Genomic DNA, 288,358 nt, shown 5'->3' with positions numbered 1-288,358 from the left:
ATCTATACCTTGCCATGTGGCTTGTGGTTTACCAGCGTCTTTACATGTTGCTTGTCCTGGTGGTGGCTGGCCGTGTCTCCTCCCTTCTTCCTGTTTCCCCAATTCTCCTCTCTCCTTGTCCTGCCTATACTTCCTGCCTGGTCACTGACCATCAGTGTTTATTTATATAGAGTAATATCCACAGCACTTCCCCTTTTATTCTTTTTTTTTTTTAAAGGAAGGTTTTAACTTTAACATAGTAAAATTACATAGAACAATTATCAAGCAAGAATTACAGTTACAATATTAAAGATGTCCTATCTATCTTATATTTGTGAGCTTAAGGTTTTATATCTAACTTATTTTTTTTATCATAACTGAGGAAATTACAACTATCTATTCTTCAACCACATCAAAGACCTCAGAAGGATATAATATTACCTGAGAAATGGGAGAAGGATATATGTAACTTTCGGGAGTCTTGCAGGGTAGACAGAGACAACTGACAGCCTGGATAGTCACCTAATTTTTTTTTTTGTAAAGTTGAGGCATCTGTCTTCAGCTCGCAGGGCTAGAGTCTCTCCGTCATTTTTTTTAGTGTCCTGTAGAATGTCTGGCAGTTTTCTCTGCGAAGCAGGAACCTGAAGGACCATCTTGTCAAGCAAAGTTCAGTGGTCATCTTCCTATGGGTACTGCATGTCCAGTTGATCAAGCAGTACAGGCAAGAACAGTTTCTTGCCTGAATGGCTATCTTTGTCAAGGTGAAGATAAACTCCATATGGAGTGTCTTCGATGCCCATCCTCCTCTCCGAAGTAAATCCAGTGCTGTCAGGAGCAGACATGTCTCACTGTCCAGAACGTCTAAATTTTTAAAACATTTTAAATGCCATATTCTGTAGGTCTTTGAAGTGTTTGAAGACTACCTATCTATCTAAAATGAAATATATCTATGTATACCTAGAAGACTTAACTAACATGGCTATAAATAAGATTATCATAGATGACTAATTATTAATCTATTTCTTAATTATCCATTACATTTTTAAATGAGTTACATAAACATAATACCTCAAACAAGAATAGAAATATATATATATATATATACAGTAAACAAAATTAACTTCAAGTTTATATCAATAAACTAAAATTTATACCAATGTAAAACATTTTAAACAAGTTGTTCTTTAAAAGTAAATTCATTAATCTACCCTTTTATCTTATCATCTCTATAATCTTATATATCTATATCATATCCCCTTTTCTTTGTAGAAAGAGATGGCATTATAATCAACCTGTTTTAAATAAAAATATTGGTTTTCTCTGTCCCACACCAGAGGGCTCTTCTGATTTGGGACACAAGAATCTCTTAACCATTCTTTTTTAAAAAACAATATGTCTGGGTTTAGAGGGGGAGTGAGCCAATCCACCTCTAAAGCCAGCTTGGTATATTTGGGAATTTGGGCATAGCATCTCTTACTAACTTCTGCTGGAGGGGGCACTGTATCTTATGGGATGCAAAGAAAAATTTTAGGCTTATGGGTTAGTCCGTGAGACTGTACTGTGTGAGCCAGTTGCCTTGAAAACCATTCTGGATGTAGATTATCTGGGCCATGTGTCATCGGAGACCTTTCAGGGTCTTGCTGGTGAAACCTGATGTATCTTAATCTGGAACAAATCCATAGCCTCTGGCTTTCTGTGGAAACAAAAGCAGAACCTCTTTTCCAAAGCAACATACCCTTACATCCAAATTTTGAAGTCAAGGTACCTTTAAAATATACATATTGGTTTAATTCAACATCTTTTGATCAAATGATTTTTTGTAGTTAAAAATCCCAAAGACAACACAATCCAGATTCTCTGTGTAACATTCATCTTTACGTGGCTTTTTTTAAATATTAATTTATCTTTTAATCCAGATTCTCTGTGTAATATTCATCTTTACGTGGCTTTTTTATATTAATTTATCTTTTTTTGTCTCTTTCAAGTCTACATATATTTTACACACATTGTAAACTATTTATCTGAATCAGTCTTATTGTGAGCCTATTGCTTTAAACTGCATCATTCTAAGACTGAAACGGTGCCGTGGCTGCTGGCTCCGTCCACTTCAGCTTCCCAACATGGTGGTGGTACGTTTTCTGCCAGTTCTGTGAGCCATCAAGTCTCAGAAATAGTGGGTCAACGCTTTTATCAAAGCAGCGTGTAGCCCAGAAACCTTTTTTTTTTTTTTTTTTTTTTTTTTAAATACTAGTAAAGACTAAATCTACCACACAGTGTAATGTGCTGCTGCAGAGACACCTCATTCCTGCCATACTGCCGGTCAAACGCACACGTCAGGAACCCGCCAGTGTTCAAACCTGCGTTTTGCAGCAGCGTCTAGCTGCCAGTATGAGACATGAAGCAGGAACCTGGTTTTGGCGCTGTTTAGAATTGGTTATTAAATATTCTCAGGTTTAAGGTGGAAACTCGAGCCATTAGGTGCCATTTGTTGCTGGAGGGCTTCTCTTCAGGTTCCACCAAGCCCCACAGTCCCACAATCCATGTATAAAATAATCACTCAGACGCTTATATTACTTATAAACTGTATGGCTGTGGCAGGCTTCTTGCTAACTGTTCTTATATCTTAAATTAACCCATTTCTATAAATCTATACCTTGCCACGTCGCTTGTATACCAGCGTCTTTACATGCTGCTTGTCCTGGCAGTGGCTGCAGTGTCTCCCCACTTCTTCCTGTTTCCTCAATTCTCCTTTCTCCTTGTCCCGCCTATACTTCCTGCCTGGTCACTGGCCATCAGTGTTTTATTTATATAGAGTGACATCCACAGCAGAAGGGTAAGGTTTTTAGGTCTGACCTCTTGGGCTTTCATCTTTGCATTGGTTCTGTGTTTCTTATTTAACAAGACCATTCATCTACATTTACCTCTACTGACTAGTATTCAAGATACTGGAAGGTACTATGCATGATACCATAGGAGAAAGGTAAATACCAACCCAACTACAAATCCTTCAATCTGCAATGGCGATCTGCCTGCATAATATGCTGGTGCAATAGTGGTACAAAAGTTGTGGGAGTCATCAACCACTATCTGATTGGACTTAAGGCCCCCTCCATGAGATGGAACCCATGCCTGACACTGCTTGGGTGGCCAAGAACCTGAGCCTTGATAGGCCATGGGCCTAATGGAAAACCAAGTGTTCTGGTAAGGGAGCTTAGCAATAAAATGATTTCTGATGACTTCTGCTATACTCATAGGCCAATATCTCACTTAGCTATCATCAGAGAAACTTCCTCCTGCAGAAGATGGGAACTTACACAGAGACCCACAACTGGACAATGCACCGAGAGTGAGAGACACTGGAGGACTCAGTCCTAAATGGGATATCTCTATCAAATCCCTCCCCTTAGGGCTCAGGAAACTGCAGAAAAAGAGACAGAAAGACTCTAAGAGCCAGAGGGGATGGAGGATAGCAATAAACTGTTTACCAGACACAACAGGTCTGACACATATATGAACTCATAGAGACTATGGCAACACAGGTCCAAGCCAGATGAGGCCCTGAACTAAGATGGGGAAGTCAACAGGAACTCCCATCCCTAACCAAGGGTTGTCTTCAATTGACATCTGCTCACAAAGGAAAATTAGTTTCTCCAAGGTGGGCATCCAAACCACACTTAAGGGCAAGCTCTGTGCCCAGCAGTAAGTGGTCAACATAAAATAAACTCAAAGGTATTTCTGGAAGCGTGTGTGTGTGTGTGTGTGTGTGTGTGTGTGTGTGTGTGTGTGTGTGTCTCAAATTGCTTTGTCTGGGTATTTTTTTTTTAACCTTACTGGTTGGTTGATTGCTTGCATATTATGGTTTCTGATTTTGCGTTTTTATGGTGTGTGTGTGTGTGTGTGTGTGTGTGTGTGTGTGTATGTTTATCATGCTCTTCTTTTTCTTTTTTGTTTGTTCATTTTGTTTTATTCTCTTTTTAATTTGCATATTTTACTAAAAGAGAGAAAGAAGACATGGAGTTGGAAGAATGGGGAGGTAGGGAGGATCTGGGAGGAGTTGAGGAAGGGGAAACTGTGATCAGAATATTTTGTATAATTTGTTTTCAATTAAAAAAGGGAACAACAAACTCTCATGTTTCCCCATTTATCACATAGAACTTATCTCATAGTAGAGATGCCTCCTAGCCTGAATTTTTAGGGAGACTCTGGTGTAGAAAAAAAACCTTCAACAAATAAATGTCTAGGTGTCTGGCGCCATTGCTCTCCTTGATCGGCCATCTTGCTCTGGCAAACTGCTCTCTCTATGCAAAGCCTGGTGGCAGAGACTTCTTCCTCTCCTGCTTTACTTGTCTGTGAGAGCCCTGTCACTGGGAGTAGGGCCAATGTCAGCTCCCAATGTTCTCAAAACTGTCCTTCATCTATCCTGGATACTTTGCCGCTTGATGAACCCACTGGCCCTGTCTGCTGCAGCTCCTCCAGAAAGAAGAGTCTCCAAGCCCCTATGGGCTTTCCTTGTCACTAGACAAGGAAAGACACTAGATATGACTGAATCCCAGTGCCAGCTCTGGATTGCATCATCAAAGCAGATGAAGAAATAAAGACTAGAGATTCAAGGTAACTTTCCTAAGATCTCACAGCCCACAGATGACAGGGTCTAGTGTCAAACCCAGAGCTAAGTCCTCACCTCACAATCTTCTTGATTCTCTCTGGCTTGCTGTTTGTGTTGCTCTGCCTTTGATCACAAAGAAGGGCTCACAGTCGCAGTCACTGCTTACTGTACATCCTTTTCTTCCCCTCTGGGCTGTAGTAAGTCTTTTTCTGCTTGGTTTCCACCGAGAAGTATGTACTGGGCACCAAAATGGGATAGTTATTTCACCTCCTTCCCACCTCTCTCTGCTCTCTCCACACACCTATTATTATTTCCATGTTGGATGACAGAACAGGGATGTCTGGTTACAGCAAAGAGTAATCTTAGCCAGTGTTACTGGATTTGGGAAAGTCACAGATTCCTTGACTTGATCCTGAAAGCCCTAGTTAACCTGGTAACCTGTACCAGTCCTCAGTCCTGGTCTAGACATGGTCTTGGATTCTCCTTGGTCACCCCCACATATAGCCTGCTGTTCACTGAGGGGATGTCAACCCCTCTTATCCCATTCCAGTGGCACAACATCTGTTCTTCTTTTCCATGTGTGAACTCTTAATGGTCCTGTTCTAACTGAATTAGTGCCACACATCAGATTAGAAAACTTGTTGGGGCTGGAGGAAAATGCATACTAGCTTGTCTTGAGTGAGGGGACCACTTTCCAGAACTCTGGAGTCAGATGGTTGGCCACTTTCTTTGATGGTATTCTAATACAACACTAACCATGATTTTCAAGTGCTCAGGTAATTGAGCTTTCAGGGTGGACATCTTTATAGGACTAAAAAGTGTGTGTGTGTGTGTGTGTGTGTGTGTGTGTGTGTGTGTGTGTGTGTGTACCTGCAAAGGCCAGAAGTCTGGAGTTATATTGAGAGCTGCCCACTGTGGGTACTGGGAACCAAACTCTGGTCCTCTGCAATAGCAGCAAGTCTCTTAACTGTAGAACCATCTCTCTGGGCCCCACACTGGACTTCATGAAGACATTTTTTTGTCTCAGTGGACCCCATCTCACTCTGCCTGTCCCCCTATTCTCTGCTTGCTTTTCTCTGAACCACTCATCTCCACACCGAGTTCTCTTCCTCTTGGTAGAAGCAAGAATCTGGTGATTTGAGAATTGAGTCTGCTTTTCTTGAGCAATGTGTGGTCCACGGTTGGTGCTCAGTATGTACCTCTTGAAAGGATGGCCAGGATGCTCTTAGCCTTGGGACTCAGTGCCAGAGCCCACATATGAAGGTGATGAGAAGACCAGTAGTTGGTTCTCGTGTGTCACAGATCCCAACTGGCTCAAGGCTGCCAAAGAGGACTTCCAAACTCCCTCCATCCTCCCAATACTCAACATCACACTGGATTCTGTAGAGACTAGAAAGCCCCAGGCAGTCTGTTATCTGGGGTAGCCTCAGGCAGTCTGTTATCTGGGGTAGCCTCAGGCAATCTGTTATCTAGGCTAGCCTCAGGCAATCTGTTATCTGAGTTAGCCTCAGCAGTCTGTTATCTGGGCTAGCCTCAGGCAGTCTGTTATCTAGGCTAGCCTCCTAGACTTACTCCTGCTGAACACTTGACTTCCTCCAGCAAGCTATCAGAATGTAAGCAAGCCTTCACACCTTAGAGTGGAGCTGAATGTATGGGCTTCTCTCCCTCATTCTCAGAAATGAGCCTGCTTACTCACATCCCTAATGTCCAGCATGATGCAGAGCAACTGTGAAGGATCTTATCAACATCTGATAAATATTTAAAACCCTGGGATTCCACATGTAGCAAAACCAGCCCTTCTGAATCCATGGACTGACTCCAGGGAATGAGGAGCTTATTTCCTCTTCTTGGGAGTAGTGTTTTTTTTTTTTTTTTTTTTTTTACATTTTTTTTTTCAATTCTGAAATTGAAAACTTCATACATTGTAAATTTCAAAATATTCCATATGGAACAAGACTCTTTCCAAAAGACACAGCATACATTTTAGACTAAAATTGATGAGAGTTTCTTTCCCTAGCTACCTCCCCTTTACTAATTAAAAAAAAGATTATGAGTGTTTCACATGTTGAAAATAAAGGCAGTACAGACAGTTCACTGGATAGAAGTACTTGCCTTAAAAGCCTGACAACTTGAGTTCATTGCCTGGAACCCATGTGAAGAAATTGGGTGCAGGGGTGCACATCTGTAATCCCAGCTCTTCCAATAGGAAGCATGGATTGGAGCATTCCCAAGAAGCTCAATGGCCAGCTGGCTGGAGTATACTACAAGGCACAAACAGTTAAGTGTTCCTTGTTCCAACAACGTGGAAGGCATATGCAATCCTCTTAATGTGTTCTTCAATTTGGTTTGCAAGTATTTTGTTGGGAAGTTTCGTATTTATGTTCATCAAAGAAATTGGTCTGCTGTTTTCTTTTTGTGTGTGTGAATATTCCTCTGCTTTTTGTATCAGAAGAATACTAGCTTCGTAGAATGAACTTGGTAGTGTTCTTTTGCTTTCTGCTTCATGGAACAGGTAAGAAGAATTGACATGGGGTCTTTGAAAGTTTGATAGAATTTAGCAGTGAACCTGTCAATGATTCTGAGATTTTCTTTGAGGAAAAGCATTTGATTATGGTTTCTAATCCACTGCTTGTTACGGGTGTAGATGTAACCAACCGTCTTTTTTTTTTTTTTTTTTTTTTTTGGTTTTTCGAGACAGGGTTTCTCTGTGTAGCTTTGCGCCTTTCCTGGAGCTCACTTGGTAGCCCAGGCTGGCCTCGAACTCACAGAGATCCGCCTGCCTCTGCCTCCCGAGTGCTGGGATTAAAGGCGTGCGCCACCAACGCCCGGCGTAACCAACCGTCTTATTAAATAAGAAACACAGAACCAATGTAAAAGAGAAAGCTAAGAGGTCAGAGCTCGGAGCTAAAATCTCACCCTTCCTCCTGCGGTGCTCCTAGCTTCCCGAAAAAGAGCTACTTCCTGTGTGTATGTCTTTACATACTTTTTGTTCTGCCTTCTCATTGGCTGTAAACCCAAACACGTGACTGCCTCGTCACTGTCTGTATGTACAGGCCCCTAGGTCTTAAAGGCATATGTCTCTAATGCTGGCTGTATCCCTGAACACACAGAGATCTATGGGATTAAAGGTGTGTGCCACCACCACCACGCTCTTTCTATAGCTCTAATAGCTCTGACCCCCAGGCAACTTTATTTATTAACATGCAATCAAAATCACATTTCAGTACAAATAGAAGACCACCATATATGGGTCTGTTTAAGTTGTTTCTATCTTCTGGGTTTAATTTGAACAGTTTGTATGCATTTAGGAGCGCTTCTATTTCTCCTGTGTTAGCCAGCTTTTTGGAGTATAAGTCTTCATAGTAATTTCTAATTAATGTTCCGTATTTCACTGGAATCTGTTGTAATGACACTCTTTTGAGATCTAATTTTATTCATCTATGTCTTCTCCCTCTTTCTTTTTTTGTCAGATTGGCTAAGGATTTGACAATCTTATCAACTTTTCTAAAGAACTAACTTTGTTTGGCTGATCTTGTGCATTATTTTTTTAATATCAATTTTATTAATTTTTTCCATTATCTTTATTATTTCTTGTTGTGTACTGTATTTAGGATTGGCTGCTTGCTTTTTTTCCAGGAGTCTTGAGGTGCATCATTAGGTTGTTTATTTGATATCTCTCATATTTTTTAACACGAGCATTTATTGCTATAAGCTTTCCTCTTGGAACTGCCTTGGCTGCATCCCACAGGTTCTGATAGGGTGTATTTTCATTATCAGTTATCTCTAGGAAATTTTTAATTCCTCTCTGCTTTCTTGGATGGCCCATTGTTCTTTGAAATATATATTATTTACTCTTCAGTAATTTTTGTGCTTTCTATGGTTTCTCTTATTGTTGATTTCCAGTTTCATTCCATTGTGTTCTGATAGGACACATGGAATTATCGTTAAGTTTTTGTATTTGTTGAGGGTTGATTTGTGTCCTATGATATAACTGATTTTGGAGAAGGTTCCGTGTGCTGTTGAGAAAAATGCATATTCCCTACCTGCTTGGGTGGAACAAGATACATACATTACATATGTATCTATCTATCAAGTCCACTTGATCCTAATATAGTTTAGCTCTGAAGTTTCTTTATCTGTTTTTAGTTTGGAAGACCTACCTATTTAAATGTGAGAGTGGAGTGTTGAAGCCTCCCACTATTACTGTGTCAGAACCTAAGTGGTCTTTTACGTCTTTTTATGCTTGTATTTTTATAAAATTAGGGACTCTGATATTTGGTTCATAAATGTTTACAACCATTATATTTTCTTGTTGAAGTGTTCCTTTTATCAATATGTGGTATCCCTTTTTATATATTTTAATTAATTTTTATTTGAAGTTTGCTTTGTTTACTATAAAGATAGCTACATGTGCTTGTTTATATTTTTCCATTTGCTTGGTAGTTTGTTTTCCACCTTTTGATACAAATTTTTGGCTATCTTTGGCATATAAGGGTGTTTCTTGGAGATAATATGTAGTTGGCTCTTTTTTTTTAAAATAAAAATTTAAAAATTTCATGTGTGTGGATGTTTTGCCTGCATGCATGTCTGTGCATGGTGTGCATGCCTGGTAGCCTTAGAGGCCAGAAGACAGACCCCCTGCCACTGGGAGTTACAGACAGTTGTGAGCCTCCATGTAAATGCTGCGAATCAAACTCAGACCCTCTGGAAGAGCAGCCAGTGCTCTTAACCACTGAGACATTTCTTCAGCCCTGGTTCTTGTTTTGTTGCTGTAGTTTGTTTTTCTAAACCCAGTCCATTAATCTGAATCTTATTTAGTGGTGAGTTGAGGCCATTTACATTAGACTTATTATGGAAAGGGGCTTGCTCTCTCCTCTGCATTTGTTAGATGGCGTTCTGTTGTGTTTGGCTGATGGTATTTATTTTCCTTCTCTCTTATCAGTTCTGATGGTTTGCTGAGTTCCTGTGTTGGACATGATGTTTCTTTCCCAAGTCTAGTTTGTTTATACGTTGTTTTTCACAGAGTGTACACTTTCCTGTATTCACATGGAAAAGGCTCTCTCTCTTCTTCCTCCAAATAAAGTATTCCATTAAGATCTTTCTGTGGTGCTGGTTTGTCATGAATTATCTTAATTTGTGTTGTTTTGAAATACATTTATTCATCCATCAAGTTTTGAAAGTTAGTTTTTCATTCTTGGTTCACAGTTATTTACTTTCAGAGCTTAAGATATGTTATTCCATGCTTTTCTGACTTTGGGGGTTGCTGATGAGAAATCTAGGGTAATTTTGATTATTTCTGCCTGTGTATGTGAGTTGGTGTTTTTTTGTTCTGTTTTTGGGATTATTTACTTTGTATTTTTGACATTCTGGCTATAATATTTTGTGGAGAGTTTCTTCTCTGCTCATGTTTGTTTGGAGTTTTACAGGCCTCTTGTGTTTGGATGCCTACTTCTTTCTGTAGATTTGGGGAATTTTCTGCTATAGTTTCATTAAATAGTCTATCATTTTATTTGATTTTTACCTCTGCTCCTCCCTTTATACAATGAATTCTAAGGTCTGGCCTCTTGAATGTATCCCAGACTTCTTGGTAAATAGGTGCTTCCATGAAGTCCCCAAGTGTCTGCTATTGTCTCTCCTTTGGGACACACTCCTAATGCTTCCCACAATCCACAAATCCAGTTATTGCCAGACAGAGCAGGGCACCGCCATTCAACAGTGTCTGAGCTTGGAAGAACTGTTCAGTGTTTTAATCACACCACTTGAATGTCTGTAGGTGGTTGTAGTAAGATAGTCAATGGCCTCCTTGTCTTCAAGGGATTGAAAGGATAGAACATGGTCTGCACTGGTCCTCCCCGTAGCTGCCCTGTGTGTGTTTATTCCATGGCAACATCTGGTATTTTTGCTTCTCTTGGGTGCCTGGTCCATCTCTGATGTGGAAGTGTGAAGGCAATAAACTTGTGGTCCCACCTCCAGTCTGAGGTAGAGCTCCCTGATTGGTCTGCCCCCTTCTCTGTTCTTCTGAGTGCAGCAGACTGCCTAATGGCTTGCTGTGACCTCCTAGCAGCCCTAGTCTCAGAGGTCTAGCCTGAAAGGCATTATTACAGGGTCACCTTGCTGCAAAGGTCACCTTTGGCAATACAGCACAGACTTGGTGTTTACATTTGGACAGAACCCAGGCTGCACAGGTGCTCAGCATTGCTTGTGATGTCCGTAGTAGGGATTCTCTCTGTCTGACCAACACTGGGCTCGTCTCTCATAGTCTGGAGTGATGGAGGGGTCTTACTCTGCATTTGTGATTAGTCATCGACTTTCCGTTAGGATTATTCCCCTTCTCTATAAGCACTGGCCAGTTCCCAGTGTAAAGAAAACAGTGATCAAACAACTACACACAAACAAACGCCACATTTTTCCAGTGGTCCCTCCCCCTTCCTTGTCCAAACTTCCCTGAAACCCAACAGGATTTCTCCCCTTTCAACTCTACTTGCCTCTAACACAACTCAGACTTAGTTTCTGCTCTCACAGCCCCTCTGAATGAAACCAGTGTTGCATAACTTACCCATGACTTCCTCGTTGGTAAACTGAATGGACATTTTCCAGTACTCATTTGCTTGGCATTATTGGCATTTCTCACTCACGACTGCTTACTTCCTCAACCTGGAGAAATGCGTGATGCTATTTTCCTCCTTCATTTTCATTCTGCTTCAAATCCACAGAATCTCTTGTTTATTAGAAGCTAGATCTGATATTCTTTTTTTCCCCCTGTGCTCTGTGGCCATCTGAACTCTGCCCCCATTTCAGAGACCACCTTCTGTTGAATATTCCCTATTAGACAGCTCCAAGTCTCTTCCACTTGGTATCTATGTCGCAAACCCTTCCTGGAGATATTCATCTGGACATTCTGTGGGCACATCCAAAACATGTTCAAAGCATGCTGTCTTTTCAGGTCACTTAAAAAAAGTTTTTAATGAATGATAGAAGTAAATGGTATTGTTACTTAGGAAATTGCATAAGGTAAAATAAGGGGTGGGTGGGCTGGGAATTTAGCTCAGTGGTAGAACGCTTGCCTAACAAGCACAAGGCCCTGGTTGGGTCCTCAGCTCCAAAAATCAATCAATCAATCAATCAACCAATCAGTCAATATAAAAAAGGTAAAATAAGGGAATCCTTTTTTATTCCCATTTTCCCCCTTTTTCTTTGCCCTCTGCAGTAAGACCTTGTACTGGTGGGTAGTATATAAGGTATCTGTCCAAAGAAGTGTGGATGAATGAACTATTGGGATTCTAAACATTAGGATTCTTAATTCCAGTCTGAAACTTAGTGCCATTTTACCTTTCAAGGCTTTTTTTCATTTACACAAGGGAGTCCGCAGGCATGATCTTCATCTTCAACAACCTATGATTCCACATGCTCCATTCTGACATTTTGTGTAAGCATCCATCATCCCCTCTTACCCACTTCCTGCTGTTCCCCCTTCGTCAGCCTGTCCCACCCAGGGAAGCAAGGGAGAGAGAACAGGACTTGTAGCTGGAACCACCCTGCTGAACACATTTCACTCTGATGAGAGGGGCCCAGGTGTGAATAACAGTGAGAGTGGGGGGCTGAGTGAGGGGCGGGGCCTTGGTAAAGGAAAGAAGTTGTTTCCTCCTTCGCCTAGGAGAGCCCTTAAGGCTGCGCCTTTCCTCTTGTTCAGCCAGCTGTGATTGTCTCCCTTTCCACATTCCATGGGTATCTGAGTGCCTTTCAGCAGCAGGCACTGGGCTAAGCACTGGGTACCTCATCTCATTTGAATCCCAGGACTCTAGGGGCTAACTCCTGTTTTAATCTTCCTTTCAGAGTTCAGGAAACTAGACTTCACCGGGGACATTGAGCTAGTGGTATTGTTTGGCAAATCATCAGGTCAAACCATTCTACTCTGTGTCCAAGTTCAGAGCCACTGTGGTTAGGAAAACTGACGCATCCATAGTTCTCTTCTGCAGACCCAAATGCTTTGAGCGCATGGTCTCCAGAGGCCTGATAAGTGACCTGGAAACTGCCGCAGACATGTTGTTAAGATCTGGATCTGGTTCCAGCTTGCAGAATCCAAAACCATAGCTTTGGAGCTCGGCTTCCTAAGATGTTGAAAGGGAGGCAGGCGTGGTGCTGTTACCTCTGCATTAACACCGGCTGTCCTCCAGTGGTGCAGTGTCCCTGACATATTGTCAAGAAACCTGAGGGACAGGAGGACCCAGTAAGGTCGGTTCTCCGTGGGGCCCTCTGCAGGAATGCTCTAGCAGGTCACCCGTGGCCTGCCATCTGGCTTCAGCATGGCCTGAGAAAGTCATCGCTCCCAGCAGGGATAAAGTTCATCCTGCCAAGAACCCTCAGGCTCTTGAGGGAGGCGCCCAGGCCTCGTTAGCAAGGCCAGAACCTCTGTCTGGCCTCTGGGAAAGCTGCTCCCGTGCTCCAGAGCATGTTCCCCTCCTCCGCACAGCTGTGCGTTGGACCGCTGGACCACTGGACGTGCAGGGCAGCACCGGGGAGGCTCGTGTCTCCCCATCATGGGGGGAGGGGGCACATCGTGTCTCCCCATCATGGGGAGGAAATGCTCTCCAGGCCTCAAGGCCTGGGCTGGGAAGGGAACCCGAGCCAGAGAGCCTGGCTGTTTCAGAAAGCTAGGAAGAGTTTCCTCTCAAAAATGATACTGCTGATGAAAATGAATACTTAGAAGGTCACCAAGGACTTTTATCCAGGCTGGGGGCCGCTAATGGAGGGGCGGGGTCCTGATAACCCGATGCTAAGCCTCTGAAATGTGCCTGCAAAGCAACAGACCTTTCATTACTGCATGGGGTGAATAGGAAAACCTGGGAAGCTGTTTTTGTTTGTTTGTTTTTGGAAGTGTCTGAAACAGGCCAGGGGACAAGAAAAGGGAGAGTATCCTTTTCCTCACACATCCTGTCAGCTTATTGCTCGTCCACTTGCGAAGTCCCTGTGCAGAACTGAAGCCTTTTGTTCACTGAAGTACGGAGAAAAAGAGTGCTAATGGAAAAGTTTCCTAAATGGTGAAAATAAATGTGGTATCAGCATTTTGAATTTGTGTATCTTGGTACCCTGGGTTTTCCCTTCTGTTATGGAGCCCAAATCGTGGGCCGGCTCAGTTTTCTTGCTCTGGGAACATGGAGCAGCCTTGCAAGATTCAGGAATTGCAGTGAGCTGGAGCAAACAGCAAAAGAAGTTCTTCCAAAGAGACACAGGCCGAAGCTCGGTGCTCGGTGCTTGTTCAGAGACACCCTTTATTGTCAAGGGTGTCCTGTTGCGACTTCAAGTCTTGCATTTTTAAACAGAGTTTTTCAGCTCACGGTAAGTTCTGAAAAGGGAGAAGTTCCAGGGAAGGTTGTTGTGTGGGCAGAATGGACTCCAGCCTGTGCTTCTTCTGTTAGCAGATGAGAAGGGAGCTTTACTATACCCTGGAGGAAGAAAGGAGCGCTCTAGACAGATTGTGAGCAGTGTGGGATCTCTGCTGACATCAATTCATTTCACATTACCCAGCTTACTTTGATTTGGTTTAACTAATTTTGCTTTCTTTCCAAATCCTAAAAGATCTGGAAAAATAAAGAAACAAAATAATTTTAAAAGTTAAACAAGGCTCGGGTGTGCACATCGCATCAAAGGCAGATCTCTGTATTCAGCAGTGCTACAATATAAAAGCGCAAAGCTACAAAGAAAGTCTAAAAAAAGAAAAAAAAAAAAAAGTTAAACAAGGCTCAAGAGATTCATCATCTGCAGCTTGCTTTTTTTTTTTTTTTTTTTTTTTTTTTTTTAATTTAAGGATAATGGGATTGTGTACATACAAATGCCACAAACCCCAAAACTTCACCAGAAAGGAAGGTCGCCCTGGAAAATCTTCACTTAATATGTCATTTCTAAGATTTACTAGATCAGAATAAGGATGGGCTGGGGATGGATATGAAGGGTGAATGAGAAGCAGGCTTTGGAAACTTGCAGTACACCTCATCCATGACTAATCCTCCAGCAATGAGAAAAGAGTAATCCTCGCCTTCTGCCAAGGTATCAGCAACTGACTGCTGTAGCAAGCCATCCCTACCCCAGGAACTACATCCTCACAGGTCCAGCACAGCCCGGCTCTTAGATGTCTACCCACTTTTTCAAGAGGCAAGTGAAAATATGCTGTTCGATTAATCCAGGGGCTCCTCCTCAGCAAAGACCCCAGTCTCTGTATTATCTGCGTGGCAGTTATTTCTAGTCATGTGAGAGAAGACCCCAAATTACCATTATTATTATGTTTGTTTAGTTTTTTTCAAATGTAGGACTTCCTGTTCAAATGGATGCAAACCCCAAGAACACTTTCAGACCACTGTAAAAAATAAAAAGTGGGAGCAGGACTATCCACACAAGCCCTGGGGCCAATTCTACAGATGGCCCATTTCTGCCTGGGATACATAGCACATCTCAAATGTGTGTTAGTGATCCCTACCCTCAATCTTCTCATTGTCCTGCCACTCTGCTTCCATAGCAACTACATCCAGGTCTAGAAGTCAGGGAACCTGGCCTGTGAGGGGATTAGGTCTCACAGAAGATGAATTTCAATAATCTGTCATTCAGAGTCTTCTATTAGAATTCATTTTGATTTTTAAGAAGCAAGATCTAAACTATATGTGGTTAGTTTTTTTTTTTTCTCCCCTTCTTCTTCTTTTTAGTGCTATAGTAAAGGAGAAAGTTCCGGAAGTGGCAACTTAATTTGTGTCTAATTTCAGCAAAATAATTGCAGACTGCTTCCAGCTTGAATGAGCAGTGAGGTGAGGCTCCCAGTAGTTGCTTATTTTAGTAGCACTCCCTCAGGATGAATGCTAGCTATTTTCAGTTGCATGTGGGAAAGCCATGGGCGCTGCCAAGCTCTGGCAAGTTGGCATCATGTGTGAGCTGTCAACCAGATTCTGCTCAGATTCATTTCTTATTGCAGTTGGCATATAACCGTCCCCCCTTGGTTAAGTTTGGGGTGCTGCTTGCCTCTTTCTCTGACATCCCACCTTCCCACCTATCTCTCTGCCCCCACGGGTGGCTTTTGGCTGAATCTAGCTCATAAGCAGTGCTGAGAGCCAAGCGGGCTGTATTAGATCCTTAGCAAGAGAGATGAAATGAAGCACATTGCTCCTGGGAACTCACAGGGACCAGAATGTACGCATCGACAAAAACTAATACACAGCGGATTTATACACTTCTCTCTATAATTTATACAGAATGGGGTGATGCTGAGGTGAGATTTCAAATGACTCTTGGTATGTGTACGACACAACCTCTGAAATAGTGCCCAGTGACCATCCTTGGCTGACATTCACTCTTGGGCCACTTCCTTGTGAATGGGATGGCCCCACTGGATCATGTGAGCTGTCACATGGATAGATGAATGTGGTAAGGAGCTGATGTTTATAACTAGAGCCTGTGGTTGGCCTGGAATGTGATTCCTCACTCAGTAGAACTATAACTTTGGTCCTGGTCGGCACCTGAGCCAGATGATCACTAATCAACATCTGGATTCCAGATACGCAGAAATCATGAGATTTGTAGCAGTAGACAATTAATACAGTGTAGCCCCTAAGCAGGTAATTATACCCCTCTACTGAGTGCACCAGAATGTTAATCTCACATTCTGCTACAGCCTCTCCATGGCTCCCGTTGACTCTTCTCGGTCATGCCTTTTTCTTGGACGTCTTTGTAGGAGTTTTCTTCTGCCTGATATTGTCAGCTTTCTCTTCTCCAGGGAATAGATTCTGGCTTGACACCCGTGCCCTCTGGAGAACGAGCCTCTCACTCAGAACCAGGCCCTATCTCTGCCCCGTTTGGGGCCATAGTGTCACTTTGCCCCTGCCTACACTGAGCATGTCACACTGCTATTTTCATCATTAGGTGCCTTCATCCACTTTGCGTTACTGTCACAAAGTGCCTGGGTCTGGGCACTTTATAAAGAAAATACAGTGGTTTATCTCACAATTTGAGGCGTGACACATGACAAACCACATCATCAGCATTGATTCTGACAGTGTGCAATTCCTAGAAGGCAGAAGACTACATCAGCTCCCAAGCCCTGGTATCTAGAATAGTGCCATGCCAGAACACCATCCCTGGAACGGATCAATGATTATTTTTCCAAAACAAGGATGCTTAGGTAGAAGGGGGCATCTGGTAACTAATTCCTCATGCATACAGTGTGTGCTTGAAGCATTTTGTAGAAGTCTCCTCTGGTTTACTGGGTAATTCATCATTTTGAGCATTCAACTGTTGAGGTGGCCTCAGGGCTGTAAAGCTCCCTCTGTCTGATGCTGGCCCATCAGTTAACGTTTGAAGGTTGGCAGTTCTATAATCGGACTTGACATCATTGCAGTCTATAACCTTGGAGTAGAAATAGCCCAGGCATCACAAATGCTCCTGCTCTTCATTTTCAGAGAAAGCTTGAAAGAAAATATGAAGGCATCTGTGGGAACAAGCTCAATGGGCATCTTTAGGCACAATCTGGAAGCAGTGAGGAAGGCTGTGTTTGTCGTTCAAGTGGTGATGGAGGACACAAGAAGGCCGTTGATAGAACACATAGGTGTGAACCACATTGCACATCTATCTGTTCTACCACCCAACACAGGTTCTTTTCCTAGTGCCCGCTGCCCATAACAAACAGATTTCAAATGGGCTTAATTACACTTACTGAGGACCCTTTCCGGGCTCTTTCCACAGAGCAGTCTTCCGAAACACACATTGTCTTACTGTTTGTCTTGTTTAACATTTACTGTGTCCAGCCTGGTGCATCCTCTTACCAGGTGCTGTCTACCTCTGATGACACTTTCTGTCTTTCATGGCCTTGAGGACACATGGCCTTGAGGTCTTGTCTCTCTCCAGAGGATGAACATGATCTTTGGGGCCTAGTTAATCCTATTGGTCCTCCAGATTTCATATCACTCATTTATGGTGATATTTGTACTGAAATGTGATTTTATTTGTATGTTAATAAATAAAGTTGCCTTGGGGTCAGAGCTAATAGCAAGCCATAGCAGAAGTCTGGCAGTGGTAGTACACACCCTTAATCCCGATCACATGACAGGCAGATCTCTGTGTGTTCAAGGATACCACCAGCATGGATACACACCTTTAATCTCAATACCAACCATAGAAGACCTGGAGGTCTGTATAGATGGGCAATGATGAGGAGGTCATGTGGTTGGGTTTACAACCAATGAGAAGGCAGAATAGAAAGTCTATAAAAAGACAGATACACAGGAAGTAGCTCTCTTGCAGAGAGGTAGGACAGCAGTGGCATTGAAGGGTAAGGTTTTTAATCTCAGCTCTTAGCTATTGCTCTGACCTCTTGGCTTTTAACTCTGTATTTGGCTCTGTGTTTCTTATTTAACAAGATGGTTACATCTACATTCATTTCTCAAAGATTTTCCCCAGCTGTCCCTATGGAATCAATCCATCTTCCTCCACACACAGCACACACACACTCCCACACTGCAATGCTATGTTAATTTGTGTGGGTATTTGACCAAGGTCGTCATCTCCCTTTTGTAAGTCCCATGAAGGCAGGAGCCCCAAGTGTCTTTGATGACTTTGTATTCCTCCATCACCTGATGAAGAACAGACATGTCATCAATAGTTGTTAAATGAATGAACCACATGTGCTATTGAGGACACATAAAGGAGAAATGGAAATGCAGAATCAGGCAAAATTGAATATAGCTGTCCTGGTTAGATTTTTGGGAAGAGGAACATCAGTTGAGAAAATGTAGGCAAGTCTCGAGGGCATTTTCTTGATGGATGATTGATTATGGAAGGGCCCAGCTCACTGTGGTAGTGCCATCTCTAAGCAGGAGATCCTGGGGTTTATAAGAAAGCTGACTAAGCAAGCCAGGAGGATCAAGCCAGTAAGCAGCCTCCCTCCAAGGCTTCTGCTTCAGTTCCTGCCCTGACTTCCCTCAGTGATGGAGTGTGACATGGAAGTGCAAGCCAAATCAATCCTTTCTTCCTGTTGTTGCTTATTTTATTGTTATTATTTTTCAATCACAGCAATAGAAAGTAAACCTAACCAAGACAGAACCCAAAGCTGGGATATGGGCGGCTGTGGTGGTTTGAATGAGAATGGCCCTGTGGGGTCATATATTTGAATATATAATCCCCAGTTGGTAGAACTGTTTGGGAAGGATTGGGAGGTGCAGCCTTGATGAAGGGGTGTGTGTGACCAGGGCCATTCTAAGTCTGCCTCTTACTTATGACTCAGAACGTGAGCTCTCAGCTCCTGCTCCAGCTCCATGCCTGCTTGCCTGCCTCCGTGCTCCTCACCTTCACACTCAGGCACTCTAACCCTCTGAAACTGTAAGCCCTAAACAAAAACGCTTTCTTTTATATGTTGCCTCGGTCATGGGACTTTATCACAGCAGTTGGGTAGTAACTAAGACACAAGCTAATTTGAAGAACACTATCCTAAAAGAGCAGTGGGATTTCTTCAAGCAGAGGTCAATTTTAAATGTGAAGAATGGCTGGGTGGTGGCACACGCCTTTAATCCCAGCACTGAGGAGGCAGAGCCAGGCAGATCTCTGTGAGTTCGAGGCCAGCCTGGTCTACAGAGCGAGATCCAGGACAGACAGGCACCAAAACTACACAGAGAAACCCTGTCTCAAAAAACAATTTATATATATACATATACATACACACACACACACACACACACACACACACACACACACACACACACACACGTATAAGAATGAACCGTATTTACAGTTACAAGGAACTCATATTGACCAAGGCTACAACAACCTCAGGGAAAACTAAGGGTTTAAAGCCAGCTCCGGAGTCATCTTCATCTCTGCTTGCCACCTCCACCTCCGCACCAGCCAGCCCTCCACCCATGGAGACTACGTCAGCTTTCCTCTGAAGGAGAGGAAGGGCTACGTGGGGCAGGACACCTTCCGGGCCCCCTCGCTCAGTGGGCCATGCCTTCACATTGCTGCCGTCCGCATGCACGGCCCTGGGAGCCTTGGTCCCACCTAGCACCTGTTCCTGCCCCGCAGCACAACCCTCCTCTGGAGAGAGAGGCACATGGTGGCTGCCATTGCTGCTACTGCCCCTGCCGATGCGGCATGGCACCCAGTTTAGGGGGATTTAACTTCCTCCAAGTGTGGGAGATTTTTCAGTTGGCCTCCGATGGAACATTCGTCGACTGACCGCGCCCCTCCCCGCCCCCCTCCACTCCCCGCCCCCACTCCCCATCCCACAACCCCCGCCCCCACCCCCACCCGGGCTCCCTTTGAGTCCCACTTCCCTTGACTGCTGACTCTCTCAAGAGTTTTGTATCAGGCAAATATGCTTTTTCTTATCTGTTAAAATATCCTACATCTAAAAGTATAGAACTAGAGACCTAACTATCAAGCCAGCACCAACTCTACCCTCTCTGCACTAATTTTTGCTAAGAGCCAGCCATCTAGGAGAACACGAATCTGGTTTTTCTTCCAGCATTTCCAACATCAATAACGATCAATACTGTTACCCTCCGTTTCTAAGGTGCGCGTCTCTACTGGACACAGAGAGTTTGGGGGTGTCGTTTGAGAGCCTTATCTTTCCTTCTTTGGGACTCAAAGAAGAAAACAAAACAGATGAATCAAGGCACGAAGTGAGCAATGCGGCGCAGAGGGCTGGCGAGACCCGAGTGCCACCAGAGCAGGAAGAGCATGCAGATTGTCATCTCAGGGAGCTCGCGGTGAAACTGGCCTCCCCGGGCGGGCGCAACATCCGCAAGGCTGACACAGAACACTGCCACTTGGGAAGGGATGAAAATACCCGGTGACATCAGCGGTTCCTAGCACAGCCAGGGCATTCTCGAGGTGTGCGGTGTCAGGACGGCCTGTGCTGGCCTCATTTATCTACCTGAGTCATTTGAACAAAGCACTCCCTGGCTTAGCTTTGTTGTGACTAGAATTTGGAACCAATCCCCTGGCTCTGTCCCCACGGTCTTTGCTTCTGAAGCACAGCGTGGGTTTGTAGGGACACGGACTGAGTCTCATGGCAATCAAGGATAGACTGTTCCTTCTCTGGGCCACAGGCTTCCCTAGGAAGGAGCCTTGGCCAAATGTCTTTGTGTCTCCAGAGCCAAGGATAGCGTCTGGCAACTAGCAGGTTCTCAGGAATAAATGACGAAGCACGGAGACACATTCTGGGAAACACAGGGGCCTTTGTGGTGGCAGCATGTTCAATAGCACAGCACTGTGCTGCTTCTTTGGTTTGTAGGACTCTAAGGATAATTTGCATTTCCTGGGAAAGGTGTCTGTTGCTGATTGTACACAGGGAAGTGGTGGGTTGTGAGGGATCGGGGCTGTCTGGGGCAGACTGAAGGCCTCAGAAAAACACACTAAAATGGAGGCATTCATCCAAGGGAGGCTGCAGAATGCTCAAAGGGTGAGCGTTCTGATTCTCCGAGAAAAGAAGAGTTTCCTTCCGTGCTGGGAAACAGGGCTGCAGATGAGGGGTATCAGGAAGACAGACTTACTTCAGGTTTCACTAAGACACCCTCGGTGAACTCCCTCCCACCCATTCCCCAGCCTTTCCACTAGGGGGCAGACAGAGGCTAGAGAACATGGCAGGCAGGGCGCCGGTCCCTCACCAGCACAACCAGCCTCCCATCAACACACTAGGCTGTTTGTGCTCTGCAGAAGGCAAGGCTAGGCCTCTCTTCCGGCCTGTCACAGCCTCGGTGACATTGTATGGTTTGCCAGTGACATCGGACACTACACAAATATAACCAAACTGTACAGTTCGGGGTGAATGTTAATAAACAGAAGAAAGAAAGGAAGAAAAAAAGAAAGAAGAAAGATCCTCGGTGCTTTTTTGTTTTGTTTTGTTTTTTGTTTTTGTTTTTTCTTCTTGCCATATGTGATGGGGGTGGGAGGGATCCATGCCTCCTGTATCCTTCATTATCCAGAGCAAGCATGGTGTATCTGAATTTAGTGACTTCTCATAACGAAAGGACAACCGGGGACCATCTATTCTTGAAAGCAGCCATGCGTTTCCCATACAAGTTGGCATTCCCTCTGAGACCTCATTCTACAGGCCTCTGTACTGTAGCAGCACATCATTTCAAGGGAAAATTATTTTTTAATAATTCCCACACGCCTTAGAAAGTCATTTCCTCCTCAGACATCCTAGGCAATTGGGCCCCTTAATTGGCTTAATTTTTATTCTTAATCCTCAAGGGTCGGGGAAAAAAAACAACACAATTCTTCCTGTTCCTATTAGCTGCGCGTAGACTTAGCTCTAAAGTAGACTGCACTGAGCCTAAAGGAAGAAACATTTTGCCAGGCCAGATCATGGAAACAGAGATCACCGCAGAAATGAGTCACTCCTACAAAATCGGAGGATTTGAAAGTTGCTCTCCTGCCTGCGGAGGGTGTTGGCTCAGAAGTCTTTGCTCCGTGCTTGCTAACATTCATAGAAATGTCTGTCAAAACAGTAAGTTTTATGACTTTTAATGAATTGCATCTTTAATTGTGCTGAGAAAAGTAAGCAAATTACAGGAGCCAATGGAGAAGGATCGGGCTGTCCTTAAAACAAGGGTTTCTAGTGGGATCAAAATTCTTATGTAAATTCTTTCAAGCTCTGGACTTGTGTGTGTGTGTGTGTGTGTGTGTGTGTGTGTGTGTGTGTGTTCTATCCCTGATTCGATTCTGACAGTATCACTGCTCAGAAATTGTCTATAAACACAGAGCCTGACATTAAGTTGCTTTAAGGGCTTGCAAAATGCTCTTAAGAATTACCTAAAAATATGCAGTTTTTAAATTATTTTTAGATTTGTTCATCTAAAGTCATTTGATTTTCAATTAAAAAAATAAACAGGCTTGGATGTATTTGGACACAGATGTGGCTGTGGTTTCTCGATTCCTTTGTTTAAAGGTGTTTTCTAACCGTGGACAAGACTGAGGAGAAGGCATTCATCTGATTGGGTAGTCAGTCTTACAAAGAAACTAATTACAGGCCAGAGGGAGGACTCACCCTCCTCCGTCTGAATTCCCTTCCACATATCAACATAGTTTGACCTTGATTTTTTTAGATGTAAGTAAAGGGCACTGATGTAATTCAAATAAACCAATTTTTCAAATACCCCAAGGAATCTGGAATCAGAGATGACAGGCTTGAAGGACGAAAGCCTGAGGGGTAACCAATTCCCCAAGTCCTCACAGTGGATGCTTCGTCTCTTCTTATTGAGCTAAGATATTTTTGTCTTCTTTCCAGGGAACATTTGTTTGCCTAGTCCTCTGGAAAATACCCAAATACAGGCTTCCCCTTCCCCTCCCTCTCTCTCTCATTCCTTCTTTCTCTCTCTAAGCCTTCTGGTCTTTTTTTTTTTTTTTTTTTTTAGTCTTCCCATTGACATTTGCACCATGGCAGCCTCTGCGGTCAGTGAGGTGACCTCCCTCGCCTTTCTCGGAGGGCAGAGGCCTCCCTTCTGGCCCTGACAAAGCACTTTCAGTCAACTCTTGGGTTTCTTCATGGTTGATTAAACTGTCTGTGTTTATTCAGGACCCTTCTCCTCTTTCTGTGTCCGGCTGCTGACCTTTCTGTTGCTTCATTGTCAGAGGAGAAAGCGCACGGGCATTCGGCCCAAATGCTTGTTAGCAGCCCTGGAAAACAGCGAGGCCGCTGGGTGATTAGCACATCTTCAAAGCCCGGAGCTTTTCACCTGGGCCGCTCGCTCTCAGAACTGCGGCTCCTGGGTGAAGCCAGCGGCAGGAGAAACCATCAGGTGGCTTGGGAGTTAGGGTTGCTGTGTCCCTCTGGAATGGCCCTGAGGCCGGCCATCATGTCACTAACGGCCTGGTGGCTTCATGGAGTGTGAGGTTCTGAACAAGGGTCGAGAGGCTTTCGTCGCTTGGAAATCGGAATAAAAAGAAGAAAGCCAAGCACAGAGGGTTCTGTGGAGCAGCCAGAGATAAACCGGGAAGGACACTTTGAGCCAGGACTCCCTGACTGCCCCAGTCTCCCGCCTCCCCATCCCCGGAGTCTCGTCAGCAGGATGGCTGACCCCTACTGTTACCCTGCCCTGGGCTCTTGGGCAAGCTCAGGCCCCAGCAGGGCCCCAGCTGGCTAAAGCCCAGTCTTCATGTGGCTTCACCGCATGGAGACATCCTTTCTTTTTCTAAACACCGTGATCCGCACCTGCCGTACCTCTCCAAAAGGCATTTTGAGTGCCACTTCTTTGGGTATGAATTTCATCGCCCTGGCTTGGCTGCCAATGCTCAGAGAGTGGGAAATGCGCCGTCTTTGTCCTCCTCAGCCTGCAAGCATGTGCTGCTGTGGATCTTAGTGAGAGTAAGTGGATAATGGACGTGCAGACGGACAGTCTCCCAGCCTTTCTCTGACATTCCTTTAATGCCACCTAGTCCCCTGGGATAACTTTATCCTCTCCTTACTCTTCCTCACAGTGCTCAGCTCCTGGCACACACAGGGTTAGTTTTATTTCTTTTTTATTTTAGTTTTGTGTCTATATCACCTTTTCCATCTCAGGTGGTCAACTCAGGGGACTGGGGTTCCACTGAACACCTTTGTCACTGGAAATGACACAGAGGGGCTAGATACCCAGTGGACTTCAGACTAGTCAAAAGGAATCACTAGGGTTGATTATTATTATTATTATTATTTTAATAATAATAACTTCAGACTGGTCTCAAACTTACTACCTAAGTCCAGCACTGTCTTGAACCCCCTAACATTCCTGGTACTGACTCCCCCATGGTACTGCCTGCCATTCCCGGCTGATAATTAAGTTTTGATGGTCTTCGTGCAAGTTTCCAGTCACTCTTGCTCAGTTCTGGTTCCTTTGTTTAGTTCAGCTCCCGCCGGGTTGGTGAGAGGAGAAAGCATGCTCTAGGCAAGGCTTCCTTACTGGCAGCACCTTGACATTCGGAGTCTGCTTTGCCTGGCGGAGATTTACAGTGTTCCTCACCTCTACCTTCTAAATGCCAGCAGCAGCCCCCATGGGTGGCAACTGAAACCTACTCTAGCCCAGTGTCCTGGGAGCCGAGGTGGGGACAGAGTGACGGCCTCCAGAAACACAGTCGGAGGCCACAGACGTGGAGTGGAGAGGATGACCCTCGGAACCAGAGGACTTGCTTCTCTCGATTTTCTTTTTAGACATTTGTTGATTAGTGTGTGGAGGTCAGAGGGCAACTTGAGGGAGTCAGGTTTTCCTTCCACGGTCAGGCTCTAGGGATTGAACTCAGGTCCCCGGACTTGGCAGCAAGCACCCTTACCCACTGAGCCATCTTGCTGGCTCTTGATTTTGTTTTTGTTTGTTTGTTTGTTTTCCGAGACAGAGTTTCTCTGTGTAGCTTCTGGCTGTCCTCATTCTGTAGACCAGGCTGACCTCAAACTTACAGAGGTCTGCCTGCCTCTGCCTCCCAAGTGCTGGGATTAAAGGGATTTTTGGTTTTCCATGTAATCAATATGGTGCTCTGCTCTAGCCAGTTTGGGGAGAAAGCCTCTCTAACCGTACTTAAATTATAAAGCATTTTAACACTCTGCTTTACGTTTGCTTCAGGAGCCATTTTTAAAGTTGCTGCTCCTGGGCTGGACCCTTCTGTAGCTGGAGAATTCTTTCCAGGTCCCACCAAGCCCTGGCAGTCCGACAGCCCACTTATAAAATAAAGACACAGACGCTTATATTATCTAAACTGTTTGGCCTAATGGCTCAGGCTTCTAGCTATCTAGTTCTTGCATCTTAAATTAATCCATTTCTATAAATCTGTACCTTGCCACATGGCTCCTGGCTTACTGGCATCTTCACATGCTGCTTGTCATGGTGGCAGCTGGCAGTGTCTACCTCCACCTTCCTGTTCTCTCAATTCTCCTCTCTGTTAGTCCCGCCTATACTTCCTGCCTGCCACTGGCCAATCAGTGTTTTATTTATTGACCAATCAGAGCAACACATTTGACATACAGACCATCCCACAGCACCCTTCTCTCTTGTTTCAGGAACCCTGTGGCTTTCTGAAAACTCAACTGTGAACAGGATGAACCACAGTACCACCAGCTGAGCGACTCCTGTGTGTTGAGGACAATGTTTGGGGTTCCATTCCTCCACTCTCTTGACCTAGGAACTGGATATCCCCCCTTCTCCTCCCAGAGGATCTGTAAACATTTGGGAACGATAATCCCATACGCTGAACTCACACAACACCTGACTACAAACCATATGTTACAGTACTGATTCTCCCCAGAGCTCTCGCTGGGCTCAGGCAGGCAGCATGGAATGTGGTCCAGAGTGCACACAGGACCCCCAGGCCAGCAGGCTCCAGGTTCTGGCCAGTGTCTAGCCCTTTTGTGCCTATCTCTGCTGCCACAGGGATGACCCTGTGGCCTGGGCTGCATCTGGCTGGGGGTGGGGAAAGGGAGACAGAGAGTCTGATTTCTAAAGACGGTGGAAGTTTATTTATATTGCTGCTTCTACAAAACACCAGTGTCTCGAGGAAGAGCGCCCTTGTCCCTCCCCAGTGGGCACCTTCCATTCTCAGGAGGACAAGGGACTGTCAGGCCCAGGCAGAGGTGGAATCAGGACAGAGGGAGTGGTGTAGTCTCTGGAGATAGTCGCTCCAGACTTTGAAAAACCCTGACGAAATAACATGTCCTCAGAGGTGGGAGTGTCTCCCTGGCTGACAGAGCTGAATCTCACTCGCCAGCCCTGGGCTGCTCTCCCTGTGGACACCCATTCTGTGTCATCGAATGCTCACACGAATGCCCTTCCTACCGAGTGCTTGCTTAATGTAGCTTCTAGCGCCAGGTGCACAGGTTTCTTCCTCAGAGCTACAGCTCCTTGCTGCCCCTGAACAGTGACCATGGACCTGGAGTCCTCCATGGGCCACCCTTTCTTTAGAGCCATTTTTCTTTGTTTGTGGCTGCAATTGACAGATACTTCCTTGATAGCAACTGCCTTTGGAAAGTTCCGACTTCTCCTAATAGAGAAGAAAAGAAGGAGTGTTAGGAGCCCATGTTGGCAGCTAATGAGTGGGGGAATCATCTTTTCACAGTGTGGCTAAGGTACGGGGTGTTGTTTGTGACTCCTGCCCATTCTTTGGGTCATCTCCGAGGGATTCTCCGCTGGGCCGGCAGCTGATATCCGGCATGAGGAAATGCCTTGGCTCGGCCGGCTTTTGTGTCAGAACCAAGCGGGGCCATAAGCTAACCATGCTGAGTGCTCCTTTTTCCCACTTGAGTCATTCCCTTTCTCAGTGCTGGGCCTTTGTCAGGGAGGACTTTGTCACTTTTGAAAGCGTCATTTCTTAGGAAATAAAAGAACAGTACGACGATAGTTAGTGCCGCTGCTAAGTTCTATTACTTGAGGCGCATTTACTGTAATAGAAAAATATGAATCTGATCAGTGTGTTAGGAAGCCTGTTACTACCAGGGCCATCTTCTTTGTCCCCAAACACCATGGCACCTGCACTTCAAAAACTTGTTCTTCAGAAGCCATTGTGTTGGGGAAACAGGATGAACTGTGCTTGCGCTGTTGAGCTCTTTTAAAAGAGAAGGAGAGGAGATAGAGAGGCAGAGAGGGGTAGGTGGGGGAGCAAGAGACAAGGGGGAGAAAAAGGGAAGGGAGAGGGTCACTGGTCTGCTTCTTTGGCCAGAGACATCCAGACTTTCTCTCTGAATGTAATTCACATGGCTCTCTGTTGGCTGCTACCAGAGCCTTCCAGTCTCACTGCTCTACACTCGGGAGGGAACATTCTGGAAGGCATGAAAAGATGGGGCCAGGGACTTGGCATCTGTGTTTGTTTGAAGCCTTGAGAATCGGTGTGGAGCAGCTTTCTGGATTCTTAACTCACAGACTTTGGAGAAACGTTTTGACATTAGAGTGTTGCAGTAATGAACTGGAGCACTCGGTTTGCATGAATTTTAAACATGGTGCTAAAATTGCCACACTTGCACCAAACGCTATGAATAATTCCCTCGGACCCTTAGATGGGTAGTGTTCTGGACTGAATCGTGCCCTCCTGAAATATCTGAGGTGCCACCCCCTTCCTACTCTTCAGAACATGAGCTTATTTGGAGACAGGGTCCTTGCCGATACAATTAAGCTTAGATAACTTATTTGTAGGATGGGGAGGGCCCCTGATCTGATATGACTGGTGTCTTTACACAAATGGAAATCAGGAGCAGACATGGACACAGGAAGAACGTATGGGGGAGCCAGAGGCAAAGGTTAGCCCAATAGTTCTGTAAGCCAAAGGGTACTTAAGGTTCTAGACAAACCATCAGAATTCAGTTCAAAAGCCTGTAGCAGATCCTCCTCTCAAGGCCCTCCAAAGGAACCCACCTCACTGATGCTCAGAAACTGGATTTCTGGTCTCCAGGACTCAGACACAGGACATTGCCCTTGCTTCATCCACTCCATTGTGACTCCCGGTGCTTCTCTTCTGCTGGGCCTGCTCTGTTGGTATTTTGAGAAACATTGAATTTTGAAGGTGCTTGATTATTTTAGAGTCTCATTGTAGGCATATTTTTTCTGTTCTACCAGCCAGCTCTCAAACAACCACACAGAGACTTCTCATTAATTAAGAAAGTTTGGCCAATAGCTTAGGCTTGTTTCTAACTAGCTCTTATAACTTAATCCATTTTTTAATTAATCTATGTTCTACCATGTGGCTTTTACCTCTATCCCATTTTGTGTGTCTGACTTGTTCTGAGTCTGTCTGGGAACTCTCTGTGTCTCTGCCCTTCTTCTTCCCATCATCCTCTCTGCCCTAAAAAATCCCACCTAGCTATTGGCAGTTTAACTTTTTATTAAACCAATCTGAGTGACAAATCTTCACAGTGTACAAAAAGATTATTCCACAACATCTGATTGGCCCAGGTTTGGTTCTGGTCAAGCTAAATCCCTCCAAAAGTCAGGTGTCCTTGGACATGGATACACATGTTCCCATGTGAGGATGAATGAGAGGCTCCATGCAGTAAGTAATACCGAGAATGAGACCTGACAACTTGGTAGGTTCTCAAAGGATATTACTCATCTACCATTCTGGAGGATTTTTCCCTGAGAAGATAAGTTGCCTAGGTGAGGGAGAGTAATATGACTTGTCTTCAGTCACAACATGGGTTAGTATAAAGCTGGGTATCAATTCAGGCCAGGTGACTCTACACCTCCAATGTGGTCCCTTTGCATCTCCATTATAACAAGTCTCTGCTGTTTTCCATGAATGAGCAAGAAAGAAATGCAGCGGGTGAGTCTGAAGGCCACATGCTCTTTGTAACATCTGCTAGGAGGTCCTTGCAGTTCAAGGACCTCCTGCAGAACCTAGAAGGGTTTCTTAACAAAAGAAACACCTTTTCATATGTTCATAGCAGCATTATTCATAATAGCCAGAACCTGGAAACAACCTAGATGCTCGTCAACTAAAGAACGGATAAAGAAAATGTGGTACATATATACAATGGAGTACTACTCAGCAGAGAAAAACAATGACATCATGAAATTTGCAGGCAAATGGATGGAACTAGAAAATATCATCCTGAGTGAGATAACCCAGACTCAGAAGGACAAACTTGGTATATACTCACTCATAAGTGGATACTAGATATAAAGCAAAGGACAATCAGACTGCAACCCACAGATCCAGGCAGGCTACCTAGCAGGGGGGACCCTAGGATGACTGTGGCTTATAATAAGTTTGGTTTTGCCCAATCACTGAGCAAGCTTTAGTGCAACATTTCACTGTTAGGATAAGAATTTGAGCCGGTGGTGGTGCATGCCTTTAATCCCAGCACTCTGGAGGCAGAGTCAGGCGGATCTTTGTGAGTTCGAGGCCAGCCTGGTCTACAGAGTGAGATCCAGGAAAGGCGCAAAGCTACACAGAGAAACCCTGTCTCGAAAAAAAAAAAATTTGTACCATATCAAGCTGATGAAAGGAAATGCTGGCCATACTTTCAGTAGGGGAAGCTAAAATCTTTTTAGATTATGGATTAGCCTATAGAAAAATGTCTGCCATAAATCAAACAGTGAAGGGGAAGATGAATAGGAATCTCACTTACACAACTTAAGTAAAACATAGTTCTCTGCACAGATGAAGGTGTTTCTTCTGTATCCTCGAATCTAATCAATATTTATATGTATAATTCAGCTATCATTTGGCTGAAAAGGGCTTATAGGGAAATGTTATCTTTTTTTTACTATTTTCTACAGAGAAAATATTTTCCTGTTTCAAATAACCTTGGACTTTTGAATTATAACCTGTTTTTATATTCAAGTGATCTGTGCATTATTTCTTCTGCAGTTGTACATAAAACGTTTTTACATTAAAAAAAAAGAACAAAGGAAACACCTTTTCTTTATTCTATCTTACTTACTGAGAAACAACTGACTCTACACGTTCTTGATAAGCAACGGTTTACTGAGGCAATTATGGCCTCACAGATTTCTATCTCATTCAGAATGGTTTTGCAATGCTCCTTCCAGGAAAACCAGGGCCCTCTAAGAAAGACCCAAGTAGAACCGGAGGGCTATAGAGTGGCGATTGGCAAGGCCGCGGAGACCTGTCCTGGAGGAAGCCGGGCTGTGTTCATGGTAATGTGGAAAGGATTTGAGCTTTAGTTGGTGAGGACTATAGCCAATATGGCCTGGAGAGCGAGCTGCTTTTAGAACAAGCTTGCAGATGTAGGAATGACGCTTCAATCGCAACTCAGGATCGATAAAGGCCAAGGACTATAGCCCGGTCTACACAGACCTTCCCATCCTGGCAAGGTCAGAAACTCTGTGGAGAAACCTGTAGGTCCCCCCTTTAATACATGCCACATGCCCAAATCCACCTCTCAACAAAATACTGCAAGCAATTTATTCGTGATCCCCCTACTTCAAACTACTCAAAAGCCCCTGAGCCCCTGGAAAGGAAATGCTAAGTTCTTACTTATAGGTCATTTATGTCATTTGTGAATTCTTCTATTTAATGACACGAGCTGACACAGGAGATCGTATGTGGGCAAGAGAGAATAACCACTGACATGGTGGTACCAGTAGCAGAAACTACAAACCGGTTTATCCAATGCCAAGAGCAGCCAGACTCCAGAGGTGCCGGCTGGCTGTTAGGGTCTGTCTTGTCAGCCATGGGTCCTAAGTAGTTTCTGATCTCTCAGCTTCTTTCTCCTCACGAACATGAGTGGGAGTCACAATTCCCGCCCACAGCTGCCTGGGGAGCTGTGGATGGTTTCATATTCAGGGGCTCAAATCTCCATCAGATTGCGGTAGGAATAGAAGGCAGCATTCATATGAACACTGAGCAGAGAGACAAAACTACCCGAGCATCTGTAATTTTTAGAGTTGTTTTTAACTCAAGGGAATTTTACCGTATTCTAGTAAAACAGTGTCTTTTAGGGAAAATAAACAACAAAAGCCTTGGTCCCGTATTAGTCTTTCTATTGAGAGGGAAAGCACACCCAGAGTTGCAAATCAGCTCAAGAAGGCTCCGTTTCGAGGACTGAACAAGGTCCGTTTTTCTTTAAATCAGCTGCCAACAGTTATCTCGACAAATGGTCCCTGTCTTATGACAGTTTGAACTTCCTTTGATGGCTGACTTTACAATGTGTCAAAATGATAAGGAATTTAAAATTTTGATCTTTTCCCAGACCCAGTAAGATCTTTGCTCTTTTCCCAGACACTGAGAATCCCAGTTCCCAGTCAGCCATGGAATCCCCACAGTGAAAAACTCATGCCCTACAGTGGACACTAATGGACAGTCAAATGTGATATCTGTTGGCTAGGAAGTTTGGGGATATATAATGATAATGAGCTAGGAAGTTTGGGGGTATATAATAGCTAGGAAGTTTGGGGGTATATAATGACAATGAGCTAGGAAGTTTGGGGGTATATAATGATAATGAGCTAGGAAATTTGGGGGTAGATAATGGGCTAGGAAGTTTGGAGGGTTATATAAAGGACTAGGAAGTTTGGGGTATATAAAGGACTAGGAAGTTTGGGGTATACAATGGGCTAGGAAGTTTGGGGTTGTACTGGCAGCTAATTTAAAAGAAGGCACAAATGTCTCTGTTTTAACAAAGCCACACACTGATAGTTGTACATTTGACTCAAGTATAAGCACACAGCACACTTCCTTCCTGAAGCCCATGGGCCAGGGGCCTGGAGATCAGTCTTCAGGGAGGCCTGGGCTTTGGAGTGGAAGGAGGAATCTGCCAGCCACTGCTCTCCCTCCACAGTGCTGTCCCCAAGAGTGTCATGACCAATCCCCAGAAGCCATGCTCAGGCATGATCTTACAGCTTGTTTCTTCTTGCCAACAATTCTACTGAAGTTTGTTTTATAGGAAGTTGTCTTTCCCCTGAGCAGAAAGGGGCCATCCCTAGCCTGAGCACAATATGAGCAAATGATTGCTGGCAGCTGTAAAAGGATCTCGTAAAGCGTTTATGTTAACCCACAAAAAGGAGCTGGCTTTGGCACAGCTGCCTTTTCTGCTCATTTGTTGCAGGTAAAGGGCTGCCAGAGTCACTTTGTGATGCCACGGCTCAGGCTTGCTTTAGGAAATGGGGCAATCAAGGCCTTGGCATCTCCAGATTCTGCTTCCTCCATCTCATAAGCCCATGCAAGAAAACTCGAGCCACACACCAGGTGGATGTGTAAGGAAGCAGGCCCATGCTCAATTGCTATTATAAATCAGTGTGGTCCCAAGGAAGAAAACCAGGCTGTATCTTGGGTGTTCTTGGTGGTAGAGTGGGTCAAATGAAATACATACAAGGGTGTGGGCATGAAAGAATTCATTTTGGACAAGAAGGTTCCAGCTATAATCAAGGCAGAGATTCTGAACTGGGGGAGAAGGAGGAGGTCGCCAGGGAGCTCAGGTTTAGGCCAGTCTGGGAGGAGGTCTTTTCAGAGGTCAATGTCAGCCAGGATCCTTGAGGACATTCACTGCCTGCTCCAACCCAAGGGAAGGGCCTGCTCTGTGTAAAGCCTGAGTTGTCATGGAGTCCCCAGACAGTGCTCCCTCCCAGTGAACATGAGCTTCTGACTCAGGTCAACCCTGCACATCGGCTTCTCCATCTGCCGGCTTGGATCCCTCAACTGTACCTATTGTTTTTTGGTATCAAATCATGTACCTGCCCCAAGACTATCCATCCCCTAAATATCCGAGCAATCAAATCTGGACAGAACCTCTCAGACAATAATAGTTTCTCTGCCACTCCCAAATATGGAAACCTCTGCCCCTCAGCAAATGCATGAGATTAAAAACAAATCCTGCCATTTAAGGTAGTTTATGCTCCATCTCCGGTGTGCAGGAACACAGTTGTCTCTCATGGGCACAGTGATGCCAAAGACTATCTGAGAAGATTAGAGAAGCTGAACTTGAGGTTTCCTGAGGTCTCTCCCATCTCTAGACTCCATGAATTTGAGGGTACTTCTAAATATATCCATGAAAAATTAGTTTTTATAAAAATAAATTTCACTTGCAAAATTATGAATGGGAGTCAGCGAGATAGCTCAGTGGATAAAGGTGTTTGCCACCAAGCCTGACAACTTAAGTTCAAAATTCCAACCCACAGTAGGAGAGAAGTGACCCAGAAAGTTGTCCTCTGACCTCTATATACACACATGGCACATGCACAAGCACATGTATACGTACATGTGAGCACCCATGCAGGTATGCATGGGCATACACACATTCTCTCTCCTCCCCCTCCTATTAATAAGAATAAAGAGGTTTTTTTCCTGAGATAGGATTTTCTGTGTTGCCCTGGCTGACTTGGGACTTTCTCTGTAGACCAGGCTGGCCTCGAACTCACAGAGATCCACCTGTCTCTGCCTCCTGAGTGCTGTGTGCCACCACCGCCTGGCTAGAATAAAGAAAAACTCACAAAGTGAAACAACAGAATTACTAACGACTGAACCAGATACAGGATCATAGTTCTGGTATTGGGAAGACTTTTATAATTTTAGGTGAAGACTCTCTTTTCCATTAAGTATTGAGTAAAATTGGTGAGATTTGCCGCTGAGTGTTAATGTTTTCAGACAGAGCAAATAAATTGAAACAGAAATGTATGGCCCATCGTTTCTAAAAAGCCAGTGCAGTAAAAGGAAGAAGGCCGGTCTCAGCCTCCATCAGAATGCATCACCCAGTTGTGGCTGAGCACCCAGGACAGCCCAAGGCTCTCCCCTATAGGACAGCCTCTCTACTGACAGCATCTGACAAAGACAGCATTCCTGTCTTTCCCCAATCTTCTGCACATCCTTGGCACATTGTCTGAAGTTTCACATGTCACAGTACTACTTCCTTCTTCAGACTGAGTGCCTGCCTGTCCTCCTGATCACTGGAGCTCATTTCTCCCAGCCTTCTTGTCCTGAGAGCACTCTTCCTCCTGCCCCCATTGCTTAGACTACAACGTGAGGTTGGTCCACACTGTGTCTCTCACCTGCTGGACCTGAACTTCTGGATACAGAACCATTACTAAAGGCCATCAATCCCCCATAAGCCCTTATAGTTGGGTATTCAATACAGTTGTATCAAGTTTAAGCGAATTGGAAAAATGTGGCCACCCCACCCCCAGTCCCATGCAGATTATGTGTTTACAGCAGTGCCATGGATTTCTTGGATGCTCTGTGGAAGTTTTGCAGTTAGCGTTTCTCAGCCTTGGCACCCAGACTTCTGGCCTAAATATTCTCGGCTGCTCTGTGCCTTGTAAGATGTTTAACAGCACCCCTGACCTCTCTCCAATATATGCCAGTAGCCCCTTTTCCTTCCAAGACTCTAGTAGTATCTGCAGACCTTGCTTACATCCCTGAGGGGCAGACCTGCCCCTGGTGGAAAAACACTGATACAAGTAGCTCTTGACAGAGCTTAAGAGGAAGTAACTGAGACTTTGCCCAGTAAAGGTTCCATAAAAGTTCTCCTTGCCTCTAATATCATCACATTTTTAATATAATGTAAAGTGGCAACTTACATCTTCTGGGAAAATATTTTACCCAACGGGCTACCATAATGCCTTTTGTCAAATGCTGTAAGTTTGGAAGGGAGTGGGCGGGGGGGAACGACAGGATAAGGCCTCACTCAATTCGAAATCAGAATACCTTGTTTGTGAGGGTGTAATCTTGAGGACAGCACTAATAAGTGTCTGGGGTCATGCCAGGGGGAAAAAATGAAAATGAAGAAACAGACATAAAAGACACATATTTTAAATAAACCACGGTGTTGTGTTCATTTGAGTCATATTTATAATCTCAGAAAAACTTTTCCTGTACTGTGTGGTTCACTTGAGAAACTTTGCCACACCCTTCAAACCAAAAACTTTGGCCCACACAGTTCTTCCTCAGGGCCTCACTGCTGGGGAGCTGAAGAAGCAGGACTAGAAATGTTGCTTTTACCTCCAAACCACAGGGCCTTTATGAACTTTTATGATGGAAAAAGTCACTTAAATAGTGTGATAACACATTTGAGACACCAGGGAAGTCACACAAAGGCAGCAGTTTGGAGCTTAATGGAGCCAGGGAGTGGAGGAGGCTGGTACCCGAACCCCTCACTCATGAAACCGTGCGGAAGGTACAGTCCTCCGACGCTGTGAGTCCCAGTGCTGTGACATCCCTGACACGGATATCTCTGGTAGGCAGGGAGGTAGTTCCCAGAATCCTTACCCAGATCTCCTTGGCTGGGGCCATCCGTCAGCCACCGAGCATCCCACAGGCAGACAGAGCTGTGATGAAGCATATTTGTTCAAACACAGGAAATGGTGTTTGAAAAACCAACCCCCGTGTTTTTCTTTGAAGCTATTACACTCTGTCATGTCAGGGAGCTGAGCCCAAGTGATGGCCAAGAGGCGATGATAGATTCACAGCACAGAGCCTGGGGGAGCCATGGGATTGGTTGCTGTTGGTCTTTTTTTTTCCCCCTTTGGTGAGGCAATAAAAAATTGATTTTTGAGACAGTGACTGAGGCATTATGTATTAATGGCTACATAGGAATTTTCATTTCACGTGTCATGTACTGACAGTTGAAACTGGAGCTGCTACGTAGGCCATTATTAGCTTGATGTCTTTCTGAGACTTTCTCACCCCCCATCATTCACATGCTAGAACGCAGAGGCCTTCAGACCTACTGGGAGAGTTGAGTAAATGGCTCGGGATGTGTGTAGGACACTTTAGATCAAGACATGAGAATGATTGTCATGGCTGCTGAGACAGAAAGCTTGCCTACAATGCAGTAACTGAGCATGGCTGCTGCACTCATGGACTTTCAGATTTGGGGAGACCGCTGGGGACTCTTGGTCAGAAAATCAAAGATCTGCGGCAGCAAGCAGGTTGGTGTTTCTACACGTGTCTCTCCAGCACCAGAGAAGGTGACTTGCTTCAGACCTAGCAGGAGGTGAAGGGGGACCTTGAGAGTTGGTTTCGCCACATGGGCAAGAATGCCAAGAATGCCTCTCTCTGCTCTGACGCACAGGCTCTGTTGGAAGAAGTGCTTCCCATGTTGGCTTTGTTCTCCTAAATACAAGTCCACAAAGCAGGCGTCGTCACAGGAGACTTGGAACTGGGCCAGGAGCCACTTCAGACAGTCACTGACAGCCCCCTGGGTCCCTCTCTCCAGCCCTTGTTTTTCCCATGGGTCACAATGCAATGACCTCAGAGAACAGTTGGAAGAATGCGTCTGAAGAGGGGTCCTTAGGTGGGAGCCACTGTTTGAACAGGCTCTGAGAGGGTCTGGGAAGCCTGACATTTCCATGAAGCACTTGTCTGTGTCTGTGTGTGTCCTGAGGAGAGAAGCTAGGCCCTGCCGGCTACTGTAATACAGGTTAAGAATCGCTGCCTAGGGACCCTATGATGGGTAACTGTAAGCATCCCGTTGAACTACGGCCACCGAGGAAGCAAAAGGGACGCAGAGGAGCACTTGCTGTGTGGACACACAGATAAAAAATCGCAAACGTGACTCTTGGCTTTCTGCAGCATACGTCAGCTTTTGGACATGACGCTAAACGAGATCAGTAGTGGAAAACGGAAGGTCCGCACATCTGACCCCTTGTAAAGGCGGACACTAGAAATGGACCGCTGGCTGCAGTGAGGTTGGAAGTGGGTGCAGAGCGTGGATGACCTGGTACCGGGAGAGCAGGGAGGGCGGCCAGGGATGGAGAACTTTCCTGGTTGGTCTGTGAGGCCCTCCCACCAGGGACAAAGTCGAGCTCAGGACCAGCTCTTCAGCCATGCTGCACCCCGAGTGACCTCCACATGTGCGCGCGCTGGCCTTGGTCCTTCAGCCTTTGCTCCGCAGGTGGAGCTGAGGGACGGAGCTAGTGAAGCCCTGTGGTTAGATGGGATGACTTCCTGTGACTCACCTGTTTAAGCAGGAGGCTCTTCATTCTTGCTGTGAGACTCACAGGTAGCCTGTCCCATGTCCATCACTAAAGTCCTTCAGGTTGACCTCATGGGACCTCACCCCAAATCCAGTTACAGCAGGGCTAGGCAAAGCAGTGGAGAGCAAGAAATAAAAACTAAAAAGAAAATTGTGTTCGTTATAGGAGGACTTTGTTAACACCTTTTCACTTCTTCTGTGATGGTGTGTGTGTGTGTGTGTGTGTGTGTGTGTGTGTGTAAGTGTGTGTGTGTGTATGCTGTAATCCTTGCTGTGGAAAGAATCCCTGAGGTTCTACCCTAGACCCTGGCTCCCCTGACTGACAAGGCTACCTCTCCCTGGATCAGCAAGATCAAATAAGTGCTGTCTCTTCAGATACAATTTTTCTAATTTGTGGTTCCCAGATTTCATACAGATACAAAAAATCATGTTTATATATCTGACTGTCCATGGAAACAAAGAAGACTAAGGGAGGCAGGAGGGCTGAGCAGAGGGGAGGGTGGCTGGAGAGAGGAAGTTCACGTAATGTATGCCCACATACAACAGTTTTTATTAATACGTTAGACTGTTTCAACCAGTGAGTGTGGTGGAAACAATGTCACCTAACTTCTGAGGGTAGCACACCACAGGCTATGGAGGCTTTGGTGTTGACAGCATTAATACTCAAGCTCTCAATGTAAGGGGCTGGAATGTGGAGAGGAGTAGGCAGGTGCTCTGGCTGTGTCCCAGATCAATGTGTGTCTTAGCTCAAGTAACCATCTTAGAAGTGGATGCCTCAGCCCCCTGTCATATGAGTCCACCTCACCTGGGCTCCAGACAGAAAGATCAGGGTTCAATTTCCTGACCCACAGCTCCTCTGAATATTATAAAAGGGTTGTTGTTATATACCTCTAAGTTTAGGGTGTGTTTGCTAGCTGGAAATAGATACTAGAGAAATCTTACTCCAACTTCATCACAGTCCCCTCTCCCCAGTAATCCTTCCGTCTCTTCACACAATTACAATCCTGGACTCAAATGACTCACTCTTGACTCCCAAAGCCTCACCTTCTGCCTACAGCAGAACATTGGTTTATCCTGTTCTTAACAAAATGTGGAGTTCCTTAAGGGAAGCAACCCAAAGTCATTTTGTGCTGCTCAGCATCTCGAACTGGGTCTGCCACAATAAATCCAGTCAGTGGCCTCTCTAGCTCTATACTACTGAGACAATGCACAAGAGAGGTGGAAATAGAGTGCCAGATTTGGTGCGGAGGCAAGTTCTCATGGACTTCTGGAGACTTCCATAGTCCTGGGCTGCACCACAGTGGATGGGTTGGCTAGGTTTTTGTTTTTGTTTTTGTTTTTGAACTGACATGAGCCAGAGTCTGTTGGGAAGATGAAACCTCAACTGAGAATACACCTGTGGAGCATTTTCTTGATTGATGATTGATGTGGGAGGGACCAGCTCACTGTGGGTGGTGCCACCTCTGGGTAAGTGGTCCTGCTATAAGGAAGCAGGATGAGCAAACCATAAGGAGCAAGCCATAAGCAGTGTTCACCCACGACCTCTGCCTCAGCTCCTATCTCGAGTCTCTACCCTGACTTTCTCTACAATGAACTGTCACCTGGTAGTGGGGAATGACAGAAAACCTTTTGTCCCCAAAGAGTTTTGGTCACACTGTTTTGTCACAGCAATAGAAACTCTCAGACAGTGGGTCACACCTGTCAAGTGCCACAAAGGTCTTAGTTTGCTAAAGCTGCCAGAACAAAATACCACAGACTGGGAGGCATAAACAACAACAGAATTGATTTTCTCATAGTTCTGAGGGCTTGAAGTCCATGATTGAGAGGTCAGCTGGTATGGTATTTCCTGAGCCCTCTTTACCTGGCCCATAGACCCTTTTTTTCCATCTTCACACGACCTTTCCTCTGCCTGTGCACATGTCTGGTGTTGCCTCGCTGTATAAGGACATCAATCCATTGGATTAGGGTTCTGCTCTTAGATCTCACTTAACTTTATCTCCTCAAAGGATTTATTTTTAAACATAGTCACATTGGGAATTAATGTTCTAACATAGGGATTTGGAGCGAGGTAGGCAAGGCACATAATGCAGTCCATAGCATCAAGGGACACAGTGGATTCTGATTGTTCATCCTCTGTGCTTGCACATAAAATAGAAAGAACTGTAATGGTGTTGAGTCCTGTCTTTAACACAGGGCATTTGAGGGACTCATTTTCCTGTTCCCCACCCATCTTGGCCACTTGTGGTTGGGGACCATCCCACACCTAAGGTGGGAAGAAGATGGTGGCCATAAAAAAAGGTAAGATGTCTCTGGAGTCAACCAATGAATGTACAAGCAGACTCTGAGGATCAGACGGGGCAAGCAAAATTGGGCATCCTCACCAGCAACGGCCCAGCTTTGAGGAAACCTGAAAGAGAATGCTGTGCAATGTTGGATGAAGTTGGTGTCCATCACTACAGAGGGGCAGAGTGTGGAAAACACTGCAAAGAAAGATGGTCACTGGCTGTCATCGACCAGGGTGACTTTGGGATTATCACAAGCGTGCCAGCACAGTCTGGAGAAAAGCAAACCATCTAGAATTTTAAAAGTAAAACTTGCCAGAGACAAACGGCAATCCTAATCCCATTCACAAACACTGCCCTGCCGCCAGCCCCAAGCTCATGCTCTCCTTAGCCTCATCCCTTGGAACAGCGACCTGCTTAGGTGACAGCAGACGGTGTCCCTCTGCAGAGCCAATAACAAGATTTCTACATACATGGCCTTTATTTGACTTCCAGCGCCCGAGACAACCTCAAGCAAATCTTCATTGGTATCACTGTCAGCTCACAAAGCAGTGCTGATCGCACTGTGATGTACACGTATCACTTATGTCCAGAGGTGTTCTTCGGTCACACACCGTCATTACGGAGGCTGATGGAGGATGTCGAAACAGATTGGGGAGGAAGTTGTTATAAGCAATCCGAGGGTGCTTGAAGGAAATGATGGAGCAATGGTGATAGAGAGCACTCCTCAAAATTCCCCTGTTCTAATTATAGAGATGTCCTTTTGGTCACTTTGCTTTTATTGCTTTATATGACATTCCCCGAGGGTGTGAAGGGCAAGGGGGGATGAAGAGCAGAGTGAGCAATCGAGAGAGATTAACTGATTTGGCATGATTTTGTGCCATTACCTATGACCCGCAGTTGCCAGAGGGAGGATGACAGTATAACATAAATATTCTGGTCCCGTGTCTGCCCTCTGCTACTTAAAGCACACCTATCTTGCAATTTTCTCTCCTTGTTGTCATCTGGTCTTTCCACATCATCTCACTGTCAAACCAGCCTCTTCCCTGGCCCTCCTATCCTTTCACCACTTAGGGAATGAGAAGTATTTTGGGGTCTAGTTCATGGTATCACCAATGCATGTTGTACAGGAACAATCAGCCCCATTTCTGCTTAACATTGCACATTTACACAATCACCACCCTCCCTGTATGAACCGGACCAATGTTAAAGAATTCTTTATGTGAAAGCGTTTCTGGAAGACATTTTTTGCTCCCAGTTGCAACTGGGAAGAATTTCTTTCCAGTCTGAGAGGCTTCATCCACACTCAGCCCTACAAAGCCCTTAGGCCTTTTTATCTTTCTTGAATTGTCCAAAGATGAGAGAGATTCAATTCACCAATAGTCCTTGTTTTTGATATGAAGACAAACATCCTCTTTGACGGTATCCTTCACAAAGTAGTGATCCGTTTAAAGAAGAGAAAACAACTCCCTGGACCAGAAAATCTCCAGATAGAAAGATTGAACCCAAGTTTTACTTTCTTCATTAGTTTTAGTATGTTTTTTTCCCTCTGATGCCTCACTTCAGAAAAGACAGATAATTACTATCTTTATGAGTCATAATCATAGCCCAGCACCTGCAAGAAAATTAAAAAATATTTTCCCCATGTCACATTACAGGGTGACGCTTATTGTCTTCACGCAGTTGCTGGAGTTCACTCATTTGCCAGAACGACTGCACTGGAGGCTGGCTCTAAAAGCCACAGTGATAATGAAAAACAATGACTGAAGATCTTTCCAAATGCCAGCACATAAAGATAGTAACATGAACTTGATAAACCCGGGGTTTCATTCCTTTTAAATTGCTCAGAGGTGAATAAAGGCGATTCTGTTTCTCTCCAGCCCATCAAAACAACAGATTTTCGAAGTTCTGAGTTGTTTCCTTAAAATGTAGTCCCTTCAGTGTTGGGCATGAAGTTCAGTCTGGTCTGTGCTAATCAAGGAATGTTAACATGCTCAATATCATTGCCCTAAGCTTAAAAGTAAAACTCATCCCGATACAATAATCTTCAGCACACGAAGAAGCAGGGTGTGATGATGATAGAGCTTCTTGCCTAATTGCCATAAAAAGTGATAAAGATCAAAATATTGTTGACCTACAGATGACGAATGAATAATTGATCTCCAAGCCAAACAAAAGATAGGTCAATCTTCTCAACGAACTCAGCTGCACCTACAATGTAACTTCAAAGTATGTTTCTGTACAAGACCAATGTCCAGCTTCCCTAAAATGGGAAATACAAGGGCCACAGTATTTCAGGGACAGCCACACGGATACACCCAGCCCCATTTGCTGGTTCCATTCCCAGGCCTTGGTGTGGTCCTTGAAGGAAAAGGAAAGGGCAGTTCATGCCCTTGGTTATAGTGCTAGGAGATGACACCGCCCTTGAAGCCTGTAGTTCAACCCCATTTGAGAATTGGTAATCATAGCCCAGCCTGCACTGGCTTTTTGTATGATTCATATAGACTTTATTTGAAAAATCAAAAAGAGAATTTTAATTAAAATCTTCCACAAATGTTTGTATAATCAACTGGGCGAATGCAAATCTTTTCTGGAAAAATACAATCTCAGTTGGGTTCTCCTGTCCATAAAAGTCCAAGAACACAAGATCACATTTAAATATTCCAAAGCTGGCCATGGTGGTGCACACCTTTAATCCCAGCACTCAGGAGGCAGAGGCCGGCCTGGTCTACAGAGTGAGTTTCAGAACAGCCAAGGCTACACAGGGAAACCCTGTCTAGAAAAATCAAACCAAACCACAAAAGCACACCCTCTCTTTCATCAGGAGTAAGACTCCATAGAAACAGGTTGCAAAACTACACTAGAGAGACATTAAACAGGACACAAAAAAAGCAAGTTTGGGGTTTGTTTTTTTTTTTTTTTGGTTTTTCAACAGGTTTTCTGTGTAGCTTTTTTCTGGAACTCACTTAGTAGCAGGCTGGCTCGAACTCACAGAGATGCTACTCTGCCCCGAGTGCTGATTAAAGGCGTGCCACACGCCGCAAGTTTGGGGTTTTTTATGTTTTGAAACTGGGGCTAGTGGATCTGTGGCAGGCCTGGCCTTGGACTCACTATGTAGACAACAATGACCCTGAACTTCTGATCCTCCTGCCTCTACATTCTGAGTCCTAAGATTACAGGTGTGTGATACCACACCAGTTTACACCTATGTATTCAAGCCAGGGTGTCGTGCAATACGAGGCCAGCACTATACCAACTGAACTCCAGCTCCAGCCAAAGTTTGCTGTGTTCTAAAGAAAAGTTTGTGAGCAAAGAAAAAAGGAGAACTTTTGCCTGTTGTCAAAACTATTGAATAAAAACTGGACAAAGGCCAGCATGGTGGTGCCTGCCTGCAGTTCCAGCTACTCCAAGGCTGAGACAGGAGGACTGTTTGAACCCAGATTTTGATGCTCAGCCTGGATAATATGATAATACTTCATTTCCAAAAGCCAAATTGAAGCTAAAACCAAAAGCAGACTAATTAATTGAAAGACATGTTTAGGGAGCATGAAAGGTGCTGGTTTAAGCAGAAAAATTATGAAGCCAGATGCAGGAAGGTCCAACAGACAAGAAATAGTGAGCAGAAAATTTAAATGAGTTGAAGGAATGAAGAAATGGGTATTGGGTAAATACAAATGAATACTGATGACATATAGCACTAACAGTATTTTCTACTAATAATTTATGGGATTAAAACCAATACAGAATTCCAATATTTGTCAAGTATAATATGAAGTGTAAGGAGATGAAAATAATAGGAAAGCGGGTCTAAGGCTCTGGTTGCCATGCAGTGAGACACAGAGAAGGGAGCACGTTGGAATGTTGAGGGTAGCTCCTAAAAAAACATGCATAGAAGAATTGCATTTAGGGGCTAGAGAGATGGCTCGGTGCTCTTAGAGAGGATTGGAGCTCAGCCTCAGGACCTACTTGGAGTGGATCAACCATTTATAGTTCTAGTTCCAAGGGATCTGGTGCCCTCTTCTGGCCTCTGTGGGCACCAGCACCCACACGTGTACACACACACACACACACACACACACACACACACACTAAATTAAGAAAAAAGATTACTTTCAAAAGAGTAGGGTCTGCTGGGAGATGAGGGAGGAGAGAGTATTCAGAAGATGGTGAGAGAAAAATCTATAGAAACAGGAAGTGAACAGTAAGTTGAAGGAATAACAAAGAGATTTGATACTGTAACAAAACAGTGGGATTTGTGTGCACTGAACTCATGGGTATGGATTTCACATTTCGTAGTATGAAACACGAACAATTAGTGTGAATGTCCTTTAAAAAGGCTCTATTCTGTGCTTTATAGACATTTTATAAAAATTGTACATTTGTAGACAATTTTCAAGAGCACTCATGGTCACTAGAGTGTGTCTTTATTTCTGTAAATTTTGGTTTTGATTTCATCTAAAGACTTTTTGTTGTTGTTTTGCCCCTTCTGAGTAGCTGAGAAAGAGAAAGAAGAAAGATAAGACAGAGTAAAGGGTGAAAGGAACAAGATTCATTACTACATGTGTGAAACTGTCAGAGTGTTTTTTTTTTGTTTGTTTGTTTTTTGTTTTTTGTTTTTTGAGACAGGGTGTCTCTGTAGTTTTGGTGCCTGTCGCTGGCCTTGAACTCACAGAGATCCGCCTGGCTCTGCCTCCTGAGTGCTGGGATTAAAGGCATGTGCCACCGCCGCCAGTGAATGATTTTTTTTTAAAGGCTAGAGAGAGGGCTCACTGGTTGAGAGCTTCCCACTCTTCCAGAGGATCTGAATTCAAATTCCAGCACCCACATCAGGTAGCTTACAAGCACTTTAGTGTCAGCTCAAGGGGATCTGACATCCTTTTCTGGCCTCTGTGGGTACCTGCACACACACAGCCACTTTAAGAAAATCTTTAAAAATAACAGCAAATAAAGCAGGTATAAGGCTATGGGTATGCTTGATGAGAGAGTATATATGCTCTATCAACCCCAGCATACAGTGGAGATTGGAAAGGATAAAGAAAAAATGAGTAGCTGGGCAGTGATGGTACTCACCTTTAATCCCAGCACTCAGGAGGCAGAGGCAGGTAGATCTCTATGAGTTCAAGGCCAGCCTGGTCTACAAAGTGAGTTCCAGGACAGTTAGGGCTGTTACACAGAGAAACCTTGTCTTGAAAAAGAGAAAAAATGAGTAATGAAAAAATGATAAGGGATATAACCATCACCATCCCCCCCAAAAGAAAACAAGGTCTTCCAAAATACCAAATAAATACACAGAGACTTATTCATACTTCTGAATGCCCAGCCATAGTTAGGCCTGTTTCTATCCAGCTTTCCTAACTTAAATTATCTAGTTTCTCTTTAACTACGTTTTCCCTCTGGGCTTTTTCTTTTTTACCTTTCTTTATTCTATATATCTTTCTTTCCTTCTTACTCTGTGGCTGGCTGTGTGGCTGTGTGGCTGTGTGGCTGGCCCCTGGCATCCTCCTCTCCTTCTTTTCTTGCTCCTCCCTCTTTTCTCAAGCCTAGATTTCTCCTCCTATTTATTCTCTCTGCCTGGCAGCCCCACCTGTTTCTCTCTCCTGCCTCACTATTGGCTGTTCAGCTTGTTATTAGAGCAATCAGGTGTTCTAAGCAGGCAAAATAACACAACTTCACAGAGTTAAACAAGTGCAGCATTTAAAAAAATGCAACACATCTTTGCATCATTAAACAGATGTTCCATGGCATGAACAAACATAACACATCTTCAACTAATATTCACAATATGAGCCCTTTCTCCTTCCTTGATGAAATGATGGATCTAATCTTGCGTAGGCCTGCTGAGGTTGTCGGTGCATCAGCCATGGCCATGGTATGTCCAGAGGAGAGTTCTGCAACAGTCCTTCTCAACCTCTGACTCTTACAAGCTTTCTATCCTTCTCTTCCACAATACTCCCTGAGCCTTAGAGGAAGGTAGTAGTAGCAACATAGATGTCCCATTTAGGGCCAAGCACTTCAATTGTTTTTATAGACAGTGCATTGCAAAATGAAGCTTCTTTGAAGAAAGCTGAGAGCTGCACTAATCTATATATGAGTGTAAGGGTGAATATTTAGAAGGTATGTCCAGTTAGCGAAGCACTACTAGTAGGTTCCTCTCTGGGGCCTCTGACCACCCAACCACAGGTTATAGTTCCAAATTGGTTACAGGCCAGTTCCAAATGAGTTCCCTTTGGTGGAGGGGGCTTAGATCCAATTATAGAGTGATTGGTTACTACTGTATCATGCCACTCTTGCACCAATGGGTAAGCCTTTCCAGGCTGCTCATCACTGTAGCTCACACCTAGGCAAGCCTGTTGACTTCTGTAGCAGCCTCCACAGCACTTACTACAAATATGATATCTAGAAAGGAGATAGATTCCAACTCAGTCCCAGCTTGGTTTTTCCATAGCCTGTGACTGACTGTGTGTGGTGTCTTCAGCAACAAAGTCTTACCATCAATTTTTTGATAGGCAACCAAAAACAATGGTAATTCTTTGTATTACTTTGGGGAAATACTCTGGAAGCTCTTTGACAGAAAACTCAAAGGGAGGTATTGCACACCCAGCACTGAGATTTTTGCCTAAAAACTTATGGCTTCTGGGAGAAGCATTATCTCCCCATGTGGGAGCATTGTTTAGAAAAAAGTATAAAAGTACAGGACCTAAAGATTTAATATAGAAAATTATTTTTTAAAAAGGAATATAAAGACTACAATATTTCCTTTTTTATAGGATATAAATAACTTTCTATAGGACCCCCTAGAGGATTTGAAGATCCTTTCCAGGCCCGTCTACATACACTCTTTTGTTCCGTAATGCACTCTCCACACACTTGAAGCCGGTTTTATGTTGAATGTTTGCTCTCAGATGAGGCTGAGCTTTTTTGTCAGCAGGCCAGAGTACAGAGATGGTGTCCAGATTGTTCCGAGATGAAGATCACAGTCTATTTTCAGAGCCACACTTGGAGGATCACATGGTACGCAGAGACCATACTGCTTTTTTCTATCTGTATGGCCTAGTCTCCTAGGCCAAGGGTTGCCACCTATTCGCTGTGCTAGGTCTTGAGGGTTGATTAGCTTCTCTGTGCCTGCTTCACCTGTAGAAGGCAGCTGGTGCAGCGAGTTCCTAGGGCTCTGGTGACAGTAAGTGGCATGCATGTCAAACCTCTGGCAAGGTGCTCTGCCCTTTGTAATTACAATAGCTGTTACTGTTTCTGTTAACCCCACAGTGGTTGGCACCACCCCGCCACCAAGGACTACACTCTTGGGAGTTCTTTGTTCCTGCTAGTCATTCTTCTGGGGCTATCTATCCTCACAGCCCGGAAAGTTCCTCTGTTGGGGTTGTGACACCTTCAGTCTCCTTTCTCTGTCCACTGTTACTCACGTAAGTCTCCCCTCCAGCCATTTTGAGGAATCGCCACCATCTCCACATATTCTGAGCAAGGTAGCCTTGGCATCTGGGGGGGGGGGCAGAGCCATGGGGCAGAACCATGGGACACAACACAGGGGCCCAGACTCTTGCTGCTGTCTGGTAGCTTGCCCGCTGCATCTGACCCTTTTTCATTACCAGGTGTTAGATGGGCAATGGAAGGCAGCTGCTGCCCTTGGACCTGTTAGTCAGATGTCATGCCATCTACACTGGAGATCCAATTCTGCCCTTAAACCTCAAGAACAAAGCAGGGACACAACCTGCAGCCTGTGGAGATAGCCCTTCCACCAGGCAGGGAGGGCCCCAGGCCTTTTCATTCGTGACTTCAGTGACCTGTAGGGACACTCTGATCCCAGCCTGACTCGACTACGGGAGTGGCATAGGCCCACTTCTAGATACATTTAGGTAAGCTGGGAGACTAGAGGCTAAATCATCCCCTGGAGAGAGCTGGGACTATACCCAAGGACAAAGGAGAGTGGCTGAGAAAAACCCCTTGCCACGTCTCCAGGGAATTCAGAACTCTAATGAAAGCCCTGTGTTGAAACTGCGGCATCAAACTTAGAAGGTGAGTTTCCAGTTCACCTTCAGTGGCTGGACTTCAATAGTACATGAACACACTGTTGTCTTCATTAAAGGTTTAGCTGCTTTCACACCACTAAGGCCAGAAGAGACAAACATCTTAATAAAAATTAATACTAGTTCATAAAGATTTGGGGCTGAAGTGCAGTCCGTGTGTGAACGCTCAGTTGGGCACATGTCCTCAGACCCAGTGAGATGCCGTGTCCTGGGCCCTAGCAACAGCCTTAGTTCCCAGGAGGGTAGGGATGGTTGCAGGAGCCCTAGGTAGCTAAGGACCATGGGCAATGAAGAGTGTGTCTGTGAAGTTAAAGTCAGGATATTTAGAACATCAGAGCTGAGAAACCTCGAGTGTACACAAGTGCCGCTGAAATGAGTCAGGCAATTTAAAACATGAAATTAGAAGGTTAACTGCTATGGGATTAGCTCAGTGGCAAAGCACTTCACCAGCAGGTCCTAGGTCCATCCCTGAGAGCAGAAAAAATTATGGTTAGAAACCACTTCTAAAGGCCTTCAAATTATTCCTAAATCCTTAAGTAGAACACCCAAACCTGTAACATTTCTTCTCTGTGTACTACAGTCAGGGCATGGCTGAAATAAACAATCTCTTTTGCTCCAAGATGATTTGTAAAAATAAGAATTTAATGACAATAACTATTGTTGGCTTAGAACTCATACTATGTAGGCCACAAAGAATTCAGACTCTCTGACCTGAAGTCCAATTGTCAGGGCTGTACTTCTCTCCCTACAAGTAGCTGTATTTCCAACCTCACTGGGAGGTGTGTCTTAAGATTCTGTGAGTTGATGGGCTTGGTTGGCTGTGGGGTCTCTGGCTTAAAGTATTACCAGGGGCTCCATGGAGACATGTTACAGAAAAAGACAAGGACAGTATCAGTGCTCCCTTACATTGCTTCTTTGGTTATCTAGGAATCAAGGTCCAATGAGACAGGGAAAACTTCAACGGCCCCTGACACCCCTCAGTGGTAGCACCTTAAGGGAAGGCAGAACAGCCTCCATACTGGATTGTGGGTCTTGGGGCCCTAATTAGGTCTAACATTGGGTACAAATAGTATCCTGACTTGGTCAGCAGTCTTTAGCTTGCAGTATTTACCCACACAGGGCTTTTGGGATTTCCCTGTACAGACATTCCTGTTGATGTAGCGTAGACATTTGACATTTTGTACTATGTTGAAATTTTCTGAGTTCAGATTCAAGGTAAAGGACAGTGATGGGAACAAATCAATTCTGGACACTAATGATTATCTTCCCTTATATCCTGTGCCAAAGTATATGTTTGAGGGAGTCTCACTAAAGCAAGGCAAGAGTGACGTTATTAAGAAAAGTTGAAACTCTCTCCTCCCACAATACACTTTTATAAGGACTCTTCTACTTGGAATTTGTGCCTAGGATGCAAATTAGCTATAAAGACCCTTTAAATAACACATGTAGTAGACATTAGTATCACCAGTTCTTTTTTAGTATAATTCCAATTTATAAATTATCAACATTTATTGATATGCTTTCATTTAGTATCTTTACAGATATACCGGAGAAAAGTTTTTAAAATGTTGAATTTTTTTCACTAGTTAATAAGACACAAATAATTCTCACATGATGGTACATACATGCAATCCCAGCAGTTGGAAAGCTGAGGCAGGAAGATCATGAGTTCAAGACCAGCCTGGGCTACACAGCAGAACTTGTCTCAAATAATTAATATCCCACATACAGATCAGTCAATCATTATTGTTTTTGGTAAATGTCTTCCTTCCATTCCCTTCCTGTTCTTCCTCTGATGTCATTACAGTCTGCGGGAGACAGGGTCTCAAAGTTCAGACCGGCCAATAACTCATTATGTTGTCCAGGTTGGCCTTGAACTTACCATCCTCCTGCTTCAGCTTCTGGACTGCTAGGATTATAGGCATAGGTCACTATCCCTAGATATATTTTAATTTTCCGTTAGATATAAAGAAAAGGGTATGATCCAACTCATCTGGAAAGCACCTTGAGGGCCAGTGAGATGGTTCAGGGAGGAGAGTAAGTGTCGTGCAAGCCTGAGGGCCAGATTCCACAGCGGAAAAAGACAACCGAATCTCCAAAGTTGCCCTCTGACCTCTACTCACACACCACGGCACTTGCAAACTCACATGCGCTCATCAAACAGCTGCACACACTAAATTAAAAAAGAAATGCACTACTAATAACATTTCATTTTTGTGACTCAAAATTATCCATTAAAATATATATTTATGTCATATTAAGGTGATAGAGCAATAATAACTAATCTAGCAGCTTGAACTAGAAAAGCTACAGAAAGGTATGCATGTATGTACAGTAACTTAGTATGGAAGTTCAAGAAAGGTTTTGCAGTCATAAAAAAAAAATCCTAAAGTTAAAAATTTTGCAAGTGCCAAAATTTATAACATTCTGGCCATCTTTAAAATACCTAAAACAAAACATCTACTTACACTTATTATTATTTACGATTCCAACCTAAATATGTGCAAGAGAGACATAGTTTTTTCCCTTTTTAATTTAGGGAACATTAGCAAATGTTATAACTAAGTCTGGAGGGAACATGTACATTAGGCTTACGCCCAGGGCTGTTAAAGTGGTGAATTTTTTTCTCTAACTCACCAAAAGCACATATCTCAGCTTCTGTATTAAGTATTGTATACCGCATGGAAAAAGAAAATGATTCCAATCTCGATCCTTGCAACCCAGGCTTAAACCTCAAATACATTATTTTAAAGTCTGGTAATAGTGAGTGGAAAGTTGGCTTCTCCGGGTTTTCAGAAACCCTGCTTTTAATCAGTGAAAAGAAGTCACTTGAATCTTGGCAGTGACCTTAATTCCCTAGAAATTTAAGGCTTTGGATAGAAAATTACGACTGGAGAACTCATTTGCTTCAAGAAGACAGAAGACCAAGAGATCTCTCCAGATTAATGTGCTCAGCCACATCGAGCTCACTTGGGAGATGGAGACAGGGCTGGCAGCGAGGCAGGCCAGATGCTCACATCTTCGGCAAATAAATCTACTGGCAGCATTAATCCTCCTCACACGGATACCTTATAAAAGCGTCTAAAATGCTTCAATATCCTAAATTACACAAGTCTAATTGTTGGGTTTGAGTTACTTAACATGAAAAGTATTTTTTTATTTTACTTATATAAGTATTGACACTAAACATGTTAATAGGTTTCAAATAGGTTTTAAACTTCTAAGTGGCAAATGAAACCAATCTGTCTCATTTTTATGGTGATTGATTGACTGACTGAGAGGATCTCTATATGCAGCCTTGGCTGGCTTTGAACTTGTAGTGATCCCCTTGCCTCTACCTCCTGGGTGCTGTAATCACAGGTGTGTGTGTGCTGTGATCTGTGATACTGGCTTCCTTCATTCTTTTCTTGACTGGAGATACGGCTCAGCAGAAGAGCTGTGAGGAAGAGCACAAGACAGGAACAGCGTGTCTCCCATTGTTCGCAGGCTCACTTGCACGTGTGTGATGCTGTGTGTGATGCCGGAAAGAACGAGGAAAGAAAGGACGGCACAGCTAAAGAAGATGGCTGTCCCACGGTATCACGGAATGAGCTCAGGCCTCTCTCGGGCAAGCACACCTAACACCTCACTGTGTTATCCACATTTGTGAGACTGTGCATCTGAACTGAATTCCAATTAGCCGGTGTTAATTCTGCCTTTAAAACATATTTATCCAGGTGAAACGCCACAAGTTAGTTTTATATTTAAACGAGTCAGAACTACTTCCTGGAGGGATAATTTTACTGTGTTTAACTTCATCACCTGAGAAAGTTTCCCAAGTATTCTGTATTTCACAAGTCTCAGAAGAGAATGAGCATCACTGTTACAAGAATAAACGAAAGTTCAAATACATGCTCTTATGAGATTAAAGTTTATGATTATTCAATGAGTTGCCAATGATTAAAACCGAAATGCCTCTATTGGATTAAAACAATAAAATCTCCAGTTGTTCTCAAACTCAGAGCTGTGGGCGCTGATGTATTTTAGAGTTTTAGGAATGAATATTGATTTTCCTTAACCACTAGTTTTCCTGGAGAGTTATGGATTCACAATCAATGGCCACAAAGAAGAATCTTAATGCACTGGAAATGGGTGTTAAATGGGTCAATGTGGTGCATGGGGGGGGGTCCTCATCACACCACTGTCTTCACTTAGGCACGAGAGACTAACTACAGCAAGGCTGTTTTGTCTATCTTGTGGTAAGTGGATGCAAATACAAATCACCTGAGAATCTCTAAGACTTCAGGCTGGAGTTAGAGCTCAGTGATAGTGTGACTGCTTAGCATGGACACGTGTGGGGGAGGGGAGAGCAGCAGAGGAGGGGAGGGAAAAGGGAGAGGAGGGGAAGGAGGAGTGGAGAGGAAGGGAGGGGAGAGGAAGCTAGAAGAAGGCAGGGAAAGGGAGGAGAGGGGAGAGGAGAGGGAGGATAGTTCAGTCAGTAGGTTTGGGTGTGAGGTGAGAAATTCTGCATTTCTAACAATCTGCTAGCGGATGCTGATCTTTTGGAAGGGCTGACTTTTCCTACTCAAGTAGGAAAAAGCTGGCACACCGATTGTATTCTTTGTCTGGAAATGAGATGTGTAAGCCAGAAGTTGAAGCCCAGGTTCTTTCATTCAGTCTGATGTTACACAGTTATGCAAAGAGAAAACTAACCAAGTGAACTATTATCTACTTGCATAAGATACACATCTGGACCAGGTGATATATCAGTCTCTTCAGTACCATAAAATGGGAAGATTTTCAGATAACCTTCACTTTAATTGAGCATTTTCTTTTATATTTCCCTTCATAAACAGTGAACATCAAGAGGTTTTATTGCACAGTATCACTCCAGAATCTCCCTGTTAAGCTGCATTCTTTGAGTCAAGACACAATTATTTCTGTTTAATGTCCACTTCTCACTCTTCCTCCATAATTCTTACAACACTTTTCAGATCTGTACGCTCCTGTAAGGAATGTTTTCATGCGTAGTAGTCTGTGGGATCACGTGTTTCCCAAATGAAATGCAGCTCCCACTAGTTCCCATCATTCAGAGGGGCTCTAATATCTTAAATAGAGAGGGTCCTCTCGTTAGAACCATGCTCATCAAATGCACTCCTGCCAATGGGTCACGGACTGGCAATACTTTCAAATTGCAGTTAGCAGGAGAAAAAAAAAATCCCCCTTCCCTACCCTGAAGAGAATTTTAATCTGATGCCTAGTCCTTATTCCCAACTCAAACATCTTCATTAGGACTTCATTAAGTCGCCTGGACTACTCGCTGCCAGCCGCTGTTGCAGCCTCCAGCCTTCCCATCCCCCAGCACCCCAGCACAGCCTCGCCAGGGCAAAGCTCCTAATGTTCAGCCACGCACACGCCACTTCCAGCTAAAAGTGTGCACTGGCCCTTAGTCAACACCTTCATGCTACGAGATCAGCCTGTCAGGTACTCAGGCTGTTACTCCTGCCCCCTCACCAAATGCTTCCTGTGATTCCCGTGTCTGTGACTCTGTTTATACATTTCTTCTACCTGGTATACCTTTCTGTACAATTCCACTCCTCTTTTTAAAGACTTGTTGTATGTATCAATTCTTTTTTGAAGCATACCTGATTCCTCTACTAAGATTTGTCTACTACCTTGCTCTGAACGCTTTACTCAACACCTCCCATCTATATTATTTCTGCATATGCTTTATTCTTGGCCCCTACTATATGAGTCTTGAAGACCTTTATTATGTCTTTTTTTTTTTTTAAAGTTCTCACCATGCTTTTTCATGAAAGTCTCCAAGTCTGTTGAAAAAATAAGTAAGCTTTAGGATTAACCTGTAACTCAGGAGGCCTAGAAGCTTCAGAAATCTAAAATTATTTATTATTTTAAAATTATCTTATTACTTTGTGTGAATGGGTGCTTTGCCAGGACACATGTATGTGTACCACCTGTGTGCAGTGCCCAGGGAAGTAAGAAGAGGGCATCGTTTGGATGGAATTACAGATGGTTGTGAGCTGCCATGTGGACGACAGGAACCAAACCAGAGTTCTTTCTGCAAGAGCAGCAAGAGCTCTTGATCATTGACCCATGTCTCCAGGCCTCACTAGTGTCCTAACATTCATGATACTCTTTCATGCCAAGGGTTCATCCCTGGGAAAATCAAGGAGATGTGTTTTTAACCTCTAGGTTACACGTGCTTGTGCCACTTTTAAGACTTCTTTCTTTAAATACATATGCCCACAGCTCAATCTGCACTATGGTATAGGTTAAATTAAAGTAATTATCATTTTCTGATTATCCATACCTCTCTGATACCTCTGTAGTATACAACACAACTTTATGACAGACAATGGTTCCATTCTGACTTACAGACATTCATTGTAAAACAAGACTGTATCAACAAACTAAGAAACCAGGTTTTGCAATGGTAGTCTTTATATCCGTTTAGAAAGGCTTACGTGTGACTTTCCTTATTGACCTGCATTCATAGTAAAAATAAGAAACTCATTGTATGCCTATGGCTCCCGCAAGGGGAGCTGAAATTGCAAAACAGTGAAAAAGCATGTCTCACCTGATGGTAGAGATTGCTGCCCAAGATGTTCTGGGCCTTTGCTCGCTTTACCGTCTACCTTATGTCACAGGTTTTTATAATTCAGCATGCAAACAAAGTCCAGAAACAGGAGACCTAGTGCACTGGTCCCTGCTGCATTATACAGGATGATGTCAAGGAAGGGGAGCACCATTAATGTTTCTTATTTTGACAGATACACATTTGTATTACCATTTACTAGAAACAACATAATTAGCCAAGGGCATCTGTCACTTTATAGTTCTTCTTCCCTGAATTGGCTCTCCTTCTTTTTTTTTTTTTTTTTTTTTTCGAGACAGGGTTTCTCTGTGTAGCTTTGCGCCTTTCCTTGAACTCACTTGGTAGCCCAGGCTGACCTCGAACTCACAGAGATCCGCCTGGCTCTGCCTCCCGAGTGCTGGGATTAAAGGCGTGCGCCACCAACGCCCGGCTTGGCTCTCCTTCTTATACAGACTCAAGTTTGAAAAGTGAGTGCGCTTTAAAAAGGACAAATATTAATTAACTCTAGTGTGGGTGCGGCTAACAACATTCATGATGGAGGCTTGGGAAGCCCTTAGGGCTGGAAAGACCAGGATTAAGTGACAGGGTCCTGGTTCAACTTCTGTCTCTAAGTATACTCCCTGAGTCAGGCCACATGCTCTTGGCCTACTTCTATAGAGATGTGAGGGTGGCTTTACAGTCCACCCTCCAGCCACTCTTACGTGGCGCTGTGCGCTCTTGTCAAATGTCATTATGCAGAATGGCAACCTCTGTAAAACAGGAAGTATCCTAATCCTTAACACAAAGACTCCTACCTCAAGTAGTCAGGAAATCAGGGCACCTAACGTGGAATTATCTTAAAGTTAAAACACTCTAGTAAGCCTTAGGAAGATTTTGTTTAGTCACGTTACTCTTTTATGCAGTGGTAAGGATGCCAGGTACCTATGGTTTCCCTCATCAATACTGCAGCAAAACGGGCAATTTAGTGTGTTTTAGTCACATGTGTTCCCTATGAGAAGGGGAAGGCTGAATGCCCATGAGACAGCAGGTGGAGGAATTGATCCGGCTTTTTACCCCCCAGAAACATAAAGACAAGGATCAGCTGGAGAAAAGACAGATGAGCACTAGCCTGAGGTAGGAACAGCTAACAGGAGTTGGTGGCTTTAAGATAGCTTTAAATAGCAGATCTTCTTTTACAGTCTCACCCCGAGAATAGAAACTGTAATCAGTTACCCATTTCCAAGGGTAATCAATTTTGAATCCAAATTAGCCTTACGTTCTTTTTACTAAGCAATCTTGTATTAGTTCTCTTCCCAACGGCTGGAGAATTTAAGTCCAACAGAACTCAGCTGTGTGCCAGAAATCATTCAATGCAGAAAATATCCACCAAGAAATATTTTCACGGTCATGTCTTCTGTTTTCTGAAACAATGTTCATAATCTGAGAATCAGACCAAATCTGAGAATGAATGGGAGCCACCATAATTTTGTAGGTCCCCAGGGTCTCGGTAGGTCTTCTACAAGGCTGTCTATCATTACTTCTGACCCAGCCTACAAAGCACTCAGACAACCAGGTAGGCTGAGGGAAAGGAGCATCTGATGGTGATTATTAACTAGCTCTGCGAGTTTTTGAAGTATGTACTTTGGAAATTAGCTAAGGACTTTCTTTTTCCATTTGGTATACTTACCACATCCCATTTAGTTCAATAAACAAATGAACAAATGCCAATAAAACCAATATAATCTACTTTTTGTGGAGATGATCTGCTTGCTACGGAAAGAAAGCAGGAAGGGGAGGGGGAGGATGAAAGGCAGGAAGGGAGGGAGGGAGAAAGAAAAATCCGCTGGGGTGTGAAGCCTCAAAGGCCAGGCTCGCAGGGCATACGAGATAGACATGAAAATAGAAATCAGCCCTCTGGAATACCAACTTCATTATCTGTTGCAATTTCCAAGGCCCTTTGAAAAATATTGCTCCACAGTCCCTAGCTTTTTACATTCCTCGTTAAATATATCTGCAGACATGTGTTTCTGGGCACCCGGCTACAGTGAGTCTCCGGCAAGCTGTGAAGGGTGTGTACACCGTGGGCTGAACTGGCTCCTGACTCAGGTCATCACTGCTGACTCAGCCTCCGGCTCAGGATGGCAGTCAACCTCTGCCTGGTCTCGTTTACCGAAGACGCTCGGCCCTTGGGAGGATATGTCTGGGGAAGGGTGGGCAGTCCGGCGCTGATGACCTTCTTGAGCTTATCCGGGGTTAGGGAAGCAGCGGGCTTTGGCAGTCCATGCAGGCTGGTCGTGTTGGTGCCTCGTCCACAGTTCTGCCTCACGCTGCTTCGCTCGCGGTGATTACTGACTGCCGTGGCAGGGTAGGTTAGGGTGCCCTTGTTGAGGGAACACGGTAAGCTTCCTCCACTCCTCCTGAGCTCCAGGAGCTGTTCTCTGGCTTGACTCAAAGCCTCTGTCAGTTCAAAGCGTTCTTCACACTCTCTGCGCACTGTTTCCTGGAGAAAAGTGTTCTGAAAAGAGACGAGGAAAAAGCACCCCTGGCTTTAAACAGTTTATGTAAGCGGAGACTGACAATTTAAATCAGAACTGAGCTGAAGGTCGGAGGCTGTATTCTCTGTCTCTTTAATACCCCGGCCACACGAGACAGAGAAGTGAAAAATGGTGTGTGAGGGTGGACAGAATGCTAACAGAACGTTTAGTTCAACCCTTGCCATTTGTAAGTGAAGTGGAATGACCTGCTCAGGGTTCCGTAGATGATGCGGTCGGATTGGGGCAAAAATCGAGGCCTGCTAATGCTTACATCAGCGGGATTCCAACTTTCTTGCCTCATGTCTCAGACAGTATGTTCTGATACCCACTAAATAATATCTGTAAAGTCATCACATGTTATTTTATAATGAAGGTATAGGCCAATGCATGAAGCAAACTGGTATAATTATAAGATTGAAAAGAATATAATACAGCAGCCACAGCATTTAAACAGTAATATTCGTTATTTATCAGATGCTTTCAATAGAACTTAAATATACAGATCATGTGTCATTATACAGGATAATCTCCCCCAATAAAGAACGTGTTCTTCTTTTAATTCCAGCAGAAACCTCTCATCAAGGTACTGTAAGCTGTGATGGACAGCCTGTATTAGTCAGCATCAGCATACTGTGAAGACGGTCTGAGGCATTAACTTTAAGGAGAATGCATTTATTTTGGCTCATTGGTTCTGGAAGTAACAAGGTCAAACAGTCCCTTTGGGTTGAGTCCTGGAGAGGGTGGCACCCCACAGCAGCAGTGGATGGTGTAGCCAGTCAATAGACAGAGCGGGAAGGCCTGCCAGGATCCCCCCATCTGCTTCCATCACACCCTCCAGGTCTCCCCACAAGGTCTCCCCACAAGGCCAACATCTCAAAGGCCCCCACACTTCCCACAGCACCATCTCGGGCAACCGTTCCACACACGGGCTGGTGGGATCCTCAGTGTCCAAACAATATAGCACAGCCTCTTACTGAAGAAGTTTGCAGCCTCATTAGGTTGAACAGAACGACTTCTATGTATCTAATGGAATCTGACCCCAAGAGTGGATGCTATGGATTTTTAATATGGATAGACTTTTTGATAGAACAATCTGGAATCTCACACAGTAGGGATATATTGAAACAGATGTAAGCTTTACATGCGATTAGATTAGATATCATTAAGGCTCTGTCAAAGTCTGAGAGTCTGTGTTTTTCTTTAGCTGAGGAATTCTCCATTTTCACATATGGAGTCATTTCAATTCCCTCAAAAGCCATAGTAAACGTTAGGTTTTGGATCTTTCCAATGTCCAGATATTGCAAAATACCATCCTCAGGTATAATATAGCATCTTAATCAGAGCAACTGTGATGACCCACACTAGACCCTAACAAAGGAGGGCATATCGACATTTCCTCATAGGAGGAGGGGGTAAGGGAGGGTCATTAAAATGCTCACCTGAGATTCCATCCACTCCCTCTTGTCTCCCTCTCACCCCATCAGCTGTAAATAATTCTGCTCCAAATGCCCATGGGCTCAGGACGTGCTGGAGTATACAGTAGGTAGAAGATTAACTTTGAATGACCGACTTTTCATCGTGTGTGTCTGTGTGTCTGTGTGTGTGTGTGTGTCTGTGTGTGTGTATCTGTATGTCTGTATGTGTGTATGTATTCATTCCATGTATGAAGCTTTTGGGAAGTTGTCACCCACCCTGGAGTAGAACTTTTTGAAGATGCAGCTCTTTCGGGGTTACCTATGGTCCTGCTAACAATACCACACCCATGTTCCTGTAAGTAAGCCCAATAGAACCCAGCAAGCTGGGTTTGAATGGAACTGTTCATTTGATCTGTCATTGGTGGCCTATCTAAGGTGAAGAGGTGTTTGTTCAGGTCTCTTCAAGAATACTGTTGCAACCCCTGACATTGCAGACCAACGGGTCTGCAAACGGGGTGTGTGTGTGTGTGTGTGTGTGTGTGTGTGTGTGTGTGTGTGTGGAGGTTGCTAGGGAGATGGTTCTGTCACTATGTGGTTGCCATGCAATCATAAGGACTTGAACTCAATTCCCTAGCACCCATAAAAAAAAGTCAGGGGTGGCAAAGCATTTCATGAATTCTAGTGCTGAGAAAATGAAGACAGGAGGATTGCTAGGGGCGTTAGGACCAGCTGGTCTCCCTGAACTGGTGACATCCAGGTTCAATGAGACCCTGTCTCAAAAAATAGGGTATAGAGTGATGAAGGAAGACATCCAACATCAACTTCTGACACACACACATACACACACACACACACACACACACACACACACACACACACACACACACGATGAAAAGTCAGTCATTCAAAGATTCAAAGTGGTGCCTTAAAAACAAACAGACTTGAAGTTATTGTGCTCTAGGAATTACCAGTCAAGTTAGCTTATAAAAATAGCCAAGGCATTTCCAAGTCGGACTCTTAGTGGAAAACATCCTCCCTAAGGGTTTACTGACTAACTTGCCATTAGTGGAATTAAGTAAGAAATCATCAGGCTAGGTTGCATCTTCCTATTGAGTTTCTCATGATTATGGGAAGAACTTAACTAATTTACAAATCTGGTAATTAAAATATAATATGGGCTGAGTATAGTGACACACTCCTTTAATCTCAGCACTAGGGAGGCAGAGGCAGGCAGCCTTTGTGAGTTCGAGGACAGCCAGGACTACATAGAGAGACCCTGTCTCAAAAAACCAAAACCACCACCAACAAAAAGACTATGGAATAATTCCAGATTAACATAGTAATTTTTATTAAAGCCATTAGAATATCTGGGTCAAAGGTCCTCATTTATATTTATAGGCCATACACACATGATCCCCATTCACATGTATTTTTTAAAGCCATTGGTCAAGTATTTGCTTCTGCTTGTTTTTCGTTTTAGAGGAATTGGAAACTACTGACATGTGTGGTTTTGTCATCTGGATCTCACCAACTCTACCTGTGTACTGGTTGGAAGTCGGGGTTGGGAAAGTATCAAGCTGTGTACAAGGAAGATTAATAAGGTGCTGGTGAGGGCCATCGCATTTACCGCTCTTCATATGTTTACCAAAAGAAGACACAGTAGTGAGGGTTGGTTACATAACTTGCTGAGAGCCATGCAGCCCGGGAGTGGTAGAGCTCTGCCACCTCCTAGCCCTGTGCCTGTGTGCGGAGTCTCCTTCGTTATGGCAGGCATACATGGGCCGTTTCACGTCTAGGACATCGAGGTGCTGAAAACTTGGTAAGACATTTTCACCTGATTTTCCCAAGAATTCTAAACTCTATTAATCTAACCTTTCTTTTAAAAAGAAAGATCTCACTACATTATCTATTTACAATATTTATCTATATATACAGTAATATCTATACACACTACTTATCTATATATACAGTAAGCTAGCAAAATGTGTAGAAGTAATCAAATTTAAATGTTTTCAATTAATTAGTATGAAATACCCCTGCTTCAGAAAACTTTGAGAAGGAGTCAGTTTTCTTGAAACATAAGAAACTATGGCTAGCCATGATCCCTGACTTCAAACTCTAATATAGAGCTACAGTAATAAAACCAGCTTGGTACTGGCATAAAAACTGACATGTGGACCAATGGAACCGAACTGAAGACCCTGACATTAATCCACACACCTATGAACATATGATTTTTGACAAAGAAGCCAAAACTGTACAGTGGAAAAAAGAAAGCATCTTCAAGAAATGGTGCTGGCATAACTGGATGTCAACATGTAGAAGACTGCAAACAGATCCATATCTGTCACCGTGCACAAAACTTAAGTCCCACTGGATCAAAGACCTCAACATAGATCCAGTTACTCTGAACCTGATAGAAGAGAAAATAGGAAGCAGTCTTGAACACACTGGTACCAGAGATCACTTCCTAAATATACACCAGTAGCACAGACACTGAGAGAAACAATTAATAAATGGAACCTCTTGAAACTGAGAAGCTTTTGTAGGGCAAAGGACATGGTCAATAAGACAAAATGACAGCCTACAGAATGGGAAAAGATCTTTACCAACCCCACATCTGACAGAGGGCTGATATTCAGAATATATAAAGAACTCAAGAAATTAGACATCAAAACGACCAACAGTCCAATTAAAAAATGGACTATAGAGCTAAAAAGAGAATTCTCAAATGAAGAAGCTCAAATGGCTGAAAGACATTCAAGGAATTGTTCAACATCTCTAATCATCAGGGACATGCAAATCAAAATGACTCTGAGATACCTACCATCTTACACCCATCAGAATAGCTAAGATAAAAAACACTGAAGACAGCTTATGTTGGAGAGGATGTGGAGCAAGGGAACTCTCTTCCACTGCTAGTGGGAATGCAAGCTTGTACAGCCACTTTGGAAATCAATATGGTGCTTTCTTAGAAAATTGGGAATCAACCTCCCTCAAGACCCAGCTATTCGACTCTTGGGCATATACCAAGGAATGCTCAATCATACCACAAGGGCACATGCTCAACTATGTTCATAGCAGCATTATTTGTAATAGCCAGAACCTGGAAACAACCTAGATGCCCTTCAACTGAAGAATGGATAAACAAAATGGGGTACATATACATAATGGAGTACTACTCAGCAGAGAAAAACAATGACATCATGAAGTTTGCAGGCAAATGGATGGAACTAGAAAAAAAAAATCATCCTGAGTGAGGTAACTCAGACTCAGAAAGACAAACATGGTATGTACTCACTCATAAGTGGATACTAAATGTAAAGCAAAAAATAACCACATTGCAACTCACAACTCCAGGGAGGCCACCTAGTAAAGAGGAACCTAAGAAAGACACAGGGATCGCCCAGCGACAGAGAAATAGACGATGAGATCTACATGAGCAAACTCGTGCGTGTGTGTGGTGTGTGTGTGTGTGTGTGTGTGTGTGTGTGTGTGTGTGTGTGTGTTAATGGAGGGCAAGGGTCAGGGGAAAGAGAGTTTAGGGGAGAGGGAGGTCCCAGCTAGATCAGGAGCAGTGTGGGAGAATGGAGAGGGAGATACCATAATGAATGAAGACTCCAGGGGAATAGGAAGAAGCAGAGTGCTAGAGGGCTCTCCAAAAATCCACAAAGATAACCTCCATTGCAGACTACTAGCAATGGTCGAGAGAGTGCCTGAGCTGACCTGCTCTGGTAATTAGATAGCTGAACACCCTGGCTGTCATGATAGAACTCTCATCCAGTGTCTGATGGAAGCAGATGCAGAGATCCACGGCCGAGCCTCAGGTGGAGCTCCAGGAGTCTAATCGGTGAGAAAGAGGAGAGACTGTATGAACGAGAGATGTTGAGACCAAGGTTGGAGGAAGCACAGGGACAAAAAGCCAAACTAGTGGAAGCACATGAACTGTGAACCAATGGCGGAGGAACCCCCAACTGGAACAGGGCCAGGCCCTCTGGATAAGTGAGACAGTTGATTAGCTTGAACTGTTTGGGAGGCCCCCAGGCAGTGGAGCCAGGACCTGTCCTTGGTGCATGGGCTGACTTTTTTGAGCCTGGGTTCTATGCTGAGACACTTTGCTCAGTCTTGGTGTAGGGAGGAGGGGACTGGACCTGCCTTGGCTGAGTCTACCAGGCTGGGCTGACTCTCTAAGGGAGACCTTGCCTTGGAGGAGGTGGGAGTGGGGGGTGGATTGGGGAGGGGAGGGCTAGGGGGTGGGAGGAGGGAGGACGGGGGAATCCGTGGCTGATATGTGAAATTAAGTTAATTATAAAATAAAAATACTATTAAAAAAAAAGAAACTATGGATAGCAATGAACAATGAGGCAAACAAATCAGGGGTCCAAAGGGCAGGTGCACTAATATGAAAAGAGAAAGTGATGAGGTGGTGACGGGAGCTCTCATTAAAGAAAATAAAATTCAGTCAGTCCACTAAACTTGAATTTGAGCTCCCAAGAAAGTAATACTCTACAGAAAACACACCCAAGGCAAGTCCTTAGAAACTGGTTTCAGGCAGGTGACGAGGAGGATAGAAAGGTAGAGCAAAGGGAAAGCCATCCCCAAGAGCAGGTGCAGCTGGAGCAGGGTGCCAGCAGACTCCGGGCTGTGTGTGTGCTGGCCAGCGAGGGCTGAAGCAGCCATGGAGTTCTTGGACTGCACACTCCGCCTCCTCCTGGATACAGTCCAGCCGGAGGAGCTCTGTGAGTGGGGGCAGGGAGAGGGCTGCCGACTGTCTCAGTGTGCGGCCAACCACCCTGCAACTCATCCTTCAAGGCTGCTGGCTTTCAGAACAAAGGATTAATTCTCTTTTTATTATTTCCCAGACCAGGAGGACCTCTGAACTGAAAACAGGATCCACAGTTGGGACTTTTGTCTGGGCCCAAACCACTATGATTTCTTAGGTGGATATCCTAATACCTTCATTTTCTCTGCTGACATCACAACTATTTCCCCTAAATTGACACTACAACACAATTTTGTTCACAAGTAGTTTAGGTGTTATAATTTATTCAGTCATAGTGTAAAATATGGAAACAGAACATTTGAAAGTTTAGGACGCTGCTATTTCAGGAGTGGAGTGTGTCAGCACAAGGAAGGAACATGTGGATATGACTAGAGTCAGTAGACACATTAGTGGAAAATTCCATCGTATGTGAAAACAATCATGGCCTACGGTTATTTTGTTTTCAGCAATTAGGCAAGAAGTGTGGGCTGTGCACATTCTTTTTCTTTGTTTTGCTTTGGGGACAGGGTCTCACTATGCAGCTCTGGCTGACCTGGAACTCACTCTGTAGACCAGGCTGGCCTCCATCTCACAGAGATCCTCCTGCCTCTGCCTCCCAAGTTCTGAGATTAAAGGCATGCTCTACTATGCTGGGCTGTTGCCGACTTTTAATATGTATTTTTACTGAATGACATGAGAAAATATATAAGATAGAATATGCTTGCTGGGGCTGAAAATTAATAGTAAACATGACAATGATCAACAAAGCTGCTGTCCTCTACAAGATAAAATTCTCTTGGGCCACCTTTCACCATAACATGGTAAAGGACTATCACTGGACTGCGATGGAACTGGAAGTCAAGATGAAATGGCGGGCATGCACCAAGTAAAGAAGGGAAAGTGGGGGCTTCCAAGCAGAGGCAGCAGCAGGACAGACACATCCGGGCACAGAACATGGCTGCTGGAAGACTCAGCTTGTAAATCAAGAAGAAACTCGCATTGAGGCAGAAAGAACTGAACAAGTTAGATGAGGAGAACTTTGGCAACCTGTTATTGTTGGAGTTCTTACTTGGCTCTCAGAGGGCCAGCTGGATCATGGGAAGATATTTCAAGCAGGGCACTGGCACCATCACATTGGCATGAAATGAAGCTCTCTCTGCCAGCTTTGTGAAAGACACTGTACAGCGAGCAGGGGGCAAGGATGGGGATGGAGGGTAAGAGGGCCTCAGCGTTCTCATGGAGGGTTAGTGTGGCCCAGGAAAGGAAGAGTTACTGCTCCTGGGCCCAAAGCCCACCCACTGGTGTTGAGCACTGTCTACAGCTGCCTCAAAACTCTCAGATGAAGGCTGCTTCAACTGCACTTAAAGAATTGCTTAACTGTACTCCCACAGAGCAGGTAAGTATAAAATTGAAAGTGTAAATGATCTCACTATCTACTTTAACTTTCTAATATTAGAAGTGGCCAATTCCCCACTTTTTGAGATATGAGTGTTTTCAGTTCTAAACACAGAGAAGAAGCAAGAGAAGGTTTGCTGAGTGACCTGATCATTCTGAAGGTGAGAACCCCGTTTGTGGTGGTTCAGAATCAGCTGTATTTGGCATAATTGGGGAGAGGGGGAGGAGGTATGCCAGGAAAGAAGTCTTCACTGAAGAGTAAACACAGATGGCATGGTTCATGTTTTACACTAATGAGGCCCTGACCAGTCACGAAATGATAGATGACACCATTTCCACTGCCTCTAACCAGTAATAACCCAGGAAAGTGGGTGACCAGCCAGCTTGGGGGGGTGGTGGTGGCGCAACTGAGGTAAAAGGAAGTTCTGTGGAAACTAAGAAGATGCATACAGGTTAGTAAAAGATGTGTCCAGCTCCCATGCAGCTAGTCTGTTCAGCTGAAAACACTACAGAAAAACAGAGAACATGGCCTTTTGATAAAATAGGAATGAGAAACTAAATACAATTTTAGGAAAGAAGATGGATTTTCAGTCAGATTGCATTAAAATTATTTACTAATGCTTCCAAGCACAATAAAGCCAACTATGGTAGGCTTATCAGAATAAAAGCCATAGAAATGGCAAAATCCCTCAGAATAATGGCCTTCAGAACCAAGTTTTCAAGATGAGGGAGGAGAGTTGAAAGACACACATTATTTAGGATTTTCTCTTCTAAGTCAACAATCAAACTTTAATATCTTGTCACCATTAGTGACGTACAAGAAAGCAATGCCTCCATATTTCTTCCCAATTTGTCACTGTCACTGATACTTCCTGCCCTCTTCACGAGTAGAGACTCCCTGGCAGAGCCCATGTCTACCCATGTTCCTCCGCCAAATTCGCGGGCTCTCAGTTCTCTGTCCTGCTTTCAGGAAGCCAAGCCTAAGCATGACCCTTGAAAGCTTTATTCTTTGAAAGAGAAACTGATGCTGCAATTTTACGATGTGTCCTTTTGATTCGCATTTCCCTGATAGCTAAAGATATTGATCATCCCCTTCAACTGAGAGTCTTCTGTTGAGAATTCTCTATTTAGATCTGTACCCCATCTTTAAAATTGCATTATTTGGTTTGTTGATGTCTAGTTTCCTGAGTTCTTTATATATATTTGGGAGCCAGCCCTCTGTTGGATGTGGGGTTGGTAAAGATCTTTTCCCATTCTGTAGGCTGCTGCTTTGGCCTGTTGATGGTGTCCTTTGCCTTCCAGAAACTTTTCAGTTTCATGAGGTCCCATTTATTAAGTGTTGATCTTAGTGTTGTTTGTGCTACCGGTGACTGACCTAGGCACTCTGTGTATATGTTACAGTTGTGTAGCTTGGTCCTCTTTGGGACTCCTAATAGTGGGAGTAGGGACTATTTCCACTCTTGTACTGGCTTTTGAGACCCTACTCCGTATACTGGGTCACCACGCCCAGCTTTAATACAAGGGGATGTGCTTAGTTTTACCTGTAACTTGATGTGCCATGTTTTGTGGCTCTCATGGGAGACCTGCTCTTTGCTAAACAGAAACAGAGGAGGAGTGGATTGGAGTGTGTGTGTGTGTGTGTGTGTGTGTGTGGTGGGGGGGGGTAGCGACTACAAGGAGAGGAGGGGAAGGAAACTGTAACAGGGATGTAAAATGAATAAATTAAAAATACATTTTCATGATGTGTCAAGGTTGAGGATCACTTTTTGATAATTTTACTAACTGGCCTTGAGTTTCTCATTCTCCTATACAGAATTACCAGAGAGGAGCATGCCATTTTCTCTATATCAATTATATATGCATTTGAAGTAAACACATACTTCCAAAGTAAGGAAATCCCCTTGGAAAATAAGCTATTTGTGCTTGCAAATTTATGTATGCATAAAATTCCATCTTATAGTTTATATAGATCCATCATCACCAAAAAGTTTTATCAAACATTCCTACATAATTTTTTTGAAGCAGATTTGGTACTTGGAAATAATTTTAGATATCAAAAGGTTTAAAGTCATTCATAATCCCAATATTTTAGGAAGTTCCATAAGATCCCTCCTCAGTTCCTCCTGCTCAAAGGTCACCACTCTGCTGATAGCTTGGAGACAAATTCTCTGTGCCTCTTCCCTGCCGTGTCCTGAGGCACAGCACACAGCAGTGACTTGAACTTTCTTTCTCATTTTTTAAGCAAAAGCAAACACAGGATGAAAAGGCAAAGTGCCTAACAATAAAAACAGGTGTGTGGATGCAAATACAAATCAACAATCCTTCAGCAGCAATTTTGACATTTGAATGCTCTGAAAAGAAAAACACTGCAAGTCAACACATTTGGTGACTGAATCTGGTTGGGCTAATCATGAATTCACTTGTTTCTGGTTGCTGTCCCTTATATTAAATACAGTCCTAAAATATTATGTGGTCTTTGGCTGTTTGTTTAAAACTGAGTTCCCCAAATGACACATGTCTGTCTGGATAGGGGTATTGGCTAGCATACTTCTGGGTAAGTAGACTGGACATGGATACAGTCACTAACTGTCTTGGATACTCTGATGGCCAGTATACATGGGTCTTTTCTTCTGAGGTAGATCATTTCATAAGACAGGGTTCTTCTAACTTCTTGGTTACTTACATACAAACCTGTTGTCTGCTCTCTGGGAAAGGAGTTTGTGATGAGGACTGGGATGTTTCCCATTTGCTATATAGACCTTCACTCCTGCTCTTCTATCCCATGCTCTGATTTCTCATACGGTGTCTTTCTCATTCAATTTAGAATGAGGTTTTCTTTCTAGGCAGGTGGGTAGTGATCCTGGGGAACAGTGGGTCCTTGAGAATCTATCCCGGTTTTGATCACCTCTAGTCTTGCATCCCTTCTTGGGGAGTGATTTGTGTCTACCTTTCCTCAGCCTCCCATATTGTGCATTTAACGTACATTGGGGTTTTGCCTACATATATGTCTGTATGAGGATGTCAGATCCTGTGGAACTGGAGATACAGACAGTTGTGAACTGCCATGTGGGTGCTGGGAATTGAACCTGGGTCCTTTGGAAGAGCAATCAGTACTCTTAACCACTGAGCCATCTCCCCAGTCCCTAGCCTCCCATATTGTACCATGTAATTAGGTTTCTCTTTTGGGATCCCGTCACCCACAATAGGTACTAGGTTTCAATATTTCATACTTTGCCAAATCTATTATCTCTCAGGCATTTGCTTTTCATTTTCCAAAATTTTGTCTTTTTCATCAGGTGTCAACTCTTCCCTTGTTTCCTTGTCCTCATGGATTTATTCACTTTTACTTCTGACAATTTCATGGCAGTGCAGTGAAGTAAAGAAAAGCTCACTCACTCCATTCCATGTTTAACTAAGAGCTCTGCCTCCTAGTTTTGAACATTTTTAACTACCGATAGATGGGCTACAAGAACTGCAGAATTGGAAACTTCTGCTCCTCCTCCTTGATTGTCTATAGTCTTAAAACAACAAAAAGATTGAACTCTCTATTTCCTTTGGACGTACTTTTTAAAAATTATACTCTTCCTCTAAATCACAAGATCATAACGAGGCTCTTACACTGGGCCATGCTATCTTGACAGATCTCATGTGGAACTCACATGAGCAGACCACTGGTCCCAAAAATACACGACCTGTTTGACTTTGGCTTTAATAACAATGTGTTACTTGCTAACATTAACTTCCTACTCTCTTCTGTTTCCAGTGTTCCAGTTTTTAATATGTGTGTCTTTTCCCCAATAAGAATTTTTGGAGTCTTGTTCATATTTACATTTCCAGTAGTTCTGTTTTCATTCTCTGTCTTCTGAGTTACTGCACCTTCTCACTGTTCTGTCTTATGTTATTGTTATCACTTCCTCAGGCACTACACTGAGGAAGGCCCAGTCTGCCTTTCAGAGGCTTCAGCCTCCTTCTTACCCTTTCTACAGTTAAAAAAAATTCCACTCACTCTTTGGCCTCTTGAAAGAGAATAGAACTTTCCTCCCCTTAATTAGCTTCCTTGGGAGAACACTAATTTATCTTCATTCTAATGGGAGTTTTTTTCTCCAAGTAATTACAGCTTTAAATTCTCCAGAATCTGAGGAACTTAAAGTATTTACAGAACATGGTTAAAAACACACAGAACTTTTCATTTTATATGACTTTATTTATAGCTCACATTCTTTCTGCTCATAAATCCTGTCACTTTCATTGGCTCATTTCCTATTTTATAAGCATATTTTGGACATTGGCTTGTTTAACCAGAGAAACAACCTCAGTTATTTACTTATACTTCAGTTCTCATTATTTAACTTGAGGTGATATTTTGGTAACTTCTGATGGAAAAACTCAGTCTACTTGTCCCTCCCATGAAAGGAAAATGCCCCCCCCACATATTTTTCATTAGCTTTGTTTTATGAACAATACTTTCTCCCCTCTAGTAATGATTCATTACTATGCACATACTAACCTAATATCTTGCTATCTTTCAGAATTTCATATTTTGTTTTGTTTTTAAATATTTTATTTTACGTGTGTGTGTGTGTGTGTGTGTGTGACTGAATGTATGTTTGTACCCTGTGTGTGAGTAAGAGTCCTTGGAGGGGTCAAAAGAGGCATCAGATCTCCTGGAACTGGAGTTATAGACAGTTGTGAGCTGGCATTTGGGTTCTGGGAATTGACCCAGGTCATCTGGAAGAACAACAATTGCTCTTCACTGCTGAGTGATCTCTCCAGTAACAGAAGTCCACATTTTAAAAAATGAAACCAGTCTTAAAAGTGACTTCCTTTCACAACTAGGAGCAAGATGAGATGAGTTCTACTTAGCTCTCTTATCTATAAATAAATCCACTCTTCACTTTTAGTTTTGCTAACATCACTTCTAGAGGGTGGGGTTAGAAGATATAAGTGTAGACTCATATATTTGAATACTTGGTTTCTAGTTGGTGGAACTGTTTGAGAAGGATTAGGAGGTGTGGTCTAGTTGAAGAAGATATGTCACTGGGGGCAGGCTTTTAGGTTTCAAAAGACTGGCCCCATTCTCAAGTGCCTCTTTTTGCCTCTTGCTTCTGAATCAAGAGCTGAGCCTACAGCTGCTGCTCCAGCCATTCAGCTCCATGCCCTTGCTCCACCATCATAAACTCTAACCCTCTGGAAGTATAAGCACAACTAAACTTTTTCCTTTATAAACTGCTTTGGTCCTGGTATTTTATCACAGCAGTAGAAAAGTAACAAATACAGAAGCTGTTGACAGCCTCAGGACCCCACTTTCCTAATAATCACATCTTGATGTCTTACCTTGCATGCAGGTTGGACTTACTGGCTCATTTGGAATGAAGAGAATATAAAGAAAGCTGTGAGACGTCACTTTTAGGTTACCTAAGGACTGTGGCTTCTGTCTTAGATTATATCTTGGCATCCTTTCTCTACTTGTCCTGAGGGAAGCCAGCAGACAGTGTGAGCTCTTTTCTGAAGAGGCCCATGCGGCATGGAATTGAGCGATGGATGCCTCTGGCCAACAGCCACAGGTTCTCCATTAACAGCTCATGAGACTATTAACCTGTTAATATAACTGCTCATTCGAGCAAGGCGGCAGCCCAGTCTCTCTCAGCTGAGCCTCTAGCTGAGACTGTTACCTCATGGACATCCTCACACCAAGTTCATAGGTGATCCTGAACCACAGACACCCAGCTAAACTACAACAGTTTCCTGACCTACAGAAATAAGATACTAAGGGGCTAGAGAGATAGCTCAATGGTTAGGGTTGCTTTCTGTACAACCCTGAGGACTTGCGTTTGTACCCCAGCACCCATGTATAAGCTGGGTGTCTTGCACATACCTGTAACTCCAGCTCTGTGGGTGGCCAAGACAGGAGGATGGCTGGGGCTTGTCGGCCTAGCTAAGAAACTGAGAACCCAGATTTGGGAAGCGATTCTGTCTCAAATAAAGCTATGAATGACAGAGGACAGCTGAGACCCTCTTGTGACTTCCACTGGTGAACACATTTGTACACACCAGCACTTATGTGCATATACTCACACAGACACATGTAAATGTAAACAAGTATATCCTTCAAAAAGAAACGAGACAATGAATTCTTACAGTTTGAAGTCACTGGCTTTGGGGGTAATTTGTCAAGTAGTGTTAAATTATAGGCTCTTAAGGGAGGGTGCCTCTACCTTTCAGTTTTTTTCATCTGATAAATTTCTGTGTAGGTCTTTCTTTCTTCTGGGGGTTAATTCAATTATTCACTCAGGACTTTCTTTAACATTTCCCAGAAGATAGGAAGTGGCAGGTACCATTTTGTTCATAATTACACTGAATCTTATCTAGCATAGTCCCTAGCATCTATATAGACGATAATTTACATTTTTAAAAAAATTTGACCTTTTCCTTTTTCTATTTGTCCCCTGGCCGAGTGACTTCTTATTCGGGATCGAGACTCGCTAGTCCAGCGGCATGGCCCCCCTCTCCTTTAGCGCCCTTCTCCCCCAGGGATGCTAACACGGACCCACTAGACACACACCTGTGCTGCTCCTTCCTCAGTTTCTCCAGCGTGTTCCTGTTCCTTTCCTGACTGGCCTGAGCTGCTGTCCCCCTACATGAGACCATCACCCAACCCTATGGTTCCCTCCCTCCCCCAGCCCAAGCCAGATCCTATTTATTATTTTGGTGTTTTGTGTTTATTTGCTTTGTTTTTGTTCACTTTTAGAGTAAAAGCAAGTAAAGGAGACTACAGGGTATTGTGGGCTAAGCCTGAGGTTATCCTGAACTTCAGAATCAGAATCACTCCTGGAATAGTGGTTCTTTCTGGAAAAGAAACTTTTGTCCCACAGAGATTCAAATTTGAACCTTGGCTCCCTCATTGTGTGAGCCTGTGAAACTATCAAGTGTGTTAGTTGGTTCCTCATTTGTGACATGTAAATAATGGCTGCTTTATAAGGTTGGACATTGTTCTTATTTATCAGTTTCTCCATTCCATACTTCATCTTTATGATCCTATGTAGTAGTCTCATTTTATATTTATAACGCTGACATAAGCTTTCAATTTTGGTTGCCAATTTGAATATAGCAAAAAAAAACATGTTTATTGTTGATATCTGATATTATTGTAGCATTTTCCATTTATTTCTTTATTAAGATGCCAGTAAGGCCAACAAAAACCTTACTTCTCAGCTAGCATTCAAAACTATTTGTCTTTATATGCTCTATTGTCATAAATTGGATCAAATATTACAATTGTTATACTATTTCTAAACTGTTTAGCAGTTCATAGATAATCCAGAGATAAAAATTTCTCAATAAAAATGAGTCTACTTCAATTTTAAAAACACTGCTGAATAACTGTGTAGACATACGGCCAAAGACTCAAGCATGTAAGCTGCCCCAGAAGTCCAGGCTGACAGTTGTAAAACATGAAAGTCCAATTATCTTTATATTGTCCATATTTTTTTTAACATAAGCAGCATATGCTCTGAAAATTTCTTTGACAAAGACTTAATGTTAAAGCAAATAGGATGTCATCCGTAAAGACCCCCTAGTCTTGGAGCTTTTAAGTGATCATTTGCAACACAGAACTGATTACAGAAAAGGCTCAGCCATGATGGGACATCTCTGTCACACCACTGCCCCATGGCTCACAGAACTTGGTGGAAGAGAGAGTAGAAAGAGTCTAAGAGGCAGGACTAGGGGTTCTCACTGACACGACCAGACCCTTGTACTCACGGACTCAGAGGCTAAAGCTGCCATTCAAGAGTCACACAGGGTCAAGCCAGTCAGCACTCCATCACGGAGCAGGGATGGGCTCCTGAGCGCCCCGCCCCTACCTGGGAAGCAATGCTGACAGCTGATGGCTGCTAGGGGAAAGAGAGTCAGTTTTCCTTAGGGGTGTGGCCCCTGGTGGATGGGCTGTGTCCCAGTGGATGGCTGCATACTACAGGATGCCATGGAGCCAGGGGGACTCTTCCTGACCTCAAACTGCCTGTCTCATTTGTGTCTGTCTGTCTGTCTGTCTGTCTGTCTGCCTGCTTTTTGAATGGCTGTGCTCTTCACTGGGATCATCTGCATCCTACCTCTTCCTGGGACTGGCTGAACTGTTGCAGCAGCTGTGTTTGGGCCAGCATGACTCTTTCCAGTTCGTCTGCCTTCTGCTTCACTTCCTTCTTCAAGTCCTCTGAAACCGAATCTTCGTGGCCGCTTTCCTGCTTCAAGCGACACTCCAGTTCTGCAACCAGACTTTTCAGGTCTTCAATCTCCTTTTCCTTTGACTCGGACTCTTTCATGTATTGCTCATGGGCTTGACTGAGCTTTTCTTGGAGGGAGGCCACTTCCAGCCTCAGGTCTTCTGTAGCGCCTGCGATTAAGTCAGCGATCTGCAAGATAAATCACATGTTAGTTAACAGACAGCTGTTTCCAGGGAACTGCGGAGATCTTCCTGTTGTTAAGAAGTTTCTTCTAGTCGGGCGATGGTGGCGGCAGTGCACGCCTTTAATCCCAGCACTCGGGAGGCAGAGGCAGAAGGATCTCTGTGAGTCTGAGGCCAGCCTGGGCTACAGAGTGAGTTCCAGGAAAGGCGCAAAGCTACATAGAGAAACCCTGTCTCAAACAACAACAACAACAAAAGTTTCTTCTAATAAACCAGTGTGCTTTTCTAACTGATAAAAAGCAAATTCTATGACATATGTAGGCCTTCAGATGTTTTTTTAAGTCAACACAGTCTTATTTATTTTTTCCTAAAATGGTATCTTATTAACTACTTGGGCACCCTTGGAAATACTTGAATCTCTGTGACTGTATCGAACTGCCAAAGGCAACTCAGTTTCCCACAAACAGATGGGAGAGGGCTTGGCTGGACTCGGGGACCTCCGAGTGCCTGCCTGATGTTTGGAGACAGTGAGAGCACCCGGGTTGTACGCCCCTCATATCAGAACAGCAAGTCTGCCTTTGACGCCATTTTTTCTTTCTTATATATTGGATAGATGTACCCCAGACATTAGCTCCGTCTTCTACAGCAGCACTCTTCCACTTCTTGTGATCACAGATATTCTGGATTGTTCTATAGTGAGGTGCCAGTAAATGTTTTTTAAAAAAGTCCCCTGGGTTAGATCTGTATCTAATTTCAATGATGAAATCCCTTTGCCACTACTGCTAATCTGCCACCACTGATGACTGAGCAGGGAAGAGACATGCTTAGTGGGCTCTGGAAGCCAGGCCTGGCTACAGAGCATTGCCAATCGACCATTCAATACAACTGAAGAAGTAAGTATTAAATCTGAATGACTCGAACTGAAGGATAAGCAGCCACTAAGCCTGTCAGCATGACCGTTCTGGAGAAGACCAGGACAGGGTCCTCATGTGCTGTTCCTCCTCACATAAGAACACGAGACAACTACTCAGGGGACCTTCTGCTCAAAGAACGCAGGCTTTAGAAGGAAAGGACTTTTCTTTCTCTTAAGAAACAGAAAGTTGAGCTTGGTGGCTTACTCTTGAAATTCCAGCCAAAGCAAGAGAATTACTATGGCTTTGTGGCCAGCCAGGGCTTCATGGTGAGTGCCAGACCAGTGTGAGCTACTGTCTTAAAAAACGAAAACAAACAGAAAACCAATACAACAGAAGAGCAGGCATGCAGAGCGCCTCTAAAGTCCTCTATGGTCCAGCAGGAAACCCGCCACCGAGACTCTGGAAACGCCACAGACGCGAGTTCCCAGAGCTCTGTGGACCACTGCTTAAAAAACAGTATGTATGAAAATTTGTTTCAAATGTTAAATTTACGTAAGGAATAACTGCTGGAAGAAATCTGTTCACCACCATGAGTCATTGCAGAAATTAATATTCTACTATTTTCAACTAACCCAAGAGGGTCACCGTTAGGTCTCAACAGTGGTTTCCCTCCCTCAAGCAGAGCTGACAACCAACCAGAGCAAGCTGCCCCGTGACAGGGGCTTCACCGAGCCACAAATATGTTTGGATTTTAACAAGGGAGTCAGCATTTAAAAATCACATTTCTCCTAGGAAATTTGAATTTAGACTTCTCTTAAATAATGGTATCATTTTGTTTACATTCCTCTGCCCATGGAATCCCAAGCTACTCAGGGCAACTGCAGTCATGAGGTGAAGGGTGGAGGGAAATGGCCACTCAGTGGAGCCTTTGATGCCAGGATCTGTGCAGCAAGACGTGAGGACCTGGCTAGGACAGGCTAGCCCATCAGGGGAGCGAGGCTCCAGCTCCCAGCACATACTTCATTGTATTAATAGGAATTCATGAGAAAACAAAAAACAACAACAAAAAACCACCACAGAGTCAAAGATGAAATCATCAAGAATTTCAAGACAGGAACATCTGAAGAGCATTCTGGGTGGGGCCAGGCACTACTGTGTCATATGCTCTGGTGGCTGGTCTTCCTTGTCCTCTGTGAACTCCAGAATGGCTAAATGTCTGTCTTCACACAAACAGAGGTCCTTAGGCTGTCTGGTGCTTTATTAACATGGATTCTTTTAAAGTTTTCTTCTCAGATTTATTTATTTATTTATTTATGTCTGAGTGTTTTGCTTGCATGTCTGTCTGTCCGTGCACCATGCATGCCTAAGGCAGAAGAGTGGGTTAGAGCCTATGGAACTGGAGTTATAGGGGTTGTGAGACATCATGTAGGTGCTGGGATCTGAATCACAGTCAAAAGTGTTCTTAATGCAGAGCTATCTCTCTAACCCCTAACTTGGATTTTTAAAAAATTTCAAAATTATGTATTAGTGACATTTACCTATTTGTGTGTGCATATGTATGTGTGCATGTGTGTGTACAGGTGCATGTGCTCCACTGCGTGTATGTGGAGGTAAGAGGGTATCATACAGGAGTTGGTTCCCCACTTCCACCATGTGGGTCCCGGGGGTTAAATTCATTTTTTAAGGCACAGTGGTGAGCACCCTTCCCTGCTGAGCCATCTAGTAGCTCTAGTATGGATTCTTACTGAGCTTTTTCAGCTTTTTTGATTAAATTTTGATTCGTTCTCTAGCCCTCTGCCTCTCTCTCCCCCTTTTCCTTTCCTCTCTACAGTTCAGTCCTACAAATGCAGGAATAATTTGCCTGACTTGGTGGTATACCTCTGTAATCCCAACCCTTGGGAGGCTGAGGCAGGAGGATGTCTCTGAATTAAGTAAAATCAACAACTAACAAACAAAGTAGGGCACTTCAACAGACTCACTACTTTTTATTGTATTTTTCCTCATCCAAAAATCGTTAGAATTAATTAAAATTGAACATACCTGTAGCATGAATCTTAAAAGTTCTTATTAATAAAATCAAACCTGAGGCCAGGTATTGGGGTGAATGCTGTAAGATCAGAGAAGCAAAACAAGCCACAACAACTTCCTCACCTTGCCAGTTCCTCAGCTGATCCTGTTTACTCAGACTGGAAGCCTCTCAGTCCTCATCCAGAATGAATCTCAGCCGAATTGTTGCTCAAAAGCCTAAAAGCTTAACCAGCCAAAAGCTTCTAGTTTCTGGTCTTCATGCCTTATATACCTTTCTGCTATCTGCCATCACTCCCTGGGATTAAAGGCTCACTTCTTTGGATTAAAGGCGTGAGTCACCATGCTTGGCTGTTTCCAATGTGGCCTTGAACTCACAGAGATCCAGAGGGATTTCTGCCTCTGGAATGCTAGGATTAAAGGCATGTGCTACCATTGCCTATCCTATATGTTTAATATTGTGGCTGTTCTCTTCTCTGACCTAGATAAGTTTATTACCTTGCACAATATTTTGGGGAACACAACACCACCACACATATCTTTAGTTAAGAAGATTAAAACCTAGGAAGGACATTTTTAATTCTGTAAAATACTGCATTATCTTTTGGTATTCGACTCTGTAGCCATGCTAGTTATGGGCTATGCAGTGTTGTCAGTTTTAAAGGTAAGTTGACATCAGCAGAAGAAAAAATGCATACAGGCTGTGTGCTTTTGTAATTTATCTCCACCATCCTTTCTGAAAAAGCAGGTAAACCAAACCATTGATCTGTGTAGGCAGAGCGAAGCTGTGGTAACCATGAGCAGACTGTCAAGTTGTGGAAAGGGAGCCTGAGTGGAGCGTGAAGTTTGTGGTCAGTGGCAACAGACCTTCATCTGTAGGCTCTCCTGTTCTTGCTGGTACTTCCGGATTACTTCCTGGTGTTTTTCTTTTTCAATGTCAAGTTCCAGTTTAGCTTCTTCCTTAAAGAGAAGAGCTTGCTCTTGGAGCTCAATGAGATGCCGGGCTCTTTCCTTGGTGAGCTCAGCTTCAGTCTGGAAAACAGCATGTGAAAACACACAAAAGCCACTTTACCTCGAAATAAGCAGAGTCAATGCATCTTCAGACTGTAGTTTTTAAAACAGCAAAACATCAAGTTTTTAATTAAAGTATTCTAAAATTTCTAGTATTTAAAATGTTAACTTAGAAGTTAGCCCCTCAAAGTTGACCTTGGGCCAAATATTCTAGTAACTAAAACCTGGAAATTTAGTAGAGACGACGGTTTTAAGAACTACTAAGAGCTGAGTCACATTACTGAAAATGACTAAAAGCTTAATCATTTACACTACTAACGCAGTCCTCATCAGGAGGCGAGGTGGTGTTGGGGGGTATCGGCAAAACAAAACAAAAGCCCTTGCCCGGGGCTGAGGTTAGACTGTGTTCAGCTGAAAAAGGAACAAAAGCCGGAGGTTCAGATGCCTCTGCCTTGTTGGAGGTCACCGCGGGGGTATGGAGTCACAGACTGTCATCTGAGTGCCAGCGAGGCTAGAAGAAGAGAGGGAAGACAGACAAGGATGTCCACAGCCACATGGAGACTCAGACAGAGTCACAATGCTGGAAGGGACTGAAATCCCTGCTCCAGTCTCGCATGCTCCTGTGAACTGTGGAAAAAACAAACAAGGGCTTTAGTTTGAGGTGGAACTGAGTCCCGGTCCTGGCTCTGACACTTGCTGTCTGTGCGATCACAACCTCTCCTGGTGGAGTTATAACTGGTTCCTTTGGGAGCCTTTATGAGGATTAAGTGAGGCAGAGCATCTGTGGACGGCTGTAGCATGGGCAAGAACTCAAGTCCGTGCAGATTACCTCCACGTGCCAGCCCTGCCGTCTCTACCACAGAATGGACATGGAGGGATGTTCTGCAGTACCTCACACCTCACGAAACCATAACTCACTCCTTCCCCAGCACGAGTTTCCATTTCAGACAGCACTAAGCATTGAGCACTTTTTCCTGTAGTGGAGCCAACATCTTCCTCAGTGTGGCTTGTAACTATTGGCGTTGGCTCTGCCTACTAGAGCAAGAGACAAGACACCCATGGGTAGCAGAGTCACTCATGGAGACTTCAGCTTCTGAGATCAGAGATGAGATCCTAGCGACAGATCAGCTCCAGGTCTGCACTGCGCCATGCCAGGATGATGAAGTCTATGGGATGTGGTGAATGCCAGGTAACCTGGGAAGAGACTGCCAAGCCTGACTACATCTGACTGTGTGATTCTGGTCATTTAGAGAAGGAAAGAGGTCCACCTGAATTTCTCAAGGGATTCCGGAAACTGAGATACCAGGACATAGAAAGTTTGTTGACAAAGTTTACCGGAAGCTCTTTAGATTAAATGAAGTGAGCTAGGAGACTAGCTCCAGGGTCAGTAGGATTTACTGCCAGGAGGACAGGGCTGCTCAATGGCAAAGTGTAGACAAAATAAGAGGAGATATTCCGGCTCTCTCAAAATACATTTCTACATTGTTTGGGGAGGGCTACTGGTGGCCTTGAAGGGACACTACAGAACTGCTTCAGAGGGGAAGAACACTTTTCTGAAGACCAGATGCTCCTGACCACCTGCCTCTAGGTAGACAACTCACAGTGAATTGCATGGTGTGCAAGTCTTGACATTGCCCCAAAGCCTATTTCTCCCCAGCTTTCCCTCTGTCTGGACTCAGCACTAACATCTCAGCTACTCCCTCCTCTCCGCACCAAACAAAAGATGTCTTTACCCCATTTGCCTGCACCTGTCTCCCCACTGCTCTGACAAAGGCCACTCCAGCCTTTCCCCAGTCCATGCTGCATATGACACAGTGCTCTTCACAAAATGTAGATTCTTTTATTCTCTTAGTGGTTTTTCAATGCATCAATTAAAAAAAAAATCAAAACTCCTCCCATGAACTTTTTGCTAGGACACGACCAGCCTACAGGACACCTTTGTGTGGACTGTCAAGGTGCCCCTTTCCTTAGACGAACACGTCTCACACTGGGTGTGTGCTTGGTAAACACAGCACAGGCTGGATTCCAGCCTGCTTTCCCTTGGCCAGAGCTCTGGCCAGAAGCATCTCTTGGCTTTCTCCATCCTGACTTCCACTCTTTCCCTGTCTGACTACTGTGCTCCAGCAGAACTGGGGTGGGTAAGTCAAGAACACCTGCCAGGAAGAAACTCGGTCCAAAATGTTTGGAAAGTTAAAGGCAGAAATTTAAGTGTTAAGAGTTTATAAGTTGCCCAGACACTTGGACCATTACAGGAAAGGGAGGGTGAAAATCGAAGGGCTGAAGGGAAACAGGAAGAGAAGCACTACAGGCAGACAGGAGAAGAGAGACTGACCATTACCAGTTTGCTTTTCAATTTGCACAAGCTGAGAAAGACAAGTAAAATGATTTGCTTCAGGGATGCTGTGACAAGGTGTCACCATGGCACAAAGCTGCCGATTCCTGCATGATCTGACTTAGTCCGGATGAAATGATAAGCCTATGGTCACCGTGATTTAGTTAATATAGTACTTAACATTGAAAAGATGAATTCAGGCCAAGTGTATGGCTGTTTTTATATAAACTGTAAAGTAGCTTAGATGGCAGGACAAGTTTTGTACAAAACAAATTCTTCTTCTGATGGGGTTCAAATAAAGCACAAATTATTTTATATGTAATAACTCAGTTATTTCTAGCAACTGTGGGGAAAAGATTTCTAAAAAAAGTATATGTATTATGCAAGTACACAAAGTAAAACCTGTGTACAAAGCCTAGGTTTAATTTTTTTCCCACTCATCTGTATCCTCTCCTGGTTCAACCCACATCCTTGCTAAAGGCTTCCTGGTGACTCCAGAGCACTCTAGAAATTGCTTCTGGAATACCTGTTGAGTTTGTTACTGAAACACATTACTGGTATTTCATACAGTCTGTATCTAATATTGATGAACAATGTACTGTCTTTTCACTACTTTCAAAGTGGAATTTTTGTGGCTGACTTTGTTATTCTTTGTTGTCCATGGAGACAGTTCCCATGTGATCACATAACTGCCTGTTATTCAACAACATCCAGCATCCTTCAAATCAGCTTTAGACACCAAACCAGGAGCCAGACCAGTCATTTCTATTTGACAGTACACAGACCATTTGTGAAAATATATCTCCTAAAAAGAAAGTATACTGTTTTCCAAATGGAAAGATCAGATAGTGTTGAAAACCATTATTCCCCAACGTTTAGATTGAGAAGTAGGCTGAGAGAAAAGCACAGTGATAATAGGGGTATGAACTGCCATACTGTAACCCGTTATTTTGCACACTAATAAAAAATGATAAAGAGAGACAAGCAAACAAAACAGCTTCCGAAGCAACACACCAAATCAGCTCTGGCACAGAGGGCAGACAGGCATGCCACTGCTCCTGGACTCTGTGGTTCTATGGTCTTCCATCAAACCTGTCTCCCCACATGCCTCCAGAGCAGAGTGGCTCAAGGCAGATTCAATGTTTGTTTGGTTTCAAAATACTGTGATATTTCTGTTAATGACTGAATTTAATTCTACTGTGGTCAGAGAAAATACTTCGTATGCCTCAAATCCTTTCAAATTTGTAACACAAACTATGGTCCATTTTGGTAAATGCTTCATGTGCACATGAGAAGGATGCGTATAGTACTGGGCAGTGGAGAGCTCTACAAATAATGCCATGTCAAGTTGTTAATAGTATTCTTCAGTGTAGCTTTTAAAGACAAACCAATATACTACTTTCCATACTATTTATTCTTTCTGGGTTTTGGGCTATTTTTCTATTTGTTATTAAGAGAAAGATACTAACTTCTAACTGTGCATTTCTTTTCCTGTTGTAGTTCCATCACTTTTTGCTTCATATTAATATATATTGTAAATATAATTTTCTATGCATATATCATGTGTGTGTGTGTGTGTGTGTGTGTGTGTGTGTGTGTGTGTGACTGTGTATAGTGTATCTGTGCACCATGAGAACACATGCAGAAGCCAGACAAAGACACCGTGTGTCGTGCCCTGCTCCGTCACTCTCCACCTTATTCCCTGGATGCAGGGTCTCCTACAGAACCTGGAACTAGGCTGGCAGGCAGCAAGCTGCAGCAAATGCCTGCCTCTACCTCCTACAGCAGCAATGAGAAGCCATGCCCAGCTTTTAACACAGGTGCTGGAGACCTGAACTCATGTGAACATTTAGGATTATTACGCCCTCTTACTGGAATGACCCTTTTGTCATTATGAAATGACTTTTATCCCTAGTAATATCATTTGTGGTGCTGGGGATGGAATCCAGTGTCTGGCTCTTTCTACGTAAGTGCTCTACTATTGAGCTGTACCCCAAGGCTTCTGATTTTGTATTTTAAAAATAACTAATTTTTAAAAATTTAAACACAAAAAACCCAAGATAGCTAAAACAATCCTGAATAATAAAAAAAAAAACCTGCAGGATATATCACCACCCCCAATTTTAAGTTGCACTACAGAGCTACAGTAATAAAAACAGCATGGTATTGGCACAAAATCATACATGTCGATCAATGAAATAGAAGTGAAGACTCAAACACATGAGTTTTGACAAAGAAGCTTGTCTTAGGTTTTTATTGCTCTGAAGAGATACCATGACCACAGCAACTCTTATAAAGAAAACATTTTGTGGTGGTAATCTAATTATACTGAAATGTGATTTTGATTGTATGTTAATAAATAAAGTTGCCCGGGGGTCAGAGCTATTAGAGCCATAACAAGAGTGTGGCGGTGGTGGCACACGCCTTTAATCCTAGCATTCCAGAGATAGAAATCCCTCTGGATCTCTGTGAGTTCAAGGCCACATTGGAAATAGCCAAGCATGGTGGTGACACACTCCTTTAATCCCAGAAAGCCAGCCTTTAATCCCAGGGAGTGGTGGTAGAAAGCAAAAAGATATATAAGGCGTGAGGACCAGAAACTAGAAGCATTTGGCTGGTTAAGCTTTCAGGCTTTGGAGCAACACAGTTCAGCTGAGAGCTATTGGGATGAGGACACAGAAGCTTCCAGTCTGAGGAAACAGGACCAGCTGAGGAACTAGTGAGGTGAGATAGCTGTGGCTTGTTCTGTCTCTTTAAATAGACGAACAGACAGGAAATAGAGCCCTCATTCGGGAAGCTGGGACACCGCAGGCGGAAGGGTGAGATTTCAGCTCTGAGCTCTGACCTCTCGGCTTTCTCTTTTGCATTGTTTCTGTGTTTCTTATTTAATAAGACGGTTGGTTACATCAATAACATTTAATTGGGGTGGCTCACTTACAGTTTCAGAGGTTCAGTCCATTATGATCATGAAGGGGAGCATGGCAGTGTGTACCAGACATGCTGGAGCTGAGAGTGCTACATCTTGTAGGCAACAGGAAGTTTAGTGACTATAACATTGAGGGAAGCTTGAGAAAAAGAGACCTCAAAGCTCACCCCCACAGTGACACACTTCCTCCAACAAGGCCACACCTCCTAATAGTGCCACTCACTTTGGGGGCCATTTTCTTTCAAATCACTATAAAGCTAGACACACATACACTTCAACAAATGATGCTGGTCGAACTGGTCGGCTGCATGTATAAGAATCCAAATAGATCCATACTTATCACCCTGCACAAAACTCAACTCCAAATTGATCAAAAGCTTCAACATAAAACCAGCTACACTGATCCTGATTTAAAAAAAGAAAAAAAAAAAAAAAAAAAGGAAGTGGGCAGTAGCCTTGAACTCACTGGTATAGGAAAAGACTTTCAGAACAGAGCATCAACAAAACAGGCACTCAGATCAACAACTAATAACTGGAAGCCCATGAAACTGATAAGCTTCTGTAAGACAAAGGACATTGTCAAAGTGGCAGCCTACAGAATGGGAGAAGACTTTTGCCAACTACACATCCAATAGAGGGCTAATATCTAAAATATATAAAGAACTCAAAAAACTAGTCATCAAGAAAAGAAATTTTAAAAAATGGGTCTAAACAGAATTCTCAACAGAGGAAACTCAAATGGCTAAGAAATGTTTGGCCTCCTTACTTGGCAGGGAAACACAAATCAAATCGACTTTGAGATTCCACATTCCACCTGTTGGATGGCTGAGATCAATAGAACAAGTGACAGCTCATGCTGGCGAGGATGTGGGATTAAAGGATCACTCATCCACTGCTGGTAGGCGTGCAAACTTGTATAGTCACTACAGAAATCAGTGTGTTGGTTCCTGAGTAAGATGAGTATTGATCTACCTCAAGATCCAGCTATTACTCTTGGGCACTTGCTTAACCACGTTCATTGCTGATCTATTCATAATAGCTAGAAACTTGAAATAACCTAGATATCCCTCAACTGAAGAATAGATAAAGAAAATGTTATACATTTACACAATGAAGTATTACTCAGCCATTAAAAGTGAAATTTGCAGGTAAAAATATGGAACTAAAAAATATCATCCTGAGTTACATATCTCAAACGCAGAAAGACAAATATAGTATGTATCCACTTATATGTGGATATTAGCTGTTAAGTCAATGATAACCAAGTTACAATCTGTAAAAGCAAGAGGTTATATGTGGAGTTAGGGACTAGTGAGGAAGACAGATCTCATTAGGAAGGGGAAACAGGATAGTTATAGATGGATATGGGGGGGTGAAATGGGGAGGGAGAAGGGGAGGGGAGTGAGGGAAGGAATATGAGGAGTGACAGCTAAAATTAAGGGGCAGTATGGAAACCTAACACAGTAGAAACTTCCTAAAATATAAACAGATATGAAGGTGATCTAACTTTAATTGCCAAATAAGAGGGGAGACAGAGTCCCCACTGGCCATCTCTTGTCACCAAATGAAGCTTCCAGTCCCAGGATTAAGCTACATCTGATTGTATTGTTAGGCAAAAGGATCCCATGGGAACCCTCAAACAACTCAGTCTGTTGCCAAGACTATAGGTTGCTCTCTACAAACTGACAGCAAGGCCCCATTGCTGAAGACAACACCTACACAACTCACTGAACATGAGAGAAGTTGAGCTGGGGTACACAGCTTTCACACCTATGTTCTAGAGTCTTTGGTACAGGAAGGTACTCTGCATGCTACCAAAGGAGAAACATAAACACCAGGCCAGCCACAAACCATTAGATGAACAATAGTGTCCTGCCTGCAAGATATGCTAGGACAACAGTGGCATAAAGCTTGTGAGAAACCAACTATTTTAGTCAGTGTTCTATTACTGTGAAGAGACACCATGACTATGCAACTTTTATAACGGAAAGCGTTAAATCGGGGCTGGCTTACAGTTTCAGAAGTTTAGTCCACTGACATCATGGCAGGAAGCATGGCAGTGCACAGGCAGACATGGTGCTGGAGGAGGAGCTGACAGTTTTCACATCTGGATAAGCAGGCAGCAGGAAGAGAAGAGAAGCCACTGGGTCTGGCTTGGGCTTCTGAATCCTCAAAGCTCACCCCTAGTGACAAACTTCCTCTAGTAAGGCCATACCTCTTAATCCTTTCAAACAGTACCACTTCTTGGGGACCACACATTCAAATATATGAGCCTATGGGGACCATTCTTATTTGAACTTCCACACCAACAAATGCCTGATTTGACTTAAGGCCTATTCCATGAGATGGAACCCATATCTGACACTGATTTGGTGATCAAGAATCTGACACTAGATAGCCCAGGAACCTAGGATAAAACTATATTGGTTTTACTGTCTAAAAAAAATTAAAATAAAACAAAAAAAATGTAGCAATAAAATGACCACTAATGATTTTCTGCTATACTCATAAATCAGTGTCTTGCTCAACCATCATCAGAGAAGCTTCTTCCTGCAGATGAGAAGAAACCTACAGAGACCTACAGGCAGACATTGATTATGCAGAAAATGAGGGACCTTAGAACACTCAGCCCTAAATGGGACGTTGCTATCACATCCCTCCCTTCAGGGATCAGGGAACCCTGAGGAAGATGAGGTGGAGAGAGTGTAAGAGCCAGAGGGGATGAAGGACATCCTCTAAATCAACTTGGTGAAAGCACATAAGCAGTCACAGAGACAGGGGCAGCCTGCATGGGCCTGCAGCAGGTCCTCTGCATATGTTTTTTGACTTCCCCCTTAGTGTTTTTATGGGATTCCTAAACGTGCCAACAAGTGGGTCTCTAATTCTTGTGCCTTTTCCTGGGGTCTATTCCTTCAGTTTGTTTGTTTTGTCCAATTACAGAGTGTTAGTTTTTTATATCATATCATATCATATCATATTATATTATATTATATTATAATCCCTCAAGAGCCTGTTTGCTTTCTAATGAGAGACAGAAAGGGGGTGGATCTGGATGGGAGGTGGGGAGGAACTGGGAGGAGTAGAGGGAACAGAATCTGTAATCAGGATATACTATGTAAGTAAACAATCTCTAAAAGGAAAACAGTGTATTCTATTTTTAGTTATGTATGTGGCTGTATGTGAGTATGCATCCGTAAGCACAGGTGCCTGCAGATCCCCTGGAGCTGGAGACACACACAGTTGTGAGCAGTCCAACATCTGTGCTGGGAACTGAACTTGGGTCCTCTGCAAGAGTGGAGCATACTCTTAACCTCTCCCTACCACCTCCCTAGCCTCCTGATTTCTAAAAAAAAAAGGAAATGTATCACTTTTTTTGAGAGTTTGGGTTATAATGTTCTTTAGTGTGTTTGCTTTCTTATGCTTGTGGTCTGCTGAGCTCTGCAAATCTACTTTCACTGAATTCATCAACATTTCACCATCATTTATTCAGAGGCCTCTGTCTTCCCTCCCCTTCTCTGATCTTCAGGAATCCTAATTGCAGACATCAGGCCTTGTGAGTTCAGTTCACAGCTGCTGATGGTCTGCTTTTCACTTTTTGAGACTTTAAAAGAAAATCCTCTTTTAATCAAAAAGACTTTTCTATTCGCTGTGTTTTCAGGTGCACTGGACTTTGGAGTGTTTAAATTTCGATTAGTGCTGTTGTCTGAATCACTTTTTCCATTTCCGCTTTGTTTATAGCTTACATGGCTAAACTTAGCATGATGGAAGTTTCCTTTACCTCTTGGACATATGGCAAGCGCTCATGTCAATGGTTTTCATTGTTCTTATCCTCTGATCTTAACACTGGTATCTTTCCAAGTCATTTAAAATATTTATTTTTATTTTATGGGCATTTGTGTTGTGCCTGCACATATGTCTGTGTGTGCAGTGCTCATAGATCCGGGAGAGAGCATCAGATCCCTTGATACAGGAGTTACATACACTTGTGAGCTACCACGTGGGTGCTAGGAACTGAACCTGGGTCCTCTGGGAGACTGGGCCAACTCACGGCACCTCTGAGTCAGTGTTTATTCATTGATTTTTCTTTTAATTATGAATTCTATTCTTCTAGTTCTTTCTGTGTGTGGAAATTGTGGATTAGACACAGGCATTGTGAATGTTATCTTGGTAGGAGCTTGTGCTTGGGATCTGTTTGTCATCCAGAATCTGGATATGTTTGTATTTCTATGGATATGTGTGGTATCTATTCTGAGATTCTTAGTCAGGCAGTAGCGGCTCATGCCTTTAATCCCAGCACTTGGGAGGCAGAAGCAGGTGGATCTCTGTGAGTTTGAGGCCAGCCGGGTCTACAGAGCGAGATCCAAAAGAGCCAGAGCTACACAAATAAGCCCTGTCTCGAAAAACAAAACAAACAAAAGAGTCAGCTTACTTTAAGTCTTCCTTTTGACATCTGTCAGGGGCAGCTCATCTAATTTAGGGCTAACAATGCCCCATAATGGAATGCCAATTATGGAGGAGCCTTCTGAGTGTCCTGTGTACTACAGGTTCTCGAGTCTGTCTAGTGGAAAGAAGTCTGGCTTGTGAGTGTTTGCTTCTTTACTTCTCTCAGACGGGCCTTCCCTGGCTGGAGTCTCAACACGCACATGTTTATCATTCACACACTAAGGGGACGTTCTAGATCACCTGCAGCCTTCCTCTTTGGAACGCTCTTCTGCAAACAGTAGTGAGAGAGCTGTGGGCACTTTCCTCTCCACGGCCTCCTTGGTTCACAGAACCTGCCAAGCTCGGCCTGTTTCCCATGCGCCGTGTCACAGCCTGAAGATGATCAAGGGACCACGCTACCCACTCACAGGTCCTGTCACTGTCAGATGTCTTGAAACCACTGTTTTATTTGCTCAGATGGAAGAGTAAATCTGGTCACGTGACTGTACCCTGTGAAATGCAGACGTCTTGGACTTGGCATTTAGATCCTGGGGGATGAAGTTAGTGTCAGCTCACTTCCTTGCTCTATAGCCTTGATACACTACCTAACTTCTCCCAGCCCTGTTCATTTTTCATCTGTAAAACTGGAACGATAATGTCCTAACAGTTAAACTACACTTATAAAAAGGATTCAGCACAAAGCCTGGTGTACAGCAAGCCCTCTAATAATGGGGCCATTTCATTATCTGGATTGTTGGTTTGTAACAGACACTCCTTGCAGATGATTCTAGAACTAAAATGTTTAGATTTTATTAATTCAAAATTAAGCTATGCCCTCAATATTTTAGCCACATGTTTATTATGTATAATTACAAATGACATTATATAAATAACTTCATCACTGTCAAACTTTGTACTTTGCATGCTAGTCTTTTTACTTCATCAATTGCATATTTCAACACATTAGGAAGCACTAGGCCATTTGAACATTCTACTGGAAAAAGAATGAGGTTTGTTTGTCTCTTCTAATTTGAATTTATTATTTCTCTTTTGTTTGTTTGTTGAGGCAGGGTCTCACTATGTAGTCCTGGGTGGCCAGGAACTCTTCTGTGAAGACCATGCTGGCCTCAAATTCACAGAGATTCTCCTGTTTCTGCCTCCCCAGTATTGGGATTAAAGATATGAGCCACCAACCTGGCAAATTTCTTGAAGTGAAGTTTACTTCTCTGCCTTTCACTGTCAATGTGGTTACTCTAGCCATGAAATAAGGTTTTGTTTGTTTTCAAAGGGTCTATGTACTAAAAATGAGGTTATTAGTACACTTCAAAAATGTTTCTAGACTTTAATATGTTAATGATGATCTGAGAAAATATTTGGTTGGAATTTGTCTGCTATACTAAAAAGTGAGTGTCAACAAGTGATACGAATTGGTTATATAATTATTCAGGCTGCAAGAGGGTTTTTCCATCAAAAAATTTTAAATGATTAGTAACAATATATTGTGCACTTGGAACCAATTTTAAAGGTTCATCATGCCCATTAATTTGCTTTCTTTGTATCCAAGCAATACTTAAAAATAAACAAAAGTTCCTGACAATCAGTAAACAGTTATTTGAAATGTGCCCTCTTTGTTGCATAGCAACTATTGATCCTATTATGTGTTTTTTTTACATACTCTAAAATAATTAAGCACAGGCACAAATTGTTATCTACTTTTTAAAAATGTTAAAAGCATTTAAGTTATTAAATGTATTCTAATTTGTGCATTATATATTTGTAAAGAGAACATTTCATTCCTACGCAAAGGCACAGTGACCCAAGAAAGAGATGACAATGTCATTATTAGTGATTCTCCTTTCTCATGAGAGGACTTTTAGGGAACTTTTTATTCATAGTCTTAATAGCTAACACAGTCAAGACAGTCTTATTATTCTCTGGCTTTACTGGCCTGAGCATGATTTACTGCTGGTTAAACTGTAACATTTATTAAGAAATGATGTCCTCTCAACAAAATGAGACACCCATTTATACTACAGGAAATTATACATGCTGAGGGACATCTGTGAGATAAACATAATGTATTGGACACAGCAAGCACTTAGGAACTTTTACAACATTACACAGGATTCTTTCCACCATGGATTGACTCTGGATAAAGCAAGAACACTGATTTTTTAAATGCCAGATGCTAGCACTAGCTTAACCTCTGAGTAGAAGAACTGGGATGAGCCGTAAAGACCCTTCTCCAATGAGAGGTACTAAAACCCCAGTGGGGTGGGGTGTGGAGAGCAGGGTGGGGAAAGGCAGGAACATTCATGCCATCAGCCTAAGAGGAAGAACTCAGGGGTTGGAGGAAATGATTGCCATACCTCTATCTGGGTTAACTCTACCAAAACAATCTCAAAAACAGGACATTTAGGGAATTTCATAATAAATATCCACACACTGCTCTCCAAAAAGCTGTTTTCATCTCAAGTTCTGTGGCCATGGCAGGCTACTTTTCTAGGCCTTCACCACAGGGCCAAAACTATTCTAACATCTGCCATTAAAGGAGAAGCCTCCTATTTGGAATGTTTGGTTGATAGTTTTGGTGGTCCTAGAATGGAACCCAGGACCTTGAACATGTTAGGAAGATCATCTTTTTGAGTGTTTAAACATTCAAATGACAAGGGTCGGGGAGATGAAGAAGAGCAGGCCATCTAAATAAGCCCATCAAATATCATCAAAGATTAGAAGTGGGAGCCTTACCCAAGAAAGAAAAGGTCAGCTAGATGAGGTTAGACTGGAGCATTTCTAGCGACTTCAGCCAACAGTCTCAGATTTTATTCCCACCTCTGTACAACTCTACTTAACAGTGATTTTCCTCTTGACACAAGGTCCCTTCAGTCCAGGCTGGCCTCAAAGTCCTTCTTCCTGCCTCAGCCTCAGCACTGGGGTAACGGGGGTAACCATACCCAGATGGTGATTTTATAGTCATAATCTGACTATCTAAGGGCAAGGGAGAAGGCATTGGTTCACAGCAGGCTGGTTGAGGATGTCTGGAAATGGAAGTGACAGATTTAGAATCCAGCAGAGCATTAACAGCACACAAACAGTTTCCCTATGCTGGCTGGCTCAGTGAGGGACTACAAGTGGAGGCCGCAGCTTGAAGGTGGCAGAGGTTACAACAGGATCCGATCCCCAACAAGAACCGGATACAGTGGCTGAAGAAATGACAAGGGGCATAGCCACACCCACGCGAATTTCAGTAGAAAGCTCCAGTTCTGGAGAAACTTTAAACCGCAGGAGAACAGTGAGCTGGGGACCGGGTGAGTTCATGGGGAGTGCTCTGCCCAGCATGCCCACGGCCTTGGATTCCAAATGGAGGGCCAGCTCCTTTGCCGTAACAGTGATGACACTGAGGGAGACGGCCTGGGCTGGGTACAAGACACAGCGGGAGGAGAGCACCGTGGAGAGGTTTAGGCTCAGAGTCCAGCAGGGTTCCAGGGGTCAGTGAGGAGTACTGAAATCTGTGGCAGGGAGGGGCTCCTCACCAGTCCTTGGTGAGGAGGGCTGTGCCTGCCGAGAAAGTGGAGACTACAGCTTCAAAAGCATGACTTGCTTTACTTAGTTGTATTTAAGTTGTTCATTGTTGAAACCTTGAACAATATAGCGAAGTCCAAAGACCACAGTGGATATTTTTCATGCTCTGAGAGCAAATCGTTCTTAGTAATAGAAAGGGAAATTTTTATTCATTTAACCCTGCCAGAGTAAACTGGTCAAATTTTCATAACCAATAATTTAAAATCATTTCTATTTTCTTATCTTAGAGGCAAAGAAGTGAGAATTATTAGTATTTCTATGCTTTAACAAATATGATCAAATGCAGATTCTGACATTTGCTGAAAAAAGGTAAATGTTTAAAGTTTAAAATTATGGTTTTCTGTATAAGAACTGAGAAAAATCCTAGCATTACAAGATTTCAAAATCTATTTTTTATTTTCCCTTTTTTACTTCCTATCACATTGTCTAATATTTTGGAAAATGCATATATCTTAAGTATATGTGGAGTGGGAAATTCCAGATGGAATGACAAGTATTCAGAGAAGTGGAGCCATCTATATGGAACAGTCTTCTGGCAGAAGGACAGGACGCTTCCAAGGCAAACAAGACACACGCTGATGAGAGCCAGTGTTACCTTCTCCCTCCAGCTATCATCACTCAGCAGCTTCTGTCTCAGGGTCTCCTGCATCTGCTCGATGCTTTTCTTATGGGCAGCCAGCATCAATTCCCTGAAAACCACAAACCCAAGAGATGAGTCGGGACGCAGCCCTCGTGATCCTCCCGAGTTGCAACCCCTGTCTCACAGGCCATTCTTTGCCAACATAATGTGCTCACTCCCTTTATCAACAGGACATTGCTGTGGATCGAACCCGGGGTCGCCTCTGACTGCGTTCCTCCTCCTTCAGCACACCCACTCGAGGGCGGCCGCCAGAAGGCGAGCCTCCACAACTTCTTTTAAAAACTGAAGTCCAGGGCCTAGGAGGTGCTCAGTGGGTAGGGTGCTTGCCATTACAAGTGCGAAGACCCGAGTTCAGAGCCTCAGAGCCCACAGGAAGCCAGACATGGAGGCATGCTTCTACAATATCAGAGCTCCTACAGCAGGACGGGAAGCAGACACAGGACGCCCAGAAGCTGTCGAGCCTACTGACCTGGTGTATGCAGGATGACAGAAGATGCCGCCTCACCAAGGTGGAAGGTGAGGTTCAATGCCCGACGCTGTCCTCTACATATGTGCAATGGTATGTGCACACACACGCATACACACACACACACACACCTCCCACCATGTACACAAGATGTTAAAAAGCCCTGAAGTCATATCAAGTATCATTTTCAATCATATTGCAATAAAACTAGAAATCAGTAGGGAAAAGTTTAATACGGTACAATGAAATGGATGTGAAATAACTTATTCTTGAACAACCAATGATCAAGGAATAAATGTAAATTTTTCATGAGACAAATGAGAGTGGAGACACACACATCGAAATTATGTGATGGGGCAAAAATTGTGTCAAGAGGCAAGTTGACAATAATCAGTGGCTGTGTAAAGGAAGCAGGAAACCTTAGATGTGCAACCTATGGCTCCATCCCAAAGAACTAACAAACCAAACCCAAAACTAGAAGAAGGAAAGAGAAAATAAATATCAGATTATAAGAAAATGAAATAGGTAATAAAAAATACTGTCTTAATTTGTTTCTATTGCTATGATGACCATAAGCCAACGTAACTTGGGGAGTAAAGCATTTATTTTATTTATTCTCTAACCACAGTCCATCCCTGAGGAAAGCTCAAACTCAAACATGGCAGGAACCTGGAGGCAGGAACGAAAGCAAAAACAATAGAGGAACACTGGTTTGCTCTCCATGGACTGCTCAGTTTACTTTCTTATATAAACAGTACCACCTGCCCAGGAGCTGTACCACCACACCAATCAAGAAAATGCAAGGCTTGATTCAAGATGGAGGCAGTCGCTGGCACCGGCAGCGCTGTGGGCCACTTCGAGGAGCCTGAGAGACCCATGGAGGCATCAGGGGGAGATGAGGCAATGGAGGATAAACCTACAGATCCACACAGTATCTCAGGAACAACTAAAAAGGCAGTTCTTATGGGAAGATGCTTGTGAGTTTGAGGCCAGCTTGGTCTACAATGCGCATTCCAGGACAGCCAGAGTTGTTACATGAGAAACCCTGTCACACACACACACACACACACAAAAACCAAAACCAAAACAAAAGCAACAACAAAAAGACAGACAGACAGGGAAAGAAAGAAGAGAGAGAGATGAGAGAGAGAGAGAGAGAGAGAGAGAGAGAGAGAGAGAGAGAGCAGAGACAGAGAGCGCGAAGAAAGAAAGGAAGAAAGGAAGAAAGGAAGAAAGAAAGAAGGAAGAAGGAAGGAAGGAAGGAAGGAAGGAAGGAAGGAAGGAAGGAAGGAAGGAAGAAAGAAGAAATAAGTGGTTTCATGGAATCATGAAAAATTGGTGGTGGAATGAACAGAGCAGTGTGTGCCCTGGAGAGAAGAGGCACTAGACACAGCCGCAATGCGGGGCATGTGAGCCCAGCCTCAGTGGACAAAGGAGCATGTTGTTGCCGAGTGGGGTCAGCTCTCCAGTTGCCAGGAGGCTCGGGTCACCACCTGGCCCACCTTGCCCAGCTGCTACCTGGTGGGTCAGTGACGCCACTAGGTCCTTGGGCCTGGCCCAAGGCATGGGGCCACCACTGCTGCTGCCTCTTCCTCCGCTGGTGTGTGTGTATGGGGGGGAGGGGAGCATGGAGCAATGGTATTGCCATGGGCTGCGATCATGATGGTCATGCCCAGGGTACTGGCAGAGCCGCTCGTGTCAAGGGCAGGTTGGCGCACAGCAGCCTAGAACTTGAACAGGTACTGCCCCTGAACATGCTGCCTAGTTGCACGATCACCCTGACTCTGAGCAACTGCAAGATATCCAAGATGAAGAATGGTTTATTTTCTGGATTAAGCCTTCTTGAAAGACCTCTATGGTCTGTGCTCTCCGGAGGCCATGTTGATGTCGGTGGTCTGTAGTGCCGCCTGAAGCCATGTTGAGGTCCATGGTCCCTGGTGCTTCTGGAGGCCGCATGGATGTCTGTCCCCGGAAACCATGGGGAAGCTCATGATCTGTGCTGCTGTGGGCTGCTATGGGCAGGGAAGCCTCTTTTGCAATAGTATCGACGACTGCAGACTCATAATTGAAAATGAGAGACACCAAAGGCTTCTGTGACAACACCCCCACCCCTCCCCTCAACACACACACACACACACACACACACACACACACACACACACACACACACACCAAAAAAGAAACAGTCCAGCCAGGAAGCTATTGAAGAGAGTCCTTAAAAACTGTGATAAAGATGCTGAAGTGTAGCTCTTCACAGTTGATGGCGTCTGGCAGGGTGGGGGTGGGGAAGAACTTCGTTTTCCTTAAGGAGCTGGCGACTGGGAGTTTGACCATGCTCCACTGAGTATATGGCAACAGAAATTGGATTTGGTGTATTTTTCTTTTTTTGAGGTGGGGGGCACACAAGGGTAGGAGGGTGACCTGGGAGGAATGGGAAGTGAGTGTGATTGGAGTGCATTGTATGAAATTCCCAAATAATTAGGAAAAATACTATGTTGGGAAAAAAGGAAAAGAAAATGCCTCAAAGACTTGATTAAAGACCAATATAATAGAGGCATTTTTTTTTCTATTAAGGATCTCAGTTGAACCGATCTGGTGTCAAGTTGAGAAAAAACAAATCAACACGAACACTAAAGATGAAAATATGAAGAGCCGAGGACTGCAGAGAGCTGAGCACGTAAACGCATACTGCTCTTAGAGAGACCCTGAGTTGGCTTTCAGTGCCCACTTAAGGTGGCTAACAACCACCTGGAATGGCAGCTCCACAGAAATCTGTGTCAGCTTCTGCTCTCCCAGAGTGCCTGCGACTTATGTCACATACTCCCACCCCATGTACACATAAGAAAAAGGCTTTAAAAAAATCAGATATGGCCAGATGTGGTAATATGCTCTTTTAATTCCAGCAGAAGCAGATAGATTTCTGTGAGGTTGAGGCTGGCTTTGTTTTCATAGCAAGTTTCAGGACAGGCAGGGTTATATAGTGAGTCTCTAATTAAAAAAAAAAAAAGTCAGAGATGAAAAGAAACATTACAATGGATACCACAGAAATGGATAATTTCCTGAACCCATACACATCATCAAGGCTGAACTGTCAAGTAGAGGAAAACTAAAGAAATCAATAACAAATAATGAAACTACATCAGTGATTTAAAAAATAGTCTCCCATCAAAGAAACGCCCAGGACAAGACAACTGCACTGCTGAGTTCTATCAAACATTTAAAGAAGAACTGATGTCACGTTCTTCTTAAACTATTCCACAAAACTGAATGGAGTATGAGGCAGTCTCTCCAAACACAGTCAATGATGGCAGCCTTATCCTGTTGTTACTCCAGCCACACCAGAAAATCTCAGTTCTAACAGGTTAATAACCCTGATATAACCCTGATGAACACAGACATAAAAACCCTCAACAAAATATTAGCAAACATTAAAATGAGCATTATCATTATTCATAATAAACATATGCAAATCAATAAGCAAAATAAACCACCAAAATGAAGGACAAAAACTATTTGATCACCTCAGTCCATTAAAAATGCTTTTGATAAAATTAAACATTCAACACTAAACAAATTAGGTATAGAAAGAATATATATTTCAACATGATAATGGCAAATATAATAAGCTAACATATAATCTCACACTGCACGAGAAAAAGCTGAAAGCATTCTCTCACAATATCCAAAACAAGACCATCACTTGTACTCAGCCCAGCACCGAAAGCCCTAGCTAGGCAGAACAGTCAAGCAAGGAAGAGAAATGAGGGCATCTATATTGAAAAGAGGATGTCAAATTGTTGCCATTTGCAGATGGCATGATCTTACATAGAGAAAAACAGACTCCACCAAACACCTATGGGAATTAATACACAAATTTAGCAAAGTTGCAAGATATAAGATGTAAAAATTAGTGTTGTTAAATACCAGTAGCAAATTATCTAAAATAAAATCAAGAAAGTTATCCCATTTCTCAGTAACTATAAAAAAATAAAATGCATATGAGTACATCTAACCAAATGGGTGAAAAATCTCTACAGTGAAAACTATATACAATAGAACTTAAAAACTGAAGAAAAACACAATAAATTGAAATACATTCTGTGTTTATAGATTGGATGAATCAATACTATCAAAATATACATATAGATAAAAGTTGTCCATAGATTCATTATAATCCCTATCAAAGCCATTCTTCATAGAACCAGGGAAAACAACCCTAAGAGTTCTCTAGGAAACTCATGCATACACATATGCAAATGCACAAACACCCACATGCACATACACACACATGCACACACATATGCATGCACATACAAAAGCTTTAATAGTTAAAACAATATTTAGCAACAAAAAGCAGAAGGAATTATGCTAAATAATTTCAAAATAAACTGCAAAGTTGTAATAACCAGCAGCATGAAGCTGACAGACAGACACACAAGAACCAACAGGACAAGGAACATGCCCATGGATCCACACCACAACCAAATGACTGACTTTTAACAAACACTGGCAACACACAGGGGATAAAATAACTTATCACTTAAATAATGGTTGGGCAACTGAGTATACAGAAGAATGAAATTAGATCCCTTAACTGACCAGTTGCAAAAGTCTAAATATGAGTTAAAGGCTCAAATATTAAGACCTGGAAAAATGAAACTACTAGAAGAAAATGTAGAGGAAACATTTTAGGACATGAACGGGCAAGGTCTTTTTTGGACAAGACCTGAAAATCACAGGAAAAAAAAAGTGAAAATTGACAAATGGGGTTATGACAGAGCACAAAACTTCTGCAGAGCAAAGGAAACAGCCATCAGGGTAAAGAAGCAACATGCATCATGGGAGCCATACTGGTAAACCACACAACTAATAAGGAGTGACTATCTAGATGTAAGGAACTCAAATAACAGCAAAACCAACCTGATACAAAACGTAAACGCGTCTGAGAAGAAGACAGGCAAGTGCCTCAACAGGTGTGTGTGTGTGTGTGTGTAAGATGCTCAGTCCCACTAGTCACCAGGAAATGCAAATCAGAGCGTAAGTGAGCTCTCACTGTATCCCAGTAAGAATGGTTATTACACATGAGAAATGCTGTTGATAAGGAAAGAAGGGAGCCCCTTCTCACTGTTGTTGCGAATGTAAATTAGTGTAGCCATTTTGGAGAACAAGATGGAAGGTCCTTAAAAAAACTAAAAATAGAACCACCATATGGTTCCACAATCTCACTGCTGGGTATATATATCTCCAAGGGAGGGGAGATCAGTATGTCAAAGAGACATCTGCACTCCCATGTGCACTGCAGCAAGAGCCACCAAATGGAAAGAAGCTAGTACCCATCACGTGAGGACAGAAAGCTTGGTAACAAAACACAATGGAATACTATGTGGAAATTACAAAGAGTGAACCCCAGCCACTTGAGACAATGTGGTTAGAACCAGAGAGCACTGTGTTAAGTGAAATAAGGCAGGCACAGAGAGACAAGAGCTGCATGACCTCACTCAAATGTGGACTGCAAAATGTTCATCTCACAGAGTTTGAGGACAGAATAGTGGTCACCAAGGTGGAGAGGCTGGGAGTTGAAAGGGAGGTGCAATGCTGGGTCAGTGGTGATGACTGATTACAGTTAGGAGAAAGAGGACCTGGGGTTCTGATGTTAATTATGTACCACATTCAAAGAGCTGGAAGAAAGGATTCTGAATATTTTCCTAAGGATGTGATCAATATTTGAGGAAATTGGTATGTTTAACCTAGCCACACATCTAAAATCAGTTTAAAAAGGTAGGGTAGGTTCTCCTCTGAGAGCATGGTCTCACTAGCCATGTAACGGTACCAGGCATCATTTCCCTCCTGTTAAGCCAGCCTTCAGTTCAGTTAGAACGTGGTTAGTTACTGCCAACACACAAGCATCACCACTGCACCTTTGGGGACAGCTGTCGTGCTGGTGTTCGCTATGGTTCGCCAGGGCTGCAGCTGGGTGGGATGATGACTGTCTTCCTCTCTCAGCAGCTTGCTCTTCACCCTCCACTGTTGTGAAAGCTCATCCTCAGGGAGGAAGCTTTCAGGTCAGTTCCAGCTCAATCCCTCCTGGGTCTATGTCCAACGTGCATGGTGTCTTCAGCAAGTTCCTGGGGGAGCACCAAGAACCATAGCAACAGCCTATATTGTTTTGGGGGCTCTCTTGGACTCCCCTGGCTAACAACATCTTGAAAGGAGGTTTCTCATGCCTGCTACTGGGGGTGGGGGTGTTAGGTTAGACAAGCTATGGCTCTTGGGAGGAGTATTATCACCCTGAGTGGTATAACGTCACTTAAACTACATATATAAGTATTTGCATATCTGTATTGTATGTGACTTTAGGTAAATATAAAATAATGATTCCCTACATCTTTTGAAAACATCCTAATTGTTATTTATCCCTCTCTCCTCCCTACCTCTACTCTCCTAAACCAGAATAATCCCTATCTTCACTCAAACATTTATCCTTATGCCCAGGTAATTGTAGCTCTCACCCTTCATCAAAGGATCTTTATGAAGCAGAAAGAGACCATTACAGAAAACACAACTCGTCAAAATGCAGACAACTGACTGTGGGGTACCCGGCCACAACTGGTACATCTACAGCACAACTCCTGCACCCACCTCAGAAAACAGAAAGACTACAGGAGCCAGAGACCAGGAAGTCTGCTGTGAGACTGTGCCTTCTAGAGATCATAGGGAAGCTACACCCATAAATCTCAACAACATGGCTGTCTAAATGGAACTGAACAACATTAGTTGACATCCCAATATAGATGTGTTGGGGGGTATCTCATAAGGCCCCCACCCCTAGATGAAGAGCTATAGACAATTAGCAACTGCTGAGAGAGGGAGAATTAGATTTCCCTAGGGATAAGTCCCCTAAATTGTTATCTAATACCAAGTGGTCAGCTCTAGAAACATGCATATAGGCAATTCTGGACAGACTTTCAGCAAGATGTATTTATATATTTATTGGTTCATATGTATATGTAATAAGTATGGTTAAAGAGGAAGAGTCAGGAATTTGGGAGGGAGAGGGGCTAGATGGTGGTTAGGAAGGAGGAGAGGGGGATGATATAATTACACTTTCATTAAAATTCCTTCAGCAGCAAGTTCTCCATAGACTATCTCCTCAGTACCACACGGTGGTATTTCCTCCTGTTCGTTCTAATGCCCAAAGCCTCATTGTTTTATGCCCTTAAGTCACTATTCTGAAATCTGTAAGAACTTACATCTTTAATTCGTGTTTTTAAAGAGAAATGAGGGCAGCTAAGCATGCATTAGGGTTACTCCAACTCCAACCTTTCACAGCTTGGCCAGCGCTCTGCTGTCTCGCCTCTCCCCACTGTTATGGCCCTCTGCTTCAGGTGGGAGCAGGGCCTGGACTTGAATACCACAGGGGTCAGAGTCCATTCTGTGACAGTGCCAGGTCTGAGGGAGTGTGATAGCAAATAACACAACCCTCTGTAACAGGTTGAGGGGCAGGTTGTCACAGGACAAACCTTCCAGTTTATGAATAAAAGGTCCTACATTTTTATTTTGTACTGTGCCCTGAAAGTTATGTAGTAGGCCGGCATGTGGTATGTATAAGTTAATACTGTCTGTATAAAGTATCATTGATTATGTGCAATTAAGGGGCTAACAAAAAACTCCATCAAACTGGGAAAATATAGGCTGTGTCAAGAGGATATCAGAGTCAAGTGTGCTTTGCTCTTTGCATTGTTTGAAATGAATTCAGGATATTAACTTTAGACATCATTAAATATGCATGATAGAACTTCAATAGTAACAACTAAAACAATAAAAATGAAATATACCCCTAGTGAAAGGAAAATATGCCAAGAAAATACACAAAACAACAATCCTCTCCTCCAAAGGCCTATAATGAGGAAAAAAAAAGAGGGTGAATACAATGATTAAAATAACAATAACAATAATGGTAAATGGAGAGAGAAATCGATAAAAACAAACTAAACTAAACAAGCAACAGTAGTTCTGCATTCTTCATACAAAATGCCCTAAAACAAGGGCAGGTAAAGATGGAGACAAAATGTGTGGAAAACACTTAGCAGCTACACATTAAAGGGAAGAATGTGAACACAGTATTACTGGCAAATAGACTTTTGGAACTAAAGCTATTATTTGGGGGCTGAAAAGATAATGGGCTAATTTTACTATGAGTATCTTAAACCTCAAGATGTATCAACTTAAAATATCTTCAAAATAAAGAAACTGACATAGCTGTGTCAAGTCCACACCACTGTGGTCGAAGTCAAGACAGCTCCCTCAGTTATCCGTAATTCATCCCAGGACCCCTACAGATGGCCATGAGAACACACACTGAGCAATTGCAGACTGCATGCGTGATTGCCCAGGAGCTGCAATGGAGCAGGGGAGGATCACATAGAAATACACCATGGTGAACAGAGAAGACCGGCTACAGATAATAAGGCTGACTTGAGGCTAGTATGTAGGACCTGGTATGCAAGTTGTGGGAAAACACATCATTATTTTCTAGTTCATAGGAAATTGACCACATACTAGGCCAGAAAGTAAACTTTATCAAATTTAAAATTTTTAAGCAACTGTTTTACTATAACCTGCACCATCTAATATCATAGGCTATTAGATACTAAGATATGGCTGGTCCAAACTTAGATGTGCTGTGTGATGGACACATCAGATTTGAACATTTAGAACAATAATCTAAATTACCTACAACAACTTTCAAAATCTAGACATTTATTTTTATTTTAAGCACTATAAAACATAGCAAATTAAAAAAATCACATACTAAAATTAACCAGACCCAGCCAAAGAATTCAATGAACATCTTGACTGTTGGAGCTGCTACTGAGAACAGAAGCTGTGGAGCATCACATTGGTTTTTACACTTTCACTATTTATGGTATTTTCACGTACTTATCTACCACCGAAAATTAAGAATCTGTGACATAGTAATAACTGGAAAAAATTAGTTGTATGTCCTCTTTTATAACTTGTATTCATTGTCTGCAAAAGATTACACATTTAAATGATGATGTGTCATAAATATATTGGGTTATGTAAAATATATTATTAAATTTGATTTCATCTATTTATCTTGTGTTATTAATGTGGCAACAATTTTAAAAAGTATATACTTTGAATTATATTCCTTATAAGATATCATTTATATTCTATAAAAGCAAGTATCAGTTACAAAGTATAAATAAAATACCTCCATATACTTGAAATTTTAAATATTTCTGAATAACCTATAGGTCAAACTAAAAATCATAATTACTACTTAAATACACTTACATTGTTGTTTGTTTTTGCTCTTTTGGAAGGCCCACCACCCAGCTCCCAAATAAATCACACATAGAGGCTTTTTATTACTTATAAATGCCTAGCCTTAGCTTGGCTTGTTGCTAGTCAGCTTTTCTAAAATTATCCCCTCTATCTTTGGCCTTGGGGCTTGTATCTTTCTCTATTCCTGTATACTTTTTCTCTCCTTACTCGGCATCTGACTGTGTAGCTGGGTGGCCGGTCCCTTGCATCTTCTTCCTTCTCTGGCTCCTAGATCTCCTTTCTCATTCTCTCAGATTTCTCCTTCTATTTTAGTCTGTCTGCCTGCCAGCCCCTCCTATCCTTTCTGCTGCCTTGCTATTGGCTGTTCAGCTCTTTATTAGACCATCAGGTGTTTTAGACAAGCACAGTAACACAACTTCACAGAGTTAAACAAATGCAAAACAAAGAAAAGTAACACACTTTAAAATAATATTCTATAACACTTAGAACTAAACAATGAGATTTTTTTCATATCAAAACTCACGAGAGAAAGCCGAAGCAGACTGGATAAATTAGGGTGCATCTCAGGTTACAATACAGATGGGTAAATGGGTAGCTCTTCACCCACTGTGCAGAAACTGGAACTCAACAATGAGCACAAAGAACAAATCCTAGAACAATCATACAGCATGAGGTTGGGGCGTGTGCTGGGCATCAAATCAGGATTCCACATATGCCAAGCAAGTGCTGTCCCCTGAGCTGTATCCCCAGCCCTAAGAATCTAGTTCTATGAAGATAAATCATGTATAAAGTCTAACATTTTTAGTACTAGAAACATAATAGGTAAAAATTACAGAGAAGCAGGGGCACAACAGATGTTTCTAGGTTTGAAGATGTTCTTTATCAATTTGAGGGAGTTCCTTTTATCCTGGTTGTCTGAGAAGCAAAATCTCAGGTTGAAGATTACCACCACAGAAGAAAAGACCGGCTGGGACAGAGAGAAGCACAAAGGGACTTCAAAACTGACCAGAAGGTTCTTTGTTCTGAACTGAGTGGTTGGAAATGATGTCCATTGGGCTGGACTTCTTAGAACTTACATAAGCCTTCTACAGATCTATAAAGTACTTATAAAAATAATCATTGATAAATCCAGAGCACAAAGGAGAATGCTTTGGTGGGATAAAGAGTCTTCCAGGTCAAAACCAAGGTGTTCAAATGGGCATGTGCATAGTAGGTCTCCTGAGTAGAGGCCATCACTGTTCTGTCTGTCACAGCAGCGCCATCTGTTCCCAGAGACAGGCAAATGAGTCACTGCAGCAGTGCTGTTTAAAGTCCACAGTCATTGGGTGTGAGGCAGACACAGCTGGCTCTGATTGCTTGCACAGTTGCCTTTAGGCTGGAGCAGAGGAAGAAAAGCAAAGTGACAGGTTCAGGGTGGCAAGGTGGGATGACAGTAACCACATGGGTTATGGTGTTCCTCCTGGACATTGCTGCAGACTCATCTTCTAATTTGACTTAGATGCTGACAACTCCTAAATTTTATCTGCAGCTAAGACAAATTTGAACATGACTCATGTACCCAACTTTCCACCTGGCTGCCCTGTTTTATTGTAATAATAGATCAAGCTTTACACCTGAAACTTCAGTGCCATACAATACAAATGTTTATTTTTTGCTCACAGCATGTACCATCTGCTGTTCACCTCCACAGGCATTGTTCCAGGATCCTGCCTCAGGAGGTACTTTTGCAGCAGATGAAAAGAAAAATGATCAAAACAGATATTTGAAAACTTCTTTTCAGATTTCAATGTCAAGTGACCAATTCTAATAAGAACTAGGTGTGACTAGCATAGCCCTCTACTACAGTGGGAGGCACACCGTAAGTCACCTGGCCCAGCAAAGCACTTCCAAACTCTGAAATCTCTGAACTGGGGGACAACTGTGATGGTTTCACCCACTAGGGTTTTCTTGTTCTACTTTTGTTCATAACTTCTGCTTTTCCCCTCTGATGTGGTATCGTCTTTATGTATGCTATGAATTTGTGTTGCTACTATTGGCTAATAAAGAAGCTGTTTTGGCCTATTGTAAGGCAGGATAAAAGCCAGGTGGGAAATCCAAGAGAAAGACAGGGATAAGAAGGGTGGAGTCATGGCAGACACCATCCAGCCTTTCAAGGAGCAAGATGCCAGTAGATTGGTAATACCACGGCCATGTGGTGATATATAGATTAAAAGAAATGGGTTAATTTCTGATGTAATAGCTATCTAGCAATAAGCCCAAGCCATAGACCAAACAGTTTTATAATTAATATTAAAGCCTCTGAGTAATTATTTTATAAAAATGGCTGCTGTCCAGGTGGGACCAAGTGGGACAGAGAAACTTCAGGCTACAATTGGCGCCCAAAGTGGGGCATTGATCCACATAGATCTGAGAAAGCTTAAAGATTCTGAATGCACAGAAATGGAGCCACACTGGGCTTCCTCATCTCAGAGTCTCATGCCAGCAGCAGCACAGAGACATGTCTCCTGCCAGCCACCTATGAAATAGAGCTGGCCACCAGCCACCAGGAGCTAAGCAGCATGGCAGATTTCCACAATCTCTCCCACAAGTTATGCTACAGAGAGGCTTCTCCCAACCACTGCCTGTGGGCTTGGGAGCACAGCTGTGGGCTTAAAAATGCAGCAATGTGCTACTTAATACTGCTTCCCAGAATTGGGGAGGTAAGTGTGACTCATTGGTACCTGTGCTATGCTGAAAAGCTAAGCGGAGTGGAGCCAGCAGCCAAGGTCATTTCAGTTCTAGCCATGCAGTTTAGCAGTTTAAAAACTCTCCTGGTCAGAAAAGGATTAAAGATATACAACAAAACAGATACAGATAGAAAAAAAAAACCTCTGGATGGGTTATAATGTATTTAAAAATATATGTAGGTTTGGGAGAAAAAAGGAAAAGGACAGAGAAAGTCCTTAAAAAAGAAATAGAGTTAATAAAAAAAAAGCCATGTAAAGATGGAAAATACACAGAGAGTCTTGATACTATAATTATTGTGTTGTCTTTGGGATTTTTTTTTTTTAACTGCAGAGAGACATTTGATTTTAGGGACTGCTAAGCTAAATCAACATATATATCTTAAAGGTATCTTGATTTCAAAATTTGGGTCTAAGGATATGTTGTTTTGGAAAAGAGGTTCTGCTTTTGTTTCCAGAGAAGATGAGAAACTGGATTCCTTCCAGGTCAATATGGTTCCATCAAGGAAGACCCCCTGGGAGGTTTCCAGATGATCCAACATCCAGAACAGCTTCAAGGCAACTGGCTGAGATGATGCAGCCTCATTGACTATTCCAGTCAGGACTTGACCATAATCCTAAATTTTCTCAGGATCCTGATAAGATTGATTGCCAGCACCCCCAATCAGTAGGAAGCAGTATATAAAGCCATGCCCCAATTCCCAAAATATTGTTTATGAATGTTTGTTTTATTTAAATGGGGGTTGATTATAAATGTAATCTCTTTCTAAAGAAAAAAGGGAGATATGATATGGAAATGATTTAAAAAAAGATTATTCAATCTACTCTGATCCCAAAAAAAATCTGTTAATCTCAAAATACTTTACATTGATATGGATTTAGTTATTGATACAAATTTAAGGTCAATTTTGTTATACTATATGTATATTTCTACTCTTGTTTAAAGGTATTATGTTTATACAATTCATTTAAAATTTTAATGTGTAATTAAGAAATATAGGTTAATAATTAGTCATCTATGATAGTCAAACTTACAGTCATATTAGTATTTCAGATAGATAAGTAACCTTCAAACACTTCAAAGACCTACAGAATATGGCATTTAAAATATTTTAAGAACTTAAGACTTTTCTGGACAATGAGACACATCTGCTCCTGGCTGCATCAATTACTTCAAAGAGGATGATATGCATCAAAGAAACTTGTTATGGAGTTTGCTTTCAATATAGCAAAGGCTAGCCATTTGGGCAAGAAACTGCTCTTGCCTGGATTGATTGAAAATATGTTGTGTAAACTGAACATGCAGGACCCATAGGAAAATGACCACTGAATTTGCCAAAACAAGGTGAAATGGTCCTTCAGGTTCCTGCTTCACAGAAGAAACTGCCAGACATTCTGAAGGACACAGAGGAAAGCGACTGAGGAACTTTGCCAAAATAGGCAGGACAGTTCTTCAAATTTCACTGGAAAATATTCCACAGACTCTAGGTAGGTCTATAGGCTGAAGATGATGCCCCAGTGTTACAAAAGAACTTTGAGTGACTGTTCAGGTAGCCAGATGTCTCTGTCATTTCTAGAATTTTGGAAACTGCTTGCAATGCACTTCCTGTTTACTCAGGTACTATTACACCCTTCTGAGGTCTTAGATAGAGTTGAAGACTAGATATTTATAATTACAGTTTTCCTTAATTATGATAAAAGGTAAATTAGATATAAAACTTTCGACTCACAAAGATAGGATGATAGAATATTTTCTTTAATTTGCCAAATACAAAGACTAGATATTGTAACTGAAATTCTTGCTTGATAACCGTTTTGTTATATGTAATTTTACTATGTTAAAGTTAAAACTTTCCTTTTTGATTAGACAGAAAATGGGAAGAGCTATGGGATGGTCTTTCTGTACACTATGAATTTGTGTTGCTACTATTGGTAAATAAATAAGCTGTTGCAAGGCAGGATAAGAACCAGGTGGGAAATCCAAGAAAGAGACAAGAAGAAGGGCAGGGTCAGGGCAGACACCATCCAGCCACCCTCCTTCTCCCTCTCTCTTTCTTGGATTTCCCACCTGGCTATAACCTGTCTTGCCATATGCCAGAGCAGCTTCTTTATTAACCAATGGTAGTAACACATATTCCCAGCAAGCAGAGAGACCATCCCACAGAACCCCTCTGAATGGAATATTCTTCTTTTTATTATTCAGCTCAGCCATGTTAGAAAGGGCATTAAATACTTTGTTGTTGGGGGAAGGGCTCTGCTTTTAAAAACCTTTAAAAACTTACTTGAATCTAAAGATGTTGAGGAAGGTTGTATGCCTTTGTAATTTCTTTCTCTTTTTTCTTTGATTTATTTTATTTTCTTGTGTATGAGTTTTTGTCTATATGCATATCCGTGCACTGTGTGCATGCCTGGTGTCTATGGAGGCCAGGAGAGGATATAGATCCCCTGGGAATGAAGTTTTAGATGGTTGTGAATTACCATGTGGGTTCTGGGAACTGAACCTGAGTGCTCCTCAAGAGCAGTGAGCACTCTTAATTGCTGAACCATCTCCCCATCCCTACTCCCTTGTAATCCTCCACTCTTTCTTGTATTCTCTCCAATGAATCTACGGTTCATTTGCTGGTTATTTTGCATTTTCAGAATCTATTCATGCTTTCTATATGCATGGAACCACAGACTGGGTTCTTTTATGTCCTAGCACCTTTTATTCAGGGTAAGTCTTTCTAAATTAATCTATGGTGTACTGTGCGGCATTGGTCCACTTGCTTTTATGCTGAGAAGTATCCCATTGCACAAATGCAACCGTGATTTGTTCTCTGTTCATCTGCTGATGGATATTTAGAGTGCTCTGCAGGCTTTGACTATTACAAATGAAGCCACTGTACCTTTACATGTTTGTATGGGCATTTACTTTCTTTTCTCTTGGGTAAAATACAGACATGGAATGTCACACTTCTTTGTATGCTGACTAGCCTTCTTTAGTAAAATGCTGCACAAATCTTTTGCTCACTTTTTAGTAGATTGTTTATGTTCATTACTGAGTTTCTAATGTTATTTTTGTATTCTGGAAGCAAATTTTATATTAGATAAATCTTTCGTAAATGTATTGCCCCAGGCTATGTCTTGTCAGTCTCTTCCTAGCCCTCTGCTGAACACGTTTTTTCATTGTGGTAACATCATTTGCATTTCTGATAAGATAGGACTATAAGATAACATGTTTCCTTCACCACTAAATATATGGTTATTTGTTATCAACTCAACAGTACACAAATATACTGGTCTAATTTTAAGTAATATAATTCAACTAGATATAACCCTAGAATTATATCATAGTCAACTTGATCAAGAAATGAGCAGCTATCAACAGAAATAAAGGAGCACTTCAATTAAAATGTCACTGATTATCAAAAAGGTCAGGATCACAGAATAGACAAGGTTGTCCATGTGTTCATTAGAAGTGGCCAGACAGCAGCAGAGTTCTGGTGCAAAATATTCATTTTACTTTTATTTATGTGTGCATGTGTCTCTGTGTGTAGGTTTATATACTTGAGTGTAAGTGCCTGCAGAGGCAAAAAAAAAAAAAAAAAAAAAAAAAAGGCTCAAGATGTCCTAGAACTGAAGTTACAGGTAGTTATGAGCTGCCCAACATGAGTACTGCGAACTGAATTCTGGTCTTCTGAAGGGCAGAAGTACTCTTAACTGCTGAGCCACCTCTCCAGCACCCTCACTTTATTTCTTAAACCAAGTTTTTTCTTTGAACAGGTCTAGTTAGTGAAGAAATTCCAATGAGTGAGCATTTTTAGATGGTGTCCATGAGTAACACTAGATATATACCTCTGCTATAAAGCAGCTGGTACTTGTCAAGTCCAAAGGAAACACCATTCTTCCAAATTCCAAAGGGCAGATAGGACAAATGGCTACATGCAGTGCTTATCAGCATATCAAACCACTTGCTGGTCTCCAGGCTCCCTCAGTATCACAAGTACTCATTATATATTTCAAAGTCCATACTTCTTCTCACCCATCCCCCCACAGTCCCCACGCTCTTAGGTTTCCCTCCCAGTAGCTCTCATTTCCTTATAACCCAACTATTTGGGCCATGCACTCTGACCTCCTCTCACTCTCTCTCTTTGTCTGGTCCTTACTCTCCCTTTATATTCATTCTCATTCTCTCTCTCTCTCTCTCTCTCTCTCTCTCTCTCTCTCTCTCTCTCTCTCTCTCTCTCTCTCTCTCCCTCTCTCTCCCTCTCTCTCCAATAAAATCTTTACCCATAACCCATATCATGGAGCAGTCATGTTGTCAGTTTATACAGAGCTAAACAGCTGAGATGTCTAAATTCCATCCAGTCTCCTTCAGGACAGTCACAATTTTGATAGCATGAAATATAGAATACATTCCCTATTCAGTCTCCTTATGCACAAAGCACCAGTCTTTAGAACAAAACCTTCAGGTCTAGTAGACTACAGCAGCTGAAATAGAGCAGGACCAGGTTCAAAGAGGTTAAGAAAGTGATCATTATTCACTAACTTTACAAAGAATTGTGAAATCTGTTAGGACACTCCCACAAAGTACATGGAGCTTTAAGTAAACTGTTATCCTATGAATTTACAACTGTGAGGGAAATTTTGTTTGAACCTGCAGTTGCCAGAATAAGGACCGTTCTACCTCTTTGATTTCTTGCTGAGCCCCTGTTCCTGGCTCTAAAGAAGTCTTTAATGGGGCAAAGCAGAGAGAACGCTTATACACCATGTTCTAAGCACTCACTATCCTTGATTAGAACAGAATTTGCAATGAATAATGTATGTAGTGATGATCAATCCTGATTCCCTAAATGAAAATCACACTTAGGTAGTATGCCCGTGGAAGGGCTTTCCCACTGAGATTATAACACAGTGATAAGAGAAAGCAATCTTGTATAGAAATACGCTAAATGGACCAACCTTGACTACAATTTGTTAGAAACCTAGAGGAATTAGGAGATATAAAAACATTAATTATAATTCTTTAGCCATGTCTCAAAAAGCTAAAGCTACATATATGTAGATACTGGACTTCTTCAGAAGGTTTGAGAGAGATTGATATTTTAGGATTCTAGGAAATGCCATAGACTTAAGCCCTAAATTTGGGTTTTATGAAGAATCAAATAAAGGAGATTTCCATCAGGATCTTGCACAGCCATTTTACTCCAAGCTCTTATTTTCAGCAAGCCAGGAGCCCTAGAAAAATTGGGAGGAACTTCCTAGTTTCAAATCCTGTAATCAGTGGTTTGAGGAGGATGAAGCACAACCTCATCCAGCTAGCATATACATCCCGAGTGCCTGCTCTTGTCACTGGGGATGCAAGTTCTTTTAATTTCTTAGAAATATGCCCATATAACAGTCTGATTGTTAGAAGAAATGAGGACCAGAGAGTAAACGACTGAGGTGATATGATTCACGAGGGCCACGCTGGGGCAAGCTTGTGCAATGCAGGGCTCTCTATGCTGTGACGTGCTGCCTTCCCTCTGCAGGCTTCTCAAGGGGAGCTGTGGCTAGCTGTCTCTAACCCGCTACCCTGCAATCTCACCAGATTCTTCTCAATTAACATTTTCAGTGTTGACACAATAGGCAAATTAGGATGTACTTGCAATTAAGGGTATTTATTTTAAAAGCTAACTTTTAAATTCTTAGACCCCCAAAGAAAATGAGACTCTAATTTTTATATAAATGCAAAATTTTAGATTCCCTTAATTACAGTTAAAAATGTAACTGCAAACAAACGTCAAACCAGAATGCCAAAACAACAGCTTTCAGCCCCATTTCACAAGTTGTTCTTTTAGAGACGTCTTCACATTGTCAATCAAAGAGATAATTTTGATTTTGCCACAGCTCCTGCCTCCATTAAAAACAGCAAGTGTGTGATAGCATAAGAAGTTGGGCAAGTGAGTTGTTCTCAAAGCTATTGATGGATAGGAAACCAGAGAAAATGGTGAGTCTGGGGAGAAAATTTTGCTATATTTTCAAAGATAGTATTGAGCACTTCTTTTGGTAATGCTCTGCTCTAATAATGACATCAAAGTGAAATCATCCCAAGGATTAATTATTACATCTTATGAATAAAGCAGGTAATACTGAATCCAAATGTTTGCTAAATGGTAACAGTAGGGTATAAAATGATGCTTTAGGAGGCAGTTGTAGTAGAAGTTTTCAATTGTTCTGGCCTGCTGGTGGTTGGGACAAATCTCTCCCACTCACATTCCCCAAGTAAACACACAGAGGCTTATATTAATTACAACTCCTCGGCCATTAACTCAGGCTTATTACTAACTAGGTTTTACTCTTAAATTAACTCATAATTCTTATTTGTTTAGCCATGTGGCTTGGTACCTTTTCTCAGTTCTGCCTTGTCATCTTGCTTCCTCTGTGTCTGGCTGATGACTCCTGACTTAGCCTTCTTCTTCCTTCTCCTTGTCTGCTTAACCCACCTATATGTCCTGCCTGGCTACTACCCAATCAGGTTTTATTTATCAACCAATCAGAGTAACACATATTCACAACATACAGAATGACATCCCACAGCATGCAGTGGTCTTAAAAAAAAAAAAGATGAAACAGAAGAAATAATACTTCAGAGTGTCTGTAATGTACAAGGCAAGTGCTAGATGCTTTAGAACCCACAAAAGGATACTGGTATTAGTATGCCCAGCTTGCACATAAGGAAAAGGGTTAACATGGTTGGGTTGCCACGCTCGACAATAGCCAAGCTGAGATGTAAATCTGTTTGCCCAACGCAAAAGCCCACAAAATACAGAGCCCTTGCTTCACCACTGGGATTCCTTGCTGTTGTTGTTTAAGGCAGGGTCAAACTATGTGTCCCTGACTGGCCTGGACTGGCCTCAAACTTGCAGTGATCCTCCTGCCTCCGCATCTTCCATGCTGAGATTATAGGTATGTACCACCATGGCCAGCTATGAGTCTTTTCAGTGTACCTACATTAAACATGTCTATTTACTTCCATTGCTTCTAAGTTTTTATGGATTTGTTCCTAAAGGGTGAATGTTCATCACACTGGTGATAATGTAAATCATGTATACTTAGACCAATCCTCAGAGAAGAATTCCAGAAACATTTAAAACAGTAGTTCTAAAGCCTGTGGGTCATTGACCTCTTTGGGGGCCACATATCAGATACCCTGCATATCAGATATTTACATTAGGATTCATAAAAGTAGTAAAATTACAGTTATGAAGTAGGAACAAAATCATTTTATGGTTGGGGATCACCACAACATGAGGAATTGTATTAAAAGTTCACAGCATTAGGGAGGTTGAGAACCACTGATTTAAAAGGTAGAAGGATCTCAACCATTATGGCAGACAGCATTTGCCCATACATAGATAAGCCTCATTAACCCAGCAACATTGAAAATAAGGAATCTTATATAATGTAAGAATTCTTCAGATGACCAAGGTTCAAAATCAAAGACTTCCGAAGGTTTTATTTATTTCACTGTATCTTTTTGAAGACTGTAATTCTGTGAGTTCTCTATAGAATACATTACTGCTTTCAGATGATAGGCAATCACTATGGCCATTGGTTATGAACTCATACTATAAAGACAGGGAGGACATTTCTGAAGTTATTGACACACCCAGGGCCACCAGTATATATTTCTAATATACACTATAATGTTTGTCTAAATTATAGTGATTTTGAAGTTTCTGTGTCCATACAGAAGTTTCCTTTAATCTTACATATGTTCAGTTTCCCAGTAGTTATTCCTCCAATAAGCTTGGTTTGTTTACATTTCTTGCTTATAAGGTTGCAGCTTCTAATATGCTAACCAATCATGAAATGAAGAAGAAAAAAAATATATAATATTCAATATATATAATCATGAAATGAAGAAGAAAAGGGGCTGATGAAGAGTCAGGTAGGTACAAAGACAACATCATCAGGGTACTGGTATCTCTAGGTGAAGAAGGAATGTGAGTGACATCAGCTCTGCAGTTCGTATTTAGTCAAAGAGAAGGAGAAATAGAATCAACCCATGCAGCATCAGAGATGAGCTTTGTTTCTTAGGGAACTGTGAAGATCTGTCCCATAGTCCACCACCACTGTGCTGGGGAGAGAGTTCTGCGCAACAGACCCAGTTACGTAATTAAATATGCCTGCTCTCTACTGCCTCAGCCCTACCCCAGATTTATTCTCAGAAAACAACTATAATTATGGAGAACTAAAAAAAATCATAAAATGTATAAATAACACTCAACATGAACAAAATCTTTTAATGAGATTAAAATGAAAGGAGAGGGCGAGCACGATGATTGCTAAAGGTCTGGCAATCTGAATTCACGCATGGCACCTGCATAAAGGTGGAAGGAGAGGACCAAGTCCACAGAGGTGTCCTCTGACCTCCAAATGTATTCTGTGGCACGCGTGCCAACACACACATGCATGCACACACACACGCACATGCATGTGCACACACATCAAAAGCAATAATTAAAATTTCTTTTAAATTATGTAATAATCAGTAGCCAGTCAATCATCAGCTTCCTTTGTGCAGATGATAATAAAAAGTAAAAATTTCTGTCTTTATAAGGCTTGTATTATTCTAGAATGTAATAATTAGATCAATGCATGTAAAAGGAATAATCGCTATGCCCCAATTTAAAAGTCAACAACAGGGGAAAAATCAAGTTTTATGCTATCTGTTAGATATACAATTAAAACAAAGGGGTTCAGAAAGAATGAGCGAAGTCACTCTAGGAAATTAAAACATGAAAGAAAGCAGAGTTGAGATGTAACTCTAGAAAAGACTCGTGCAAAGATAATTTATCAGAACGACAGTATCTTGGGAGCCTGGGCCAGAACGCTGTCAGAACCACTGGTGCCACCTTGAGAAGAGCCTCAGACAGTTAAAGACCAGACAGAAGAGGAGCCAACGAGAGGGAAAGCGGCAAAAAGCAAACCAACGTTTTTATCTTAAAAATAGGATTCGCCAGTTTTTGGGTGAGGTTACAAATGTTTACAAATGCTCAAATGTCGAGTAAAATTCCGCCAGCAAAGCAACCTGGATTCCATCTCTGCTTCGACGAACCGGGAGCCTTTGCACAGCAATGTGGGCAAGCTGAGATCCAGCTGAATCGCTTCAAAGTGAGGGAACAGATTTAAGTTCCGATGAACTTACATGTGAAATGTGTCTTTAGTCCTGACTTTAATGTTATGATAATATCCACACTGATGTTTCAAATATATATTGGATTCTTGTTTAAGGATAAAATAGTTTTAAGGAATTATTCTTGACTGTACCTTTCATTTTTCAGTGTTAAAATTTCTTCCTGTGTCTGATGCAGGAGAGTTTGGGCCATCTCTCGTTCATTTTCTGCAAGGTTGATTCTTCTTTTTATATCTTCTTCTTGCCTTTCTTTTGTGGTCAGCTCTTCCTGTAAAGTTTTATATAGTTGTTGACATGTCATTAAAGAGTCGTCTTTTTCTTTAAGTAGCCTATTGTGCCTAAAAGGAACAGGAAACAAAGTATCACAAGCATACATTAGAAACAAGGATTCTATAGTTAGGCTATGATTTCATATTTTGGAGAACTTTCATCATAATTACAACTTAAAAACGAAGATGCTAAGAACATGGATAGCTCTACGTTAGATTTTTCCCACTGTGGTAACTAATTTCATTGTCAACCTGGCTGGATTGAGAACCACCACAGATTTTGAGTCTGTCTACAAAGGCGTTTCTGGAAAGGCTTAGCAAGGAGGGAAGACTCTCTTTGAATGCAGACAAAACCTTTCCATGGCCTGGGGTCCAGACAAAAGAAAGAGGAATCAGGGTTCTGGTAATTCACCACTCTACTTCCTGACTGGATGTTGTAACTAGCTGCCTCATGATTCTGTATCTTGCATTCCCTGCCATAATGGGCTGTATTCGTCTCAAAAGTGAGCCAATGCAAACCCCTGCATCCTTAAGTTGCCTTTTTTTAGGTACTGTGTTCACAATGATAAGAAAAGTAAGAGGAAATTGGTGCCAAGGAGTGAGATAAATAGACCATGTGGTTCTTAGGCCTTGGGAACTGGTTTGTGGGAAGAATGTGGAAGAGTTTGGAAGTCAGAGCAAGAAAAGCCTGTGAATGCTGTAAGCAGAGTGTAAGGGACATTCAAGTAGAAAACTGGAAGATCAGAATGACAGGGAAAAAGAAATGCAGGCAGTGGAGCCCACATCGAGAGATCTCAGATGCATCAAAGAGGAATCTCTTGGGAACTCAGAGCTAGAGGCTATTCATGTCATTTTCTGGAAGAGAACACGGCTTCCCCTGCGTCCTGGGAACTTGAGTGAGACTGAATTCAAAACCGAAATACTAATTTGTTTGGTGGAAAAAACGTGAGGCTGTGACAACATTCAGGCTGTGTCACGATCACTGCTCACTGTTCTCATTCAGGTCAGGTCAACAATGACAGGCAGAAGGACATGAAAAGCACGCAGTTTGGGGAAGAAACTGTCAGTTGAAAGCTGCTGACGGGCAAGTGCAGACAAAACATATGTAACCGTTATAGAGATTCAGACAACTCAAAGGAACTGCAAACTGTACCAGTGGGAAAATGGGAAAGATGCGCCCCCCTCCCCCGCCCCCCATCAAAAGCTTTGACTTGTGAAAATGCATATTTACTTAAAAGAGAAGCTGAGCTGAGAAGGGTCCTGAGGGGATTCCCTGTTTGAAAACTACAGCTTTGGAAAGCACTTTCTCAGATTCAGGAGTGTCATGATAGGAAGAGGTTGGTAGCAGAACAGGCAGTGCCATCTACCTGGTGCTGGTTTTCTAGACACGTAAAACACAGGGTTCCCAGGGAGTCATGGAGGCTTTCTCCCAAATAATCCAGAGAGCTGCTGAGGCTAGGTAATTGTTGGAAGGTTTGGTTCACCACAAGGAACCCTGAGAGGCTACAGGTAGAGTTGTGAAGGTAAATCCTAAACTGCAGTGGAGAGCACAGGGTATCATAGAGGCCAGGATCATGGGGTGTCTGATGAGGAAAGCTATAGGCATGGCAAGGAGAAAGCCCAAGAGAAAGGCTACATGCACTGCAGGAGGCATGCTTGGGGGGACAGGTGACATGGAAGGCCATCAGAGCCCAGATAATTCTGTCACAAGCCCCAGATGTGCGACGTGGAACTGTAGCATTTGGTGTTTGCATTGATGCGTTTGACTTGCTACAATATCATTCCTCCACTTGGGATGGGAATGCATTACTCTGTGGTGTTATATATTAGAAGTGTGTAACTTGGTGGTTTCTTATTTTACAGTAGCTCACTTAAAGAGACTGCCTTAGGTCTCAGAAGAGACACTGGATTTTGGAGCTGTGTTGGGATTTTTTAAAGGCTGGGTCTGCACCCTGAGATGAAAATGAGACTTCAGGGGCCACATGGAATGTTATGATGTAATGTTTGGAAGTCAAGTTGACAAGGAATGGGGCTGCGACTGTTCGTCTCCCTGTCAACTTGGCAGGACTTAGGATCATCACAGAAATCCTTCTTTGGTGGTGTCTATAAGACTGTTCTGAGAAAGGTTTAACAGAGGAAGAAGAACTACCCTGAATGTGGGCAACACTATCTCATAGGCTTGGACTGAAAGAAGACGAGAAAGTAAGCCGAAAGCTGCATTTATCTCTGTTTCCTTTTGACGTCCACCTCATGTTCCCACTGCCATGTGGACTGACGCTGCTCCTTCCTAAACCGTGAACCAAAGTGGACTCTTTGTCCCTTAAGTTGTTTTTGTCACAGCAAAGAAAAAAGTAGTGATGTCAACGTCGGCAGACACAGGAACCATGGACAATGCAGAGATACAGAGCTATCAGGAGGTCCAAATTAGGTATTACATATATAAGCAAGAAAACAATAGGCATGTACAATCTCAATAAGAGGATTTTAGAAATATGGTTTAAATTCAGTTATTAAAATGTTTATGAAAAATTTGCAGTATATACCTTGACTCAGAAATAACAGACTCAAACTTCAGTTTCCTAAGTTCTCTTTGACAGTTATCAGCATCATTAGATTTTTTCCTAAGACAAAAGTATTTTGAAATAGTTAAAATGCATTATTTCAAAATAACATGTTTTTATGTTTTAAAGTCTTCATATTATTATTACTTAAAAATACACTTAAATACCCAAATTACCACCTATCAGATAGACTGTATTTAACCAAGAAGAAAACACTTTGAACATTATCAAACAAGCCCCACAACAGAACAAACCAGATCTTATCAATATTACAAACTGATGAAAAGTGAGGGGAGTCTAGAGAAAAAAAAATGACTCTTGGGATGGAGTGACACTTATATGATTGAAGTCATCCGCCATCCAGGAGCAGCATGTAATGACACACCGGTAAAGCCACAGAACACGTGGTGGCATATAGATTAATAGAACTGGGCTGAGTTTAGTTATAAGAGCTAGCTAGCAAGAAAATTGAGCCATAGGCCATGGCCATGCAATTCATAATTGATATAAGCCTCTGTGTGTTTACTTGGGTCTGAGCGGCTGCAGGACACAGGAAAACTTCCAGCTACAGGGAAGTGAGGGGTTAAACCTGGGGACAGCTTAGGAGAGGGAGTCTCCAAATAAACTCCGCTGGTCTCCAATCTTCAAGTGCACAGGGCAGATTCCACACAGCCCAGGTGAAGATAAAATAACTGAAATGAGATGGAGCTGCTGCCCTAGAGACAACCTGTGGTGTAAGACCAACCAAGTGACTTGTCTGTGCAGTGACACCACCTAGTTTTTTATTGACTTGACACAAGTAGGGTCATCTGGAAGAGGCAACTTCAGCTGAGAAAATGCTTCCATCATATTGACCTGTGGCATGTCTTGATGAATGGTTAATGTGAGAAGGCCCAGCCCACTCTGGTGGTGCCACCCCTTAGCAGGTAGTCCTGAGCTCTCTAAGAAAGCAAGCTGAGCAAATCAGGGGAGCAAGCCAATTAGCAGCATTCCCCCACAGACTCTGTGTCAGTTCCTATCTCTAGGTTCCTGTCATGAGTTCTTGCCCTGTCTTCTCTTTTATAATGGACTGTAAACAATAAACTCAAACAAACCCTTTTTTTTACAAGTCACTTTTGGTCATAGTGTTTATCATGGCAATAGAGAGCAAATTAGGACACTACTTGAGATCAGATCATGTAACAAGTAGATGTACATAGTGACAGCATGATGCTACCAGGTCACATCCTGCGTGCCAGATAAAAAATGCACACAAGTCGTCACAACGGTACTGGGAAAATCAGAGCATAAACAGTTATATGTCAAAAAGAGCAGGCATTCCAGCAACAGAGTGTCCAGCTATGTTAGGAGGCAAGCTAGAGATTCACAAATTAGTAATGGAGATGGTAGGAAGTTTACTGTGGCACAGACTGTTAAATGAGGAGTGAGAGCTGCTAATAAAACATAATCATGTTACAAGGGTCCATAAATTAGGAAACGAACCGTTTTAGACATACAGTCTGTGGCTTTCCCTCTCCATGTCTGTGGTTTTGCTTTCTGAAGTTTCTGTTGCCCTACTACAGTCAAAAAATAATAAGCTGAATGTTCCAGAGATAATCAGTAAGTTTTAAGTTGTACAGAATTCTGACTACTGTTATGAAATCTATTGTCCTATCCTATTCCACCAGGGCACTCATCTCTTTATCCTGTGCACTCACATTATTGATTCTACCCATCTTCAGTTCTCTTAGTCCTGCTCAGGTGTCAGATCCACTACTGTGTATGGTGATATTTTATTTGTACTGAAATGTAATTTTAATTTTATGTTAATAAATAAAGTTGCCCTAGGGTCAGAGCTATTAGAGCCATAGCAAGAGCGTGATGGTTAGAAGAGCTAGGTAGATTTCTGTGTGTTCAGGGATACAGCCAGTATTGGAGACATATACCTTTAAGACCTGGAGGGCGGTACTTACAGGCAGTGATGAGGCAGTCATGTGGTTGGGTTTACAACCAATGAGAAGGCAGAACAGAAAGACTATTTAAACACAGAAAAACAGGAAGTAGCTCTCTCTCGAGGAAGTTAGGAACACTGCAGGAGGTAAGAATTTATCTCTGAGCTCTGACCTCTCGGCTTTCTCTTTTACATTGGCTCTGTGTTTTTTATTTTAATAAGACGATTGGTTACATCAACATCTGGTGCCCAACGTGACAAGAATCCATTAAAAACTGCTTGGGGCCGGCTCCCTAGCCGGAGCAGCCGGCTCCCTAGCCCCGGCCCAGGTCTGCTTGGGCTCAGGCCGGACTGTGAGCTGCTTGCTTAAGGCCAGTGCTACAAACAGCTCAGGCCCCTGCCTGTAGAGCCAAGCCTTGACTCGACTCAAGAGGGAACAACTGGCTGGCTTTAAGCTTTAGCCGGCTACCCCTTCACTTTCACTTTCACTTTCGCTTTTGCTTTCTCTCTTGCTTTCTCTCTGTCTCTCTGTTTCTCTCTCTCTCTCTCTCTCTCTCTCTCTCTCTCTCTCTCTTTCTTTCTCTCTCTCTCTCTCTCTCTCTGGATTCACACCTAGGACACTAGGTGGCTCTTTTGAAATTCGCTCGGATTTCTACTGTTCTACGCAGATTTGGTAAGTCATAAAGGAGATTAGATTTAAGGTTCTTGTTTAAAAAAAAAAAAGAAAAAGGTAATTACTAGTTTTAAATACTTTACATTATTACCAACTATTAAGATATAAAGAAATAAAAGTTAGTAGTTAGACATTACAATAGAAATTGTAGTCATATTAGATATGTTTTAAAAATTGAGCAGATGTATTTTAGACAGGTCATCTTCAAACCCTTCAGAGATCTACAGAATATGGCATTTAAAATGTTTTAATAACTTAGAAATTTTTCTTTTTTGAGACATGTCGGCTCCTGGCAGTACCAATCTACTTCAGAGAAAATATGGGCATTAAAGAAACTGCATATGGAGTTAATTTTCATTGTGGCAAAAGTTAGCCACTGGACAACAAAGTATCCTCGAATCAACAGGAAAAATGGACAGACAGAACACGAAACAAAGGACTACCAATTCCTGCCAAAACAAGTGTGGTTATGGCTTTATCAAAAGGCATCTTCTGAGGTCAGGACAATATAGCACCATCCCTGAAGTGGCCTTCACAATCCAGAAAAGGTACAGTGTCCTTTTCTTCAAAGACAGCTGAACAGGCAGTGGGCCGATGGCTTCTGTTGTGCAATGGAACAGCAACTGAAAGCTCACGCCTCTCAATAGTAGACTGGCATTTAATAGAGGGATGTGGAGAAGAAGGGGATGCTGAGATGAAGCCATATATACACAGCCAAGAAGAATGGACAGCTGAATTCAAAAACCATCAACAAATTCCAGAATTTAAAATCATGAATCATGACAGGACACTCGTGGAATTCAGGTGTTTCTGGTACATGGACTGCTCTCACCCAATGTGAGGTTGAACTGTTGACCTTGTGTACAACCTACTTCACAAATGACACAAATGAGTCTGTCAGATACGATAAGCCTATAGGCTGAAGATGATGCCCCAACACTGCGAAGAAACCTCAGGTGACTGTCCAGGCAGCTGGGTGTTTCTGTCAACTCACAAAATTTTTGGAAGTTGCTTTTGTGCACTTCCTGTTTTTATTTTTGTTAGCTAATATTATTTCCTTCTTGGTCTCTGAGGGAGTTGAAGATTAGTTAGTTATAGTTGAAGATTAATTAGAATAGAAAGTGAATTAGATACATTTTGGACTTACTAAAATAGGATAGATAAGGGAATTATTTTCTCTGATTTGTCAAATACAAATGGACTAGACATCGTTTAGGTATTTGTTACTTGTATATATTGTATATAGTTATTGTACTTTTGTATATAGTTTTTCTTTTGTTAGTTATAACCTTTTGCCTTTTTTCTTTTTATTAAAATAGAAAAGGGGAAATATGGTGATATTTTATTTGTACTGAAATGTAATTTTAATTTTATGTTAATAAATAAAGTTGCCCTGGGGTCAGAGCTATTAGAGCCATAGCAAGAGCGTGATGGTTAGAAGAGCTAGGTAGATTTCTGTGTGTTCAGGGATACAGCCAGTATTGGAGACATATACCTTTAAGACCTGGAGGGCGGTACTTACAGGCAGTGATGAGGCAGTCATGTGGTTGGGTTTACAACCAATGAGAAGGCAGAACAGAAAGACTATTTAAACACAGAAAAACAGGAAGTAGCTCTCTCTCGGGGAAGTTAGGAACACTGCAGGAGGTAAGAATTTATCTCTGAGCTCTGACCTCTCGGCTTTCTCTTTTACATTGGCTCTGTGTTTTTTATTTTAATAAGACGATTGGTTACATCTACAACTGTGTTTATCCCAGTGTCTGCTTGTAAGTAATCTTTACATGGCAGCCTGGGACCGTATCACAATGTCACTTGTATCTCATAAGATAGTGAACACAGGACAACAGGACGTGAGAGAGCTCAGTCCTATAACTTTCATTACACTATAGCTCTGTTTTTAGTTATTTATCTTATCTTGTGTCTAAAACATAAACTAAAGTTTTCAGTGGTACACAGGTGTGGTGGTTTGAATGAGAATGTCCCCCATAGGCTTAGATGTCTGAATACTTGGTCCCTAGTTGGTGGAATTGTTTAGGAGGAATTAGGAAGTATAGTCTTGTTGGAGAAGGTATGTCACTGGGGGGTGGACTTTGAGGTTTCCAAAGTCCAGTGCCTTGCCAGTGTGCCCTTCCTCTGCTTCTTGCTTCTGGATCAGGCTATGAGCTCTCAGCTGTCCCTGTTGCCATGCCTTGTTTCACCATCATGAAAACGTAAGCTCAATTAAATGCCATCTTTCATAAGTTGCCTTGGTTGTGGTGTTTTATTACTGCAATATAAAAGGAAGGAAGAAGGTACAGGGAAAACTGTGTGTGTGTGTGTGTGTGTGTGTGTGTATGTGCACATGTGCATGTGTGTAGGGTTTAATACTAACTATGGTGGCTTAGGACTGAGCATTTTTGTTTTGTTTTTTCAGACAGGGTCTCGCAATCTCTGGCTGTCCTGGAGCTCACTATGTTGACCAGATTGGCTTGTAGCTCACAAGGATCCACACACCTCTACCTCCCAAGTGTTGTGATTAAAGGAATATTGCCACCACACCTCGCTAGGCACTGAGTCTTGAAGCACAGCCCTTGTGGATAAGTGTTGGGCAACTACTGTATTAGTTACTAATTGACAAATTCCAAGATATTTTAAACAAATTTGCTCCTGTAGCTAAATTCATGAAAACAACACAATCTTCAGGAAATATATAAGCATACTGAGTGAAGTAAGATTCTGCACAAACTTCATTCTTATTCCTGTGGATTCTTGGCAGAGAACTGTAAATAATTCTAACAATTATTTATTCAGTTCATTTAAACCAATGTCAAGTGTGTGCATTCATATTTAACATGAAAAGGATAATTTTATGGTCCCATGTTTAATTTCTCAATTCCTAATAGTTTGTTTTTCATAATAATTATTATTTTTTCTTTGATAGACATAATTCTGAATATACTTAGTGGATATCAATTATAACTTTGATATCTTCTGTCTGCTAATTTGAATTTCTTAAGGTGTTAAAGGTTTACTTCCCGAACTCTTAGTCACTTTGAGGGGTGGGATGGGGCTTAGAAGAGTTTTTGCCATACACTTAGTTTCTGTTGTGTTCATACTTAGCCTTACAATTCTGTTTATTTTTGGAGGTGAGGTGAAGGGGCAGTTTGCTACCTGCTGCGGGTGTGAGTTTTGTCTTGGCTGTGGCTCTCAGATTCTGGTCTCTACATGCAACGCTATCTTGGCTGACTGGAGGCTTTTGATGATGGGTTATCTGGCTTAATTGTTCCTCTTCATATAACCTCAGAAAATGCAGGGTATGTGATTACCCCAAATTATATGCCAAAATGGATCCCATCAAATGGGGGTGTCTAGAGGAGTTTTTACAAACTCCCCAGGATTCACTAGGTCTCATGGCCTTGACTTCCTAATGGGTGCTGAGAAAGACCCTGCCTGTTTCATGCCTACCACTGCCAGTATATACAACTGGCTTTCCTCTTGTTCATGCCTTCATAGAGTCAATTCTTTTGTTGTCCTCTCTATATATCAGCTTTCAGAAGTTCCTGAATAATTCTCATTCATGGCAGTCATTTTTGTAGTCTTATTTACTTGTCTTTATGTTGATAAATATATACATACTGTGTATATATATATATATATACATATATATCCTGATATATGTGCATACAGTTAGTATTTATTTGAAGGTAATACAAATATATTTCATATCCTCATATGCATATTTAAAAAATGATACCTAGGATCTTGCATGACAGGCAAGTTTTTTTTTTTTTTACCACTGTGCATTATCCTCAGCCCTTTTTCTATTTTTTTATTTTGATACACAGTCTTGTTAAGTTGTTCAGGCTAGTCTTAAACTCACTCTGTAGCCCACTGTTGTATAGCAATTTCCTTCCAGATAAAGCATTCGATCTTGAAGAGAAGTTCCTTAAGATACAGGATGTTCTAAAGGGAAGTGAAACATTCCACCATTCAGGAAAACTAGTTAAGCTTTGGAAGTAAACAACTTAAAAGATTCAGGAAGTCCCTAAAACTGACCAGATTCACCAGCACCTTCCCTGCCTAAGTGTATATAAACCATAATGATGGAAAGACATTCTCAGACATGCATGCTGAGTTACCTGAAAGAGGCAGAACAGCTATGATGGTTATTCTTGGTTGTTAACTTGACTACATCTGGAATTAACTAAAATCCAAAAATGGCGGGCACACCTGTGAGGGAATTTTGTTTAATCTGAAGTAGGGAGATTTGCTTCTAATTGAGATCCTTTTTTAGGTAGGAAGACACAAGCCTTTTATCCAGATCTTGAAGTGGGAAGACATACCTTTAATCTGGGTTACACCTTCTGCTGGAAGCTATATAAAGCATGGAAGAAGGAAGCCCTTTTTCTTTGCAAGCAATTCTATCCCTTCATTAGCATCAGAGCCTACTTCTTCTGGATGCCAGCATATACTGAAGACTAGCTGAGACATCCAACCTCACTGTATTGAGCAGCTACTGGGTTCTTGAACACTTTGTTCACTGCCAGCCAATGTGGGATTAGCTGGACCACAGCCTATAAGTCATTCTAATAAAAACCCCCTTCTATATATAGAAAGATTAATTCTGTGAGTTCTGTTACTTTATAGAACCCTGACTAGTACATCAGCTAAGCTCTTGGAAGAGGCAGAGACCAACTAAGCTACCTAGAAGAAGCTCAGATAACCTAGCTACCTGGAAAAGATATTCTCCAACCTACTGAGCTGCCTGCAGGCTGTGCAATGTACTCTAGGTTTCCAGCTTTTGTGAGCTGTCACTCATGCTGAGGTAGATTTTTTGGTGATGCAGCTGTCTTTGAGTCCTTTCTACTCCTAAAAGTAACCCCAAAAAGCTCATTTCACCAATTTGACATTAATGGAATCCTTTCTTTGGTTGATAGTACGTTCCCCACCTGCAGTGAAAAGATGCTTGTTCCTGGCTCTCCACACATTGTCCAGGCATGACTCTAACTTGTGATCATCCTGCCTTCATCTCTTGAGCAGCTAAAATTATAGGCCTGCAACACCAGGGCTAGCTATAAAACTGCATTTCACAGCCTTCTTAGCTTTTATTATTTTGGTATGGTCCTTCCTTAATTATGTAGATAGTATGATAAAGATAGAATTTCTAGAAAGTTTTATAACTGACTTCCAGAGCACATGCTGCTGCTTTCCTTGTGACATCCATTGCAGTTATTTTCCTTGTCTCAGAATCTCAGTTATCATCCATCAAGATAGATACTGCTAGGTCAAGGCTCATTTTGGCAGTCTAGTTCCTCTTGCCAGTAATTCATTTAACAGAGAGGATGGAATGGGCTCCAGACATACAGAAAAGGGGAGAAGGCTGTTTGGTGGTTTGGGGAATTGCCTGCAGGTTCTTTTACCACTAGATAGCCTTATTTACCACAGTATTGGCTACAGCCACATTCTAGGCACAAGGGACCATAATCTAGTTGAAGCCAATGCTGAAGGCAGCAGGAAGGAGACAGGAATAGTGGTCTGAATAAAAATGGTCCCCATGGGCTCACAGAAATGGAAATATTGGAGGTGTAGCCTTGTTGGAGGAAGTATGTCACTGGGGGGTGGGTTTTGGGGTTTCAGAAGCCCCAGCTAGGCCCAGTGTCTCTCTCTCTCTCTCTTCCTGCTGCCTGTGGATCCAGATGTAGAACTCTCAGCTCCTTCTCCAGAACCATGTCTGCCTGCATTCTGTCATGCTTCCTACTATGACAATAATGGACTAAACCTCTGAACCCAATTAGATGTTTTCCTTTATAAGAGTTGCCATGGTCATGGTATCTCTTCGCAGCAATAAAACCCTAACTAACACACAGGAGTATCAAAATCCTTGATAATATTGCTGAGCCTCTGGATCAACCAAATCAGTCACTAATTCACTTCAGTGACTGCAGCCAAAGCCTCCTAACTGATCAAAATAAAAATCATTTGTCAATTATAACACATGACAATGCTGGGGATATGGCTCAGTTGGTAGAGCACTGGCCTAACATGCATGAGGCTCTGGTTCTATCCCCCGCCACATAAAACTGAGCATGCCTGTAATCCCAGTACTTGGCACTTAGGAGATGGAAGCTGGAGGATCAGAAGGTCAAGGTCATTCTTTGCCACCTGGCATGTCCCAGGCTAGCCTAGGCTAAACACACAAAAGAGCCGAAAAGCTAGCCAATTCCATTTATGGACTGCTCCTTCCTCCCATGATAAAACAACAACAAAAACTATATCCAACTATTTTTAAAAGCATATGTTTTATTCTTTATTTTTGTTTTACTTAATTTATAGTGCTAGGAATCAAGCTCAAGGCCTCCTACATGTAAGGCAGGTTCTCTACTATTTAACTATACCCTCAGCCCTAAAACAATTTAAACAACAAAAGAATTACATTAAATTGAATAAATAAAGGTGACTCCTATTCCCAGCACCCACAAGTCAGGGTTAAAATTTTAAAGGAAGCTCCTACACCATTTTCTAACTTCTAAAAGCCCAAAGAGGTTTGAGTATGTATAGAAAATCTCTAAATTATTAATCAGATTTTGTAAAACATTAGACTCATTTATTTTATTTTATGTGTAGGAGTATTATGTGTGTATGTGACTTGTGTGTCTAGTGTCCTTCAGAGGTCAGGAGAGGGCACTCGATCCCCTGGAACTGAAAGTAGAGATGGTTGTGAGGCACCATGTAGGGAGGAGACCTGAACCCTGGTCCTTTGCAAGAGCAATAGCTGCTCTTAACTGCTGAGCCAGTTCTCCTGCCCCCGCACAGCAGATTTTTGAGTAAATTATTTCAACTTCAAATTTATCATTGGTCAAAACACAAATTCAGTTCTAACCTTTTCAAAAATAATATCTGCAGGGACCTTCTGACCTCTGAGCACGGTGAGGCCTGCCGGGCTTTGATCCCAGGGCTCCCCGCCCGGGCCATTTACGGCAGGGCGGAAACAGAAAGCAGGTGGGGCACGGACAACGGGGTTCAGACATGCGCAGAGCACGGCCTCTAACACTAGGGGCCGTTTTAAGTGGCTCGTTTATAACCCACATTTTCTGAACGTGGGTAGGTACTCGCTCCGATCTTCCCCTAAGCCAGTCTCCTGCGGTGGGAAGCAGCACTTCTGTAAGCTGGTCGAGCAGCGCGGCATTTCTGCAATCATACGGCCATTCTCTTATGAGCCATCAGTATGACAGACGGTCATGAGGTGGCATGTTTCCTCCTCAGCTCCGCTCTGCCATGACTCCTGTCATTTCTCAGTACCAGGTTACAGAGGTGATAAAAATACAATTAACAAAATAGCAGAGCGCTTGTGTTAATGTTAAATGGAACGGCTCCTGGTAGATGCAAAGGATTCTGTGCAAAGTTACTCTGGAAAAAAAAAAATCTCAGTTTGTGTAGCAACCAATAAGCTTTATTATTTTTCTTCCATTTGGCATCTCTCTTACTTTTCCAAGAATCTACCTATAAGCTAAATTCTGGTATGATCACAAATTCTCTCTCAGCTTGGCCAGGTGCTATTCCTGGCCTGTGACCTCTCCGCTTCTCAACTTAATTTTTTAAGATTTTATTTTAGCCGGGCGTGGTGGCGCACGCCTTTAATCCCAGCACTCGGGAGGCAGAGCCAGGCGAATCTCTGTGAGTTCGAGGCCAGCCTGGGCTACCAAGTGAGCTCCAGGAAAGGCGCAAAGCTACACAGAGAAACCCTGTCTCGAAAAACCAAAAAAAAAAACCAAAAAAAAAAAAAAAGATTTTATTTTAAAGTGTGTGTGTGTGTGTGTGTGTGTGTGTGTGTGTGTGTGTGCAGATGAGCACAGGTACCCACAGAGTCCAGAGGAGCTGGATCCCCTGGATCTAGAGTTACAGGATGTTCTGAGCTGCCTGATAGGAGTACTAGGAGCCAAACTGGGGTCCTCTTGAAAGTGCAGTATCTCTCCAGTCTCCCTCCCCCACCACTTCCTGAGCTCCATGAAGTGAATGCTGGGCCAGTGAGATGGTCCAAGGTAAAGGCACAGGACTCTAAGCCTGAGGACCTGAGTTCAATCCCTGGGACATACATGACGAAAGGAGGGAACTGACTGACTCGCATACGCTGTTCTCTGACTTCTTTCTATGCATGTGCCATGGCATGCGTGCGCGCACACACACACACACACACACATACACAGTAACAGCAACAACAATAACGATAATAACAAAAGGAGCAGATGTCACACAATAGCTGTGGTCTGATGAGGCTGCTTTCTCCACAAGATTTCCATAAGGACACAGCTCTTCTGATATAGACAGAGTGAACAAGGATTCTTTTCTTTTTTGTTTTGCAATGCCATCTTGTCTCTTTTGCATGTTTTTTATCTCCCAGAACTTACTTTCATGCCTGGGGAAGAAGAGCATCAAGAACTCTGTCTTTTCATCCCTTCACCCCAGCGTACTACACAGGCAGCCACACCTCCGGACTTACTGTTCTATTAACTTCTTGTTTTTCTAAAACCAAATCCTTGCTACAACTAATCTAACTAGCCACTAATTTGATTGGACATTTCTGGACTTTGTTCTTTTTTATGTTGTTCAGTATTTGATTAAACACATTGTTCTTAGGAACAGCCATGGTCAACACAAACATTTGGTCGCTAAGCATCCTAAATATTTATATTTATGAGGCTGAGCCTTGTGAACTGAACAGGAACTGAAACCAGAGCTCCCAGATTATACATCAAGAAACAGAATGGTGTATTTTATTTTCAAAGATCATTTGCATTTTATTTTAGCATTAAAATTATAGATATACCATGTTTATGTAAAGTAGTCTTTCAAATTCCTGTAATAAATTAATTTTTAAAACAAATACTTTTCTGGGTAATTTTTATAGTGTATGATGCATCTCTCTTTCTTTCTTCCTCTCTCTCTTTCTTCCTCTCTCCTCCCCTCTCTCTCTTCCTCTCTATCTCTCTTTCTTCCTCTTCCCCCTCTCTGTGTATAATGCAAACCTCTGTATGTGTAGAGGCAGGAGTATATCATGGGGCCCATGTACAGGTCTTTGTCTTCCATCATATTTGAGATAGGGTCTCTGTGTGTGTAGAGGCATGTGTGTGTAGAGGCATGTATGTACCATGGGGCACATGTTTAAGATAGGGTCTCTGTGTGTGTAGAGGCATATGTGTGCCATGTATATGCCATGGGGCACATGTTTGAGATAGGGTCTCTGTTCTGGCCTTTGCTAACGCCAGGCTGGCGATGGCTTCCAGAGGTTCTCCTCCCTCTGGCTCCCATCTTATCACAGAAACACTGAGGTCATAGACAGGTGCTACATGCCTCACTTTAAGTGGGTTCTGGGTATCCAAAACACAGGATTTCACACAGTAAGTGCCTGATCCACTGAGCATTTTCCCACCTCTGAACGTGTTTTAAGGTCATTTTCTTATCATTTGCTTTCCAATGATTCTTTCTCATTTTCATAAAACATAGTCAACATTTCAAAAGCACTCTGTTTTGAATTTAAAATTAGATATTTTAAGAAATAACAATTCAGAAAATTTAAATATTGTAGACAGTAAAGAAATGAATACAAGGGGAAAAAATGAGATAATTACTTCATCTGAACATCTAGAGAAATCACTGATATGCTAGGTAACTTATATACTTGATTATAGCCAATAGGCTGAGAAACAACTCTATACTGGGGGACTCATAAGTTCTATACCTCACTGAGATAAAATGGTGACAGGTCCTTTAATATTTAATGTAGGCCACAAGAGAGCCAAGAGAAGCCACAGCAGACCATCACCTACACAACCATTGCCCAAAGACGACACACTGGGTCTTTCCAAAGTCTTTGTTTTGGGACACATCGATGGGCAAGCCCCTCTTAGAGCTGTTTAATATTGCACCTTACATGAGCGTCTCTTTACAGCTGTCCAGCTCCATCACTGTCTTCTGAAGTCTCAACCCAAGGGCATCTACTTGACACTGTAGGTCTGAAACGACACAGCATGCTCCTTAGTATACCAGGGTCGCGGTTTTCCACAAACTAAACCAAACTCTTCTGAAGTTTCCGTTTAGTTTCCAAAGAGCAACACAAAGAACATTGCCTGTATGGTTCTATGCAACATGCTCATGGTTCACACAACACTCCATATACCTCATATGTCTGGCCCTTTCTCTCCTTACCTTCATGCTAATTTATAGACACCTAACAAGCTAACCTTTCTAGTGTTTTCAAAGGAAATTTGTGTGGCTGGCACACTCCAGACATTTCTGATCATTTGGCTTACTTCTTAAAATGTTTGGCTCTCTGAGCTCCCTTTTCTGTTCCCAAACCAACTGAGTCTTCTGGGTAGAAATGAAATAGACAAATCATATGCCAGGTGCATGTTTGAGAGTTTGTTAACTCTGAGTAGTATCTAAAAGGCATTTTAATAACTTTAAAAGACAAGAGACTACTTTGGAAAATTGGCTTCCACATAGTCTTCATCTAGGAAATTAAGGAAGTATTTGGAGAGAGTTATTCAAGAAGCCATGTGTAATGTGTATAGAGTTTTGTCTTAACCAGAGTCCTGGCGCTAGGCAACTGTGAGAGTATGGTCTGAACGCCACTCCACGGATAGCCTGTGGGTATTTAACACTCTGGAAATCATTTAAGGTATGAAAGGAGACTACACAAAATGGACTTAACAGTTTATACAGAAAAAAGACATTCAAAACAAGGGAATTGTAAAGTTTTTATGTTCTAGCCACCTGAAGTGTTTTAATATCCTACTTTTAACCTTTTTTTTTTTTTTTTTTTTTTTTTTTTTGGTTTTTCGAGACAGGGTTTCTCTGTGTAGCTTTGCGCCTTTCCTGGAGCTCACTTGGTAGCCCAGGCTGGCCTCGAACTCACAGAGATCCGCCTGCCTCTGCCTCCCGAGTGCTGGGATTAAAGGCATGTGCCACCAACGCCCGGCTTAACCTATTTTTAATAGTAAACTTGAAATTTTTTATGCAGCACCATAAAAAGCACATCACCAAACTTCTGTTAATCTTCAACATTTTTTTATCTCTTTTTTTTTAAACAATGGGCTAATTTCTCAAATCAGAAGCAAATTCATTCTAAACAAATGTTCTCATAAAGATTTACCAGGCATTTATATTAAAACCTTTTTTTATCTCAGTGTTTTCAAATACATTATTTTTAATTATTTTAATGAACATATAAAATTTTGTGTCTATCATGTACATCATATTTTGAAACATGGATACAATATGGAATAAGTCATGCTTATTATTAAACCATGTACTACACCAGTTCTTATTTTTTTGAGGTGTGAACACTTCAAATTTACCCTTAAAATTATTTGATGATGTTATTAACTAATAATGACCATGCTGCACAATAGTCCTTAAAGTTCACCACCTAGCTAATGAAATGTCTGTTTGCTTTGACCGACGTCTCCTCACATGCATTATTTAACTTTATCCCTTCAAAATGCCAGACAGGTTCGAACTGTCTCATTTTTCAAATGAAGAATGAGAGAGGGGGAGAAGGGAGGAAGGGAAGGAGAGAGAGAGAGAGAGAGATCCTCTCTGGGTCCATTGTCCTATTCTTGAAATCAGAAAATCAATCAGCTAGCTGCTAAACTTTCTGAAGATGTTTAAGTCTGCTGAGGGGAAGACCCCTCAAAACAAGATTCAATTCCTGACTTACTAATGATATTTTCAGGGTACAGTTTTTCCCATTAATGGAAGAGAAAATAATAGGAAATATACTTTTTGGTAAAAATCTTTCAAAGCCCGGAAGCCTTATTTTGAACGGTCTGCACCATGTCACTGTGTTCTTAAGCTCCTATGGGTCAGACATGCTGCCGGCCGGCAGGTTTTGACGCAGTCTCTGGAGAATGAAGAGGCAGGACCAGGTGTTCACTGAGGGCATCCTATGTCCAAGTGCCGAGCATGGAGCCTTGCTCTGCCTTATTTCATTTGTGGCACAGTTACCAGAGGAGGAAGCAGGTATTTTGGTTTTTCCAAGTGCAAAGAGGAAAGAGGAAAGAGGAAAGTAATTGGCTTCCTAAAGTTCACTCAGCAAGCCATGTCGTGATTCAGTGGCTCACACCGAGTCCTGCCTGAGCCTTAAAGTCTTTCTTGCCCACAATGACTCTGGAAACATAAAGCCACAAGTGAACAGTATATTTGTCAGAGAAGTGTTGTGAGTGGTGTCTGGACCAGCTGTAGTCTCTGGACTTCTAAGGAGATACACTTTACAAAATAAGAAATATTGTTTTACTAACGAAAGCTAGAAAGACATGGTGTCCTTGTGACTAATTTTATGGAGCTGACAACACTGAGGACAAGTTTGCTTTCTTGTTGAATGCTCTTTGTACTTCTGTCAGGATAGAATCATAAACTAGATTAAGCATGGATCTGAGCCCATGGGATAAATTTCGTATTATTTCTAAGTGTGGCTATAGTTAAAACTGATTAACTTTAAAATAAATCCCCAAAGAACTGTTACTTTGTATGTACATTTTATGTAATTAATTCTCAATTACCTGAGAGTTAGTAGAATAGTAGATGCTGAAAATAGCCACTAATTCAAGCTCACTCTGGTAACATTAAAAAGTATTCTAAGGCTCACACTTGAATATACAGATGTGCCAGAGTTCCAGAATTTACCAGGTTCCCACTGAGACAAAGCATGCCAAGGACCCTATGCATGAGTAATGACAGAGCTGGTGAACTTCTGTGGCTCTTTACCACGTTTTCTCTTCTCTTCTCACTTTCAGGACAAACATAGGTGAGCCTTTGGGTCATAGTGCAGAACCAGCAGAGGAAACACTGTCCCATGACTGTTTGCCACATGTCTTAAAACAGCTCTGAATATCGGTAAAGTAAATAAGTGTTTCACCTTGTAAAACAAGAACCCATGAAGGTTGTTGCACCAAGTAAACAGAAAGAAAAATATAAGCAGTGCTAATCACGAAAGTATTTTATTTAAGGAGAAAAGAGATCACCTAGAGCTGAGGAAACACAATTCATTACAAATAACTCACAATGTAAAAAGCCCCCTGGTGTGTTATTGGGAGTTGATTCATATATTTTCATGGCTGCTTTTCATTTTTTGGTAGTATTTTTTATAATCAGGAAGTCCTAAGGATTATTTTAAAAAACAAAAACATAGGATGTGTCTCTCTGGTTCTGAATGATGTGTAAGCATCACACAGGCTTATTAAAGGTTCTCGCAGATAGCAGGGCCCTTTGTTTTCAGAAGCAGAATGCCCAGTTCCTGTCTTTAATAAATAAAGGAACATAGTCAGGATAAGCAGCAGAGAGTCTAAGCCACCTGCACAAAACAGCTCCTTCAGTTTCTGAGGCAAGGAGTTCTTAAATAAGTGTATTGTTCTGTGCAGTCCTTCTCTATAGTCAAATAAATTCAACTTCAATTTTCTGTCATTCAGCATGACATTGGATTATGAGGCAAGAGGCCCTGAATGACTGCGAAGAGAAAGGAAGCATTGGCTTTAAACACCATGCAGATGTAAGGCGGAACCCATGGAAACAATCCAAAATTCACAACAGCACATTCTACTGTGATGTGACTGCGTTCTCTGCAGATATTAAATACGAAGCAAATGATTTTAAATGAACAAAACCAAAAAGAGCTCTTAGTCTCTCTTCATACGAAGCAGCTGCTGGCCGGATAGCATTACACAAACAGCAGATTTGCAGTAATTAGGATTTGAAAGAATCCTGTGATTCTGAAAGGCTTTGAGAAACTGCACACACAAAGGTATTCACGGTTAACTATCTTATAGGAAGATAGAAAGCTTTAATACTCACTTGGAAGGCATAATAATAGGCATAAGACAATATCAGAGAAAACAATAAATACACCTCGAAGGGTAGAAAGAAGAAGTTTCAACTAAAAAACTCCTAATAAGGAAAACACACACAATCTTAAATTTTTGTCCGAAGTCCTATTGGGAGGAAAATCTCTAGCCCAAGGTTCATGTAGCAAGGCAGAAGAACAGCAGGCATATGGACATACAGAGACACAGGGTAAAATAGTTAAGATTTCTAGTTTGACTTGACAGTTGCAATGCCAAAGGGTTAAGGTGACCTCACTGGTGATTCTGAGCAGCAGAAATTACTTGTCTCAACACAAAAAACAAATTTCAACATAAAGTACCCCATGGCTGTCCTTTCTTTAATGTTAGAGATAAGGAATCCCAAACCACCTTTGAACCTTCTAACACAGTTAACACTGGACAGTTCAGAGGTGCTGTGCACAAGTTCTAAAGCCACACACCCAGCCTTCACACCCTGCCTCTTCCAGGCCGTCTGGTTCCAGGCACTCAGCACAGGGCTCTTCCAGCCTTCAGTGACTTCATATGTGCACAGAAGGAGAGCAATGATGGGCACATGAGTGTTGCCTAAGTGACAGTGATTGCTGTGCTGGAGTAAGTTACAGTCACCTCCTCCAATTTCTGATCTGCAGTTCATCACTTCCCACCCAAGGACCTTGTTCTTACACGTGGACACGGGGTCACTGGTGACCATCTTCTTAAAAAAGGGCTAAAACTGGGGACTCTATTTAGTTTCTTTTCTTTATTAATTTCCTGGGGAACTAGGGTAAAATGTTAACATTTGTTAATTACAAGTAATGGGATCACACACATTTGTTACATTATTTTTTCTGTGTTTCAAAGTTTTTATGGATCCATATTGTTTAAAACAGTGGTTCTCAACCTTCCTAATGTTGTGACCACTTAATACAGTTCCTCATGTTGTGGTGATCCCAACCACAAAATTATTTTTGTTGCTAACTATAATTCATAACTGTCATTTTGCTACTGTCATGAATTGTAATGTAAATATCTGATATACAAGCTATCTGTATTCGACCCCAGCGGGGTCATGATCCACAGGTTTAGAACCACTGCTTACAGGAGTCACAAGTGAGTATCTTCTATGTCACGAAGACTAATCAATTCTGTTCTGTGCATCCAGGGTACAAAAGAAAGCAAAGGACAGAGGAGAAGAAAACCTGTCGTAGGGAGGGACCAAATGAGGTCGAAAGAGCAGATAAAAACCACTGTTTGATCCTGTGGATGGGAAATGGAGAAGTAACTGTAGTTGCAGGGAAAAACACTAACAAGGAAGGAAGGGTGTTTGTTTTGTTTTGAAGACAGGTGATACTGAGACATGTGCATCTGTATTCAAGTAGGATCATTCCAGAAGGCATCTATGCTAGAATTTAAAGTATGACTTATAACCCGTCCCTTATATGAGGTTTATAAAAAACTACATTTCTTGCTGGTGTTTTTTAAGAATTACACAAATTGCCTGGGTTTAAAGAACTCCGTTTGGCCGGCATCAATGAAATGAGGATAAAGAACAGCAAAGAGGAAAAGGACTGACGAGGTTGTTGCGACGTGCCCAGGGCCAGGACACAGCGGATCTCCAGACCGCAGAAGCAGTGCAGGCTGTGGAGACAGAGGCCCAGGTGTGAAGTAGATGGCAAACAGACTCTCCACCAGTGTCCTGGAGTGGACAGCCTGGGAAGGACAGTGACACTGTGGGAACAAAGCGGCACACTGCTGAATCAGGTGCGGTCCTGTGGGCCGCTAACAGGCACCGCTAAGAAGAGTCCCGCAAGTGACAAGGGTAAGTGTGAGCGGGCTGAGGGGGCAGGTCTTCTCTACCCACAGAGCCGCAGGCACAGAAAAGCCCGCAGATAGGACAACACCGGAGACCAAAGTTAACCGTAAGAAAAATAAGATTGGCAAAATGCAAGAAAAATGGTCTATTTTTAAAAAGGACCAATGACCACAAAGAAGACTCAAATTAACAGATGAAGGAAGAAAAAATAAATTCATGTAGTAAGATAATGTTAGCAAAGAAAAGAAAAGCAATCTATAGTTTGAGGGGAAAATTTTAAAACCCTGGAGGAAAAACTCGGTAAGGAAATGAGGTATTGAAAAAGAACAGAAGGGAAACTGAAGAGTCAACCAAGGGGATGGGGACACATAGCAGAAAGCACATTACAAAGTCAGAGAACACACTGCAGCCGCCAGAAGCAGGTCGGCTAACTGAGAACTTCACTCTCCCTCAGCTCCTCCAATCCAACCAACTCCCCAGTCTCCTCCCAGCTCCACAGCAGACCACCTGCTGCAGCCTCCCTTCCCCATCACCAGTGCTTCCCAAAGATCTTCCCTTCCAAGCTCTTCCCCCACTCATCACTTTTTCCCAGTCCCCAGCAGGCACTCGGGCCAGGGAAGCAAGTGGCCTAACTGTAAATCTTTACCACTCTGATTCTCCCTCTGTCTCACCCCATCTTTGTAGCAGACCACCAGCTGCAGCCTCTTCCATTCTCTTCCCCCATCTCCGGCAGATGAGGCAGATCTTCTCCAATCTTCCTCCCAACTCATTCTGTTATCCAAGCTGCCAACTCCAGTAGGCTTTTGCTGAGAAGCCCACCCACCAAGCACGATATAGGCAGTGAATCAGGTAGGAGGGCTCCAAGCCTTCCTTCTTCCTCTGTTCCTCCATATCCAGTCCCCCAGTCTCATCCCCAGCTCTGTAGCAGATCACTTGCTAAGGTCTCTTCCTCACTCTCTGCCCCCATTCCCAGGGGACTAAGTATATCTTGGTCAAACACCCTGCTTTTATTTCTCCTATGGACCCCTCAAACCTCCCCTCCTACCCCATCCCTATTCCCAAGTGTCAGCTCCCAATACCTAGGAACAAATTTGACCTGGAATCCCCGTGGCCATCCCTATCAGGATCCCAGAAGAATTTCCTACCAGGCAACACACAGCCACCACTCTCCCCTAAGAACCAGGAAGGCCAACAGGAACCAAGGGACTCACCCAACAAAGACAAGACCAGTAATTAGTAACTAGAAGTACAAACTTCCCAAACTCAGATGCCTGCAGGCAAGTATAAAAACACAAACAATAAACAGCCAGGACAGTATGTCTCTACTAGAGTCCAGTAGCTTTACCATGATAGGTCCTCAGTATTGCCACATAGCTGAAGCACAATAAAAAGCCCTTAAAATAGTCTTTATGAATATGATAGAGGCCCTTAAAGAGAAAATGAATCAAACAGTCAAGACCCTAAAAGGGAAATAGAATCAATGGAGAAAACCCAAAGTGAGGGAAATCTACAAATAAAGAATTTAGGAACTTGAACAGGAACCTCAGAGGCAAGTCTCAGCAGCAAAATATAAGAGAGGGAAGAGAGAATTTCAGGCATTGAAAACACAATAGAATAAAAAGATGGATACCTCCATCAAAGAAAATATTAAATCTAAAAACTCCTAGCATAAAACATCCAGGAAATCTGGGACAACATGAAAAGACCAAATCTATGAATAGGAATAGAAGAAGAAGAAATCCAGGTCAAAGACAGATAAAATTTTTTTCCTTGTCTTTTTTTTTTTTTTTTTTTTTTTTTTTTTTTTTTTTTTTTTTTAGATTTACTTATTTATTTACTATGCACACAGCATCCTGCTAGAGTGTTTGCCTGCAGGCCAGAAGAATGCACCAGATCCCATTATAGATGGTTGTGAGCCACCATGTAGTTGCTGGGAATTGAACTCAGGATCTTCAGAAGAGTAGCCAGTGCTCTTAAGATCTAAACCATCTCTCCAGCCCCCAGACAAAATATTTTCAACAAAATCATAGAAGAAAATTTCCATAACCTAAAGAATGAGATGCCTATCAAAATACAGGAATCGTAGAGAACACCAAATAGACTAGACCAGAAAAGAAAGCGCCACTCAGCACATAACACTAAACATACAGAACAAAAAAAGAATGCTAAATTGTTGTCAACTGTTTATTATTATTATTATTATTATTATTATTATTATTATTATTATTTACAGTGGCTGCCCCTTAAGCAAAGGCTGTGTCTTAATCAGAGACTGCACCTCCACTCCTATCAGCAGTGGTTTGGCCAAAGGGCTGCAGCCTGAGGGGATTCTGTTCCCTCAGGCACCGACTCTTCCAAAGCTACTAAGGGAAACTTTATCTAGATCTCTATCCCTCTAAAGAACTCACAATTCAAAGGTTGAAGTAGAATTCTGCTTGCTCAGAGAAGCTGAATGGCAAGTAGTTAGCTTTCTCCCTTTGCTGGCATCTTCCAAAAAACCCAACTGTCCTTCTGCTTAGTCCCCACTTAAGAACTCTACCTACATGTGGTTCCTCCCTATCACTTCCTGTCAGCTACTTCCTGACTCAGCCTCCTGCTCACATGTTAATTTTATTTAATCAAACAAATTTAACACATCTTTGCATTGTTAACAAAAGCAGTAGGAAAAAATGCAATACATTTTAAAATAATATTCCACAACAGTTCTAAGTTATAAGGGAGAAAAACCAAGTAACATATGACAGACCTATTAGGACAAATCTTGACTTCTCCATGGAGACTCAAAAAGTCAGAGGGCCTGGAAGTGAAATTCTCAGGAACATGGATGGAACTAGAAAAAAATCATCCTGAGTGAGGTATCCCATACCCAGAAAGACAAATATGCTATGTATCCACTTATATGTGGATATTAGCTATTAAGTCTATGATAATAAAGCTACAATCTGTAGAACCATAGAGGTAGGTATAGAATAAAGGACTGGGGTCGGGGCACAGATAGATCTCCCTAGGAAAGAGAAATAGAATAGATAGTTATGGATGGATAGGGGGGTGTTGAGGGGACTGTGATAAGAGGATCAGTTGGATAGGAGGAGTGAAGAAGAGGATGAGAAAGGGAATATAGCAAGAGACAGATAAAATTAAGGACCATTTAAGGAGTGGTTCAGAAACTTAATACAGTAGAAGCTTTCTAAAATATAGACATATATGTTCTAAATGAAATCACCAAATAATGGGGGAGACAGAGCCCCAGCTAGCCATCTCTTGTCACCAAATGAAGCTTCTGGTCTCAGGACTGGGTCACAGATAATTGGGTTGTTAGGCAAAGAGGTCCCATAGGAACCCCCCAAAACTCAGTCTGTTGCCAAGACTATAGGTTGCTTTCCACAAACTGATGGCAAGGCCCCATTGCTGAAGACAACACCTACACCACTCAGTGAACATGGAGAAGTCCAGCTGGTGCCTGCATGGAGCCTTCACCCCTGTGTTCTAGCATCTTTGGTACAGGAAGGTGCTCTGTACACTACCAAAAGAGAAATGTAAAAACCAAGCCAGCCACAAACCATTGGATGGACAACAGTGTCCTGCCTGCATGGTATGCTAGTGTTATGGTGGCACAAAGCTTGTAGGAGTAATCAACTAATATCTGGATTGACTTAAGGCTCATTCCATTAGATGGAACCCATACCTGACTCTGCTTGGGTAACCAAGAACCTGACACTAGACCTAGGGTAAAACCAAATACTACTGTTCTAAGAACTTAAAAAATAAAGGGACTTCTAATGGCATTCTGCTGTACTCATAGATCAATTCCTTGCTCAGCCATCATCAGAGAAGCTTTTTCCTACAACAGATGGGAACAAAAACAGAGACCCACAGCCAGACACTCATTATGCAGAGAGTGAGGGACTTTAGAACACTCTAAGCCCTAAATGAGATGTTGCTATCACATCCCTCCCCTCATGGCTCAGGGAACCCTGAGGAAGATGAGATGGAAAGAGTGTAACAGCCAGAGGGGATTGAGGACACCAAGGAAACAAGGCCTTCTAAATCACCAGGATCTATTCACATATGAACTCACAGAGACTGAGGCAACATGCATCAGGCCTACACAGGACTGCACTAGTTGCGGTCCCACAGCTGAAAGGAAAAGGGAATGCATGCCCCCATCTCTAACCTAGAAATACTCTCCAATTGATAACCATTTGCAAATGAAAACTGAAGTTTCCTCCAACAGAGAGTCACTAGAGAAACAAACTACTCTTAAGAATAGGCTGCATGCCCAACAGGAAATGAACTCAGCGGTATCTTTGCAAGTTCCTTGTCATGTCAGGGCTCTTCCTGTGTGGTTTGTTTTAATTTTATCTTATTATTTTTTCATTTTTATTAATGTATTTTTCCTTCTCTCTTTTTTACCCTACAGGTCCTTTGTATACATATTATGGTCTCTAGTTTAATGTTTTTATGGGATTCCTGAGTGTGTAAATGAGTGGGTCTCTGTTTCTTTTGCTGTCTCTTGGGCTCTTTTCCTTCTGTTGGTTTTGTCTAATCCTGATGTGTTAGTTTTTGCTTTATCTTATTTTATTTTATTAGTATTGTTGTTTTCTAATGAAAGACAGAAAGGGGTGGATCTGAATAGAAGAGGAGGTGAGGAGGAGGTTGAAGAAGCAGATGAGAAGAAATAATAATCAGAATATATTATGTAAGAAAACAATCTATTTCTAATAAATGGGAAAAAATTGAAGGACAGAAATAAAACCACCAAATGGAAGCTTCAACCAACTTGACACAGCTATTTTGATACCTGAAAAAGTAGATTTCAAATCACAATGAGTCAGAAGAGATAAAGTACAAATACAAATGAAGTGAAATAATTCCTTGTATCATATCAGGCCATGGTAGAATAAAGCCAGACACCAACAGCAAGAGAGTCCACAGAAGTTACTTGTGAGGAAAGAGGTAAGAAAAGACCCAAGAAGATTCTAAGCAGAGGAACAATGCTGGAGGAAACACACAGACAGACAGTGGAACACAGAGAGGACTCAGAAATAAGCCCTCAAAGACATAGCCATCTAATCTGTGGCAACTTTGACAATTGAAGGGGAAAGTCTTCAATAAACAGCATTGGAGAAACTGGACATTCACATGCAGAAGAATGAAATTAGATCCCCAACTTTCACTCTGCATGGAAGATTCAATGTGAAACCAATCAAAGATTTTAAGACCTGCTAGAAGGTATCAGTAGATGTGGACCTGGGCAGGGGCTCTGAGAAATGACTCCAACAGCACAGGAAATAAGCCCCAAGAGTTGACAAATGGATTGCACGAAATTTAAAAGCCTTTCAGAGCAAAGGACACAATCAGCAGAGTGACGAGGTGCCCAAAGAATGAGATGAAACTTTTGTTGACTATACACCACTTAGTGGAAAGGTATTAATATCTGAAATGTACAAACTGCAAAAATGAAAACACCAACTTTCAAATATTCTAAAATATGGGCCTAATAAGTTGAATAGAAAGTTCTCAGAAGAAATATGAAAAAGAAGTTCAATATCCTTTGCCAACAGAGAAATGCAAATTAAAACCACTTTGAGATTCCATGTACTATGGAGAAGTGAGCAGAATATTACCCGAAGACACTCATAGCATAAAAAACAGAAGCAGAGTTGATAATGAGTGTAAGACAGAGCTTAGTCCTACAGCTGCAGACACGTCCCAACAGTCATTCAATTACTTGAATGAATTCATGTTTCATGATCAAAGTATTTACACGGATTCCTTTGGGAGGACTAACTTGATGACAAAGCATGAGTGGATCCTTTGGGAGGACTAACTTTATGGCAAAGCATGAGCAGATACTTTGGGAGGACTAACTTTATGGCAAAGCATGAGCAAGGCGCCATGCATCTTCAGATGACCGGGGCACAGTTCTTTCTTTGCTCCTTTCTCCTTGTGCTCAGGTATTAGTCAAACAGGCAAAGGACTAGAAGCACTTTTCCAAACAGGATTTTCAGGCCACAGAACTTCTCTGAGCTAGCTGCGTTCTAAAATAAAGTCTGTCACACAAATATATAAAGTAAAAAAAAAAAAGCAAAAATTACTTTTGCTACCATTTTAAGTATGAAGATATTCTTGGGCAATACTCAGATATGTAAAAATTAGGTATAATAAAACTTGACATGATTTTGATAGAAAAAAAGGAAGATAACTGTCTAGTAACAGGGTAAGAGTAAGAAAATTATGATTTATCTAGAGAACAGAATAGCGTCTGGGAGGTAGATCTCTGAGTTTGAGGCTAGCTTGGTCTACATAGGGAGTTTCAGAGCATCCAAGGCTACATTAAGACTGTCTCTAAAAGGGACAGGTGAGGTGGATGATCAGTTATGAGCACTTTGCTGCTTTTGCAGAAAACTCAAGTTCAGTTCCCAGCATCCATATGGCAGCTCACAACTCCAGTTCCAGGGGAATTCAATACCCTTTTCTGACCTTCAAGGGCATCAGGCATGCACATGGTACAGACACACAAGCAGGCAAAATATTCATACACATATAAATGAATCTATAAAAATATAAATAAAATTTTGAAAGAACAGAATAAATTTTATCAATAGTTTTGACATGGAAAGATTGCATAACAGAGAAAATGGTGGCTATTATAAAACTATGATTTATACTTATATATGTGTATGTCAAGAAAGATACATATGAAATGCTCATAATTGTATCTGAATGATTTATTTCATTAACAGTGAACATGGCTTATTTTGGTAATAGGAAACAAAACCATCATATTAAAGTGCCTTAACATTAAGCTACCTTCTAATTCACCCCATAACCTGCCTGTGTTTCGGGAAGCCTTGCCCACTGAGGGTTTCACCATTCCCTAGGGGGGGATGGGAGTGTCTTGAGGTGCTTGAGTGGAGAAAGAAGCTGGCATAGGCATGCATGTGTTAGCTCATTCCTTTCTCCTCTTCACTGTGATGTAATTTCACCAGTTCTCCCAAGCCCTCCCTGGTACAATGGGCTGTAACCTGGAACTGTGAATTAAAATAAATTAAAATAAACCCTGTCTTCCTTAGGCTGCTCTTGTCAGAGAATTTTATCACACCAACAGAACAGGAAACCCAATTAGCAATTAGCTGGTGGGAAAGAAATGACGGACATGATGTAGCTAAGGAAAAGGCAGAGACAGCAGGAAGGATATGATCCGGGCCCAGAAGAGGGAACTATGCTGGAGGTGAAGAATGGGGACAGAGGTATGAAATGGCAAAGGGGGAAACAACCTAGGAATACACCAGAATTACAACTACTTTGAGGGAGAAAAATGAGGAAGGAAGGAGACACATCTATCCTGAGGATTACTGATGATCCTTGAAGAAAATTCCTCAAGATCCAGACATTCCTACAATGGAGAAACATACAGAACAGAGATCACCTTCAAATGAAAGCCCAGTGTCGGAAGCAAAGGGACAAATGTAATCTGCTCAGACTTCAGTGCCAGAAACTCCTCCCTCAAGACACTTCACACTTCAGTGGCAGCCTTGTTCAAAGAGGAACTCTCAAGAGTTTTAGTCTAGTCGTCTGGCTTGTAACTTGTCTAGAGAACAGGAAAAACTCTGTGTGTGTGTGTGTGTGTGTGTGTGTGTGTGTGTGTGTGTTTGCGTGCAGGTGAGGTGCTACTTTGGGACATGGAAACAAGCAATCTATAGTATTCCAGTATGAAGCTGCTCTTTAAAGGAATGCTCAATTTAAAACAAATGAGTGCCTGTACATTTCCTTAGCTTTCTAGTATAAAACCAGCGCTTTTCAGGGGTCTGGGGATGTAGCTCAGTGAAGAAGTGCTTATCTACACAGTTATCCAAAGGAGTGGAGGAAATCACTACCTTTCTCTTTTATTATGAGTAAAGTTTACCTTACTGTAACTGGAAGCCAAATATTCAAAGGAATCATAAAGGCTGGCCAAGGTACCACAACACACTGGCTCTGAAAAGTTACACTTTGCAGGTAAGGTGACAGTCCAGCTCTGCTCAAAGCCTTCTCTGTTGTTTTAAAAATATAAGCGGCGCTGTTACTGGGCAAAAAGGTCATGAAACACGACAAAACCCAGTATCAGAGCTTTATATGGGGAGGGGAGTACGGGGGGGGGGGGGACGGGACACAGAAGAGAGTAACCAGGCCTGGGGGAGACACATATGCAGGGGGGGGGGAGAACAGAGAGAAGAGAGGGGAGGAGTCTGTGTCCGGATTTTTAAGGATTCCCCTGCACATGCACAGGTGGGCTTATGGAGCTCCACCACACATGCGCTGATTGCGTGACCACGCTGCATGCATTTGTGCAATCACGCAGCACACGGATGACGTGAGATGCAAGACCCCTTACTTAGCTACTGAATTGCACACGTGCAGTCATGCAGCTGGAGTGGCAGCAGAATCCTAACATTCTCCTTCTTCCACACAGCAGATGACTGCCATTGAGTCACAGCCACTCCCTGCTTCAGTCACGAAGCCCAAGAGTGGGCAGACAACTGTTCAGCTAACCAAGGCTGACCAGAGGATAAATCAGTGAGACAAATGGACCTTGTGAATGAGAGAAAGTAGGACTGATGGGTTTTGTGACTAGAATGATCTAAGGAATTTTTAACCCATTAGTCCTAAGTCTGTTACAGCAGAAACAACTACTTCAATATTGTATACTTTTGCAGTTCTTCTGGCAGCACCTCATTTTATCTCCTTTCTTCTCCTAATGCTTTGAAATAGGTAATGAAAATGACCAGATTCCCACTTATAGATGTATTATCAAGTCAAGGAAGTGAATGGCTTGAACAGAGGGCTGGTAGCAGAAACGCACAGGCATAGGAGGCAGATGCCGACTGCTGGCTTCGGTCTTTCTTTCCCTCGCTGAACCACACCACTCTGACTTTCCCCACTGTGCTAGAGAGTTAGGGAACACAGCATTTACTCACAGTTCTGTGTGGATGAAACACACAAACCCTGTGCTAGCACACAGACGGACCACATGCTGTCTGCCTCTAGTGTAAGAGATGTCCAGGATAGGCATCCAACAGTGATCCGAGTGGGGGCGGGATCAGGGGCACAAAAGGAGCAGCTGCCAATGGCCTCAAGGGCGTGTGTGTGTGTGTGTGTGTGTGTGTGTGTGTGTGTGTGTGCTGGGCAGGTGCTGTGTATGCCATAGCATATGTGTGGAGGTAAGGGAACATTTTGTGGATTTGGTTTTCTTATTCCACCTTATAACCTGCAACAATCAAACTCTATTCCATAGGCTTCATGGCAAGTATTTTTACCTTCTGAGACATCTCAATGGCTCCCCAAAGTTTCTTTTTTTGAAAAAAATTTTAGATGCATTTACTTTATTATTTTATGTGTATGAGTATTTTGTCTGAACGCATGTACACCATGCATGCCTGGTGCCCACAGAGGTCAGAAGAAAGCATCAAATCCCCTGGGACTTGAGTTACCAATGGTTGTAAGCAGCCATGTGGGTGTTGAGAATCGAACCCAGGTCCTCTGTAAGAGCACTCAGTGCTCTTTAAGCCATCTCTCCAAACCCTCAAAGCTTCTTTTTTTTAAATGACAGAAATCCTCTAAAACAATGGTTCTCAACCTATGGGTCATGGTCCCTTTGGAGTCTACTGACTTTTTCACAGGGGTCACCTAAGACCATCAGAAAACACAAATATTTACATTACAATTTATAACTACCAAATTTACAGTTATAAAGTAGCAACGAAAATAATTTTATGGTTGGGGGGGTATGTCACCACAACCTGAGAAACTGTATTAAAGGTTGCAGCATCAGGAAGGTTGAGAACCACTGTTCTAAAATGAGATCATGGCAATGGTCACAAAATTCTGCGCATAGCCTAAAATCAATACATTGCACACTTAAAATGGGTAAACCTGAAAATATGTAAATTATACCTCAGTAAAGCTATTTTTAAAACATTTAATTAGGATGTTCAAATATTTTATGCAAAATAACATCATTAAAATGGCTGTGTTGTTTATTATACCAACCAGCTTACTAAAAGAAAAAAGTTTCAAAGTTTCTCTCTTGGGATACATTTGAAAGTTGGTTAAATAGATTTAGGGAGGAATAACAATGCTGAGATGATTTATCTGAACTGTGTCTTCCAGTATTTATGACTGCTGACAAAAGCAAAGGACACTTCATTCTACCTGGTAGAAGGAAAATCATTTAAGTGGACTCATTGGTAGGTCATAATGACCTCTAAGAGGACTATAATCAATTGAGATAAATTGTGCATTTTGGAAGTAATATTAGTGTGGCCTAAACATAAAATTACAAAACTCATGTAAATAAATCTGTTTTTAAATGGAGCTAGGAATTTAGTCTTCAAATTTTATTTTACATGTTTTTTTTTTTTTTTCAGGAAAAAACCCTAAACTTCAGCATAGATATAGGTCGCCACTGACAGTCCATTATCAGCCTTACAACTATACAGAGAAGAATTAACATATGCATTTAAATATTGGGCATGTATGTTTCAAAAGATAAGCAAAAGAAAACGATGGGAAGATAAAGTTAAAGGTTTTTCATGTAGAAAAGTAATTATCATAGACACTATATCCTTGAGCCAAAGTTGAAAATGTTCAATGGTGTTTTAAAAAAAAGTGAACACAAATATGAATGTTTAACCTTGGACACAAAGAAGCAAATCCCAGCCTGAAGGGGCTGACCAGATTGCCGCCCAACCAGCATACTCACCAGTGACAGATGGTGTCAGAGTCACCTGCATGGTGTATGGTGGCAGGGTCATCATCTGACACTTGGCCTAGGATGCTTGTAATTAATACCACATTGGTGGACAGCATGAGACTGCAGGATCAGACAGAAGACACAACAGAGTGATAGTTACACACTTCAAAATGGAGAAAAGTCCATTGTCAAAGTGAATTCTGAAAGTAAGAGATATGGGGAAAGTGGGGGCTTTAACTGGGGAGTGGGCAAGGAGGGTAATAAGAGGGGAGAGTCAGGGAAGAGACAAACAATACTAAGGATGTCTAAAGAAGCCACAGGTAAACGTTTTATAATACGTATATAACACGCACAACACTCATGTACAGTTTATATGGAGTTACTCCATATTTCTCCTCAAGAGCCACAGACTATTGAACAAAAATGTCCTTGTAGCAGACATAGGAGACTGTCTAAAGGGTCGTTGGAAAGCAGAGTCCAAGAGACTGTCACAGAAAATATAAGCTATTGCTATGGCCTTTGTTTGCTTCCCAGAACTTGAAGATAAAACCCTATGGCTAAAGATACTAGACACGTTGGACACAGGAATTAGAGAAATTGAGCTGGAACTGACCCAGTGGACTCCTGTGGTTGGTGGTTTGAAAGAAAATGGATCCCAAAGGGAGTAGCATTATCAGGTGGTGTGGCTGCAAGATGGAAAACTCTCAGTTACCTCTCCAGCACCACGTCTGCCTGCATACTGCCATGCCCACCATGATGATAATGGACGGAACCTCTGAAACTGTAAGCTGCCACCCAGTGTTTTCCTTTATAAGAATTGGCATGATCATGGTGTCTCTTCACAGCAATAGAAACTCTAACTAAGAAAACTCCTTTCTGAGAAGGTACTATGTAAACTCCTTAGAAAGGAGAACAATTGATGGTCCTACCCAACTGTAAAGTCTACAGGCTAGGAACTACAACAATGATCCCGGATAGTGCGATAATGACATTTTTATCCTGACAATGGCCAATAATTTTCTAATTGGATTTAAGGCCTGATCAACAGTATTCGTGTTTGGTACTACAAACCTGGCCAATTATCTGTGGCTGGAGAGGCCATAGGCCCCAAAAGAGAACTTACTGTCATTTTCCTAAATCAATATAACTTTTAACTGTATTCTAAGTACTTACTTATCCTTATACCTACAGTACTTATTTATCCTTACACCCGTCATCAAAAAGTATCCTTTTTGAAACAGATGGAGACTATTACAGAGATTCATATCTGGTCAAAACAAAGAGAAGAAGTGACCATAGGCTGTCCAGACCTAACTGACACATCTACAATATAAACCCTATACTTAAGGCTCAGAAAACATCATGGAAGATGGGGCAGAAAGACTGTAAGAGCCAGAGGACTAGGATACCTGCTGCTAGATAGGGTCTTCTAGACATGATAGGGAGCTACACCCATGAAATCTCAACAATACAGTTGCCTAAACAAGATCTACATAATGACAAAACCAGTGGCATGCTATTGTGGATAGGGAAAATTTCACAAGGCCCCAGACCTAAACAAAGACCTACGGGTTATCAATGGCTGACTGCTGAGAGAAGAAAAATTAGCTTTCTCAAGGTATTAGCTCCACAATGCTTTTCTAATCCAAGGTGGTTAGCCCTAAACACATATACATATGAGCAACAGCAAATGGACTCCATAGGTTTTCTGTGTATACACACATGCAAGTGCATGCACATATACATGTATACATATTTGTGTGTATCTATGTATATATAAAATTAAGGAAGAGGTCAATAATTTGAGACAGAGTAGAGGTGATATTGGAGAAGTTGGAAGAGGAGAGAGGGAAAGGTGGAAATGATGTAAATACAGTATTCACGTATAAAATTCCCACCAAAAGTAAAAAAATTAAAAAAAAAAAGAAGAGATATGGAAATATAAGATACTACAAGAATTTTCAAACTATATTTATAAGGAAAATATAGTGAAATATTCTGCACATGTCTAAAATCTCAGGGTTTGTTAGTTGTAAGAGTGTAACATGTAAACTTACTTACTGAGAGGAAACTTGACAATACAGGATCTCTGAGAATATGAATAACAAGTGCAGAACAGAGATGAAAGTGAACTTGTCTCCGAAGGATGCCTGCTGTGATACTGAGCACTCAGAGATGGCCTACAACCCTGATGCTGTAAAGAGACTTGTTGGAAGAAGTATAAACATGCAAATGTATAGAATTGGGTTTAAGCTTTTTAATTATAATGAAATATTCATAAAGTTCATAGAAAAAAGTGAATTTAAGTATCTTTCCATTGTGTCCTTTAAACAGATTGGTTCTGAAAAACAAGAAAGAGCTGACGGTACCAGCCTGCCTTTATTTGGATTTTTCTGGAGGAAGTCTCAACTGCTTTGCCCACTATAGAACTATCATGATAACTGCTATTACAAGGGAACAGTACAGGCCCGGATGTCCATAAACAGAAGAATGGACAAAGAACTGTGGTGTTAGCACACAACGGAATTTGAGGTGTCGGTAAAGATAAGGCTAATTATGCTATTTGCCAGGGGATGTATGAACCTAGAAAGTACATTAAGTAAAGTGACCCAGACTCAGAAAGACGGAAATCACATTTTCTCTCATACGAAGATACTAACTTAAAGTCTGTATATATGCAAATAAAGGGGTAGGAGACCTGGGGTAGGCTGTAAAAGCAGATAGGAGACCACCAGAAGGGAATATGAGGTGCTGGGTGAGGTGGAAAGCATCTCCACATACACCCAAGGTGAGGCTAGGTGTAAGACATTCATCCACACCCATGAAGAGCAAGAAAAACATGTGCACACCAGAAGTCAAAGGGAAGACAATGCTCATTGGTTGGCCTGCTGGTGCCCAATACATATTTGCCAAAACCAGGGCCAGGAGATGGGAAGAGATGATTGAGAAGAGGAAGGGTACAGCTTTGCGGCTAGTAGGCAGAGATCCAATCACATTATATCAAGTGGAAAATGGGTAGTGGTGAGGAGGGAGGCCGAGGCAGGCAGGGAACATTAAAAGTGGGCACGACTAGGAAGGGTCCCTGTGATCCCGAGGAGGAGGAGAAGGAGGAAAATGCACCAAGCTTGATGTACAACACTCAAAGAGCTGGGATGGAAGTTGTGATATCTTTTTGTAGTGTTTGAATGGGTATGGTCCCCACAGACTCATGTATTTGAGTGCTTGGCCCACAGGGAGTGGCACTACTAAGAAGTGTGGCCTTGTTGGAGGAAGTGTGTCACAGTGAGGGCAGGCTCTGAGGTCTCATATGCTTAAGCTATGCCCAATGTGGCACACAGTCTTCTTCTGCTGCCTGAGGATCAGAACTCTTAGCACTCCCCCAGCATCATGTCTGCCTGATGCCATCATGTTTCTTGCCATGACAATAATGGATTAAACCTCTGAAACTGTAAGCCAGCCTCAGTGAAATGTTTTCCTTTATATGAGTTGCTGTGGTCATGGTGTCTCTTCACAGCAATAGAAATTCTAAGACACTTCCCAAAATTGGTAATTCTATTTTGTTTTGTGTTAGCCTTCCTTTGGTGAAAAAATATCCAAGATAACAACAACAAAGTAGGAATTATTCATACTGGTTCAAGTCCATGGCCACTTGGCCTTTCGTTTTTGGTCTGAAACAGTATAGCACAGGATGAAGAGCACATGCCAAGGGTCTTTTTGGCTTATGGTAGTCAGGAAACAAAGCAAAAGACAGCAATGACCTCATTTCCTCCAGACAAGCCCACCATTTAAAGGTTCCAGCGTCTCCCAATAATGCAATCATCTAGGGACCAAACCCAGTACTGGGGCCTGTGTGGAACATTTAAAATATAAACTGGTGTTGGACAATGGGTCAGTAGGTAAGAGCTCTTGCTTGGCTAAGTTCTCTCTGAAGAACTTGCATAAAGGAAGAAGGAAAGAATCTACTCCATAAAGCTGTCCTCTGGCTTCCATGTGTGCACTATTGTATATGCATGCCTGCGAGACACACACACACACACAAGCGCGCATGCTCGAACTAGGGGTTTGATAGGAATGGTTTATCTGGGTTCATCTGTTAACAGCATTAGCTGTTCTTCCAGAAGAAGGTTCAGTTCCCAGCACTCACAAGGTGACTCAACAACTATCAGACTCAGGGGAACCAACAACCTCTGCTGGCCTCTCAGGGGATGAGGCAGGAATATGGTGCACAGACATACATGTAGGCAACATACCCACACACAGAGAATAAAATAATAATTAAAAAAAAACCCAAACCACTGTTATCACTGATGCAAAATAAATTAAAAGAAATTGTCAGTGCAACTCTATGGATCCATCAGAAGGGTATCTGTGGATAAAGGAAGAGATACATTCATGAACGTTTTTCTAAATGTATTCACAATTTCTCTCCTAAGATCCCAACATGGTAAGGACTATGGTTGTTGTTCACTAAAAATAAAGCAGTATCTCTATGATCGACACACAGGAAATAGTACTGATATTATAGTTGACAGTAGCACTAATAAATCTGTCTACCCTGCTATCTATTTTAAATAGTTTCCACTAGAGAAATGTACATGTGCCCCCAGTCTCAGGAGTGTGGGTGTTACCTAGGAGTGAACTCAATACCAGGAACAAAGCTGATGCTGTAACTCAGCCCTGAGACACCGTCGGCTCTCTACTCTGCAATTCCACTGGCTTTAGAAGTGCATCCGGTCTCTAAGTGCACAGCCTCTCCAGGACTGAAGGTCCAGAGCTCTCTCTGCACTCCCCACTTAAATACAGACTATGCATCGCAAGTGCGAGACCTTAATGAGGGCAGAAGAGTTGCAATTAGTGCTATGTTGTTTGGGGCATGATTTTTATGGTAAGAGGAAGAATGTTAGCTAATTATGAAAGATGGGTAGGCTTTTTAAAAATAAAGTTCATTTGGTGTTAAAATATCAGAAAGAAATTTAAAAGGAAAAAAATCACTCATATTTCCATCTTCTAAAATTTATTTTCATATCTAAATTCCTTCCTGATTTCTGTTTACAAATATGTCTATTTCAACACAACTGCATTGCATACTTTTGTGAACTTTCTAAAACCATGTAACATAATCACAAGTATGTGCCTACATTTAGGCTAACACTTATACTGTCATTTTTTAAAAGTCTGCATACTATTCCGAATGTTGGTAGATAACACAAAGTCCATTATAGAAGTGCAGTCACTCACTAGTATAAGAGTCTCACGTAGGTCAGTTTAGACTCAGGTTTGCTATATAACAAGGATAACTCCAGATTTCCCTGCCTCTGCCCCACAAGTGCTCGCTTTACAAGTCTGCACTACCATGCCTGGCTGTTGTGCGATATCTGTGCACTGCGTGAAGCTGTATTGCTGTGATTGGTGTAATGAAAAGCTGAATGACCTGCTGTGGGATGGTCTGTATGTAAAATGTGTGCTTTGATTGGTCAATAAATAAAACACTGATTGGCCAGTGGCCAGGCAGGAAGTATAGGCGGGACTAACAGAGAGGAGAATTAAGAGAACAGGAAGGTGAAGAGAGACACTGCCAGCCGCCACCATGACAAGCAGAATGTGAAGATGCCGGTAAGCCACAAGCCATGTGGCAAGGTATAGATTTATAGAAATGGATTAATTTAAGATATAAGAACAGTTAGCAAGAAGCCTGCCACGGCCATACAGTTTGTAAGCAATATAAATCTCTGTGTTTACTTGGTTGGGTCTGAGCGGTTGTGGGACTGGCGGGTGACAAAGATTTGTCCTGACTGTGGGTCAGGCAGGAAAACTCTAGCTACAATGGCCAATAGCTAGGCAGGAGGTATAAGTAGGACTTCTGGAGAGAAAAAGGAAGAGGAGCAATCTAGGTGCATGGGAAATGCCAGGAGACATGGAGAGGAAGCAGGAGGTGCAAGATGGAAGAGAGGTAATGCCATGTGATAGAACATAGATTACAATAAATGGGTTAATAAGTTATAAGAGCTAGTTAGGAAGAAGCCCACGCTATAGGCCGAGCTTTCATAATTAATAAGAAGTCTCCACATCATTATTTGGGATCTGGCAGGAGAGAGAAAGACTTGCTACACCTGGCTCTTTGTGAATGGTCAACATGGATATAGGTTTCTTTTCATTCTGAACTGGTCCCTAAACACATATTCTCAAGATTACTTCATCACAAATAGATTAAACAAATGTAGTAACAATTTTAATGAACAAATAAATTTTTACTGCTAAATCTGTGGATTAAGTTAAAATGTTGAATTGCAAACAGTTGACGCTTCACGTTTATTAATCTGTTTCAGTGTTCAACCATCTCCTAGCCTGGGTACTTAGTGTTCCTTACAGAATTCAATAGACCTTCATGTGCGGTTTTCAATCCTTTGCATATCATATATGACATAAATGCTGTTTTTAGCCTGCTGCTTTTAGGTTTGGGGCAGTTTTTGAACTCAGAATTATTCTACTTTTATCACTGAACTCTGACTGGTCCTTTGCAATCTTTATTAAGAACTGCTTTATTGCACCCCCCCCCCACAGCAAACATGCTCTCCTATGTGCAGCTTTCCTGGTGTGTGTGTTCTCTGAACTTGGTTTTCACATATGTCACTTACTTGCCTTTGTTACCCCTAAACCATTGAATACAGAATTTCGCACCAACTCCACTTCCAGATTTGCTGATTTGCCTAACCTGCAACTACATGACCACTTACAGCAGCAACACAGTATAAGATAACCACATACGAGAGGTGTGGGCGGCCAAACACAGCTCCTCATTTCTAGACTTTTTCCCAAGATCGGATATGTTAACACTGGGACCAACCACTGAAACAGTAGAGCATTCCTTCCAGCATCCAGTGGCCTGGGGACCAGAGGAGGTGGCAGGTCAGAGGGCTCCACTGCTTTGAGACATAGCAGCTGTGTGTTCACTGGGAGCTACCAGCCTGCCTGCCTGCCTTTCCTTCCTTCTTTTTTTTTTTTTTTTTTTTTGGTTTTTCAAGACAGAGTTTCTCTGTGTGGCTCTGGCTTTCCTGGCACTCACTTTGTAGACCAAGCTGTCCTGGAACTTAGAGATCTGCCTACCTCTGCTTTCCAAGTGCTGGGATTAAAGGCGTGCACCACCACTGCCTGGCTCTTCCTGGTTACATTCTAAGCCCAGTTCTTCAACCTTCTCAGAGATTCTGAACACCTAAAATTACTCTTTCAATAACTTTGCTTGAATTGCACATGGCAACTGTTAACCAAGAAACTGCACAACTGCATTTCTGAGTGAAAACCCAAGTCCACCATGCTACAGTGTAGACATCCTTTTCCTGCATTTCCTTGTGGAATTAAGGAAAAGGAGTGGGAGTTTCCAAAGACCTGGGTTTGAATCTCAGCTGCAGGACTAGGGACCACTCTATGTCTAATAGATCATAAACTCATCCAAATGAGTCCCCAGAATGAGTATGTGAGGACTACAGGAGAGAATACGTACTTAGAGACAGTTGAATGAGCGGCAGGGGGGTCCCCAGAGGGAAATGTCTTACCTTTCTTCCTGTCATTATCCCTGAAAATCCCGTGCTCACCAGCACTTCTTTCATTCAGAAAAGGTTATTTCTTGACTTTTCACTCTCTGGGAACATGAGATTCCATGTTCTCAGCAGGTTTAGTAGTCTCTTAGAAAACTAAAATATTCAAAGAAATTGCTTTTTTTATAAGCCAAATTCAAAGAACCAAATTTGAAAATATGCTTTGATTTAGGGGAACAATTTCACTTTGAGAAAGGTTTTTAAGTATACAATGTATTTCAGCAAATCTGTCTTAATTGTCCTAAGCCTAAAGAAAAAAATGGCCCATTATTTTATTTTTAAATTTATTTAATTTTATAAAAACATATATTTTAGTAATTTGAAATAGTTTTTAAAATATGAAAAATGGAATAATTTTCCCATTGAAGGGGGTAGGATGATTCATGCAGTCTTAACAAGCAACATTAATAAGAACCCACATTAGTCTTACACACAGTTGTAGATGGTTACAGAAGCATGTATAGAAATGTGTGCATACACATTAGCACAGTCTTTGCTCTGTCACCTAAGAGCACATAAAGTAAATAATACCCATATGAACAAACGCACTGACTTCCTGGTTTGGAATAGCATCCTGGAATGGAAGGAATCAGAGCTCCTTGGAGAAGCAGCTGGTTCTAGTACTGAGACATGGAATGAACAAGATGGTGTTAGAATAGTCTCTGTGGTTTTAGAAAGTAAGAACAACTCCGTGTTGATAGGAATATGTCAGAGACACAGGAGTCAACCCAAAGAGCTTCAATAAGACAAAGCTATACAGCTTGAGAAAAAGAACTATTGGATTATAACCTAAATATAAACACAGATGAGTCAATATTCAAGAAGAGGTTACTCTCCCATGCATGGAAAATTCCAAATAAGTCCTACAGATCTCTTCCCTAAAGGAGGGGCAGCTGAAGTCCCCTGAAAGCTCCTTTTCAAGAGGACAGTATGGGAAGGGGAAAGAAGTCACTTTCCCATGGGGAAGCCAGGTGACCAAGGTCAACCCACATCAATAGTCGTAAATCATACTGTGCTGGTAGTGTTTATTCTTGACAAGACATAATGAAAACAGTACTCTACCTCTGGGCTTTTCCTTCTCCCAGGCCACATAACTCCAGTGTAACTGTAAGAAAAACATCAGATAATCTAATAGAGGGGCATCCTACACATACCTGACTAGAATCCTTCGATGTCCAAGGAAGTCAGAAACAACAACAAAAAAGTTTGATAAACTTTAGAATCAAGAGGAGCCTAAGAAGCCATGATAATATATGTAGTGGGTACCCTGGAAAGGACCCTGGAACAGAGAAAGCATGTAGGTACAGTCATGGAGATGTGAACTTGAGATGAGTTCTCAGTTATAGCAAAGGTATGGTAACAATGGCAGAAGTTAAAATAGCAAGATGGTAATAAGAATCTCAACCTGTTGAGAAAATCTAGTTTCCAAAGGCTTCCCCCAGTTACCTCTCACCTAATCCTATCACTCTCAAGCAGGTACACACTGCTCTTAGTTTCCTGTACATAGTTACATGTACAGATGCCTGTACACATGTGTGCAAAGGCTTTTAAGGCACAGATGCAGGCTCTGCCTCTTGCTTTCCTGGACTGACAAGACAGTTGGCTCCTCTCTTCCAGCTGCATGGAAACTAGTGTCTGATGGTCGGTCACACAAGCTCTCTAACCAGTAACCTAGTGTGGCGGTGAGGTGGCTCGCTCTCTGTTGCCGTTACTGCTTCCAGGAATAACTCTGCACACCTACACCTACTATTCCATTTGCTAATGGTAATCCCGGAACAGAACTACAACATCAGGTGGGGGTGCGTTTGTAGTTCCGACAGATACAAACTACTCTTGGGAGCTGTATCAATTTACGGTACCCTTAGTGCCCTGTTGTACTTTAGAGTTGTGATAATACATGGAAACCTGGTCCACTAACTGCTTTTCTTTTCTTTGATCTTATTTACAATATTTAACTTTGAAAATGCCTTATTTTGAGAGAAGAAATGTTGCAACTGAACTCCAAAACATCACAGCTTCTAAGAGGATTTATTGTTCACACATTAAAGAATCTCACAATCATTTATATTTTCAGCATCACTAGCTCCATAAAATTATTTTGTGCGACTTCTACTTATATGTTTTCAATATGCTTCCCTTGGCAAGAATCAGTACCTGGTTCCACCAGTGTCCAGGAAGCTATACCCTGGCCACCATCCACTAGAGTAGTCAAGGTCAGGGAGATAAATCTGTTATATGAGAGAGGAATTTTGTTGTTGGAAGGAACGTCGGAGCAGCTCTTAGGTAGAACTTGCCACCACAGGCCTGCTTTTCTAGTTCATAAAATCAAAACTCTACACTGGAGTGAAATGTCTCAGGCCCTAGTATAAGAAATTCATTTAAATACAACTTCATACACTCAGTTCAGAAATGACATGTTCATTCTCATAATAAATCACTAACAAAAAAAAGTAGCTGAAAATGTTTCCTAACTTCCTCCCAAACCTCTCATCACATACCTGAAAGTTTCATATCCAGACTCAGCTCCTCTCCTTTAAGACAGCTGTGCATTGTTAAAAAGCTGTGAAAACAGTATTCTGAAATCTGTTTGCCCAAACTTTAAATGTCTGGTCATAGTCAAGGGAGTTGGAAAGAAACAAGGTTTATTCCCTTTTCTGTATGGAAACCCATTAAGAAATGATGGCACCCCATTTTCCCTTTTTTTTTTATAAATGATACATACTTCTAGTTTCTCCAAAGTCCTCAAAAAATGATGTCCGCACTCTAAAATGGCAATTTCCATTGGGAAGAGTATTTACCTCTGTACATATGGCTTCAGTTATGAACCAACTATCAAATGAAATGCTATATTTAATTCCTTGAATCCGGCCTCTGTCTCAGTTAAGACATGCCCTATCTTTGTTACTAACTAGCTTTATAACTTAATACAAAGTATTTAACTTGACTAATGTTGAATTTCTCCACTAGTAACAAGAGCATAATAATCATAATTAACCCCTGGAGCTATTTGTGAATGAAATGAAGGAACAGATAATGCTCAGTGCATGATGGGCAAATAGCTAGTGCTCAGTAGATGTCAGAAACTATCAGGATGTGTGGCCTGGTGAGTGCCAGCAGCTGAAAGGGGCTGCTAGGGACAAAAAAATGATGATGGTTTCAACATCATTAGCTCAGAGAAATCTGGAAAGACTGTATTTTATATTTCAAAGGAACTTATAAGAATTGATTGGGTGCTCAGCAAAAAAGAATGTTGCTTTGATTTACTCACATTTTATGAAAATTGTTACATCAATATTCATAATCTAAAGAAGCTTATTGCATTCCTTTCTTCTAATCCCTTCATCTGGTTTTGAGAACAGAGTTATTTTAGCCTTGAAGAATAAACTGAGAAATGCATTCAATTTTTGTTTGTTTTGAAAAATATTATGTAGGGGCTGGAGACTTAGCTCAGTAGCCGAGCACTTGTTCACTAAGCACAAGGCCCTAGACTCGGTCCCTAGCATGGAAACAAAGGTTCTGTCAAGTCAGGATCTTCTGTTCTTTGAAAGTTTGGTGGAATTTGCTTACAAAACCTTTGGCCTGTGCCCTGTGAAAAGACAGTGCTTCTCTTTTTAAGTTATGAGACTTTGGGCTTTTTGGAGTAAGTCATATTAAGATTTATTTTTCTTATTTTTCCTTTTAAATGTGTGGATCATGTAGAAACATGTTGCACATGTGTAGCTGCTCATGTGTAGGTATGTATGCACATATGTGTGCATGTGGATGTCCTAGGATGATGCTGGGAAGCTGGGGAGAAGAGAGTCTTCGGCCTGTTGCACTACCTGCAAGTCATGGAGTGAGCTGCAGAGTTCCAGCTTGTGTGAGTCACAGCCTCCCAGGAGGGACTGTTGTTGACCAGCTGCTTTTTCAAGTTGTCCGTACTCTAACCTCTCGCCCACGCTCCTGTATGTAAGTCCAATAAAGTAACTGGTTTCTAAGTAAGTTGGATTCTTACTTAGAACTGCCATCAGAATATTCCCTATTCAGGGTGAGTACTGTTTATTCACCACTCCCAAGGGATAGTGTCACACAACAGATCCAGGCTGTACCATGCTAAGTGTTCACTGCTCTTAGATCTACAGTAAGGTAGAGAAGAAATATATGAAAAAAAAAATGCACAGACAAGGCAGATGTAATTGTTTACGAGAAACTCTGCACTAGAACAGTAGGGCAGTACTTCAAGTGAAAGACCCTACCCACCAGGGGTGTCAACATGTAACAGGGAAATTCATTCGAAAGGAAAGGGATTGAACTGAGACACCTGCTTAAAACTGAGTGTTTTTCCAGGATCAGCCACTAAGGCTGTTTTAGTTGTTTCCTGTTGCTTTGACAAAATTCCACAATAAAAGCAACTTAAAGGAGAAAGGGTCTATTTGGTTCACAATTCCAGATTATGGTCCATCATTGTGAGGAACTCAACAGGAACTTGGAACAGCTAGTCAAACCACATCAACAGTCAAGAGCAGAGAGCAATGAATCACTTATTTCCCCACTCCTACACAATCCAGGACCACTGACAAGTGAATGGTGCCACCCACAGTGAGCAGGTCTTCCCATTTCAGGTCATGTGATCAAGAGACTCTCCCAAGGACATGTCCACAGGCCAACCTGATCTAGATAATCCCTCATTGATACTCTTCTCAGGAGATTTTAGATTGTGTCAATGTGACAATTAAAAGGAACCATTACCGAGGTGTGCAGAGGCCACTACTGATGTGCAGAAGGGGGCAAAACTACATCCTGAGTGGTCAGCAGAGCTTAGCAGTGTCATCCACATGGACATGTTTTTGGAAGAGTGTAAAATGAAAAAGCCACAGGATGATGGAGTTTGCCTAAAATTTCAGAAAGCCACTGAAGCCAGGCAATATGTGATAGGATCAGAATCCCTGCAAGGCAGCCTTAAGAGACTATAATGTGACCTGAAGTGAAATTTAAGGTATGATGAAGACTAAGATTCTGGAGATGCCAGGAGCGTGAAGAGTCTGCCAAAGAAATAGGATTAGAGCACAGAGTGGAGCAGGCCTAAGAGAGAGGCTATGTGTGCTGCAGATCATAGAACTAGAAGTCACCAAATCAACTGGAGTCCAAATAACGCTACCAAGTACCCTAGATGCTGGCTATGGATGGATTGGCTTTGGTCTAAGTTGTGCCCTGAGCCAATCATTCTTTGTTGTGTTTCTTTATATCAAGAATGCCTACTATATGTCACTGTATGTTGGAAGCATGTAACTTTTTTTAATTGCACAGGGGATCACAGGTAAAGAGACCATCTAGGTCTTACAAGAGACTCTGAACTTTGACTTCTGACTACTGTTAGAACTGCTAAGACTATGAGAGTATGCACCTGGTAGTATAATCACATACCTAGAAAAACTGAGTTGTAGATAAAAATGACTAGAATTCGGATGAGAAAATCAATTCTCTAAAAGTTTATACTTATAATACAATTCTAACTAGAATCCCTAGTGGGATTATAATGTAATAAGAATTATCCTAACTGGGTGGTGGTGGTGTATTTCTTTAATATCAGCACTCGGGAGGCAGAGCCAGGTGGATCTCTGTGAGTTCAAGGCCAGCCTAGTCTACAGAGTGAGTTCCAGGACAGGAACCAAAGCTACACAGAGAAACCCTGTCTAAAAAAAAAAAAAATTTAAAAAAAATTGTCCTAAGTTTATGTGTAATAGTAACTTTCTATGTAAAAGATGGTATAAAATTTAGAGAAGAAAACTTTACTAGGGATTTGTCAGAGCCTTCCAACAATAGGTAATAACATTATCTTAAAGTTTAAAGAAACAGGGGCTGAAAAGATGGATGGGTCAGTAAAGTATGTGCCTCAAAAGCATGAAGGCCTGACCTGAGTTCAGCTTCCCAGAACTGACATTAAAAAGCCGGATACAGCAGTGTGGTCCAACTGTAACCCAGTGTTGGGAAGGCAGTGTGGTCCAACTGTGACCCATGCTGTGAAGGCAATGTGGTCCAGTTGTAACCCAGTGCTGGAAAGGCAGTGTGGTCCACCTGTGACCCAGTGCTGAGAAGCATACACAGAGGATTCTGGGTGCTGACAGTCAGGCAGAAGAGACAAGTGGTGAGCTCCAGGGTTAGTGAAAGACCCAGTCTCAGAGAGAGAGAGAAGAGAGAGAGAGAGAGAGAAGAGAGAGAGAGACACTGAAGAGATGGCTTAGCGGTTAAAAGCACTGGCTGCTCTTCCAGAGGATTGGAATTTGTTTCTTAGCACTGGCACAGTGGTTTACAACTATCTGTGACTCCATTTGCAGAGGATCTGATGCCTTCTTCTGACCTTGGAGGGCACCAAGCATGCAACTGGTGCACATGCATGTATATAGGCCAAACATTCCTACACATAAATTAAAATAAGTAATTGTAAAAAGAATTAAAAATAAAAAAAATAAGATGGTAATCAATTGAGGAAAACACCTAACTTTGACCTCTGATTACCACAGATGTACACGACCCCCCCCCCCCCACCACACACACATAAAAGGTTTAAGTGGAATATAATTACATATCAAGTATATTTAAAGAACATCAGAAAAAAATACTACTTGCAAGAATGGGTTAATAAGGTATTCTACTAAAATTAATATTAATGACATATGAAATAAATTAGTACAACAGAAGAGAAAAGACACTAACACACAGGAAATTCTACTGCTAGATGGTAAAAATGATGATTTAATTACACATAAACTAGTACAGTGGGAAAAGAATGAAACTGAATAATTGAATCTCATATCACACAAAAATATGTTAAATGAAAGGATCCTAAAACTATGTATATTATGTAATGTTTTAACCAAAATGAATCAGAAACAAAAAAAAAAAAAAGATCACCATTTGGTTATACCAAAATACAAACCTCTGATATGATGATACCATAAATATTCAATAAAAATGCACTTTAGAGAAAATGAATATATAGAACACTTAACATCCGTACTATTCAAAGTGCTCTTTAAAATTATCAGGAGGAGGCTGGGAATAGTGGCACTCACTTGAATCCCAGCACTCAGAAGCAGAGGCAGGTGGATCTCTGTGAGTTTCAGGTCGGTCAGGGTCACACAGTGAAACCTGTCTTAAAAACAAACAAAATGCTTAAGAGGAGCTGTGAAGTCCACACACATCTGGAATCTAGGCACTCAGGGGCTGAAGCAAGAGGAGTAGGAGGTCCAGGTCAGCCAAACTCCAACAACACAAACTGCTACCAAGAGAACCTTCAATAAATCCACTTTAAATAGGCAACCAAAAGACAAAGGAAAAATAACTAACTGATCACTGGTGTATATTACAGTTTATTGGGCTGGCAAGATGGCTCAAAGGGTATCTGCCCTGCTTTCAAGCCCCATGGTAGAAGGACAGAATCAACTCCAGTGAGCTGACCTCTGACCTCCACATGTGCACCGTGGAACACCAATGACCCCCATATACACATATAAAAATTACAATTTTTAAATTAAATTTCACATTTCTTTTCTGACTTCATGGTGCCACTGAATGCATGACTCCTTCTTTTCTCTTCCAACACTCATCCCTCTCTGGATTGCCATTAGTGTGTGTTCATTCCTTCCTAACACTGCCTCAAGACTCAATCTTTCTAAAATATCACCCTTTTTCTTTCTTTTATTGACTCTTTGTGGATTTCACATCATGCACTCCGATTAAAATACTATTTTTATCATTATCTTGATGAACAATTTTCAATACTTTCAGGTAGAAATATGTATTCCTTAGACTTATTCCCCAAACTGTCTAAAATTCTGGATTCATGTTGAGAAAGAAAAGTGAAGAAATTAGAATATTGCATTGTTCAGTGATTTCTTGGCTACGACATCAAATTCATGGGCAACAAAAGTAAAACACAGAACGGGGCCTGTTCAGCTGGGAAGAGCCTTTGCATCAAGGTAAACAATAAATGGCTTGAGAAGACAACCTATGTCATGGGAAAGCCACATACATGACAAGCAGTTTATATGTCCCACTTATGAGACACTTGTACAACTCAACAACAACAAAACAAAAATAGCCACGTCTTTAAAATGGGCAAAGGACACAGACAACAGCTCCCCATGGAAGATGCAAATGACCACCCAAAACATTAGATGTTGCTAAAGGTGCAGAGACAAGAGCCTGGCGCCATTATGGCAGGGATGTCAAATGATACTGTCACTAGAGAAACAGTATGGGCACTGCTCAAATGACGTAGCCATCTTGCCTCTGGGTGTTCATCAGAGATCCCAGAGCAAGGCCTCCAAGGGCCATCTGTAGACCCACCTTCTCCACAGCCTCAGATGCAATGGGTAAGAGATGTAAACCCCCAGAAGTCCACAGGAAGATGAGTGAAAAAGAACCAGGAGTGCCCACACACACAACGGACAACTGTATCCAGTCAGGACTGAAAGGAATTCTGACACAGATGACATTGTGACAAGTAAAAACCCCAGATACAAAAAAAAAAAAAAAAAAAAAAAAAAAAAAAAAAAAAAAAAAAAAAAACCCAAAAAAACAAAAAAAAAAAAACAAAACAAACAAACAAAAAAATACCACATCATCTCACTTATTTGTACCATGTTAGGAGAGTCAAACTCACAGAAACAAAGTTGACAGCGGCTGCTGAGAGCTGAGGAGGAGAGGAAAAGAACATCTAGTAGCTACAAAGTTTCAGTTTTGCACTGTGAAAAAGTTCCACACATGTACTGCAGAAAATGTAAATAAATATACTTCAAAACTCCGAACTGAATAGTTAAAAATGTTTGAAATGGTACATTTAAGGTCATGCATTTTATGACAACAAAAATTACAAAGCATATTACAATTCAGGGTTTTATATTCAACATGAAGTTTTGAAAACCTTATCACTTTCCTCCACAAACTGTTGAAGTTTTAGAAATAAAACATTAAAAATGAAAATAAAATCTGGATTCCTCTTACACACAGTATATGCTCCATTTTCCTTTTGCATCCTAGACCAACAATCCCCTAGGGATAATGCGACAGCAAAGTAAATTCCATTTTGTTCTGCTGAAATCGTACTTTGTACTCGAAAGGTCTCTCACATACCCACTTAATTCTGCTGCTTTCAATGGTAAGACAGCAGGGGACAACCGCAAACACAGAGCACAGGCAGTTATCACGGTTGTTATCAGGCATATTTGCAAGACAAATGAATTAACACAGACTATCATGGCGTTAAGAAGGCGGCAGACATTTCCGGTACAGCTAGCTGCTAACAACATCAAGAAGGAATTCTCTTTACCTAGTGCCTCCTTCTGCAGATCATAGCATCTGGCTTGCAAGTTTACTTCATGTTGTTTGGACACCTGCATCTGCTGAGACCTCAATATGGCGGCATCTGACAACAATTTGAGATTTTTCATTTCCTCTTCCAGGCATACTTTATTTCTCTGGGAAATTGTCAGACTTTTATTTAACATATCTATTTCTGTAAAGAAAATTCAAAGTTTATAAACAGAAGACATTAAATCACAATCCTCTAAAAACTGGTTTTCTTTTAGAAAATCAGTATGTGAAAAGAAAACAACTTTTCTGAGAGTATGACCCCTAGCCAAAAGTTAGATGTAAATGCACTAGCAATTCTGAAAAGAAACAAGGAAAATAGACTGGGCTGCTAAATAATGCACTTTTTTGTTTTTTGCCTTAAATTATACTTTTACATTCTCATATAAATATGAAAAGTTTAATACCTGTGGAGTCCTCTGGGTTTTGTTGAAATTGTATGACAGAGAAAAGTGCATGTAAACGTGCAGCATGAACTGGCTGGTAGCATTTCTAAGATGGTTACTGGCCTGCCTTCTAAGTGGTAAGCGTGCAAAAGACCTGGAGGACGGAGCAGCTAAAACTAGCAAGCTCGTGGGTGGAAAGTATTTAACAGTTAGCGAATGCATTTTAATGATTCTAATGGTACTCTGTCCCCTAGAGTGAAACCAGAATTTACTGTAGTAATTCAATGCCATTACTCTCCTTCCATTTAATTTCTAAATGGCTTCACAGTTCTACTTACATTTCATATACCTTCTTGAAAAATGTCAGAGCAAATCATCCATCAGAAAAATTAACAAATTTTCCCTTCACCAATGTTTTCGGCACTGCCAACATAAGCCACCACTAAGGCAGCAAAACACACACGAAAAATACTATGTCATTCGTACAGATCAGCTAATCACATTAATGAGGGTGTGGACTATGAAACTCTGGACAGTTTTCTAGGAAGATTACCTGGCACTGCCTTCTATGGCGAGTCCCTCCTATGTTGTGCAGTGGGTTCAGGAGTCAGTGGGTATCTCACCATGTTGGCTTGGTTTATTGCTCTACCATGTCTACACATGCAAGAAAGATCAAAGTAGAGATCCACAGGACAGATCTAGGAGCAGGCAATACATCAGCTGATGACAGCAGGGTACAGGAAAGGAGGAATTTCCTAAAGGATGGTGCACAGCACAACCAAGAATGTGGTCCAGCCAGGCTGATGGTGCACACCTTTAATACCAGCACTTGAGAGGGCAGAGGAGGCACGTACTTCTGCGTTCAAGACCAGCCTGCTCTGCACAGCCAGTTCCAAACCAATGAGAGGGACATCGAGAGATTAGAGAGCAAGACAGTGAGAGGGGAAATGAAAGAGAAAAAAGTAAGAGAGAGAGAGTGTGCTAGAGGTCGAGGGAGCTCAAGAGTGTGAGTGAGAAAGAGCAGGAGAATCTGATTCAAAGAAAACAAAGCAACAGCTCTTTACATGGGTAAAAGTAATGTGTGTGAGAAAAAAGTGGCCTTGAGAAGAGGCCCAGGTAACTTTTCTCTTTTAGTTCCTTTTCAACTTGCAAATGGAAACCTAAGGAAATAAATGCATGTTTCTACTGTGGTCCAATAGTTACATTAGCTGGCATCTTACCCACTGAGAACAGCTAATATGCTTCTAAAGCTGTGGCTATGAGCCTGTTTCTGGGAGAGTGAGGGCCAGCACATGAATATAGAACGCTATAAGAAACAAGGCAACTTAACAGAGTGAGACAAAGGAAACCGCTTCCTGGGTATTTTTACCCCCGGGAAGGCAGCTTCCTATGGCTGAATAAACGGTCCCATACTGTAACATCTGCCCATGTTTGAGTCAGAATGACACTGCAGAGCAGGACACACATGCTGCCACCTCTTTCTCATTTGCCAAAGTGACTTTGCTTCGGCTTAGCTGGCTGATTCTGTTAGTGAGCAGTATCGTCTCTAAAATAACTCATGTCAATGTGACTTTCTATCTGACACTAAGAGGCAGAATCTGCAACACCAGCTGATTTGTGAAATATAGTCTATTTCCATGTACTCATGGAAAAGTACAGCAAGATTTCCAAACTAATAGGGACTAGAACATTCCCAACATGGCATCAGGAAATCAAACCCAGTGAAGGTAAATGAACTCAAGCATGATGAGCTAAACGCTCCTCTATCAACTGCTCATGGCATTAGAATACAATTCTGTTTTGTTTCCATAATTTCACACTTGTTGGTTATCTGTCCCAATTTGTGGTTCAGAATTCTGATCCCTAGCAGGTCAACCTATACTGGTTACTGTACCCAACTTGAGGCTGTTTCAGTGCAACCCAGAGAAATAATCCCATCCTCACACATTTGGCCTGCCATAGCTCACATGCTACCATAATGGAAGCCTTCTGAGCTAACCTAGATATGGCATACCAATTCGCACACTTACTTTGTACTGATCACATGTAAGCATACAAACTCGTATTAGGGTATAGGTTAATTTAGGCCAGAGATAACAATCTATTTTATTGCCCTGTAGTTTCCACTATCATGCTTTGGAAATAACAGGAGCTGTTACAGACATAAAGGCTTCTGAGTAGAGCTTCTAAATGGTTCCTAATGTGCCAGTATTTGAACATCTTGAATAAGTGTTTCAGTTTCATTTCAGAGGTAGGCATTTCGAGCTGGATAGTTTGATGCCAAACTAGGTTAAACAACTAAAACATACACCTCCCCAAAATGTTAGCAATCTAATCAGATATGCCTATTTCATTCTTAATTCCATCAGTTTTATTAAAACTGTCAACTCTAACATAACTTTGTACTTGATTTCTAAAAGGTCAAGAGATATCCTGGGCGGTGGTGATGCATGTCTTTAATCTCAGCACTCAGGAGGCAGAGGTAGATGGATCTCTGAATTCGAGGCCAGCCTGGTTTACAGAGTGAGTTCCAGGACAGCCAGGGCTACAAAGAGAAACCCTGTCTTGAAAAACTAAGAAGAGAGAGAGAGGAGAGAGAGAGAGAGAGAGAGAGAGAGAGAGAGAGAGAGAGAGAGAGAGAGAGAGAGAGAGAGAGAGAGAGAGAGAGACTGACTCACCAGAGGGAAGTTGCAGCCTGGTGGTGGGATGCCTGTGTGAGGCCTTGGGTCTGATTCTTAGCACCCAATGATTTTAGCAAAATTCATTAGCTAAAGCAAGTATGAGAATACAAACTAAGTTCTTTACCTTATTAAGGTTTATTTCTGTCTTTGTAGCCTCGAGCTTCGTCAAGTGAATGTACAATTATATTGTGTCATTATGCTATTACAAGAACTCTATAACCTTATTATCAGGGAATTCCAATGTTACATTCACTGTGTGACCATTAATTCACATAACTTTAATTTTATTACAATAATAAGAAAGGCCTTTAAAATTATAGTTATTAAATGAAGGAATCAAAAAACATGACCTTGATTTTAAAAACTCTTTTATTTTGAAACAGTTTACAGGAAGTTACAAACAGGTCTATAGAGCGGTTCCATTCCCCCTTCACTCTGCTCCCAAGAGAAGCATGTTAGACTTAACCAGCTGTGTACAAACTCATTTGTGTATACATGCTTGTTCTACGCAACTTTAACACAAGTAGAACATTCTGGTTTGCTCTGTATGGCTGTGACAACACCCTAACAAAAAGCAACTTGGAGAGGAAAAAGTTTATTTCAGATTACAATTACAGTCCATCATAAGGGCAGGAACTCAGACACAGATCTGGAGACAGTAACTGAAGCAGAGGCCATGGAGGAATGTTCTTTCCTGGCTTGCTCCTCATGATTTGCTCACCCTGCTTTCTTATGCAAGCCAGGGACTGGCCTAGGAGTGGTAGTGCCCACAGGAGGCTGGGTCCTCCCACATCAACCAACCATCAAGGAAATGCCTCCATAGAGTTGGCTTCAGGCCAACCTGATGGGAGCAATTCTTCCGCTGAGGTTCCTCTTCCCAGATGACTCTCTAGTTGTGTTAAGATGACAAAAAACTAACCAGGACATGCAGCTTTATAGTTACTACCACAGTCAGATCATGGGATTTATACCTCCAAGCTCAAACCTGCTGTTTGCAGCCAGCTCATTCTCTAACCAACCAGAGCTAGTCCTCAGCAACTGCTCATCTTTGCTTATGCTACATAAATGGAACAATAAATGATTTTGAAATGGAACATTTTCTGATTGGATTTGAAGTCCAATCCACAAGCTAGAATTCATGCTTGGTACCATTAACAGAGCCAAAACCCCAGAGCTGGCTGAGTTACAGACCCTAGGGAGGACCTGCAACCACTATTCTGCTAACCTGATGTAGTAATAAGCTGCTTCCTAAGTTGTATGTGCATCTCTCAGCCCGCATCAGAGAAACTCCTTTTTTCAGTAGATGGTGATTTATACAGAGACCCAACTGGTCAATGTGCACAGAATAAGAGACATGGGGAGCTCGGCTCTAAATGGGACATCTATATCATAGTCCCTCTTTCAAAGGCCCAAGAATCATAACAGAAGGGGGGGTTGAAAAATTAGGAGCTAGAGGTATTTTCCAGACACAACAAGGCCTTTTTACACATGAACTCACAGTCCCTGTGACTACAAACACAAGATCAAGTCAGACAAAATCCAAGCATGAATGGAGAGGGGCTCATGAAGTCCCATCCTAGCTGGAGAGCCACTGGCAGCTGTTGGTTGTTGTGGGAAAGTCAGTTTTATTTAGGGATTTGGCCCCAAGAGGCTGCCCATGACCCAGGAGATGGTCTATACCCATGCATCCACAGGCAGCACCAAGTTGACTCAGTGGCTTTTTAAAAAGAGCACCCGAAGTGGGGAAAGGAAAATGGTGAGGGGATAGGCGTAGGATTGGAGGAAAGAGTATATCTGATCAGAAGATACTACATGAGTTGTGAAATCCTCAAAGGACTAAAAAAAGGAAAAGCCCGTGAAAAGATTCTGAAATTGACTTTGTTTTAAACTGCAAAATTTTCTTTGATGTTCATTCAAGTTATTGCATGTATTAGTAAGTCCTTCCTTTTTGTGCTGATTCAGCATTGTTTGTGCTTCACCCATGGCAAAGCATCTGGACTAGTTCCAGTTGTGAGCTATCATGAGTAAAACAGTTATGAACATTTAAGTATCGGTCACATGTTTCAATCCAGCCTGGACTCTGGGCTGGAGAAGAGGAAGGGAGAGGGAAAGGGGGAGGGAAGGTGAGAGGGGGGGGGAGGGAGGAGGAGAGAGTGACTGATTTTTAAAAGTAAACCCAGATTCTGGAATAAAGAAGAAGAAAATTTTGGTAAGATCAATAAGAAAGTCCCATTCTAAAAGCGCGAGAGCCACTTGGCAAAAAGACTGTCAGTTATGGGATTTTCTCTGGGTCTTTCTATGACAAGACTGGACAACCTGGAGTGCGATGCTGATACATGATCGGCTCACCAGTGACTTATTTTTGAAGAAAAGCACCGAAGTGGTAAAGGAAATGGTGGAGGGAAGGTGTTAGAGGAGGAAGAGAAAGCTGGTCAAAGGTACTAATATTTGGTTGTGAATTCAAAGAAAAAAGGGAAAGGTGAAAAGAGAAAGACTTTGTTACTAATTTTTTCTGATTTCTTTCAATTTTTAGTTTATAAGTTTCTTTGTGCGTCAGCCTTGGTTCGACGATGAAGGTTGAGAGAGAGTTGGGAAAGAGTATAAGACGATGAAAATTTGAAGTACAGTCGTATGTCAAAATGAAAAAACAGATCTACAACAAAAAAAGAGCTACAAAAAAAGATGGAAAAGACAGATGAAAGCATCCCTGCTACAATTCGCATTACCTTTATCATTTTGTAAGTATCAAACTAGAATTATATTTTTAGTTTTTAAAGTGTGGAAGAGTTCATCTCACTAATTTAGAATAGCAATATCCACTAAGCGATATCCACTACAAAGCCATACGTGTAAATTAAATCTTCTACTGAAGACTTGAAATGAATTTTAATGGTGTATTTAACTCCAGTTATCTAAAAGTGTCACATTTTGCCAAGGGGCTAAAACCCCATTTCAAATGCTCTATAGCCACAAGTGACTGGTGGCTACCATACCGGACAGTACAGTAGATGTGACGCTTCTTCAGGCTTTACTGGTCTTGGCTTTTGAGGATCTTATGTTCAATTTATTTTCTCAAAGCTTGAAGGTGTGAATGTTGTGTGTTCCTATATCCACTAGAACATCTGCTAGATCTGAAGTACATTCAGAGCAGCTAGCTGTAAGAAGAACAGGATCAGCACCTTTCATGTTTCGCACCCACTTGTCCCAATCGGTACACAGTGCCCTGGGGCTGAGATCATGTAGACAGTAGTGAGCAAGGAGGAAGAAACCTCTCCCCATGGCAAGATCTCAACTGCATACACCCATGGGTTGTGTGCACTCACCTCTTGTCTGGCAACTGAGTATGCTGTCCTTGTGTGTGCATTTCCACCTCCCAGCTTTGGAAGAAAGCCCTGTTCTTTTTCTCAGAGACTACAGCCTAGCAGAGGATAGACAGTAAACAACAAGACAAATCAACGAGTTGACAAGCAGACTCCCAACAGTGACACATATTATTTAGTATGAAACAACGGATAGAGACGTTTAGATAGGAAGGCTGTAAAACATTCCTCGACGATCTCCCGGAGGAGGTAACATGTAAACCAAAACATAAATCTAAAGGATCAGCAGGGCCTTCCTCAGTTTCCCTTGGTGAACCGGAAGTACTCCTTCTAGGACAGCTTTCCATCATACTCATTTTTAACGGCATCCTTTGAGGAGCGGGTGTTCTTAATCTTGGGGTTTATCAATTTTTGTTCTTTTGTAGGTCTTGGTGTATTCCCATCTAATGTCTTCTTTCAGAGTTTTAAAGTTTTCATTGTAGACGTCTTTCACTTTTGCTTAGATTTATTCCAAGGTGTTATTAATCTATCGTGCATATGGCCATCACCCTGATTTCTTTTTCAGCATGTCTGTAATTTGTCTGTAGGAAGACTACTAAATTTTGTATGTAAATTTGTATCCTGCCTCTTTACTGGAAATGTTGATCATTTTTGGAGTTTTCTGGGGAAGTCTTTAGGGTCATATCATCTGAAAATAAGGGTTCTGTGGCTTCTCTGTTTGTATCTATTGTATTTCCTTGGCTTGTCTTATTGCTCTAAGACTTTGAGCATTATATGGAATAGGAGTAGGGAAAGTGGCAGCAATGTCTTGTTCCTGGTTTTAATGAGAATGTTTCAATTCTTCTCCCTTAAAGCATGATGTTGGTTATAGCTTTGTCATATATAGCCTTTCAGCTACATTCCCGCTATGTTTCATATTATGTTATTATGTCCTCCGCACCCTTATTATCGCTGGTACTTTTGTCATGAAATGATTCTGTCAAATAAAATGCTCATGTGGTTTCTGTCCTTGAGTTAGTTTATACTGTAGGTTACACTTACTAATTTGTGTTTGTTGAACCATCTTTACTTTTCTGGAACAAGGCCAACTCGATCTCTTTGTCAGGTGCTCCTGTATTCAGTTTGCAAGATTTTGTTGAGGATTTTTGTATCTTTGTTCATCAGGGAGAGTGGTTTTATAGTTTCCTTTGTACTGTATCTTTTTCTCTTTTGGTATTAAAGTAATACTGACTTTGTAAAAACAATTCTCAAATGTTTCTTCTATTTTAAGGAATTTGAGAAGCATTGGTTTTACCTTCTTTAAAAGTCTGGTAGAATTCTGTAGTGACTCCATCTGGACCTAAACATTTTTTTTTAATTGGGAGACTTTTAAAATATGTTTTCAAAATTGCTTTAATCTCATTGCTTTTTATACAGTTCTACTTAAATAACTGATCTCTTCTTAGTTTAACTTGATATTCCAGATAAATCTATAAATTCATTAATTTTTCAGGTTTTCCAACTTAGTAGAATAGACATTTTTGAAGTATGTCCTTTTGATCCTGAACTTCACTGCTCTTTGATCTAATGTTTCATTTTTCATCCTTAATTTCATTATTTTACTAATCTGGGTGTTTTATCTCTTTCTCTTAAGTAGGCCAAAGATCTGTCAATTTTATTTATCTTTTTTTGTTTTTGTTTATTAGACAGGGTCTCATTATGTAGTATTGACTGGCCTGGAACTCACTACATAGACCAGGCTGGCCTCAAACTCACGGAGATATACCTGTGTGCCACCACATCTAGCCCAACTCCTTATTTCATTGATTTCCTATTTTTTTCACTTAATTCATTAATTTCATTAATTAAGTAGTTTCATCTCTGGTCTTAATTAATTTCATTAATTTCTTCCCACCTAGCACTTTTGGATTTAGTTTGTTCTTTTTCCAATGCCTTAAGATGGATCATTACTTACCTGTGCTCTCTCTGATTTTTTAAATGTCTTTATATTATACATACAAACTTCCCTCTTAGAACTGCTTTTACTGTATCCTATAGGTTTTGCTATGCTGTTTTTCTTCTATTCTAGGAACTTTTAAATTTTCTTGATTTCCTCAATGATGTGACCATCATCATTCAATAGTGTGTTGTTTAATTTTCATGATGTAGTTCCTTTTGCTATTGATTTCTAGCTTTAATCAGTGCGGTCAAACAGAGAACAAGAAGTTATTTCAGTTTTCCTAGATTTGCTGAAACCTGTTTCGTATCCCAGTATGTGGTCTATTTGAAACAAAGCCCCACTGACTGCTGAGAGAAGAGCTATTGTGTAGCGTTTGGGTGAAATGTTCTCTAGAGGTTTCAGTCCATTTAACTACGGTGTTTCTCTGCTTTTTGTCCACATGACATGTCTACTGGTGAGAGTGAGTATTGACGTAACCTACTGTGCTGGTGCTAGTCTCTGTGTTCCTATCTAGCAGTATTTGTTCTATGGAAGTGAATACACCCAAGTCTGAAGCAGGTATGTTTACAACTGTAATGTCCTCTTGATATATTGCCACCTTGGTCAGCATGAAGTTACCTTCTGATTATTCTTGATTTGAAATATTCTTCGTCAGATATTAGAATACCAATACTTGCTTGGTTCCTGTTTGAATACCCTTTTCCATTCTTTTACCCCAAGACAGTATTTATCTTTGTTAGTGAGGTATGTTTACTGTATACAGCAAAAAGATAATTCTTTTTTCTAATCCAGTCAGCTAGACTGTGTCTTTTGATTAGGAAAGTAAGAGCATTATACTCAGAGCTATGAAAGGTATGTATTAATGCATACCATTTTGCTAATTTTGTAGTGTTTAGTGATTTATTTCTACTCTGTTTTACCACAGCCTTAGCATCATTAATGCCTCTGTAGTCTCTTAGACATGCTTTTCCTTCTCCTGAATCCAAAGTATTCCTTTCAACTGGTTTGGTGTTCTGGAATCCTCTTAGTATGCATTTAACTTTTCCTTCAACTATGACAGATAATTTTGGCATAAGAGTAGTCTGCGATGGCATCTGTAGTCTTAGAACTTGAAATACATTGCTCTAAGCCCTTATGGCTTTCAAAATTCCAATAGGTGACTTGGTCTTCTCTTGTAGCTTTCAATATACTTCCTTTATCATATTTATTTAGTATTTGAACTATTACATGACTAGAGAAGTGTTTTCTTGTCCTGTCTATTTGGTACTATAATTTAGATTATAATAAGGAAGTAAAGGAAAAGAATGAGAAAAGGAAAAGATAAAGGAATGAAAAGTAAATGCGATGAGGATATAAAGCAGAGTAGAGAGTGCCTGATAGCAGACTGGTAGACAAACACACAGAGTAATCTGAAAACCTAACTGAACAATACACATACAAAAGCAAAACTACCACAAGACATATATTCGAGACTGGAGATTAAGAAAACAGAAAAGAAGAAGTAGAAAGAAATGCATGGTGTTACCACTGACACAGTCGTGTCGGGGTGGAAAGTCACCTTCCTACATTGCTCTCACTCAAGCTGAGTCCACTGGATGTGGGGTCAACGGGGAGCCACTCCCTCTGTAGCCTTGGTGTTCCACGTCCTTCTGGTATGTGGTCAAGGAGAGTCTGTAAGTCCTTCTCGGGTGGCTCTTTCAGACACCTGCACTCTACCCTCACTTCTGAGGCCGAGGGACTGCCTGTGTGTGGACAGTGCCACTCTTGAGGTTTTGACTCCTCACTCCAAGGTAGCTGACTCACTCAGATGGTCACTGATGCCAGAGGACCTGTATGTAGCTGGGTGCTGATCCCCAGGCACCCAGCCTGCTCCCCTGTTGAGATCTCCATGGCTTAATAAGTTCATCTGCAGACCCTGACTTTTGCAAGGAAGCAGCTTATTGTGTATTAACTTGACTGTTTTCTTTCACTAAGTTTCAGTGATTGCTGTGTGACAAAACTTTTTGTTGTTGTTGTTTTGCTTTGTTTTTCAAGATAGGGTTTCTCTGTGCAGTCTTGGCTGTCTAAACACTTGCTCTGTAGACCAGGCTAGTCTCGAACTCACAGTGATCTGCCTGCATCTGCTTCACGAGTGTTGGGTTTAAAGGCATACACCACCATGACAAAACTTCTTTTGGGGAGATGTAACACACAAATCTACTCACTCCAGATAGGGAGCCTACGACAGACCAAAGTAGGGATACCAGCGAAGTTCAAATTGATGAACCATGAGTTTTATTGGAGTTACTTACAGGAACAGAAATGACTTAGACAGCTGCGTCACCAAGGCCCACCCCAGCCTGGGTGACAGCTCACAAAAGCAGGAAACCTAGAGCACACTTCACAGCCTGTAGGCAGCTCAACAGGTTGGAGAAAGTTCTCTCCAAGTGACTGATCTAAATCTGCTTTTCCCAGGCAGCTGGTCTGGTCTCAAAGTCTTTTTGTATTTTGGCTTGTCTGAAAGTCTTTTCTGTAGCTTTTCTTGTGTACTTTGGCAACAAGGAGACTGGGGAATCTGGTCAGTGTGGGGGACTTCCTGAAGCTATTCTGAGTTGTTTGCCTCCCTGCTTAAAGAGCTTTTCTATAAGATGGAATGGTTTAATCTCTGACTAAGGTTATACACAAAAGTGACAAGCATCTTTTTTTTAAAAAAGATTGGTTTTTATTTTGTGTATATCGGTGTTTTGCTTACATGTATGTCTGTGTACCACGGGTATACAGTGCCCATGGAGGCCAGAAAAGCTGTCAGATTCCCTGGAACTGGAGTTACAGCTGTTGGTACCATGTGGGTGCTGGAAACCCAACCCGGGTCCTCTGTGCAAGAGCAACAAAGCCTCTTAACCTCTGAGCCCTCTTCCACTTCCAACACGATGAGCCTTCTAATGCATCGTTTTACCCAGAAGTCCAGGTTATGTAGCATTCTTAATCCTTTTATATCATTTCAATGATGTTTATTAGTATCTCCCCAGTAGTCTATTGCAAGAAACTACTCTTTGCTCATGCAGAATGAACTCATCTGTTAAAATTTTATCACAAGAAATGTAGCAGCAGTGCGATCACATCTTAGTCCTGCTGTGCTGGTTATTTTTGTTTTGTTTTGTTTTGTTTTGTTTTGTTTTGTCAATGTAACACAATTTAGACATTGGGAGAAGGGAGCATCAACTGAGAAAATGTCTGTAGGCATATCTGTGGGGCATTTTCTTGATTAATGATTAATGTTGGAGGGCCCAGCCCATTTGTAGGTAATGTAGTCCAGTAGGCCTGAGTTGCATACAAAGCAAACTGTGCTGGTCATGGAGAGGAAAGCAGCAAACAGCACTGCTCCATGGCTTCTGCTTCAGTTCCCAACACTGAGTTCCTGCCTTGAGTTCCTTCCCTTTATAAGCAGTTGAAAGCTATCAAATGAAAGAGGGCCTCTCCTCCCCAAGTTGCTTTGGTCTCAGTGTTTATCACAGTTCTAGAAAGCCAACTAGGACAACAGTTATTTCTACATTGTTTACAACTACTTCTTCCACTAATGTATTGAGATCTCTATGCCATGCTGGTTACAATTAACTTCTTCTAAATTTTGGTTAATATTGATATTTTGACATGAATCCTGAATGTTCTTCATGCATCTATATGGTAAAGCCTAAGGATAATATTTATTCTTAATGACATCTACAGTAGGGAATCATTTCCAGAGGTTTTTAGTTTACTATGTCAAGATAAATAGAGAAGCCGCTTTCCTTGATAATGATAAATATAAAATTTATAGACAGTGAGACTTGAAGTCAAATCACTCCCTGATCCTTAGGCTATAAAATGGCTGGTGCCAATTTAACAGGCATGAAGACATTACTAATCTCATTAAATTCCATTAGAGTTCTTGGGTGAAGTTATACTTCGAAAGGAATTTGTTTGTTTTTCCTTTGAGACTGTATCTCAGCATGCTACCCAAGAGAGCCTTGAATTCCTTGAATTTGTTATCCCCAAGCTTTCATGCCACTGGAGGAGGAGGCATGTACCACCAGGCTGAGATCATTTTACTGAGCAACAGTTATCAACAGTAGGCTTTAAAGAGTCAGGAAACTATTTTGTAAACAGATGTGCTGTCATCCCAGGAGCTTGTTGTTCCACTGACAGAGAAGAAGCAGAGCAGATTTCATATGATTCTCAAAGAGTCCCAGGATTTGGAGGATGACAGATGAAAAGGGGGCTTCCATGTCAAGTCAGCTTTTATTGGCACCTAACAAGACAGTCAGCCTGTCCTTTGAGCCTTTGGAGCCAGACAACGCCTTTTCCAGCTATGAAAAGTCCTAAATTTTAGTGTCCTTTTCTAGCATAAAGCTGTTTCATTGAAAGCCTGGTATTTAAGTGTGATGGTGGATCTGGGTAAACCAGAAGTTCATGGTCATCCTTAGCCACACAGGGAGTTCAAGGCTGACATGAGTTAGAAACTCTGTCCCCCAAAGAAAGCCTGTTGTTTATTGAGGCTACCTACATCAGTTGTCTTAACCAGATGTTCCAGATGATTTGATGCAGCTTCCAAGTCAGCACTTGCTCCTGTCTTGCACACTTATCTTATGAAGACATTTTCCCCCTCAAATCTCCTGAACCAACTTCTGTTAGCTTCAAATTTTTCTCTTATACTTTTCTAACTTCTCTCAACCTTCATGAACTGAAGGCTGGGACTTGCTCTAAGTTAAACTTTAACTTAAGAGAATGTTGTGGGTGAAAGCTTTATCAGTAATAAATTAGTAACAAAGTTGTTTTTCTTCTGTGTGTTCACTCCTGGTTTCCCTCAAGAACTTTTTCTTTGCATTCACAACTTGTAAATTTGTTTCAGCCCTTTTGACCTATCTTGGCTTTTGACTTCCTAAGCTTAATCATTGTAGCTCTTGATTTAAAGGAAAGAGATTTACAACTCTTCCATTTTCTCCAACACTTAGCATCCACTGTGGGGTTATTAATTGACCTAATGTTGGTATTGACAATTTTTTCCCCAGATAATAAGTTTCCCCACTGACAGAATGAGCCAGATTATAAGTATAACAACAGGTCTATTGAGAACAAAGCCACTTCCAGGTGGTTCACTGGCCTCAGAGAAAGAGGCCAGAGAAGTGATGCCCCTGAGCCAAGGCAGGGAGGTTTTATAGACCTTAGGCAAGGGGTGATGACATGCCAGACAGGAGCTGGGACTGTGCCCAAGTATGATCGAAAGCTAGGTCCCTGGGCAGGCACTTTTGTGTCATTTCTTTGTTCAGTTTTCTCAGGAAAGGTGGGGTTGGGAGAAGTGGGCAAATGAGGTTTCCAGCTTGTGCAGGGGCAAGCTGGAAGCTCCAAACAAACAGGTATTTCTGTTTCAGGAAAGACGAAAGCCCAAAAGAGAGTGGAGCGTGGAATGGCTGGGTTTGAAGCAGTCTGAACAGAGAATTTGTTAAAGCTAAGTATACCTTCTTACATGGGTGGGGTTTATAGCGTCCTAAAAGAGTTATAATACACTGAAGGCGGCTGTTCGCAGATAATAAAATAAAAATAAAAAATGTTGTAAGAATTACCAAAATGTGACAGAGTGCGCTTACAAAAGTAGCACATGTCGTTAGAAAAATGACCCAGAGAGACTTGTCTGGTAAGAATGGCCACAAACCTTCCATTTATAAAAACTATCTGTGAAGCACAATACAGAGAAGTAAGAAGAGTTGTGGCTTCCCACACATCATCTGGTGCAGTTCGGGTTTGATCTGCGTTGACTGCTCTCTTTGGGGGAACATGAACCGTATTTCTAATATTTCTTTACAGGTTAAGATATTTTGGGCGCAAAGCTACACTGAGAAACCCTGTCTCGAAAAACCAAAAAAAAAAAAAAAAAAAAAAAAGATATTTTGGGCCAGGCAGTGGTGGCACAGACCTTTAATCCCAGCACTCTGGGAGGCAGAAGCAGAAGGATCTCTGAGTTTAAGGCCAGCCTGGGCTACAGAGTGTGTTCCAGGACAGCCAGGGCTGTTACACAGAGAAACCCTGTCTCTAAAAAACAAACAAAAAACAAACAAACAAACAAACAAACAAAAACATAAGAAAGAAAGAGAGAGAGAGAGAGAGAGGGGGGAGGGAGGGAGGGAGAGAGGGAGGGAGGGAGGGAGGAAGGAAAGAAAGAAAGAAAGAAAGGAAGGAAGGAAGGAAGGAAGGAAGGAAGGAAGGAAGGAAGGAAGGAAAGGAAGAAGAGGAAAAGAAATTTTGGATTGTGTACTAAACACTGTAGGTGGTACATTATGGAGACTGGGGGCTGGAGAAATGGCTCAGCAGTTAAGAGCATTGATGCATTGATTGTTCTTTCAGAGGACCCAGATTTGATTCCCATCACCCACATGGTGGCTCACAACTGTTTTGTAACTACAGTTTCAGAACGTGTGAAGAACTCTCAGAATTCCTTGGGTCCCAGGCATACAGATATACACAGAATAAAACAGTCATGAACATTAATTCTTAAAAAAAATTGTTTTACACTTTTATTTTGGTTCTTCTATGGTTTAATAAGCAGTTAATTTAGCTAAATTCAAACTATAAAATCTGTCACCCCAAGGGAAGGGACCTGTTAAAGGTTCAATCATTCTAGTCTCAGGTGGGCTGCTAAGTCTTCCTTGTGCATATGCACTTCAGAGAGAAGCAGAGATTTGGAAACTATTTCCATGTAAAAATCTGCTCTCTCCCCACTGTCTCAGACCATGGCTATTCCCAGAGGATGGGTCTGCCTTCATCTCTGTCTTCTCATCTTCATGATTAAAAGAACACATTTTTCTTTCATAATTTTTGCTTCTATGTAGAATAAACTATATCCTGACCTCAGTCTAGTGTCCTTTAAAAAATAAGAAAGGAAAGGAATTTGTTGTGGAGTATTATTTTATGATGTGTTAACATTCGGTTATTCTACAGAACATTTGTTTAATGATGCAAATATATGTTGCATTCTTTTATGTTGCATTTATTTAACTCTGTAAAACCATATTACTGTGCCTGTCTTAAACACCTGATTGTCTAATAAAGAGCTGAACGGCCAATAGCTTGGCAGGAAAGAATAGGTGGGGCTGGCAGGCAGAGAGAATAAATAGGAGGGGAGATCTGGGGAAGAGATCAAGGAGCAAGAGAAGGAGGAGAACATCAGGGACCAGCCACCCAGTTACACAGCAAGCCATGGAGAAAAAAGTAAAGAAAGGTATACAGAAACAGAGGAAGATGAAGGCGGAGGAAAAGGTAGAAAGACTGTGTATATATTTGGGAGCTGGGCGGTGGGCCCTACAAAAGAGTAAAGAGCCAGTAAAAACAACCAACTACAGGAATTCACCAAGTTCCATATCCCTTCTCAATATGTAAAATAATCTTAAGAGTCTTTAAAGCAGTTTTAGTAAAAGTGAGAAAAAAGCAGAGTTATTACACACCCCTCTCCCCGCAACCCTACCCCCAGCCTCCCCTCCTAGTGACATCCTGAACCACAATGGTGCATCTGGTCAAGATGAACTAACAGTGTGACATGTTATTATTAGCCAGAGCTCACCATTTACACTAGGAGTCACACTTGGTTATATATTCTATAATTTTAGCAAATGCATAATGATGTGACTGTGCCATGACAGAGCCTTAGAGAAGAATCTCCACATCTTCAAAGTCCTCTGTGGATCATGTGTTTATTCACCTTCCCCCAACCTGTCATTCAAGGTTAGTATTCCATAGTTCTCCCTTCCCAACAGTCACACAGATGGAATACACCAGGCTGCCTGTTCAGACTGCCATCTTTCACTGAGTAAATACCTTCGTTCAGTCTGTGACATTTCTGCCTTTATGTGCTGAGTTTTGGTCTCTCAGTAACGTTGAGTATTTTTGTTCAATATTTATGATTATTATTTGGGGGAGGCTGATCTCATATTAGTACTCAGCCATTGAGATGAAGAGAAAAGGGATAAACAAATCCACACACTTAACAAGGGTAATCAGACTCTCACCACAGCTTACAAATGGATGTATCACAGCTTATGTTAATCAGTGTATAACTGTTGAATGGAAAGGACCTTAATGTTTTTCTACAATACCAACTACTAATAAAAAGTGGAGCCTAAGTCCCAGAACATAAAGAAATACTATGACTGCATAACTATGATGTACCAGTTAGAGACAAAAGCAATTAGGCTGTAAATATAAGTAACAAACCTGCCAAGGCTGTATCACTTATAGATTTAATCTGTAGCAAAACTTCTCCTTTCAGTGAAGTCCAGTTTTGAAAATTATCATGTATTTCATATTTAATACTGGTTAGTTCTCTTTTAGTAAAAGTAAGTAATAAAAGGGTCTTATTCCAGAAGTATTTGTATTCTGACAATTTTTGACTGCAATTAGTAAAACAAAAAAATTAGAATTTTTAAACACAGAAAACACAACAGCACATATTTCTTCAAAAGTGATTTATCATGATCATATAATCCACTGTTTAATGGAAATAATTTTGAAAGTGAAAGGAAACTTTCAACATGCTATGCAGAGCCAACAGATGTAATCTGAGACTAGTGAAGGGATACTGAAGTATACAGTAATGCCAAATTTCTTCTGTTTTGTCATCTTAACTACAAAGAGGACAGACATCTTCCTATGCAGTACTCCAGCCATAGACCAAGGTGACAGCAGGAGCCAAGCAACTGGGAATCAGGGCTGCTAATTACTACTGGCTCTCTTGAAATGGGCCGAGGAGAATTATAATGGTAAAGATGTGCATCTGGGGGCTGGGGCTGGAGCAATGGATAAGCAGTTAGGAGCACTGGCTGCTCTTCACAAGACCCAGGTTTGACCCCAGCACCCACATGCCAGCTCACAATCTCGGTGAGTCCTGTCCCAGGGGATACAATACCTCTGAGGAAACTGTATGCATGTGGTGTACAGACACTGATGCAGGGAAAGCGCACGCGCACACACACACACACACACACACACACACACACACAGGGTAAAGGTGTAAGCAGACTTCCTTCATGCATCCCTTCAATAATTCTTTACTATCAGTTATACATAAGGCACTTATGAAAAGTAGACAGGTAGCCAGAAGGCTTATCAACAGATGCATTAAAAATCACGAGCCCAGAGAACTTTTAAAAAATATTTGTGGTATTAGAAAGTGGATTAACACAAAAAACCCAACATCCAAAATACTTATCTGGCATGTTTTTTTTTGTTTTTGTTTTTGTTTTTTGTTTGTTTGTTTTTTGTTTTTAAGGTATCTTGCAATCAGTGTCATTTATCATCTTAATTTAGCCTTTCTTAGTCTAAGTGCTAAAAGTTCTTTAAATATAAAAGAATCATTCTTATAAACATTCTCAGTATATTTAAGGACATGTATTTCCTAGGTTTTTGTTTTATTTTTTTGTACACTGGATTTTATCTTTATGCATTATAAACCTTCCAGAGATTCTATGGAAGAAGATTAACATTACTTGTGCTGGAGAATTCCAAATTTCAGGGTCTGTATTATCACATAGAAAGGTTTTTGTTCCATCAGATTAAATGGCCAAGAACGATTACTCAAGAGGAAACTGGAGGGGCTGCTCAGTAATACAGTGCTTGCCACCCAGGAGCCCTAGCTCAGTTCAGATCCCTAGCACTCAGGTAAAAAGCCAGCCCGATGGTACATGCCTACAAACCCACTGTAGGGCAGGCAGAGGTGTGAAGATCCCTGACGCTTGCTGGTCAGCCAGTCTGACTAAAGTGGTAAGCTCCAGGTTTAGTCAGAGAACCTATCTCAAAACATAATATAGAGAACAACAGAGGAAGACATAACCATGCACACACGCATGCATGCACACATGCATGAACGCACACAGACACACAACACAAGTCACTACACTATGCATACACACAAAAAATGCATTAGCTACTTTGCTTTCACTACAGAGAAAACAAAAACAAGGTGTTAACAGATCAAGCTGTTTGCTCAATTATATTTTATTAGTAAAACAATTTAGTTGATATAAGGACAATAAAAAAGGGAAGCTATTTCCAGTTTTTCTCAAGATTAGAAGCCATATGATGAAAATGTTTGAATATTCATAAAGTTAGCATTTGCTTTATAATTTTAATATTTATAATTTTCAATTCTTAAAGATAATCTTACCTGAAGACTTGGGATTGTTTTTGTTTGGTTGTTAACTCATGTTGTAGATGATCTAATTCTTCCTGTACTCTCTGAAATTCATTCTGTTGCTTTTTTATCTGCACGTTTGCATCTTGAACTCTAAAAAAAATCAACAAATAATACTACTATATGCTTCAATATTTCCTAATAAATAGCATTTTAAAATTAAAATTGAATATAATTAAAATAAGTAGCTAAAGAAAACTACTCATCTTTATATATACTGTATTAAGAAAACAACTGTATACAAAAAATATGCAGAAAACCAAACCAAACAGTTGTTATTCCAGATGAAAAGAGAAGTATTTATAGGTGAAAAGTGAATATATAAATACTAATTATAATAGAAAAAGTTCATTTGATTTTATTAATGATGTATGATGGTGATATTTTATTTGTACTGAAATGTGATTTTATTTGTATATTAATAAATAAGGTTGCCTGGGGGTCAGAGCAAGCCACAGCAGAAGCTGGGCGGTAGTGGTGCATGCCTTTAATCCCAGCACTTGGGAGGCAGAGCTAGGCAAATCTTGGTGTGTTCAAGGATACAGCCAGCATGGAGACACATGCCTTTAATCTCAATACCAACCAAGGAAGACCTGGAGGTTTGTACAGACAGGCAGTGACAAGGAGGTCATGTGGTTGGGTTTACAACCAATGAGAAGGCAGAATAGAAAGTCAATGAAAAGGACAAACACACAGGAAGTAGGTAGGTCTCTTGGCTGAAGAGGACAGCAGCAGCAGTGAAGGGTAAGGTTTTTAGCTCTTAGCTCTGATCTCTTGGGCTTTCATCTCTGCATTGGCTCTGTGTTTCTTATTTAACAAGACGGTTACATCTACAATGTATATAACTTAAAATGTTAAATATTACAGAAACTGTTATAAGAAAAAATAGTAAACATTTGCTTTTATACCAATTCCCTTTGCCAAAGGCAACTACTTTCAGTTTTGTCCTGTTCCCTCTAGTATTTATCTCTATGCTACTAAATAACATGTTTAGATTATTTCTTAATATTTTAATTTAGATACAAGTCAGTTAAAAGTGGTTCTGCTACATATAACTAAGACTTGAACATCATCATACATACACAATTTCTCATGAAACATGCAGGATTTGGTGGCACGTATCAGGAAGCTGAGGCAGGAGGATCACAGCAAGTCGGAGGCTGAGTTCTTCTTAACGGTGAATTTTGGACCTGCCAATACTACAGAGAGACCTTTCTTGAAACAAAACATGCTAATATGGTAGTTTGTAATTTTTCAGTACCCACCACACTCCCCACTGGCTGGCCTTTCATATGGGAACGTGCACTTGATTGTCACGGTCCACAATGGCTACAGATGCTTCAACCAGTGCATTCCCATTTCTGATCAACAGGAGCAAGAGAATAATGCTTTTAAAAATCAATCTTCTCAACGGACCCCTGAGTACTTCTGATGAATTTAAACCACACGATTACACTCAGCTTCAAGAGAAACTGGATAATACAGTCCTTGAACTGGGAAAATTGGCCTCCAGGGTTAGTAACAGTTCTGCTACAGAAGTGGGAAGGAAAATCAACATTGTAGTTGAGCAGCAAATAGGAACAGATCTTCCTAACATTGCTGGACACCCACACCTGCCAGCTGCCCCTCATCTTTCCAATACTGATAAAATAGCACTTTTTATTACATTACATTCAGTGTTCCCATCATCCTCACTGCTTAACACACTCTACGCCAAACTGCATTTATTATTTGCTGACAGAATTACAGCATTCTCCTTTTCTTCTGTTTCCTGTGTTGCTATTGTGAATTTTTCCGACTTTCTGCCAAGAAGCAGGCTTCCTAGAGTGCTCTGCTGTGACCACATGACAGTCATCTGAGATTCCCCTCTCCTTTCAGAAACTGTCCTCATCTCATTTCCATATGACATGTACACACGGCTGCTGGAGTCTCTTCTTCTTAGTCTATGACTCTTGGTGGAATAAACTCGCTAGAGTTTCCTCTACATTGAGAGGCAAATCTGAAATGCTCAATGTCTGAGGTTACAACCCAGAAAACAAAACTGAGCATATCCACTAATCAGATAAATAAGAGAGAGAAGAAACCCCTTCCTCACATAGGAATTTTTAGTTAATAAATGCAAAAGAAATAAAGGAAAGAGAAAATATCTACAATGAAATCACAAATAAAAAATTACTTCAGACAAATTTTATTGATAGATGAAGTTTTAGGAAAAAGAGAACATGTACAGTTTCAAGTTATCTGCCCCCAAATGTTATTTAGAAAAAGGTAATGATTTTACAGAGGAAACTCCCTGGGGAAACAGGAGTCACGGCCCCAGTGCGTGCTGATGTCATCGTGTAAGACCTAAGACACACTAAGAAGGGCACATCACTTCAGTGGTGCTTTTGTTTTTCCTAAAAACTAATGTTCTCAATATAATTACAGATAATATTAGACCAACACAAATTGCAAGACAGTCTTTGATGACCAGGATTCTTCAGAAGTCCCAAAGTCATGAAAGGCAAGGGCTGAGAAACTGTCACAAGGCTGAAGAAAATGGGAACTTGAAGGACAACAGACACTCTAGACTGGACTCTGGACTAGGAAAAATCAACATTAGCAGAAAAATGATTAAGTCAAAATCTGGAGGTCAGTTAACAGTATTGTACCAAGATAAACTTATAATTTATATTTGTACCAGAGATATATAAATCATTAAATTTGTGAGAATCTGGGGTCTATAAACTCTATGCACTACTTTTGAGACTTTGTATAGTTTAAAATTATTTCAAATTTAAAAGTTACAATTGTATGACTTGTGCACATACAATGAGTAATTTTCATGTCAAATATATCTATAGTATAAATTCTAGTATAAAATAATAGGTATGTTTTAAATATTGTACGTAATATACTACTTTCCTTTTTTACAAAAAGATAACCTTCATGATAACCTTCATGACCAGTACATTCCCATTCATATCCAGTATTAGAAGAACAATAAAATAAAGTATGAGCCTATGGAATTGTTATGGAAAAACAAAACATAACAAGAAGAATGAAGTAGATTTCCATGTTATGGATGAAGTGATCCCTGTCATGAATAAAACAGATCTCATGTCATGGATGAAGTCAATCCCTATGTTGTAGATGAAACATATTTCTATGTCATGGCATGAAAAGAATGTCAAGACTTTATCAAGGAGAAGAAAAGGCAAGATGTAGCTTACACATCACTAAGTATGACATGAAACTCTATGTTTGTAATGTCATACTAATATACACATGTCACCTAATATATATACATGTATGTATGTAAGTATGTATGTAGGCATATGTATTTGTTGTGGTTTAAATGAGAAATACCCCCCATAGGCTCACTTGGTCCCCAGCTGGTGGTGCTGTCTGGGGAGGTTATAGGACTTTACCCTTATTGGGGGAACTATGTCACTGGGCAAAGGCTTTGGGAGTTCAAGCCTTGACCCAGTACCTGCTTTCTTGCTTTGTTTCCCATGTATGGCAGAGGCATGGTCTCTTAGCTTCCTGCTTCTGCTGCCATGTCTGCCTATTGGATGTCTTCCCCTCCATTATGGACTCTATCCCTGTGGTACTGTAAGGCAACATAAACTCTTCCTTTTCTAAGTTGCTTTTGGCCATGGCATTTTACAACTACAAAACAGTAACTAATATAGTAGTTAAAACTTTAGAAAAAAAATTGGAACAACCTTTGCCAGTATTGAAACAGGGTTACCTGAGGCACAAAAGCAGAGTTGAGAAGAATGGGCAGGAAGACTTTAAGGTTTTTTTCTATAATATTTAGATTATTTACAGTGAAGATAATTTATGCATTGCTCCAAAATAAAATATTAGACTGTTTGAAAACCTAAACAGTCTGATTACATATGTATAAGCATATCTTGGGTTTATAAATGGGAAAATACCTAGAAATATTATAAAGTAATTTAAGTTTATTTAGTATATGTTATGATTTTTTTAAAATGTGCTTTAAACATGCCTTGATTTACGGACTACTTCAACTACCAAAATTTACTTGGAAAAGAATTCTTAGCATGTGTTTTTATGAAATGTTTTATTGTTTAATTAAAAATGTAAATGCTAAAATACTTTACAAAGTAATTTCTTTTACAATATTTCCTATATGAATGTTACATGTAAATATCTGGAGCCTTCTGGCTATACTCTCTGAGAAGGTTGGTCATAGCAATCACTGTGCTTTGGCTATGCTTGATACTTACTTACTTCAAATAAAACTAATATGCTTAAACATTACATGCCTAGAAAAGCTTGATGTTCACTCGTACTGTATACATCATTTGGTAAAACAATTCACAAGACACAGTACGAACTGTGTAAGCACACCATCTTCTCCAGCTGTCATAATTCTGCACCGAGTTTGAACACTACGTTGTTCTAAGGACATGATGTCGTCTAGTCAGAAAGTGTTCCTGACAATGGAGACTAACAGCATAAGCTGTTCTACTGGAGAGAACACTGTTCCGGAGCTAGGTGACTTATAAGTCTCTCGCCTATGCAACCATCAGAACAGGAACATTTACTACATTGTCTATTTCCCAGTTTTTCCTCACCATCCTGATAAAACTGGATTAGATGAGAATCACTGAGCTATAAAATAAAGAAGGGGAAGGGATTAACTTCTCTTCTTAATTATTTTTATTTGGATTACCTATTAATATCGCTTATAATGAAAATGATCACAAGGAAAATACTTTTAAATTCCCCTTTAACTCTTTTCCACTCTGTAGTCAAACATGTAAGAAATACAAGAGAGCTGATCACACCTTTGGGGATTTTACCTCCTGTGGTCCACATTCTATTTCTGTCAAGCTTTTGGGTCTAAAGATTATTTTAAAGTCTTCCCCTCTGATTTTTGCAGCAATCAAAGATGACAGATGGAAGCCTGGAGCCTGAAAAAAATGAAGTGGTGAGTTTTGGGAAACACACCCTATCAAGGCCCCATGGGAGAAAGCTTCTGAATATCAAGGGGAAAATTAGTACAGCAATGAAGAAATCCATCAAGACAAGCTAGTCTTCGGCTCCTGGGAAACAAATTCCTCAAATGGACATAAGCTGCCAATTATGAAAAGTGGCTCCCGTGACCATGCTTCTGGAATTAACCACCACCTGAATACATTCATAAAATTAGATTGCCTTTCAAGAAAGCAGGGACAGAGAGAGTGGAGTGCAGATATTATAGACAGATAAATCACGAAGGATTCAATAAAACCAGAAAGAATTCTCATGTTGCAGAGAAACCATAAGCACTCTAAGAAACTCTAGGGGCAGAAACAAAACCACTTTACTTATTATCAGGAGCTACTGCAACTTCAAAACCATCAACAGGAGAATGCACTGGGCAGAAATGTCTCTAGCATAAAAGAACAGAGAACAGAAGAAATATTTAAAACACTATTTAAAACGGCAATAAAACATTTAGTTTCCTTTTGAATGTCATCTGCTTCATCTAAAAGACTAATATGGAGCTCACACCATCCTACACAATCTTTACTTACCAAAACGTATCTTTTGTTATGGTCATTTAAGTGTTAAAACACAAACATTACCCCACACGTTACTAACATACTTAATGGACCCAACAACGTAGGAGAAAGGCATCTTGCACTGGACCGAATCCATACGCTTTTTAAGTTTACCTCAATCACGTAAACTCATCTAGGTATTATTCTTTGAATATTCACGTATTTTTCCACAATCTCTTTACTATGTGGTTAGGCTATTAAATAGTTGATTTGATTTAATTAAATATAATGTTCTTTAGGTTTATTAAAGCAGAACAAGTTTTAAAATATTAACTGTAAACTGGGTGGTGATGGCGCATGCCTTTAATCCCAGCATTCGGGAGGCAGAGGAAGCAGATCTCTGTGAGTTCAAGGCCAGCCTGGTCTACAAAGCAAGTTCCAGGACAGCCAGGGCTACACCAAGGAATCCTGTCTCAAAAAGCAAACAACTAAAAAGATTAACTATAACTTAAAAAAATTAAACATATTTTGATATTATGAGACATAATTTCACACACAAAAATTGAAGGCAAAATAGTTTACTATAATTGTCGGGACAGTAAGAGGATGGAAGACAAGGTTTCCCTGTGTAGCTTTGGTGCCTATCCTGGAACTCACTCTGTAGATGAGGCTGTGAAATTCCTTTTACATTATTCTTAATAAAATCACATTGTTCATTAAAATATTTGTTCAAATACTGCTATTATTTTAGGAACAGCAGGCCTCCTTCTCTGCACTCTATAGACTCAGCCAATCTCCTATCAAACTATATTTTAGTGAACTATGAATACATCTGAATAACTGAGTTCTTTCCTGGCGTGTACAGGCCTGGGTTAGATCCCCAGCCAATAGTGTCCATCTGTCTATATGTATGTATGTATGCATGTATATTTGATGGGGACTGCACACAGACAAAGATTTCTGAAGCCTGGGAAGTTCAAGGTCAAGTACTACTGAATCTGGTGAAGTCTTTCTTGCTCATGGGCAGTTTCTTCAGAGTCTCATGGTGCAAGAAGGTAAGGAATGTTCTAGCTCAGGAATCTTCTCTGTTTCTGACATGATCCAAGTCCCAGTAGCCCAGCCTTAGGGACCAATTTAGTCTTAATTACATCCCATTGACTCTTCTCCAAAACTGGCTATCTAACTCCCAATAAGGAATACATTTCAACTCTCCATAAGGAATACATTTTAAGTGAGTCTGGTCATGTCATAGACAATCCAAATTCACACCACGGCATTCCACTCGCATCATCAACATATAGGTCCTCCTCAAGTACGAGACATTTATTTCCATCCCAAGCACCGGTCTTAAGTCATCCTAGCATGAACTCAAACATGTACTGTCTGTTCTGTGATTCAAGACAGGCTGACTGCAGCTCTGGCCCTGTGCAACCAAAGGAAGACATCTGCGTGTAACAGTGGGGCAGGGATAAACATCCTTACCCCAAAAGGAAGAGAGAGTAGAACGCAAAGGAATAATTGGATCAAAGCAAGTCTGAATCTCGCCAGAGTAGACTATGAATCATAATATTCCAGAATAATCTTTCAGTCCATATGCTGTCTCATGACACCCTAGATGGGCCTTCAAGGTCGTGGGCACCCTGCCCTCACAGCTTTACTGGGATTAGCCTCCTGGGCTAGGCAACACTGGCTGTCCACTGCTGACTGTCTTTCCCAGGCTGGTGCCCACAGGGCAGGGCTTCTGGGATCCACTCCACCACACCGCCCTCAGGGATACTTACTTTTCTCATTAGAGAAACACCTGACAGACACCTGAAGGTAGCAGAGCATGGCGGGGCTGTGACAGCAGACGCACGTGGCAGAGGCTCTCACACCTAGGCAGATCAGGAAGCAGAGAGTCTTGGCCAGAGCAGACATCCATCACCTTCTAGTAACTTACTTCTGCCAGTTAGGCCCCAGGTATTCTAAACCAGGAGCCAATGGGGACACTCATGGTCAAACCCTGATACCCTAATAGGCAATCTCTGCAAAGGTTCTTACTAATAAAGGCCTAGCCTCCACCCTATAGTCTTTCCCCTATGGAATTAGCATCATATAGATGGATGTAGATATTGCTGCTATAGTTTGGATCTGGCCTGTATGTTAAAGGATTGGGTTCCCTAGAGTAGAACTGTGGAACACTTTCATAGGCAAGGCCTCATGGGCAGTCTTAGGTCACTGGGGGTATGGACTGTAAGACTCTCCTCATTTCCTGTTTCTCTTTTCCACTTTCTGGCCATGAGACAATCAGTCTTGCTCTCCTACCTTCTCCTCATCATAATGTGCTGCTTCATTACAGGCCCAAAGCAAAGGGACCAACCAAACACAGACAGAAACCCCCCAACCAAGTCAAAAACAACCCTTTTCTTTTTATAAGTTGGTTGCCTTCAATACTTGCTACAGTGGAAAGCTGGCATGGCTGCCAAGGTTGGCAGTACGCTCCCTTTAGAGCAGTGGCAGCACCAGTCATATCTGGATCTGTCTGAGCCACAGGGAGAGTGGCCAACACTGTACTGGGATTCAGAGAGTGGAGTTCCCCGAGAGTTCAGAGTGGCAAGCTCATGGAGAGTACTTAGGGCCTGTTCCCAGTCAGCACATGGTGGGGTCACAGGGAATCCCATTAAGATCTCTATTCCCTTGTAATGGCAATAAACACACGGCTCCCTGCTGGATGCCTGTCTCTTTAGTGAACAGTCACTTGGCCCCACCTTGGGTTCTTTTCTGAATGTGCTCTTTTATCCTTTGCATGGTCTCACTACACTTCCTAGTTTTTACATTCTGTTTCCTCCTTGAGTTATACATTAGAATTGTCCTTAAATGATTCTTTTCCTACTTACATGCCCACACAGTTGAAGTAATCCTGGCAGTCCAAGGCTTGGGGTCTAGAAATTTCTTCCAGCAGGTTTTCATCACTCTCAAGCCTTCTGAACTATCCTAGGACACCCACAATTTGCTATTATTCAGGATAGCTTTTTCTGATTTCCAATAAGGATATCCTCATTTCCATATTTATCAGCATCCTGAAGAACACAACCACAGATACTATATAACTTCCCAAACTTTCCCTAGTTTTCTTATCTTTTCCAAAAGTCCATGGCATTCAGGTTACTCACTTTCTGAGATCTTCTAAATCCTTTCAGCCTCTTCTCATTTGCTCTTGGCACCAATTTCCTTTCTTAGCCCATTTTCTGAGAATACCACTGACTGTGTGATTTATAAAGAATACAGGAAGCCTGGGGGTGGTGGTGCAAGCCTTTCATTCCAGCACTCAGCAACTGGGAGGCAGAGGCAGGTGGATCTCTGAGTACGAGGCCAGCCTAGTCTACAGAGCAAGCTCCAGGACAGCCAGCGCTACACAGAGAAACCCTGTCTCAAGTTTTGACAGTTTATTCAGCTCATGGTCCTGGGGGCTGAGAGTTCCAAGGCAAAGAGATCAGATCTGCTTCATGCCTTCTTGCTAGTGGGAACACTACAAAGTCCCCGAGGTGGCATAGGACATCATCACATGGAAAGTGAGGTATATACACTGGTGTTTGTAACAGACACACTCTCCCAATAATCCACTAGTGGGCTAATGTCTTCACAAGGGTAGAGTGCTCAGGACTACCTTCTAAAGGAGGTCACCTCCTAGTGAGAGATTAAGTTTTAATAAGAATGTTGGTGGGTATGTTCAAACCATAGCACAAACTGTGAAAAGCGAGTGAATGGACAGGAAATATTCTATGATAAGTCATCTTCTAATGGACCCAAATAGCACTTTTTAAAAATAATTTATTTTTATTTTATATATTCCGGTGTTTTGCCTGAATGTCTGTGTGTGTGAAAGAATGCTGAATCCCCTGGAACTGGAGTTACAGACAGCTGTGAACTGCCATGTGGGTTCTGGGAATTGAACCCAGGTCCTCTTGAAGAGCAGCCAGTGCTCTTAACCACTGAGCTATCTCTCCAAGCCCTCAAATAGCACTTTTGTTTTTTGTTTGTTTTTTTTTTTTGAGACAGGGTTTCTCTGTGTAGCTTTGGAGCCTTTCCTGGAACTCACTCTGTAGCTCAGGCTGGCCTCAAACTTGCAGAGATCCACCTGTCTCTGCCTCCGGAGTCAAATAGCACTTTTAAGCATTGATCTACACAAATGCTTTTCCTTGAATGGTCTCAAGACAATGATGTAACAGTTTCTGGAACTATGTAGGTAACTAACTTGTACAATGTTCAAAGATTTGCTAAAATGTGTGACTTCCTTGCTTTGCCTTTTCATTTGAAGCAGCAATAGCTGGTTCAATATAAGGAAAAGAGAAAATGTGGCAGCTTCCAGTCAGTATTTTTACCTTCTGATAAAATTGTAATTGCGGTAGGGAGAAAAAGGTAAAAGCTGTTAAATCAAAAATATGTGTGACACGCCACTATGAGGTATAATACCACACCAAGAACAGTATGGCTTCTAAACAAGAGAATGGTGTCTATCCCAAGGAAGGTTATGGTTAGGTACAAGAGAGAATCAAGAGGAAGACAGCTGCCTTACAATGTGTTTATGCTGGAAAAGGCAGAAAGAGCATGCACACGCATGCATTTGTACCGCTCAGAGAATGTAAGAACCTTCCTGGTTAGAAGAGTCTGCTTGCTTCATATGATCTACAGTCTATTCAAGCAGCCAAGGAAGAATGGAGGGAGGAAGGAAGAAGGGGCGTTATTTAGGGATAGCAGAGAAGAAAGGGGATGCTAGAAATACTTTTATTTATTTCTTAAAATATAATAAAGGAAAAAACATGGGTTAGTGTATTTACTTCCAAATCAAAGATGATTCAGGGCTTGATTAATACTGTAATGACATTTTAGAACGCTACCCATCAAATATCCAAAAAATAATTCAGTAAGGTGTTTACATGTTCTTCATTTCACCTTCAAAAATAAGAATAAGGAAGAGAAAAATATTTATTTAAAGTTCAAATTATCATCTTCCAAACTCTTAGGAAAACATTCAGCTATAGATGATGAAATCACACAATGATGGTCAGAGAACTCCTGCATCAGCCAAGAAGCCACTTCACTCTACCAGTCCTCCTGCCGTCAGGATTGAACTCAACATGCCTAAATGAGACCCCATTCCATCCTTTCACACCTACCGCCAATGCCAGGTTGAAATGCAATGACTGTTTCCAGATCACCAAATAACAGCATCATGATCTCAAATGAGGTGGATGCTGAGGAAAGTTCAGAAAACTCACTGGTGAGTGGTCAGTTAGCAACACCAGTATCCTCACTTTCTGTGATAGACAGTACCCAGAGACAGGCTGCCATGAAACTTATCTAGGTCATGTTACATGTGGTTTTATGAAAAGAATCACAAACTTGTCCTTGCACATGTTTTACTTGATTTATAGATTTTTTTTAAATGAACAGCAGGATGTAAACTTTAAGATATTTTGCATAAAGATACAGATTCTCCAATACATGTATGCATAAAAATGCTAGTGAAACACATTAACATGCACAATTGGGGGCTAGAGATGGCTCAGTGGTTAAGACGACTGGCTGCTCTTCCAGAGGACCTGGGTTCGATTCCTAGCACCCACATGGGGTCTCACAACTGGTTGGAACTCTAGGGGAGCTGATGCCATCTTCTGGCCTCTGTGACACTACATACATATGATGTACATGCATACATGCAGTCAAAACACACATACAAACAAACAATTTTTTAAAATATATCTTAAAAATATACTCAGTTGATATTGAACATCAACTTCATCTCACGCCCGGCAGAAGGTCTTCCTGTCTCCTTCCCCATGCCACAAATGCTACCTTAACTGTGAGAAAAGCCTCGGCTTCAGGGTCTGTTTCCTTTTGGTTTCATACAGGGTTCTGCCTGGTTCTGACATTAAAAAAAAAAAATCCTTTATTATTGTTTTAACCCTTATCTTAGTGTCGCCCAACTGGCCAGAAATGGCTTCTCAACTCAGTCAAGTTGGAAATAGTGGGTGCTTTACTGTAGTGTTTCCAAGAACTTGTACTATTAATGTATGTCTTAATCTGTCTGGGGCTACAGCAAAACTCTACAAACTGGATGGCTTATGAGCAACAGAAAGTGCTTACAGTGTTGAGGCTGGGAAGTCCAAGACAAAGGTGCCAGCAGGATTACCGTCTAGTGAAAACCTGCTTCCTGGTCCACAGATGCCCTCACTCTCACATGGAGGAACAGGCAACCGAGCTCACTGGGCCTCTAGTGTACTAGTCCATAAATGAGGTACAGCCCTCATGGCCTACAGGCCCTCCTCCTAAGGCTGGCACTTTCGAGGAGGACACAGATGTAGACTATTTTCCAAACAAAACTTAACCAGAGAACACTTTTCTCAATGACAGTCTTGGGAATCTTTTGGGAAACACTTTAAAATGAGTTGGCTTTTTTTTTCTATCATTAATTTTATAAGAATTATTTCTGACTGGTTTTTACTTAAAATGTTAAATCCATCAAGAAAGTATCAAAAACAAAAAAGGAGAAAAGGTGACTGAATCCCTAGTATTCCTAAGAAGAGCAGAGATGACTCTTAGTGAGTCCTGAAGAGGCTTTTACCTGGGTACATGAGCTGTAGACTACAGTGGGAACTCCAGCCCATAATGGAGTCTGCCCATCAAAGACTTCCTTTTCCTGCCCAGTTTCAGGAGACTGTTTTAGGCACTGCCTTCCAAACCTTCCTGCTCTCCATCTCCTGATCCTTCACTTTTACCTCTAAGTGCACCCTTAGCCCATTGCTTTGGATGTGGAAGGCTCCTTGAGAAAGCCAACGTACTCCAACTCGGAAGATTTGGAGCATATTCACTACCCCAAAACCAATTATAGTTTCTCTCTAAACTGACATCTCTGTACCTAAAACTCTGTTGTTACCATCTTGTTGAAGTTTAATACTATTATTTTCCTGGTAAGAAGCAGTAATACCAAATCAAAAGAAACATCAAGAGAGCTAAGGAGCAATGTTTCCTCACACCCTTAATCATAACGTTGTCATCTTCACAGAGTGGTTCATCTGATCTTCAGATATCAGCCCAAGAGCTCAGACCATGCACTTCAAGAGCCATTAATAAAAAATCCCACCCAGGAAGGACTCCTCAGTGCTTGAAGACAGAGACCGTATCATTACTTTATATTTTTATACTCTCAAGAATATCAAAGAGAAAGTCCCTTTGACAGCCCAAGGTATAATTAGAATCCCAGAGCCTCTCAAGAACAGTCTCCTACTTTTCCGGGCCTTACAAGGCTCCATTATTCCACAAAGAGCTCTGTTGAGAAATGAAAGCCAGTTAAGGAAGGCTGCTTAGAAGTTTCTGGATAGCTTCTTCATTTCCAACAGGAAGTTATCAGTAATAGTCTGGCCATCAAACAACACTAAATCTTACCCATAACTTTTTCTTCTCTGTCTCAGGTGAGTCACACATCTGTCCATTCATCAGAGAACTTCAGTACAGAAGACTGGCAGGTTGACTAACAAGCATTAAGGGTGAGTCCTAACACCAAGTGTAAACAGTTTGAGTACAGAGGACGCAGTCAAGGACACAGACTGGTAAAGGATGAGTGAAGAGTCAGAGTGAAGGAGAAGCCAGTCTAACAAGTGAGGAATTCCAGAAAAGCACGGCCACAGAACGGGGCAGGAACAGGGCAAAGTCGCACAATGAGACCATGCTTGTCACTTTCCCTCAGTCCCTTGGGACTCCTGGGTGACCAAAGAAGGAATCTTCACTTCTGAAAGATCTTTCTACAGGAAATCAACTTCCACGTATATTTAAGCCCAAGAATAGTTGTGTCATGTTCAGTATCTCCCATTCACCAATCTATTCCCCCAATGAATCTCCTCCTTCACAATCTTTTGGCATGGCAATGTAGCTCAGTGGTAGAGTTCTTGCCTGGCGTGCACAAAGCCCTTGGTTTACTCCCTGAAACTGAAAGAAAAAAACATCTTTTCTAGAAAGCTGAACTTAACAGATGTTCTCACAGACTGAAAACAATTTCCTACCCTCCATATACCAATGCTTGGAGACTCCCCTTAGCCTCCTTCCTGCTTACACCCTTTCTCCACCTGCTAAACCAATCCTGGTTTCAATGGCTCTTGTCCATTTCAGCAACCAACTCATTCCTTTAAAAATGCGTTCATTCATTCACTTATTTTGATTGTGAGCTGCTACATGAGTGTGCAGAATTGAGTCCATGTCGCCTGGTGAAACAGCCAGTGCTCTTAACCACTGATTCTTTCTCCAGCCCCACCAATTCTTTGTTAATGCTGGTTTTTGGTTTTTGGTTTTTGGTTTTGGTGGTTTTTTTTTTTTTGCCTTCCTTTAATAAGTAGGCTATATCTAGGGTTCTTATAACCTTGTCTCCTAATGATAACCCCATTTAAGACTAAATTCCTAATATTCTCATTCCAGCCTAAGAAATTTAGTTTGGCAATTTAGTTTCTATGGCTATCAGACTGAGTGACTGGCCTTTGAGAATCCCTGATATGATCCCTACTGTCTGTTGGGACAAATTATGACTACTTTGTCTTGACCTTTCATGATAAGTCACATATATATGTCAGCTCCTCCAGGGAAGGTAGAAGACTGTAACTGGTTGGTACAGACTATCACTGGAAAGACTGGAGCTTTTATCTTAGTACCAAGTACCTGTCCTCAGGCAACAGATGTGTATAAGTCTAGCCCTGTCAAGAAGTCATATAGTGGTTATTTTACAAAACAACAAAAATAAACCACTGAGCTGTATTCCACTTGATTTTGGGAGGTGTCAGATACTCATCACTGGTTTAACTGTTTTCTTGGAATGATGACCAGGACCTGAGGAATGATACCTGCTAATACCAAGTTATCTCTCACAACTTGCCCTAAAAAATCCTTTAAGTCTTTCCTTTTCTTGTCCAAATTAAAAAGGTAATAAATCCTTCAATTTTTTCTCGATTATACCTCCCCAAATCACAATTTTGCTGAAATACCATTGTATATACAAACACACAAAGACGCTAAACTACTTTCCCACAAATCCTTTAGTTTGTTTTGTTACAAAGAAATATAGAAAACAACTGCTGCATCCAAGGTTCCTGGCTCTTTTCTCTTCTACCTTGGGTCAAAGGAAGGCTGTTGGAGGATATTTGTACACTGTGAAGATGTACTGTGATTGGTGCAACTAAAAGTAAACAGCCAAGAGCTAGGCAGGAAGAGGTTAGGTGGGACTTCCAGGGACAGAGAGAACAGTGGGAAGAAGAAAGGCAGAGACACCAGGAGATGCAGAGCAAGCATGATGTGCAGGAGGAAAGGGAAAAGCCATGAGCGGTGTGACAGAATGTAGATTAATGTAAATGGGCTAAGTTATAAGAGCTAGTTAGGGACAAGCCAAATCCATAGGCTGAGCTTTCATAATTAATAAGAAGTCTCCATGTCATTATTTGGGAGCTAGTGGCCCAAAGAAAAATCCATCTACAGAAGGCAGACCATTGGACCATTCTCAACCAACAGTATAGAGAGACCTCAGAACTGCCTGATAAATACAAAGCTACCTCACAATGTGTCTGACTGCAAATGCACTAACAGGGAATTACAGACAACAGAAACAAAAGCCAGGCTGAAGTTTGTGTGCATGGTTTGTGATGGAAATATTAAAGCTTATCAACTTCAGAAAAGTAACATAAAGTATGTTAGAAATGACTAAAAGGATAGCACTAGATTTAGGAGCATATTAAAGCAAATCCATGAAATAGTAAATCACATAGTACTTTGTTAGGATTTTCTGAATTATATGGACTTGAACTAGAACTGATTCATACAATATCCTATTATTTAGCCAAACACTGATCTAGATGGCTTTTGGGAAACAACAGAGTTGAAAGGTTATACAGTACTGAACGAGTCAATTGTGCTGTGCCTTCTCAAATTCCACTCCTCTTTATTTTGGCATTCAAAAAATTAGTTCAGGGTGTGATGGATATTCTGATAGTTCACTGATACAGAAATGACTATTTTTCTTTTCTTTCTGCCCTTTTTACTTGAGCTAAGGTCTCGTGTAGCCAGACTGAACTTATTATGTAGGTGAAGATGACTTTGAACTGTTTGATCTTCCTTATTCCATCACCTGAGTGTCAGGATGATAGTTGAGTGCTACTATGCTATTATTACTGTTCTCCCAAAAGAGCAGCCTCCACCTTGGGAAGGCCAGCTGGGCCCCTGGGAAAATCCCTGTGGGCTTGTGGACTCTTTACACCCCTGATGGAGGTGTGGGGAGGGTCATGAGACTCTACCCTGAGATCAAGCTACTCCCCAGCACTTGTGGTACCCAACTCTACCTTAATTACATGTGGCCTCGGGTAAGGGCTATAAGTATATAAACCAGGGAAGACTAAGGGAGGGGACTCCACCTGTCAGCTATGGGGAAGTCCTCATCACTGCTAGGTAAAGGCTTTCCAGGTGTGGCCTGCTGCAGTGAGGGCACCCACACTCCTCACCTATTGGTAAGGAAACAAAAGAACCCCCCTCGTTCCCTAGAGTGAACTTGCCTCAGTTTTTTCTTGGGACCTTAGGAGAAGGGATAGACATTGCTTATTTCTCCCCCAGGAGGAAATTTTAGTAACACTTGCTCACTTTCATGCAGCACTGGGTAACAAAACCAGAGCTTTGTGCATGTTAACAAGCACTCTATCAACTGAGTTACATCCCCAGTTTTTAAAACAAAATCTTTCAAAATCAATTTTCTACAACTAAAAAGACCTTTATAATGATATTAAATAACAAAAATACAACTATTGAACACTTAATCAATTATGTGAACTGCCATTTTAAACACTGCAACATTCCTACTAGGTGTCATTATCACCCCCATCTGACAGATGCAGGATGGGAGGCAGAAAGGTAAGGTAGCGAGGCCACCCACTCAGCAAATGACTCAAGTGGGACTTGAGTGCAGGCAGTCTGACTTTATCCTGCTCCTGCTGTGTGGCTGGACGGTACTTTGCTCTGATCTTGAGCTGTGGGTTACTGCAAATCATTTTTTAGTCTGTACTCTGATTTCTGACGTAGTTAAATGAATGCCAATGAGAATTGACAGACACTGGGGAGGAAGGAACAGTATCATGGCAAAAGCGAGCTAAACACCATCCATGTTATGGGCATAAAGGAAAGTTGAGCCAATTCCCAAGATATCAAAGCCAAAGGTTCACGGAGGGAAAGATGTCTGTGGCACATTTGTTTCCGGGGGCAGAGGGTGTTTTCAGAATCAACTCCAGCGAGTTTTTCTTCAGCCTCTTTCTCCTGAGACCCAAATGCTTGCCAGACCACTGAAGCTTCCCCAGATGATCACTCTCATCCTCATCCCCCTTTGCTGCCAAACTGATTTGAGACCCCAGCAGAAGACAGGAAGGAAGGAACTGAGCAGGAAGCAGGAGCATGCTGTGACTGCCTGGGTTAGGATAGGCTGAGAAGGCTTGTTTTGTTCTTTCTGCTTTGTTTTTTCATGACAACAAACAAACATGAATGTAATTATGTGAAACAAAACAGGTTTGTAAGGATAATCCTCGCTACAAGTCCTAAAATCTTCCTAGTTATAGTCTTCACTCCCACACTAGCATGAAACCCCAGGCCAATATTACAATTAGGTGCCACAGGAAATGACTGCTTTTGAAAACACAATTTAATTTGTTGTGGAAGAGCGTTTTGACTACATGTATGTATATATGTGTACCATGTGCTTGACTGGTGTCCAAGGAGGTCAGAAGAGGGCATCAAATCCTTTGGAACTGGAAGTGCAGACAGTTCTGAGCAGCCATGAGGGTGCTGGGAACTGAACCTGGGTCCTCTGGAAGGGCAGGGAATGCTCTTAACCACTGAGCCATCTCTCTAGCCCCTGCCCTTTTTGTGTTTTGTTTTTGTTTTTCTTGTTTGTTTGTTTTAAACAGGGTCTCACTGTGCTACCTTGGCTGGCTTGGAATTGCTATATAGATCAGGCTAGCATGGAACTCAGAGATCTACCTGTCTCTCCCTCCAAAGTGATGGGGTTAAAGGTGTGTGCCACCACCCTGGGCCAAGTAACTGCTTTCTAATTCAATGACAATCTGAATTTTGATTTAATAGCCAACTTTATAGACAATTTTTTAAAAAGATTTATTTATTTACTTAAGAGTATATATATATATATATGTATGTATGTATATATATATATATGTGTGTGTGTGTGTGTGTGTGTGTCTATGTGAGTTTAATATACATCAGCACCCCGAGATGACAGAGAGCTAGGTCCCCTGGAAATGGAGTTGGAGTCATTTGTGAGTCACTTAGTGTTTGTGGTGGTTTGAATGAGCCCTCCATGGGCTCATATATTTTGGTCACAGTTGATGAACTGTTTGGAAGGATTAAGCCGTATAGTCTTGTTGCAGTAGGTGTGTCCTTGTTGGAGGAGATATGTTGCTGAGTGTGGGCTTTGAGGTCTCAAAACCCCATACCAGGCCCAATCTGTCTGTCTGTCTGTCTGTCTGTCTGTCTGTCTGCCTGCCTGTCATCTCTGTCTTTGATGTCACTGTCTCTGTTCCACCACCTACCCCATCTCTGCCTGCTGCCTCTGGATCAGGATATTAAGCTCTCAGCTACTCCTTCAGTACCATGCCTGACTGTTTGCCACCATGATGACCATGAACTAATGCTTTGAAATTGTAAGCAAGGCCCCAATTAAATAAGGTGCCTTGATCATGGTGTCTCTTCACAGCAATAGAAAAGTAATTAAGACAATGAATGCTAGGAATCTGACCCAGATCCTTTGTAAGAGCAGTAAAGGATCTTAATCACCGAACCATCTCTCTGGCCTGATATGGACAAAACTCTAACCTTTTCTCTGAGCTATAAGCAAATGAGAAATAAAATATCCAGCCAAAGAAAACAGGATAACTAACAACGAAGTTTATGATTCTACATTTACAAGAAAATAAACTTTCTTTTTTAGAAAGTAAGGGCATGAGAACATATTGCCTTTAGTTAATTTTTCCATAGTATGAACAATATTCTATGTCTCCTTTTTCATTGGCTCATACACAGTAACACAAGCTCCTGTTTTAAAAGGGATCCTACAAGACCCAAGAACACTGCAGGAAGAATGACAGAAAAGAATGATGTTGGTAAAGATTTCGTGAAAATGCTGCTTTAAACAGATAACTCGAAAAAGAATGATGGTCTAAATGCAAAGAGCCAGGGCAAGAGAAAACGAGCACTAGCAGCAGACACGGCATGTCTAGTTAGCCCTCCTCCAGCCAGCGCCCTCCACACCTGGCGGCCAGTTCTAACCAAGTACTTGGACTATATGCATTTCCATTTCTAAACGCAGACATACGTATGGCTCAGTGAGGGAATATTAAGAGTTTAACACTAACCCTTGTGGTGAATAATTCTAGGAGAGGCCAAGCTTGCAGTTGATGTGAATTTTGTTAATAAGACTCATCTCATAGTACAGTGTCTTCCAATTACATATTTTTAAATAAGAAAGGTTAACCAATTGCCTTTTTGGCATATTCCTATCCATGACTCCAAACTTCCCATAACCCTGCTCCTCTTTAAACATCTCTTACACAATCATATTCATTCATATAGTTTCATTAAACATGGCAAAAAGCAGAATTACTGAAATCACAAATTAAGCAGAATTCTAAACTAAAAAAGGAGACATTCTTTGCATTCCCTGAAGTATATCATAATGTCCCTTATGTCATGATTTCTTTCCTTTTTCTTTCTGCGATATAATTTCACTGTATAGCCCTGGTTGGCCTCAAGTTCATAGAGATCTGCCTGCCTCTGCTGCCCAAGGGCTGGGATTAAAGGTGTGTGCTACCACACACAGCACTTAGATCTTAATTTTAAGCAAACACCAATGACAGATTATAGGTAAAACAACTTCCTTGAGTTCAAACCTTGTTTAAGGTTTATACATCATCTGGAAAAAAAAAAAATAGAAAAATGGCTATCATTTTCAAATGAGTTAACATATTTCTTTGGAATTTTGTTCAAATAGTATGTGCAGAAAGATCCCACTAGTACCAGGATCTCAACACAATAATTGTCATATTTTAAATGATTTGAAGTTTTAAATGATAAAATGACTAAATTAGATCAATTGTGGAATTAAAGCTTACAATTATATGGGCTGCTGTTTGCTCACTCCCAAATACAAGGGTACTTTTATCAATATATAATTTAGAATATATTAGTTAACCATTCAAATATTTTTCAGTGGAGGATTAAGAATTCAAAACACCATTCTGATGGTTACACAAAACACATTAAAAAAAGAGTTGACAATGCTTTTTAAATATGAAGTCACGTTTCATAAAATAAAAAATCTATTATACTAATATAACATGTATTACAAATATTCCCTATGTTTTGACGAGAAGGTAGACGAATTAGATAGCTATCAAAAAAATGTTAAATCTAAAAAAAATGAGGCACAAAATATCAAGAAAATCTGGGAAACTCTGAAAAGATCAAATTTACAAATAATTGGAATAGAGAAAGGAGAAGAAACCAGTTCAGAGGCATGGAAAACATTTTTAAAAAACCATAGAAGAAAATTTCCTCATTCTAAAAGAGGAGGTGCCTATCAAACTATAAGAAGCATAAAGAACTTCAAAAAGACTGGACCAAAAAAGGTATTCTCCACAATACATAATAATCAAAACACTAAATGTACACAACAAAGAAAGAATATTAAAAGCCACAAGGGAGAAAGACCAAGTAACATACAAAGGCAGAACTATTAGAACAGCGGTTCTCAATCTGTGGGACACAACACTCAAAAGACTATTGGAAAACATTGATATTTACCTTATGATTTATAACAGTAGCAAAATTACAGTTATGAAATAGCAACTAGCAACAAAAATAGTTTTATGGTGGTTGGGGGGTCACCACACCATGTGGAATTGTATTAAGAGGTCACAGCATCTAGAAGGTTGAGAACCACTGCATTAGAATTACACCCAACTTTTCAATGGGGGCTCTGGAAGCCAGAAGGGTCTGTATAGATGTTCTACAAACTCAGAGAGACCACAGATGCCAGCCCAAACTACTATACCCAGCAAAATTATCAATCATGATCAGCAGGGAAAGAAAAACATTAAACCAAATTTAAACAATTTCCACCTCCCAAACAAGCTCTACAGAGACATTAGAAGAAAACCTCAATCTGAGGAGGTTAACCATACCCAAGAAGACACAATGAAAAAAATAATCCAGACCAGCAAATCAAAAGAAAAAAATCTATACCATAACAGCAAAATAACAAGCATCAATAAATCATGCTCTTTAATAACTCTTACTATTAATGGTATCAATTACCCAACAAAAAGACACAGACTTCTTAGGAGGCAGAGGCAGGTGGATCTTGGTGAGTTCAAAACCAGCCTGGTCTACAAAGCAAGTTCCAGGACAACCAGAGCTACTACACAGAGAAACCCTGTCTCAAAACAAAACAAAACTAAAAAGACAGACTAACTCACCATCAGGGATAGAAATATCACTTCAGGCTAAAAGGACGGAAGAAGAAGCAAACAGATTTGCAGATGATACGGTTTTATACATAACTGACCCTGTAAACTCTATCAGGAAACTTCTACATCTGATAAACACTTTCATCAAAGCAGCAAGAAACAAAATTAACACAAAATCAACAGCTTTCTTAGATACAAATGACAGAGACTGAGAAAGAAATCAGGAAAACTGTACCTTTTATAATAGCTTCAAAAAATAATCAAATAAAATACCTTGGGATAACTCCAACCAAGAAAGTGAAAGACTTGCATAATAAAGACTTTAAGATGTTGAAGAACAAAACTGAAGTCATCAGAGGATGAAACGATCTCTCATGTTCATGGATCAGTACGACAAACACTGTGGATATAGCTATCCTACCAAAAGTAACCTATGAATTCAACATAATCCCTATTCAAAATTCCAACATAATTCTTCACAGAACTTGAAAGGACAAGTTTCAACTTCATATGGAAACACACACACACACACACACACACACACACACACACACACACACACAAATAGGATAACTAAAACAATCCTGAATAATAAAAGAATTGCTGCAGGTATCGCCATATCTGATTTCAGGTTGCAATACAGAGCCACAGTGATAAAAACAGCATATTATTGGCATAAAAACAGACACACAGATCAGTGGAATCTAACTGAAGACTCAGACATAAATCTAAATACCTAAAGACACCTGATTTTTGACAAAGAAGCCAGATCAACACACTGGAAAAAAAAAAAAAAGAAAACATCTCTAACAAATGGTGCTGGTCAAGCTGGATGACTGCACACAAAGGAACCCAAACAGATCCATACTTGACACCCTGCACAAAACTCAAGTCCAAATGGATCAAAATCCTCAAGATAAAACAGATGCACTGAATCTGATAGAAGAGAAGGTGGGGAATAGCCTTGAGTTCACTGGCACAGGAAAAGACTTTCTGAACAGAACACCATTAGCACAGGCATGAAGACCAACAATGAGTAGGACTTTATGAAACTTAAAAGCTTCTGTATGGCAAAGGACTTGGCCATTCCAACAAAGTGACAGTCTACAGAAGAAAAGATCTTTACCAATTATATATCCAATAGAGGTTTAGTATCTAAACTATATCAAGAACTAAAAACAAAGAAAGACACTGAACATCAAGAAAGCAGCCCAATTAAAAGTAGGATACAGACTAAGTAGAGAGTTCTCAAAAGATGAAACATAAATGGCTGAGAAACATTGAAGATGTCTTCAAGATCTTAGCCATCAGGGAAATGAAAATCAAAACTACTCTGAGATTTCATCTTACCCCAATCAGTACGAACCAGATCACTAAAACAACAGCTCATGCTGCCGAGGATGTGAGGGTAAGGGAACACTCATCCATTACAGGTGGGACTGCAAACTTGTACAGCCACTGTGGAAGTCAGTTGTGGTAGTTCCTCAGGAAGCTGGGAATTCATCTACCTCAAGATCAAGCTATACCACTCTTGGGAATATACCCAAAGGACTGTTCATCCAGGCTTTATTCATAACTGCCAGAAATTATTAACAGCTTTGGTGTCCATGAACTGCTGAATGGATAATGAAAATGTGGTAAATTTACACAATAGAATATTATTCATCTATTAAAAAATAAAATTATGAACTTTACACATAAATAATTGGAGCTAGAAAAAAACATAGTGAGCAAGATAACCCAGACCCAAAAATAGAAATATTGCATGTTGTGATGGCTATTCTTGGTTGTCAACTTGACTGCATCTAAAATTAACTAAAACCCAAGCATCTGGGAACACCTGTGAGGGATTCTTAATTATATCATTTGAGGTGGGAAGCTCCACCTTTAATCAGGGTCTTCTTTTAGCAGCCTACATAAAAGACATGGAAGAAGCTCTTGTTCTTTGTCTGTTTACCCTTGTTCTCACTGGTAAAACCATCCCTTCACTGGCATTAGAGCCTACTTCTTCAGGATTCTGGCGTATACTGAAGACCAGCTGTGATATCCGGCCTCATGGACTGAACAACTACTGGATTTGGGGACTTTCTGTCAGTAGACAGCCACTGCTGCATGGGAGGGTAGGCTCTCCAATAGAAGGGAAATACAATCCATTGTTATGAAGAGACAGTGGGGAGACTGGAGTGGGAGGACTATGTGGGGATGAGGTTGGAAGAAAGGGGTAATAAAGGAACTATGGGGAGGGACGACTAACACTAGTGACCTTTTGAGTGGACATATGGAAACCTAGTACTGTAGAAACTTCCTAAAACATGTATATACGTGTGTGTGTGTGTGTGTGTGTGTGTGTGTGTGTGTGTGTGTATGAAAGGAACCTAAATGGAGTCTAAATAATACTATAAACAATGCCTCAAGTAGACATCTTATGCCACCAGGTAAAAACACCAGTCCAGGAATGGGTTACATAATCTTGAATTATTGGCCAAAGGTGTTCCATGGAACCTCTGTCCCCAGCCCCCAAAACCCCAAAAACATCAAAGGCCATTGATTACTCTCCACAACCTCTTAGTGAGGCCCTAATATGGAAGACAAGACTTACATATGTTATTAAACACAGAGAACTAGAGCTGGTCTCTAACTAGAAGCTTCACCTATGCTGACTAGCATTCACGCTACCAGAAGCAAAAGTTAATTATCAATATCTCCCATCTACAAACCCTATAACCTACAACAGTAACCTACCTGCAAGACATACTGGTACAATAGTGCACAAATGTTATGGGAGTAAACAGCCATTTTCTAATTGGATTTGAGGTCTACTCCGTAAGACGGAATCCATACTTGACAATGCTAAAGTGGCCAAGAACCTGAGACTAGATAGGTCATGGGCCAGGAGAAAACAAAGAACAATTCGACTAAAGGACCATAGCAATAAAATGAATAAGGACATAATGATACACCTGTAGATCAGTGCCTTGCTCAGCTGTCATAAGAGAAGCTTCTTCTTGCAGTAAATTGGAGTTAACACAGAGATCCACAACTGGATAATGTGCAGAAAGAGGCTTTTGAGCACTCAGTCATAAATGGGATATCTTCATCAAACCCCTCCTCTCAAGGCTCAGAGATCTATGGGGAAGAGGAGGTTGAAAGACTGTAAGAGCCAGAGGTGATGGATGACTCCAAGGAAAGTGTCTCCTAGACACAACAGGACGGAGTCAATGCACAGATGATCTCATGGGGACTATGGCAGCCCACACAAGGCCTACACAGGTTCCAGCTTGACTGGGTCCTAGCACTGAGAGGAGAAAGTAGGCACAGGCTCCCAACCCTAACCTAGAAGCTATCTGCAACTGATATCTGCTGGCAAAGGGAAAATCAATTTTCTCCAATGGAATCTCACTGGGTGTATTAACCACACTTCAGGGCAGGCCCCATTGCCAGGAATAGTTGGCCAAGAAAAAACAAACTCAGTGGTATTTTTGTAGACTTTTTGTTTCATTTTGCTTTGTTTGGGACTTTTTATTTTTTGTCTTACTGTCTTTTGCTTATTTTGATTTTCAGTTCTGTGTTTTGTGTATGTTTCTTGGTTTTGTCTGTTTTCAGCCAAAGAGATTAAAAGAACATACAGCTGGGTGGGGAAGGAAGTGGGATGGTATCTGGAGGCAGCAAAACATGATCAAAATATGATATATGAAAAATAAACTAAGTTTAGACAGAAAAAGAAAACCCAGCCAAAAGAAAAATTCCCTAAGAAAATAAATGTAACTTTTATTAATTTTTATCTCATGTATTGGTCTTTTTTTTTTAAACACAAAAGTCCTTAAGTCTTAAGGTTAAAATGAAAGTATATACTCATTACAAAGTGAACTTTTGTTTCCTTTTTTGGTTTTGATTTTAAGAGCTAATCCCATATTTAAATATGCATTTCCCTCCTTCCTGACTTCTTGCTATGTCTTATCGACAATTTATGCTAGGGAAGTGTCAGTAAATCATTTTCTATGTTTCCATTCTCTGTGCTTTTTTGATCCTTTCCAAGTAGAACATTTGACCTGCTGGCTGGCAGCAGGTAAAATACATCCCCCCTCCTCTTCGGAGGGCAGACAATGACAAAACCGATGAGCAATCACACACAGGTGACAAAATGCATGCCCATTAATAGAAAAATGGAATGTAAATTCCGGGAAATCATTATTATTCAATCTTGAATTATAACCCAGTGACATTTTTCAATGTCGCTGACATTCACCTGGATCCACAAAGAAGCAAAGCGAGAAATATCTTTCATAGACAGCTCTCTAAGCATTTATCTGAATACAAATATTACGGGATTCAGCATAAGTAAGGCTTCATGCTGAGAACAGAATCTGAAGAGCCAGGAGGCATATTAAGACCAGTGCAAATGATGCAATTCACGGCAGAGAGCCATCTGTAGGCAAGCACACATTTAGTGTTAATAGAAACCAGAGGTGACAGCAAGAGATACACTGCTTCCATTTCTTCTTTCTTGACAGAAACCACTTAGAGTACAGAACGTAATGCATAAGCTTGAGCACTTTCCAGGAGGTATATACACATTTCTAAGTTATATACAGTGGTAAAATAAATGCAATATGAAATCCTGGCTTCGTGATTCATGTTTTAATCATATAACTAATACAATACAATACATAGGACAATTGGTAAATAACATGAGCTGGACTAGCTCATGTAGATAACATAAGGGAAGATAAAGCCTGTTTCATTCTTAATAATTCTGACATACTTTTTTAAAAAGATGTAGGAAATACTAACTGTGCTGGTCGGTTTTCATTAACTTGACACAAACTTAGACATATCTAGGATGAATAATACTTAACTGAAAAAAAAAATGCCTCCATAAGATTAGACTGTAGGCAAGTCTGTAGGGAATTTTCTTGATTAATGATTGATGTGTGAAGGCCCCGCCCATTGTGGGTGGTACCATCCCTGAGCAGATGGTGCTGGATGGTATAGGACAGCAGGCTGAATAAGCCTTTGGGAGTAAGTGAGTAAGCAGTGTTCCTCCATGGCTCTGCTTTAGGTCCTTACTCCAGATTCCTGCCTTGAGTTCCTGTCTTGGCTTCTTTCAGTGGACTGTGACTCAGGATATGAAGCCACATAAACCCTTTCCTCCCTATGTTGCTTTTGGTCATAGTGTTTTATCACAGCAATAGAAAGCCCAACTAAGACACAAACAGAAAGACAAGACAGTACACTCAACTGCTCAGCTGTTCTCAAGTGTGAGCGCTACAGGAGATCAGAAAGGATATCATTATGTGTTGCAAAAACCAGAGGTAACATCATGTAAAAGACAGCTCTATAAGCATATAAATAACCACATGGAAAGAATGAAATAGGTAGTTTATCTTATCTGGGGGAACAAAACAAACAACAAAAATGTTCTTGTCCCTCATATTAAGTAAAACATATCAGAATTACTCCTTTTTATATATAAAATTTAGTTCTTTTCTTAAAGCTAGCCCTATCTTAATACAATTCTATATTGAGCCTACTGCTCAAGAATCATTATTAGTAGAACCTCAATTTTCTCTCAAAATATTCCAAATTGAACTATAAACTTGTGGCCATCTGATTCATAGTTATCTTGTTAGAGAACATACTACTTGGCATGCTTTCATTTAATAAAATTTTGTCTTTATACCAATGGGAAGGGCATTTGCTAAGGTAGATCCTTGATTCTTTTAAAAAGATATTTGGTTTTCTGAGTTATTAAGGATTTAACAGGGGGCTGGAGAGATGGCTCAGCTGTTAAGAGCACTTGCTAATCTTTAAGAAGACCTGAGTTTGATTCCAGCACCCACACCAGGCAGGTCACACCACAGTAACCCCACTTCCAGGGAATCTGATGCCATCCTCTCACTTCTGAGGGCACCAAACATATATTCATAAAATATAAACAGATCACATTTTTCTTTTAAAAGGATATAACACACATTGATTCAAATGTATATGAATCTCTAAACTACGAGAGTCCAAAGCCTACCTACCCTCTTAGGGGATTTCATTTTCAAATCCAAATGAAACCTAAAGTTTACAGACCTCTTAAATGAAAATGTCCTTTTCAAACCTCAATTAACATCATCACCAATAATCATCAATTCTTGGGGACAGTGGCTCATGCTTGTTAATTCCAGTACTGGGGAGGCTGAGGAAGAGGATTACTGGAAGTTCAAGGCCAGCCTGGGTGATACAGTGAGATCATGTCTTCAGAAATAGAAAAAGAAATGATGAATAAGCAACCATATATTGGGCAACTACAGTATAAAGCACAATGCTCAAGTACTCGGGTAAATAAAGTTAGGCCTGAGGAAGAAGGATACAAAAACCTACAATGTACACTGTCTGTTCTCCAAGAGTTTACAATATACGGCTGTTGTATATCTACCCATTTCTCCTTCCCATTTATTTCTTAGTCTACCACCTAACGATTAATCCATGAACTACCAATCCATGATCACAGAATAGTACACACTAGATACAAAACGGTGATGTAGGTAGTCAGGTGTATATCTGGAAATAATTTGATTACATATAAAGAACTATATTACTTATATTATTATGCCTGGAGAGGGAGGCATTTCAGGTCTGGCTGCAGAGAGCTAAGATGTCATTAGAGGCTAAGGTTCTTCTATTCGAATGTCATTGTCATCATCACAGTAACCCCACCATTGCAAGGCAGTCTGAATTTATGGTAGGAAGAAGGATGGTGAATATTGTTTTTCCTTTATCTCAGTGGCTGTGCTTTCAACTACTAGCAGCCTGGCCAGTCAGGCGTAGCCTGGGCAGAATTCTGTTTCCCCAGACAATGGCTCTGTTGTGGCCACTAAAGGTAGATTTAACTAAATCTCTATTATTCTAATAAAACTCAGGATTCAAAGGCTAGGGTGAAACCATGAGAGCTCAGAGAGTTAGAGTAGCAACTGGCTAACTTTGTCTCTTTGCCGATGTCCCCAGAAATCTCTCTCCTTCCACACGGCCCCAACTGAAAAAACCCATGCTATGCTCCTCCCTGCTACTTCCTGTCAACTAGTTGCTAGCTCTGCCTCTCTGAGCCCAGGTTCACTTTATTTAAATTAATGCAAATACAATACATATTCACATAATTGAACAAATATAGCATAAAAATGTAACACATCTTTGTCTAATTAAACAACTATTCCACAACAGGTGAAAATCCTTGTAGCACTCCAACAGATTTTAACTTACACATCATTTTAGATCTTTAGAGAAAGTCACTCTTAATTTCAAAGGAAGCTGGGAAGTGTGTAACCTTTTAGCATGCACAAGGAAAGTTCAGTTCTGCTGCCTACAAAACACAGACAATAGAGAATCCCACAGGAAGCCATCATATGTTGTCATACCTGTTCCTAAGTGAATCAACTGAGTATCTTTTGAACATTACTAGGCACTATGTTGGAGACAAATAATAAAACTGCCTCCTTGGAATTTATACTGCAGCCAGAAATGCAAACAGCAAACAAGTGTTAAGACCATCACGAACAGAAAGACAAGTCACAAGCAACAGGACTGGCAACTGTCTTCTTGAGGGTCTGTAACCTCAGCCAAGCCTTGAAAAGGGAGAAGAGTTGTGTTTAGTCTAAAGAAAATATAAACACACAGCAGGTATCACAGCAAAATGCAATGACCAGATACACTTTTTTTCTCAATCATCCAGATTGCAGAGTAAGAATGGTTTAGACATGGGCAACAAGTCATACAAGGAGACTAATGCAGATGTCCAAACAGACCATGACTAGGAAGTAGATATACAGACCCAAGACATTAGAAGGAGGATGGTAATAAAAAAAAAAAAAAAATGGGGAAAATCACTTTGGAATAAGATGCAGACTAGAAGCTGCCTTTATGTGACCCAGCTTTGATATTGGTTGTCACTTGACAGGATCTAGAACTGCCTCAGAAAAAAAATATTTGGGTTACGTTAATTGAGGGGGTTAACCTCAATATGGGTAACACAGCCACTGAGCTTGGGTCCTAGACTGCAGAGAAAGGAGGAACATGAGCATTCATCATCCTCTGCTTCCTGACTGCAGATACAGTGAGCAGCTGCTTTAAGCTCCTGCCACCAGGATTTCCCACCATGATGGACTTTACCCTCCAACTGTGAGCCAAAGTGAATTCCTCTCCCTTAAGATGCTTTGGTTGAGCCGGGCAGCGGTGGCGCACACCTTTAATCCCAGCACTCGGGATGAAAGACAGCCAGGTGGATCTCTGTGAGTCTGAGGCCAGCCTGCTCTACAGAGCGAGATCCAGGACAGGCACCAAAGCTACACAGAGAAACCCTGTCTCAAAAAACAAACAAACAAACAAACAAAAAGATGCTTTTGTTATGGTACTTTATCACAACCACAGAAAAAGGAACTAGGAAACCAGCAAATGAAAAGTCAGGACAAACAAGAACAGACTCTACTCCGGTAAGAGGAAAAGCTGGAGAGTATCAGAAACACAAGGATGGCAGAAAAGTGTGGGAAAATAAAGATGGGTGACGAAGAGAAAAAGAAGTCCAAGTGGGATCTACAAATTTCTCTGTGCAAAAGCAGCCAGTTCTGGCCACTGATTGGTGCCCAATCACACTCTGCTGCTTGTCAGGCTGGGGTCATCAGTAGCTGCCAGGGAAGTGCTGTTCCCTCCTAGATATAGCTGTCACAGAACTGTGAGCTGGAGAGAGACTAACCAGGTTAGAGACGGTGACACCATGTGCAGAGCAGCAGCTGGAGCAGAACAAGCTCTGAAGATGCAACAGTAGTGTGCTACAGGCCTGAAGCTGTGCCATTTACAACAGAAGTGTGGTACAGGCCTGAAGCTGCGCCATTTTATAACAGAAGTGTGGTACAGGCCTGAAGCTGCACCATTTTATAACAGAAGTGTGGTACAGGCCTGAAGCTGCACCATTTTACAAGTTCCCCGGAGTGACTAACATGAAGAATGGATCTATGAAAAATATGTGTGTGTGTGTGTGTGTGTGTGTGTGTGTGTGGTGTATATATACACACACTAATTAGATGAGTGACAACATCACAATGTGAGAAGTGAGCTAACTTTAGCAGAGTCTCACCAATGACCAATGGTACCTAGATAATTCCTAGACCAGGGGACTTCGCTTGTGATATCATTGTATGTTTGGATACCGAAAGTAGGTATGGATGAGATACTATCAATAGTGGGAAGGCAAACTATTAGTGACTTTTCTGTTGCTGTGCCAACACCATGACTAAGATAAAGAAGCGTTTATTTGTGCTTCTGGCTCTAGAGGGATCAAAGTTGTCGTGATGAAAAGGCATGGTAACAAGTGGCAGGCATAGCAGCCAGGGCATGAGTCTGAGAGTTTACATCCTCAACAGGAAGCACCAAGGGGAGTGAGTAAACCAGAAGCAGTGTGAGGCTCCTCCAACAAGGCCACACCCCCTAACCCTCCCTAATTAGCATCACCAGCTGGGAACCTGTGCCTACAGGAGACATTTCTCATTTGAATCACCACAAACAGCATGCTATTAACCTTAAATAAACATGGAAAGGACACGTTGGAAGGCAAGAATTCTCCAAGCATTAAGCGATCTGCCTTTCATCCCAGTGAAATGGTCTATTTGTTTTTACTATTTTGCAGATGAAGAAATCAAGGTCCAGAAAAATTAAGAAGCGCATCCTGAGAGTATGTCAAGGGCAGAGCCTGTACTACTGACCGTATGCCATGCATTGGTTCCCTTCTACTTTGTTCTCAGAAAAAATTAGATTTAGTCTAATAAAAGTTGGACTCAGCTTAACAAAAATTATAATTTTGTTATGATAATAACTAAGGTTAAAAATATAAATACAAAGAGTAATGATAACCTGAAACTCTACACTGTTGATTAAAAAGCTTGAGGGCTAAAAGAATGCCTTTAAAAAGACAAAAGCAGAGGGGGAAAAATGTTTATTTTGGTAACTATGTTGCTATAGCAACATCATAACAATCCTCAGAAGAGCTTTCACAGTTATACCAGTAATAAAACATACATGTATACATAGGTCTATCAATATTATCAAATAAATATCAGTCTTCATAATCTGGTAATGGGGAAACCCATGTAAACTTTATTTATATTGATCATAAATACACCTGCCAACTTCGCTTATTGTTTGCATGTGCCCTCCAAGAGAAGGAATAAAGGAAGACAGGAGACTCTCTACCTCAGCACTCTAAAGTACAACCTGGGGATGATATGGAATGGGGACTAAAAAGTAATAAAGGGTTAGCTGACCTTAGAACTACATAATATGAACAAAACATATTGTTTCCTTAAAGTTCAAGAGATGCACAGTACTAATATAAATATGAGATTCACACTTATATGCCTAGGATAAAATGTGATATAAACTTCTAGGTATAAATTATGTTTTCATGGCCCTGTGTATACCGGAATAATTTCTGAGCAACATGAAAGAAATAAACACTTTTCTAGGTGTTCCCAGCCATCTAAGTATAGCCACACATCAGCCAGTGCTGGTTTGCATCTCCTACAGAGTCACAGGAGGTTGACCAGAGATTTGAAATGGTTCTCGTAGAACCCCACCCTACGCAAACCACAGTTCTGTATCAGTTCTGTGTGTTCTATACATCCTTGGTTATTCCAAACGACTTATACAGTCATTTTAACATGTATGCCCCTTAAGCTACATCCATGAATGCCAAAGGAGGGGGTGCTTCTTCAGAAATACACACAGCAGAGCCCCTGGGTGAAGGGGCTGGGAGATGGCTAAGCAAAGGCTGGGTTCAGTGTACACACAGGGGGCTTCTCTAACTCCACTTCCAGAGTATCCAGCATCACATATGCACAGCTCTTCCAGTTCTTTCCATACAGAAATTTAGAAATATTCTATATGTTAGTGTGTTCCCAAACTGTGTGTCTGGGCTGGCTTTGGACGGCTGGTACTGTGCTGTGAACTTTTACTGCTTTACATCTCACTTTTTTTGTTTGCCTAACACGGTAACTGCCAGCTATGATGAAAAGATTTTTTTTATATTTTAAGCTTTTTGATTTATTTAAAGGTGGATTTTTTTCATATACAATGGTGTTTAATAATTACATGCATGCGTAAAATATACTGTGACCATATTCACCCCTTATCCAAATCCAGAATTTTCCGGGAGATGGATCGCTGGGTATGCTTGTGGGGAATTATCTTGATTCTGACAATGGATGGGGAAGACTCCTCTTGACTGTGGGTAGGACTATTACTTCAGCGAGGGACCTGAACTGTATAAAATGGCAAACACAAGCTCAGCACTAGCCTGCATTCACCCTCCCTGTTTCTGATTATAGATATAATGTGAGCCAGTGCTTCGAGCTCCTGCTGCCTTGACTTCCCTTCCATGATGGGCTGCATGCGAACAGTGAGCTAACAGAACAGTCTATACAGCCACAGAAGGGAAGCCAAGACAGCCCATTGCTCTCCCTGTTCCCTTGCTGGTTCCTTCTTCCCAGCAAGTTCCCTTCTTTCCCCATGCCATGCGTTGTGTGTGTGTGTGTGTGTGTGTGTGTGTGTGTGTGTGTGTGTGTGCACATCTGCTCTGTCTTTGTGATTGTGACAGCCATGCCATACCAGGAAGGCAGCATTTCAGTGTTCCTCCCCATCCTCTGGCTCTTACAGTCTTTCTGACCCCTCTTCCTGGATGTTCCCAGAGCCTGTGGTGGGTGGTGGAGATTTCTCCCTAAGGGATGAGCACTCACTATTCACTTACTCTCAGTATTTTGACCAGCTGTGAGTCTCTACATTAACAGTTGCCCTCTGGAAAAGGAAGGTTCTATGACCACACTGATAGCAGCAGTGGTGTCTGAATTCACTTTGGGTCAGTCTGGAGTGCTGATACATTCCTGGGAACTGTGGAGATGAGTGAAGGGGTGATAGGTAAGCGTGTTGTTCACCCCAGACTTCACAATGGGTCAGTTAGAATTCTGTGTCCCTGCTGTCATTGTCGTGCGCGGCGCGTGAGGCTCCTGAGTTTCCTTGCTCCTCATATTCCACACACAGTGCTATGGAGGTTTCCAGGCCAGAACTGCCCAGAGCACAGAGAGGAGAATTCTGACCCACTGAGCTAACTGAGAAAAGGGCGGCTACCACAGAAGACAGTTTCATCAATACCTGTCGTCCTTGACCAAACACAACTGAAACCTGTACCTCTCTACTCTACTGCTTCAGGAGAATGGAGCTGGAGTGACCTTCCAGACCGCCCCACCCTGTCCCCTGGGATGCACCTCAAGTGCAGAGTCAGTGGGGCTGAGCTGGGAACTGATTCTTAACTCCTTAATTCCAGAAAGAAACAAGGCTCCAGTGTCCCTAACAGGGCAGTGTCAGCAAGACCAGTGGGGAACTTGGACTCTATCCCAAACCTTCTCCAAGAAAGAACACAACAGTACATGCTGGTAGTAGTAAGCATGCCACTTTCTTTCCACACTGGCATCTCTGAGGGCCATGGGGAATGAATCTCCATCCTCACTGAGAAGAGAAGCTCTTCCCTATATAATCTGACCATTTGTGGTCAGCTGTTCCTTTTTTACCTTTTGCTCCTCTGGCTGCTGCACCTGGTTCCCTTCTTGGCCCTCCTTGCATCGTTCAGGATCATGTCCACTCTGGACTTTCCCAAATGTCTCTGCCTCTGGTTGTGCCCTCCCTTTTATCTACAATAAATGTTCTCCTACACCATACCTAGGAGCAATCATATCCTTCCTTTTTATTTCTTTTTTTCATTTATATGTCAGGAACCACCCTGTGATTTCATTTGCATTTCTTAGTAACCCTTTGAAGATAATAACTTCAGAACTCACCAAAGTCAGAAGTATGGCTCTCACGGCCAGCATTCTACCCTGAACTCTTCTTTCTAGTAGTCCTGTGCCTAAGATCTATGTTTAAAATGTGCCTTAATAAAATCCAGTTCTGTTTCACACTGGCTCACCCTGAAATTCATTTCTGTGGTGAAGTCAAGGATTGGCTTTACCTGAAGAGAGGTTTCTGGAAAGAACTGTCAGGTTGCTGGGAGTGGCAGGATGGAGCTGTACCTCCGCCCACACCAGTCCTGATGGAATGACAAAGAATGGCATCAGCAAAACTTGAAGAATTTACCCAATGGGAACAAGGGAGAAAACCAAGAGGGGGTCACTTCAGAGATTTGTGGAACAATAACAAAAGAGCTAGTCATATGACTGGACTCTCAAAAGAAAGGCTATTGTCTTACAAGTGATTACCATGGAAATCTGGTCTTCCTTACAAATGTGTGTGAATATATACTTATCCCTAGATTAGAAGTTAAGTCTTTAAAGCCAATGAAATCCTAAACAGAAGTATTTCTGATCAATAACCAGACATCATGGCTCTTCAGTTCTGTGACATTAACACCAGCTGTAACCAGCAGCTTCCTCCATGACCATTGAAAAAAGGCAGAATTGACCAGATATATAGCAGTCTAGCCTGCTGGGAAATTAGTATCACCAGCTTACTTATTAGATTTTATAGCTTGGATTTCATCAGAAAAAAAAAAAAACAAAAAAAAAAACTTCTAATCACAAAAGCCAGACAGAAAGTGAAGACAAGCCAGAGACTGGAAGAAAGTAATAGCAAAACATAAATCTGATATAGAACTTGTATATTTCCTAAAACATATAACAACTATAAATTCTCAATAACAAGAAAACAAACTAGTCGGGCAGTGGTGGCGCATGCCTTTAATTTCTGCACTTGTGAAGCAGAGACAGCCTGATTTAACAGAGCTAGTTCTAGGATAGCCAGGGATACACAGAGAAACTGTGGGAGTCTGGCTCCCACCTTTTGAAGGGTTCTTGGGGGGAGGAGAGGAGAATGAGTAAGTATTAGATAGAAAGATAGAAGGAGGTGTAAGACAGAGACACAGGATAGCTTCAGGAGGGCCCTGGGTCAATACCCAGTCACCTTGAGGTATATTCCAAAGGACTTTTTATCCACTACCCAGGGAAGAGGCAAAAGACCTCCCCATCTCAAGATCAAAGTGCAACGTACAGCCAAGTGCATACCCTTCAAAACACCTGGTAACCACACCCTTGGCCAAACCATCGCATTATGCAGCCCTGCTGGGTAAAGCAAGCTCAGATTCTCTGACCTTGAGTAAGTCTTACTAGGAAGCCTCTGTGGGCCTCCACAAGAAACCCTGTCTCAAAAAAACAAAACCAAACAAACAAACAAGAAAAGAAACAAACTGATTACAAATCAGGCAAATGAGCAAAACAGAGCTCAGTGGTAAAATACTTGCCTGGCATTCACAAAACCTGAAACTCAATTTTTGTTTTAAAATTTTTTTATTTTAAAAGAAGCTATATATTACTAAACATCAAGGAACTTGAAATACCAATGTGTTTAATTGTTTAAAAAATAATATCCAAAACTGATGTTAGAAGGGGCTAAAAATCAATAATAAAACAGTAACAATTAGGACACACAATGGGTCATCATAGTCTTTCTACCCAAAGAAGATACAGTTTTCTACCAAAATGTTTAGTAAGTAGGCTCAGGCAATTCATGACTTAGTTAATCTGTCTGGTGAAGTTGGCATGGTGGCACAGGCCTGTTAATTCCTGGGTTGGCCAAAGCAGGTAACTGCCAGTTTAAGGGCTGCCTAGACTACACAGAACACTGTAAGAGACTGGTGTAAACTGGTCCCTATGCCATGAGAAAGCTGCTTCACCTGTGAATATGAAAGCAGAACTATTTAAAATACTAGAAAATTAAGTCAGCACTCTATCAGAAAAACAATTTTTTTCATAAACTTTTAGACATCATTATCAACATTGGCAATTATTTTTTATATTACAGAGACAAAAGATTTTTTTGAAAGAGGGTCTCCTCTCTACAAAGTCCTGGCTGTCTTAGAACTCACTATGTAGACCAGGCTGGCCTCAAACTCAGAGGTCCACCTGACTCTTCCTCACTAGCACTGGGTATTAGGACTAAAGTGGGCCCCCCCAAATTGCAGTGCTGTTGACAATGTCCTAAATGGTAGTCTGGGCTCACCTCTGGGCTCCGACCCAGTAAACAGAGAGAACTCAGCATTCCTCAGAAATCTTATAAAGCAGGATTCTGTTTGTCAGGACAAGCCATTAATTCCCTTCTCTGCTCCCTACTACATCTGGCAATGGGGAATCTAATTCCTGATTAACACAAACAAGCCTGCAACAGATCAAAGTCCCCATGCTAGTTCCCAGACTGTTCTGGCCCACATACCACCACCACACACATCACACACATCACACACACACACACACACACACACACACACACACACACACACCTGACAAAACATGTCTCCTTAAAACTAGTGAGGCTTTCTCCACCTCTTGCTGTTCTTGGCACCTGAGAGATAGCCTTGGCAATGTAATCCCCAATAACCCTTTCTTTCTGCCCACAGAATGGTCTAATGTGGTGGGTTCACTGCACCCTCACTTGCAGTGGAGTTAAAGGCATGTCTATCAAACCCATTATTATATATTTATTTTTTTAACTTTCATGGCAAGTAATGCTTTTTCACTTTCTATGCTCACATAAATACATATATTTATGTGATTATTCTGGGAAAACTAGTACAGAGTACAGAGTAGGGGGGAGGTAAAAGCACAAAATTTAGGGAAACTGAAATAAGTGCCATATCAAAATGGCTTTTTACTCAAAATATGAGTATAGCTTCTTATTAGGAAATACGTTCTTACTCACTACAATAACAGACTAAAGCCAAGCATGGGAGCAGAAGGAAGGTGAGAAGTTCAAAGTCACCCTTGCTTCACACAGTGAAGCCAGCCTGGGCTATAGAAAATACTGTAAAAAAACAAAGGGAATGTTCTAGTTTTCTTTCTATTCCTGTGATAAAAACCATGATGAAAGGCATCTTGGAAAGAAAAGGGTTTATTTCAGCTTACATTTTAGAGTATAGCCCGTTATGAAGGGAAGTCAGGGCAGGAACTGAAGCAGAAGCCATGAAGGAGGGCTGCTTGCTGGCTTACCCCTTATTGCTTGCTCAGCCTGCTTTCTTATACAACCCAGGACTACTTGCCTGGAGTGGCACCACCCACCGAGGGCCAGACTCTCCCTCATCAATCATCAATCAAGAAACTGCCTACAAGCCATTCTGATGGGGCATTTTCTCAGTTTTAGTTCCTCCTTTCGTCTTCCAGTTGACAAAAATCCCTAACCAGCACAGAGGGGAGATCATATGATCATCCCAGCATACTAAAGGAAGAGGGGCAAGCAGCACTCGTTAAAGAGCAGTAATCATTCTTGATTGAAACCTCAGAAAGCAAGAACAGGGGAATCTCTCATGTCGATAAACACAGTCTTTAAAAACCTACAGCAAAAAAGAAGCACAGCAGACAAGTCCACACTGAGTGAGAAAGAAGACAGCATGCACCTGCACGTGTGCCGTCCACCTGCACCAGTTCAGTTCAACAAGACAAGCGGGCGGGCCAGGGAGCTACAGCTGATTAAACAAAAGGGAATATCTGATGGGACAGGATGTGATGAGGTTCTATGCATGTGATATATGTTCAAGAAAATCAAGTGAAAAACACAAAACTAGTAAAATTAATTAAGCAAAGGAGCTAGATATATAATCAATGTAGAAAAATTACTCGCATTCAGTAATTAGTGATTTAGAGCAGTAATGTTTATATTAGAATATGTGATAAAGAAAAATACCCACCCCCAACAGCAACAATAATTATATGCAAATGTCTAAAAATATAAAATGTTATTGAGAAGTTTTAAGAACTGAATAAGTAGAGGGGAAATAGGAAGATTGTGTTGTGTGACAATGTCAATTCTGAAGATCCCTAAATACAACCTGAGTATAAATCATAAAATGAAATCTGATAAATGATTCTAGAATTCTAGAAGATGACACTAAAAAAAAATGAAGACTTGCCCAGCAAAATATCATAATAAGTATATCCTGAGGATAAAGTGGTTAAGTATAGTGCTGAATGATTGGTAGACAGTGAATTAGTAACACCAAATAGAGGGCCCAAATTAAGCTAGAAATTAATAAACTGCAGTTCAAATTAGGGGAGAAAGGGAGACATATTTAAACAAACATGTCAGGATAACAAACTAGATATTTGAAAAACAAGAAAAAAAACATAAAATCACAAGTCTACCTCATATCATATATAAAAATTCACTGCAACTATACTAAAAAGCTACCTCTAAAACAACACTATAAAGTAATACATAGAAGCTTTTCCTTGTAGTTTTTTTTTTTTTTTTTTTTTTTTTTTTGGTTTTTTGAGACAGGGTTTCTCTGTGTAGCTTTGCGCCTTTCCTGGAGCTCACTTGGTAGCCCAGGCTGGCCTCGAACTCACAGAGATCTGCCTGGCTCTGCCTCCCGAGTGCTGGGATTAAAGGCCCGGCTCCTTGTAGTTTTAAATTGGGATTATTGTCATTTTTCTTTCCAGTGCTGGATGTTTCATTTGCCAGGTTTATATTTTCCCTTCTGATAACAAAAACCGAATTTCTCTTATTGATATCTTTTCCTTTGTTATACGAAGTCTTCACAGAACTGTCCATCAAGGTTCTTCCCTTTCTCAGGCTATAAAGGTGGGATCAGGACATCAGTGAGACTCTTACCGGTCTTCAGACTTGAAGAGGATGATACAAGGAAGGAAGAGGGGTTATTTACTGCAAGAGACTTAAACAGGATCTGTTTCCCATCCTTTTCCAAAGTCAGAAGACCTAAATTTTTCCTTTATCTCAACAGGCGAACATTCCATGTTCTTCCAATAAACTCCGTGTTGAGGCTAGGATTAGTAAGTCTCATGACACAGAACCCTGGCAGAATTTGGCTGAGTATGGTACTTTTAAAAAAGAAAAGAACACACAACAAAAATTATAAAAGACACGGTAAAAAGATAAGCAACCATGAGAAAATACTAACACATAAAAAGTGTAAGGACAATATATTAAAAACTCCACGGATTGGGGATATAGCTCGTTGTAGTGCTTGCCTAACATGCACAAAGCCCTGGGTTTGATCCCTAGCACCACATAAACCAGGTGTGGTGATACATGACAACACTGGGAAGTAGAGGCAGAAGGATCAGAACTTCAAGATCATCCTTTACTGCATGAGACCCTGACTCAAAACAAACAAGACTCATGTAAACTAATAACCCAATAGAAATTTGGACAATGTATGTGTGCAGTTAATCAAGAGAGGAAGAAATATCGATGTGCATGTGAAAAACAGTTAACGTTCATTAACAAAAAGAAACCTAAGTTAAATATCCAGGAAGTAACTTTTTTTTCATGCAGGAGAATAAAAAAAATTTTATTTTTTATTTTTGTTTTTTGTTTTTTGTTTGTTCGTTTGTTTGTTTGTTTTCGAGACAGGGTTTCTCTGTGTAGCTTTGCGCCTTTCATGGAACTCACTCAGTAGCCCAGGCTGGCCTTAAACTCACAGAGATCCACATGCCTCTGCCTCCCGAGTACTGGGATTAGGGCTGGAGAGATGGCTCAGCTGTTAAAGGCTAGGCTCACAACCAAAAATAAAAAATATTTTAAAAAATATAAAGGATGGCCAGTTCCTAAATACTTAGTCAAACTTAATGATGTATTTGCAAAGGACATTTTGGTTTAGTAATTATCAACAACTTAAATTGGAATTTGCTTTTGGTATTTTTGTTTTTGAGAGTTTATATTATGGAAAAACATATGTTTAAAGGAATATAAATATAAATAGTACCTATAATAATAAACAGAAATAGTATAAATATTGAAAAGAGAAAAGATAAGTAAATTATTATATATTCCTAAGAAAAACACAGCCACAATAAAAAGCAAGGTAGATCTGTATGCAATAATGTGCAACAATTTCCAGTACATACAAGTAAGTGGTAAAGTCACAGAACACACTTAATATATTACTTTTAAATATCATCTATTAAGATACCAAGCTACAAACATAACAGAGAACTATTTATAATAAAGGTAAAGAAAGGCACAGTAAAGGATATAGAAAATATACAGCTGGCCTGGAACTCACAATGCTCCCGCCTCAGCCTCCTGATTGCTGGCAATACAGGCATGTATCACCAGGCCACCCAAATCTGTTTCCTTTCCAACTAAATAAGAGACAGAAAACATACTCCAACCTTTTGTCTTTGGATTCACTGTCAGTTTTATACTGGTCAAACTCGTGGCTAAGAGACTGCAGCTTTTCTTGAAGTCTCTTTTCTCGGTCTACACTTCCTTGATAAAATTTCATTTCTTTTTCCATTGCTTTCAGTTTTTCTTCCATAGCCTTAAATTCATGAAGAATTAGGTAGCTGACGCCACAGTATTTACAAACTGTTTCTTCAGGAGACATCTGGAAACAGAACATATATTTATTGGAATGTTAGGTTTTTAACTGTGAAAACTAAAGTTCAAACGAAGATGTTATGCAACCATGCTGGTGAGACAGAGTAAATACACAGTCAGCTATGCTGCTGGAATAGTCATTATGACACTGCCTACACCTGGATAAAACTTCTAAAATCAACACAAATCTTGGGAAGAGAAAAGATTTTTTTCAAAGAAATGATTTTGCTGTGGGATGATTTGTATGTCTGTGGAGCTTCTTGGGTTTGTGGTTACCAGCAGGTGTATAGAGGATTAGGAATGGCTGAGTGCAGGTGTTTGAATGTCTCACTTGCTGTGCTGGGGATGTTGTATTAAGTTGTTCTGATTGGTTAATAAATAAAACTGATCGGCGTGGCTAGCAATATAGCGGACTAACAGAGAGAAAAAAAAAAAAAAAAAAAGGAAGCAGAGAACACAGCGCTGCATGACATCAAGTATAGATGTATGAAATGACTAATTAAGCTATAAGCAAGTAGCAAGAAGTGCACGCATACAGTTGAAAGCAATATAAGTTCTGTGTAATTTGGTTGGGTGAGGGTGTGGCTGGGGGTGGCAGAGATTGTCTGACGTGGAGGCAGGAAAACTCCAGCTACATGATTTCTCTGTGGTATCAGTAAGAAATAGTTACTCTTGAAATATCTTTCACAAAACAAAACTAAAAATGCTAAAAATATCCATACAACTTTAGTTCTCAGATGAGTTTACTATACTGTCAGAAAAAAACCCATGGCATTTCACTGCCAACTACGCTATGGCCCTCTAGATCAGTGATTCTGAACCTGTGGGTCATGACCCCTTTGGGGTCAAATGACCCTTTCACAGGGGTTGCATATCAGATACCCTGCATATTAGATATTTATATAACTATTCATAACAGTAACAAAAATGAATGCTGTGGAATAATGCTTTTCTACATGGTGTTAAAAAATGCTGATTGGCTAGTAGCCAGGATAGGCAGGATAAGCAGACAAGGAGAATTCTAAAGAGAAAGGCTGAGTCAGGAGACGCCAGCCCACCATCCAGAGAGAAGCATGTATGGCACACAGGTAAAGCCACGGAACACGTGGCAACATATAAATTAACAGAAATGGGCTGAGTTTAAGTGTAAGAGCTAGTCAATGGTAGGCCTAAGCTAATGGCGGAACAGTTTTAATTAATATAAGCCTCTGTGTATTTACTTGGGTCTGAGGGCTGCAGACCAGGCAGGACATAGAAAAACTTTTAGCTACATTTGGCACTCACCGTGAGGCATTGAGCCATATAGACCTAAAAAAGTTTAAAGATTCTAAATACACAGAAACAGAGCCATACTGGGCTTCCTAGTCGCACAGTCTAATGAAACAACAGCACAAACTCATCTCCTGACAGCTGCCTGTGAGATGGAGTTGGCTGCCTGCCTCCATGAGCTAAGTGGCATGGCTACAGATTCTCGCCACAGTTCACAGAGGCATCACCAAGCTGCACAGTGTGGTGCATGATAGATTTAGCCTTTCCTAGTACAGACCAAAAAAAAAAAAAAAAAAGTTTCTGGGCTACATGCTGCTTTAATGGAGGCATAGACCCACTGATTCCGAGAGTTGGTGGTACACAAGGCTCCCAGAGCCAGAGCTGGTGGTAAATGTATCACCACCATGTTGGAAAGCTGAGGTGGAGAGAGCCAGCAGCCAAAGTTGCCATTTCAGTCCTAGTAATGCTGCAATTTAAAACAATAGATTCATAATAAGGCAGATTCAGATCAGATAAACCCTAAACAGTTTACATGTGTGTAAAAATGTACTTAGGCTTGGAAGAGAGAAGAAAATTAATATAGACAGCTGTATAATGAAATAGTTTTAAAAAATAAGTCTTTAAAGAAACAGTAAAGGTAGTATAATAAAATAAGCCATGTAAAGATGGATATTACACAGAGAATCTGGATTGTGTTGTCTTGATATTTTTAACTGCAGAAAGACATTTGACTGTAAAAGCTTCTAAATTAAGCCTAATACACACACACACACACACACACACACACATATATCTTGACTTCAAAATTTGGATTTAAGGATATGTTGCTTTGGAAAGGAGGCTCTGTTTCTGTTTCCACAGGAAGCAAGAGGCTATAGATTTGCTCCAGATTAAGATACATCAGGTTTGACCATCTAAGACCCCCTGAAAGGTCCCCGATCACACCATGGCCCAGATGATCCAACATCTAGAATGGTTTCAAGGCAACTGGCTCAGACAATGGAGCCTCACAGACTACTTCAGTCAGGACCTGACCATAATTCTTAATTTTCACAGGATCCCCGTTAGATTGCCAGCGCCCTTATCCAGCAGGAAGTAGTATGAGAAGCTATGCCCAAATTCCTAAAATATTGTTTATGAATGTTTATTTTTATTTAAAGCAGGTTGATTATAAATGCAATCTCTTTCTAAAAAATAAAAGGGGATAGTATAGATATGATAAAAGGGTAGATTAATGAACCTACTTTTAAAGAGCAACAACTTGTTTAAAACTGTTTTACATTGCTATGGATTTTAGTTTATTGATACAAATTTAGAGTTGATTTGGTTATTTTATATATATATATATATATATGTATGTATGTATGTATTTCTACTCTTGTTTAAGGTATTATGTTTATGTAATTCATTTAAGCTGTAATAGATAATTAAGAAATATAGATTTATAATAATCAAACTTATAGTCATGTTAGGTTTTCTAGGCATAAATAGACATATTTCAATTAGGTAGGTAATCTTCAAACACTTCAAAGACCTATAGAATATGGCATTTAAAATGTTTTAAAAACTTAGACTTTTCTGGACATCGAGACACATCTGTTCCTAGCAACACCCATTTACTTCAGAGAGAAAGATAGGCATTGAAGACACTCCATATGGAGTCCACCTTCTTCTTCTTGACAAAAATAGCCATTTGGGCAAGAAACTGTTCTTGCCTGGACTACCTGACAAAATATTGTATCAACTGGACATGCAGGACCCATATAAAGGTGACCACTGAACTTTGCAAGGCAAAATGGTCCTTCAGGTTTCTGCTTCACAGAAGAAACTGCCAGACACAGAGAAAAAAAAATGACTGAGAGACTAGACCTATGGAATGAATATGGATGCCCCAATGTTACAGAGGAACATTGGATGACTGTCCAGGCAGACAGCTGTCTCTGTCATTCTAGATTTTTAGAAGTTGCTTACAATGTTCTTCTTGTTTACTTAGGTAATATTGTATCCTTCTGAGGTCTTTGATGTAGTTGAAGACTAGATAGTTATAATTTTCCTTGGTTATGATAAAAGATAAATAAATTAGATATAAAACTTTAGACTCAAAAACATAGGATAGATAGAATATTTTCTTTAGTTTTGCCAAGTACAAATAGATCAGACATTATAAATGTAATTCTTGCTTGATAACCATTTGTTATATGTAATTTTACTGTTTTAAAGTTAAAACCTTCCGTTTTAATTAAACAGAAAAGGGGGAATACTGTGGAATAATGCTTTTGTACACTGGTTTAATAAAATGCTGATTGGCCAGTAGCCAGGCAGGAAGTATAGGTGGGATAAGCAGACAAGGAGAATTCTGGGAAGAGGAAGGAAGAGTCAGGAGATGCCAGCCCTCCATCCAGGGAGTAGCATGTAATGGCACACAGGTAAAGACACAGAACATGTGGCAACATATAAATTAACAGAAACGGTCTAAGTTTAAATGTAAGACCTAGTCAATGGTAGGCCTGAGCTAATGGCAGGGCAGATTTAATTAATGTAAGCCTCTGTGTATTTACTTAGGTGGAAGCAGCTGTGGACTGTAGCAGGAATCTTAAAAGTTCTTATTAATGAAATCAAACCTGAGGCGAGTTATTGGGGTTCATGTTGGTAGATCAGAGAGACAGAACAAGCCAAGCTATCTACTTGCGGTCTCAGCTGTCTTGTCTCCTCAGACTGGAGGCTCTGATATCATCGATGGTTCACTGAATTACTGCTCAAAGCTGAATGTTTAACCAGCAAAATCTTAACCAGCAAAAGCTTCTAGTTTTTGGTCTCACGCTTATATATTTTTTGCTTTCTAACACTCCTGATTAAAGCTGCTTTTGGATTAAATGTGTGTCACCATGCTTGTATTTCATTGCTTGAACTCAAGAGATCAGAGATTTCTATCTCTGAATCTAGATTAAAGTGTAGTCCATTTTCTAGCTTTGTATCTAGTGCTGTCTGTTTCTGACCCCAGATAAATTTATTAGAGTACACAATATTTTGGGGAACACAATACAACCACAGTGGACACAAAAAAACTTTTGGTTACAAAGTAGCAATAAGTTTATGGTTGGCATCACCACAACATGGAAGAATTGTACTAAAGGGTCACAGCATTGAAAAAGTTGAGAACCACTATTCTAGAAACCTGAGTTTTTCAGATCCTACTTTACTCATTTATAAAATTATGGCACTGAACCAAATGAACTCTACACTCTTACTCAGCTTCAGCATTTTAGGATTTCTATAGAATTTAACATTCTATCCAAAGCTCCAGTAGGAAAAGCATTTTGAACTTATTTTCTTCTTTGCTATACCAAATGAACTCTACATTCTTACTCAGCTTCAGCATTTTAGGATTTCTATAGAATTTAACATTCTATCCAAAGCTACAGTAGAAAAAGCATTTTGAACTTATTTTCTTCTTTGCTATACTCATTTTATAGAATAAAACTGAGACTCCTGAAGTTTCATAACCCGCTAAAAGGTAAGGATGTTAAAATTAAACCCAAGTCTTTTTAAGAACCGATACTTATGTATTTATGTACCATATTGTACTTATCTATTATGGGCATATGAGTTCTTGTGTTCTTCAGATAAAGTGTGTGTCTCTCTGGTCTATACAAGGGCAGTGAAAAAACAAGCCAGGAAAAAGACCCTTCTTTTTTGCTGTCTTAAGAAAAAATAATCCTTGGGTATCCTATGTTTGATTCACTTTCATAAAGGTAAGAGAGCTCCAGGGCACCAAAGTAAAATCAATTCTTAGATTGTTCAATAACAACTTAAAAAAACATGTCTTATCATGGCTTGGAATTCAGTAACTGGCCCAAAATGGTCTCCAACCCACCACCTTCTACTTTATTGTCTCCAATACTGGGATTATAGGCAACACACCATACCTGGTCAAAGTGTTTCTTCTTAATGCAACCTCCCTTGAGACAGTAGAAAGTATCCCTATAACTATGACACAGCACAGGGATGTAGAAGGTGTCCCTGTAACTATGACACAGCACAGGGATGTAGAAGGTGTCCCTGTATCTATGACAGAGCACAGGGATGTAGAAGGTGTCCCTGTAACTATGACACAGCACAGGGATGTAGAAGGTGTCCCTGTATCTATGAACACAGATGTAAAGTGTCCTGTAACTATGACACAGCACAGGGATGTAGAAGGTGTCCCTGTAACTATGACACAGCAGGGATGTAGAAGGTGTCCCTGTATCTATGACACAGCAGGGGATGTAGAAGGTGTCCCTGTAACTATGACACAGCACAGGGATGTAGAAGGTGTCCCTGTAACTATGACACAGCACAGGGATGTAGAAGGTGTCCCTGTAACTATGACACAGCACAGGGATGTAGAAGGTGTCCCTGTAACTATGACACAGCACAGGGATGTAGAAGGTGTCCCTGTAACTATGACACAGCACAGGGATGTAGAAGGTGTCCCTGTAACTATGACACAGCACAGGGATGTAGAAGGTGTCCCTGTAACTATGACACAGCACAGGGATGTAGAAGGTGTCCCTGTAACTATGACACAGCACAGACACAGCACAGGGATGTAGAAGGTGTCCCTGTAACTATGACACAGCACAGGGATGTAGAAGGTGTCCCTGTAACTATGACACAGCACAGGGATGTAGAAGGTGTCCCTGTAACTATGACACAGCACAGGGATGTAGAAGGTGTCCCTGTAACTATGACACAGCACAGGGATGTAGAAGGTGTCCCTTTAACTATGACACAGCACAGGGATGTAGAAGGTGTCCCTGTAACTATGACACAGCACAGGGATGTAGAAGGTGTCCCTGTAACTATGACACAGCACAGGGATGTAGAAGGTGTCCCTGTAACTATGATACAGCACAGGGATGTAGAAGGTGTCCCTGTAACTATGACACAGCACAGGGATGTAGAAGGTGTCCCTGTAACTATGACACAGCACAGGGATGTAGAAGGTGTCCCTGTAACTATGACACAGCACAGGGATGTAGAAGGTGTCCCTGTAACTATGACACAGCACAGGGATGTAGAAGGTGTCCCTGTATCTATCTATGTCACAGCAGGGATGTAGAAGGTGTCCCTGTATCTATGTTACAGCACATCTACCTATCCATTGCACAAGTGTCACTTGGAACAAACTAGTAACAAATGTTATAAAATAAAATAGCCTCACTTAACAATTTCAAATCAAACACCAGAATGCAATGTGTGAATGATTGTGTCAATCCCCCACCTCTGATACCAAATGTATAGATTTATAAAATAGGTTTGAAAGAAATCATAAATGACCTGGTTTAAGCTTTAGATGTGTTCTTTGGGTCTACTCTGACAGAGGCATATTGTTTAGTCTCTATGCTGACATCCCTAAGGATGATAAACTCCTTTCCAAAGCAGTCTATTCCATCTTCTGCCAATTTTGTCTCCCAGGAAATCCATGCAAAAATCCACAGTCTCTGCCACACACGGCTCATTCTAAGATCTAGACAGCTTGCTTCTTCTAACAGTTCAAGAAAGCAATCAGGAATGCGCCGTGTTTCCTCATCCTCAGATAACCACCTCCAGTTCCTTCCATTTTTTTCATAGATAACAAGCTTGCTTTTTTTTTGTTTGTTTGTTTGTTTGTTTGTTTTTTGTTTTTTTTGTTTTCGAGACAGGGTTTCTCTGTGTAGCTTTGCGCCTTTCCTGGAACTCGCTTTGTAGACCAGGCTGGCCTCGAACTCACAGAGATCCGCCTGCTTCTGCCTCCCGAGTGCTGGGATTAAAGGCGTGCGCCACCGCCGCCACCACCACCCGGCAATAACAAGCTTTCTAATCTCCATCTCATTCTAGTTTTCCCTGAACTTGTCCTGTGTGTTTCCCAACATGACATCTAGAACAGAATGGCTCAGTGTGGCAGATCTTAGAGAAGAGAACAAGGAAGGACTCAAGCATCTTACTGGCAACATTGCTAGCAATACTTTCTAAGAGAACCTGAGTCTGAATCACTCTTCATATTTCAGCAATTTTGTGTTATAGCAGACAGTGCAACTGACATCATGCTAATCAATGCCCCTGTTTAACTACATACATACTGTTCTGCTTAGCAATGTGACTGACTTTGTCTACACACCCACCCTCACCATCACTGATTGATAGCCCCAAATTACACTTTGGACATGGAAGACCCAACCTCTAGGCAGGAATAAGTGACCTTATGGAATAATATAAAAGGAAGTATTGAAGAGTTAGGCAGTTAGGTTTTCCTAGCAACTATAAGGGTGAAGCATCCTGTGTATGGTACATAATTAGCCATATTACTGGGCTGAAACACACAGAAATAAGCTGAGAACAAGACACTGTGACTCTAAAGAGAGAAAAAAAAAATAATGGGAAGAGTCTATGTCCTAGGCCTAATGGCCTTCCAGTTCCTCACCACAGTTCCTCTTGATAACTGAATGTCCTACTCACATTTTGGGATCTTTGTCCAGACTTTATATTCTTTTTTTCCCTTACTCCTTGAAGCCAATATTTCTAATCTCTTCTGTGAGCACTAGGCTTTCAGATACAAGTGCAGAACTACAAATGTTAATGTAAGTATGTATCTTACATCATCTACATTCAAATATATGCATATAAAACAGCATATGTCACACATGTGTGTATATATATACAGATTTATAGACACACACACACACACACTTAAGATATATGTTCGATATGTTTTGAGGCTGGAACTTCACACACCACATCACCTTAGTTGACACGAGTCCCACTGACTAAATACTGTTCCAATAGATCTCATTATGCAAGTATTAATTATCTCTGCAACTACCCTAAAGTTATTCATACCTCGTATATTCATACATAGTAAGACAAACTTTATCAGACAGCTTCATAAAGTTCATGTATTCTATGCCTATTATAGTTCTGAGAGCTAGTAACCACAGACACAAAAATAAGTGAGGGCTGGAGAGATGGCTCAGACCTTAAGGGTACTTGTTGCTCTGCCAAGGACCTGTGTTCAGTTCCCAGCATCTGAATGGTGGCTCACAACCAACTGTAACTCTAGTTCCAGGGGATCCAATGCCCCCTTCTCAACCTTCATGGGAATCAGGAACAAATGCAGTGCATATTTATATATGCAAGTAAGCCAGTCATATGCATACAATTTAAAAATCTAAAAAAAAAAAAAGAAAGAAAAGAAAAGAGAGAGAGAGAGGAAGGAAGGAAGAAAAAAGAAAGAAAGAAAGAAAGGAAGAAAGAAAGAAAGAAAGAAAGAAAGAAAGAAAGAAGAAGAAGAAGGAAGAAGGAAAGAAGAGAAGAGAAGAGAGAAGAAGAGAGAGAGAGAGAGAGAGAGAAAGAAAGAAAGAAAGAAAAAGAAATGGAAATGGGCAAGATAGCCCAACAGGTAAAGATGTTTACTGTCAAGCCTCACAAACTAAAGTCAATCCCTGGGATCCACATGATGGAAGGCAAGAACCAGCTCCTATGAGACATCTCTGCACATGTGTTGTGGCACATATAAATACACTTAAAATAAGTATAATAAAGAAAAAATTAAATGAAATAGCAAGGCTCATGTGCTACCTTAGTGAATGTAAAATTGGTCCAAGGGTTAGAGCCTTTACTCATGTACCCAGGTATGGTAGTGCAGGCCTTTAATCCCATCACTCAGGAGGCACAAGTGGTAGGTTTCCAATAGTTCAAGCCAGCCTGGTCTACATAATGAGTTCCCAGGTTAGCCAGGGCTATACACTATGACCCTGTCTCAAAAAAAAAAAAAAAAAAAAAAAAAAAAAAAAAAAAAAAAACTAACCCTGATAAGCCACACTTTAATAATGTACTCTTAAAGTCTTGTCTGGAATAAAATGAGGCTTACTTGTCAGTCAATAGCATTTCATTCATGGAACAGCATTTGCATATTATCCTCTCTAGCAGGTTTCAAGATAACAAGAGTGACTCTCCAATCCCATTCAAAATACTGTCAGTCCTTCAGAAGCTAAATTCATTGAGAACAGATGGGTACTTCCTAGAAGACCCTTTGCTCATCCTGAGTTTTGATTCATCTCATTAATTAGAAGATTCTATTGCTTACTCTAAGGCATTTTAACCCTAAATTTTGTCCTTTAGTCACAGTCTTTTTCCTCCTCCTGGAAAATGCCTTATTCTTATTCTAAAAAAAAATTCTTGATAGTTACAGTAGACTTGCAGCTGGATATATGAAACAAACCATATAAGCTTCACATTGTGAAAGGTATTAAAATAGATATATTCATCATAACAATCAAGGGATGAAAAGCTAAAATAAGTAAAGCAATGCATTTTAGAGGTTTTTCTAAATGTTCATCAAATTGTGATCTGGAAACAAAACAATAAAATAATAATAGGCCCAAAAGAATGGTCTCCAGATTTGGCCAAGCATAATATGGGGGCCCTAAATCATCTCTTAAATAAATATACAACCCACATAGATTTTCAGGGCTGTTCAATTATAAATAGTTTTCTACAGGCAAAACTGTGACAGAAAGGATATAACCATTTTCAAATTTTTAGTGTCTGATGGACTAATTGCTTGGGACATTTTCTGAAGCTTGAGATGTTATGAAATACTGTAATTATGGATCCAAATGAAGCAAGTAAAAGTTCTGTACTTGTTGTGAGTTGTAATTTGTGCTCACTTCTTCTAACTCAATGTTCTATCATCTCATTTCCAAAGTAACATAATAACATGTTGTCACTCCTGACAAAAGGGCCGTCATTAACAGGAAGTTCCTGCCTCTTCTGCCGGAGGCAGCATTAACAAGTAGAATATATTAAACAAACGCAGATCCACTTAAAAGATACATTAAAGCCAGATGGTGGTGGCCTTTAATCCCAGCATTCAGGAGGCAGAGGCAGGTGGATCTCCGTGAGTTCGAGGCCAGCCTGGTCTACACAGTGAGTTCCAGTACAGGCTCCAAAGCTACACAGAGAAACCCTGGCTTAAAAAATAAATAAATAAATAAATAAATAAATAAATAAATAAATAAATAAATATAAAAACAAACTTCATAAATGCAGTGTTTATGCTCTTAAAATTATAATTAATATAAAAATGATAACTTTTAAAAATTAAATTAGGCTTCTAACCTTTGTCAGCATTCCTGACCATACTTAACTACAAAAAGCATCTAACAGCCTTGTGCTGCCAGGTAAGGCACAAACCACACTCAAGGGCAGGTCCTATGCCCAGCAGTAGATGACCAACACAAAATGAACTCAAAGATATTTTTGGAGAGTATTTTGTCTCACATTGCTTGGTATGGGCATTTTTTGCCTTACTGATCTTTTGTTTATTATGGTTTCTAATTTTGTATTTTTTAATATTTATTTTTACTTTATATAAATCAGTGTTTTGCCTGCCAGTATGTCTGTATTCGGTAATCAGATCCCCTGGAACAGGAGTTACAGACAGCTGTGAGCTGTCATGTGGGTGCTGGGCATTGAACCCGGGTCCTCTGGAAGAGCAGCCATCAAAGCCTCAAAGCCCACTCCCACAGTGACACACTTATTCCAACAAGGTCATACCTCCTAATAGTGCCACTCCCTATGGGCCAAGCATTCAATAGGTATTCAATGGGGGCATACCTATTCAAACCACCACTGTCTGTAAATAAAAATCTTGACAACTTGAGCTTCAACAAAGTTAAACATCTTTGCTTTAAAAAAAAAAATCCAAACCTGTAAAAATTATTAAAAACACAAGCTACATATCAGGAGAAAATATTTTCAGACCATATACATGGTCAGTCGCCAAATTATATAAATAATTCTGAACTGGCCAGGCAGTGGTGGCTCATGCCTTTAATCGAGGTCAGCCTGGTCTACAGAGCTAGTTCCAGGGCAGCCAGGGCTACACAAAGAAACCTTGTCTCAAAAAACCAAAAGAAAAAAAAAATAGAATTCTGAAAACAACAATTTACAAACAATTAGAAGAACAACAAAGAACATGAAGAAACATTTGACCGAAAAGGACACACAGATACTGGTAATTTCTTTTTCTTTGCCATGATAAAATACTCTGAGAAAAGCAATTTATAGGAGGAGGAATTTACTCTGGCTCACAGTTCAACGGTACAATGTATTAAGGCAGGCGTGTTAAGGAGGCAGAAGCCTGAAGCTGCTGGTCACCATCAGAAAGCAGAGAATGTTGAACACATCCTGCTGGTCAGCTCTCCTTCTCTACACAGTTCAGGATCCCAGCAAGGGAATGGTGTCACCCACAGTGGGCAGGTCTTCCCACCTCAACCGTAATCAAGATAATGCCCTTCAAGCATGCTCAGAAGTCCACCTCCCATGTAATTCTACAATCTATTAAACTGACAGTTAACACTAACCAAATACCAAATAAGCATATTATTGGAGAAATTATTTTGGCCACTCCACGTAGTTAAAAGGATATTTATTTAATGGCGTAACTCACAAATTAAGTAATGGGTAGGTCGCAGGGTCTGGGGAAGGTGTAACGCAACCCAGCGGTGTTCTCCGGAACTCTGCACAGTCCACCTTCATCGTTCAGCGTCCTGGCACCGAGCGAGCGCACAGAGAGAGCGCTCGCCCATCCAGCTCTCGGGTCCCCAGGCGCCTCCCCTCGCCCCGCCTCGTAGGCGTGACAGTTGCCAGAGTCTCAATGGGGGTTGGAACTTCCAGATCCAAGCTGGAATGGCTACCCACTACAGCATATGATGTTCTCTATTACTAGATTTAAAAATATATATACAAATTAAATCTCCAGTGCGATCACTACACCTACTGACATTCCCAAATGCTGGTAAAGATTTGGAAAAGTAGATCACTCAGCTAAGTGGATACTGCAGGGAAGAATATAAAATTGTATATTCACTCTAAGAATCAATTTATCATCTCTTAAAAACTAAACCTACCGTAGGTCCTTGGGTATTTATATTACAAAATAAAAAACATATGTTCATGTAAATGCCTTGTATGTGTTAGCCAAAATCTGGAAACAATACATATACAGTTCAAAAGATGAATGATTAAATGAACTGGTGCATTCACAACATAGATTATATCCAGTACTAAAACTCAAGAAATTTGTTAGGTAGTGGTGGTGTACACTTTTAATCCCAGCACTAGGGATAGAATGTTTTAAAAATATTTTTACTAATGAATTACTTTTGGATCACAGCATTAAGTAAATAGTGTTTCCATAAATTACACAGTTTTCATCATAAGGTGTCAAAACTACAAGAGTTTTAAACCACACATACACCACCACCACCACCACCTTCCAAGATTCTAGATCTAACATTCCTAAGACCACTTTCTTTTATTCTCTGCTTTAACTCAATATAAAATCTGAACCTAGCCACAGTGGTCCAAAATGACCTGAAAAATTAAGTTTATTTTCTCTGGCAATGACAACCTGTGCTTGGAAATATAAAACTGTTATTCTGAATAAATTTCAAAGTCCCGGAGTACTCAAATGACTTGGCTGAAACAGAACAGAGTGAGCTGTTAGTGCTGGGGAGAGGGCTGTTATCCGGAAAGAACAGCGTGCTCCCCAGCCCCTGCACTGCCACTTCTGCTCTGCAGAATAAACAAGGCTGATGATTTCTTTACTGTGTGTCCAGCGGTAATAGAGATCTCCTGAAGCTAAAACCTTGTAATGTCTTCATTCCGTCATCATTTTAAAAACAAGGGATTAGCTTTCTCTGTGTGGACTGACTTTCCACTACTTCACTGCTTTTGACTTACCCACAACCCCTAGCAAAAAAAGCAAAAGAAATTTGTTTATTTTTCTAACGAGAGGACATGATAAGTCCATAAAGTGAGTTGACACTCACAAGAGGAGGAGATACACAATTATTGCTTTGCTGGTCCCTCAGTTCTGTTTTCCATGTGAACTGTAAGAGTAAAAGAATGCTGCATTCGACTGGCAGAACACTGGCTGAAGCTTCCAGCAACACTGCTGGTTATCTGAGGTCAGAGACAGGTAGGAAGCTGCTCAGCCCAGAGAAAGAACAGACTCAGAGATGGTGCTAAATGCACACAGAAGGAATTGTAGAGTCCAGCAGAAGACAAATGGGACACATATGCCCCATGGGCCTCCTGTACATTTTCTGTCACTTAAGGAGATGGAAGTCTGAGAAGTGCTCTGTGCTCAGCTGGAAACTGTGATAAAAAGAACCAGGAAATGAAAGTCAAAGATTATCTTCCTTCTTCCCTAAGATTCCCTGAGGAGATGAGACCAACAAAAGGAGACTTAATCTTTGCCTCTAAGCAGGCAAGAGACTCCAACTTGAGCTTATTAGCATCATCATTCTTCTCCACTCTTTCCTTTGATGGCCATCTCTCTTACCTCCTTTTTATTTCCTCCAAGTGTCCTTTCTCTGGTACTGCTCATTTGCTATTAATGGTGCAGTGAAGACAGCCATCTTCACATTCTAATGCACTGAACACCCATTATCATATCACACAGCCAAAGTACAGAGAGAAAGAAGAAAGGCTCTCTCGCCTCTCCTCTCTGATTTCTGCACTAGCCCTCCTTGCCTATACACCGAAAAAGAAAATAAAGAAAACACAGCAGGGCTTCTTTAGGAAGAAGAACCAGACTATAAAGTAACACAAAAAAAGTAAGAGACAAGAAAGAATGAAAGAAGAAAAAAAGGCTTTGAAAGACATCTCTGTCACTGTACACTGATTCATCCACCTCAAGTCTTTTTTCCTCAAGGAAAAAAAAAAAATGGAGCACATTTTCTAAGCCATTATGAAAAAAAGTCCCTTTTTCTCCATCATAAAAATGAATCAATTCTAATTTGAATTATTACTATTATCAATACAAATTATACATGATAATTATCCTTAAGTGAAGTGCTTATGAACACAAGTGGTTCAGATTTTAGATTTTTCTCAGACTTTGGGTTGTATATATATAAAATGAGATTTCTGAACTAAGACTCAAGTCTAAATACAATATCCATTTATGTTTTACACCTGTGTTAAATGCCTAGCCTAAGTGTGATCCTATACAACATCTTAGTAAGTGCATGCATGAAACAGAAATTCACAATGTAAAATTTACATTTGTAGATAATATAAGCACTTGAAAATTTCCAGCTTTTGAAGCATTTTGCATTTCTTATCAGGGATGTCCAATCTGAATATTCATATATTTAACATGATTCTCTATAGAATAACATATGCAAGTGGGCAACACAGAATACTGCCTGATGATTAGGTAATTAAATAAATATGGACAATGCAGATAACACATGGGTGAAAAGTTTCCGAAAAGAAAAGCTTATTTTTGAAGACCTTCTAAGTTTGGGGGGTGTCCATACACATTTTGGTTGCTTTATCTGGTTCTGGTCAAACCACCAGAAGAGCACATGACACTAATGGGTATAAAAGTGTTTTTTTACTTAAATGTATCTAACTTAGGTCTGAAAAGAAGCACAAAGCTATACTTTACCTTCTACACACGGGGCAGGACAAGGCTCCAGCTAGTAGACTTGTCCCTGGTGTAGACAGCTGAGCCTCTCTGGCTGTCCCTACTTCTCTGCATTGCCAGCACAGTCCTGCCATCCTTACCTCTCACCATCTCAACATGACAAAAGCACTCCCCAGCTCTAAGTCTATAGAAAACTCAGCTCTCAGGAACCAACCCTCGGTCCATGTCTTTGACACAAAACTCCACCTCTGACGACCTCCGGTACCCAGGGATTGCGGTCTTCAACTCTCCACTCTCACATGGACAACTTGCAGGAGTCAGTTCTCTTTCCATCACGGGTCCCAGGGGTCCAAATGAGATCATCAAGTCAGGCAGCAGATACCTATACCAGCTGAACCACCTCTGGCCTCCTGGGCACTGTCTTATATGAAACTGAAATCATACCACTGTCTGGTAGATATTTAATGTTTCTTCATTTTCTTTCCAACAAGTGATTAGGATCTGAAATATGTGTTTTTGCTTTTAGTGGGTTTTTTTATGATTTTTTTTCATCTCTCTCCCACACTTAAGCTATTTCACAAAAGGAAACAGTTCAAGTGAGAGGAAGACCTTGAATTTGTTCAAACCCATGGAAGAACTATTTTTGAGGTATCAGCATAGTCAAGCTTCCTATGTACTTAGCATTTAACAGTTAACTACAAAGGTAAAGAGAACTGCATGCAGTGATTTAAAGGATCTCTTCTGGTAACTACACTTCCTTTAAAATTTCCATAAATCTGGATGGTGGGCAGCAAGAACAGCACCAAGTCAAATCGATGCTGTGATTGATGGTAACAGGCTGTCCACAGCAGCCGGAACAGTGGCAAAAGCCCATCTGAATCTGAGCATGGTTTTCAATGGAGAGTGATAAATTACTAGTTAATGAAGAGCTGGCTGTAAGGCTGGGGTACAGCTCTATTACAGACATGCTTGAGACATTTATTTCCTAGCAGGATTAAGGGGAGTAGAGAGCTGATGCTAGACTTGCTAGGGAAACTGTATCAATAGGAACAGCTAAGGTATAAGGTTGTAACTCACAATTCATGTTAATAATTTTTGAAGAGGTGATTTTTAATTATTATATTAACAATATATGGATTGTAAAACTAAATATAGAAGAAATGCCTTTGCCTGAGAACAGATGTAAAGTAATAGGAAGGGTAGCATAAAAAACAAGAATTGCTTGTTAACTAGACTAAACGAATTATGAATATGAAATTAAAGCTTTAAGACAGCTCAGCAAATAAAGATACTCATTGCCAAGCTTGACAACCTGAGTTAGACTGCCGAGACCCACACGATAGAAGAGAACCAACTCCCATAAGTCATCCTCTGACCTTTGCATGCTGTGGCACATGCTGGAGCGTTTGCGCGCGCGCACACACACACGCACACTTTTTTTAAATATGAAATTGAAACAAAAGGGGGAATTTACCTTTCCTCGGGATGTTATACAGGCGCTATTATTAAAGTACTATTAGAATCACTACCAGTACTAGTACTAAGTTCTTACTTAAAAACTTACGTTTTCTTATAAATAAGCAAAGATATGGGGGATGTGGTGATTTGATTCTCTAGATGCAGTTGTCAGGCTTTCCCTTGCTGCCCCGGCTGCCTTGAGTTAAAAAGACTGTCGGTCGGTTAGCCAGCTGGACTACTCTAGGCCAGCATCTGCCATTTTGCACACTTCTGAGAGGTCCTGAACAAATGGCACAATGATCACAGATGCCTGCTCTGGCTCCTGAAGATGCAGCCATAGCCAGAAGTGTTTCAAACCATTTGTACCAGGGTTTCTGCTACTGCAGGCCTAAGTAAACTCTAGATGACCTAGGCCAGAGACAGGGAGCATTTTCCATGGTGGCCTAGCAAAGTGTCTGTTACAGACAGGCACAAAGGGGACATTGTCTTGTGTGGTGTCAAGACAAAACCGTTTGCGTGGGAGGTTGGCTGTGGTTCCAGCAAACACCTTTTCTCTGGCTACATAAACTGGCTGTGTGCTCACTCAGGGAGCTGTGTTTCCTCCCTCAGTTTGCCACACTGGGCTCAAGAAACGGCTTCTTCCCAGTGGTGTCCTCTCATCCACATTCGGTGGCACAGGCTGAGCTGGTAACAAGAACAGAGACAGTGGAACGGATCAGCGGCAGCAGTCATGGCTGAGCAGCCAGGACACTGAGTCACAGAAGCAGCAGAGCAGCCAGCTGCTCAACAGCTGGAGTAAAGCAGAGATGGAGGGTCAACAGTCCAGGCTGTAAAAGCAGCAGAGTGGCAGTTGCAAAGGAGGTGGAGCCACTGAACTGTGCATGTGACCACAACGGTAGCAAAGGAACATTAGTAACTGCCCCAGACAGACAGTGGCAACTCAGACAACGGCCATAGCAACAAGAGGCCACTGAACAAGCCAAGCCAGGGCAAGAACAAGAGGAAGCATGGGAGGACACACAGCACAGAGAATTGCAGGCCCTGGTCACTAGAAGACTTTCAGAAAGTGTAAGGCCTTTAAGGCCAGGAGTCTTCAGGTAGTCCCAGGCCTAGGAGCTTAAACAGTGGTCACCATCAAGAACTTAAGAATCTCAGCTTCCTAGGCCTACATGAGAGTGAAATACTTGTAAAGCTAAGGGTCTTGGTACTCTAAGCTCGCACAGGAACTCTAACACTTCCAAAGCTAAGGCTCCTGCTACTCAAGGCCTGCCCGAGAGTTGAATACTGCAGAGAGCTACCCACTTTTGTTCCTGCCTGCCTGCTACCAACACTCAAAACTGCTAAGAGATAAACCCTGGGCAGCTTCCCCTTGCCTCACCACAATTCCATCTGCACAGAGCAAAGGACAAAACCGACTGGTAAGAGATTAAAATCGTATCTAAACACCAGTGTGGCGGTGCTCACCTTTAACCCCAGCACTCAGGAGGCAGATCACCGCCAGTTTCAGGCCTGCATGGTCTATATAGTGAGTTCCAACCAAGTCTACAATTAGATTCTGTCCAAAACAGAATCAAATGGCAGCTGGTACATAGTGAATGGTGAGAACTGATGTACGTGAAAATGCATTATGCAAAAAAAAAAAATCACAAAAAGTTACAAACGTGAACATTAATCATCGGCTCTGTCAGAGTTTTCTAAATTCACTCTCCTACACTTTAGAATGACCTAACCACTAAAACACTCCTAATGTTAAACTCTTATAATGCAAGATCATACCTTTTGGATTTCTTCAGGTAATGCATGCACAGGAATGTGACGATTCATAATTCTCCCAATGTACTGAGAAAGCACTGCAGAAAAACAGTCTAAAAACATTGATGGCAATAGTCAGAATTCATACATTGACAGGAAAATTCAAATGATGTAAAAATTCTTAGTATCTGGGGACAAACCGGCAATAAGTACTTTGACAGATGTTTGTTTTATCGAGTCCATGTTAGAAGGTACAATTTAAGTTTTTGTGGTTAGTCCTTAAGCCACATGGGGAGCTATAAAAATTATTGACATATAGCTTTTCTATTTTTCAGAAAGTTATATACTAACAATAAAATAATAGTGGTTTATTAATTATTTGTTTTGCAACAGAGTAACTAAGACTTTAAGTAGACTTATTTCAGTATTCTAAAATAACATTTTTCTGAAAAGATATAGAAAGAAATGTGCCAACAAGGCTTTTTGAAGCTATGAAGCACAAAAAACACTTAGAGTTACTAAGTTGGAATACATAGACACTGAACAGAAGAGCCACCAAAGCATCAAAGACCACATGCCAACTGCAGCCAGGATGGATAGCTATGCAAATTTACCTAGATTTTACTTTTAACAGATTTTCATTTTCTAACAACAATTCAGTATAAAACTCTTTTTATTACTTTCATGAAACCACAGGCAACAGAGACATTTTCTTCCTTCAAATTTTTCCCAAATTGGACTAAGACTACCCCATCCAATTTTACCAGTGAAAGATAAATCTATCCATGGAAAGGGTAAAGAGGACGGGGAGATGGCTTATTGAGTAAAGCCCTGGCCACACAAGTGTGACTCCAGCACCCACAAATACAGGGCTGGTATGGAAGTCCACCTGAAGTCCCAGACTTGGGAGGCAGAGACAGGGTTCCTAGAAGCAAACAGGGTAGCTAGACTTGTTGAACTAACCAGTTCAGCATTCAGATGAGAGACCCTGTAAGGTGGAGAGTGATGAAGACACTTGGCATCAACCTCTGGCCTGCACACATACATAAACATGCATACACAGGTGTGCCCATGAACATGAATACATACCTGCATACTAAACACACACACAACACACACACACACACACACACACACACACACGAGTGGAAGATGCCAAGGCCAGCATGGTGGTATGGAGTGGTGCAGCAGATTCAAATGATAGAGACACAGATTCCCCAGCAGAAAAGAAGGTCTAAAGTGCTGTGGGATGGTCTTTCTGTACACTGTGAATATGTGTTGCTACTATTGGTTAATAAAGAAGCTACTCTGGCCTATGGCAAGACAGGTTATAGCCAGACGGGGAAATCCAAGCAATGATACAGGGACAAGAAGGTGAAGTCAGGGGAGACCCCGAGTGCCGCAAGGGGAACAAGATGTAATGAAATACAGGTAAAGCCACAAGACATGTGGTGATATACAGTTTAATTCAAGGTGTCAGAGCTAGCTAGCAAGAAACCTGAGCCATAAACCAAATAGTTTGTAATTAACATTAAGCCTCTGAATGATTGTTTTAAAAGCAGCTGCGGAACCGCAGGACAGAGAAATGTGTCCGGCTACACTAAAGCCCATGACTGATACACAGAGGTAATGCTAAGAGTCAAGAAAGGAATATTGACCTATCTTTTAGGTGGGGATGGAAAGTTAGCAAAAGCTTCCTAAGGTTGTTTGTGTTAGGTCAGGGCAAGAGACTGAAGACAAAAATAATACTGGTGTTATTATTGCAAACTGCTCAACCATTGGTGGGAGAGAGATTCCTCAACTCTGTGTTAGCCCACATATCCCTCATTTCAGTAAGCTGCTGTTTAAAACAGACAACTCATGAGTTGTCTTCCCACATATAACACAAGACAATGTGTATATTTGGCAATGTGAACTGAGGTCAACCATGAGAGTTAAGTTAATTACGTCGAACTGGGTCCAAGCGACCAAGTACATAATCTGATGTTTGGCATACTGTCACAGTCACATGGCAAGAAACCAGGCTGCTCATTATCGTCAGTTAAGCCACCATTAGTTAATGGAAAGGATAATATCTTCAGCTCCACTAGGAATATTTTCCCCTAAAATTACCAACGAAATTTCCTTGTAAAGTACCATCCACCAAAGTATTAGCGAGCATGGGTCTAAATAACAGTATAAATTCAAGGTACCAGTGGAACGTATTTTATTTAGTGCCTTCACTGTGACTCTACCCCAACCTATTACTATGCCACCAGAAGTGGCAGCCTTCAGACTAAGAAAGGAAAATTAAAAATAGCACCCTGGTAAATTAGAGGGCCCTCCAAAACACAGGGTTGGGGGAGAATCAGAATGAAGTGTTGAACTTGACTTTGATGCACATCGCAGAAAAGATGGTAACAAGATTAGGGATCCCATTCTTTTCATACAGCTGAGATACATGCATTGCCTTCCTCCCAAGGGCATCACAAATTCGTCCTCATATAACAAGGTCTTTAACACTGTTTGCTATCCATTATTGTAAAACCCATGTAAACCGGGGCCACAGTCTGTGGGAACTAGTTGCTTTTCTGCTAAGCAGTGAGTGCAGATGGTTACAAGTAGGAAGGCAGACACCTAAATTCCCCAGATGACGACAGAGACACTACTTTCTTCAATGTTTATTTTTTGTTATGCCTATATTTTAAGGAAAAGCCCACTGGGTCTTTATAAAGATTTGAATACCCAAAAAAGAACAGAGGAAGAATTCACAGATAATTCAGGGTTTTTTTGGGAGGGAGGGGGGTGTTTGCTTTTTGGCAAGAGAAGACTTGGAATTTTTAATTTGCCCATCCATTATTTTGCCTGTTTTACCAAACAAGTTCCCTTTGGTCTTTCCCATTATACATGTGTAAACTGCCCTGGGCAAAGAACAGTGGTACGTGGTTGCACCTACGTGGGGGTCACGAGAAAGACGTGTGTTTTCAAATGCAGAAACGTCCCTGGTGGTTCATTTCCGATTCTTACACCAATGTCACGCCCGGTCATTAACTCGAGTTCTGTTTCCAGGCCCTTCCTCAAGTACCATTCCGGGGACGTGAATCACATGAGGGCAGGTCAGGGGCAGGAGAGCGAGCGGGAGGTCACGTCCCGAGACTGGAAACAAACCGCCTGACCGCGCTTGCCCAGGCCTGGCCCAGAGGCGGCTGCCCTGTCTTCCCGCCTCCCCGCCCCCACCGCCCCCGTCTCCCCACCCCCGTCCTCCCGTCGCCCCCGCCATCCCGCCGTCCCGCGCCGCTAGCCTCCGCGCCGGAACTGAGGAACTGAGGAAGACTGTGACCCTCACCTAGCCGGGACTCCGAAGGACGTGAAATGGCTTCCCCGGTCTCCCGGGCGACCGCGCTGCACGTTGGCCTGACGTCAGGGCGCGGTGACGTCACTGCCCACGCCGTCGCCGACGCGGAAGCAGAGCATTGCATCACTAGGTGCTCAGAGGCGGAAGCGGGACGCAGGGGGCGGGGGTCGGGGGAGAGAGCGGATTTACGCACAGTTCTGTGACGGGCAGGGATGAAATGGGGCTCTGGAACTCGCGGGGACAGCGGGCAGCCGAGGCTGATGAGGGGGCGGGCGGTGCGGGAAGTGGGGGGCCATGTGGCGTACAGCAGGGGCAATCATGGCTCTCAAGTGGAGGGAAAAGATGCTTATAGATGGCAGGATATGCCGGGAAGCACGTTCTCAGCCATTGCTGGGAAAAGCTTGCATAGAATTTCATTCTGGTCCAAAAGTCAAGATAAAGGGCTTAGTTCATGAGGATATTAAGACGCGCTACTCCACACTCATTATGGAAGGCCTCTGGTTTTCACACACTGCTGACTGGCCTTTAGTCCTACATTCATTCATAAAGCAAGTATTAATGACCTACTACGCGACAAGCAAGCAGATGGTGACTAACCCAGGCCATTAGTATGATAAGTACCTTCTTCGTAGTCCACATGTCTCTTTTTCAGGATTATCTGAGGTCCAAAGTACTGATCCAACAGGAACTATAGAAAACACGGTTTTCTAGTAGAAAAGATATTACTATTAAAGGATAGTTTACATGAATATCAATAAAATGGCACAAAAGGGAAAGAAGACCAGGAAATGTGAAATAGTACCAAAACTATTCAAGCTGCTGGTCGGTAGCTATCTAGTATCAAAATGACAGCATGAAAGTAGTGAACACTTCCCTAAGTCATGAAAAGGATACTACCCAACACAGAAACCAGCAACAGTTACTATGGAGTAGCTAGTATTATGTACTGTATTTTATTGACTGTATACTATAGGGCTAAAACAGAAGGCTTCCACCAGCATCAGCACATACATGAGTTACATGTTGCACAAAATGTTCCCATGATTTTCATATCACTGGGTGATAGGAATTTTCTGTTTCTTGTAATATTCAAGAACTGTTGAATGTTATAACCACTGTACTGGTCTGTCATTGACCAAAATATTATTATAGGGCACATCACTACAGATTTGGCAATGATATTCTTTACTGAGCACTTAGTATCTAAAAAAAGGCAACCCTCTGAAAAATGGGGTGAAATCCTGTGGAAAGGTTATAATTCACGTTCATCTATGCTTACTCCTCTACACATCACCTTGCGTTCATTTTCCTTGCAACTATGAATGCCCCTCAAATCTTCAGTGTCCAGTATAGTAAGTAGCCTTAGATGATATGAAATAAATTTAGAAATCCCATTGCTGATTAACTAGCCACACTTCAAGTACTGAATTGTCACGTGTGGCACCCATACAGAAAGTTTTCATCATTATAGAAAATTTAATTAGATAATGGTAGACCCAGTAAGAATTTTGAAGGAAAGATACTGAAAATACCTCTTTGGAAAGAACAGGAATAAGAAGTGTATTTTCAACTGGTTGTTCTGTGCAAAATGGTCAGCCCTGAAAACATACATACAAGTAACAGTGTGTGGACTCAACAGATTGTATTTGGGAATATATATGTATATACAAATACATGTATGAATTCGATAACAATTGATGAAAAATGTGCCTAGTCTTACTGCGTCTTGTTATACTTTGTTTGGTGGATATATGGGGAGGCCTGAGGGAAATGGAGGAGCAGTGGATCTGGGGAGAGAGAAGGTTGGGAAGGGAGAACTGGGAGGAGTGGGAGGAGGGGAAATTTCAGTTGGGATATATTGTATGAGAGACGAATAAAATCCAAAAGAAAAAAGAGGCCATGAATTAGGAGGAAACTGGGGACAGATATGTTTGTAATTAAAATACAATCTCAAAAATTAAAAAAAAAAAAACCTTTAAAATGAAAAAAAAAGTGTAGTTTCTAAAGAAGTTAGCACAGATCAAAACATGACTGGTGAGTACTTTAAAAAGTAATTAAAAAAAAAAAACAGTTCCAAAGACTGTCTCCTGTGTTGGTTTTTTTTTTTTTTTTTTCTTTCTTTGTGGCATGGGGTGGGGTAGGGGCATTGAGACAGGGTTTCTCTGTGTTACTGTGGCTGTCCTGGAACTCACTCTGTCAACCAGGCTGGCCTTGAACTCACAGAGATCCCCTGCATCTGCCTCCTGAGCACTGGGATTAAAGGCATGTGCCATGACCATTCAGCTTGCTATTTTTTCCTTATTATCTACTGATTTCTACTGCTCCCTCTCTCTCTCTCTTTCCCAACCTTTTTCCTCCATTCCATTACTGCCCATCCTATAACTAAAATGCAATCTAAATATGTCCATTGTAGGGTGTATTGAATACAATTTTGTGCTATCCCTTTTGGTGATTTTGGTGATTTTGCTCGTGTGGTGTGTGTGTGTGTGTGTGTGTGTGTGTGTGTGTGTGTGTGTGTGGTCTCACTGTAAGTCAGCTGTTTCACTTTTTACTGTGACTTTTAAAGATAATGCACTACTTTTTAAAATTAAATTCCTTTTAACTGCTTTGTGACTATTGATATTTTTCCTGTGGGTCAGTGACCCCTAAAAGAAAAAAAGATGCCCTCCTGGTTTATAGAGTGTCTGTATATGAACGAAATTCAGCTTTCCACGTGGCCTGAAGACCTCTTATAGTTTATAAGAACTCCTGTGTGTTTGTTACTGTAGGAATTTCCCTAAAATACTCATCCCACAGGACAGTCATTCATTTTGGTCACTTGTTTCATGCTATGCCCTCTCCTTTCCCATGCACCTATGAAAAGCAGTATAGGAAAATAGGTACTTTGTTTGTAAGTCGCTAAAAACAACAGGAAGTCCACCCAAGATGGCTGATTTTAAAGTCAATGCAGAATGGTACAAAGGTAGCATGATAAAATTACAGTTAAGTCCAACTGTATTTTCATCCTGCAAACTACAACACAATGTAACTCTGTCCTCTTGTAAGCTGGAATAAAATGGTTGCGATCAGGCCTCCCAGGGTGGAAACAACTGCTGCTTTCATTGCTATTTCTGGGCTTCCTCCAATGCAAGTGCAGAATTTTTAAAAAGCTAACATTTATTGGGTTCATTCTGTTTACCAGGCACTTCATACACAATGCCTCGTTTAATTGAGAACCCTTCCAAACATAACTCTGTCAGATCCTACTTACTGTTTACTTTGATAGAAGTGGCCAAGGGCATGGCCCATCATGTGAACACAGAAGTGGCTGGATCCGGGGTGAGTGTAAGTGGAAGCACCTGGGCCTCACATGTTGAGTTAGTTGTCTCTGCCAGACAGCGGGTCTTCCTGGAACATTAGCTTACTGTGGATTAGAGACACATGGCTCAGATTTGGTTTCTTCACGACGTTTGCCATACAGCTTCTAGCTTTCAAAAGAGGTTAGCTGCAAAGACCACTGTGCTTTGTTTTATACACCCAGCACATTTTCTTCTCACCAAGATGGGATTTTTTTCCATCCCGGACTTCTAGCATGCTATTACATTTAAAGCTGCAGATGGCCTTATAAAGCTGATTTGCATATTGAACCCCAAATAGCTGTGGTCTAGAAATGAGTTAGACCACAAAATACTATTTGTAGGTTTGGGCTCTGTATCTTTTATCAATCCTATATATACAATATAAATGAGTGTGTGGTAAAATAAAGGTCACAGAGATTAAATGGCATCTCTCTAAAACTTCAAATACTTTGTCATTTGTGCAGAAATATATTGTGTAACAAATATGAATTTGTTTGAGCCTTTGACTATAATTGTTGAACAAATTTCCCATGAGACAAGTTATATCCTTAAATGATAAATGTCTACTTTCAAATATGAAAATTAAAACACTCACTACAGGGGCTGAAGAGATGGCTCAGCAGTTAAGAGCACTGTCTGCTCTTCCAGAGGACCCCAGGTTCAATTCCCAGCACCCATGTGACAACTTACAATTGTCTGTAACTCCAGCTCTAGGGCATCTGACACCCTTACACAGACATACATACAGGAAAATCATCAATGCACATAAAATAAAAATAAATCATTTTTTAAAAGACACTATAGCAAAATTTATGACTGTAAATGTATTGCCTGTGGCCTGCTCACTACCAGGAAGAGCTTCATTAAGAAATGTATTGTGTCAAATATAATACAGTATTTGTCACATCCATATAGTCTAAAAACACAAAGGTAGAAAGCTCTAATGACAACAACCTAATACCCATAGTGAATTTGACTCAGAAATACGGTACTGATAACTCCTTAAAAACTGATCTTCCCATTAAACTCAAATTCCGTTTATTAAATTCTCAGGATCCCAGTCAGGCCTACAATAAACACCTCATAAATATTAGATGCTTCAAAAAACTGAAGATCAGGGACTGGAGACGAGTTGAGAGCACTTACTGCTCTTGCAAAGGACCCACATTTCAGTTCCAAGCACCCACTTAGGCCAGGTCACCATCACCTATAGCTTCATAACCAAAAAAATCTCATGCCGTCTTCCAGACTCCAAGAGCACCTTCGCTCACATGTGCACAGACCTGAACAGAGAGACACATATATGCACGCATAATTAAAAACTGAAAATCCTTTTTAAAACCTTGAACCAAAATTAGTAACTTCCTTATACATTGGAAAAACAATGTATAATGAGTAATATATAATGTATAATGTGGTAGCACACCCCTACAGTTCTGGCACTTGGGATCAGGAGGGAGGAGGATCTTGAGTTGCAAGCCACCCTGGACTACATAGTAAGATGTTATCTCAAAAACAAACAAATGAAAACCTTTCATTTCTAAGATTTCCATAGGTGTCTTAACTCACATTTATCTGGATGAGTGCCTACCAGAAGTGATTCTATTTTCCCTTATTATGATGCAGTTTGTATCTGTACATTTGATTTTAGGTAGCTACTGAATTTATAGGAAATGAACATTAGTCGTTTCCCTGATATTGTGTGTCTCTGCTAAAGACTTAATGGCATTAACTAAGCTGTGGGCTGGGTTTGTAGCTCAGTTGGTAAGAGTGCTTGCCTAGCATGCCTGAGGCCCAGGGCTTCCTCTCCCGGCATCACATACAGCAATGTAGGGCCTCTTACCTGGAATGTCATCATTTGGGAAGTAGAGGCAGGAGGGTCAGAAGTTCAGTATAATTCTTAGCTACACAGTTCAAAGCCTTCCTGGTCCTGTCTCACAAAAGAAAATAATTGTATCGCCATAAGCAATTTAACACAAAACTATTAACACAAAATATCAAGCGTTATTATCAGTCTATCAAGCATATGATAATACTAAATAATTATAGCAGCCTGATTGATCAGGGTATAGAGCAACTAAACTTTGCTGTTAAAGAATTAATGCATTTATTAATTTTTTGTTTTTTTTTTTTTTTTTTGGTTTTTCGAGACAGGGTTTCTCTGTGTAGCTTTGCGCCTTTCCTGGGACTCACTTGGTAGTCCAGGCTGGCCTCGAACTCACAGAGATCCGCCTGGCTCTGCCTCCCAAGTGCTGGGATTAAAGGCGTGCCCACCACCGCCCAGCTGCATTTATTAATTTTTAAGGGGTTTAAATGTGTTAAGGGTTTGAAATGTTCAAAACTATTGAAGTAGACATTTGATTCAACGTCTTCCTTGTGTTCAGGAATCCAGACGTCTTTACTTTCACCCCTATTTTACCCACAAGCACCTGTGAGGCCTCCCAAGTCCAGGAGTGGGTGCAGACCAGGTCATTTCCACAAGTCCATTCTATGAGATCTGCAAGGATCCTGCGGTCCAATTCTGATGAAAGAAGCTCCAAGAGGTTATTGGGAGGCTTGGGAAAGTACTTAGCCTGTGTATTCAGTGTCCATCAGAGTCTTATTTATAAAGTTTAAGAGCTGGAAATACTACAGGCTGGGGATATAGCTCAGTGTAGAGTTCCTGCCCAACAATCAGAAGCTCTGGGACTGAGTGATTCCCCAACAATACAGAAAACTGGACATGGTAGCACAATCCTGTCATTTGAGTCATGCATCCTGGTGCAGAAAGATCAGAAGTTCAAGGTCATAGCAAACTAGAAACCAGCCTGGACTACACAAAACCCTGTTGAAACAGAGTGAGAATGAGAGAAAACTCAAATACTAAAATATGAAATAAACTTGTTCATTCAACAAGATTGTACAGCTGTGAGAAATGTTGATGTGGGATAGGTAGGGTGGCCTATATCTATTCCTGTAATCAAAGCTACACAGTAGACTGAGTTGGGAGGATCACAAGTTCAAAGCCAATCTAGATAACTTAGTGGGACCTTATTGTACCCTCTCCCAACCAAAAAAGAAACAAAAAGGATTGGAGTGGAGCTCAGTGGTAGTTTACCTGCCTAGCATATGTGATGCTCTTGGTTCAATCCCAGTGTCACAAAGTGTGTAGAGAGAAGAAGAGAGTGTGTGAAGTAGCTGTTTAGTGCTGAAACTGTCTAAATGCAGGTTCTGTGAAAAGGTAAGTTAAAAACAGTACCACAAATCTTAAGTATTTATAGTTATGGCCATAAATCTATATCCTGTCAGAATACAAGAGTGCCTAACAGGGTCAACAGGAAAGCTAATCAACTTCAGGGAAGGATGAGCCAAGATTGCTTTTGAGAAACACTAGGGAGCCGTAGAGCCACTCAGGCCTTGACATCTACCACTTACTAAACGTTGGTTCCATTCTCTTGTGTGGCTGGCAGTTAGCAGGGATGTGGTGGCTGACAGGGTTTTGCCACCAAGAAGAGAGAGGAGACTGCTTGCATGCCCAACCTCCTTAGAATGCTAGTGAATGACTTTCCTTGGCACATGCTGACCTTTTGACCTCATCACTAAGGCTAGGAGTTGGGTACCACAACTGTTTCAGCTCCAGCCAGATATTAACCTCTTGACCAAGAGTTGGGGACCAGGAAAGGCCAGACACAAGGACACTTCTCTAATAACACATCCAGAGAAGAAGGAGAAGCAGAATCCAGGGAAGGGGGCAGTCCTACTCGGGAGAAGGAAAGAGTCCTGGGCAGACAAAAACAAACATTTCCTACATTTACTCAAAGTTACGTGAGAGAACTCTGGAAAACTAAAGTGGCATTTGCTCTCTCTTCCCAGGTGTGATAAAGTGAAAGATCATTCAGCCCTTAAAACCCTTCCTGACCGTTTATGGTATGAATGCCAGCCCAGGAGAATCCCTGCTTCTTTACTAATTCTACTTGTACAGTGTCAGTGGTGTATGTGTTTGTGTGTGCCTGTGTGTGTGTGTGTGTAACTAGTGTTTGTGTGACTAGTGTGTGTGTAACTAGTGTGTGTGTAACTAGGCACCATAAGTCTCTAATGGCACCATAGAAGAATAGACAATTCATCGAAGTCTGAATTATAGGAAAGGTAAAGGGTTTTCCAAGTTTTTAGTTTAATAGGGGTGGTTTTGTATTAAACTGTGTGTCAATCTTTTTCTTCCGAACTTGATTTATCTTTGAATTTCCATAAGTGGACAGCTCCATGAAAAACACTTTTTGGTCACATAATCTTGAATAAGAGCTTAGATTCAGTAGTCTTAAAACCTGTTGGGCTCCCTTTTTAATTTCCTCTGGGCTTTTGAGTCATCACAATAAAGAGGTCTCTACAGTTAGTGCACCAGTGCGATCAGGCAGCTTTGATTTTAAAAATAAAACATTGAAGGGGAAAAAAAAAAAAAAAACCCGCTTCTGGGAGGGATGAGAGCAAAGGATCACGACTGTTTTCTGAAATGAGGTTTTGCGCAGAGCGAGCAAAACTTGCGTCCCAACGCCTCTGCCCTTGCTGGCTTCCTTTGTCGGCACGGGACTCGCACTTGTGAGCTGTGCTTCTGCACCCAACCCATTCCTTAGAAAGTTTCTGCGGCTCGCTGCTCATTGACCCAGCACCTCCAGCTTCCGATTGGCATAATGCATCGGTCTGGGCAGGTTTTACTGACCAGGTTACCGGTGTTCCGATAACACCAGGACACGGTGAACTGGCTCCCCCACCCACAAACATAGCGTGCCTGCGGCCCCGGGGTTGTAACGTGGACGGCGGGCTCCGCCCTGCAGCACCTGTGTCCCCAGCACGAAGTGCGTGCGGCTGGGAGCCTGCGGGTCACGCAAGCCCTGGCCTCCCGCCGCCGCTCGCGTGCGCTCCCGGGGCTTCCTGGCCGCCCGGGCTGGCCTTGCGTGCCGACGGCGCCGCGTAATCCGCGGAGGAATCCTATTCCGGACGCCGTCTTTAGCCCGAGGGGGTGCCCTGCTCTTGACGCCGGCCAGGAAGTTTCCGGCTCGGAAGTTGCAAGGCACACGCTGGTCGGCAACAAGACCAGGGCGGGCGGGGCAGGCAGGGAGAGCACGGGGCCGAGGGATCGATCCCGAGACCCGGGGGAGCTCCAACGGACTTGGGCCAGGGTGGCAGCTGTGCACGCGCAGGGGGGAGGGGGGCCTAGGACACCAGTGCACAAGGACCCGGCCGGGAAGTTTCAGTCTTTGTGATGTTTGGGGCGAGGTGGAGATACTTGAAGGATAATAGAGGGAAAGAATCGAGGGACGTCGGGGCTACCGGGTCAGGTTTATCTGCAGGTCGGGCTCCTTGCTGGGAGACCTAAGGGCGGGCGTCTCCTTTAGCCGCGTGCAGGCGTGCAGGCGTGCAGGCGACGGGAAGCGCGTGTCGTGAGCAGCAGCGATGAGATCAGTTTGCATAACCACAGCGTCGGGGTGGGGAGGGCAGCCAGTCACGCAGTCGCCGCCCCACCCCGTGCAGGCTCTGCCCAGGTGGCTGCGGCTGCCCCACAGATTCGGGTGGCGAGAGCTGGGAATGATCCTGCTCCTTCCAGGCTGGGGCCTGCTGGGGCATCAGAACACTTCCAAGGGAGTGGCGAGGAGGCGGTAGAGAAGAAAGCCACACAAAACTCAGGGTTAGCAGGCTGGATTCTAATAGGCAGCTTTCTAGACACAGAGAAATCCACTGTGCCTAGTAGGTAACTTCAAAGACCACTATTATGGAAATCAAAGGTCATTGAAAGGGGCCTTTAATTTGTTTATATTATTTTCGCTTAGCTCTCTCTCTCTCTGTGTGTGTGTGTGTGTGTGTGTGTGTGTGTGTGTGTGTGTGTGTGTGTGTGAAATTTAATTTATGCGCTCAAGTCTGGAATTCTGCTTTGTCAAGGGAAATAATTATGAATTCAGTTAAGAGTATGGGTACAAACGGATTACTTAAAAGAACAATGAACTGGAAAAAAATTCCAGAAGGCCATTACATTCAGCTTTTCACGGTCTTGAACATCTTGTGCGGGCTCAACAATAATACATGGCGGAAACTTCTAATTAGGCATTTAAAAATGCTAGCATTTACGCCAGGAAAACGTCAAGAATGCCTTATGTTATAGACATGTGAATACCATCTACACATATAATAGTGTATCAGTCAAATTTCTGTATTTCATTCATTTACTTAGTATACAAGCAGTTCACGGGTAGGTCTGTCAGTTATGTAGAAGATTAAATACCATAAACATCGTGACCTTGAATTTCATAAGACTCTTGTGCAGATTGTAATGTTCGCGCGTTCAGTAAGGGCTAACATAAGTACTTAGCACGGGGCACCAAATTAAAATTTTGAATGAATGACTGTGTGGAGGATACCCTGGGATGAGTCCAGCTATGCACTCAAATAAGTGGCTAATGTTTTCCCACTCCAGATTCTTATGATTCTGGTAAAGTGTAAATAAGACTCCCAGCATTCCATCCTGGGGACGGGAGCTGGGCAACTATTACCACAGGTACTTTGAGATGTCTGTAGGAAGAAGGTATACATTCAATTATTACAAGCCGTACAAAAAAAAACTACAAAAGTATAATGTTTAAAACTATGTTACCAATAGTATTTGTATTGGGTTTATCAAGTGATGGTATATGGTATAAGAGGCTGTGTGTATCATTACATAAAATATTTGACTTATAGAAGCTTCATAACAAATATTCAACAAATATCTCATTGTGTTCAATGGAGGTTTGAAGTAACCAGTATTACCATACCTATACATTAATAACATAATTATATACGATTGGTAATTATATATATTATACTATTTAATTGAATTTGTGCTATTTTCTAAAAGAGTTGAGACTTAATCATCTAGTAGAAAATTAATTTTTGATCACTCTTTTTGTTTGTTTTGGTGTATTTCCTCTTCTTTCTTTTTTTTAATTAAAAAAATTTTATTCATTTACATACCAACCACAGATCCCCCTCTCATCCCTCCTCCCATTCTCCCCACTCCCACCTAACCTCCCCCCCCCTCACCACTCATCCCCTCCTCCAACAGGGTAATTTCTTCCATTGAGGGACAGCAAAGCCTGGTACATTCAGTTGAGGCAGGACCCAGCCCCTCCCCCTGCCTCAAGGGTGAGCAAGGTGTCCCACCATAGGTAATGGGATCCAAAAAGCCAGCTCATGCACCAGGGATAGATCCTGATCCCACTGCCAGGGGCCCCTCAAATAGACCCAGCTACACAGCTGTTTCCCGTATGCAGAGGGTCTAGTTGGATCCCATGCACAGCTGTTAGTCTAAAGTTTGTTGAGTTCCTATGAGCTTGGTTCAGTTGTTTCTGTAGATTCCCCCATCACGATCTTGACCTCCCTGCCTTGCTCATAGAATCCCTCTTCCCTCTCTTCGACTGGACTCCCGGAGCTCGGCCTGGTGTTTGGCTGTGGATCTCTGCATCTGCCTCCATCAGTTACTGGATGAAGGCTCTCTTGGTCAAATCGGAGCTGGCAGTCTGTCGATCACTCTTTTCTTGACGAACACAATCTTGAAGGCAAGAGACCTTCTAGATATAATTTTCTGAATGCTGGAACATCTAGGATTAGGAATTTATTGAGCCCACTGAGACTGAGTGTATGAGAGGCATTGTTAAAGTTGGGCATAGTGCAGTAGGGAGACAAAACGGATTGTTTAATGTTTAAATAGTCTCTATTTAAATGCAAATTACATTGGGAATACTAATGCCTTGGACACATCTTTGTGTAAATGTAGAAACCTTGTCTTGTTTGAAGCTTCTGGTAGAGGATCCTTGAGAAGAAAAGGACAGTCCACAGAGAAGGTCTTTCTGAAATGGACTGGAAACTCCAGATAACGAATGCGGTTAGCCAATTTTAGCTGGAATCAGAAAGCAGATACCAGACTTGAATCAATCTCTTGCATTTAGAAAATTATAAGGCAGGGTTGGGATTTAGTTCACTGGTAGAGAACTGCGGGTAGCATGCTTTGGGTTCAAATTCAAATCTAAAATAGTATAAGGCAAAAGCAATCAATATTATTTGTCTTTCCCCTCATCAGAGCTACCCTCATTTCTCTTCATGTCCCCTGTCGTCACTTTGAGGCTATTTGACCGTTTGCCCAGGGACCTGTATTGTTGTCCACTTTACTGATTGCATGCTGACCAGCCTGGAGTGGGTGGATCTCCAACCCTAGCTGGAACTGACAAAACAGCCTCCTCCTCCTGAAAAGGGGTGAACAAAGGCCGCAGGAAGCTTGCAGTAGTACTATTTGTCCTCAAGGAGAGATCTGCTCCTTCGGCCGGCTGACATGTAGTTAGCTCCCAGTTGCGTTTAATAGCATTGCTCTTCTATGAGTGGCGAAGATGGTGGAGCTGGGTGATGTGCAGGAACCCAGGCTGGTGGAGCTGTGAATCGATTGATGTTACCTTCCAAGGTCTCGTTATGAAGAGCAGCCAAGGCATGACAATTGAGTAGAAAGTTAAAAAAAAGAAAAGAAAGAAAGGAGAGAGGGAGGGAGGAAAAGGAAGGAAGGAAGGGAGGGAGGGAAGGAAGAAGGAAGGAAGAAAGAAAAGAAAGAAAGAAAGAAAGAAAGAAAGAAAGAAAGAAAGAAAGAAAGAAAGAAAGAAAGAAAGAAAGAAAGAAAGAAAGAAAGAAAGAAAAGGAGGAAATCATCAATGGTAGTGCCTGGAAGAACCTTGGCTCCCAAAACATTGCTTCAGTTTTGCAGTGCATTGAGGAATGTGATAGAGTCAGTTTGGCTCAATCTTCTGGCTGAACTCCTAGGTAGGATTTGCTGTCTGATGAGTCTATCTATTCAAGATATACGTCGTGCTGAACCCTTGGGATAGCCTTGGCTTTGAAGTATTTTCTTTTTCCTGCTGCTGATGTCTCTGAAGTCTATTGGCATTACATCATAGTCCAAACAACAAGTGGTGGAGACTGTTGTGTCAGGATGGAGTGACCTGATTGGTCTAAATTTCTGCAGGAGAGACTTTCGAGTAGATGAGCCCAAACAGGACCGTGTAGGATTGAAATCTTTTCTGGATGGGCCACACCCTGAACGCACCTTAAATCTCCTACTTCTTTGAAAGTTTAATTTATTGCTTAACAACTCCAGGAACAGAGTTAATTTGATTTTTGTATGATTTAATTATCATAAAAGAAGAGTTGCTATGTAACTTATTAAAATATGTGCATAATATAAATATATAAAGTATGCGGAATTAATGTCATGTAAGAGCATAAAATTACCCAGCTGAATTAACACCTTTAAAAAAAATAGTTCCCAATGGTAATTAAGTACTCAGTCTTGTAATTTAACATTTAGGCCTAGAGCAAATAAAGCATACGAAGGGATCGGATTATTGCACTGCACAATTCACCTTTTACTTAACAAGCAAAGACTCCTAAGAGATTCTTTTAAATGTATTTTAATTTTTTAAGATTTATTTTATATGTATGAGTGTTTGTGTGCTTGTATGTATGTGTACCATGTGCGCACCTAGTGCTCCCAGAGACCAGAAGAGGGCATCAGATCTACCTGGAAGTGAGTTGTAGACCACAATGATGGTGCTAGAAACCAAACCCTGGTCCTCTGCTGCAGCAAAAAGCTCTTACTTAACCACTAAGCCGTCTCTCCAGAACTCCCCTCCCACCCCTGCCTTTTGAACTAGGTCTTGCTACATCCCCAAGCCTTGAATTCCTGGCAGTTCCTCTGCCTCAGTCTCCACAGGATTGATATTACGGGTACCAGCCACTACTCCTGATTTCCTCTGGAATTTTAAAAGTTGATGATTATTATTCAACAAAAACTTTTTATAAAATGTCGCCTTCAAGGTTGTGTAGTTTTAAAGATGTGAAACACCATGAAGAGTTTGAGTGAAGCATTCCATAAGCCCTGTGACTACCAAAACTAAGAGATAAAGAGGAATTAAAGCAATTGTAGGACTCCACACATAAAAGACGCTTTTAAGTATGATTTATTACTACGAGCATATAACTATAATCCGTCATGTTGAGACATATACAACCTGCAATAGGTTGTTCCTTGTTCGAAGGGCAGAGACTGTTGCTTTCCTAGTACCACCCAGTGAGTGATCATGGTTTGAGTGAATCAGTTAATAAACAGGAGAGGAAACCATTCAGAAATAACTTCTGTGCCTTCCCTGTTTCTCTCCCGATGAGTGCCTGCCCAGATCATTCATGCTTTAAGTGAACAATAAGGAAAAAGGAAGTGGTCCAGATGGCAGCCTCTCTGTGGTCAGATGTCTCTGAAATGAACAAAGTATTTGCAGATGTTTCAGCAAATGGAGGGGCCGGGCTGTACCTAGGCCATAGGAAACGACTTCCACACCTTGAGGCTACCACACTAAAGGTGTCATCACTCATCTGGACAGGATTCTGCTGGAAACTTGAAAAGCATTCAAGGCTGGAATGCTGCATGAATCCAGACTTGCCTCAGGAATGCTGCCAGTGCTCAGATCTGAGTATCGAAATTAATGTGATTTGTAAAAATGGCCGTCAGGATGGTTGCTTATCTGGAAATCAGATCCTTTAATCACTGTAGACAGAACTAATGAAAGTAGAAGAAACCATCATTGATTTTGAGAGTCTCCTCCTAAATTAGTTGGCCTTTGGCTTTTGGAGAGCAAAGTTCAGATTCCAGTTCCTGTTTAACAGGAAAACAAGTCTGACACTAAGTAGAGAGTCTTTTAGATTCCACACTGAAGCAGGGGGACACAATGGACTTCTGAGTCTTGAAGAAACCTTCGTTTGAGAGTCCCTGAAGTCAACCCCCAATGAAATAGTTCTCATTTGTGCCTTTGGAACTTACTTGAAAATTTTTTTTTGTACTGTCTTTTTTTACTTACATGGTTTTAGCAATATGTGTGTCTTCAGCCTATTCATTTCTGTCATTCAATGTAAGTCTTTGTATTTTCTAATGAAAACCTTCTGCAGTCTACTTTTATGCATGCTGTCTTCTGCTGGCTGGCTGTGGGATGGTAGGTGCTATGATTATAGGGACCAACTCTTTGATGTGATGATGCCATACAAAGGCACCTTCAAAAGTGCAACTGGTGAGCTTTGGGTCCCACCCATATGACAGTCTGAGACTGTTTTCTCTGCCCTGGTGTAGTAAGAACTGGGGAGAGGCTTTGCCTGTAGGTGAGACAGAGCTTGTTTTCCCAAACAATGAGAATGCAGGGCAACCCTAAACTTGTTCCCTAAAATTTCAAAGTAAAAGACCTTAGTGTAGCATTGCTGCGGACACGTAGTCCACAGAGACGGGCAAAGGAAAGGAAAAAGTGCTGTCACTGTTAAGAAACCTGACCAGCATAGGTGGAGAAAGAGAAAAATTAATTAGCACTAACATTATTGGAGAATTATACACGCGTTGCTGTTCTAAGTGAACTGACCTTTTTGAATATTGGAATTTGATATGTAGCACTAACTGTTAATGTGGCTGCAAGCGTTTTTGTCTGATTTTAGAACCCAGACTCTCAAGAGATGTATTGGATTGTGGGCTAGATGACTAGAGCATATAAGCAACTTCAGTGTCACTGAGATCTTAGGATTAGATCATTACCTGCAATAGAATAGCAAATTATTAGTGCAATTCTATTGCAGGTATATGCAAGGCACTAATCTTGGTCACTGCACTAATTCAGCAGTGAGCAAGGCAGATGTGCTCTCTTGCTCCAGTCACACAATCAACGGAGATGCTGGAACTAGAAAGGAGCCTGCAGAGTTCTAATTAAAACAGCTTCCATCAATCAAATGCTAACTCTGTATCAGGCTTAAGGGTTTCACCTGTTTCAAGTCGTACGACCTTCCCTAAGTTATAGTAGGTTAGACATGCCACTCCTGAGGTCTCCTGCCTCATTTTCTCTGCCCAAAGGGAAAGTGACTTCTCTGTTTGGAAAGATTACATTTCCTATGTAATTCAGGCCCCTCCCTTCTTTCTTGTTTTGTTTTGGAGAGCACAGTGTGGGATGGACCTGGGCTATCAGCAGAGGACACTTAATCAGCTCTGTACTTCCAGGCCCTGAGGAGCACAGGACCTGAAGGAGGCCTCTTTAGGTTTTGTGGTTGGTAGCTGATTTTCACATGGATATCAGCTTTCTCGTTAATCAGTCAGGGACCGCATGTATTCCTGTAAGAGAGAAACATTTCATAAACCTAAAAGAAATGGTTGTATACTTTCAAAGTTGAACCGTCTAAAGCCAGTCAAGTTCTATCCAGTCGGCATGACTGAGCCTCACATTCACATCCCACCTGTCACATCACCTAGGAAACAGCATTTTAGGATAACATTGACATTGACCTTCACAGACTTAGCTCAGTTCCTACAATTTGTAAAACTGTGACATCCAGCCGTTAGGCTTTTTTTTTTTTTTTTTTTTTTTTTTTTTCCGGGAAACAAGTGGCGAAGTGAAAAGCACGTGGAATTTATGGGTTTGGAAAACCTAGATTTGAGTCCATTCTCAGTAAGGCTTTCAAATTTTGAACCTCTGGTTTGTTTTTCTTAACACTATACAGTGCTTAATTCAGCTCACAAAGCTGTTGAAAGCCCTGCATCCAACTACATGGGCCAGTGAGATGCTCAGTGGATAACCGTACCTGCAGCCACACCTGATGACCTGAATTTGATTCCCTGGACCAACATGGTAGAAGGAGGAAGTTGTGCCTACACATTGTCCTCTGACCTCCACACATGTACTCATGCTCAAGCACACACACACCCCACATACTAATTATAATAAACAACTTTGTTTTTTGATGGGTTTAATTGGTTTTACATATGTATGGGTGTTTTGCCTGTATGTCTATCTGTCTGCACACCACATGTGTGCCTGGTGCCCTTGAGGTCAAAAGAGGGTACCAAGTACTGTGAGTTATAGATGGTTGTGAGCTGCCTAGTGGATACTGGGAATCAAACTCAGGTCCTCTGTTAGAGCAGTGTGGTAGTGTGAATGAGAATCCCCCCCCCCCCCCCCCCCCCCCCCCCCCCCCCCCCCCCCCCGCCGCCGCCGCCAGGGGCTCATATATTTGAAGGCTTGGTTCCCAGTTTATAGAACAGTTGGAAAGAATTAAGAGGTGTGGCCTTGTTGAAAAAGTTGTGTGTCACAGAGAGTGAGCTTTGAGGTTTCCAGTTAATTCTAACTCTTCCTTGAACTTGGAAATAAGATGGAAGCTCTCAGCTACTGGTCCATGCCTGCCTGCCTACTGCCACGCTCCCTATCATGATGGTCATGGACTCACCCTCTGGAACTGTAACCTCAACTCAAGTCTTTCCTTTCAAGTTGCCTTGGTCATTGTGACTCTTTGGGACAGTAGAAAGGCTCTTAACTGCTGAGCCATCTCACCTGTCCTATTGGTTTAAAGGGAAATCCTCCAATAATAGTTCTCAGTGTTACTATAACTCTTAAGCTTGACTTCATACATGGGTAGCTGAAGAGTTAGTAGCTAGATAGTTCCTGTTTCAAGGCCGAGAATCACCATGCCCACTAAGCTCTTATTCTGCCAACTAACATTATTTCTTTTAATTACATTTATTTAATGTGGATGTGTGGCTTCGGTGCATGTGACACAGAGTTTGTGTGGAGGTACGACTTACAGAAGTAAGGTCTTTCCTTCCACTATGGGAAATCAGGGGACTGAACACAAGTTTTCAGGCTTGACCGTAAACGCCTTTACCTGCTAGGCCATCTTGCCAGCCCCCAACATTACTAATGTTTTAAAGACCTCTTTTCCATTACTGTTTCCATTCCTGTTGGAAACCATTTTTCGTTAACCAATCCCTCTCCCAATAACTTCCTTTTACTTTCAACCAGTTTTTAATAGGTTTTCCTAGTAGATACTGAATAACCAGATTCAGGAAAGGATAAGGAAACTCTAAAGGTAGGTAATGGGTACAGAAAAGTCTAAGATATGAGCTTCAACCAAAGTATCAATAAGTAAACTGAGGGAATTGATGATTAAGAGCTGCTTGTTCAACTGGCATCTCTTCTATGTTTATTTTCAGGTTTTTACTGTCTGATGCATTCACTACAACTCAACCTGAGGATTAAAAGAAATGGATTCAATGCTGCTTCTGCAGCCAGCTAGTTGTATGTACTTGGCAACTTAACTGTCTCTGTTTCTCATCTATAAAATGAAGTCTGGACAAATGTTCGCTAAAATTATTTCTACAAGAAATATTCTAGAACTCTAGCAAAGATTCTGTGGTCTTTTCCTTCCACAATGTAAGTCTTATCTTCTCCCAGGCAACAAACTATTGAAAGACATCCATAGTAAATGTACTAGAACTGGCAATAGCAGTAACAACAGTAGTGGATGTGCGTGTGCGTGTGCGTGTGCGCGCACGCACAGCAGTAAAAGATCACAAACCAGAGAGAAGCTTTTCCTTAAAATGAATAACAAGAAGAACATGCACACAGTCACATTTGAACACTTGTACTTATTTGCAAAGGAATCATTCCCCCAAAAGTTGTATCACTTGCAGTTGTATTGTGATACATTCAGTTCAGATAAAGAAATTCTTGAGCCAGCTGGGTGTGGTAGCACCCACTATTAGTCTTGGTTCTTGGGAGGTGGAGGTTGAATGATCGTGAGCTTAAGGTTTTCCTCAGGTACTTGGTGAGTTTGAGGACAGCCCAGGCTATAAATGAAAAATAGAGCAGAAGCTGAAATCTTCAAGATCTCATACCAGCATTTAAAGGAGACCATAAGCATGAAGACACAGGGTTTTGACCACTGTTTTATGTTGTGGAATATTCCTTTATACTGTGTGAAGATAATTCATGGTGATTGGTTTAATAAAAAGCTGAACAGCCAATAATTAGGCAGAGTTTTCAGGGCAGAGAGAATGCTGGAAAAAAGAAGGGTGGAGTCTCAAGGAGATGCCAGGGACAAGAGCAAGCAGCATAGGCTTTGTAAAGTAAAGGTAACCAACCCACATAAAAGAACATAGATTAAAAGATATGGGTTAATTTAAGTTATAAAAACTAGTTAGAAACAAGCCTAAGCTATTGGCCAAGTTTTTGTCATAAATAAGAAGTCTCCATGTGATTCTTTGGGAGGTGACAGGCTAGACAGAAAAGTTTTAGTAAGGAAACATAAATAAAATGTGTTCAATTGTTAAATCTTAAAGGTTTGTTTTTGTTATTTTTAATTATGTGTATGTGTGCATGAAGGCATATGCACATAAGTGCAAGTGCCCTCTGAGGCCAGTGGCTTTAGATATGCTGGACCTGGAGATACAGGACGTTGTGAGCTGGGATCCCAACTTGGGACCTCTGCAAGAGACTCTTAACTGACAAACCATCTCTCCAGCCACATTCAGTCTTAAAACATTTTTCTCCTAAGTGTGTAGGATTGTTTCTCTATGTTTCCCTACATGATGATGATTCTGTGCAATGTGTGAGGTTTAAAGAAAAGGAGTAGCAGAGGTCAACCACATGACCTGAGACATTGAGAACAAAATGGTTTGAAGAGAGAGATCCACGATTCACCATTAATCATAAGAATCTATTGAAAACAAACCATACCTACATATTTTGTGTAGCTATCAGATGACACTTAGATCTATAGAATAAAATTCCTAAAAACTACAAATAGTAGTGTTATCGTTTTCCCTTGCTTGCATAAGTGACCCAATCCCATTACTCTTTTCTACTAAAAATGACTATGGCTATGTGGTGGTTTGAATAGGAATGGCCCCCATAGGCTTATATATTTGAATGCTTGGTCCTTAGGGAGCGGTGCTGCTGGAGAGGGATTAGGCCTTGTGGGCCTAGGTGTAGCCTTGCTGGAGGAAGTGTGTCAGTGTGAGTGGCAATTTCAAATGCTCAAGTCAGGCCCAGTATCTTTCTCTTCCTGTTGCCTGAGGATCCAGATAAAGAAGTCTCAGTTCCTCCAGCACCTATGTGCCTGCATGCTGCCATGCTTCCTGCCATGCTGACAATGGACTAGACCTCTGAAACGTACGCCAGCCCCAGTTAAATGCTTTCCTTTATAAGAGCTGCTGGCTCCATGGTGTCTCTTCACAGCAATAGAACACTGACTAAGACATGCTTTCAGAACAGAACACTGCAACCTGTACTATAAGACTAAAGATAAAAAGCCAAGAGAAAACCAAGGGGCTTTGGGAGAGATGATTCACAAGTGTCTTAGCTTGATAAGACATTTAGCTTGATCATAACCAAGAGCAATTTGGGGAAAGGTTTTATTTGGCTCATGCTTCCACATCCATATTCCATCACTGAAGGAAGCATATCCCATCACTGAAAGAAGTCAGGACAGGAACTCCAAAAGGCTGGGAATCTGGAGACAGGAGCTGATTTAGAAGTCACAGAGGAGTATTGCTTACTGGCTTGCTCCTCATGTCTTGTTCAGCTTGCTTTTGTATAGAACCCGGGACCATATGCCCAGGGGTGGCACTACCTACAACGGGCTGGGTCATTCCACGTGAATCACTAAGAAAGTGCTCTACAGGTTTGTTTATAGCCCAGTCTTATGGAGGCATTTTCTTAATTGGGGTTCCCTCCTCTCTGATGACTAACCAGTGCCAAGTTGGCATAAAATTAGCTATCACAACAGCTCTGGATGACTCCTTGCAAAGGAGCTGAGGCTCAACTCCTGGTTCCACTAACTCTGTTCACTTGACCCCCTCTGGCTTTTGTTCTTGTGAAATAAAGCTGTGAAAAATGAGGATGATCCCTACTTTTCAGTTGTGAGAAATCATACATAAGTATCTAGCAATCTACAAAGCACATGCCATGTTTTTTTTTTTCATATTTTGTTTTGTTTTGTTTTTGTAAATAGTATTCTGGTGAGACTAATATCTCTTCTTGTTTTTTTAAAAAAAATCTAAATTACACTTATTTATTTGTCTGGGACAGGGTATGCATTCAATGGCTGAATATAGAGGTCAGAAGACAAGTTTCAAGAGTCAATTCTCTCCTTCCAATATGTAAGTACCTGGAATTGAGCTCAAGTCATTAGGCTTGATGGCATCAAGCATGAGGACCAGAGTTTGTATCCTTGGATCCCACATAAAAGCGAGCAGGCCTTGCAGCCAACTGTAATAATGCCAGCACCGGAGAGGGAGAGACGGGATCCCTGGGGCAAGCTGGCTAACTACACTAGACAGGTTGAGAGAGCTCTGGGTTTAGTGACAGACCCTACCTCAACATATACAGTGGAGAGCAACTAAGGAAGACACAAACATCAACTTCATGCATGTGAACGTACATATGTTTACGTGTATCACCACATACACAAACACATGTAAAAATAAAAACATGCTACTGTGCTGAAATTTGGAAAAGTTATATTCTTACAGGATTACATTCCTTGGTGTGTGTTTTGGAATATTTGTTTAACTATGCAAAGATGTGTTGCAATTCTTAATGTTGTAGAATATTTATTTAGCTATGTAAAGATATGTTGCATTTGTTTAATTATGTAAAAATGTGTTGCTGTATTACCTTGCCTACCTAAGACACCTGATTGGTCTAATAAAAAGCTGAACAGTCAATAGTGAGGGAGGAGGTATAGGCAGAACTTCCAGGCAGGGAGAGTAAGTAGGAGGAGGAATTTAGGCTTGGGGAAGAAAGGAGAAGCCAGAGAGATGCCAGGGGCCAGACAGACAGACACAGAGGAAGGAGGAAAGTAGGGCATAGAGAATGAAAGAAAGGTAAAAACTCCTAAGGCAAAGTGTAGATTAATAGAAACAGGTTAAATTAAGTTAAAAGAGCTAATGAGACAAACCTAAGCTAATGCTGAGCATTCATAATTAATAATAAGTCTCTGTGTCTTTATTTGAGAGCTGGTTGGTGGCCCAAAGAAAAATCCAGTTACAAGAGTGTGCGCGTGCGTGCATGCATGCATGCGTGCGTGCGTGCGTGCGTGTCTGTCTGTCTGTCTGTCTGTCTGTGTCTGGGTGTGTTATAAACATGTGCTCATGAGGCCAGAAGAGGTCATCTAGTTTCCTGCTCCATTAGTCTCAGCCTCATTCCTTCAGACAGGGTCTTCCATTGAACTTGGAGTTAGGCTGGTGTCAACCAAGCCCCAGTGATCTTCTTTCCTCATCTCCCCACCCAGCAATGGAGCTATAGGTACACACAAGGCTATGGCAGGCTTTTATTTTTTTACATGGGAACGGTTGGAGTCCAAAATTAGGTCTTCCTGCTTGTGCAATAAATGTTCTCACCCACTAAGTCGTCTTTCCAGTCCCCCGGACTACATTCTAAGACCACCTTGGAAAAAATAATAATGGTCCTTGTGGTTATTTGAATAGGAATGACCCCCATAGACTCATGTATTTGAATGCTTGGCCCATAGGGAATGGCACTATTGGGAGGTATGGCCTTGTTGGAGTAGGTGTAGCCTTGATGGAGGAAGTGTGTCACTGTGGAGGTGGGCTTTGAGGTCTCAGAAGCTCAAGTCAGTTCTCCCCCTGCTGCCTGTGGATCAAGATATAGAACTCTTAGCTCCTTCTCCAGCACCATGTCTGCCTGCATGCCACCATGCTCCCACCATGATGATAACAGATTAGACCTCTAAACTGTAAGTCAGCCACAATTATTCTCCTTTATAAGAGTCGCTGAGGTCATTGTGTCTCTCCACAGCAATAAAGACCCTAACTAAGAGGGTCTTCATAATGGAATCTTTCTCTTAAGGTTAAAATAATAACAAAAAAGAGACTGGGATACAGCTCATCTGCAGATCCCTTACTGCTCTGCCTGAAGCTCTTGTCAGATCCCCAGCACTGTAAAAGAGGAGGAGGGGATTATAAAAAGCTGCTTTAAGGAGTTAAAAGAAATAAATCAAACAGAGAAACAAAAACAACAGAGGAAACGCAGGTCTTTGAACTGCCACTTAGCTATATTAAAGGGCTACCGAAAAAGTCTCCTGAATCATTTTCATGAAAATTCTAATTAACCCCAAGGCTTCCTTTGCACAGCTCACCCAATTGTAACAACTTTTTAAATTGAAATTCTCTATATTAGGCTTTCTCCAGGCTACCAAATTTCCTCTCATGTTTCAAGGCACCACTTAAATGCCCCTGTTGAGGCAACACATGTAAAACACACACCATGTGCCCAGAACCTTACTAAGTGTGCTGCTTGACTTACCTTATTTTCAGGGCTTGTCAACCCTAGAAAACAGATACGGTCAACTCCTTTGTACAAATACACAATGAAGAATCGTGTCACTTACCCAGAAAATGAGTCCAGCCAGGAACGGAACCCAGGACTCAGGATCCAAAGTCACTTTTGTTCCTTCCTATCACACAGGGTGTGCACATGCCACTGACATCTTTTGTCTTTGCGCACTTGCCTCTGCGAGCACTTGTGTGTGTGTGTGTGTGCATGTGTTTGTGTTTGTGTGTGTGTGTGTGTGTGTGTGTGTGTGTGTGTGTGTGTTACTGAAGACAGAGTTCAGGGCCAAACTTTTACAAAGCAAGCACTCACACTGTACTGTACTCTCTTCACACACACACACACACACACACACACACACACACAACACACCCCTTTTAAAGCCAGCAACGATTTAATTGGATTCTGTATGTATTCTTTGCATTTTGCTCTTCTACTGCCTGTGTTCCTTTCGCCAGATGTTGGCTGAGCATTTTCTGTAGGTAGGGTATTGAGTGGCTGGAAGTGGAATGGCCATTTTGTTTGTTTGTTTCTTTTTATTACTTAAAAGAAACTGTGGTAGAGCTAAGATGGAGGTCAATGGTTGATCCTCAGCAACAGCAGCAAAAGAAAGTTGTGGCAAAAGACACATAAGATTAACCACCTTAACAGTGTACAGCTTGGCAGTGTTAAGTATATCCACTTTGTTGTGCAACTGTAAATGATTTCATTAACATTTGGAATCCCCATAGTACCTAGCAGATGTTTGCTGACAGGTGGGAAGTTTACCATCTGTCTTAATCCATCAGATAACTATAACAAAACACCAAAAACCGGGTTAGCTTATAAACAACAGATTTATTTCTCACAGTTCTGGAGGCTGGGAAGTCCGCTAAGTTTCCGGCAGATTCAGCATCTAACAGTGGCTGGCAGGCTGGCTGGCTTTCTGGCTTTTAGACAGGAATACTCCAGCTGATGCTTTCTCCAGTGGGAGGACAGGACAGGGAGCGCTGTCCTCCTGTACTGACACCTCACCCAAGGTCCCACCTCCCAATCCCTTCACCTTGGAATTTAGGAATTTGGGGACACAGTACTATAACATCCCAGAAGTGTCTTTAACCTGAGTTTGCCATGCTCAAGGGATCTCAGTAGCCCTGCCAGCAAAAGCAGTTATTTCTAAAGCAGTTTACACTAAATATGTCCTAAGAGCTGTCATACATCTCATAGCCTTATTTTGATTTATTTATTTTGAAAATAGATTCTAAATTCACACGGCTTAAAGTTTGCTAGTGTAAGAATAGCAAACGTGGAAAACGGATTCATTTCTTGAAATGTTTTAGGCATGTGTAAACAAAATCAGGCGGTTCCTGGGCCCCATCTTTCACACAAAGTATAAGATGCCATACACGTTCTTTGGAGTCTTACTTTTTTTCACTGACTGTATCTTGAAGGTCACAGCATTCCCTATGTCCACTTTTTACATTCCATGGACATGCTGTACTATGTCATTGACTTACTCAGGTCCTTGTCAGTCACCATTTAGATTTTCTTCTCTCCTTTTGCTATTTTTTTTTTTTTTTGCCAATCTCCTGTGAATGAAACATTACTGCCATCAATGACATCTGCGTGCATCATTTTACAAGCATGCAAGTATATGTGTTAAATACATTTCTAGACTCTGAACTACTTGGTGAGGGAGGGGTGCATGTGTCTATAGTTTAGGTAGACATTGCTGGAGGTTGCTAACTTGCTGCTTTTCTCCCTTATTCTCTAGGGGTTGAGAATTGGATTGTAATGGCATATGGGGTTGACGGGAGAAGTGCGTTTCACACCTGTAAACAGCAGAGGCGGGGATAAATAGAATCCCTGCCCCCACCGCCACCCCTTTTATTTCTCAAAAAGAGAACTGCTTGACCAGGCCTGTCAGGTCATGTCCTGCCTCCTTAGGTCTCTGCAGTCACTCACCCAGGGCTATTATCATGTAAGGCTCATGCTCCACAGAGCACAGGCTGCTGGCCCAGGGGGAGCTTGATAAGCCTTGGGCTGCATCTCCAGACCGGCCAGGCTCCCTTTGAAAGGTGACAAGGACAGACAAATACTTGGATTTGCATATCTATAAAGGCAAAGATCACTCCACTTTATTCTGGACTGTCCCTATTATGGGTGTGGCTTAATTATTACCAGTGCTACCTCTCACCCTCAAAGGGGTCTTGGATTGGACGACAATTTGCTAACATTGCAGAGATGGGGCAATTCTGAAAGGAACGTTAGGCTCCTGTAAACATGCCTGTGGAGAGAGAGAGACACCCCGGGATTTGGGCCTCACTGCCTGCCATTGTCTAAGGTGACAAGAAAGAGCTTAAAGTTATCATAAATGAACCTCCTTCTCCCTAGTAGGAGTTCGATAGCTCTGAAAACTTTTAAGTCAGCTGTATTTGTCCCTTCTCTACTGATAAATATGCTGTAGGGCATTTCCTCCTCCTCACAGGTCACTGAAGATTTCGCTAGCAGTCCCTTGACCTCAGCAGATATAATAACCACATTAGCTATCCATTTGGCAGTTTAGACGCGGCCATGGCTTTGAACTGCTGCCCTGTATGTTGCCATTATGGAGTCTGGTCTAGGTCTGGGTGAGAGACAAGAGTGGACAAGAACGATGTTTTGAGTTCAGTTCAAAGATGCTTTATTTTGACTCCCTTCCAAAGCCACATGGAAGTAGGGCAAGAGATGGGCATGAATTAAGGCAGACGCAGCTGCCCGTTGTCCCCTTTGTTTTTCACAGAGTGACCGTAAATTTGGCCATCTTGGCAGCCTGAAGTGTGAGGTGTCTTAGGAGGTCAGGGTTGCCCAGAAATGTGGGCTCATTCTTTCGTACTCTAGCCGCATTAACAGCTAGAAACGACTCGTGAGACCATATAAGGTAAAATTTGACTCAGCCAGCAGCTTCACTCAGGCTAATATCCAGATTCTAGACCTTGAAATGCCTGCAGTGCCCAGGCTGCGGCAATCCTTCCTTATCTACACCTGGGCAGAGCGTGTAGGAGGCTTCCTCTTATTTTGCAGGCAGACCTGGCCTTGGTCTACCACAAACATACTTAGCCTTTAAGTTCACAAACAAACTCTTGGCTTCCCCCTGCATTAACACAGGCTAAAGGACATCTGTGTTGATTCTGATCGGCTCACTCCTCGGGCCAGGCTTTCCATTTTGCTAATCACTTTGTCTCATCTCTTGCTGATTACTCTTGATTGCAAAAGCCCAGCTCTTCAATTGCGGCCTGATTCTCTTTGTCCCTCAGAACCATTCCCTCTGTGAAACAATTCGTCCTGGATACACATGCAACTCTCATCATTTCCTCTTCATTTAAAACGTTTATGCTCACCACTTTTGTTTCCATCACAGCCATATGCATCCTCTTACTAACTCTTACAACAGTTTTACAGCCTTTGTACTTTCTGGATGCGATGAGCTAAATGTCCATATGCCCCCCAAATCTATGCGCGGTCATAGTGAACATGACTAATGACTAAAACGGCCAGCAATGGCTGGAAATGCCATTCGTCTGTGCCAAGCAGGACAGGTGAACTCTTCCTTAGAAACACAGGTCAGCTGATATCCATGTGAGTATATTGGATTAATGTTCTTTTAAAAGGCAGGGACTTCTTTCTTCTCTTTGTTCAATTTCTAAGTGAAGGATGGGTTCGGGGCTTGAATGGCAAGAAGAGAAATGGGACTACCAGAACAGAACTGAAGCTGACCTGCTATTTTCATGAATAAGAAATTAATGTAAGTGAGAGAGTAACGTCACAAACCACTAAAATGTCAGTAAAACCAGTGCAAGTAGGACAGCTCTAGAGGGAAAGGGATCCTGGTAGTCCGGAGACCAGGACTACCACAAGGTCACACCACACAACAGACCTCACACCAGAGATTTATTGTAAGAGACACAAGAGGGTAGCTGCCTCTGCTCAGGCAAGAAGCAGCAGGGAGCTGAGCAGGTGACAGGCATAGAGAGGGTTTCTTGGGGGGAGAAGTTTTCCAGGGTGGGGATTGGTGATATTGCAAGTCCTGAACTTGGGGTGAGCCCAGGGACTGGCAGGACTTCAAGCGCAGGAACTGGTAGGATTTCGAGCTCAGGGATTGGGGGCTTTTGGTGGATTTTCAAACCTGGAAGTGAGTTTGGACCTTTTATTTTATAATCAGAGTTGCTTGTTATTGCAATTAGTTTGACAGCCACCAATTCCAGAAAGGTGAGGGAAAATAACAATAGACATATTTCAGAGTGAGAGGGGTTTAAAGTAGATTTTGACACAATGAGACAGAAGGCATGTGTGCCAGGTCAATGTCGAGAACGACCACCACCAAGGGAAGCAATACAGGCTGTGAAAAGATCTAGGAGCAGCAACCATAGTGGGATGTGCCAGGCAAGTCTTAGAAGCCCAAGACTTCAAACGCTCCTCTAAATAATCATCCATCCCAGGCTGCCAGCTGGACCCCACTGTCTTCTTAGTATATCTCCAAATGGAGGACATAGAAAGGGCTTAGTCTCTCCTACAGTGCTGGACTGAGCACATTGGCTAGCTCCTCCGACCAGGCCAGCTCAGGTCTAGCTCACTTTAAAGGAAGCCATAGACAATATATCCTTCTCAACTCTCTTGTCTTCCCCTTTCATGTCATTTCATATAGACTATAAGGGGGCGGGGATCCATGATGAAAACTACCCTGCAAGATAGATTGCAAGGTAAATAGTATTTCTGTTTAAGCCACAAGGAAACCGAGACCTAGAGAATCAAGTAACTTTCTTTCTTTCTTTTTTTTTTTTTTTTTTTCAAGACAGGGTTTCTCTGTGTAGTTTTGGTGCCTGTCCTGGATCTTGCTCTGTAGACCAAGCTGGTCTCGAACTAACAGAGATGCGCCTGGCTCTGCCTCCCGAGTGCTGGGTTTAAAGGTGTGAACTACCACCACCCGGCTCAAGTTACTTTCTGTAATGACAAAGTAAGTGATGGAATTATGATTAAATCCCATCAGCCCAGCTTCAGAATCCACAGGAAATTGTTACATTCCTGGACAGAGGCTCAGAAAATGCTGCTCTGAAAAGCACTGTCTATCATGATTGTCAAAAGTCAAAATTATCAGCCTTTGCTCAATATTTACTTTGTTTTCCTAAATGAGACAGTTGACCCAAACATCAGTAAATGAAGGTATAATTCTAATTTCAAGACAACAATACTTTGCTCTTAATCTGATTACACTTTAACTTTTTTCTCCAACCCAGAAATCAAGAGATATCAACATCCTGAGAACTCCAAGCTTGACTTACACACCACCTTAGGACATCCAGCAAGCCTCTTACATGGAATGTGTTCAGATAGACCTCAACCTGGTTTCTTCTTGATCTTCTCTATCTTAGTAAATACACAACAACAGTCAAGCCAAAATCTTGTTATGCATTTTTATTCTTCCTTCTTCTGTATCTACTTCATCAGTAAGCAATGGTCATTCAACTATAGATAGATAGATAGATAGATAGATAGATGATAGATGGATAGATAAAGATGGATAGATAGATTCAAATTATGTGTAAGTGTATATGTGTGTTAGTTTGTATACATACGTGTCAGTGCCTGTGGAAGCCAGAGATATCAGAGCCTCCTGGAACTTGAGTTATAGTTGGTTGTCAGCCATGTGTGCTGAGAACCACAATTGGGTCCTCTGGAAGAGCAGGAAATGCGCTAAGCCACTGAGCCACCTCTCCAGTGTCCCTTAATACATTTTATATAAACTACCATCCTCCATGTGTACTGTATCACCTGATCCTGTTATGGGTCTGGTGCTGTGGATATCCCTCTGTATAAATAAAATGCTGATTGGCCAGTAGCCAGGCAGGAAGTATAGGTGGGACAAGCAGAGAAGAGAATTCTGGGAAGTGGAAGGCTGAGGCAGAGAGACACTGCCAGCCACTGCCATGAGAAGATGTTAAGATACCAGTAAGCCACAAGCCATGTGGCAACTTATAGCTGAATAGAATGGGTTAATTTAAGATATAAGAACAGCTAGCTAGAAGCCTCCCATGGCCATACAGTTTATAAGCAATATAAGTCTCTGTGTGTTTACTTGGTTGGGTCCAAGTGGCTCTGTGACTGGCGGGTGAGAGACATTTGTCCTGACTGTGGACCAGGCAGGACCAGGAAAACTCTAGCTACAGTCTGGTGTCGTTCAGAGATTCCAGTCTGACTTGAAATTTTTATCCTCTAAACATAATGTTGACCATCACACTCAAAACTGGCACTTCCCTCCCAATAAATTTCTATTTATCATCTCATATCATCCATTTTCTGCTCATATTAGAAGTGACCTTTGAATGATAGACATTGGCTTATGTCACCCTTCTTGTTGTCTTCCAAGGGTCAGCGCCACATTTGGAATAACTCCCAAATTTCTTCCAAAGACCTAACCTGATCCAGCCCCAGCTGGTCCCTGACCATGTGTTTTCCAAGTCTAGCCCTCCATATTCCTCTTCAGCTATTCTGATCTGATCTGCAGGCAGGACAGGCTTACTGCTGCCTGGGGCTGTAGTGCTATTCCTTCTGTTTGAAGATGTTTTTCTTGGGATCTTGGGTTGATTGCCAAAGATATTAGGTTCAGTTCTCAAAGCAAATGTCATTTCCTAAGAAAACATTTCCATAATCACCCTGCTTAGAGAACTTCTTTCCCATCCCATCCTAGGACCCTGGTGCCTTTATAATGAGAAGGTTCAGAAGATGCCACCCAAAAAGTGTTGCTTTGCATATTAATTTCTGGATGTGATAGTGTTAGTAGTCATCTTGACAAAATCTAGTAACACCTAGAGAAAGAGCCCTTGGGCATGCCTGTGGGAGATTATCTTAATTGCATTAATTAATGTGGGAAGACTCATCTTAATTGTGAGACTATTTTTTAGGCAAGGGATCCTGGAAGGTATAAAATGGACATGTAAGCTGAGCACTAGCAAGCATGTGTTTGTTGCCCTCCCCTTCTCATTTCAGATGTAATGTGACCAGGTGCACCAAGTTCCTGCTGCCAAGACTTGCCTGATGATCGGAGTTCTGTCCCTGGGATTTGTGGGGAACAAGGAAACTGATTCCTGAAAGTTGTCCTTTGATCTCTGCATGTATACCATGGTGTAGGCACGCACGCACGCACGCACGCACACGCATCTTCTGACTCCAGAAATGGATTCTTCAACAGATACCACCAAAGTCCAACTTGGTGAACCAATGAGTTTTATTGGGGTTACTACAGGAGCATGGGTGAAGGGTGGAAAGGACACCCTCCAACCTGTTGAGGTGCCTGCAGATGGCACAGTGTGCTCCAGGTTCCCAGCTCTGTGAGCTGTCACCTGTGCTGGGGTGGGCTTTGGGGTCTTCGAGTCACTTCTGCTCCTGTACATGACCCCTCACCCGTATTCCACTCAGTTGGTCTGAACGACTTCCAGGCAGCTCGACTGAGTCTCATTTGTAGATCAGTTTGTGGCAGAATCTACTGTTCAGCTCACGACTCTCAGTTTTTATTGTTTACTCTGGCAGGGAGGGGTTCTAGTAAAGCTGGTCATTTTCAGGGACTTCCAGAAGCCATTTGCTTTTTTTTTTTTTTTTTTTTTTTTTTTAGTTGTTTATCTCCCTGCTTAAGGAGCTTCCCTGCAGGATCTCAGAGGAAATTTATACAACACACACACACACACACACACACACACACACACACACACACAAATAAATGCGTTAAGAATCCCCCCATGACATGTAAAAATGTTAACATGAAATATAGAGTGTGTGCTTTTCTCCTGTTAATCTGTTTTTTGTCAAGTTAATTCTCGAGTATCAGATGCAGAATGTAAAAGACTAGCAGGGGAAGATTTTTCTTTGTTGGAGCCTTGAAATAACATCAGGATTTAGATTCTCTGACTCTCTGATTCTCTGTCTCTGTCTCTGTCTCTGTCTCTGTCTCTCTCTCTCTCTAAAGAAAGAGCTGGTCAGGAGCTCATGACTCTTCTGCCTTTGTCTCCAGAATATTGGGATTATGTGTGTGAACTCATATTTCTTATTCCTTTGCTTACTGTTTTGCTTATTGTTCCAACTAAAATGTAACCTCTAGGAGAACATGAAGATTATTTATCTTGTTCATCACCACATCTACAGCTCTCACACACAGCAGGTGCTCAATAAATATTTGTTAAATGGCTGAATCCACACAGTGGCTAAGCTCCTAGGAGAGGGGACATCTCCAGGAGACCTAACATCAACAACGCCTCATTTATGGACAGAGCTGTTTATCTCAGGTTCCAAGCACGTTCATTTAAGGTGCTGTGTTACCTGGGTACTGACTGAGTACATTTGATCTTCTAAAAAAGTTAATCTTACTTAAGAGAAAGAAGGCAAGGGTGAAGATTTGAAGAAAGGCAGAGAGAGCAACCAGGTCGACCAACAGCACACAGCACACAGCAAGAAACCTAAAAGAAGAAAAAGTATCAGAAAAAAATGTTCGGAGTTCTGACCCTGGGACTCACCCGGGATGAGGAAACTGATTCAAAAAGTAACTGTAAATTCAAAGAATAAACAGCATGATTGAGTTTTGGAGACAGGGTCTTTTTATTTAGACCAGGTGGTGTAGAACTCACTCTGTAGACCAGGCTGTCTAGGAATTCACAGAGATCATATTGTCTCTGCCTCCTGAGTGCTGAGACTAACCGTGTACACCACCATATCTGACTTCTTGGGTTTGTGTTTATTTGTTTTTGTTTTTGAGACAAAGTTTTGTTTTATTGAGACAGGGTTTCTCTATGTAGCCTTGGCTAACATGGAACTCCCTAGGTAGAGCAGAATGGCCTCAAACTCACAGAGATCTAACCATCTCTGCTTCATGAGTGTTGGGACCAGAGGCTGTGCCATCATGCCTGGCATTATTTACCGCTGTGGAATAATCCTTTTGTACACTGTGTAGATTTGTCACTCAGATTGGTTTAATAAAGAAGCTGACTGGCCAATAGCTGAACAGGGTAAGGTTAGGCGGAGAGCCAAACTGAGGATGCTGGGAGAAAGAAGGGCAGAGCTGGAGAGTGGCCAACCAGACATTGAGAAATATGGGTTAATTTAAATGTAAGTTAGCTAGTAACAGGCCTGAGCTATTAGCTGAGCATTTGTTATTAATATTAAATGAGTGATTATTTGGGAGTGGCTGCCAGCACAGGAAAACTCCACCTACAATTTATTTCTGAATTTCTTATGCTTTTCATCTTTAAAATATTTATTCTTTGACAATTTTATAACTGTATATAACGCATTCTGATTTGTCTCACCACTGAACCCTTTTTCTCCCTCCGATCTCTGTCGACCTCAACTCTCCTCCCTACAAATCTACTTCCCATGTTCATGTCTTTTGTTTTGGTTTGTGTCCCACTGAGTTTAACTAAAAGCATTTGTGTGACTGTGAGTGTTACTGTGGTTTGGATAAGAAATGTAGCCCATAGGCTCAGGCATTTGAACACTTGGTCCCCAGTCGGTGCCGCTGCTTGGAAGAGTTTAGGCTTGTCTTTGCTGAAGGAAGTACATCACTGGGGTGGCTTTGAAAATGTACAGCCACTGGGTGGTGGTGGTGGTGGCGGCGGCGGCGCATGCCTTTAATCCCAGCACTTGGGAGGCAGAGAGAGGCAGGTGGATCTCTGAGTTCAAGGCCAGCCTGGTCTACAGAACAAGATCCAGGACAGCCAGAGCTACACAGAGAACAAACAGACAAACAAGGAAATTTACAGCCTTGCCCCACTTCTAGCTGCTCTGTGCTTTATGCTGGCTACCAAGCCCCACCCCACAATGGTGGACCTTTAGCTCAGTGTAAGCCAAAATGGACTCTTTCCTGCACAAGCTGCCTTGGCCATCGTGTTTTGTCACAGTGGCAGAAGAGTAACGAGCACAGGAAACTGTCCATCGGAGCCTGAGGAGCTCACCGGTGCGTGCACAACTCAAGAATGACTGTCCCTCTTCCAGCATCCAACACCAGGGAAGGGTGGAGGCCCGCGCACCCCTTTCCTAGCCCTGACTGACTGTTGCCAGGTTCAGTCTTGTGCAGGCCGAGTCCAGAAAACCACAGCTGCTGTGAGTTCCTGTTACAACAGCTATGCCTTACCTTGGAGATGGGGTTTCTCACCTCATATCCTTATCATCCAGCTCATTACATTTCAAAGGGCAGTTTTAACACATAACTCTCAGGATATCAAGGGACAGGGAGGAAAGGAGAGAAAGAAGCACAGAGAGACATATTGGACAGCAAGATGGCTTCTTTTGAGCAGGGGATTCAAATGCAATCTTCCACTGAATAGCACATATACATATATTTGTTGGGGAAATGAGTTCTTGAAAGCCCATTTTATTATATACAAAGACAACAATGATAAAGCAATGACATTTGCTCACGTGGGAGTGACAGCAGCCCTCCCAAGGGAATAGATTGCTGCCTTATCCATCACGGCCTCTAGTGGCCCCTGATAGCCTTCCACGTGCCGTATGACATTTCAGGATTCAGGTATGAAATGGCATTCCCTCGAAAAGCTTTCTGTGACGGATGTGCTGTCATGCTAGCAGGCGAGAAATTAAAACAAAGCCAGATGTGATGGTGTATGCCTGTAATTTCAGTGCTTTGGAGGCAGAGGCAGGCGGATCTCTGTGAGTTCAAAGTCAGTCTGGTCTACAAAAAGATTTCCAGCACAACCAGGGCTACATAGAGCAACCTTGCCAAACAAAAAAAAAAAAACCAAAACAACGATAACAACAAAGCTAAAAACAGAAAAGAAGGAAAGAAAGAAAAGAGAGAAACAGAAGCACATAGCATGTGTGGTGCTGTGGGGACAGAGCTCCCTAAGGTCAGCAGGCGCTTAGCCCAGAAGCTCCTATAGAGCGTTCATGTAGGGAAATACCAAAGTGGAAAAGCAAAGTACTTTTTCAACCCCGAGCAGTTTTAATTGTAAGGAGTATTACACACACACACACACACACACACACACACACACACACACACACCCCTTCATACAGCAGAAGGGGTTCTTATAAAAGTGGTATCTCTAATACAGAGACTACTCCAGGTGTGATGTGGTGTGCACACTTGGAATTCGAGCATTCCAGAAACTGAAGCAGGGAGACGGCAGGTTCAAGGCTTCCCAGGCTACACAGTGAGACCCTGTCAAATAAAAACAAACAAACCAAACAAACTCACCAGAGAACAATAAACAAACTCTTGTAAATAATGATAACATGACTCTATTTCAAGATAGTATGAAATGAAATATGTTCTTTTGATTTAAAGATGTTCTCTATTGAAAATTTTATGTATGTATACAATAATGTGTATTTGGTCATATGTACCCCCCCATTTTCCCCATCCAATTGTCCTCATCTCTCTCCAATATGTCCCCCTCCTAACTTCATGTCTTTTTTAAAAAAAAATTTTTTAAAAACCCACTCAGCCCAATTAGTGTGGCCCATATGTGCAAGGGTGTGGGGCCATGCACTAGAACATGGGAATCCTTTCAGCGGCCACATCCTCAAGAGGAATGATTCTCTTCCCCCAGAAACTCTCAGCTGACAATAACTCCTCAGTCAGGGAAGGGGCGGTTCTTATGGTGGGAACCACAAGTGCCCTGAGTTCGTCATGTGACAGCATGTCTTGTCCAGAAGATGGCATGTCACAGACTTTGTCTCCATCCTGCAGCTCTCACATCCATTCTACCTCCTCTTCCGAGATGTTCTCAGAGCCTTGTGGAAGGGTGGGGAGAGAGGGTGATATTTATGTCCTGTTAGGACTGAGCGCCCAGTCTCTTATTCTTAGTACTTCAACTAGTTATGTGTTTCTCCATTGACTGCTTCCAACCACATCTTTTGATTAAACCAAAACCAAACAAACAAACAAAAACACCAACACCAAAACCTTTTGGGGAGAGATGGTTCAGCAGTCCTGAGGACCCAGGTTCAATTCCCAGCACTCATGTGGTTTCTCACAACCGTCTGTAACTCTAGTTTATAAGTCCAGTAGATCCAAACCTTATTCTGGTTTCCAAGGACATCAGGCATGCAAGTGGTACGCAGACATTCATGCGGGCAAAACTCATAAACATAGAAGAATAAATCAAGTTTTAAAGTAGTGATACGGTGATCGAAATTACAATAGAAAAGTATGCAACAATAAATGAGAACTTTCATCATCAAAATGGGCCCATGATTTACCAAAAATGAGAAGACTTTTTAATTATACTACCTTTTTTCGATAACCCCTTTTCTTCTCCTGGAGGTCATCAGTACCAGTTCATCATGAGTGCAGTGGATGAACCAGCAACTGATAGAACTAGGCTCACCTTCTCTTCTTTTGTTACTTCATCTCTCTGAACCAAGATTTTCTTGTCTATAATATGGGAGCCATAGGACTGTTGGAAGATAAATTAGAAAACGTGTATAAAACACTTAGCAAGAAGTAACGAGCAATGCATGTCCCTACATAGTCATGATCAGTTAAATTAGTTTAGGTAATTTACATAGGTAAGCACTATATGCCTTAGGTGAGGCAGTCACCATTGCGGGTGATAGTGATGGATGTCAGGGCTCCTGAGAAGAAACACAGAGCAAATACAAGGCAAGTGCACAGGCCGCTATTTGCACCATCCTTCCAGAAGTGTTGCCTTGAGCTAGAAGGACGTAATCTAGGGGTCATGCTTTGCAGCCCTAACCATGAAAATTAAAACAAGTAAAGTTTCTAGTCTAGTAAAAGGAACAATATTTGTTATGATGACTTTATTAATGCCTTATCATTTAAAATAATAGTAACTAGTAATCAAAAAGCACCAATTAAGCACTTACCAAACACTCAGTACTATGGTAGGTGGAGTGGCAGTCCAGAAGTAGTCAGGAGGTGACAGAGTCCTGCAGTTTAGTAGTTTACAATCCAACTGGGGAGTCAAGGTATGTGAAACGGGGACACGATGTGTTTAAGCGCTAGTTTACACTCCAGAATGAATTCAAGGCAGGCCGCACTTTGCACAGGAGTTCAGGACCATAAAAATGACCATGCAAACAGAGCTGTGGAAGCGATCTTAATCATTGGTAGGTGTTGATTACCTATGGCCTTTAACATGTGTGGGGTGTGTGTGTGTGTGTGTGTGTGTGTGTGTGAGAGAGAGAGAGAGAGAGAGAGAGAGAGAGAGAGAGAGGGAGAGGGAGAGGGAGAGGGAGGGGGGGGGGGGAGAGAGAGAGGGAGAGGGAGAGGGAGAGAGAGCGAGAGCTTAAAACCTTTGTTAGAGTCAGTTTAGGAAAATGAAAAAATGCTGAAAACTAATACCTCATTAATACATTCTAACTTTGAATGCCCGTAATACTGAGACCGTCCATGCTGCTCCAGACAAAACTCCCTGAGTGGTTTCGGGAGCGCTTTGCCCTTTTCTCTCCCTACAGCTTACTATGCATCTTCTCTATGCTTCAGAAGCTTGCCACAGCCTTTCTAAGTTTAAATGAACCTCCAACGTTGTATTCTTTGTACTTCTAGTGCCACGAATGATCTCCAAGGGTTTCTCTAACGTGACACGTTTCTCTGAGGCACCTGCTCTGGGACGTCTCCATCCTTTCCTCTCTGTGTGGAGGAGGAGTTCCTCTGGTTGCACACCCACAGTCTCCCAAGCACGAGCGGCGTCCATATGACCACAGTCAGCCCTCTTCTGTAACCACATGTACCGTGTGTGCCCCCCCTCCCCGCCCCAGCACCATCATTTTTCCCGGCTTCCTCATTCCACTGTTGGTCAGTTCGTTGTTTTGATGGCTCTGCTTTTAAATCACCACAGGGGCTGTTCGCTAAGAGACAAGGTGATACAACTGTACATTCAGCTCTCTGAGCGTGAGCCGAATGGCAGATGCGTAGTGACCAACCCCCGTCTCTAAAGGAAGTGGCCTGATTGGCCATTGAGCCTGACGTGCACCTGTAATTTGCATAAGTCGTAGAGAAGACCTAGCAGAGAAGTTGGTAGTCCGTAGACTTGGAGTAAACCCACCATGGCAACTGAAACTTTACCTGTGTTATTGGTTATGTAAGGTAAAATGTGGGACTAAAGATGGGCCGCGGTGGCCCCCACCTTTAATCCTTTACCTTTAATCTCAGTGCCTTCAAGCACCGGGAAGCAGAAGCAGGCAGACCTCTGAGTTTGGGGCCAGCCTGGTCTACAGATCAAGTTCCAGGATAGCCAGGGCTATACAGAGAAACCCTGTCTCAAGAAAGCCAAAAAATAAAAGCTAAAATGTGGAAGTGAAATTCACGCATCCCAGGATCTTGCAGAGAGAGAACTTCCTGTACGATGTGCGTTAGTTACTCTTCTCGCTGCTGTGACTAGACACCTGGCAAACGCCGTTTAAGGAAGGGAGGCTTACTTTGGCTCGCAGTTGGAAGGTACTGTCCATCAGTTGGGACGTTACGGAGGCAGGATCTTGAAGCAGCTGCTCACGTGGCATCCGCAGTGAGAAAGCAGAGAGAGATGAATGCTGGTACTCAGCTCGCTTTCTCTTTTAGGAAGCCCAGGACCCCAGCTCCTGGAATAGTCCTGCCCACACTTAGAGTAGGTCTCTCCACCTCCATTAATCCAATCTCGAAACCCCCGACAGACAGAAGCTTGTCTTCTAAATGACTCTAGACCCTGTCAACTTGATAATATTAACCATCACACTGTCGTGTCTTTCAGAGGGTCTAGCCTGCCTCAGTGGAAAACTTTGTTATGGTACAAAGCTGTCTCATATATTAAAAACAAATTGGTCCAACCATAAAAGGTTAATTAGGTAATACATCAGAATGAAGCAATAGACATGTCCTTTAACATAACATACAAAAAGCCAATACAAGTCTACTAAATCAGAAAGATTAGTACACGTTGGTCACAGCATTGAAGTCACAGTACAATGGCTTCCATCTTGTGATTTCATCTTTTTTTTTAAACCTGTGTTTTGTGCTTTTGCTTTTTCCTTCTTCTTCACTGAAACTCAGGTCTTAAATGTCATATAACATATTAGAAACAGTAAAAGAATTGCTTGGGGTGGGGATACAGCTACAATGGTAGACCACTTGCCTAGCCTGTGTGAAGCCCTGGGCTCCAACGTCAACCCCACAAAATAACACAACACAGAAACGTTTATTTCTCTCCATTCTATGTTGTAGCCCTTCTACCTGTGTGTTCTGTCTGGATAACACATTTCTACTGTTAATCATGACGGTGCCATGGAGTGGCAAGTGAGATGATTATATTCCTGTCTATACCACTTCCTTCAAGGTGAATGTCCATAGTGAACGCTATACAAAAGCAATAGTAACTTCACCCACCACACACCCACCCACACACCACATACCACACACACACACACACACACACACACACACACACACACACACACAAGGAAATTAAAACAGTTGAATTTTCCTGAATGGTGGGAAGAAGTCTCTCCCGGAGCTCAACCCAACCCATCCTGCACTCGGTCTGAAGTGACAATCATCTATCATTTTCATCATGCCTCTGCCCGTGAAGGCTACCCCGTCATCAGAAATCAACGTGTTTCATCAGCTTCAATTCAAGACCTTCATAATCCATCTCCTTTTCTTGTCAGATAGCAAATTACTGTGCTTCCTGCCTGGAAGCTCCGCACTTGGAGTCAGCCTCATTCTTACCAAGACCTATGAGGCATCTGCCTGCCTTTGTAACCACGATCCCACTGTGGTCACTGCCAATCAATGGGCTGTAGCCATATTTGTTCTGCTGTTCCTTCTCACCCAAGGCCCTTGGACTAGTCTTCTCTCCTGCTGCCTTGAAAGCTTGTTGCTCAGTTCATTACAGGGCCAGGTCTGGCTCATCAGCTGGGATTCAGTGTAAATGCCATCTCCTCAGAGATGAGTTCTCTCAGCATCCCGCCTAATGTTGCATTACCACAGCTGCCTTGTCACCCTTCCTGGTTTATTCTATTCATGGTACTGTATGCCATTTTCCCATTGGTTGGTATCCCTCCCTCCCTTTCGTCTCCCTCTCTGTCTCTATCTCTCTCTGTCTCTGCCTCTCTCTCTCTCTCTCTCTCTCTCTGTGTGTGTGTGTGTGTGTCTCTCTCTCTCTCTCTCTCTCTCTCTCTCTGTGTGTGTGTGTGTGTGTGTGTGTGAGAGAGAGAGAGAGAGAGAGAGAGAGAGAGAGAGAGCGAGAGCTGTATAAATCACCCATACAAGTCTGGAAATTGGCTTTCTTATTTGCTTCTGTACACCTGTAGCCTAGAACAGTGCCTAGCACACCTAATAGCTCTGGCTGGCCTAGAGCTCCCTATGAAGACCAGGCTGGTCTTGAACTTACAGCAAGCTGCTTGCATCTGCCTCCGGAGTGCTAGAATTAAAAGCTCATGCAATCGTACCCAACCAGAAGAAAATTGGTTGTTTTTCCTTTCTCATTTGCTTTGTGTGGGGGTTGGGTGGAGGCACACATGTGTGTGCAAGTACTGTGCACATGTCTGTGGAGATCAGGTATCTCCATTGCTCTCCCTTACACATTGAGGCAGGGTCTCTCACTTGAACCAGGAGCCTACCAATTAAGCTAGTCTAGCTGGCCAACCAGCTCTGGGATAGGAGCCACCAGCCCTACTGGGGGTGGTGGTGTGGCATGTAAACTCTGGCCCTCACCTGCTTTTACCTGCTGAGCCACCTCCACAGCTCCACAATGACATAATTTTTACTTCCCAATTGAGCCGAGTCAGTCTCCACGCCAGTGGCTCTCAACCTGTGGGTCGTGCGCGACCCCCACGTGTCATATACCGGATATGTACATGATGTATAACCGTAGCAAAATCACAGTTCTGAAGTAGCAGTGAACTAATTCCGCGGTGGGGGGTTCACCACAGCGCGAGGAACTGTGTTAGCGTCAGCCAGCTCAGCATTAGGAAGGTGGAGGGCCACTGCTCTATGCCATTTTGCATATCTATTTGCACATTCCTAGCCCTGTGTTTCTTTCCTTTTATTTCCCTGCTTCCCATTGTCTTTGATGATCCAGTTCTCGGATTTGTTCCAGTCTCTCTCTTCAAGAGCTGCTCAAAGCCTGTCTGCAAAGCCTCCTTGAACTCTCCCTGTCCTCGAATGTCTGACGCCTCCTCCTCCTCCTCCTCCTCCTCCGAGCCCTGTCATTGTCCTGGCACTCTGTGCTGCTTTGTGCGCTGCTTTATGACTGCAGTGTTCCTATTTCTGAATCGTGTAATTTTTTTTTTCTTGTGGAGAAAAAGGGTAAAAGTTACAGACCAAAGTCCTGGGTAACAGATCCAGATTTGGGGCAGGCTGTATTCCACATCTGGAAAATGCAAAATGGCAGCGTACACCAATGTACTTCATTTGTTCTTAGTATGACTCGATTAGCTAGCAATATTTTAAAAATTGGAAATTTTGGGGGGAAATTGGAATTCTGTAGGGGTGAGAGGGACTAGAACATTATGCAGCAAAAGACCTGCATTTTGTGCATGTGGCAGAAGTTTCAGAGAAATGATGCAGCTGTCCCTTAGCACAGGATATGGGCACTCACGTGACATGTTATCCAACTGGTCTATACGGTTGTTTATGTTAACTCTGTCAGAGTAAAACACTGAGACTCAAGACTCAAGACTAAGAATGCTGTACTTCTTTCCAACTCTACTTATCTATGACTCTGGATAAATAAATTATTTTTTCTTTTCCCTCAGACTGAAAGTTCTTGAAAAACATATTCTGGTGCTCTTTCTCTACTGAGCATAAAGCAGGTGATTAAAATTTGTTTATTGAACATTAAATCTAGTTATATCCATAAACTTGCAGTAAAAACCAAATACCACCCAATAAAAATTTTATGTCTGCTGCTTAGTTAGCTTCTATAAAGAAAGACAAAACGGAGCTCAAGTCCCGAGACAGAGCTTGCATGCCGTGGAAAGTCTGACTCTGGACAGATATCCGCTAAATGGAGCTTCATTTGGGCAAGAGAAATAAAATATAGCTTTTTTTATAGCCCCCGCCAGTTGTCCACTGCAGTTATGCAGGCGGATCTAGGGTAGAATACACTTCAGGGACAGAAAATCCTGCTGTGTGTCCTCCCAAGCAATGATCATGTGTTCAGCAGCTGGGAAATGCTAAGCCCCTCATTTATTACGATACCAATAACTACCTTGTTGTGTTCCCAGAAAACCACAAAATATTTGGCATGGTTCGGGGCCACCATATTGAATAAATCCCATTGTTCTTTTTTGCAATAATTCATTAACTTTAAAAGAGAACACACTACACTAAAATATTTTCCATGGATTAGCAGCAATTGCTAAAAGATTCCACACCCAAGCTGAGGCATGTCTGGTCCACCCGAGCAAATAGGAGCTACAGGTCTGTGACTGATGGCAGCCTTCGGGCCAGGCTCGACAAAGCCTGGAGCCTGAACACTTTATTTGCCGCCTGCCCCTTTCTATTCTAAAGAGCACTCCTAAATGGTGTAAATATTTTTAAAAAGGCCTGCACTTCTCAAGAACTCTGCATAGTAACAAAGGACATGGCTGACACTGCACGGTTCTTAGTAAATACCAAAATAGATCTTTTGTGTCAAGTTGGATAACAAAAATTTGGAAAATATTTAGAAATTTACGGTTATTCAAAACATTATGTGCTGAAGAATGAAAAAGATAAATAAATTAAGCTCGTTATAAACTTTAACCTTTGCAATAAAACCTTTTAATTTGGACAGTTTTAATCTCTCCTTTAAAAAAAAATCATTTGAACAGAGACGGAGCTGGAGTGTATTCATGGGCTGTCTCTGAAGGAGATGGCTTAGTAAGCAGATGAATAACAAATAATGTTTGAAAGGGAGCATTTACTCAGCAGAGAAAATAATTTGTTTTTCAATGCTGGAGGTTTCTTTTATTTATAAAACATCTATTCAATGTGTAGGCAAGACCAGAACTTCTTAGATATGCTAATCATTTTTATCTACTGACTAAATCTGGCCTGAACTGCCAGCTCTTGTTACTCATTTTTCTGGTTACTGTACGTACTTGAAAATCATACAACTACTTTGCCCTGAAATGGCCCATTTCCTCCAGATATGTGAGTTTTCCTATGTGCTTGTACTTTGGATTGAACAACTTTCATGTTCTATTAATATTAAGCTATTGCAAATCACAGTTTACACAGTAAAGAAGTCTGGTTGTACACAAGAAAAATTTTCTCCAGGCTGTGTGATTTTTAACCTTGGCGAGCCTTGGTATCTGTATTCATAAACTGGGGAAATGAACTGCAGGTATTTGCTAAGTGAATAGAGAGGGGTGGATAAAGACGGAGACTTCTATTGGGAAATGAGGGGCTCATTGTCTTCTGCGTTCCTCACGTAGACTGAAGATCTCACCTAACGAATTATGTACTTCTGACTTAGCCTGTACCATCTCTGTTTTGCACAGACAAGCTCAGAGAATTAGAAAACTTGCTCCAGATCACACACATTGATGAGTGCTCCTCCTCCTCGACTTCTGTTTGTAAACTGGCCAGGAACAGCGTCCAACTGCTGCAAAAAGCAGTATTAGGCTCTGATAAGCAGCAAATGGAAGATCATCCCTAGCTGGTGATTGCAGCTCCCATTTGCCTGCAGGAACGGCCGCACTATTTTGAGGTTGTACCCTGGGCAGGGAACATGAGCCATCAACCCATCACTCCTCCACACTCTGATGCTCTCCGTTATGAATTAAGTCCTGAGCATCTTTATCGAGTCACTCCCTGTGGGTTTTCAGTTAGAGCCGTCTTTGACTCACATTTTTCACCCTCCTAAGTTAATTGCTTTCTTAGATTCTTCTAGTCTAGCTCAGCAAGCAATGCTGCATCATTTAAAAAGAGCAAGACCGTGTTTGAATTGTGGATTGGTTTACAAATGCTGTACTTTCCAATTTATACCACCCCAGGACTCTATGACTTGCTGGGAAGACAGAAAGAAACCCGCGTGCAGAGGAAATGCCCCAGAAAACTTGATTCTCCTGGGCTCTTTTCCCAACAGCAGGTTTATGTATGGCAGTGAGGCATACTGGTGATGAGGTAGCAGCCATGCAGGTGATGGCCGTGGTGACAGTGATTGTAACTTTAGTGTTGGGATGTACAGCATAAAAGTACCTGAGTGCGTAGAGTTCTATTCTAATCTCTTGACAATGAGAGTTTATGTTATCAGTGATTTACGATTTATTAGTATACTATGAGATTCTCAAGTACACAGCCTCTCTGTTTTCATCAGGTGGTAGAGGTCTCTATATGTTTGGGAGGGGGGTTCCCTCTAATGTTTAAAGCATCGACCAGGAGGTCTCAGGTTTTAACTTACCACATTTAACAGTTAGCATTTCGTCTCAAACAGCTGCTTCTAACTTATGGATTCAGACAATGCTTCAGTTTGGGGAATTCTGTGTGTGGCACTGGAGCTGGCCAGCTGCATGTCTGCAAGTAGATTATCTAAGTGTCTTCTGGGAGAAGACAGCATTCAGCTCATTTTGTTGAGTAAAAACTTGGGAAGAAGAAATGTTGTTCTAAAAAAAGGCTTCACCAGTACACGTTTAGAGATCACAAATTTGCCCCGACAGTGGCCAAAGGCATGTTGTTATGGTGGTGGTGATGGTGATGGTGGTGGTGGTGGTGGATTTGGTGCTTTGAGACAGGGTCTTGTGTGGTATCAGGCTGGACTTGAACTACTGATTCTCCTGCCTCTACCTCCTGAGTACCGAGATCACACCTATATACCACCACACCCAACCAAAGGGTTTTTTTTTTTTAAGGTATTCTTGATTCTAAGACTTCAGAAAGGCAGGTTGGTGCAAGAAGTAGGACCAAGCCCTGTGGAAGGGCCCTCAGAGTGTCTCAGAGGGACATCCCGGAACGGTGTGTGAATCTGGGCAGAGTGCAGAACAGTATTTCCTGAGCTCTTTTATAACACGGTCTGTTCTGGCCTTTTCTGCCCTCAGGCTCTCTGAAGCCTCCTTCTCCGTCTATGAAACAGAGGAATGCAGCTCAGAGACCTCTATTTTGTGTGTCTTCCCCAAGGGGCCGGAGACTGCTTCAGTTCCGCACCATAAAATTCCCAGATCCTTTGCTCTAGGTGTGGTTATGAGAGAACATGATGATTATAATTATTGGGCGTAACTTTAGTCACCCTACATCACAGCTTTCCCTATGTGTGCACCTTAGAGTATCAGGTCTGCTTTAAAAAAAAAAAAAAAAAAAAAACCGACTAGGAATAAGAAGACACTTGCTGGAATGGGCTCATTGTACTGTTTTTATGGGGGGGGTGGGAAGGGGGGCACCTCTTAATAATGACCTGCACAGCTGCAATTTTGGCAATAGGAGCTGGTGTCCTGTTATAACATCACCGTTCCCTGGATCATCAAAGCATTTCCGGCATGCCCAAACCTGCTACATTCCCCTCCTCTTTTCCTCCAGGCTAGATTAACCTTGCCCACATCTTCCAACCTCTTAAATCTCTGAGTGCACCATCTAGCATGGTGGCCACAAGCCATAGTGCCTATTGAGCATGAAGAAAGGGGTCTTCTGCATTGAGTGAAAAATAAACATCTGTAGAGTTTTCTTTTTCTAGTATTGGGAATCAAACGCAGGGCCCAATTCATGCAAGCACTCTAACACTGAGCTGCATCCTTAGCCCTAACAAATACACATCATATGTCCAAAATGTCATATGAAAACTCAACCCCAAAAACAACTCAATAATCTTTGATGGTTGTGTTGTGAGCTGAAATGGTAATATTTTGGATGTAATGAATTAAATAAAATACATTAAAATTAGCTTTGCCTCATCTTTTATCTTTTCACAACGGGGCTATCTGGATGCTGACAATCACAAACCTGGCTGGAATCTGTAGTTGACATTATATTTCTCTTCTATAGTGCCGGTCTAAATAGTTCACATTCCTTTACACAAGGAGTGTGGTTTGCTGAAGAAAACCATCCTTGGGTAATATCAAAACAGTTATTTAATATTTTCATGGCAATATCAAATTATTTCAAATGTTCTATCAAGACTTGTGCATTTTAAACTCTTCTTTCAGTAAAAGAATGACTGAATCCAGAGGAAAGCCCGTTGTGCTGGAAATCTGTCTGCTAACCTACAACATAGATAATAGGGTCAGACACAGCGACACAGAGCCACACTGTGAAAGCAATGATTCTAGGTGGTGGTGGCACACACCCTTAGTCCCAGAGCTGGGGAGGTAGAGGCAGGTGGGTCTCTGTGAGTTCAAGGCCAGCCTGGCCTACAAAGCAAGTTCCAGGACAGCCAGTGCTGTTACACAGAGAAATCCTGCCTGGAGAAACTGAAAAAGAAAAAATGGTTCTTTAACTTCTCCGTATCATGAGTTTGTATTGTTCATTGGATAGATGTTTATCACGTGTGTACTGTATTCAAGACGAGGAAACCTGACACTATGAAAGTTTTTTGTTTGTTTGTTTTTTGTTTTTTGAGACATGGGCTTAGTAGGTAACTCTGGCTGGCCTAGAACTCACAGAGATCAACCTGCCTCTGCCTCCTGAGTGCTGGGATTAAAGGCGTGTGCCACTACACTGGACTGAAACAATAAAACTTTACAACTGAAAACAGTGATGCTGGGCATAGGACATAAACCTTTAATCCCAATATTTGGAAAGCTGATGCAGGAGGATCCCGAATGTGGGCCCAGCTGAGGACATATAGAGAGACCCTGTCTCAACAGTTCCTCCTATCCCACTCCACTAAAAAAGGAGAGAAAGCTGTACCACGTTGTTTGGAGTAATGATTTCTTGACTGGGACTCCAAGAGAATAATGAAAACAAAAAACAGACACAGGATTGGCAGATAACTGAGCAGTTAAGAACACTTGCTGCTCTTCCAGAGGACCCAAGTTCTATTTCCAGTACTAGTGTAGGGCTTCTCACAACAGCCTGTAAACAACAACCAAATCTTGACCAGATGGAAGCTTCACCTAAGATGGAAGATCCTTGGGTCCCTGTGACCAGGAGTACAGTAGAGGGTGACACTGGGAGCTAGAGAAATATTTCAAGATGTATTATGGAAATCTTGTCAACTAACCAATAGACAAGAGTGTTTGGGTCAGAGAGGTAGAGTTTTCATTGAGAGTGGACATGACCCAAAGATAAGGTAGGTCAGAGAAAGGCGTGACCTTTGGAATGAGGAACATGAGCTGAGATGTCTCTGTCATTAGGTAACATTTCATCCTTCTGGAGTCTTTGATGGAACTGAGGACTAGATAGTCATAGTTATAATTTTTCTTAGTTATGATGAAAGGGCAAATTAGATGTAAAACTTTGGACTCACCAAGATAGGATGGATAATGGAATGTTTTCTTTGATTTTGTCAAAACAGATTGGATATTGTAACTGTAATTCTTGCTTGATAACTACTATGTTCAAGTCAAAGCCTTCCTTTTTGATTGGATAGAAAGGGAGAAATGCTGTGGGATGATCCTTCTGTACGCTGTGAATGTGTGTTGCTATCATTGGTTAATAATAAAACTGTTTGGCCTATGGCGAGGCAGGATAAGGTTAGTGGTTCAATCAAACTGAGGACTCAGATGAAGAAGGGTGGAGTTGAGGGAGACTCCAGCCAGATGCCCAAGAAGCCAGATGCCAGAAGACCGATAAAGCTACAGCCACATGGCAATACATAGATGAATAGAAATGGATTGACTTAAATGTAAGAGCTAGTCAGTAATAAGCCTGAGCCATTGGCCAAGCATTTTATAATTAATATAGGCCTCCATGTGATAATTTAGGAAGTAGCTGCCGGGTATTTGGGAACAATCGGTCAGGACAAAAAACTCAGCCTCTGTTTACAAAGATGGACTACTACTGTGATTAGGAGACTTGAAAGGTGTTGGCTGTCAGACTCATCCTGCAAAAAGGAGCACGTTGTGGTGTGGATCATCAGGTGCATGCTCTAACAGCAACAGTGACCTCTAGGTGCCCACCTCAGCTTTTTCACCCTATTCAGCAGCATCATGTCCCAGCTTACCACATGGCCCACTGCCAGCATTCCCAACGCTGGAGGCTCCTTCCCATCAACCCCACAGAGTTCTTCCTCTATGAGCCATGAGCATTGATTCTGGAACTCTGAGCACTGGGTCCAGTAGGGCCACTCATATCTGCGGATGGAGCTCTCTGGTCTCTCCTGGTTAGGCCGACTTTCCTACAAGGTTGGAAGCTTTCCAGAGATTCAGTCTTTGCTTCAACATCTGGATACCAAGATGGAGATGGCATGGGTTAAGATGGCATGGAAGACATCAAACCAGGCCTTGAGGATTTCTGAACACATAGGAAGGGAGTCCTGCTGACCCCTCAGGGCCACATCCCAGGGGGCTGACTCAGTGATTTCTTTCTCTGTTCACCTGGCAGTTGGAGGTGGGCAAGTGTAGTATTTCTTTTCTTTTATTGTTTTTAAAAGTTCTTCTGTGTGAGGTCACCTGTAGCCCAGGCTATCTATCAACTCAATATATAGTGGAGAATGACCTTCAGCTCCTCTTGATTCTCCTGCCTCATCCTCCAGAGGGCTGGTTACAGGCTCATAGCCTTTGTGCTGTTTTGTCTGATTTTTTTCTGGCTCTTTTGGAATTTGCTCTGTAGCCCAGGCTGGCCTCGAAATCAGAGATTTGCCTGCCTCTGCCTCCTGAGTGCTGGAATTAAATGTGTGTGCCATCACCACCTTTAATTTGATTTTTTCCTTTTGTTGTTGTTTTTTGTTTGTTTGTTTGTTTGTTTTTGGTTTTTTTTTTTTTTTTTTTTAGTACAGGCTCTCTGTAGCCCAGGCTGGTCTAGCACTTGGGGGTATGCCTCCTGTCTCAATCTTCCTGGTATGAGATTTATTGGCCATTCATTTGTACCTGTAGCTTAATTTTTCTGTTTTGTTTTTTCTTTTTTTGAGGCAAAGTTTCATGTCCCACCAAGCCACATATTAGCATTTTTTTCTGCTGTTTATTCGTCTTCAGATTAATTTTTAGGGACCCGTATTAGTTTTTATC

At 41.7% G+C, this 288,358-nt stretch overlaps 1 protein-coding gene across 3 annotated transcripts; it reads right to left on the bottom strand.

Moving 5' to 3' along the window:
- Positions 1-54,239: 54,239 nt before the first annotated feature.
- Positions 54,240-240,854, bottom strand: Lekr1 (leucine, glutamate and lysine rich 1). 3 transcript variants are annotated; one of them, XM_028888675.2, is made up of 13 exons: positions 240,778-240,848; positions 237,477-237,565; positions 219,301-219,515; positions 179,047-179,166; positions 177,099-177,274; positions 160,512-160,697; positions 127,137-127,218; positions 114,609-114,686; positions 111,931-112,134; positions 90,091-90,184; positions 76,090-76,254; positions 72,051-72,350; positions 54,240-56,351 (listed from the first exon to the last, which is right to left on the bottom strand). In XM_028888675.2, exons 2-13 carry the CDS (start codon positions 237,522-237,524, stop codon positions 55,947-55,949), a joined length of 2,073 nt encoding a protein of 690 aa, XP_028744508.1. In that variant the 5' UTR covers positions 237,525-237,565; positions 240,778-240,848; the 3' UTR covers positions 54,240-55,946. The 3 variants fall into 3 exon arrangements, with proteins under 3 accessions (XP_028744508.1, XP_037062536.1, XP_028744509.1); XM_037206641.1 differs by lacking the exon at positions 219,301-219,515 and having other exon boundaries at positions 240,778-240,854; XM_028888676.2 differs by lacking the exon at positions 237,477-237,565 and having other exon boundaries at positions 240,778-240,846.
- Positions 240,855-288,358: the final 47,504 nt, after the last annotated feature.

The sequence above is a fragment of the Peromyscus leucopus genome, chromosome 6, assembly GCF_004664715.2.
Source record: "Peromyscus leucopus breed LL Stock chromosome 6, UCI_PerLeu_2.1, whole genome shotgun sequence".
NCBI classification, from domain to species: Eukaryota; Metazoa; Chordata; class Mammalia; order Rodentia; family Cricetidae; genus Peromyscus; species Peromyscus leucopus.
Note: the sequence above shows the minus strand (reverse complement) of the source record. Positions and strands in the feature narration are given on the sequence as shown.

Excerpts from the sequence above, each read along its gene's own strand:
- Lekr1 (XM_028888675.2), bottom strand. The coding sequence starts at position 237,524 with ATGAATCGTCACATTCCTGTGCATGCATTACCTGAAGAAATCCAAAAG. Across the intron at positions 179,167-219,300 it reads AGTGAATCCAAAGACAAAAG|AGTTCAAGATGCAAACGTGC; the intron begins GTTGGAGTATGT and ends GATTTTTTTTAG. Across the intron at positions 160,698-177,098 it reads AAGTGATACAGCCTTGGCAG|AAATAGATATGTTAAATAAA; the intron begins GTTTGTTACTTA and ends TTTTCTTTACAG.